The sequence below is a fragment of the Dama dama genome, chromosome 7, assembly GCF_033118175.1.
Source record: "Dama dama isolate Ldn47 chromosome 7, ASM3311817v1, whole genome shotgun sequence".
Taxonomy (NCBI): Eukaryota; Metazoa; Chordata; class Mammalia; order Artiodactyla; family Cervidae; genus Dama; species Dama dama.
Genome location: NC_083687.1, coordinates 31,889,296 through 32,144,493, shown reverse-complemented (window position 1 = coordinate 32,144,493; position 255,198 = coordinate 31,889,296). Strand labels below are relative to the sequence as shown.

General features: G+C 40.2%; 5 protein-coding genes, 41 non-coding genes and 1 pseudogene across 48 annotated transcripts; 18 read left to right on the top strand and 29 right to left on the bottom strand.

The window, feature by feature from the left end:
• Nucleotides 1-21,580: 21,580 nt before the first annotated feature.
• ZSCAN23 (zinc finger and SCAN domain containing 23) lies at nucleotides 21,581-49,104 on the bottom strand. 3 transcript variants are annotated; one of them, XM_061147328.1, is made up of 4 exons: nucleotides 30,826-30,862; nucleotides 29,603-30,089; nucleotides 25,571-25,715; nucleotides 21,581-23,876 (listed from the first exon to the last, which is right to left on the bottom strand). In XM_061147328.1, exons 2-4 carry the CDS (start codon nucleotides 30,023-30,025, stop codon nucleotides 22,588-22,590), a joined length of 1,857 nt encoding a protein of 618 aa, XP_061003311.1. In that variant the 5' UTR covers nucleotides 30,026-30,089; nucleotides 30,826-30,862; the 3' UTR covers nucleotides 21,581-22,587. The 3 variants fall into 3 exon arrangements, with proteins under 3 accessions (XP_061003311.1, XP_061003312.1, XP_061003313.1); XM_061147330.1 differs by lacking the exons at nucleotides 21,581-23,876; nucleotides 25,571-25,715; nucleotides 29,603-30,089; nucleotides 30,826-30,862 and adding exons at nucleotides 39,696-42,966; nucleotides 43,321-43,468; nucleotides 43,715-44,187; nucleotides 49,041-49,104; XM_061147329.1 differs by lacking the exons at nucleotides 29,603-30,089; nucleotides 30,826-30,862 and adding an exon at nucleotides 42,340-42,838.
• LOC133059787 (large ribosomal subunit protein uL30-like) lies at nucleotides 34,379-35,154 on the top strand (annotated as a pseudogene).
• A 4,813-nt stretch (nucleotides 49,105-53,917) lies between the features above and the next one.
• On the bottom strand, nucleotides 53,918-53,990 carry TRNAF-GAA (transfer RNA phenylalanine (anticodon GAA)). Its single transcript has one exon. It is a non-coding gene; the product is annotated as a tRNA-Phe (tRNA).
• Nucleotides 53,991-55,265: 1,275 nt separating this feature from the next.
• Nucleotides 55,266-56,210, bottom strand: LOC133059302 (olfactory receptor 2B11-like). Its single transcript, XM_061146290.1, has one exon. The coding sequence runs from the start codon at nucleotides 56,208-56,210 to the stop codon at nucleotides 55,266-55,268; it is 945 nt and encodes a 314-aa protein (XP_061002273.1).
• Nucleotides 56,211-62,363: 6,153 nt separating this feature from the next.
• On the bottom strand, nucleotides 62,364-62,437 carry TRNAT-UGU (transfer RNA threonine (anticodon UGU)). Its single transcript has one exon. It is a non-coding gene; the product is annotated as a tRNA-Thr (tRNA).
• Nucleotides 62,438-65,866: 3,429 nt separating this feature from the next.
• TRNAL-AAG (transfer RNA leucine (anticodon AAG)) lies at nucleotides 65,867-65,948 on the bottom strand. Its single transcript has one exon. It is a non-coding gene; the product is annotated as a tRNA-Leu (tRNA).
• A 2,937-nt stretch (nucleotides 65,949-68,885) lies between these two features.
• On the top strand, nucleotides 68,886-68,958 carry TRNAM-CAU (transfer RNA methionine (anticodon CAU)). The gene has a single exon. It is a non-coding gene; the product is annotated as a tRNA-Met (tRNA).
• Nucleotides 68,959-71,971: 3,013 nt separating this feature from the next.
• Nucleotides 71,972-72,045, bottom strand: TRNAT-CGU (transfer RNA threonine (anticodon CGU)). Its single transcript has one exon. It is a non-coding gene; the product is annotated as a tRNA-Thr (tRNA).
• Nucleotides 72,046-72,531: 486 nt separating this feature from the next.
• On the bottom strand, nucleotides 72,532-72,603 carry TRNAA-AGC (transfer RNA alanine (anticodon AGC)). Its single transcript has one exon. It is a non-coding gene; the product is annotated as a tRNA-Ala (tRNA).
• Nucleotides 72,604-81,085: 8,482 nt separating this feature from the next.
• Nucleotides 81,086-88,110, bottom strand: GPX6 (glutathione peroxidase 6). The gene is made up of 5 exons (XM_061147373.1): nucleotides 88,024-88,110; nucleotides 85,273-85,426; nucleotides 83,329-83,446; nucleotides 82,059-82,158; nucleotides 81,086-81,292 (listed from the first exon to the last, which is right to left on the bottom strand). Exons 1-5 carry the CDS (start codon nucleotides 88,108-88,110, stop codon nucleotides 81,086-81,088), a joined length of 666 nt encoding a protein of 221 aa, XP_061003356.1.
• A 19,373-nt stretch (nucleotides 88,111-107,483) lies between these two features.
• GPX5 (glutathione peroxidase 5) lies at nucleotides 107,484-115,644 on the top strand. The gene is made up of 5 exons (XM_061147372.1): nucleotides 107,484-107,564; nucleotides 110,377-110,530; nucleotides 113,473-113,590; nucleotides 114,070-114,169; nucleotides 115,273-115,644. Exons 1-5 carry the CDS (start codon nucleotides 107,484-107,486, stop codon nucleotides 115,477-115,479), a joined length of 660 nt encoding a protein of 219 aa, XP_061003355.1. The 3' UTR covers nucleotides 115,480-115,644.
• Nucleotides 115,645-119,970: 4,326 nt separating this feature from the next.
• Nucleotides 119,971-120,064, top strand: TRNAI-UAU (transfer RNA isoleucine (anticodon UAU)). The gene is made up of 2 exons: nucleotides 119,971-120,008; nucleotides 120,029-120,064. It is a non-coding gene; the product is annotated as a tRNA-Ile (tRNA).
• A 2,833-nt stretch (nucleotides 120,065-122,897) lies between these two features.
• On the bottom strand, nucleotides 122,898-122,970 carry TRNAR-UCG (transfer RNA arginine (anticodon UCG)). The gene has a single exon. It is a non-coding gene; the product is annotated as a tRNA-Arg (tRNA).
• A 4,628-nt stretch (nucleotides 122,971-127,598) lies between these two features.
• Nucleotides 127,599-127,672, bottom strand: TRNAT-UGU (transfer RNA threonine (anticodon UGU)). The gene has a single exon. It is a non-coding gene; the product is annotated as a tRNA-Thr (tRNA).
• A 1,738-nt stretch (nucleotides 127,673-129,410) lies between these two features.
• Nucleotides 129,411-149,120, bottom strand: SCAND3 (SCAN domain containing 3). Its single transcript, XM_061147302.1, has 4 exons — nucleotides 148,129-149,120; nucleotides 137,246-137,393; nucleotides 133,406-134,901; nucleotides 129,411-131,473 (listed from the first exon to the last, which is right to left on the bottom strand). Exons 1-4 carry the CDS (start codon nucleotides 148,546-148,548, stop codon nucleotides 129,557-129,559), a joined length of 3,981 nt encoding a protein of 1,326 aa, XP_061003285.1. The 5' UTR covers nucleotides 148,549-149,120; the 3' UTR covers nucleotides 129,411-129,556.
• TRNAK-UUU (transfer RNA lysine (anticodon UUU)) lies at nucleotides 142,690-142,762 on the top strand. Its single transcript has one exon. It is a non-coding gene; the product is annotated as a tRNA-Lys (tRNA).
• On the top strand, nucleotides 142,773-142,848 carry TRNAK-UUU (transfer RNA lysine (anticodon UUU)). Its single transcript has one exon. It is a non-coding gene; the product is annotated as a tRNA-Lys (tRNA).
• A 2,325-nt stretch (nucleotides 149,121-151,445) lies between the features above and the next one.
• Nucleotides 151,446-151,517, top strand: TRNAQ-UUG (transfer RNA glutamine (anticodon UUG)). Its single transcript has one exon. It is a non-coding gene; the product is annotated as a tRNA-Gln (tRNA).
• A 4,317-nt stretch (nucleotides 151,518-155,834) lies between these two features.
• Nucleotides 155,835-155,916, bottom strand: TRNAS-GCU (transfer RNA serine (anticodon GCU)). Its single transcript has one exon. It is a non-coding gene; the product is annotated as a tRNA-Ser (tRNA).
• A 3,160-nt stretch (nucleotides 155,917-159,076) lies between these two features.
• On the top strand, nucleotides 159,077-159,148 carry TRNAA-AGC (transfer RNA alanine (anticodon AGC)). Its single transcript has one exon. It is a non-coding gene; the product is annotated as a tRNA-Ala (tRNA).
• Nucleotides 159,149-161,636: 2,488 nt separating this feature from the next.
• TRNAA-UGC (transfer RNA alanine (anticodon UGC)) lies at nucleotides 161,637-161,708 on the bottom strand. Its single transcript has one exon. It is a non-coding gene; the product is annotated as a tRNA-Ala (tRNA).
• A 3,734-nt stretch (nucleotides 161,709-165,442) lies between these two features.
• TRNAA-UGC (transfer RNA alanine (anticodon UGC)) lies at nucleotides 165,443-165,514 on the top strand. The gene has a single exon. It is a non-coding gene; the product is annotated as a tRNA-Ala (tRNA).
• A 2,931-nt stretch (nucleotides 165,515-168,445) lies between these two features.
• On the bottom strand, nucleotides 168,446-168,519 carry TRNAT-CGU (transfer RNA threonine (anticodon CGU)). The gene has a single exon. It is a non-coding gene; the product is annotated as a tRNA-Thr (tRNA).
• Nucleotides 168,520-174,129: 5,610 nt separating this feature from the next.
• On the bottom strand, nucleotides 174,130-174,201 carry TRNAA-AGC (transfer RNA alanine (anticodon AGC)). The gene has a single exon. It is a non-coding gene; the product is annotated as a tRNA-Ala (tRNA).
• Nucleotides 174,202-179,517: 5,316 nt separating this feature from the next.
• TRNAA-CGC (transfer RNA alanine (anticodon CGC)) lies at nucleotides 179,518-179,589 on the bottom strand. Its single transcript has one exon. It is a non-coding gene; the product is annotated as a tRNA-Ala (tRNA).
• A 5,808-nt stretch (nucleotides 179,590-185,397) lies between these two features.
• Nucleotides 185,398-185,470, bottom strand: TRNAK-UUU (transfer RNA lysine (anticodon UUU)). Its single transcript has one exon. It is a non-coding gene; the product is annotated as a tRNA-Lys (tRNA).
• A 1,679-nt stretch (nucleotides 185,471-187,149) lies between these two features.
• TRNAA-CGC (transfer RNA alanine (anticodon CGC)) lies at nucleotides 187,150-187,221 on the bottom strand. Its single transcript has one exon. It is a non-coding gene; the product is annotated as a tRNA-Ala (tRNA).
• Nucleotides 187,222-189,049: 1,828 nt separating this feature from the next.
• TRNAA-AGC (transfer RNA alanine (anticodon AGC)) lies at nucleotides 189,050-189,121 on the bottom strand. The gene has a single exon. It is a non-coding gene; the product is annotated as a tRNA-Ala (tRNA).
• Nucleotides 189,122-190,004: 883 nt separating this feature from the next.
• On the bottom strand, nucleotides 190,005-190,077 carry TRNAF-GAA (transfer RNA phenylalanine (anticodon GAA)). Its single transcript has one exon. It is a non-coding gene; the product is annotated as a tRNA-Phe (tRNA).
• A 3,582-nt stretch (nucleotides 190,078-193,659) lies between these two features.
• TRNAA-AGC (transfer RNA alanine (anticodon AGC)) lies at nucleotides 193,660-193,731 on the bottom strand. Its single transcript has one exon. It is a non-coding gene; the product is annotated as a tRNA-Ala (tRNA).
• Nucleotides 193,732-194,567: 836 nt separating this feature from the next.
• Nucleotides 194,568-194,639, top strand: TRNAA-AGC (transfer RNA alanine (anticodon AGC)). Its single transcript has one exon. It is a non-coding gene; the product is annotated as a tRNA-Ala (tRNA).
• A 4,413-nt stretch (nucleotides 194,640-199,052) lies between these two features.
• Nucleotides 199,053-199,125, top strand: TRNAF-GAA (transfer RNA phenylalanine (anticodon GAA)). Its single transcript has one exon. It is a non-coding gene; the product is annotated as a tRNA-Phe (tRNA).
• Nucleotides 199,126-201,501: 2,376 nt separating this feature from the next.
• TRNAA-AGC (transfer RNA alanine (anticodon AGC)) lies at nucleotides 201,502-201,573 on the top strand. Its single transcript has one exon. It is a non-coding gene; the product is annotated as a tRNA-Ala (tRNA).
• Nucleotides 201,574-204,465: 2,892 nt separating this feature from the next.
• Nucleotides 204,466-204,547, bottom strand: TRNAL-AAG (transfer RNA leucine (anticodon AAG)). The gene has a single exon. It is a non-coding gene; the product is annotated as a tRNA-Leu (tRNA).
• A 3,687-nt stretch (nucleotides 204,548-208,234) lies between these two features.
• TRNAF-GAA (transfer RNA phenylalanine (anticodon GAA)) lies at nucleotides 208,235-208,308 on the top strand. The gene has a single exon. It is a non-coding gene; the product is annotated as a tRNA-Phe (tRNA).
• Nucleotides 208,309-208,893: 585 nt separating this feature from the next.
• Nucleotides 208,894-209,000, top strand: LOC133060036 (U6 spliceosomal RNA). The gene has a single exon (XR_009693703.1). It is a non-coding gene; the product is annotated as a U6 spliceosomal RNA (small nuclear RNA).
• Nucleotides 209,001-212,978: 3,978 nt separating this feature from the next.
• On the top strand, nucleotides 212,979-213,052 carry TRNAT-AGU (transfer RNA threonine (anticodon AGU)). Its single transcript has one exon. It is a non-coding gene; the product is annotated as a tRNA-Thr (tRNA).
• Nucleotides 213,053-213,780: 728 nt separating this feature from the next.
• TRNAF-GAA (transfer RNA phenylalanine (anticodon GAA)) lies at nucleotides 213,781-213,853 on the bottom strand. The gene has a single exon. It is a non-coding gene; the product is annotated as a tRNA-Phe (tRNA).
• Nucleotides 213,854-214,545: 692 nt separating this feature from the next.
• TRNAA-UGC (transfer RNA alanine (anticodon UGC)) lies at nucleotides 214,546-214,617 on the top strand. The gene has a single exon. It is a non-coding gene; the product is annotated as a tRNA-Ala (tRNA).
• Nucleotides 214,618-218,719: 4,102 nt separating this feature from the next.
• On the top strand, nucleotides 218,720-218,791 carry TRNAA-CGC (transfer RNA alanine (anticodon CGC)). Its single transcript has one exon. It is a non-coding gene; the product is annotated as a tRNA-Ala (tRNA).
• Nucleotides 218,792-222,328: 3,537 nt separating this feature from the next.
• Nucleotides 222,329-222,400, bottom strand: TRNAA-AGC (transfer RNA alanine (anticodon AGC)). Its single transcript has one exon. It is a non-coding gene; the product is annotated as a tRNA-Ala (tRNA).
• Nucleotides 222,401-226,076: 3,676 nt separating this feature from the next.
• Nucleotides 226,077-226,149, bottom strand: TRNAR-CCG (transfer RNA arginine (anticodon CCG)). The gene has a single exon. It is a non-coding gene; the product is annotated as a tRNA-Arg (tRNA).
• Nucleotides 226,150-227,293: 1,144 nt separating this feature from the next.
• TRNAK-UUU (transfer RNA lysine (anticodon UUU)) lies at nucleotides 227,294-227,366 on the top strand. Its single transcript has one exon. It is a non-coding gene; the product is annotated as a tRNA-Lys (tRNA).
• A 6,836-nt stretch (nucleotides 227,367-234,202) lies between these two features.
• On the bottom strand, nucleotides 234,203-234,274 carry TRNAA-UGC (transfer RNA alanine (anticodon UGC)). Its single transcript has one exon. It is a non-coding gene; the product is annotated as a tRNA-Ala (tRNA).
• A 3,955-nt stretch (nucleotides 234,275-238,229) lies between these two features.
• TRNAF-GAA (transfer RNA phenylalanine (anticodon GAA)) lies at nucleotides 238,230-238,302 on the bottom strand. The gene has a single exon. It is a non-coding gene; the product is annotated as a tRNA-Phe (tRNA).
• An 8,348-nt stretch (nucleotides 238,303-246,650) lies between these two features.
• Nucleotides 246,651-246,722, bottom strand: TRNAA-CGC (transfer RNA alanine (anticodon CGC)). Its single transcript has one exon. It is a non-coding gene; the product is annotated as a tRNA-Ala (tRNA).
• Nucleotides 246,723-251,316: 4,594 nt separating this feature from the next.
• On the bottom strand, nucleotides 251,317-251,388 carry TRNAA-AGC (transfer RNA alanine (anticodon AGC)). The gene has a single exon. It is a non-coding gene; the product is annotated as a tRNA-Ala (tRNA).
• Between the last annotated feature and the right edge of the window lie 3,810 nt (nucleotides 251,389-255,198).

The following is a 255,198-nucleotide window of genomic DNA, read 5'->3' as shown; positions in this document are numbered from 1 at the left end:
ACACAGGCACATAAACCAGTGTACAGCTGGTTTGTATGTGAAATGAAAGAAAAATGAAGTAAATGTAAGTCGATTAGGATAGTCCCTGGACCATAGTAAATGCTGCAGGTATATTATATGTTAAGAAGTTGAATTTTTTTTAATCCATTTTTAATCCATTAAATCCATTAAATTTAATCCATTTAATTCTCTCTGAAAGCATTCTTTGTGTCAAAGTTTTCCTCTAAGGACTGGACATAATAATGAACACAGGTCTTGACTCTTACAAAGCTTAAAAGAGAAATATAGACACTGGGAGATCTGGTATATATAATTTGAGTGAAACATAGGCATGAAAGTGGAAAATCACATATTACAAATTTTGAAGTCTTAAAAACATCGCAAACATGAAAGTCAGAAAAAAAATTTTATTAATTGCCTGACAAACGTCTATAATAATTTTTAACTAAATTTTTGACTTTATATTCTTGAACTGTCTTTTAATGTTAATTTTGTAATTTAATTTTTCTAGAAAGAATGAAAAGATATGTAGTCTATCCTCTAGCATAGCTGATTATTTTAAATGCTTGGTATCTGGGTAACCCTCTATCGAGTTCTTTCAGTTATGAGCTACAAGATGTTAGGATGTTTTAAGTTTTTTGTATGAGGACTAATCTGAAAATCTCGTCACACTATCTAGATTGTTTTGATGTCCTCATTGTGTCAGTATTATTTATTTATTTTTGGCAGCACCAAGGGCAGCATGCAGGATCTTAGTTCCTCCTGCTGCTGCTAAGTCACTTCAGTCGTGTCCGACTCTATGTGACCCCATACAGGGCAGCCCGCCAGGCTCCCCCATCCCTGGGATTCTCCAGGCAAGAACAATGAAGTGGGTTGCCATTTCCTTCTCCAATGCATGAAATTGAAAAATGAAAGTGAAGTTGCTCAGTCATGTCCAACTCTGTGCGACCCCATCCCTGGGATTCTCCAGGCTAGAACACTGGAGTGGGTTGCCATTTCCTTCTCCAATGCATAAAAGTGAAAAGTGAAAGTGAAGTCGCTCAGTCATGTCTGACTCTTCGCGGCCCCATGGACTGCAGCCTACCAGGCTCCTCCGTCCATGGGATTTTCCAGGCAAGAGTACTGGAGTGGGGTGCCATTGCCTTCTCCATTAGTTCCTCCACCAGGGGTCAAATCTGTGTCCCCTGTGGAGTCTTAACCACTGGACCTCCAAGGAAGTACCAGTGTCAGTATTTTAAGTCAAAAGTTCAAGAAATACTAATCTCTTTCCACAGTGCTCAGTGATTCATATCACTTCATTAATTACATTACTAAATAATCCAAGAGCCAATGGATTTATTCAGAATTCAGCTTTCCTCTTACTGTTTTTGTGTAATCTGAAATTTGTTTTGTTATAGTTTGCTTCTTTATATCAGAATAAAAATCTGTTTATTTTATTCAATATCTGTTTTTCACATTACATTCTTTTAAATTTAAATTTTCTCTGTTCTGTAATAAATTATCTTTATTTCAGAACTTATCACTTGTTCCTTAAATCATATGAAAATGTCTTTCCAAATTGCAGATAAAATGACTTATTTCTAAGTCATTATCTTATTTCCTCAATACAGGTTTGGAGTACACAGGGGCATGCATTTATGAAAACACAAACTCTACAATGAAGATAATACATTTTAGGATTCCCCTGGTGGTCCAGTGGCTACGAATCCACCTGCCAATGCAGAGGACACAGGTTCCCAGGAGCTCTCACAGGCCGCAGGGCGACTAAGCCTGTGCACCACAACTACTGAGCCCACACTCTAGAGCCCGGAAGCCAAAACTGCTCAGCCTCTGTGCTGCAACTACTGAAGCCAGTGAGCTTAGAGCCTGTGCTCCACTACAAGAGAAGCCACCTCAATGAGAAGCCCATGCACCACAACGAAGAGTACCCCTCGCTCAGCATAATTAGAGAGAGCCAGAGTGCAGCAATAAAGATCCAGTAGAGCCAAAAATAAATAAAAATTTAAAACTTCTACAAGCTTGCTAAACTCTTTTATTAATCATCATAAGTCGTTCAATTATCTTGGACTTTCTATTTAAACAATTGAGCATATTCCTTAAACAGTTATGCATTGTAAAAAAGAACAGAGAATGTTGTACATCATCTAGTTATACAAAGGGTTAAGTCTCAACCTGCTGCAGTTGCCCATCAACAGTTGGGAAAAACAGAATGAAGCATTCTGGGCTTTGGATAAGGAGCCCCTAGATGATTAAGATGGAAATCTAAGGACAAATTTCAATGACCCTAGGTTCTTGTATCTTTCCATGCATAGAAAAGCACAAAAATCATTAACTTGAGGTATTTGTTCTTTGTGATTAGCAGTGATCTTTTACATGATGGTGTGATCACTCACTTAGAGCCAGACATCCTGGAATGCAAAGTCAAGTGGGCCTTAGGAAGCATTACTACAAACTAAGCTAGTGGAGGTGATAAATTCTAGCTGAGCTATTTCAAATCCTAAAAGATGACTTTGTTAAAGTGCTTCACTCAATATGCTAGCAAATTCTGAAAACTCAGCAGTGGCCACAGGACTGGAAAAGGTCAGTTTTCATTCCAATCCCAAAGAAGGGCAGTGCCAAAGAATGTTCAAACTACCATACAATTGCATTCATTTCACATGCTAGCAAGGTAATGCTCAAAATCTTTCAAGCTAGGCATCAACAGTATGTGAACTGAGAACTTCCAGATATTCAAGCTGGATTTAGAAAAGGCAGAGGAACCAGAGATCAAATTGCCAACATCCGTTGGATCATAGAAAAGGCAAGAGAATTCCAGAAAACAAGTACTTCTACTTCATTGACTACACTAATGCTGTTGATTGTGTGGACCACAACCAACTGTAGAAAGTTCTTCAAGAGATGGGAATACTGGACCACCTTAACTATTTCCTGAGAAACCTGTATGCAGGGCAAGAAGCAACAGTTAGAACCGAACATGGAACAATGGACTGGTTCAAAACTGGGAAAGGAGTACGTCAAGGCTGTACATTGTCACCCTGCTTATTTAACTTCTGTGTGTGGTGTGTGTGGGAAAACCTTTAGCCAGAGCAGCCACCTCCTTGGACACCACAAATCCACACCTGGGAGAAGTCATACTGTGCAAAATGTGCGGCAAAGCCTTTCTGTGGAATTCACATCTTCTGAGACATCAGTGGATCCATAGTGATTAAAAACCTTTAGAATCCTGACCCTGGACAGACCTAGGAGAGTCAGAGAAGGAAGGAAAGCCAGTGGGAAAATGTTGAGGCTCCTGTGTCTTATGAATGTAATGAGTGTGAGAGAAGTTTCACTAGGAATAGAAGCCTTATTGAGCATCAAAACATCCATGAGTGAGAAACCTTTTCAGTGTGATACATGTGGAAAAGGCTTCACCTGAATTTTATTCCTTATTCACCATCAAAGAAGCCACATTAGGAAAAATATTCTATCTCCATGACCCATGGAGTTGGTGTTCATTCCTCATTGAACTGAGGGCCACCCTGGAGCCCTTGCTGACTAGAAAATTGTGAACTTGGCTTCATTTATCACCACACATTATCAGATGTTTTTTAGAAAATAGAGTCTGGTTGAGATGAATTATCTTCTACATTCTAGCTGATTGAAAAACAACAACAACACAAACTTGTTTGATGGAGGCCATGGGAGAGTTTTCTTGAAGAGGTCTGATCTGAAATGGTTTGTTCTCACCTATTGAACTTAAAAGGGCTCCCAGATTGACTAATTAATCATCCTCAGCCACACTTTATGACAAGTAGAAGGCTGTGATCTGGAGACTGTTGCTCTATTTATCTTGCTTATAATGAAACCTCCATGGTTTGTTAGATTCATGAAATCTTATACACATACACACACTTCCACACACACATATACTATACCAGTGAGATACCTTCACAGCTCTGAAAACTGATGTCCTCTAGAGTTCTGAAGAATCTGTCACCAAAACTGTTTGTGCTTGTGCCTAATTGTGAGGTACTAGATTCTGAGTCAATCTAGTGCATGTTTTGCCAAGCACATAGGATTGACAGAGTAGGGATAAGGGTGGGGTTACTTGTGACAGAATCAAAGGGAATACAAATTTCTTTACCAGGCTAGGAATTCTAGTATGAATGCCTTAAATAGCTTCTTTTTCATTAAATCAATGTGAATTATGATTCACACTGTATTCATACATTGTGATTATTAATCATACATAATAACATAGGGAATTACATTCTTTTATTAATGTTTCCCTGACATTAATTTTGCTACTCTTGAAGAAAAAAAAATATCCCTATGCAGGCAATGTGAAAATCAGTTATTAAGTCAGGATAAAATAACAGATTCTCTAAAACTCAGCATCTTGGTTCTTACCTTTTAGTTCTCTTGGGCCTGACCAAGGGCTCTCTAAAGCCTCTACTATCCTGCTCACAAACCTCCTCCCTCTTCCCAGCTGTAACATAGACTATATCAAGACTTACAGTTACCAAGTTCAAACTTCTCTGGGTCAGTGGGTTCATACCACGTATTTAAAACAAGTATGACTTATGGTTTCAAAACTCCACATTTAGTGTTTATTGTCTTGGTCTTCTTATATATTGAATCCCAAACCAGCTATGTGGTACCATCTCCTCCAGTATTCATGATAACAACTTTAACCATTAAGTTAACTTCTCAGGTTACCTACTTTCCTTTGAACATACTTTGTAAACCATGTTATTTTTTTCTTCATGACAGTCAAATTGCAGTCTTATGAATTCAAGTGACAAGTTGTTTTTTTTAGTCAGCATTATGAAAGAAATATTTATTATGTATATTTCAAGTGGAACTGCTTTTACAAAAGTGTTTCAAGATGACTACTTTCCTGCAAACTTTGTTAGTGCATCCCTTCTTTTTATTACAGAAATATGCTTTTGCTTTTGAATCTGCTCACACTTCTCACTTAGTTTCTGGCATCAGCAACAATTTCTCCCTTATTTACAATATCACTCAAGGACTCAGGAATTCAGGTACTTTAAGGTTTTCCACCACCTTTCACAATGGATGGCTTTACTACTGTGATTCATTCTTACTTGCTTATCCAAAAGTTTTTGCAGATCTGTCCAAGTCCCTGTTTTTACGCCAGGTTCCAAGCCTTGGTATTTCAAAGTTTTCAAGGGACACAAACTTAAGAAATCCTAATGTAAACTATTTGTATTACAATCATAAACAATATAGTTATTTAGTTTGAATTCTTAAACTGATAAAAATCTATTTTATGATTTTCAAGCTTCCCGAACATACTTATATTAGTCTGTGTTCTCCAGACAAACATAACCAATAGGATGTATATATAATGAGATTTATTATAAAAAATGACTCATGATTATGGAGGCTGAGAAGATGCGCAGCTGGCAAGCTGGAGACCCAAGAAAGCCGACGGTGAGATTCCAGTCCAAAAGCCAGCAGGTTTGAGAATCAAGAAAAACCAATGCTTCATTTCAAGTTCGAAGGCAGGAAAAGACAAGTCTGAAGGCAGTTCAAGCCATTAGGCAGGAGTTCCCTCTTACTCCAGACAGGATCAGACTTTCTTGTTCTATTCAGGTCTTTACCTGATTGGAGGAGGATCATCCATATTAGGAAGAAAAATCTGCTTTATGCAGTTAACCAATTCAAACACTAATCTCATCCCAAAACACTTTCACAGACACACCAAGAAAAATGTTTGACCAAATATCTGGGTATCCTGTGGCTCAATCAAGTGGACACAAAATTATCCATCATAATACTGTAGTTACGGCATTAGCTAAGTATTAAAACTCTTAACCATGCTTCCCCGTTTTGATCTCTAGTTCTTACAAGTAACAGTAAGAACCCAGGAAACAGTGTTTGGAGCCTCCTTACCCTGCTTACAGATCAGGACAAAAAAGGGCTGGTATGAGGCTGAGACACAGGAGATAATGACTGGCTCACTACTATATTCAGAGCACCTAGCACACTTCCTGATGAATGAATGATTCCAAAGACTGGTTGATTCTACTTGCTCTTTCATATCAACATAAAATCCCGCTGGCACCTACTGCTAGGGACTGAAGTGTTCCCATACCTATTTTCACAACTAATGGTTTTTCTGTTGTACCTATATCACATTGGCTGAGATACAGGATACAAAAAGACTTCCCTGAGATTCAACAGTGTATGATACCTGTTGATGAATATTTAGGAGTTAAGTACCTAAAGGCAGGATTGCATCCAGCTGCATAATGCCTTAGTTATTAAACATTTGTTTCTTGGGGCTGAGTAGAAGATTGCTTAAAGTCAGTGCAAATCTATGCTTGCTGGTGTGGGGCTGATCTTTCTGTGCCTCCTGGTCTCTTCCCAACTCACTCACTTTAGGGAAAAAAGGGTCCCAACGCTCCAGCACCTTTGCAGGATAGAATCCTTCACATTACTCTCTGAGCTCCCAGTCAAGCAGACAAAACTCTTCTGGTGGTTGGTGTTTGTAACCCTTAAAGTGCTTATATTAAAGTTCTTTCTTCACGTTTTTGTTTTTTAAAAAGCGTGCCTGAGTTCAGCTGATAGAATTTAAACTTACAATGAAGAAAAAGAAGTTAAAGTAACTTTAGGAGTGAGGGTAATTGGGAGGTGATGTGGGGGGCATGAATTAATGAATGACACAGTGCCTCCATTGTTTGAGGAGGCAATTTACTCTTCAGTAAAATGTCTGATCATGATTTTGCCCATAGCCAATTGAATTGCTTAATTGCTGCCATTAGGTAAGTTCTTTTTATGTGCTCAGTACAAGTCCTCTGTCAGATGAAGTGAAGTGAAAGTCGCTCTGTCATCTCTCACTCTTTGCGACTCCATGGACTATAGAGTCCATGGAATTCTCCAGGCCGTAATAGTGGAGTGGGTACTCTTTCCCTTCTCCAGGGGTTCTTCCCAACCCAGGGATCAAACCCAGGTCTCCCGCATTGCAGGTGGATTCTTTACCAGCTGAGCCACAAGGGAAGATATACGGTATAAATTATATCAGATATATGGTATAAAAATATTTTCCCATTTGTTTAGTTTGTCTTTTAATCCTCTTAACAGAGTCTGTCACAGAGCAAAAGTTTTAAATCTTGATGAGGACCAAATTGTTAATTTTTCCTTTAATAAATCATGCTTTTGACGTCAATTCTCACCATCTTTGCCTAACCCTAGGTCCTGATGATTTCCTCTTATGTGTTCCTTGAAGCTTTATGGTTTTATGTTTTAGCTCCATGATTTATTTTCAGCTTTTTGTAAATAGAAGGTGTATGGTTCAAGCTGAGTTGTTTTTACTTTTTTGGCTATGGATGTCCAATTGCATCAGCACCTTTTTCTGAAAAGATTATCCCTCCTCCACGGAACTGTTTCTGTACCTTTGTGAAAAATCAGTCGGGCATTTTTGTGTGGACCCACTTATGGGTTCTCCAACCTGATCCACTGCACTATATGTCTACAATACCACACTCTTGATCACTATTGTAGGCCTAAATATCAGGCAGAGTGATTGCTCCCACTTTATACTTTTACAAAATGCAGTTTTTCTAGGTCCTTTGCCTTTCTGTATAAATTTTAGAACAAGCTTATCTATATCTTCCAAAAAAATTTTGCTAGAATTTTGAAATAATTTATATTGGACCTGTAAATCAATGTAGGGAGATTTGGTATCTTTACTATGCATGTCTTCTAATCCATGAACACAGCATGTGTCTCCATTTATTTAGATCTTTGATTTCTTGCAACAGCTTTTTGTCATTTTCTCAGTCCAGATACAGATCCTGTATATTTGTTAGATTTATACCCAAGCATTTAATTTTCTTAGGAGCAACTACAAATGGCGTTGCATTTTACACTTCAATTTCCAATTGTCTATTATTAGCATATAGAGATGATTGATTTTTGCACATCGATTTTATATCTTTCAACCTTGTTGAATTTGCTTACTAGTCCTAGAAGTTTTTTGTAGGTTCCTTGGGATTTTCTATGTGCACAATTACATTACCTATAAATATGCAGTTTTTTCATTTCACATCATTTTTGGCCTTAGTGCACTTCCGGTAAGTACTTCCAATATATGTTAAGAATGATGGGAGTGAACACACTTACCTTGATCCCAGTCTTACAGGGAAAGCATTGTATTTGAATGAAATTAGCTGTAGGTGTTTTGCAGATCTTTTTTATGAAGTTGGAGAAGTTACCTTCTATTTCTAGGGTGCTGAAATTTTCTATTATGAATGAGAATTGGATTTTGTCAAATGCTTAAGACTGAAACAGCTTTACATATTGGAATAAATATTGATTATGGTATATAACTCTTTATAAATACCTTGATTTCATTTGCTAATATTTCATTGCATCTAAGTTCATGAGAGATACTGGTTTCCGGGGGAGGTGGTTTCCATTCATTATTTCATTATGGTATCAGAGTAATATTAGCAACATGTCAAGAGTTGGGAAATATAACATTTTCTATTTTTTGAAAGAAGCTGGGTAAAATTGCTGATCATCCTTCCTCCAATATTTGGTAGAATTCTCCAGTGAAGCCCTCTAGCCCTGAAGATTGAGGAACTTTAAATTATGAATTCAATTTCTTTAATGGCCAAAAGATTATTCAGATTATCTACATCTTGGTTGGGTTTGGTTACTTATATTTTTTGAAGAATTGGTCCATTTTTTGAAGAATTGGTCTAGTTGTCAAAGTTATAAATGCAAAGTTGTTCAGTCTGCCCTCATGAAGCTTTTAATAAATAATGCAAGATCTATAGTGATATCCCATGTTCATTCCTGTTACTAGTGATTTGTATCTTCTCTCTTTTAATCTTGTTGGCTTTTATTAAAAGTTTGTATTTTATTGGAAAAAAATTTTGAAGAAACAGCTTATGTTTTTCTGATTTTTCTCCTGTTTTCCTATTATCAATTTCATTAATTTCTGCTATTATCATCATTATTTTCTTCTTTCAACTGCCTTGATTTTATTTGCTCTTGATCTTTAGTTTATTGAAGCAGGAACTTCAATTATTGATTTCAGACTATTCCATTTTTCTAATATAAGCATTTAGTGCTATGATTTTCCTTCTCAACATTTCTTTAGCTGTGTCTCACATCTTGCCATAAGTTGTACTTATTTCCCTTCAATCTACGTATTTTAAAATTCCTTTGAGAGTTCCTTCCTGACCAGGGCATTATTTAGAAATATTTTACTTAATTTCCAAATGTTTGGAGATTTTTCTGTTGTCTTACTGTTATTTCTTAGTTTGGTACCATTGTGGTCAGAGAATATACTCCGTATGATTTCAATTACATAAACAGCATTCTTCCCACAAAAAAGCACCCAGCCCAGATAGTTTTACATCAGAATTCAACTTTCAAATACAAGATAATTTCAATGTTTTACAAATGGTACTAGAACATTAAAAACAAACAAAAAAGAACAAAAACTTAACTCTTATGATGTAGTAAAATTAAAACCTAACTGTGAACAATATAGAATGAAATGACAGATCTAAAAAATGACAGCTTTTTATATGAATATTGAGTAAAAATACACTAAATAAAACATTAGCAAGTAGAACCCATTAACACATTAAGAAAACACCACGACTAAGTGAAATTTATTCCAGGAACGCAAGGTTGGTTCAATATTAGGAAATCCTTTCATGTAATACAAGATAATAATAAAATTAAGGGGAAAATGTAGTTTCTATAATGCTGAAAAAGTCTTTAATAGAATGCAGTCTGTCTTTTAAAATAGTGACTATAATACCTACTCAGAAAATTCAGGCATTTGCAGCAGATATAAACTCATAACTCTGAAATAATCATTGCAATGTTTTGAAATCTGTGGTTCCTATATTTAATGACCTACTATAAAATTCATAAGCTTCATTCTCATAGAGATTGGGCTACACTGCCAAATTGCTGAGAATAGCTTTGATAGATTCTTTCCTCTTTTAGCCTGTAGGTTTTAGAACTGAAAGTAATAAGTTACTTCAAAATATTAGCCTCCAGAATATTATATTGTGTTATCTATGAGAAAATAACCTCTTATTATCTGTCAAAGCTATATGGGAAATATCATTTTCTATCTTTAAAAAAAAAAAGCTGGGAAATACATACTCTGTGATCGACACCTCTATGACCTTGTGTTAGAACACAGAGGCAGTGCCAAAATTTAAAAAGTACTAACAATTCAATGATGTGGTTCCTTTCATTATACTTACTGAAACTTTAAAAATGTCATTTTTATGTCCTGGGGTACTCATACAAGCCTATTTAGCCCATAAAAATTAATTTACAACAAACAGTAGACAATATTGTCTACACTTGAATGAATTTAAGATGTGAGATTAGAGTGGGCATGGAAAAATAACATGTCCCCAACAGTCATCTTGAAGACAGTACCACAAGTCCAGGGATGCAGGTAAACATCTTCATTTCAAAACTCCTGATCATTCATGTTTATAGACTCCTTTGGGAAGCAAAAAGAACTTCTGACTTTTCCCTTTCTTGACTTGAGAAATTCACTGAATGTTCTTTGTGGCTACAATGGGCAATTTAAGATATCCAATCCCCATACATCTTGCCCATTTACATTAATTATATGAATTTTCCAATATCGTGGAGATTCTGTTGTTGAGGCTTGATATCTGTCCAAACAACTTCCTACACTCTTCTCATTTATAAGAGCCTGTCTAATATGCACTCCCTGATATTTTCTAAAGTCCAGCCTCTGAAGACTTTTCCAAACCCATGACACTCAGTTTTTCTTTAGTGTGATCTTCTCCCCAGTGCTGAATAATGCTATGATTCCATGGGAAACATTTCCACATTCATCACATTTAGAAGATCTGTCTCCCATGTATAATCTATAGTGCAGTCAGTCCTGACTTCTGGCTGAAGGCCTTCCTCCTGCTTCCTTCACATAATGTTCTAGGTTTCCATGATGAATGAAGGCCTCCTTACAGTCATCACATGTATGCAGTTTCTCGCTTTTGTGGATTTTCTAATGTCAAATATGACCTTCCCACATTCTTTATACTGACAGCATTTCCCTTGTGATAGATTTCCTAGTGGGAAAGGAGGGACCCACTGTAAACAAAAGCCTTTACAAACATGTTGTTCTCAAGCATTTTCTTTGGTATGTGCTCCCTAATGCTGAGTAATGACTAACTAGTGATTAAAGCTTTTACTAACTTACTGCACTGGTGTTGTAATTCTGCAGACTGCCCCCACATGACTAAGCATCTTCAGATTTTTTTTGTGTTGGAGACAAGTCCTTATTTTCATTCTCAGTAACTCCATCTAAAAAAATGCACAGACAATTCAAATGTCAGTTGTCTCTTCTCCTGAGATCATGAGATTAATGATGAGAAACAATGATAAAGATAAAACTCAGTTTTACCTAAAGTGCATGCTTTTTCAGTTTCCCTAAACTGCCAACTCAGTTTTGAAAAATGCCCAAGAAGGCATGTGAGGTTTCAGTTTGAGAAGCGAGAGCTGGGCAGAAAGAAACTGGAAGAGCACAGAGTATTTTCTCACAGAATGTGACAAAGAATCAGGAAAGTATAATAAAAAAAGTTAAGAAGAGATCAGTTTGAATCCACACATGAAAAAAAGAGAATATCATGAAACCAAGAGAAATTTAATTTGCTAAAGGGTAATTATGAGTACCATTTATGCCAAATGAAATGTATCGAGGCCAGTACTACAAACAAAATGTTCCATAAATGTTTGTTAAGTGGATCCACAAACAATGGCATATAATAAAAGTTAACTTGAAGCAACAGGTAAATTAGTTTCAAAAATGCATACTATTTTGATGTGGGGAAATAAGTAAGCTAGAAAACTTACAGTGGGGAGAATAACTTTTTCAGGTAATATTCAGGATTAAAAGATAAGAAGAAAAACATTTTGAAGCTAAAGAAGTTGAAAAAGTCAAAACAACAAAACACAAACACCTTCACAAATAACAGCTTCTACCTAAAGAATTGGGCAATGAGAAGATGGGTAGGTGCACGGTTCCCAGGGAAAAGATACTACTTACAATAGTTCTAAAAAGCTGCCTTTCAAGGATGTCTTCTTTCTCAGCAGATTTGCTCTCTCATCTGCTTTTCACTTCATAAGGCAATATGTGAGAGTAAAACTAAGCGTTTTAACAGGCTGGACCTGACACTTCTGATTCCAGGGTACTAACTTGCCAAAAGCGTATCTTGTTCTATCCTTTTCTACCTGGACCCTAAAAGCAATGAGATGAAGAGATGCTCTTGGAAAACTGAATATGAAGCTAGTCCCTCAGTAAAAATACTCATACAACACCACCAACAATAAAAACCCAATATAGAGAGAAGGTTCCAGAGGTGTACATGAACATCCAGGGAAATTAAAGCCCATGAAGGTGATAAGGGGTTATAGCTCCAGATACATCTAATGCATCCTGAAGTTCGGTTTTGCTGCTTTCTATGTTATTCCTTTCACTACTCAAGCCATAAATCATCCTCCCAACCCTTCCCACCTTAAGGCTTGTCCATCAAGCTGTCTCTTTAACTTCTCCAGCATAACTGATGCCTCTTCTCCACATTCTGGATGATATTATCCTCTCTAGGTTTGCAGTTCTCCAAGCAGAGGTCAGGACCTACTCTAGCACCCGCTCCTCGGTCTGTATCTCTGGTCTCTGCATCTGTGGGCAGAGCTCCCATCTTCTGACAGCCCTGTGAGGTTCAAGTATCTATTTCCTGGTAGCAACAACTTAAAATCTGAAGAAAGATTTTGCTGTGCCAGTCTGATTCTTGGACAGGCACAACCCTGGCCCTCTACCATCAGTCACTAGTAGAGATCTTTTCTGCAAGAGGACTGCCATTCTGGAATAAGTGAGCTCAGAAGAAGATTCACACCAGCTTGGGGTTCACATTGATTTTTCAGAAGTATTTCCTTGTAGCTAGTCTTCTTCCTGAGGCATAAAACAACACAATTAACAGAAACTCTGAATTTTATTTAGCTCTTACCCCAAAATTCACTTACCTGGTAATGCACTGAAAGAAAAAAGGAACTCTGTCAGAAAGCTAAGAAATTTATGAGTGGGAATGACTGCAAATTATTATCCAGCACTATCTGCTAAAACTCTTACTTCCTAAATGTGTAAGTTAATAAGGCTTGGGAGAAAGACCATGACCCTCTTCCCTTTGGTTCCCCTCTTCTGAGAATCTCAAACAGTAAACCATCAGAGATGAGAAAATAACAGTTATTGAAAATTGACTGTAAATTTAACTCATCTAAGATTTTATAATTCCATCTGACACATGAACGATACTGAGGCACAGAGGGATTAAGCTATTTGCTAAAAGTCATACAACCAGTAAGTTGACTCTATGTCCTAATTTGTTCCTATTTATTCTAGGGAGAGTCATGAGTGGGATCATCTCAAAAGAACGAAACTTTCCTTTTACCAAACTGAGGTAAGACTTTCCTCTTTCTCAACATCCCCAATATCCTATTACAACTCAAGACTTGGAAACCATCTTTCCCCTGCATATCAATCATCACACTGAACTTCAGCAGAGCCCCCAAAGGGCCAGATATGCACGGAGTCAAAGCCGGAGTCTACAAACCGGTGACCACAGACCCCTACAACACAAAGGCCGAAAGAGCTTGCAGTTCAAGCCGGCAGCAATCAACGACCCTCTCACCCTTAGGTCTTCTCTAGGAACCTCGAGGGTCTCTCCTCTCTATGGTTGCCTGGCAGCATCTCTGCCCCTGCTGAGCAGCACAGGTTTGGGCCGCTGGGTTGGGTAACTCCAGGGGGCTGCACTCTGAGGCTGGGGCTGGACAGTCTCCCCCCCCCAACCCTGCCCCCCGGGGTTCGCCTTCCCACTACAGAACTTCGAAAGAGCAGCTCCCAAAACAAAAAGCGAACCCCTCCTTGCTGCTAGTTATCGCTGATAACTAACAAGGGTAGGTAAAAACAAAAGATAGGAAAATCTTTCCCAGGCAGTCTAGGCGATGTTTGTCTCCTGCGGTCCACTGTTCATCACAGTCCAAGATAAGGAAAAGCAGAGCAGAGACGGAGCTTTCATTTCAGCTGCAACAATGCAGCAGTCCTGGAAAATCTGCAGCATCGTTACAGGTTCTCTCTGGCCTGGGGCTGGAGCTTCTAGTCAGTCAGTCAGTTCAGTCACTCAGTCGTGTCTGACTCTTTGCAACCCCATGGACTGCAGCACACCAGGCCTCCCTGTCCATCACCAACTCCTGGAGATTACTCAAACTTATATCCATTGAGCCAGTAATGCCATCCAACCATCTCATCCTCTGTCCTCCCCTTCTCCTCTCGCCTTCAAGACAGGAGCTTCTAGAGGCCATGCATTTGAGAGAACCCAGGGCAATAAACAAAGCAAACATCTATAAAGCTCTTGAATCTCAAGTGGGAATCAAGATTGCCAAGAGAACTATCAACAACCTCAGATATGCAGATGATACCACTCTAATGGCAGAAAGCAAAGATCCTCTTGATGAAGGTGAAAGAGTAGAGTGAAAAAGCAGGCTTAAAACTTAACATCCAAAAAACTAAGATCATGACATCTGGTCTCATCACTTCACGGCTGAGGGGAAAAGTGGAAAAGGTGATAGATTTTATTTTCTAGGGTTCCAAAATCACTTCAGATGGTGACTGCAGCCACAAAATTAAAAGACGCTTGCTCCTTGGAAGGAAAGTTATGACAAACCTAGACAGGGTATTAAAAAAGCAGAGACATCATCACTTTGCCAACAAAGGGCCATAGAGTCAAAGCTATAGTTTTTCCATTAGGCACATACAGAGTTGAAAGTTGGACCATAAAGAAGGCTGAACACCAAAGAATTGATGCTTTCAAATTGTGGTGCTGGAGAAGACTCTTGAGAGTCCCTTGGACAGCAAGGAGATCAAACTAGTCAATCCTAAAGGAAATCAACCCTGAATATTCATTAGAAGGACTAATGCTGAAGGTCCAATACTTGGGCCACCTGATGCAAAGAACCAACTCATTGGGAAAGAACCTAATGCTGGGAAAGATTGAGAGCAAGAGGAGAAGGAGATGACAGAAGATGAGATGGTTGGATGGCAAAGTCAACTCAGTGAATGAATTTAAGCAAACTCTGGGAGATAGTGAAGGACAAGGGAAGCCTGGAACGCTGCATTTCATGCAGTCGCAGAGTCAGACATGACTTAGCGACTGAACAACAAATAAAGTACTTAGGTGCTAAGCACTTTATATAAAACTCACTTATCCATATAACTATTATCCTATCTCTCCCCAGGCAGAGGAAGGTATTTTAACAATATTTTACATTATGAGGAAACTGAGGCCCAATGTCACTTAGCTAATTTGGCTACAGCAAGCTGTAGAGTTCCTAAATTGCCTCCTTCTTTATCGGGAATAAAATGATGAGACACATATTCTTAAATATTTCACTTAAGTAGGCCGAGCTGAGGCACTAGGTCAAAATGCATGAAATGCATATAAAGTGCAGACAGGAATAATGAAGATCTGCATAAATCAGAGGTAACAAATGGTCTCCTCTTAGGAATCCTTGGGATACCCAGGACCAGGCCATTTGGGCTTAGGAAGACGACTGACGGAGCAAGCATATATCCCCAAAGATCACCTTGAACTGTGATGGGGGAAAGCTCTGGGAGCCTTGACTGCTGGGTTTTCAGACCTGGAAAAGGTCTTTTACATGAGTGTGAAGAGAATCAACTGTTTCCAATAAAGCAATGGATAAATGTTGGCTCTCAATAATGACCTCACAATGTCAGCTAGGGAGCTAATCAACTGCGAAGTTTAAAATACTTATCAAAGTTGGTTTTGTTGAAATCAAATTATAAAATCAGATTATATGTATTAAAATTAAATACAATATATATATTTTATATAGAATATATCCATACCTACTTTATAAATATATTAAAGTACTATGTACAAGAATAATGTGCAGGGGAAAAAAAAGAATAATGTGCAGGAACTCCTTACCAGTTATACCCAGAAACATTTGGAAGGAGAAAAGATCCAAAGAAATTCTTATAAAATGATGAACTTCTGGAGGAGCTTTATAATGTAAAATCTGCAGTGTAAAAGGTTGAAAGTTGAGAAAATTCAATTAAAAGTTTATCAAAATAAATGTTTAGTTGCTTAGTCATGTCTGACTCTTGTGATCCCATGGACTGAAGCCCGCCAGGCTCCTCTGTCCATGGGATTTCTCGGGCAAGAATACCGTAGTGGGTTGCTATTTCCTTTTTCTGGGGATCTCCCCAACCCACTTCTGCATTGGCAGGCAGATTCTTTGCAACTGAGCCACCTGAGAAGCCCCAATCAAAATGATTATCCTCTGTTAAATAAGCACACCCATTGCTCAAATAAATCCCGGGTTTGTGGAGTCAGAAAGGGTAACTGAAAGAAATATATAATATATACTTATCTACGGTTTTTTAAGTCCAAGAAATGGTACTAGCTACAAATATAAAATCACTTTTAAAAACCCTCATCAAAGGTACTGATATACCCATAGTGAGTTACTGGATACATCCATAATGGGGATATTATTTAATCTCTATGATTTGTATTAAACAGTCAAATATCCCTTATTCTGTCAGAATAATGCAGAAAACAATGATTCTAAGCTAGGAATGTGATCTTTTCCTATAAAGAGCCCATTTTTAAATTGAAATGTCTCCTGCATACATCCTCATTCTGCAGGCAACAAGAATTAGATATTTACATTGGCCAAACTTCATTCAAGATTTAGTATACAAGAGGATGGAGATATTATCACTCTAGGACTCTGGAGTTTAAGTATCTTCCTTAATATTGATAGGAGTTGCAAAATTTTCTACAGGTAATAACTCAAAGAGGGCTTCCCTCCTAGCTCAGTCGGTAAAGAATCTGCCTGCAATGCAGGATACATGGGTTCGATTCCTGGATCGGGAAGATCCCCTGGAGAAGGAAATGGCAACCCACTCCAGTATTCTTGCCTGGAGAATCCCATGGACAGAGGAACTGGCAGGCTACAGACCATGGGGTTACAAGAGTCAGACACGACTAAGTGACTTTCACTACTACTACTCACTAGTAACTCAAAGCTCTGAATACCACTGCAACATGCAGTTTGTTCTTCTGAAACAGAGTGGGCTCTGCATCTGCTGAGTTCATATCCTGGCCCCCCACATACTAACTCTGTGACCTCAAGTAACTTTACTGATTTCCGTTTCCCCAGGTAAAAATGAAACAGTGTGAGCAAAGCATTTAGTAATGTCTGGCCCTTAGTAAGCAGTTAGTAAATAGCACATAATACTGTTAATCCCTTCATCTATTCCTAAAGATTGCCAATAATAATGATTTTGTTCTAACAACTCTAATGGCCAATCACTGGTAATTAACAGAAGAGGCTACTTCTGTTGTGAGGGCAGGAGTGCACAGCTTTTCTAAGTGCTTCCATCTGATCACTCTCCACCTCCATCCTCACCCACCATGCCCCAGGAAATTTCTCAATCCTAGAGCCCTGGTCAACCCCTCCCCACATTTTTTCTTTTTTATCAGAGGGGGCCCATCTTCCTTTCAGTCCCTTTCTATTACACTCTCTGGAACCCTTTTGTGATTGTCAGGATACCTTTTCATCTGAAACCCATGTTTAAAGCTCAGTTTACTTTTCATTGCGTTAGAAATTTGATTCTCCCCCAACCTCTCCAGGTGCTTTTGCCTTAGTAAACATCTTGGTTCCGTTCAGTTCAGTTGCTCAGTCATGTCTGACTTTGCAACCCCATGGACTGCATCACACCAGGCCTCCCTGTCTATCACCAACTCCCAGAGCTTACTCAAACTCATGTCCATCGAGTCGGTGATGCCATCCAACCATCTCATCCTCTGTCATCCCCTTCTCCTCCCCCCTTCAATCTTTCCTAGCATCAGGGTCTTTTCAAATGAGGCAGTTCTTCGCATCAGGTGGCCAAAGTATTGGAGTTTCAGCTTCAACATCAGTTCTTCCAGTGAACGCTCAGGACTGATCTCCTTTAGGATGGACTGGTTGGATCTCCTTGCAGTCCAAGGGACTCTCAGAGTCTTCTCCAACACCACAGTTCAAAAGCATCAATTCTTTTGCGCTCAGCTTTCTTTATATTCCAACTCTCACATCCATACATGACTACTGGAAAAACTATAGTCTTGACAAGACGGACCTTTGTTGGCAAAGTAACGTCTCTGCTTTTTAATATCCCATCTAGGTTGGTCGTAACTTTCCTTCCAAGGAGTAAGCATCTTTTAATTTCATGGCTGCAATCACCATACGCAGTGATGTTACAGCCCCCCAAAAATAAAGTCAGCCACTGTTTCCCCATCTATTTGCCATGAAGTGATGGGACCAGATGCCATGATCTTAGTTTTCTGAATGTTGAGCTTTTAAGCCAACTTTTTCACTCTCCTCTTTCACTTTCATCAAGAGGTTCTTTAGTCCTTCTTCACTTTCTGCCATAAGGGTGGTGTCATCTGCATATCTGAGGTTATTGATATTTCTCCCAGCAATCTTGATTACAGCTTGTGTTTCCTCCAGCCCAGCGTTTCTCATGATGTACTCTGTATATAAGTTAAATAAGCAGGGTGACAATACACAGCCAGGCTTCAGCAATACGTGAACCGTGAACTTCCAGATGTTCAAGCTGGATTTAGAAAAGGCAGAGGAACCAGAGGTTAAATTGCCAACATCCGCTGGATCATCGAAAAAGCAAGAGAGTTCCAGAAAAACATCCATTTCTGCTTTATTGACTATGCCAAAGCCTTTGACTGTGTGGATCACAAAAAACTGTGGAAAATTCTGAGAGAGACAGGAGTACCAGACCACCTTACCTGTCTCCTGAGAAATCTGTATGCAGGTCAGGAAGTTAACAGTTAGAACTGGACATGAAACAACAGGCTGTCTTGGCTATCTTCAATCAAATAGAAAGGAGAAGCTAATCAATCTTATTCTCATCCTTAATGTTATTTCTAAGCTGCTGCCTCATGATTCATTTGAGCTTTATACCAGCTGCTCTATTTGGCTTTGTATTACTGTCAACACTTCTCTTGTGGACTGGCTTTACTTTCATATCACCTCCTGTTTTGTTGATTTAAAAATCCACATAAATGAACTGATTTCCTAGATCCTGTCATTATCATGCCACCTATTATACATAAAAATGTACTCAACTTCGTCACAAGGTATTCTCTGTTACTGCACTCTCCAATTCCTTATCTAACATGTCCTCCACTTGCCCTCTCACAGTCTTGTTTTCTCTGTTGCCGATTTAGTTCCATTTAGTAACCTTTTACCTTCTCCTATCGCGGACTAGTTTGACCCCTTTGATGCCTACCTGGAAATCCCATGCCACTGCACCCTTTTTTTGTTGTTGTTGTTACAACTGTATTTAAGCATAAAAAACAACCAGAACAAACCTCCCGCATTTATTTTTAAATGTTATGAACTCTATTCTTCTATATGATAGGCATAGTCCATTGTTCTGGGTCTTTGTTTTTGGTTCCTTTATAGTTCTCTTTACTTGAGAGGGAAATGGAGGAACTTGTATGCATTGAGAGAACATGTTAAGCAGATGAACTGGAGAGACTGCTATTAACAGCACTGGAGAGTAGAGAGCAAGTTTAAAATAACAATTGCATTCTACTGAGCAATCAGATTAGAGAGGCTCTGACATTACTATGAAGAGTAACTTCAGTTTGGAGAACATGTCTGTGAAATCTGATTAGATGACAAGTATGGACAAGCATCAGTTTGGTAGAGATGTTCTCATGAAGGTTCTTGTTACTAAGTCAAGCCCCCTCCAAATGGTTGAGTTTACATGAGAGAAACTTGAGACTGAGTAACCTTAGGGAATAGGCCTCATACATCAATACTTATGGTGGTGCTAGTGGTAAAGAACCCACCTGCCAACGCAGCAGATATATGAGATGTGGATTTGATTCCTGGGTCAGGAAGATCCCCTGAAGGAGGGCATGGCAGCCCACTCCAGTATTCTTGCCTGGAGAATCCCAGAGGAGCAGGCTAGTCTATAGCATTGCAAAGAGCTGGACACAACTGAAGCGATTTAGCATGCTTCAATACTTATAGCTAGAGCCCTCAGGCTTAGTTCTAGGATCTTTGTTTGTTTCCCAGACATAAAAAATTAGGTTTTCAATCCTAGCTGCCTCAGTGCCTATATGCACAATTCCAATGTTGGTCTTATTATTAAATAAACAGTCCACTTGAGAATGAATTGTTTTCCAAATGTTAATTTGCTTTCCTATGTTGTGAACCCAGAAAGTTTTCCCACAATCATTGTAAATACTAATGCCCAAAACCAGTATGACACTTCATGCCTAACTATATGCCTAAGTTATAGTACTAATACTATTATCATTTTTAAGAGAAAATGTGTTCACAATTACAATTTAGAAAGTTAGGAACATATATATATATTTCTATAGGACTGGGGACTCTCCTGGCTCAAAGCCAATGATGATATTATGTCTTATACTAGGATTATGGACAGAGGGACAGGAGATAGACATACTAGGGAAATGGGGGTAGAGTCTTTTACAGAAGGGGGAAGTGAGAGAAAGACAGGGCTGGGCAGAAAAGTTGTTATGACTAGTTAAAGAGTGGTGAATTATCCTTCTTTTTTCTCCTCTATCTCTTCTATCAGTATCTCACCACTTCAAACCCACTGACCAGCTAGAAGTGAGGGGAAATGAGGGGACTGAAGTTGGGTGGGATGGGGTGGGAATGTAGTCCTAGGAACTGTGGAGTTTGCTGTGGCAAGGCAGAAAGGAAAAGAAATAAATCAACATCTCAGCAGAGATCAAATATGATTTCTGTAAACAGATAAATAGACCAGGAGCTATATGTACTTCTGTGACTTGCCTGTTACCTACTACAGTAATCATCATAGGTTCTCATCAAAAACAGAATTTACTCAGTAATATAGGGGAAATGTCAACCAGTTTTCAGTTAATTTTTTTTTTCCCTGAAGCCCGAAGGAAAGAATCACTAACCCTTGTCTTTTTTATATGCTCAAGAAGGTATACAAGCCAAAAAACTGTAAAAGAATTCAGAACACAGAGGTGGGAAAAAAGAGAATATAAAACAGAGAACACCAGCAGCCCTCCACACACACACACACACCATGCACTCACACACACATACCATGCACTCACACACACACACCATGCACTCAGAAGATCCCCGGGCACACACACACACACACACCCACACACACACCCACACACACCATGCACTCACACACACACACCATGCACTCAGAAGATCCCCGGGTGCACACACACACACACACACACACACACACACACCATGCACTCAGAAGATCCCCGGGCACGCACGCACACACACGCACACACACACACACACACACACACACACCATGCACTCACACACACACACCATGCACTCAGAAGATCCCCGGGAGCCTTGGAATGTAGGTGGGTCTGTTTTGAAACATTCAAATTTGAAGGGCTAGAATGGCCATTGTGAAGCCCTAATTTTTAGGCACGACAGTAGTCTAATTCCCTGTTCATTGTAAAGAGCTGCTGGCACATGTCCCCTGAAGGGCTTTCCTCATGCTAAAAATCTGCAGGGGCCTGTATTCATGCTTCCTCACTTCACCAGCAACTGTGATTCAATGCAATGTTTCTCAAATCGTATAGCACATCAAGTGACTGGGGAGCTACAGAAATGAAGATTCTCAATCCCCATCTCAGACCTAATGAAGCATAGTATCTGCGAGTGGGACTCAGGTATGTTCAACAAGCACCACAGGTGATTCTGATGTTCACTGATGTTGAGGAATCACTCCTGTAATGAACAGTACTTAATGAACTGTAATGACCTGCACTTAAGCCTCTGGTCTCTTCCTTTGTGTAATACTGTAGCTGTGTCATCATCTCCATAAGCAAGAGTATCCTCATTTTTACAATGGAGAATCATTTTATAGAAACATTTTAGAAATTAAATGAGAAAAATTCTTTAAGTGTCAAAGTATTCAGTGAAATTACTGGCATTCTGACCTCCCAGTGTCTGTCCTCAAGTTGTGTTTCCAACACAATACCATCAGCTGCCCAACTGAATGAACTCTCTTTAGGTTGGCTTGCTTTGTCACTGATGCTTGCAAACCACATGCACTCTGATTAATTTCTTCTACTCTAAATATTTTCTCCCTTTTGCCTTCCAAATATCCCCATCAAACCTTTATCTTTAAAATCTTTCCTGACCACTTCAGGCAACAGTGATCTCTTCTCCAGAATTTATAGCACTTACTTCTTTCCAAGTGCCACTTTAATTCTATAGTATTTTGAGCATCAATTCTACTGTCCTATGGCCTTAACTAAACAGGTGGACCTATCTTCAAAACTACGTTGTAAACTCTTTTGAGAAAAGGAGCACACAGTGAATTTTTTATGAAATATCCAAGGTTTCCTTATAGCTTATAGTGAATAACATTTTGTCCTCATAGCTACTATTTCTCCCTAGCCTGAATTCTGTGAGATAGTTTCCCTGTAGTTATCACACAGAACCAGATTTTTCTGCTTTGTGGGTAGTCTGATGTTGAGTAAGAGCTGGGTTCTGTGTAAATGACTCCCCATGCACTTTACATGTATAGGGATCACCTCTGTTATGGATTCTCTGGTGTTTATTAAGATCTGACCTCTGCCTGAAGGCTTTGCCACATTCATCATATTGGTAGGGTTTCTCCCCAGTGTGGATTCTCTGATGCTGAATGAGGCTGATGATTCCATGGAAGGCATTCCCACACCCATCGCATTTATAGGGCCTCTCTCCGGTGTGCAGTCTCTGATGTTCCTTGAGGACTGATCTTTGAGTGAAAGCCTTCCCACACTTATCACATTTATAGGGTCTCTCTCCAGTGTGAATTCGTTGATGTTCTATAAGACTTGTCCTCTGAATAAAGGCTTTTCCACATACATCACATTTGTAGGGTTTCTCTCCATTATGGATTCTCTGATGCTGAATAAGGCCGCTCTGACTGAAGGACTTCCCACATTCCTTACACTGATAGCATTTTTCTTTGTGGTGGATCTCCTGATGGGAAATAAGGGAGGAGTTATAAACAAAGGCTTTTCCACACTCACTGCACTCATAGGGCTTTGCCCCAGTATGAACTCCTTGATGTTGGGTAAGAACTGAATGCCGACTAAAACTTCTATTACACTGAGTACAATGATAAGGTTTGTCTCTTGTGTGGATTTTGAGATGGTGAAAGAGACCTGCTTTCTGGCTAAAGGCTTTGCCACATTCATTACAGTGGTAGTGTTTCTCTCCTGTGTGAAGTCTCTGATGTTGATTAAGAGCTGACCACTGGCCAAAGGCTTTGCCACACTCATTACATTTATATGGTTTCTCTCCTGTGTGTATTATTTTGTGTCGAATAAGCACAGTTCTCCCACGGAAAGTTTTTCCACATTCTTTGCATTTGTAGGGCCTGTCTCCAGTATGGATCCTCTGATGTTCTACGAAACGTGAGTGTTGACTAAAAGCTCTTCCACAGACATCACATACATAAGGCTTTTCTCCTGGACAAATTCTCTGGTGTTCAGAAAGATCTAAGTTCTCAGTCAAACTTATTCCATTTTCATCACATGTAGGTTCTTTATCTTCCCTTGAATATTCGGAAGACTCTCCTGTTTTTTCTTCAGGTTCATATGTTTTTTCATACCTAGCTGGTTGAAACATTTCATTTTCAAATTTGCTAGCTATATTCCCATATGGTTTCATTTCTTGAGAAACTTCTTGCTTTAGAGTTAAATTCCTATACTCATTTCCAGTCTCAATATCTGAAATTAAAAATGGATCATACTCGTTAGTTTCCTGTGGTTGCAAAAAGCAACTTTCATTAGGCAACATAAAATTATTCAAATGAAAAATTACACAAGAACTTAGAGATCCTGCATGACTATAAAATGGCACTAGAATATAGAATAAACACATAATAAAACTAATAAACACAAGCACTCCAAAAACTGCTAAGAAAAAGAGCAGTAACCAAATAGAAAACTGGGCAAAGGCAAAAACTGATGGCTTCCAAGAAAGGAAATACAACAGCTCCTAAACACAAGAAAAGATGCTCCCCCTCACAATAAGGGAAAAGCAGATTTAAACAATATTGAGTATAATTTTCACCTACTGGATTTGCCAAAAGCTTGATGTAACACTGTGCTCATGACATGAATATCAAACATTGCCAGTAAGAGTGTAAATTAATCCAAGCTTTATTAGAGGGCAATTTGACAATATATATCAAAATTACAAATATTTTGACCTAGTAATTCCACCTAGAAGAAATTTATGCTACAAATATATTCACACATATGGTTATTTATCACAGTACTATTTGTTATAGTAAAAGAGTGGGGCCAACTTAAATGTTATTAGCAGGAGATAAGTTAACTGCATGATACAGCCATATTGTTGTTGTTTAGTCACTAAGTTGTGTCCAACTCTTTTGTGACCCCATGGACTCTACCTCACCAGGCTTCTCTGCCCGTGGGATCTCCCAGGCAAGAATACTAGAGTGGGTTGCCATTTCCTTCTCCAAGGGATCTTCCTGTCCCAGGGATTGAACCCTTGTCTCCTGCATTGGCAGGTGGATTCTTTATCACTGAGCCACCTGGGGAGCCTGATATAGTCATATATTTTAATATTAAGCAACTGTCAAGAAATAAAAAATACAAGGTTCTATAATCTTAGTGATAAAGAAAGGAAAATATATTTGAATATGAGAGATACACATATATGGTTAAAAATCTCTAGAAGGACACACAAGAAACTAGTAACAGTGACAACCTATTTCAAAACAGAGGTAAGGAGACCAAATGGCTAGGGTAATAGAGTGGCAGGAAAACTTTTCACTGGGTAACTTTAGGTTATTACTTTTTTCAACCATGTGAATTTTCACCTGTTTTTAAAAAGTAAGTGACAAAACAGAGAAAGCAGAAATAAGCAAAGTACATTCTTTCACCCCTTCACCCACTTTGAACATTTTGCCACATCTGCTTTATTACTCCTTCTCTCTATAAGAGTAATATATAGGTATATACATAACATATATATGTATGTATACGCACATATATGTATTTTTCCCTGAACCATCTGAAAGTTAGCTGCAGAGATCATGGGGCAAAGGTTTATTTACTGAAGGACACAGAATAAAGACAGTGGTGTTGTCTGGTAGGATAAAGGCTATACACAGGAGGGAAGTCAGTATAGAGGAAAATAACTATCAGAAGGACTAAACTAAGTGATTTCAAATAAAATACAGCCAGGATTTAGAAAATATTAACATAAAGAGAAAAAAAGAGTTGCAGAGTGATAAACCAGGCTGCCTCAGGTCTATGCATGAGCCATCAGAGTTCTTGAGAGACCTTCCTGACTTCAGAGATCACAAAAAGCACAAAGTATAAAAGAGTCCCAGGGTCCTATGTTGGCCCCTGTCTTCCCCTTCCTCCCAAGATGGGTCTTCCTTCTTTACCTTGCTTCTGCTGGGCTTCAAGTTCTGCAGATTCACACTTTGGCTGGGCTTGCACAGACAGAAGGCACATTCTGGGTTCTTGTTCTGTTCTTAGGGGTATGATCTCCTGTAAGAACATTTCCTGTTCCTCAGTGCGGACTGAGACCTGAGGTAAATGAGATATGGCTTAGAACCTCACTCTGGTAACATTAAACAAGAATATACTATCCAGGGCAGTGGCACCCAGCTCTCTGAAACTTGAAATAAACTTCTTTCCATATAACAGCCTGCCATAATCCTACTCAAGGCCAATACAAATGTCACCTCTTCTGGGAAACCTTCCCTTCCCCAGTTGGAAGTAATTTCCCCTATATTAACTGTTAAAGTATATTAAATGTACCACTTTTACATTTTTGTCTATGCTCAAAGAAATAGAGAAGTGACAAAGAGAAGGAAAAGAAGGTAAAAAGAGGCAGAGGCAGAAAGGAGTGGAAAAGAATTTATGGGGAAATAAGACAGAAGTAAGAAAGAAGGAAAGGAAGGGGGAAAAGTAAAGGGAAATAATGAGAGAAATTACAAAGAAAGACAGACGGGGAGAAAGAGAAAGGAAAGAGGGTATGAGAAGGAAAGAGGGAAGGAAAAAGGAGTGAAATCTCTCATTTTCCTAATAGACAATGCTCTTCCGAGGTCCCCATCCCCTTCTTTCTTGGAAGATGATCTTGTTTTCTATTTCTCCAAGATCACGACCATCTCAAAAAAATCCTCTGTCCTTCACTTTACCTATCTCCACTCTCTTACTCTTCTCCTTTCCTTCTTAGAGGAATACATCTTTTCTTTTTCAAGGCTTGTGTCTCTACTTTTGCCTTCAATCTCATCCCTTTCTGCTTCCCTTTGACCCTTGCTCCTTCAATTCACTCATTTACTCAGCAATTTCAACCACTTTGTAGCTTCCATTCCTCCATGGACCCACTACCTCTTGCACTTAAAAAAAAATAAAAGAAAAAAAGGTTTCCCCAGCATGGTAGTATAAAAACAGGAACTGGAATCTAATTACTTACTCTGTTTCTTAGTTTAGTATCGATAGCTCTGTCACCTTGGGCTAGAAATTATTCTGAGATTATATGACATCATGCATGTAAAGCACCTCACATAGGCAATGGCATATGATAGGCCCTCAAATTACTTCCCCATCCCTCTTCAATAGCTTGCCTAGTGGCTCACACTGTAAAGAATCTACCTGCAATGCAGGAGACCTGGGTTCAATCCCTGAATCAGGAAGATTCCATGGAAAAGGGAATGGCGACCCACTCCAGTATTCTTGCCTGGAAAATCTCATGGACGGAGAAGCCTGGCTATAGTCCATGGGGTCACAATGAGTCAGACATGACCGAGCAACTAACACACACACACACACATACTCTTCAATGGCTAAAGTTTGTAAATAAAAAATTACCATATACTGACACTATTTCTCTGACATAGTCTCATTTTGTAATCTTTCCCTCAGAATAAGAGCCAAAATCAGCAGAATACTATCTCAGACAGAAAAAGATGTTTTGATACTTCAAATTTTGGGGTGTGTGTACTCAGTCACTCAGTCCTGTTTAACACTTTGCGGCACCATGGAATATAGTCCAACAGGCTCCCCTGTCCATGGTATCTTCCAGACAAGAATACTGGAGCTGGTTGCCATTTCCTCCCCTAGGAGATCTTCCCAACCCAGGGATTGAACACACGTCTCCCGAATCTTTTGTATTGCAGGCAGATTCTTTACCACTAGCACCACTTGAGAAGACCTCAAATTTGGGGGAGAGGGGAGCAAAAAAGCCCAGTATAGTGAACTGTGCCTTCTGTCCCTGGATCTTTGACTAGGCCTCGAAAACCACTAGCTATCCACAGCAAGCCTCAAAGAAAGGACTGGTTAGCAATACAAATTCATCATGACTAAAACCAAGTTTACTTCTGCCTGCACCTAAGAATCCCATTCTTTCTTTTGGTTCTCTTCCTACCTCCCTGGCCACTCCCCAGCTTCCAGTCTGGTTACTCCCCTGATGCTCTTTTTGTCTCATGGCTTTAAATACCATTCATATTCTGGCAAGTCCCAATTTTGTATTTCTAGAACAGATTTCTACCCCCCGCCCCCACTGAATCCCAACACTTTATATCTAGTTGCTTGCTCAAACTTTCCACTTGGATTCTAAGGAGAATCTCAAAATTAACACATCCAAAACCTAGCTCTTGATTCCTGTCCCTCTACTCCAAACCTATGTCTCTCCCAATCTTTACCATCTCAGTGAACGACGAATTCATTTTACCTGATGTACAAACCAAAAACCCTGGCATAATCTTTAACTCACTTTCTCTCATATCCTGCAACCTATATATAAACACAAATCCTCTCAAGCTCTACCCTCAAAATGTATCCAGAATCCAATTACATTTTGCCACTTCCAATGCTATTATCCTAGTCAGGCACCAGCATCTCTGCCTGGATTACTGCTTATAGCCATAGCCTCCTCAACTGGTTTCCCTGCTTCTAACTTTGTTCCCTATGTTCTCCTTCCCCACCCCCAGGCCCAATGTAGAACTTTCCCAACAGAGAAGCTAGAGTGATTATGTTAAAATTAAAAACTTTAAATTGGAATTAAAAGTCAGACTGGGGCATCCCTGGTGGTCCAATGGCTAAGACTGTGCTCTCAATGCAGGGGGCCCAGGCTTAACCCCTGGTTAGGGAACTAAGACCTGCATGTCACATGGTGTGGCCAAGATAAAAGAGCAGCAACCCTCTATATTTTTTTCACTGGTGCATTCCCAGTGCCTAGTAAACAACAGATGGCCAATAAATACCTGATGAATGATGAACTTTTCCCAATTCACTTTCCCCTACAATCCTGAACTCGGTTAGGAGTGTTTCCATTATACTAGTCTTCCATGCTTGAAAATCCCTAGTGCTTAGCCTAGAATAGACTGCTGAGTAGAGTTCTCCATTCTTTCTTCCTTCTTTATACCTCCATCTGTATCATTTTCAATTAATTCTTACCTAAGATATGCCTCTTCCTTTGCAGTCACACTTTCATGATCCTATTTTCAACTTAGACCTTTTTGCCACATGGTCCTTCCCTCTTCAGGCTTTGTACTTTGATGCTGAATTATACTTCCTTTTCATTACCACTGTGATTATCTAGTAGTATCCTTCAGTCACTAGATGCCAGTAGTACCTCCTAACGTTAGGGCAACCAAAAATGTCCCACAACACTGCCAAACACCCTTTGAGGTACTGAAAAATGTCCCACAACATTGCCAAATGCCCTTTGAGGTGCTGGTTGAAAACCACTGTCTTTATCAATGTTAAAACAAAACAAAATGGTCCAACATAATTTGCATTTTAAAAAAAAATTTTTTTTGTATCTTGGTGTTAGTAAAACTCACTCAGACTCAGAACAGTTTAGGAGCTTCTGTCCTACAGAATGAAATCTAAACTCCAGAGGTTGATATTCAAGGTCCTCTAGTCTCTGTTTTCAACTCCTCTATGGACATCTCACCTTTTCAACTCAACTGGGCTTTCAACCACTCAAAGAAACATGGGTTCCCTCCATGTCCCTCCCTCCTAACTTTCCACTCTGCTCCTACATCTCATTCCTCTGAGATGGCGACTTTGATTTCTCAATCTTTTAATCCTTTAATGGAAACAAGGCACAGGATATATCTGCAAAACCTTATTTCTTAATTACTTGTGTTGTGCAGAAGTGATGTCCTTTTCAAGAGGCTGCTGCCCACCCTTTAATGATCTCTCTAACATTTTCTCTGTACTAGAAGTCTGTTTCTGGGCAGCATTTCACCAAACAGAATTTTGTAGCTTAATACAGAAATACATGATCCTGCCACAAAAAAGACATAAATAGTTAGGATTACATTAACCAACGTTCTGTGACACTCAGGCCCCTTTCTGATGCACCAGTTTTGTCAAGGATACATTTTGTGAAATAGTATTAGACTTCATTCTGGCCTAGAAGTCTATAATTCACTTCTCAGACACCACATCTATGTTCTCACCTGATATCCTGGCTCATCCAACTCTCTCTCTAAATCCTCCAGCACAGTCACCACCTCTTCCCCACTCTCTGGATGCTGTTCCTGGACCCAGGCTTGGAGCTCCTCAGGCAAGATGGTCAGGAATTGCTCCAGCACCAGCAGTTCCAGAATCTGCTCTTTGGTGTGGGTCTCTGGCTTCAGCCACTGATGGCAAAGTTCCCGGAGTCGGCTCAAAGCCTCTCGGGGCCCAGATGTTTCCTGGTAGCAGAACTGCCTGAAGTACCGTCGGAAGACCTCCCTGCTGTGGGTGTTGTTCTTTTGCAGGTTCTGATCCTGCCTAGTGGCATATTTATGCTCCTCCTCCAGCTCCTCTTCCTCTATTTTTACTTCCAAAAGTTCATCCTGGTCCTTGTTGGCCTGGATAGACCAAGTGCATGCCATCATTGCTATGCAAAAGCTTATCAATGCTTCAAGCAAGATCTCCTGTGTCGCTTCTTTCTGGCTGGAACTGAGGGAGAAGCTATCATCATTAACCCAAACTACACCATAAACAAAAATTGCAAATTCTAAGAATTTAAATTTGCACTTTGAAAGCTGCCTCCAGGGTAATCTACTATACTCAGAGAAGTGCTCTGATAAAAAAGATTCAATAGACTAATTTAAAGAAAAAGTAAAAGGTGCTAAGTTGTTTCAGGATTTTCAAGACAAGAAAAGTAAGATTAAGAAGGAAATATTTCCACTTAATAATAGAAAAAAAGGAGAATTAAATGGAATAAACAAACATTTAGAGCAAACAAATTATAACAAAAAACTGAGACATCCTTGAGTAGTTGCTTTTTAAATTCTTTTAAAACTCAGATGATGCATAATGGGAAATTATTAAGTCATAAAAGCTGCAGTTACATGAATTTATTTCCGCAAGGACTTAAATCTCTCTGCTCCTGATTCTTTATCAAGCGAAAAAGCTGGAGACATCGGTTTTTCAGGCCCTCTTCTACCCTAGTAACTGTAATTCTAAATACAAAGGGATGCTTGTAAAAGAGGCCCTAGGACGTGGGTCAGCGCCTGTGACCGACGAGTGTTCGGAAATGTCAGATGGCGCAGAATCAAGAAGGGTACACAGCGCGAGGCAAGCCCGGGAGGTATGAGGCGCACAGCCGGGTCTCTCCCTCATCCCGGGCTGTGACCCCCTCTCAAAGGGCTGGGGGCTAGCTTCTGCCTCAAGTAGCTTCTCGCGGACCCACCTGGGCCAGTGAGCACCAGAGGACGCCCCGCTCCAGCCTGGCCCGATGACGGCCAGCAACCCACCCGCCGAGTCCGCAGCAAAAGCTCGCTCAACCACAGCCCCAGGAGGCCAGCTGGAAGTTTCTCTCCCGGATTCAAGGGGGTGAGGTCTCGAACGGTTTCGGAACCGGAACCCAACAAGAGCGACCCACAAAGGCCGGAAGCGGCCGAGTACGGAGCATCTGGTCACTTCCGCCGCCACTCCAGGAAGAGCTCGCTCGCTACTCGGTAGTTCTCCCGTGCATTCTCCAGAGATGACTACGGAGGAGTCACAGGCCCGCGGTTTCACGATACTTTTCGCCTTCTGCTAATCTTCCGCTTGCTAGTATCCTCATTCCTCCAAACTGATGACTGGTAGAGGCATGGCGAGCCTATCTGAGCTAGGTAAATCCTATGCTTTTACACTCTCACGTTTATTTGGGTTTCAGCACCTTTGATAGTAAAGATGTCTCAAAGAGATTTCTCCCGAAGTCCTTCTAGACTCAGGAGAGGACCTCTTCTACACACTTCTCAAGGGTCAGCCTGGCAGTTTCTGCTTACTTTTTCATTTTCTACAGTTCCCTTTTATGCGCTAATGATAACGGGTATACATCTGAAAACCCATAGAGTTCAATGGGAAAACTAAAAGATAATTTAGTAAACTAGCAAAAATATAAAATTAACACACTGAAAGCAGTACTTTCCTATGTGCAAATAACCAGTGATAAAGGTACAAGATATAATGGAAGAGAATACCTAATTTATAATAGTAACAACAGCAGCAGCAGCAGCAACAAGAGGAAGAAAGAAAATAAGTGAGACTAACCGTAGAAAAAAATTGCAAAACCTGTATGGGGAAAACCTCCTGAAAGGCCAAATGTATAGTTAGACAAATAGAAAGCCACATGCTAAAAAGACTGCTGTGAATCTTGGTTCAAAAGACTCAATGAAGAAGTCAATCTTCTAAAATAAAAGTATCAACAAATACTGTTTTAGAGTTAGACAAATTGGTTATAAAGTTCATATGGGAAAATAAGAATAGCCATGATACCCTCTGAAGAACAATAGTGAGGGGCATACTAATCAGATATCACCACAAGTTATAAAGTCCCTACAATTGAGTGTGATACTGTGTAAGAATAGACAGAAATAGACCACACCCCAGGATTCTTGCCTGGAGAATCTCATGGACAGAGGAGTCCATTGGGTCACAAAGAGTCAGACACGACTGAGTATCCACACACCATGCACTAGACCGAGGTACATATGGATATTTAGTAAATGATGGTGGCATCTCGAATCAATGGGGGAAATGAAGGGCTTGGAGATAAGTTGTATTAGGACAACTGATAGCCATTTGGTCAAAAGTAAAATTGCATTAATATTGCCCATCACATATCACAATCAGGATAAATTCCAAATGGATCAAAAAAACAAATGTAAAAAATATACCTATACATGTATTAGAAGAACATGAGTAATAATTCTAACATCTGGGAACAGGAAACCTTGCCTCAATTTCTAAAACCAGCAAAAAAAAAAAAAAAAATCAGTAAATCTGCCTAAAAATAAAATGGATTGGTTATCAAAAAATACCACAAAGAAAAGTCATAAGAAAAATGACACACTGGAAAAATGTTTGCAACATATCACAAAGGACTAATATCTCAAATATATAAAGGGTTCCTAAAATATTTCCTAAAATGAAAATAACTGAGGACTTCCTTGGTGGTCCAGTGGCTAAGACACCGAGCTCCCAATGCAGGGGGCCTGGGTTTGATCCCTGGTCATCAAATTAGATCCCCACATGCCACAACTAAGAGTTCACACGCTGTAGTAAAGATCAAAGACTTCATGTCCCTCAACTAAGACCTGGCCCAGTCAAATAAATAAAATATTTTTTAAAAACAAAAGAGAGAAAAAAAGAAAAGAACCAATAACCCAATGGAGAAAATGGACAAAGGAAATGAAGAGCTGACAGAAATTGTAGCAGTGCTCAAATGTCTGTAAAGATGCTCAACTTCACTCAAAATATAAACATACAAACTAAAAACTACACTGAAGTACCGTTAGTCATTTTATCAGACTGGAAAAAATTCAGAAGTTTGACAATATACTCTATTCATGAGGAAAGAGGAGCTCTTATGCATTCTCAATGGGAACACAAAATAGTACAGCCCCTATCTGGAAAAATAATAAAATGTAGCAAAATTGCTTACATAAGTTTATTCTTTGTCCCTGCAATAGAAATCCATCCTAAAGATATACTGACAAATCTACAAAATACATATGCACAAGGTTATTTATTTAGATAGTCAAGCTAAAAGACTGGAGACAAACCTAATGTCCATCAATAAGTGACTGATTGAATAAACTGTGTCATAACTACCGAGGCAGCTATAAAAAGAATGAGAAGTATTTTGATGTACTGCTATAGAGTGACTGTTGGGTGCTGACAGCAGACTACTGGTGGTAGGTAGAATAATGACACCACCTGCTCCACCCTCACCAAGAAATCTACTTCTCACCTAATCTCCAGAACCTGTGAATTTATTATGTTACCTGGCAAGAGGGATTCAGGTTGCAGATAGAATTCATCTAATTCTATCCAACTGACCTCAAGATAGGTTTTCTTAGTTGAGAATTAACTTTTTTGTTCCAATAAAGCTTGATTTCTGCACATTGAAACTTGAATTCAATATTACTTGCTCTAATCACAAAATACTATGCTTATATTTTGTTTTTTAAAGTTAAATTTTATTTAATATAATTATAGATTCATGTTTTAAGAAAGAATGCAGAGATCTCATTTACTCTTTACCAAGTTTCTACTACTAGCAGTATCTTGCAGAACTATAGTACAGTCACAACCAGAGCATATACAGAACATTTCCATCACTACATTAATCTCTTTTATAAACACACCTAATTCCCATCTTTTCATTAATGACTGGCAACCAGGACTCTGTTCTCTGCTTCTATCATTTTGCCATTTCATATTTATTTTTCATTTGTTTTCTTGACAGAATTGTGCAGTTTGTAGGATCTTAGTCTCCCAACCAGGGATCAAACCTGATTTGATCACTGCAGGCTCTCTGCAGTGAAAGCACAGAGTCCTAACCACTGAACTGCCAGGGAATTCCCACATTTCTCTATTTTCTTTTTCTTGGCTTCCTGTAGGTTACTTCAAGGAGAAGTAATTTTTTCCTTTTTAATTGCATTTTGATTTATCTATTTTTGGTATTTTGTTGTTGTTCAGTTGCTAACTCATGTCCAACTCTGTGACACCACGAATAGGCTCCTCTGTCCTCCACATATTCTACTGCATAATATTTATAGGTTCTGGTGATTAGGAAGTGAACGTATCTTTGGGTGACTATTTTTTCAGCCTACTACCCTCTGTTCCTCCTTTCCCCCCTCTCCAGCTTACTTTCTCTCTTGTTAGAATTGGGTTATTCCTGTTGTTCAGTCTTCTAGTTCAGATTTTCTCTAGCCTCCATCCTGTTGTTAAGACTACCCACAGCTCTTTCCTGGCTGGAACCATGGAGGGTGCAGAAGAGAAGAAAAAGAAGGTTCCTGCTGTGCCAGAAACCCTTAAGAAAAAGCAAAAGAATTTCGCAGAGCTTAAGATCAAGTGCCTGAGAAAGAAGTTTGCCCAAAAGATGCTTCGAAAGGCAAGGAGGAAGCTTATTTATGAAAAAGCGAAGCATTACAACAAGGAATACAGGTAGATGTACAGAACTGAAATTCGAATGGCTCGGATGGCACGAAAAGCCGACAACTTCTATGTACTCTCGGAACCCAAATTGGCACCTGTCATCAGGTGCATCAAAAGGTGCTGCAGCTCCTTCGGCTCCGGCAGATCTTCAATGGCACCTTTGTGAAGCTCAACAAGGCATCAATTAACATGCTGAGAATTGTGGAGCCATACATTGCATGGGGGTACCCAAATCTGAAGTCTGTAAATGAACTGATCTACAAGCGTGGTTATGGCAAAAGCAACAAAAAGTGAATTGCCCTGACAGACAACGCATTGATTGCTCGATCTCTTGGGAAATATGGACTCATCTGCATGGAGGATCTGATTCATGAGATCTATACTGTTGGAAAACGTTTCAAAGAAGCAAACAACTTCCTGTGGCCGTTTAAATTGTCTTCTCCACGAGGTGGAATGAAGAAAAAGACCACCCATTTTGTAGAAGGTGGAGATGCTGGCAACAGGGAAGACAGATCAACAGGCTTATTAGAAGGATGAACTAAGGTATCTACCAGGATTATTTTTGTAATCTGGTCCGTTAATAAACAATTGAAACAAACAAAAAAAAAAGGCGACTCACAGAGTTTTTACTATTATAATTGTATTTTTCAGTTCTCAAATTTCCACTTTATTTTTTTACATCTTCTATTTACTTGCAAGGACTTTCTATTTCCTTGCTGAGTGTTTCTATATTTTCACTTCTTTTATATGTGTTCACAATTTCCCATTGAAGCTTTTTTAAAAAACGTTTATTTGGCTGCACCACGTCTTAGTTGCAGTACACCAGATCTTTGATCTTCTTGCAGCATGCAGATCTTTAGTTGCAATATGTGAGATCTAATTCCCCTACCAGATATTGAATTAGAGCCCCCTGCATCAGAGCAGTCTTAGCCACTGGACCACCAGGAAAGTCCCTCATTGAAGCATTAAAAAAAACAATCATGGTTGCTATAAATTTCTGTTAATTCTAAAACCTCTATTAGCTTGGTGTTGGCATCTCTCTTCATTCCGTTTGCGATCTTCCTGGTTCTTGGTATTTTGGATTTTTTATTGCTATTTTGTATTGTGTTATGAGACTGGATCTTAATTAAACCTTAGGTTTTAGATGGTTTTCCCTGAAACTACTGTGGTAGGGTAAGTAGGGAACGGTGACACGAAGGCAACGTCAGAAAAGGGCCAGTGGAGTCTGGATTTTTACCACCATTCAGCAATCACTCATCAGCGCTCACACAGTGTCTGTGGTGACCACGTGGAAGTCAGAATTTCTACCCCTACCCAACAGTAAGGATAACCTAAATGGCAATCAAGTAGAAACTTGGACTTCTGCATCTACCTGACAGTAATGAGCTGCCACCCTCCTCTACTTCCCCGGCCACACTTTTGAATCTGTTTTCTCAGCCACAGAAATGCACGAGCACTTCCCTTTGCTTTGCAAAACTGTGAGGATCACGTTATACTTTTTTTGTTTTTTTAGAACTAAACCTCTACAAATATGTAATCATGACCATTACTATAAGAGATTTTCATGAAAACTGGGAAACTGCTCAGTTAAGTTCACGAAAGTTATAAGAAACCATCTTTTAGCTTTAAGGGTCCGTCAACCGATGGACACTGGAGGAGTTTCCCCGCTAGTAAATCTGTATCTCCTTCGAAAACCAGACAGTCCGCACAGACCCCGCCCTGTACCAAGTTTGTGTTTAGTTCTCTGCATCTCCGAAACGTACAGAAGCGCCGACACGGAAGAGTCGGTTCCTGAGGAATCTATGTAAGGCAAGGGAGAGGAACCCAAGCCAGGCCTAGGAAAAGAGGACAAACCCCCACTCCAGCCCCAAGATCTCTGCAGAAGTAAATGGCAACCCACTCCAGTATTCTTGCCTGGGAAATCCCAGACAGGGGAGTCCGGCGGGCTGCAGTCCGTGGGGTCTCAAAAAGAGTCGGACACGACTTGGCGACTAAACCACAAATGGAGCATCCAGTCTCCGGATGAACCAGGTTTCCATCTAATCCCAGCTACAGTCCGGACTCTGTGAACGAAATGGGTATTTAAGCCACAGCTCACACCAGGAACTGGAAATACGTCACAACTCTCAAACGCATCTCCATTGGTCCCTCAGCGCCTCTCTAGGAAACTTGGAGGACCTGTCATTTTGGCGGTTAGTCTGGCAACTGACCCGACTTTGCGAGCTCAGAAAGTGAAAGTGAAAGCCGCTCAGTCGTGTCCGACTCTTTGCGACCCCATGTACTGTCCATGAAATTCTCCAGGCCAGACAGAGTACTGCAGTGGGTAGCCTTTCCCTTCTACAAGGGATCTTCCCAACCCGGGGATCGAATCCACGTCTCCCGCATTGCGGGCGGATTCTTTACCAACTGAGCTCTCAAGGTGTTTGCTCAGAGGTTTCCTCCTAATCGCTCAGGCAGGCAAGTCGACGAGGGTTCGTTTGTAACCTCTGGTGTCCAGGAGCCACTCAATCTGGGCTTGTATCTTTCTACCCCAATGAGGACACCTGGCCACTCTCACCGGATGCTGCGCAGCCCTAGGTTCCCTTAGCACCCGGTCCTCTGAGCTTCCAGCCCTTAGGATCGCTCTCCCGAAGAGTCTCTTAAGATACCAACTGTCAGTTACCTTCACACGGTTCCCGGGGTCTGAAGCAATAATCAACACCCGCCTACGGAAAGAGCGGCAACAAAGCGGGCAGAGGACGGCTTGCCCTCCGCTGTTTTAATTCTTTGAATAATTGAGTCTCTCTGAGTAACCTAACCACTGATTTTGTCAGCCTGGGGTGGGGCCGGGCAACTGCACTTCAAACAACCCAGGTGATTCTAACACAGGCAGATACCAAGAAACAATGGCTTCATCATAGAGCTAAGGTAGCTAGCATGGAAATATGAATGTGGGTCCAGAGACCTAAAAACATCACAGGGTAATTTACAGACTGTGTTCTTCTCCCAGTTCTCCTTTTTATGGACAGTATTAAAATAAATGAGAACCAAAGGCAGAGATTACCACTGCTTGAGACACCAGTACCTAAGACACTTGAAACAACTGAGATGGAGGGATTTCTAATACGTACTGTGAAGATGAAGAACATCACTTGGTAGAGATGTCTCTGCATCTCTTTTTATTTTTTTCTCTTTGGACACCATCGTTAGCCAGAGTTTTAGTGTCTGATTTTGCCTTCTGATTCCTTTTTATATTCTCACATTTTGGTCATCCTTTTTCCTCTTTTCATCTGTTTTTTGCTGATGCCTAAAATGTATCTCAGGGCTCCAAGTCTAAGTGTTCATGAAACTACATATAATTCACAATGATCTTTGTTCAAAACTTTTTAAATGTGATTAAAAAACAGATCACCATAACTACTTAACCACTCAGGTTTCACTTTTCTCATGTAGGTATGACATGAGCTAAACTCCAAAATTTCTTTTTAAATCTCAGTATTTTTTGATTCTTGGAATAGGAGAATCAGAGAATGGAAACCCACTCCAGTATTCTTGCCTGGAGAATCCCACGGACAGAGGAGCCTGGTGGACTATGGTTCATGGGGTCGCAAAGAGTTGGACACGACTGAAGCGACTTGCATGCATGTATGCTTTCTCTGACTATATACTGAAAAGCTCCTACTATACCTTTGATGATTCTACACTGCCTATCAAACAAAGACTCAATGCATTAGAAAAGTGTTCAAGGCCCTCTCAATCTGGCCCCCACCTACAATCTCCCACACTTGCACTTCCCTGCAGGAACTCTGTGACCCAGACAAACTGGAAACCCCTTGCCTCTTGAACATGTCTTAAAATTGGGGTCTTGCCTCACCCTATCCTTCGGCCAAAAATACTTTCCTCTATCCTCCATATCCCTCTGCAAAGAATCTACATTTCTCTCAATTATTAATTCAACATTTAACCAATGACCCACATATGTTGGCATATATTTTATATTTCAAAATTCTAAAACAGAAAATCATCTTATTTTATAAAATTTTGACTTTAGGCATACTTTTATTTAGAATCTCCTCAGAAATAACTTTTGTCTTACTAGGAAAATATAAAAAAATCTTCTACTATAAGTTACTTTTTTTAAAGGAAAGCATTGTCAGATACAGAAAATAGCAGTCATTTCCAAATATAAAAAATATGGACAGCGTCTTGATTCTCCTAGAGTCCTGACCTTCAACTCAAATTTACAGTGAAAGAGAATCCTCAGGGCTCTATCTACAACTCTAGGTAGGTTTTAGTTGCAAGATACTTAGCCATTTCTTCCTCTTTTTTTTTTTTTTTTGGTTGCACCTAAGGCATGCAGGATCCTAGTTCCCTGACCAGAGACCGAACCATGCTCCCTGCAGTGGAAGCAGAGTCAACCACTGGACCACCAAGGACATCCCACTAAGCCATTTCTTGATATAGTGTCCACTGTCCTAACTGCTCAAAGGGGTGCTGGACTATCCTTCAAGAACCAATAAGCCTATTTAATTGGATTTGAATCAATATTTCTTATACCTTGCTCAATCATAAAACTGAATTTCTTATACCTTGCTCAAATATAAAACCAAAAATCTCTTTCAGATTGGACTTTTCAAGGGCACAGGGAGTGATGGATACTGGTCCAGGGAACACTTGAAACGAGTTCAACACTAGAGACTTCATAGGCTGAATAAAAGGAGCCAGGGTGGGAAAAGAGAGAAGTGAGGGAAGTTTAGAAATGTAAAGAGACAACTAAGAACTTCTGGCCTGGAAGACTGGAATAATCCCAGCAACAGCCAAGGTCTTCATGCCAGTGACTGTCCATGCTCAGTCGCTAAGTCATGTCCAACTCTTTTCGACCTCACTGTCTACAGGTTAAGTCAAATATTATTTCTCAAATAATGAGGAATGTGGATCCTAGATAAAAGAATCAGCATAAGAGAATTAGTACAATCAGTATCAGAAAACAAGGAAAGTTAGTTTGGTGAACTGTAAGCCATTTTAATTGCATGAACCATCATTGCATTCTAAAAGTACATCTGTCTCTACAGCATATATAACATATTTTGTTTCTTGGTATTTTACCAGCTGTTGAGAAAATTAAGAATTCTTGAAAAGCTATAAACAAAACAAAACAAAAAAACAAGCACAGAACAGATCAAACATTCAACCTTCAATTGCAAATATAAAAACTCAGTTCATTAGAAATACTTCCTCTAAAATCCTAATCTGTTCATATTTTAAATCTTTTAAAAGCTGAAATAATTGAATTATCCAAACATGCTGCTTCAGCATATTGGAGAAGCATTTAAAATACTTATGAACTCAGATTATAATAGTATATATACTATATCACTATGTGCTCAATTGCTTAGTCGTGTCCAACTCTTTGCAGTCCCATGGACTGTAGCTCCTGTGTCCATGGGATTATCAAAGCATGAATACTGGAGTGGGTTGCCACTTCCTCATCCAGGGATCGAACCCACATTTCCTGTGGCTCCTGCAATAGCTCTGTGGATTCTTTACCACTGAGCCACCTGGGAAGCCTATTATATCACTATATGGAGTATATATTTAACTTGAGAAGTTGATTTTATTGCAAACTTATCCTACTATATTTTCTTTAACTTCATCCCAAAATCCCTATGTATTTCTATTGGATATAATTTAAACCTCAAGACACAATAAACTACATACTCTTGAGGAAATTTAAGGTTTTTTTTCTTCTAAGAGTGTTGATAATACCTACAATTAGTCACAGGTAGTGACATTAACAGTTTGAAATGTTAGGTCTAAGAATATATAACAGAACAAAATACATGAAATCAAAAACATCACCTATCACTTCATTTCTCCACATAAGCATTACGTACAATTCTTGTCATCCAAATCCTGTTTTCTAGCTCATGTGGAGGTTGTTAGCTTTTAAACAGAAAGAGTTTGACTTGGACCAAACTAGGGAAAAGAATAAAACAATATATAACATTTTGAAGTAGCAATTTTTCATCTGTAGGAGTACGTTGAACTATGGATCACCAACAAATGATATATCACCAACTGGTAAACAGAATAAGGAAGCTTTCTGTTATAAGACAGAAATATCTAAAGATTATACTGTTTCATGAAAACAACAAGATGTAGAAGGGTGTGAATAGTATACTATCATTCCACATAATCAAGGGAATAAAATTATATATTCATACTTTTTTGTATTTACATAAAGAAACCCTGAAAAGTAATAAGAAACTAGTTAAATGACTACCTACAAGGGGAAAGATAGGGACCTTTTTTAATGTTGTTTTGATATCAGAACCAGGTGCAGAATGAATTATCTTTTTTAAAAAGTTCCTCTAAGTAAATTAAAATTTAAAGTTAAAAATAATCACTCATTACAAAAATAAATAAAATGCCTCAAATGAGATATAAGTGGGAGGAATCTTTCTTGGAACTCCACTGTAAATTAAATAGGCTGTGCATCTATTGAAACAAATAAATGGGCAGGTTTGTGGAGCTAAAAAGCAAAATTGTAATGCCTCGTAAGTGCTCTAAGTTCCCTATGGCAATACAGTGCTTCCAATGGCTTAGCAGAAAGCGCACTGCACTAAGGAGAGAGGGTTCTAGTTCCAGCTGCAGTAACTAGCTGTGTGATGTTACACAGTCATTCTAGAGCTTCTGTATCCGTATCTGTTAAATAAGGGCATGCAGAAATGACTCTCAGGTCCCTTACTGTGTTCTATTACTCTTAAGTTACCTGCATGTATATATGATATTCCAATCCAGATTGTTATCACCACAGATTTTCCACTTCTTTGTTTCCTGGCCTTAGTATAAAGCTTTGTAACACTCAGTGTTAAGGGAAAGGAGTTTTTTAATGTATGACTTTAGTAATAATCAATAAATAGCACTGAGAAGCATGGAGGCTATAAAAAGCAATCAGCGTGGAAGACTGATCATACTTTTCTCTCTACTTTTGTATATGTTTGAAATTTACCTTAACAAAAGGCTAAATAAAGAAAAACCCCAAAATGCTCAAAAGCCACAGGAAAAATACACAGAAAAAATAGGAAAATAGGCCTATTTTCACAACAAAGATCTTAATTGAGATATCAGATTTTTAAGCTAAGTATCTTAGTCTTTGTAAAATTTAAAATCATGAGCAATATTTGTTATGAGTAGACACTAAGCTAGTAATAATATATGGTTGCATCAATTTCTTGGTTTTTAACTGAAGGCTGAGTTACTAAACCTCTGTAGGGAGAAGCTTTTGCGTATGGAAAGATCCAAGTGCCCTCTTTTGTAGGTTAAAGGCAAATTTTCCTATCTTATGCAAATAGAATCTAATCTAATAGTTTACATTATAGATTTTACTGAAATTATTTTTAAATTAATTTGACTTTAAATTAACCTTTGACTTTTTGTATTCAGGTTGCATATAATTTTTAAGACTTAAAATAAGTTTTAAAAAACTAGGATAAAGTTTTCCTGAAGCATATCTAGAAAACTTTTTGGACAGATATGTGTAAAATTATGAAATCAATGCAATAATAGTCAGTGTTGCAAAGTTATGGATGTCACTGACCAAAAAGACTTTGACAGTTGTATTTAAGATATTATGCTTCTCTCAGCATAAAAATCAGGACATTTTCATGGACTTTCTCTGGAGCTTCCTATTACTAGAGTATTAAATTATTAATACTATTGTTCTCTCAGGGACAAAGTAAGAACCAGGACCCTGGCTTCCTTGCCCAGTGGTCTGGCATCAGGAAAGTTGCCCTACCTGTTCCAAGGAGCTAGCTGGATTCAGCCATGGGGTGGACTTTCCGATGCTGGATGAGGTTGCAATGGTAGATGAAGTTCTTGCCACATTCATCACATTTATAAGGTCTTTCTCCAGTGTGAATTCTCTGATGCTTAATGAGGACAGAACGTCGACTAAAGCTCTTACTGCACTGATTGCACTGGTAAGGCTTTTCCCCCGTGTGGATCCTGAGATGATGAAAAAGCCCAGCGTTCTGGCTAAAGGCTTTGCCACAAACGCTGCACTGGTAGCGCTTCTCCCCAGTGTGGAGTCTCTGGTGCTGGAACAGGCCTGACCGCTGGCTGAAGGCCCGCCCACACTCATCACACTCATAGGGTTTCTCGCCCGTGTGCGTTCTCTGGTGCTCGATAAGGATGGAATTCTGGGTGAAGCTTTTCCCACATTCACTACAGATATAGGGTCTTTCCACTGAAGAGCTTCCCCGTTGCCTCTCCAATCTACCTTCATGGTCACAGGTCTCTCCATATTCAGGCACTGGAATAGTATCACCATTCAGTTTTTCAGATGCCTCCACAAGCGATTTCTTTTCTTTAGACAGCTCCCTCTTTGGGGCTAGCTCCACATTCCAAGTTCCAGTCTCACTGTCTGAAATAATAAATGGATTACATGAATGTTGTGTTTCCAAAGAAAGAAAAATACTGATCTGGAGAGTGGGTAGAAGGGGACAAGCAACCATGTTTTCTATTTACTTTCCCACTCTTAACAATTATACCTGGGCTTCAGTGAGAAGATGCCCTGTATCACAACTGCCTGTTTATTGTCTACCTCTCCCACCAGACTGTAAACTCCCTAAGGGCAAGGACCACATCTACCTTGCTCATCACTGTTTCTCCAGTACCCGGCACAGTGCCTGGCCCACAGCAGACACCAAGTGAATGCACTGAACTGATGACCATTCAGGGAATGACTTAGGCTTCCTGAGCAAATTCTAATCCTCACCAATCTCCTGAATTGGGCACACCCCTCGCAGGTTCCACTGAGGCCGCTCTTCCAAGGTTTGGAGCTGGCTGCCTGATGACTCCTGGGCTGTTCCTAGAGCTGCTTTCTCCTTCACAAGCTCCTTTTGTTCATGACCACGGGCTGGGACCTGGCAAAAATTAAGGACAACTGGGAACCAAATATCAGAGAAGATACTGCAAGGCCTTCTCAGGATCAATGGATAGGAAAAGATGGATCAAGAAACTGGCAAAGAGAAAAGGTGGAGAGATTAAAGAGTCTATTACAGATCAAATCAGGTATAAAAAAATCCATCTTTTCCTCCTCTTCCTCTTATTGCACTGAAACCCCATGCTTTACCATACAAGCACAAATCCTTGTTCTCCCTTCTTCCCACCTGCTCTCTTGGTTCATCCAGCTCTCTCTCCAAATCCTCCAGCACAATTACCGCCTCTTCTCCACTCACTGGGCGGTGCTCTCTCACCCAGGCCTGGAGCTCCTCAGGCAGGATGGTTAGGAACTGCTCCAGCACCAGCAGCTCCAGGATCTGCTCTTTGGTGTGCATCTCTGGTCTCAGCCACTGATGGCAGAGCTCCTGGAGTCTTCGAAGAGCCTCTCGGGGCCCCGGTGTCTCCTGGTAGCAGAATTGTCTGAAGCGTCTACGAAAGATCTCTCTGGTATGAGGGTTATCTCTTGACAGGCCAGATTCTTGGACCATTCTTATGTGGTCACCCTTTTCCTCTTTTACTTTCACTGCTAGAAGTCCCTTGTGCATCTCTGGAGTCTGAAGGGCCAAGGCTGTGGCTATTCAGAAAAAGAATCTAATCTTGATAATTCCCTCTTGATTTTTTCTTCTGGAAATCCCAAAATCTAAAAAATAATTTGCAGGAAAAAAAATGAAGAAAATCCTTTTTGCTGGTAGGCACTGGAAGTATTTATACCCAAACCAGTAACTCTAATGAAGAACATGAATGCATGATTAATAATAATAATGATTATGCAAATACTGGTGACCGTAATATAAGAAGGAAAACAAAACCAAAACAACGCCCCCTCCCTGAGTTTTATTGAAGGGACTGTTTGATCATCCTGAATGAATCAGCTCAAATAAATCAGTTTGAATATACTGGGTTTCCATTTGAATGGCAAGATACTAGACTCAAGTAGTTTTTAGTTGAATGGAGATAAACAAACACTTTGGTTCCAAGATGTCACAGAAGACACTAAGAATCAAGGAAAAGGAAAGAAAAAGGAGTAGGGAGGGAAAGTAAAGAAGATAAATAAATAGAATGAGGAACAACAACAAAAAAATGTGCCTGGGGAAAATAAGCTGAATCCCTTGAAGCAGGTTAGGTCTGGAGGAAAGAGATGTCTGCTTGGAGCAGGGAAACCTGGAATTGAGACTGATCCCCAGGTACCCCCTCCACAGTCTTGGGCTTTACCTTTTGCGCTTTAGTCTACTTAATCTAAAGCCAACCTTGTTTACCTTTCTAGGTTGATATAGAAATTAAATAAGAGCACAGATAAAGAGCACAAAGAAGCAGGCAGTTTGGTAAACTCTAAAGTATTATAAATTACCACAACTGTGGGGCTTCTCTGGTGGTTCAAAGGCAAAGAATTTGCCTGCCAGTGCAGGGGACATAGTTTCAATCCAGGATCCAGAAAGATCCCACATTCTGTGCAGCAACTAAGCCCATGGGCCACAACTACTGAGCCTGTGCTCTAGAGCCCATGAGCAACAACTATGGAGCCCAAGAGCCACAACTACTGAAGCCCATTTCTCTGCAAAAAAGAGAAACTATAGAACCGAGAAGCTTGAGCACCACAGCTACAGACCAGCCCCCTCACTCACTGCTAGAGAAAGCCTGCATGCAGCAGTGAAGACCCAGAGCAGCCACAAATAAATAATCTTTTTAAAAAAGGTAATTACCACTACTACTATTTTTCTTATAAAATTTTCAAATATTTTTTCTTATAAATTTTATTGAAAGATAAAATGAATATCCTAGTGATCCAAACACAATGGCAAAAGAATCAGAAAGTAGTCAACTGGAGTGGTCTTGGCTCATAGATAGTAAAATGAAGGAAATATTAGTTTTAATATTTTTAAAATACAGAATTTTAGCTCTTTCTTGCCTTCTAATTTCTTGGAAACTGTTTCTCTTTGAAGTTCCTCAAGGATGGAGAGTGGGCAACTGTATGTAAAATAAGTGCTAATAAAGAGACAAATGTCAGAATTTCCAGTGGTGGAATTTCCAGTGGTGATCCAGTGACTAAGACTCCACACTCCCAATGCATGGGGCCTGGGTTTGATTCCTGGTTGGAAAACTAGATCCTACATGACACATCTAAAGATCCTGCATGCTGCAACAAAGGTCAAAGATCACGTATGCTGAAACTAAGACCAGGCACAGGGAAATAAATATAAATATTTTTTTAAAACAGAGACAAATGTCTATGACCACTTAACCTTATGAACAATCTTAATCAGGACAGTAATTAATTAAGGCAGTTTTCTGAAAGAAAAATAATTAATTATGTGACCTAGTGATTTCCAAGCACCATTTTTAGGCACAGGCTTTCAAACTTTTTTGACCAGGACCTTTAGGAAGAAACATTTTATATCGTGACCCAGAACACATATATATGTGCATACGAGTATATGCTTGTGCATGTGTGATATACACAAACACAAAAATGGAAATAATTGTTTTTTTTTTAACAAAATACCATGTATACTTACCTTATGTGATATGTACTCTTATTTTTAAAATCCTATTTTGTAAAATGAAAAAACAAAAAACCCTGGTCATAGCCCACTATATAGATTACATGACTCACATAGGGATCATGACCTATAGTTTTTTAAACATTTTTGTCCTAATTTTAAGTAAAATTACTGTAATTTACTGTAAAAATAAACCTACATCACTCATAAGTATTGGCAGGCATCAAAAAATTTTAAAAACTGAGGATAGATTATTTAAGTTGTTAGTGAACATTGATCATACTACAACTAAAGGAAAAGTTAAATTCATATTGTCATTATTGATTATAGTCATCAAAGGAAAAAAAAAGCACAGTGGTATGAGACATCATTCTTCTAGGTAACCTGTGAACATTATCCCTTCACAAATTTCTAACATCTTTGGCTTGCTTGACGTCTATAGACCACCTCAGGAAGAGTGGAGACAGTTTCTACTCAAAAGATAGGATCCCTGAGTTCATGTTTTCCCTCAACTCACCACCACTCTGACCACCACATTATCTTTTTCTGTTGAACTTTTCATACACCAATTCATTCACTTAGCAAATATTTACTCAGAGCCTACCATATTCCAGGTACTCTCCCTGGCTACAAACAAAAATAGTTTTCACCTCAAGGAATTACAGTGCTTTTAATGTACCAGGCACCATTTTAGATGCTTTACATATATTAACTCAATTAATCCACAAAGCAACCATAAGTAAGGTACTATTATTAACCCCATATTGCAAATGAGAAAACTGAGGCATAAAGAGTCTATGTCATTCACCCAAAGCGTCACAAGTAGTTAGTGGTGAGGGTGCAATTCAAATCAAGTAAACCTACCTTTAGAATTCATATTCTCAATCACTATACCACTGTCTCTCCTCTATGTAGGGGGAAGAAGGGGACAGGAGGACGAAAGAGGGTCAGAGGGGCCAGGTGATAATTAAATGTATGTCAAGTAGTGATAAATCCTGTGCAGAACAATAAATGTAAAAGATATAGTAAGAGGGAAGAAAGGTTTCTATTTTATGTGGGTTAGTCAAGGAAGGCATTGTTGATAAACTATTATTTGAGCAGAGACCTGAAGGAAGTGAGGAGCAAGTCATGGGACCATCTGGAGAAAGACTGTTGCATGTACCAGAACAGTGAGTTCTTGGAGGCACGAACATGTATGCATTTTTCAAGGAACAGTGAGTTAACCAATGTGGCTAGAATAGAGAAGGCAAACAAGACAGGAACAGGAGATGACATCAGGTTAGGAACAGATCATGAAAAGCTATTATAAGGGTTCTGCCTTGTACTCTAAGAGACAAAGAAAGCTACTGGAAGTTTCAAGCAAGAGGGGTGATAAAATTTTACTCAGTTTTAATATAAAAACATAACTGGCTGCTGCTACAAAAGACTATTGGGAAAAGCAGAGCAGGAAGAGAAGCTAAAGTAATAATCTAGGGGCGAGATGATGGTAGCATGAACCAGGTCTGCTGAGCTTGATCTAGGGTGAGAAAATTTTGGGATACAAATTACTCAATTAACCAAGAATGGGTTCAAAGGAATAAACAACCACTTGTTTAATCAACCTTTCAGGCCCCTGAAAAATATCTTTTTCCTATTTGCTACCTACTCATCTTGATCTCAAGTCAAAGTTTTTCTGTTCACAGACAATGCAACTGAAGCTTTGAGCTCTGCCAATAGAAAACCATTTCTGATATGCGTGGGTGCTAAGTCGCTTCAGTGGGTGTGACTCTTTGCGACCCTATGGATTGCAGCCTGCCAGGTTCCTCTGTCCATGGGGTTCTCCAGGGAAGACTGCTGGAGTGGGTTGCCATGTCCTCCAGGTCATCTTTTCAACCCAGGGATCCAACCCGCGTCTCTAATGTCACCTGCATTGGCAGGCAGGGTCACTAGCGCCACCTGGTGCTATTCTGGTACATGGTGTTTCAAATCTCGACTCAGTTTCACTAAGATCCATTTCCCTCTTCTCTGTCATCTTTTCTACTGATCAAAGCACAACACCAGCGAGTGGGTGGGAAAACAGGTGTACACACACAAATGAAATGGCTGTTTCATCAGGTTTGCAGACGGTACACGTCCTCAAGTATATTTCTCTCTCTAAACTTAAATTCTAACTAGAAGTTCAGGATTACTAAGGCGCAAAAGGGGTAGGACCATATTCAAATAAGGGAACTCACTTCCCTTACAATAAAGCTAATACAGAAAAAAAGGGCTGAGTTAGCACGGCAAAGGGTTTAAGAAAATGGACTCTGAAGTCAGACTCCTTAGATCTAAATCCTGACCACACCCCATTACCAGCTGTAGGACCCGGGACAAGTTACTCAACTTCATTTTTTTCCTGGACCTTAAAAAAAAAAAAAAAAAAAAAAGGTGGGGGGAGGGAGAAGTAACATACTACTAGTGTCTACCTCATAAAGTTATGAGAAGTAACTAAGATAATATCGGAAAAGTGCTTTGAACAGTGCTGGCGGACACGTAAGTTCCATTTAAATATTCGTGTTTTGTTTTTTTTAAATCAACAGTTGGCAAGAGCCTATACATTCTTGAGTGAATCAGACTAAAAGAGGCTGCGGCAATGTTATAAAACTATCATGCTCGTTGTTTAAAATAAGCCCCCAGTAGAGGATGGCAGCCGTGGGAAAATACAAACCATTCTGGCTATCGGAACCTAAATCTTATCCTAGGATGCGGGGAAGGAGAGTTCCGAAGGACACCGGTGCTAGGACCGAGTGTTTGAAGGGCTCAGGAACAGATGAAGGGGATGGGGGTGGGGGCACGGACGCTGACTTTCAACTAACAAGGCCCTTCCAGGTTCCGGGGCAGCCTCCTCTGCCCCTCACCTTTCCGGCCAAGCCCTGGCCAAGAAGACCCGCTGCCTCCTCCCCACACCCAGTCCAGAGTCACAGTGCACAGTCCAGACTTTTCAAAGGCCCTGCGGTAGCCCGACTCCGAAGCTCACCGGGCAGCCGAGGCACCACCTCTGAATCCTTGACAACCGCAGCCTGGATAATGATAAACTACAAAGGCCGGAAGTGCGTCACACCGCGGCTCTCAGGGTGTGTTCCTTCTAGTAAGCCCGGAGGTTTTCACCCCTCTGTGGTCGCCGCTCTGAATCCCCTGCTAGGCGTAGGGGGCTAGGGGTGGGGAAATACAATAACTGTCCAACACAGGGTTTTCTGTACACTGTCTCATTTACACATACGAACTCACTTATTCTGCATAACAGTCCTGTGGGTTCGGCATAATTATATCCGTTTAGCAGACAAGAAACCTAAGGCACATTCTGCCTACATTTATCAATTACTATTTCCTGCAAAGAAAGCTTTGTGTGCACCTTATTTTCTAGCACAAGCTATTCCAGGCTCATTTTATAATTTTCCTGCCTTAGACCTGGAATCCGCCATTGCTATACGAAGCTGTGGTTCCTTTCAACGTGGAATGATATACAGAAACTAAGATCTGAATTTTGAATAATAAGCTCATTGCTACTGGGATAGACCATTGTTTTTAGGCCCTATCATTAGAGGGTTTTTTTTGAGTAACACATGCGTGCGTGCTAAGTCGCGTCACTGGTGTCCGACTCTTTTGCGACCCTATGGACTATAGCCCGCCAGGCTCCTCTGTCCATGGGGATTCTCCAGGCAAAAATACTGGAGTGGGTTGCCCAGCCCTCCTCCAGGGGATCTTCCTGACCTAGGGATCTAACCCGCGTCTCTTACATCTCCTGCATTGGCAGGTGGATTCTTTACCACTGCTGCCACCTGGAAAGTCATCATTAGACCTTAGGGCTGGAATAAAACATACATATGATAAGGATTTTATAAAATATTTTCAATTCAAATGCAACTTCACAGATTTCTTTTTCATTTTCACCATTGCACGTTTGATCTTCCCTTCTTCCACAGGAAAAAACCCTGTTCCCAACAACATCCATATAGTCACTCAATTCGCTCTTACAACATACATATTTTAAATTTTCAAAATTAAAATACAACATCATTAGCAATAACACACCTACTATGTACAGTTCAAAATTTCTTTGCTTGCTTTATTCTTGAATTGTATCCCATTAAGGGAGATAGAGTACATATACATAACTTATTTGAATTCTTTTCTCTATGTAGTTATGTTATAAACTTGATATACAGTTAGTCATTTGTCTCTGTTTTATTCAGTTTCAAGATTTGCTTTCCTTTCTTCCTTCTCCTTTCAGAATATGCAAAACAGTTCAAAATTGAAGTTACATAAAAATATACATTCAGAGTTTTGTTTCCATCCCTAACTCTTTTATCCCATATATACTCTTGCCCCATTTTTATTAGTTTTATCCTTTCCTTCTTCCTACTTCCTTCTCCCATCCCTTCCCTTCCTTTCTTGTACAAAAACAAACTTTTACCCCTTTGTATCTATAAATAATGTTATATATACTCTTTTGCATCTTACTTTAATAAACTGGTGCATGTGCATGCTCAGTTGCTTCAGTCGTGTCCAATTCTTTGCAACCCCATGAACCGTAGCCTGCCAGGCTCTTCTGTCCATGGGATTTTCCCAGCAAGACTACTGGAATGGGTTGCCATTTCCTTCTCCAAGAATAAGCTGGAAATTATCCTAAATCTGTTGGTGGAAATAGTCTTTTTCTTTTACAGTTACACAGTACTTCATTGCATTGGAGAAGGAAATGGCAACCCACTCCAGTATTCTTGACTGGGAAAAATCTCATGGACAAAAGGAGCCTGGTGGGCTACAGTCTGTGGGGTCGCAAAGAGTCAGACATGACTGAACGACTAAGCACACACAACATTGTTTTTTTAACCAATCTTTTAGGGATGAAAAGTGAAAGTGAAGTCGCTCAGTCGTGTCTGACTCTCTGCAATGGACTGTAGCCTACAGGCTCCTCATTCATGGGATTTTCCCATGAAAGTGGAAATGGAGTGGGTTGCCATTTCCTTCTCCAGGAGATCTCCCAACCCAGGGATTGAACCCAGGTCTCCCACATTGTAGGCAGACACTTTACCATCTGAGCCACCAAGGAAGTCACCAGGGAAGAACACACACCATTGTTTTTTTAACCAATCTTTTAGGGATGGGTATTTGGATTCTTTCCAGTATTTCACTTTAACAAATAATGCTGCAATGAACAATGAAAGAGAGAAGGGAGGTGTCTTTGTAAGGGTTGTATCATTTTGCACTATCAACAGCAATGTGAGATAGTGCCTGCTTTCATGCAACCTCCCTAATTGTATGTTTTCAGGCTTTTGAATATTGCCAATCTGATAGGTCATTAGGTACTGCATGCAGGTCAGGAAGCAACAGTTAGAACTGGACATGGAACAACAGACTGGTTCCAAATAGGAAAAGGAGTACGTCAAGGCTGTATATTGTCACCCTGCTTATTTAACTTATATGCAGAGTACATCATGAGAAACGCTGGGCTGGAAGAAGCACAAGTTGGAATCAATATCAATATCAATAACCTCAGATATGCAGATGACACCACGCTTATGGCAGAAAGTGAAGAAGAACTAAAGAGCCTCTTGATGAAAGTGAAAGAGGAGAGTGAAAAAGTTGGCTTAAAGCTCAACATTCAGAAAACTAAGATCATGGCATCCGGTCCCACCACTTCATGGCAAATAGATGGGGAAACAGTGGCTGACTTTATTTTGGGGGGCTCTAACATCACTGCAGATGGTGACTGCAGCCATGAAATTAAAAGACGCTTACTCCTTGGAAGGAAAGTTATGACCAACCTAGACAGCATACTAAAAAGCAGAGACCTTTGTCCATCTAGTCAAGGCTATGGTTTATCCAGTAGTCATGTATGGATGTGAGAGTTGGACTATAAAGAAAGCTGAGCGCCAAAGAATTGATGCTTTTGAACTGTGTTGTTGGAGAAGACTCTTGAGAGTCCCTTGGACTGCAAGGAGATCCAACCAGTCCATCCTAAAGCAGATCAGTCCTGGGTGTTCATTGGAAGGACTGATGTTGAAGCTGAAACTCCAATACTTTGACCACCTGATGTGAAAAGCTTACTCATTTGAAAAGACCCTGATGCTGGGAAAGATTGAGGGCAGAAGGAGAAGGGGACGACAAAGGATGAGAAGGTTGGATGGCATCACTGACTCAATGGACATGGGTTTGGGTAGACTCCAGCAGTTGGTGATGGACAGGGTGGCCTGGCGTGCTGTGGTTCATGGGGTCGCAAAGAGTCAGACACGACTGAGTAACTGAACTGAAAGAACTACAAACTAAATGCTAAAATCCCTGTTAAAAATGAACTCATGGTGCCAAATGTTGGTGAGGATTATGGAGAAATGGAAATTTTCATACACTGTTGATAAGAGTGTAAATTGGAAACACCATTTTTGGGAACTTCTTTGGTATATCTATTGAAGTTGAAAGTGTGCATATTCTGTGATGCAGGAGTTTCATTTTTAGTTATATTGCTGCCAGCAATGTATATATATTTACATCTGAAAACACTTTAGCCGCATTTTTTATAGTTCTAAACCAGAAGCAACCCAAAAGTCCATTAACAGCAAGATGAGTACAAAAATGGAAGTTTATTCATAAAATGGAATACTATGAATGATGAAAGTGAATGAACTACAGCTACAAGCCACGGTGATAAATTTCAAAAATGTAATGATGAGTGAAAGAAACCAGACACAAAAGATGCATATTTCATGATTCCATTTATATAAAGTTTAAAACAGGGAAAACAAGTCTCTGTGTTAGAAGCCACAAAAGGGAGTAAGAAAGGAATAATTAGGGAGGGAGCACAACTGGGGTCTTCTAAGGAACTGGTAATGTTCTATTTTTTGATGTTGGTGGTAGTTGTGTGGGTGATTTCACTTCGGGAATTTCATTTACCTGTACACCTAAGATTCGTGTACTTTTAAAATATATATACTATATTTCAATAGCTTTTATTTTTTTAAATCAAACCATTTTTACAGATGAAGAGACTGAGAAATGGATTTAAATTATTTTTCCTCAAGGCTTTTAAATATTATTATTATTACTGAAAAATATTGTCATTACTGAAGTTTAGTGAGTTTAAGGACAGTCCAACTCAGGAGTTTCATCAGTTCTCATTCCCTGGTTTCCTTTTTTCCCCTCTCCTTATTCTAGTCCTCCCCTCTTAGTAACCACTAGACCACTGTATCTCCGGGTTCTCATTTTGTTCCTTGCACCTGTTATCATTCATTCATCCATCTATTCACTGATCTTTTAGCACACATTCATTAGGAGTAAGTACCTAAAAAAAAAAAAAGAAAGAAAAAGAAAATAAAAAAGAGTAAGTACCTGCACTTTAGAAATCAAAATGTCATGACTTTATGTAGGACTGAGGCAAGCTGTTAATTGCCCACTAAGTAAGTAGCTCCTTTTTTATTAGATAACAGAACTCGAATTTTTTGTCTGTGTCCATTGGCACCTGGAATAAAGATTAACTGAGCAATGAAGTTTGGAGAGCTTCCTAACTGGTGACCACACTGAGATGCAGGGGAGGCATGCCCTGAAAGTGAATGGATGCTCTGCCCACCGCTCCTCCCTGTCATATCTTGCCCTATGCATATCTTGAATTTGGCTATTCCTGAGTTATATTTTTTATAATAAATTGGTGAGTTTGTGCTAAGTCACATCTGATTCTTTGAGATCTATCGACCATAGCCCTCCAGGCTCCTCTGTCCATGGAATTCTCCAAGCAAAAATACTGGAGTGGGTTGCTGTGTCCTCCTCCAAGGGATCGAACCCATGTCTCTTAGGTCTCCTGCACTGGCAGGCAGGTTCTTTAGCACTAGCGCTGCTTGGGAAGCCCCAAAAAGATGCTTTTTCTGCCAAAACCCGGGATTGAACCACGGACCTTTAGATCTTCAGTCTAACACTCTCTCAACTGAGTTATTCCAGCCCCAAGATAAGTTGGTAAAAGTATGTAAAATGTTTCCTTGAATTTTGTGAGCTGTTCTAGCAAATTATCAAATCTTAGGAGGGAGTTGTAGAAGCCCTTGACTTTATAGTTGACTGGTCAGAAGTACAGGTGGCCTGAATTTGTTATTGGCTTCTGAAGTGGAGGTATGAGAGCAGGTAGTTAACTAGATGTGAGCTGAGAAAGGGGGTGGGAGCAAGAGCCAGGTGACTGGAAACGGTCCATCCTGTGGTGACAGGAGTCCTAGAGGCAAAGAAAGGCTGCAATAGATGGGAATTTCTGGTCTCTGAATGTAACCTTTTGCTCATTATGCCCTCATTACAATAAAGTTAGCCTTGCAGAAAAGAAGTACCCATCATGCACTGACACCATGACACTTCTGCTCAAGACCAAATAGGGGTGAAAATCCCTCTTCCCCTGGGGAAGGTAGAGCTGGGATGAAAATCAAGAGATTTGACCCGAAACCCCTGCCTCTTCAATGAATATTGTCTGTGCAGTCATTTTCACATTCCATATAACCAGCTTGCTGAAGGAACTCAGAGCAGCTGCTCACCTGATCCTGCCCACTCTCCCTCCTGAGAGTGTACTATTGCTTAATAAATTCTCACTTTGCTGTCTTAGCTTCCCTGTATCAACTCTGAATTCTTACTGCAACAAGATGAGAACCTACTCTCCAATAATAAAATTTTGTGGAATTGAGCCCTTAATCTGTGGGGTCTATGCTAACTCTGGGTAGTGTCAGAATTAAATTGCGGGGACTTTCCTGGTGGTTCAGTGGTTTAAGAGTCCACCGTGCAATGAAAGGGACACTGGTTCCATCACTAGCCCAGGAGGACCCCACGTGTCCAGGGAAACTGAGTCCATGCACCACAACTCATGAGCCTGTGCTCTGGAGCCCATACTGAAGCCTATGCGCCCTGGATCCTGTGCTCCACAAGAGAAGCCGCTGCAATGAGGAGAACTCTCACTGCAGCCAGAAAGAGTAGCCCCCACTTGCCGCAGCTAGAGAAAGCCTGCACTAAGCAAGGAAGACCCAGCACAACTGAAAAAAAAAAAATTGAACTGTAGGACATCCAGTTGGTTTCAGAGAACCAGTTATTGTGGGGAAAAAAACCAACGTGTTTGGTATCAGAAGTTGTAAACAGAACACACAAAGGTTTTCTTGACTTGACTTTTGAGCATGATTTTGATGGAACATCTATTTACAGGAGGATATATTTCATGTTATTGTTGAGCTTTCCTATTCAGAATAAAGCATCATATTCTCTTGGACAAAATGGCCTGCCTCAGAAGTCTCCTCAAAGCTCCTTTAACATCCTTGTTCCTCAAGGTGTAGATGAATGGGTTGGCCATGGGAGTAATAACACAGTAAAACAGCGTCAGAACTTTGATAAGGTCTTGAGGGCTGTCCCCTGAAGGCTGCATATAGATGTAGATGCCAGGGCCATAAAATAAAGACACCACTAGTAAGTGTGAAGAACAAGTGTTGAAGGCCTTAAGTCTCCCATCAGCAGAAGGGATTCGAAATACAGCTTGTGCAATATAACTGTAAGAGATAAGTATCATAGAGAGGGGACCCATTATCAGGAAGGTGGCCACAACTGCTAAAGTAAGCTCGTTGACTGTGGTGTCCACACAAGCCATCTTAATTAGACCAGGCAGTTCACAAAAGAAGTGGTCCAGTTCTTGGTTCCCACACAGGGGCAGCTGGACTGTCAGTGTGGACTGCAGTAGTGAATTGGCCAGGCCAATGAGCCAAGCAGTGCTGGAGAGCTGCCGGCAGAGTTTGTGGTTCATGACTACAGGGTATCTCAGAGGCTTACACACAGCCACATAGCGGTCTAAGGCCATGGTGCCAAGCAGGACACATTCAGTGCAGCCTAGCCAGTGAAATACATAGGCCTGGGTCATGCAGCCTATGTAAGTGATGTTCTTGTTGGGTCCGCCTAAGTTGAAGAGCATTTGGGGTACAGTCGTGGTGGTGAAACAGAGGTCCAGAAAGGAGAGGCTTGTGAGGAAGAAATACATAGGACTTTGGAGTTGGGAATCTAGTTGAGAAACCAGAATAATAGCAATGTTTCCCAATAGTGTGAACATGTAGGAGGTTAGGAGGGCAAAGAAGAGAGGAACATCCAACCATGGATATTTGGTAAAGCCCATGAGAATGAAATCCTCTGGAAAACTTTCATTCATGTGCTTCATTGAATTTTGATGGGAGACACCTGCTAAAATCAAGAAAAAGAAGGATGACTTTAAGAACCCTGATTTGGTTCTTCCCTGGTGATTCAGTGGCTAAGACTCAGATATTCCAATGCAAGGGACCTGAGTTGTGGCAGGGGTTGCCACAACTAAGGCCTGGCATAGCATGCATAAATGAATGAATGAATAAGAACATATCTTAAAAAAAAAACCCTGAGTTTGCAGAAGTTTTGATGATACCAGGGGGAAAATTATACCTGTAAGGGGGAGCAATGGGGTATATCCTCAATAGAAACATTAAGGAATATAATAATTAAAATTAATATTAAAAGTCACATTTGAAAAAAAATCCTCTCCGTAGAGAAAGTGGCTTCATTTCCCTCCCCCATATCAATACCCTATTGTGATAGGTTAGTGGACAGTCATCACTTGTTTTGGCTCTTCTATATGATTAAAGAAGCCACTGGGAGGCAGTCTTCTCCTAGCTACCTTGCAGTTAAGTGAGTGTATGACCTAACAGGTGGGCGCTTGGGTAGGTGCTTAGATCATGAAGGTAGAGCCTTCATGTAAGGGGTTAGTGCTCTTATAAAAGAGAACCCACAGTGATTCCTGTCCTTTCCACCGGATGAAGTTACAGCTATAAGGTGCTATCTATCAACAAAAAAGTGAGCTCTAATCAGACACTGAAACTGCCAGTGCCATGATCTTGGATTTCCCAGTTTCCAGAACTGTGAGATAAACGTAAATAGGTCTCTTGGTCTCTGACATTTTGTTTCAGCAACCCAAATGGACTAAGACATATGTCATCAGGGAAATGCAGATTAGAACAACAATCAGATTCCACTACACACCTATTAGAGTGAATGAAATCCAGAACAGTGACACCAAATGCTGGCGTGGATGTGGCACAATAGGAACTCTCATTCACTGGTGGGAATACAAAATGGTATGGCCACTTTGGAAGACAGTCTGGCAGTTTCTTACAAAACTAAACATACTCTTAATCCTGTGATCCAGCAATCACACTCCTGGGTATTTACCCAAATGAGCTGAAAACTTATATCCACACAAAAGCCTGCACAAAGATATTTGTAACTGCTCTACTCACAATTGCCAAAATTTGGAAGCAACCAAGATGTCCTTCAGAAGGTGAATGGGTAAATTAACTGTGGTACATCCAGACAATTCAGTGCTAAAAAGACACAAGCTGTCAAGCCACAAAAAGACATAGAACTTCGAATGCTAATTACTAATTGAAAGAAGCCATCTGAAAAGGCAACATAATATACTGTATGATTCCAACTATCAAATAGTATGTTTGGAAAATGCAAACCTATGAAGATGGTAAAAAGATCAGTGGTAGCCAGTGTTTAGGGGGAAGGGAGGGATGACTAGATAGAACACAGAGGACTTTTAGGCAATGAAACTACTCAGTATGATATAATGGTATAGGCGTGTCATTATACATTTTTCCAAGCCCACAGAATGTACAATACCAGAGGGAACCATAACGTAATTATGGATTTGGGGTGATTATTATTTCCTGGGTAGGTTCATTAGTTGTAACAATTGTACCACCCTGGTGAGAGATGTTGATAAAGGAGGAGGTTATGCATGTGTACGGAGTAAGGGTTATATGGGAAATCTCTGTACTTTTGCTCAGTTCTGCTGTGATATAAAACTGTTCTAAAGATAAAATCTTAAAAATCCTAATACTTCCTTACTGAGTGAGATGCAGAGTAAAACGAACAATTCTCCTCATGGCCCTCTCCACCAAGTAAACAGAGTTAAGATTGCCGCAGGCTCTGCCAGGGCAAGAAACACTACAGGTCCTTGCTAATTTGGGGCAGAAATTTGGAGACAGTATACAAGAATGAATTCTGAGATTGTTAGACCAAAAAAATTAGTTATGAATTTGTCATCACTGTTACCTTTACCAGAGAGGCTTTACTGACTGGAGCCATGGGTGTGATTTTAATTTTTTTTCCTGTTGTTTTAGCTAACACTAAAACCTGGGTTTAAAGGGGCCCACCTAAATGATGTTGACTTGTCAGAATTCCTTTAGCATATAGTAGAAGGACCCTGAAGACATGTGTGGGTTATGTAATATTTGCATTACTTGATTGATGAGAACAGACTGGTGATGAGGACAAGATTCCTTGTAATGTCTCCAAAAACAAACAAAAACAACAGGAATTGTACAATTTGATCATCTATGAGAACTGAGAGATTTCTTTTTTAGGTAACATGATTCCACTGTGGCTAATGTTTACAAGGTCGTGAAAGTGTATACACTCCACGGTGATCAAACCAAAAAGATTTAAGAGGATCTGGAGAGTGAAGCATAGATCTCTCTCTCTCATTCTCACTTTTGCTCTCTCTTTGTTATGTAAGGGTTAAAAGTTCTCATGTTTTGTAGTAACTAATAAATCATATTTAAAACTAAAAATGCAGATAGAATAAAAGCATGTTATTGAGAAATATGGGTAAACAGAAGAAAACACTAAGTTATTAAAAATGTGTTACCTCAGGAGAACGGGAATTGAGAGTGAGAAATGATGAGGAAGGGAACTGCTATTTTTCATTGTAAGCCTATATATTATTTTATTTTTTGAACTTTAAACATATATGTCTTTAATATAAAAGAAAATTGAGTATGAAGGAAAGGAAGGGATCTGAATATTTACCAACGATGGTGAAGGCACTGGAGGGATATACATTATTTGAACGCATGGAAAGCACACACCATCAGTTACTGCGGCACAGGGTGCACAATGTGAGGTGGAGGAAAACCAAGTTGTGAAAACAGCTTGGGTCCAGGATATGGAAAATCTTCAATATAGGTTAAGGAATCTAATCAAATTCATTCTCAAAATTCCCAATAAAGAAGAGGTGTGAAATGATTAGAGCAGCACTTTAAAACATTTGTTATGACTGAATAACGAGGGATTCAAAAAGAGACCGGAAGTTGGGAGCTCAGCTGGGAGGTTACTACAAGAATCTATGGGAGAGAGGCTAAGAACGTTAACTCTGATAGTGGCAGTGGGAATGAAGAGCAAAGGAAGAATGTCGGAGAGAGGAAAGAGCTGAAGGAATGTTTGAAGTTTCGACCTGAGGTGCTGAGAGAATGAAAATTCAGTTAACAGAAAGAAGCATGTATATGGGAATTGATAGGAATACATGATTTAACCAAGAAAAGAGCTCAGAAAAAAAATAAATTTAAAACTTGACCTATAACAACTGACCCTGAGGATCCATTCACCAGAGGATGGATTCCTGCTTCTCCCAGACACCTCTAGTTCAACTTGACCAACTATCCATTTATAAAATATCATACAGCTACCTGAATTCATGACTAGGATGGTCTGTTGTGGTTGTTTAACCACCAAGGACAGGGACACAGATAGAAAGAGGCAGAAGCAGAGGCAATGGAGTATGTCTCCAGAAAAGATAATAGACTACACTTGCCAGGAAATTCATACATTTGAGTATAAAATGGCTGAAAACCAAGATCCCATTGCCCCCACTCCACTTTGCAAATCCTCAATTTTTTTTAACCATTGGTTATTGTTTAGATTTTTTGATCCTCAAATTTATCCTCAGAGTACTGGCCTTCATTCATTCATTTTAAAGCAAAAAGATAAAAATTTTATTACTGAGAAATTCTTTCTGATCTTCACATTGGGGTCTAACAAAAATGACAGTATTGGTCTTTAGAGAATTGATTTTTAGTGGCTTGACCTGCCTTCTGATTCCTCCCCATCTCCTAGATAATTGGATTTTGGGGGGACATAATTCTGGGATTAACATAATTTTGAACAAATGACAACCATTGGTCTGGCATAATGAGAAATCATTTAGCTCATAGAGGTATCTTATCCTGCCTGATCTTGTCCGAAACTAAGAACCTTCATTTTCTTTCTCAGAACAAAACTGAACAAAACCCAATATTATCTAGGATGGTGTGAATAGAAAGAGACATCACTAGAACTTACCTCTTCTTATTTGAATTTGTATTTAGGAGATGTCTTTAGCTACAGAAGTTTAGTCAGGAGAAAGGTTGCAAAAGGGTTGGATTCCAACAATCCTGATAAGCAAATATGATAAGGTCAGGGCTTCAGTAAAAGTCACTAAGGGTCTCAATATGCAAGTAGGGTGAATGTGATTCTGGAGGCATCGAATAATCTGTATTGGTTCCAAATTTGATTTAAAGGCAGATAAAACCAGTTTGCACCCAGTGTGCCAGTGATTCCATAGGGGCTGTCATTGGTGAATTAATCTCCTTGGAGATAGCATCTATCTTTTGTTTACACTTTTGGTAAAGACTGCATCAGTTCTTCCACTCATTAATCCCATGTTAATAGGGTTTCCCTGGTGACTCAGACAGTAAAGAATCTGCCTGCAATGCAGGAGAACTGCATTTGATCCCTGAGTCAAGAAGATCCCCTGGAGAAGGGAATGGCTACTCACTCCAATCCACTCCAGTATTCTTGTCTGGAGAATTCCATGGACATAGGAGTTTGGCTGACTACAGTTCACAGGGTCACAAAGAGCTGGTCATGACTGAGAGACTATCACTTTTCGCTAGCTGACTAATACACTATGTTTAAATCTAAAGAATCAGGGCATGAAGAGAGCATGTCCAAGGCAAAAAACAAAAACAAACAAAACCAAAACCAACTAAATAACAGAGTCTAGGAGATGGAGAAGATTAATTCAGTTTGTCTATATGGCCTGCTCATTTTTTCATGGAGAACCTCCTACATAGACTTCTGAGGTTTTATATTTTCCTCCTCCCTAAGTTAAATGCATTAAGTAACTGTTCACTGAGCTGATTATCTTCTAGTAGAAAACAGAAAGTTATCTCAGAATCCCTAACCCATAGGACTAAGGACTGAGATCAGTCTAAGTTGCTTAATTTTATTTAGCTCTGTGGCCAAAAACTTCATTCTTGACTCTAATGAAATAGAAGATAGATATCCTGAGAAAAGCATGGATTCCAGAATTAGATCTGAATTTGAAATTTAATTTTGTCGCCTTGTTACCGTGAATATTATTGAATCTGTTTCCTCATCTTCAAAGAACTGATTATAGCACATATTTGACAGGATTGTTGGGCTAATTAGATGACAGCATGTCTGGAAACTCTTGGAATGTAGTAGACTTCCAATAATGGTAACTTGATGATAATGAGAGTTAGCAGATGTTCATGAATCAATACAAAAGTGTTAATAGTGTAGGTGGACCTCACTTTCAGTTCTGCTCTGTGTGCAATATTTTAAGCTAGATACTTGCAAATGTGATTCATTTACTTCAAAATCACTTGGAGTGCTTGTGAAAAACACACATCTCTGGGACGTCCACCAAAACAGAATTAAAACCTCTGGGGATGAGTTTGAACTATCTCCCAAGGCAATTTAAATGTATACTGGGCTTGGGAATCATTGCATTATAGAATCATTCTGTTGTTTTCTTTTTAATTATAAAATTAAAGTTCAGGTTCTAGTGGGGCCAATTTGTGTATCCCCTTTGGGACTAAAGCCCTTCCATGAGGACTGAAGGCATATAAGTGAATGTAAATTACCATTATTATAATGTAGTAATATTTGGAAAATCATATATAAAACAGATAACATAATGCTGAGTTTCCTAGAATCACTAATAAGTTGCTTAGGAGCTCAGAAATAGGCTTTAAGAGTTGGTACAGTTTTGTAGCCACCCCTCACCTCCCACCTCCCAGTTAAAAATGAGAGGACAGGGAAAGATGAAAAACAAAAGGCCATTTTCTTTGTTTTCATAAAAGTGACATAAGCTGGATACTTGCAAATGTGATTCACTTAACTTCAAAATCACTTGAAGTGTTTTTCACAAGAAGTGACCCACCATCTTCTCTTCCAAATTTTGTTTGTTTGCTTGTTTCTGGCTCCAACCCTGCAAGGATGAACTCACATCTCCCGCATTGGAAGGGTGGTGTCTTGAGGCTGGAACGTCAGGAAGTTCTCACCTTTTCTTTAGAACTGAGAATTTTTGCTGTTACAGCTGCTTTTGCGTGATTGAATCAAAATTTACAGTAATACCTAGTACACTGGAGAATTAGAAGCAGTGGGGGGTTAATGAAGAATTTGGGCCCCTATGAAGAGGGGAGAAAAAAGGTGGAGGCCCCACTGGGATTCGAACCCAGGATCTCCTGTTTACAAGACAGGCGCTTTAACCAACTAAGCCATGGAGCCCGCACGTAGACCCGCACTAGTGCTCGGTCTGTCCTTACCGGGAGATTAAATATTCTTGAGGCAGCTTGTGGGATTTAGAGCAGTTTACTGTGAGAAAACAGACAAACTTCAAGAATACGTTTTGCTTACTTAGACGCGCTGCAGAACAAATACAAGCGGGACAAGTTTCGGGCATTTTGAATGTTGGAACCAAGAGGACTTCAACTAATTCAATGGGAATCGTCAATAAAAGTCGAAGCTACGCACTTTTTCCAAAAGGGGTAAATTCTTCTAAAAGCAAACTTTGCTGTTACTGCACCTCGACTTTTGTAACTGAGATTCTTCATTCCAATATCCTAAGTGAGGGACTCTAAAAATGGAACTCCACTGGAAGCCCGTTAGACCGCCAAGTCAGGGCACCTAGCGTTCCTCCACGTTTGCACTCAGCAAGTGGTGACTTGAAGGGGAAGGACCGCGAGCGGAGAAGAAGGCGGCTGGAAGTGTAGAGTTCAGCTACAGAGTCAGGCACATCGCCCTCTAAAAATCCAAAAACGCCAATGTCAAGGTGTTTGTAAAGACTTAGATCACACAACCGCAGTTGTAAAGCCCCTCGAGAGTGTGGAACGGGAGAGGGCCTAACGGTCCCCTGCGGACCACAGTGTGTTCACTGGATCCAGGTATCATCCTCCTTAGGTGGAGAGCCTTACAGTTCCAGAGAACCACCCACTGAACCCCAAACACCAAGGGCCCGCTTTCCAGAGCAATAGGTCGTCAACTCGCAAAGAAGGCAATGCCTTCTTCCTTCTAACCGGGTTCCTGCACTCCGCTATGACCCGCCCTTCCCTCTCCCAAGTCGCATCCCCAGCGGGGACAGGCCGAGATCTAGGTCTGAGGTTAGTACCCTGATCGCGACTTCGGTCCACCTGAACGCCCAGAAGGCGATAGAGGTAGCTGAGTGGGGGGATCGTGGCAGGATAAAGCAGGTGAGGCTCGCAGGTGGGCCTCTGATATTCCCAAGGGTAGGAATCAAAGCTCCTATTTTGTACAAAGGAAGCAGAAAAAGCAAAGTCTATTTAAACATACAGACTACAGAAGTTTCTGAATGTTTTGGAAATGAGAAAAATGTTTTAATTAAAAGCCCTTTTGGAGGTAGTGTGGGAGCCCTTCTCGGATGCAGAATTAAGTCTCTAATTTCTTTAGAAACAGGGGTTCAGATCCCACTGCCATATCCCAGGTCCCACAGGCAAATGGAACCTAAGTAAATAGGCTCTTCCTTAAAAACTAAAGGAAAACTCCTGCTTCCGGAATGAGTTTAGATGAGAAGCGCTCTTTCACTGAGGGCAAGTAGCTACAGGTGACTGGGTATGTGTGTGCAGCTGTCGTGTCGGACTCTTTGCGACCCCATGGACTGTAGCCCACCAAGCTCCTCTGTCTATAGGATTTTCCAGGCAAGAATTACTGGAGTGGGTTGCCATTTCCTTCTCTAGGGTGGGAAACCTTCCTAATCCAGTCCTTTCCTCTGTCCTAGTTCGTGGAGTTTCCCAGAGACATTCAAACTAAAGAACTACAATGAAATAATATTTTCTATCAAGCAGACTGGTAAACAAACAAAAATAATTGTTTGTAGTAGTGTTGCCTATTAGCACTTGAAGTCATTGTATGAGTTTCCTGTGGCTTCTGTAACTAATTAACACAGCTCAGTAACTTTAAAGAACAGAAATTAATTTCCCCACAGTTCTGGAGGCCGGAAGACCAAAGTCTGTATCACTGGGCAGAAATCAAGCTTTTGACAGGGTCATACTCCCTGTGGAGGCTCTAGGGGAGAATCTGTCCTTGTCTCTTCCAGCTTCTGGTGGCTACCAGCCTTCCTTGATTTGTAGTTGCATTATCTCCGCCTTTGTATTCACATCGTCTTCTGTTCCATAATCTCCCTATGCCTCTCTCCTTTAAGAACACTTGGCATGGCATTCAAGCTCCATCTGGATAATCCAGGATAAATTCCCCATCTCAAGATCCTAAACTCAATCTCCTCTGCAAAGACTCTCCCATTTTTAATTAATTTTTTTGCCATATAAGGTAATATTTATAGCTTCCAGGAATTAGGATGGAAATATATTTTGGAGGATCATTTTTTCAGTTTGCCCTACAGTAGTGACATCCTGATTCCTCCACCTACAGACAAGAGATTAACTGGTTATAACTTTAGTTTCTGTCTCTTAATAAAATAGGAATAATAATATGAACTTTCTTATATATTACTGAGAATATAAAATGACAATGTAAAGAACTATGACAATATCTGGGGCTCTGTAAGAATTTAATGGCTGTTAATTCTCAATGTCACAGCAATGTTCAGTGTGGGTCATGGTGTCAAGGAAACAAGCCCTTCCTTGGCTCTCTGGGGATAAATTAGTAACATTAGGAAAGACTAAGACAAGAACCACCAAAATTACCATCACACATATTTAATCTAGCAATTGCATTTTCAGAAATTTCTCTAATACAGACACTTATGAAATGCAGATATTATTTATTTCAGTGTTGTTTATATTGTTAAATGTGGCTGGTTAAATAAAAATATATCCATAACATGGAATATTTTGAGGCAAAAGAAAAATAAGCTATTCTTATGCTGATATCGAAATGAAGGCTTAAAACTCAACATTCAAAAAATGAAGATCATGGCATCTGGTCCCATCACTTCATGGCAAAAAGATGGTAAAACATTGCAGACGGTGACAGATTTTATTTTCTTGGGCTCCAAAATCACTGCAGATGGTGACTGCAACCATGAAATTAAAAGACACTTGCTCCTTGGAAGAAAAGCTATGACAAACCTACACAGCATATTAAAAAGTAGAGACATTATTTGCTAACAAAGGTCCCTATAGTCAAAGCTATGGTTTTTCCAGTAGTCATGTATGGATGTGAAAGCTGGACCATAAAGAAAGCTGAGCGCTGAAGAATTGATGCTTTTGAACTGTGGTGTTGGAGAAGACTCTTGAGAGTCCCTTGGACTGCAAGGAGATCCAACCAGTCAATCCTAAAGGAAATCAGTCCTGAATATTCATCGGAAGGACTAATCTGAAGCTGAAGCTCCAATACTTTGGCCACATAAGAACTGACTCATTAGAAAAGACCCTGATGCTGGGAAAGATTAAAGGTGGGAGGAGAAGGGAGCGACAGAGGATGAGATGCACTGACTCAATGCACATGAGTTTGAGTCAACTCCGGGAGTTGGTGATGGACAGGGAGGCCTGGCCTGCTGCGGTTCAGGGGGTCGCAAAGAGTCGGACACGACTGAGCGACTGAACTGAACAACTATCAACCAAGTTTTGCTTATTTCTTATTTCTGTAAGAATAGTTCAAAACCATTTAACATACTCTCTTCCGTCGATACTTTTAAAGGGTTCACGCGACTGCTTCAAAGAAGTGGGTCTACAATAGAAATGGCAGCGGTGGGATTCGAACCCACGCCCCCGAAGAGACTGGATCCTTAATCCAGCGCCTTAGACCGCTCGGCCACGCTACCACGTAAGAATCTTGTTCAAACTTCTTCTTAGCAGTTTAAAAGACTTGCACAAGCCTGTTATTTTTTTTTCTAGAGCACTTTCCCCCTCCACATACAACTCTGTCATCTCATCCACGAATAAAATCCGCAAATAGGTTCCTACTTCGGGAGATTCACATTTGCCTTCTGTGCAATATTTCTGATACTCGAAAGTAAAGGGAGAAGTAGCCAAGGCATAATATCCCTCAAACTCGAAGTCATAAACTCGAATCAGTCATTAAAAAAAAAAAAAAAAAGAGAGATTAGAAATCGCCGGCACAGCACCCACCGAAACTTGGGGTGCAGAGATCAGGAGTCTTCAATTTGTCAACTGCGTTTGGTAGTCAGCAGTGGGAAGTTATTTTTGATTTCTTCACCTAGAAAACAGAGATGCTCTCCTCCCCGCTCACATGGAACTTGATTCAGTGTGTGTGTCTGTGTGTGATTTCTTACTAAAGAAAACAACCGCGCAAACTGACCTACTTTTCGCTGAATGTGATCATGGTCTTAATTTACAAAGTTCAGGGAGGGGATCCGTTTGCTTTCAGTACCTGGTGTAGCATCCTCTCCGAGCCCAGAGAGGGCTTGTTCTACCCGCTCCAACCTCACCTATGCGAACTGGGCGAGTTCCCGGGTCTCCTCCCCACCTAATCCCTCGCTGAACAGCCTGATCCATTATACGCTGCACTGTTTAAGTGAGCCCTACTATGATCAGGGGAAATGGTGTGTAATTCTTCAAAAGGTCTGATTATCTCTATGAACATATTATATACAGGGAAGAAGTGCTCAACTTTTTTTTTTTAATGAGATTAAATTACCTATATTTTTTAGTTAAAGAGAAAATGTATGGAAAAGTATCAAAGAAGAGTGCCTGAGAGCAATTGGAAAGTAGAGACTAGTTAGGATATATTCAGTCTACTACTATTGCTGACATCACTTAATCTGTAATGGAGGAACAGGGATGAGTTTTTAAAGTAACTGAAACAGTTTGTGAAATATTTGGGATCTCAGGGTAAAAAGTACAGTATTTTGAAGATAAACTTTTGTTATAAAGTGTTGCTAAATGAACTAAATTATGTAGAATCTTAGTGAAGTAATCACATAACATTTTATCAATAATAAAATATTCCTGTTCAGTAGAAAATTGTCTGAAATTTTATCTGTGATTGTTACACCTTACTAGCACAGGGCTTGACACATCATAGATACTCAGTAAAATTTTAGTCAGTTGTATAATACCCATACATTAAGGTAGGGGTTTTCATCCAATAAAAACTTACTGAAACCATACAATGTACCAGTCACTATTTTAAGTTCTGGGAGGGGAACAGTGAACAAGAAAAATACAAAGTCGATACCCTTGTCGAGCTTATATTCTAGAAGAAAAGACAGACAATAAACAGTGCAGGACACTGGGGTTTGATCCCTGGATCAGAAAATCCCCTGGAGAAGGGAATGGCAATCCACTCCAATACTCTTGCCTAGAAAATTCCATGGACAGAGGAGCCTGGTGGGCTGTGTAGTCCATGGGGTCGCAAAAAGTCGAACACAACTGAATGACTTCATAGTAGTCATAGCTAAGTGAGCCTGAGTTCTACTGCTTCTCATCTACTGAGTAGCCACAAGCCTATGGGCAAGTCACTTAAACTTACTCGGTCTTACTTTTATCATATGTAAATGGTATGACAACACTAAAAGTTGCCTACGGTGATAGATAGATGGCCACTACATGTAACATACATAAAAACTGCTTAAAAGAGTACCTTGCCTGTAATATGCACTCAATACAGTTTGCTATCATCATTTGTATCATTTATTAGTATTCACTGAACAACTTTTTTGTGTGTCGCGTTCAGTCTTTTAAGTAATACTGTGAAATATTATCCTATTTTACAGATAATGAAGTTTTAAAAATTTGACATATTCTCAAAAAAATCAAGTGAATTATTTTTCTTAACTTAATAGATGGCACATACAAGATTTACACTTCAGTCCTACAGTATCTATTTTGGGACATTTTTCACTTTGCCAGATTGAAATCCAGTGTATTGTTTCTCCATTTTCAATCATCTCACCCCATTTCTTCCACTTTATCTCGCCTCCGTTTACATTATTCTGGACTTCCAGCCAGAACTGAAAGCCCTTCAGATCAGGGACTTGGTCAGACATCGATTTTAAGGGGAATATTGGCAGACAAGGAAGATGAAGAGCTAATAAGGAGACTCCAGCTTCGCCCTCAGCAGAGCTAAGCATATTTCTGTGTCCCTCATTGTTTCAGTCTGGAAATCTTCCGGCCTGTGGACCCAGCTCAGGTCCCTCATATCTGCATGCCACTTTCTACACATGTAGTTGTGAAGTAGGGCACAGTGAAATCTAATGATGTCTGCCAGCAGTAAGTGGTATTTAAAGCATAGTGGGAGAAAAAAATTCACCGTGTTGCATATTTATTCAAGGATGAAATCCTGAAATAATTTTGATCATTGTGACATACTCAAAGCAACAGTAAATATGCCACAGCACATACTCGTATCTTGCACTCTGTTTGAAAACAAGAGCCAGCAAAGAACTCAGAGATCCTTATGGGGCTCAAGTAAGTGCCTGCTTTGGACCCTGCGAGACCGTGTTAGAATTTTCCTTCCACATTCCACCTAGAGGCTTCTCATTCTGGAGACTTCTGGGGTGATTGACAGATTAATTGGTTCAAGAACATCATTTTGATGCCTTGAATTCAGTTATGCCTTGCTGGTAGTGCTCAACAATTCTCTCTACCTTTGAGTTGTTTAATGATAAGACTACAAGAAATCTAATGAAAAAGAAGCACATGAAAAAGGAGAAAACCTAGGAAATAGAAACTTCTCAGAAAGTTTGCATAAGCATGAAAGAGAATCGATTGTTCTACTGAAACCTTCTCATCTCAGAGCCTTCTTAGCGCAGTAGGCAGCGCGTCAGTCTCATAATCTGAAGGTCCTGAGTTCGAACCTCAGAGAAGGCACAGTAGTTTTGTCACTCATACAGACTTTCATTTGAGAAAGAAGCAGGGTAACAAACAAAATTCCCTATCCCAGCAATCAAGTTGTGTATGAAATCTAGGCCCCAGGGCTAACTCCCTGTCAACAGGATGCTATTATAAATGGGGCTGTAGTCCTTCAAGAAGTTTAGCGGATTTCTTTCTAATCAGGTTCCTTAGGCAGCAAAGCAGTTTTTCAATATGTTGCCTATAGCCATGTATTTGGATTAACTGTCTCTTTGCTGCACTAGAAAATTAGCAAAAATTTATTACCTTAAAATAGCATAAATGTATTATTTTTCAACTGTGGAGGTCAGAAGTCTGAAACGGGTCTTGTGGGGTTAAAATCAAGGTGTAACAGAGCTGCCCTCTCTCTAGAGGTCTTGGGGAGAAATCACTCCTTGCTTTTTCCAGCTTCTAGAGGATGCTCCTATTCCTTGACTCATGTTCACATCACTCTGACCTCTGCTTCTGCTGTCTCATCTCCTTCTCTGACTCTGACCCAGCTACCACCCTCTTATAAGGACAGTTTGATTGCATAGAACCATCCAAATATCCAGGATAATCTCCCTATCTCCAGATTCTTAATCACATTCCTTTTGCATGGCAAGATAACATATTCCCCAGGTTTCAGAGATTAGGAAATGGGCAACCTAGGGTGGGAGGTGCGAGACATAATTACACCTACCATAGTCTACCTGCTGATCCCCAGAGATTCACACTTGTGCCACAGGAAAAAAATATTCACTCCATTCCAATCTCTCCCCAAATCTTAACTCACTTCACCATCAACATATCTAAATCTTGTCCTTTCAAAACTTCCAAATATCATCACCTAAATCACCCAGATTTGGAATGAGTGAGGCTCTGTGTATAATCAATTCTTATTTTATTTTATTGATTGCTTCTTTATGTGCTAGATATCCTTCTAAACTATTTTATGTGTATTTGCTCCACAAGTCCTCCCATTAACTCTATTAAGTAGGCTTATTACTATTTCTATTTTATACATGAGGATAGTGATGCCCATTGAGAGAAAGCAATTTACCAAAGGTACTGTAGCTAATAAGTGGAACAGTTGAGATTTGAGTACAGGCAGTGGGAACTAGTTAAATAAAGCTCTAATCAAAATGAACAGAAGTGAGATCCAGGCATTGTTGGGGGGAGGAGCATCAGTTTTCTATTTAATATTGCTACTCAAGTTCTTAGAGTAATAATAGTAGCCACTTCATGGCTATTTGACCCCATGGACTGTAGCCTACCAGGCATCTCAGTCCATGGAATTTTCCAGGCAAGAGTACTGGAGTGGGTTGCCATTTCCTTTTCCAGGGGATCTTCCCAACCCAGGGATTGAACCCTGGTCTCCCACATTGCAGGCAGACACTTTACCGTCTGAGCCACCAGGGAAGCCACCACTTTCTCATCAAAAAGTTAAAAAATTATATTTTAACATGTCAGTGATTTTACTAAAGAACAAATGACACTCTGGTTAGTCCAGCTCTATCCTATGCTCTTGGAGAAGGCAATGGCACCCCACTCAAGTACTCTTGCCTGGAAAATCCCATGGATGGAGGAACCTGGTAGGCTGCAGTCCATCGGGTCGCTATGAGTCGGACATGACTGAGCGACTTCACTTTCACTTTTCACTTTCACACATTGGAGAAGGAAATGGTAACCCACTCCAGTGTTCTTGCCTGGAGAATCCCAGGGACGGGGAAGCCTGGTGGGCTGCCGTCTGTGGGATCACACAGAGTCGAACACGACTGAAGTGACTTAGCAGCAGCAGCAGCAGCATCCTATGCTCTCCTCATACTCTTTCATTGCTTTATTTTTCTCTGCAGACTTCATCAGTATCTTATATGCTTACTTATTTTATATATTACTTTCTTTATTTTTCGTGTCACCCCCAGGAGAATGTAAGATCCACGACAGCAGTGCTTTTTGTTAGCTTTGTTTGCTACTGTATTTCCTGCCCTTAGAAATATTCCTGGGGTAGTTATCGGAGGCAGGGATGAGGGGTGGCAGGCAAAATGAGCGAACGTGGTCAAAAGGTATAAACTTCCATTCATGAGATAAATAAATCCTGGGGATGTAATTCACAGGTTGGTGACTACACTTAACAATATTGAATTGTATATTTAAAAGCTGCTAAGACAGTAGATCTTAAAAGTTCCCATAACATGAGAAAAAAATGTAACTGAAAATAAAAGGAAAGAAAGACAGAAATATGCCTGGTACATAAAAAACCAGCAGCTTACATTGTTGAATTAATTGATGAATCAATAGGAAACAAAAAGACAAGGAAGCTCCATAAGTCTCTAGGGCTGAATCTACATTTCTTTAGATATCTGGCAGAATTCTCCAGCTTGCTCTTTTCACAGTGATTTTGTCCTAGCTCTAGGGTGTTTGTATCTAGGACATTTTTCCTTCCAGTTGATCATCATTCCTGAAATATTCTAATGTTTTCCTTAAGAGAGATAGCATGGGAATATACTATTCTTCCTCATAATCTCTTCAAAATGTCAAGCACGACCCTGCAAACATCCTAATTTTCCTTTGTAGCTAGTAATAGATTCATTGTTCATTATCTTATTTAATGAAATCAATTATAGAGCTAGAGATTGTTAAGAGTCTAGACAGATTTATACATATCTTTCTGTCTAGTAACACTGTAGGTGATCAAAAACATTTTACCACAGTTTAATGCAAAACCTATTTGAAAAGTGATTGAGGTATAAAGTCACACACAGTATTAGGTGGTTTGCATTTGAATTGTCATCTCCTAAGAATTTACTTCTTTTTTTTTATTTTTTTTTTACTTACTTCTTTTTAAAAGTAAGGAACCTGAGGCAGTTGCAATCAAACAATCTGCAACGTATCTGATAGAGTTCTAGTGCTGTAACTTTGGTGAGAATTTGTGGAGGATCAATAAGAAAACACAGTTAACTAGCCAACATAAAATTTTCAGAAGTTTGCCCTACCTTCGAGCAAAAAGGTAAGGCCCTACTGGGAGTCGAACCCAGGATCTCCTGTTTACGAGACAGGCGCTTTAACCAACTAAGCCATAGAGCCACCTGTGTCCCAATAGGGGAGTTAAATCTGCCTCATTTTACTTCGTTCCAGTAGGGAGCAGGGGTTGGGGGAGCTTAAGAAAAAAAAAAGAACTACACTACCCTGTAGTTGGCTCTGAGATGAATTGATAAAGTAGCATGACATATATAAATATTATCATGTGTAAAGTGGGAAGTTGCTATATAACACAAGGAGTCCAGCCTGGAGCTCTGTGATAACCTAGAAGGGCGGGGGATGGGAGGTGGGAAGGCTAGAGGGAAGGGAGGGAAGTTCCAGAAGGAGGGGATATGTATATAATTACGACTGATTCGCATGGTTGTACAGCAGAAACCAACAGAATATTGTAAAGCAACATTGTCCAATTACAAGAATATAAGTTTGAGCAAATCAGCACGAGTTATGAGTGACAAGTTTCAACAGGTAGGAAAACTAAGAGCTACCTTAAGTAGCACTGAAGAATTGCTACACAAAAAGCCAAGTCCTAGCTGGAGGTGCCGGGGATTGAACCCGGGGCCTCGTGCATGCTAAGCACGCGCTCTACCACTGAGCTACACCCCCTACAATGCCACCTGCTTTGTGGAAAATACTTACTGGCAATAGCTATCTGCATTATTTTTCAAGAACCCTAGCCTACTACAACCCAGTTCTGTTCTGGAGAATTTTGTCTGTGCATTTGCCCTCTTCACATGGAGCTCTTGCCTCAACAAGGGTATGAAGAGCTAGAAACCAAAGTAACATCTACTGACTTGCAGTGGTTTATTCTGTTCTACTCTAGGGATATAGTTGATTTAAAGAAGGTTCCTTACAACCTTAAAGAAGAAACTATTGCTTTGAAGATCACAAATTTAGAGCAAGGTAGTAACAAAGTAACTAGGGAGGAAATTTGTAAACTAGGAAAGGTCAGTTAAGATTTGGTTTACAAGTCACTGATAAATTAGAAATCTGAACAACTTATTCCTAGACAAGATGATTGAATGATTGGGTGTGAGTAAGGAGGAAGCCAGCATAAAAAGATCCTCAACTTTTTCTCTGAGGATGGTAAAGAGTGGTTATGATGTCTGTAAAAGAACTTGGGAACTTCCTGAGGTCAAGTTTCACTTGAGAGATCAGTGCCCAAACAAACTGGTCAGACACTTGTTGAATAAAAGTTCTAAAATCTCATGTATTTTGGCTAGAGTAAGACTCCATACATTCATTGTGATTTCATTCATAGAAAAATCTAGGGCCATTTTGTGATCATCAATGTTGCTTAAAAGACTGGTAAGCTAGAAGATACAAGTAACTACAACATCTTAAAATAGGGCGATTATCTCTTGATTGTTGTCATGGCTCCACTGTTTGAATAGGCAGGAAACTCTGGGAGCAGTGACTGAACACCAGGAACTGATTACCAGATTCTCTGTCTTGTAGAATATGGTAAGAGAAAGCTGAGGGAACAAAAATGTAACCAGTAGTTTCACTGGAACGATTTTTTCTTTCATTGAAATTACCTCAAAATCCCATGTTCTTCTCTATAGAGAACATACATTGCTTTACCCATCAAACTAGAGGAACTGGGGTGAGTGGTTCCACTTTTTTCTTATTTTATGCCATTTAATTGATTGGTTCCAAACTTGTCTCAAACCTAGGAACAAGTACTCTTGAACTGAATCAGGATGTCTTTTCCCAGTAATAGATGATGCTAACAAAGTAATGCTCAAAATCCTTCAAGCTAGGCTTCAATAGTATGTGAACTTCCAGAACTGAGGAAGTTCTGGAACTTCTGAACCAAGAACTTCCAGATGTACAAACTGGATTTAGAAAAGGCAGAGGAACCAGAGATCAAATTGCCAACATCCACTGGACATAGAAAAAGTAAGGGAATTTCAAACAAAACATCTACTTGTGTTTTATTGACTACACTAAAACCTTTGTGTGGATCATGACAAACTGGAAAATTCTTCAAGAGATGGGGATATCAGACCACCTTACTTGCCTCTTGAGACACCTGTATGCAGGATAAGAGGCAACAGTTAGAACTGGACATGGAACAATGGACTGGTTCAAAATTGGGAAAGGAGTACATTAAGACTGTATATCCTCACCATGTTTAAACTTATATGCTGAGTATTTATCATGCAAAATGCCAGGCTGGATGACTCACAAGCTGGAATCAAGAAATATCAACAAAAGCTATGGAAAAAACATAACTTTGTCTATAGGGACCTTTGTTGGCAAGGTGGTATGTCTGCTTTTTAGCAGGTTTTGTATAGGTTTGTCATAGCTTTTCTTCCAAGGAGCAAGTGTCTTTTAATCTCATGGCTTCAGTCGCCATCCACAGTGATTGTAGAGCCCAAGCAAAGAGGAACTAAAAGCCTCTTGACGGGCGTGAAAGGAGAGTGAAATAGCTGTGTTAAAACTCAACATTCAAAAAACTAAGATTATAGCATGCAGTCCCATCACTTCATGGCAAATAGATGGGGAAAAAGTGGAAAAAGTGACAGATTTTATTTTCTTGAGCTCCAATATCACTATGGATGGTGACTGCAGCCACAAAATTAAAAGACGCTTGCTCCATGGAAGAAAAGCTATGACAAACCTACAGGGTATATTAAAAAGCAGAGAAATCACTTTGTTAACAAAGGTCTGTTTGGTCAAAGCTATGGTTTTTCCAGTAATCACGTACAGCTGTGAGAGTTGGACCATAAATAAGGTTGAGGGGTGAAGAATTGATACTTAGGAATTGTGGTGCTGGAGAAGACTCTCAAGAGTCCCTTGGACAGCAAGGAGATCAAACTAGTCAATCCTAAAGGAAGCCAACCTTGAATATTCATTGGAAGGACTGATGATGAAGCTGAAGCTCCAATACTTTGGCCACCTGATGAGCCAACTCATCGGAAAAGACCCTGATGCTGGAGAAGGGCAAGAGGAGAAGCAGGTGACAGAGGATGAGGTGGTTGGATGGCTGCATGGACTCAATGGACATGAGTTTCAAGCAAACTCTGGGAGACAGTGAAGGACAGGGAAGCCTAGAGAGCTGCAGTCCATGGGGTCACAAAGAGTCCGGTACTACTTAGTCACTGAACAACAACTATCTGGTTGTTGGCAGAGTGGTAAAGAATCCGCCTGGCAATGCACCAGACGGGATTCCATCCCTGAGTCGGGAAGATTACCTGGAGAAAGAAATGGCAACCCAGTCCAGTATTCTTGCCTGGGAAGTCTCATGGACAGAGGAGTCTGGTGGGCTACAGTCCATGGTTCGAAAAAGAGTCAGACAGGACCTAGCGTCTAAACAACAACAATCCATTTGGTAATCTGTTGCCTTCCGAAACTATGCTGTACTATGCCAACTCCAGGGAGATGCTTCACTTTCTGAGAACGCGCTGAGGGCAGAAAAATAGGGCAGCAACGGTAATAGGCAGGTGGAGCGTTAGACAAGGATATTTCTGTTATCCCAGGGAAAAGAGTCACAGAAAGTCGAGACTAGGAAATAAGTGATAAAGACTATTACAATATGTATTTTTTAAAATATATGTAATCTTGGCTGATTCATATCAATGTATGACAAGACCCACTGAAATGTTGTGAAGTAATTAGCCTCCAACTAATAAAAAAAAAAAAACATATATATATATATATATATATATGTAATCTTAAAAAAAAAGAAACTTCGAAGATTTGCAGGAAATAACGGGCCATATGTGATAAAGTAACTCATTTGAGGTACCTGAAGGGCCAGACTGGTAGGAGGAGGAACCTGCGTCTTTCGGGTGGAGCCGAGGGGCTGGACCCAAGGGCCATCTTCCTTCAGCTACAGGTGTCAGCCCGTGCAGTTTCTCTTCAAATCCCGCGCTGTCATTCTCAAGAGTAGGGTCAAAATCTGTCGTGACATCTTTCCACCCGGAGCCTTTTGAGACGGGTGTGGAGGTGGGAGTGGGGATAGGGGTCGGCAGGAACCTCGGCAGCTTCCGCCTCAGGAAATTTGGTGAGCGCTTGAAAAAGTCCAACCCGGAAAAAGACTGTTCACTTCAGTTCCCCCCGACTTCTTGTCCTCCTCTGTTCCTCTCGGAGTCAGGTGGTCCTGAAAATCAGCTCGTAGAAAAGGTAACGCCTTCCCCCCTCTAACCCAGTCCCTGCACCCCGCGGTGAGCCCCTCCCCTTCCCTGGTGCCCTCCACCCTCGGTCGCACCCCCTCCCACTCCTGGGGGGCACAAGCAGAAAGCCGGACGAGGGGGCGCTGCGCACAGGTTCGTGTCTGCGCGTCCCCAGCAGGCCCGTGTGGGTGGGGGAAGGGCCCTGGGAGCTGGGGTGGGTCTGGGGGCCCCAAGGACAGACGGGAGCTGAGACGACTCATGACGTGGGCAGAGAGGCCCGGGACAGGGGAGGAGAGACCCGAGGAGCGGTCCAGACTGCGTCCTTAGGGTGGGAACCCGCAGGACCCGGGGGGGCTACGAAGAGGCGCATCACGGATCCCAGCCCTGAACTTTGGGAATTAAGGCCATGAACGTATTCAGCGAAAAAGTGCGTCTGTCGCACAGGTGTTTCTTTCCATATCTTTTACAACAGGTTCTTTAAAAGGTCGCGCCTCGAATTCCAGGTGGTTAGAGATGAGGGGGCTGGGAGTGGGGAGGGGAGCTCGTCTGTTTTCCGGTTGCGGACAAGAAATGTAACTTCTTTTCGCGGACCCCTAAACTCCGCCGGCAAACCTGAGACTCTTCTCAGGGTCGTCACAGTTCCAATGCCAAGTCTCATTATCCTCAGCTGCCATCTTCTTCAGAGAATTTCCTTTAACCAAGGGGAGCCGTCTCACACTGGTTATGCCTCTGGGGTCGGAGGGTGAGCCCATAGCTAATGGATGAAGAACGTGTTACAAAAGTCCATCCCTCTTCCTTCACGGTGGAAATAATTATAGTGCAATTTATCTGAAGCTAAACTCCATCAGAAGTTGCATCCTTAATTCTCTCTTTCCCCTACCCTATCTTTCTTCACTGATTCCCTTTTCTTAAACTACTCTCTCAATAAATTATGTGTACCTGAATCCTAGTCTCAGCGTCTGTCTACTGGGACCTGAAGCCAAGTCAAGGAGTATTCATGAGATCACAGAGCAAGATTCAATGTGCTGTGGAAGAGACTTTGGCTACTCTTTATCAGGGTTGGGGAATTCAGCTTCCAGAACTACCGTGGGGACTTTCAAAGCCTAAGAATCACACAGTCCACAGGGAAAATACCACATCTCTGCAGCATCTCTCATGGGGGAGACTGTATTGGGGTCTTACTTCCAGGGATGGGCTGCTTAACAAACTGGGGAAGGACAGTTTGAGAAGGTCTCAGTCCTGGTTCTCTGGGACTTTAGAACACTGTCCCCAGGGACTCTCCTCAAAGGTTTTGTGATCAGCAGAGCCTTACTGATTCTAGATGCCTGCTGGGTGGTGTGTTTGGGTAGTAGATTCATGTGACAACACTGGTTTTGGAGCCAATTAGCTCAGGTCTTTCCATGATAGATTGTACGAACCTCTGGTTCAAAAAAAATAATTCACAGCAGTAGTAGTGCCAGTAATGAGAGTGATGATCACCATGATAGTCACAGTCAAGTTTTAACTGCTGTAACAGACTAGAGTTCCTGAGACCCTTCTGGGCAGTCTGCCCCTCCCAGAAGTTTCTGCCTGTGGCTTTCTCCAGGGCTAAGATCTGTTACATGGATTGGTGAGGAAGGAAGAAGTGGAAAGTTGTATCTCTTGATCTTCTCTTTTTATAAAGACTACCATCATCATTATCAGAAGCAACATTCTGATCAGGACTGCTGCTTCCACACCCCTCTCTCACCTGCCCTCATCTCCCAGTGCAAGGGAATTTTTTTCCCATTTCTCTGGTCTTGGCTATCCCCAGAACAACCTCTCTTTTTTCTCTTCAGGGCCAGCCACTGGAGGGCATAAGGGGTATGACACCTGGACTTTCCAGAGCAGTGGCAGGATTGAGACCTCCTAGACACTCAAGTGGAGAAGGAAATGACAACCCTCTCCAGTATTCTTGCCTGGAGAATCCCATGGACGGGGGAGCCTGGTAGGCTACCGTCCATGGGGTCGCTAAGAGTCAGACACAACTGAGTGACTTCACTTTCACTTTTCACTTTCATGCATTGGAGAAGGAAATGGCAACCCACTCCAGTATTCTTGCCTGGAGAATCCCAGGGACGGAGGAGCCTGTGGGCTGCCATCTATGGGGTCACACAAAGTCGGACATGACTGAAGCGACTTAGCAGCAGCAGCAAACACTCGAGTATAACAGACTCAGGTTAAAGCCACAGTTCTCCGCCTTCATCATTTTAGGTTCTTCACTGTGGAACAGGGGATGTTGCTCTCCTGGGGCATCCATTTTTGTCCAACTAGTTTCCTGGTTTGGGCTGGACCAGTATCTTGAGAGGATTTTATACATTGTATCATCCCATCATCCTCCACCCACTTCCTGCACCTTGAGTATTCTGATTTGAAAATAGTGACAGATTTGGAACCCTTCTGAGGACAATTCAGGTCCTTGGGGGTTCTCCAGAACTGCAGAGATTTAAAGATAACTAATAAATGAAGCACACATTTTTCAACACCACTGGTAGCTGGTTCTGCAATCCTGTCACTGCCCTAATTACCCTATTGCCTAGTAAAAGATGTATGGTGTCTCAAATCCTGTTGGTTATGACCAAGGACAGGCTTCCCAGGTGGCTCAGTGGTAAAGAATCCCCCTGACAATGCAGGAGATGTAAGAGATGTGGGTTTGATCTCTGGATCAGGAAGTTACCATGGAGTAAGAAATGGCAACCCACTGTGGTATTCTTGCCTGGAAAATTCCATGGACAGAGGAGACTGGTGGGCTATAGTCCATGGGGTCACAGAGTCAGACATGTTCAAGGACATTCAGTTTTTTAAAAATATATAATTTATTTATTTTTGGCTCTGCTGGGTCTTTGTTGCTTCGAGGGCTTTTCTCTAGTTGTGGCAAGCAGGGGCTACTCTCTAGTTGCGGGACCTGGGCTTCTCATTGCTGTGGCTTCTCTGGTTGGGGAACATGGGCTCTAGGGTGCCCAGGCTTTGGTAGTTGTGGGCTCCTGGGCTCTAGAGCACAGGCTTAATAGTTGTCGTGCATTGGCTTAGTTGCTCTGTGCCATGTGGGGGGCATGTGAGATCCTCCTGGATCAGGGATCAAACCTATGTCTCTTGCATTGGGAGGTGGATTCTTTATACCACTGAACCACTAGGGAAGCCTCAGCTTTTTTTTTTTTTTTCTTCGGTTGTACTGGGTCTTAACTGCAGCACACAGGATCTTCAATCTTTGTGGGAATGTGTAGGCCCTTCAGTTGCAGCATGTGGGATCTAGTTCCCTGACCAAGGATTGAACTCGGGCCCCCTGTCTTGGGAGCATGGAGTCTTAGCCACTGGACCACAGGGAAGTCCCCCCACCCCCCAGCTTTGTTTTTTTTTTTTTTTAATCCATTTTTTTTTTCTTACTAGATTTTGAGTTCAAGAAGACAAAACATCCAAATATTTTGAAAATATTTTCCATTTCTCATGTGTGTCTATCATCTATGAATATTTAGTCTTAAGAATCACTTTCCTGGTCATTTCTGGCTTAGTCTGTCAATTTCATGTTGCTGTATAAAGATTAAGTCAGGGATCACATCTATTTAGGTACAAACCAGGATTATATTTGACATTACTCACTGATACTTACATTTTGTGTACTTATTTAAGGACAAAAAGACCCTTTTAAAGTGCAAGTAGCTGTGTTAATAGTAATTTGTGAAAAGGGAAAGAAAAAACACCTATTTTATTCTTCATACAATCTTTTCTTTTCTGTTTCTGATATTCTGAAATTTGTCTTCATATGAAGATTGAAGTTTAATTATAAAACAGCATGGGCTAGATAGGGCTTCCTGTATATTCTTGACTCCTCTGATTAGAAGTGGGTTTTGGTATGCTTTTCTTCTACTTGTATGTGTTTTTAGATTTTTAATAGCGAGCAGAAATTAATTTTGTAAACAAAAACGTATGCCTATTTGTTGAGAGAGAGAGAAGATTCAAGAAGGGACTCCCCAGGGGATCTGAATGAGGCAGTAGGGGGCTGACTCCGAGAGTTTCGTGTTCGTGTCACGGCAGCTGTGTGCAGCCAGTCCCACCCAGTGTTTTTGGATGAGCCAACAAAAGGTCTAGAGCACTTATGAGAAAAACAAAATACTTAAGAGCTAGGTGAGCTAGGTGCTTACGGAAGCAGAAACGAAGTGAGAGGAAGAAGTGGTATGACTCCACACATAATATAGGACTGGAAAAACACCACGGGAAACCAGCTGCTGCAGAATTCTTTTTAATTTGAGACAGCGATAAGGATGAGTTTAAAGGGTGAGGATAGAAACCCATCATTCCGAATGAAGGAACATCCCTGCCCAGGTGCCATGACCTGAATGCACTAAGGGACAGGCACCAAGGAAGGTTCTGGTTGGGTCCTGCCCACAGGGGCTTTGGGACCCACCATCATGGAGATGCCCCTCCACTCATGTGAGATGAAGTTTCTGCTCTCACTCTGCCTTCAGAGATCCTACAAGAGAACTCGGGGTATCAGGGGACTAAACGAAAACTAACTAGGGAAAGGAAGAATTTAACAACACATGCCTGTCTTGGAGGAGAGAAGAGGCTATTAAGGAGATCCTGAGAGTCTTTCTGCCAGTTTCTGCTTTTCTTAAACCTTCAGCATTGGGAAAGGATGGATGTCAGGACTTCTGGGGATTGCGTTTTTAGGGACATGAGTAGTCCCTATCTATAATATGATTTTCCTTTGGAATGGAGTGGAAAAATTTTGATATTTTGAGATTAGAGAGTTGGGAGACAGGTTTTCTTTTCCTTAATTGTTTCTCTCTCTCTCTCTCTCTCTGTCTCTCTCTCACACACACACACACATTTGGGCTCTACAGGATAGTTTGGTCATATGGAGGCTGGGTGGGAAAGGACCTGAAGCAAAGATGGGATCCTTAAACATGTTCTTCAGATGGGAGGCAACTTCTGACAGTGTCTGGACCTTCCTATTCGCTTTTGAACTGCTTCAGGTACTCCAGCATGTCTGATTTAACTGTGCTGACTGAAGCCCGGTGGTACCAACGCATGACAGGGACTCCATCAGGCCCCACTAGAAACTTCTCAAAGTTCCAGCGAATGTCATGGACCTTCATGGGCTCCCAGAAGAGCTGACTTGATGAGCCCAAAAGATCAGAGGTTGGAGGGCAGGAGTTCTGGAGCAGAGAGAGAGAAATCAATGTTTTTTTCTGTTTCTGTGTGGTCTCATCTTATCCCCACCCCTAGAGTGTCTACTCACCAGTATGTATCTCAGTATATTAACTAATTGACATGCTCCTAATGAACCATAGACATTTCAATACATCATTACCAGTACAATCAACAACCAAGAGTTAGTATGATAGCAAATAGAAAAGTTTATTCCTTTCTCTGTTTCTCCCTCAATCCCATGATTATATCACAGTGCTTCAAAGAAAGACTATCTTCTATTTTTGTTTGTTTTTTTTTTTTTGTAAGTCGTAACACTTCTAAAGCTTCAGTTTCTTTAGCTTAAAAAAAGGGGGTCCTTTTGTTCTGTTCTGTTCTGTTTTCTATGGTTCTGATACTCTATGACACTCTTTATTACCTATTTCTGTGTCTCCCTGATTAGATATGAATTCTTTCAAGGAAGAAAGTATGCCCTATTAACATTTGTTAACTCATTGTATAACACAGTTCTTGCACATAAAAGATTTGATAAATGTTGAATAAATGAATTATTACCATTCAGTAAGGAAAGTTAGTCTATACTAGAGCAATCATATTTATATGTTTCCATTACTTGAATCAAGCTAAAGCTTCACAACAAATATTGCCACTATCCATGAACTTATCTGAGAATTTCTTTCCAAGGAGTCCAAACTCAATCCTAGACTTGAGCCCCATGCTTTCAGGGCATTGCTACCTACCTGACCAATTCTTGCCAGGTTTATGTTCACTTACCTTCAGGAAGGTAAAGACCTTCTGTTCTTTTTCTCCATTCACATCCCCTTTCTCAAAGAGCTGAAAATTGGGAACAAAGCCACCACCTGGACGTACATACCTGCAATGAACCAGAACAATCCTGAGACCATTCAAATTAAGAAAAGGGTGGATAATAATGGCCACCACAATGTGGCCACAAAGTGAAATTAGAGATAAAGAGAGGTTGTAGACAGGGAAGATGAGGAAAGAGCGGTCTTTGGGAATCAGGACTTCATGCATATGCCTTAAGGAGTCAATAGAGAATTCCAAGAAAATTGGAAGCAGGATATTCCTCAGCCATAAAAAAGAATGAAATAAAGCCATTTACAGCAACATGGATGGATCTAGATATTATCACAGTAAATTAAGTGAATTAAGTCAAACAGAAACAAATATGTTACCACTTATATATTGAATCTTTAAAAATGGCACAAATAAACTTATTTACAAAACAAATAGAGTCACAGATATGGAAAAGAATCTTATGGTTGTGTGTGCTCAGTCCTATCAGACTAATTGCGGCCCCATGGACTCTAGCCCATCAGGCTCCTTTGTCCATGTATTTTTCCAGGCAAGTATACTGGATCAGGTTGCCATTCCCTTCTCTAGGGGATCTTCCTGACCCAGGGATCAAACCCAGGTCTCCTGCATTGCCGACAGATTCTTTACCATCTGAGTCACCTGGGAAGCCCAATGTTATGGTTAGCAAGGATAAACTGGGAGATTGGGATTGAGATATACACACTACTATATATAAAATAGAAAAGTAATAAGGACCTGCTGTATAGCACAGGGAACTCTATTCAGTACTCTATAATGACCTATATGGGGAAAAGATCTAAAAGAGTGGATATATGTGCATGTAGAACTGATTCACTTTGCTATACATCTGAAATTAACACAATATTGTAAATCAACTATACTCCAATAAAAATATTTAAAAAGAAAATTGGAAAGCAATATTTTAAGGTTAAAATTCTTGATTCATTTCTATTTCCTAGGTTTTCTCCTTTTTCATGTGCTTCTTTTTCATTAGATTTCCTGTAGTCTTATCATTAAACAACTCAAAGATAGAGAGAATTGTTGAGCAGTACCAGCAGGGCATAACTGAATTCAAGGCATCAAAATGATGTTCTTGAACCAATTAATCTGTCAATCACCCCAGAAGTCTCCAGAATGAGAAGCCTCTAGGTGGAATGTGGAAGGAAAATTCTAACACGGTCTCGCAGGGTCCAAAGCAGGCACTTACTTGAGCCCCATAAGGATCTCTGAGTTCTTTGCTGGCTCTTGTTTTCCAAATTGGTTGCAGGGAAAGCCCAATACAACTACACCAAAAGGCTTCAGCTCCTCCTGTAGTGCATTCAGTTCTGTAAGCAGAGGGTGAACAGCATGGGTAGCTCTATCTTGAGCAGTAAAAGCAGTATCTATCACATGAATAAGCTGAGGACTATGAAGGGAAAGATTCAAGATCACAAAGTTTGAGGAAACAGAGCAAAAGGCTAGAACACAGACTTCCAAAAACACATCCAAACAGTTGCCATTTTTCTTGTGCAGAAGTTCCCATAAGTGGCTCCACTTTGTCATCCAATAGGAGCCCTTCTTTAAAAGCACAGATTGCTTAGATTGGTGTGTGTGTGTGTGTGTGTGTGTGTGTGTGTGTTGGGGGTGGGTCCTGTTTGATTCTGAAGAGAAGTCAGATTTAAGTGCCTTTGCCTTCCTTAGTTGATTGATCAAAAAATGTTTTAAGGAATGGCAAACAATATGGACATTCTATCCCCATCCTCCCACTCTGCCCCATGGTGACACAATGTTACACTCCAGTCACCCTCCCAGGAGCACTCTTTGCTGCTCTAAGCTGGAAGTTATAGAGGGGATCAGAGAAATGCCAAGTCTAGCTCCATAGCATTCTTTTTGTCAGTTCCAGTGACATAAATGCTGCCATTTCCCTGAAAGACTCATTGGGATTCTAAGGCTACAAACTCCAAACTGCTCTTTCCCACTGCCAGGAAGCTTCCCAGTGTCTGTCTGGACTTGTGCCAATATTTCCAACTTCAGCCATTTTCAGTTCAGATTTACTGACTTCATGACCAGCATCAGCCAGTCCTAATCAGACTCAGCTCTATCTGCTGGCATCTCCTCTTAGCCCTCACTTCAATTAAAGAGTGCATAGATGGTAACTACATTTCCTCTTCTCTGCCATTTGGAAGTGCCTGCAGAACCCAAGGGTATTTTTCCAGAGGCTCAAAGGTCAATCTTCTCTCCTGTTACCAGAAGTTACCAGTGAGAAAAATAAAATTAGCCCCTGAAAGCTAGATTCTGGCCTGGGAGTTATAGCTTGTTGTTCTCCTCTTGAACATAAACAGATTCACAGAAGATCAGTATCATACAAGTGACCTTTAACCAGACAAAACATGAACATTATTCAAACCACAAAAATGACCAAGTATCACCATATTCTTACCAATCTAAGTGATTGCTGTTTGTTTATCCTTGCTTTATTCCTCCTACTCTGTAGATATGATTTATTAAGATAACAATCACTTCGCTGTGCCTGTTTCCTCATTTCCTGACAGCATCCAATCCAGAACCAAGTTTCAATCCCTTGAACCCTTCCCCTCATGTAACACAAGCTCAGATCCTCAAATAAGTCCTTTCTTCTTACTGAGAAGCCCCATGGTTCCCTACAGTATATGTTTTCCCTCAGAACGTTGAGCAACAAACTCAAATACAGATACATTCCTGGTGGTCTTTGCTAAATCTCTGGGAGAATCTTAGTTCTCAAATCCCAATATAATTCTCCTGACATTTCTAAGGAGCAGAGCAGTGGCAGGATGTAGGGGATAGAGTCACATGATCACCTACCTTCCCCCAGACCCTTGTTTCCTCCCAATAGCAAATTAGCAAAACCTTCTGGAGTTAGGACTTCCCTAACTCCAGACGGTAGAGTGTCTGCCTACAGTGCAGGGGACCCGGGTTTAGTCCCTGGGTCGGGAAGATATCCTAGAGAAGGAAATGGCAACCCACTCAGTATTCTTGCCTGGAAAATCCCATGGACAGAGGAGCCTGGTAGGCTACAGTCCATGGGATCACAAAGAGTCAGACACGACTGAGTGACTTCACTCTCACTTTCTGGAATTAGATTATGGCCATACGACAAAGCTAGCTCCAAGAGAGTTGAAACATGAGTTCTTACCTGGATACTGAGCTGTCAAGCCTCAATAGGTGGCCACATTGACAAACAGGACATGCTTGCCTGCATACTGCTTGAACTGGATATACTCCTCACCATTGAGGGTGAGGGCTCCATACTCATAGATGGTGCCTGTCACCCCCTTATAGCAATCCACCTGAAATATAACAAAAATAACCATAGCAATGCGATGATAAAGCAAATGATAATCTCTAACATCTGTGGACTTTTTGAAACTCTTAAGAACTGAAGAGAATATTCCAAGTAATATTTTTAGTTACGGCTAATGTGGTGTTCATTGGAAGGACTGATGCTGAAGCGGAAACTCCAATACTTTGGCCACCTCATGTGAAGAGTTGACTCATTGGAAAAGACCCTGATGCTGGGAGTGATTGGGGGCAGGAGGAGAAAGGGACGACAGAGGATGAAATGGCTGGATGGCATCACCAACTCAATGGACATGAGTTTGGGCAAACTCCGGGAGTTGGTGATGGACAGGGAGGCCCCAGGCCTTGTGCTGCAATTCATGAGGTCGCAGAGTCAGACATGACTGAGCAATTGAACTGACTGAATGCCACAACTGGAACTTTCCAGGTGGTTCAGTGGTAAAGAATCTGCCTGCCAGCAGGAGACTTGGGTTCGATCCCAAGATCAGCAAGATCCCCTGGAGAAGAAAATGGCAACCCACTCCAATATTCTTGCCTTGGAAGTCCCATGGACAGAGAAGCCTGGTGGGCTATAGTCCATGAGGTCACAGAGTCAGACACGACCTAGCGACTAAACAACAACAATGCCACAGCTAGAATTTATACCTTCTAATTTAAAATCTTTTTTGCAATGGTGGGACAAGCACTTTATAATCATCTTTCCATTCCTTGAATCTTAATACAATTTACTGTCATCCTCCGACTGACAATTCACAGTTTACCTGCACTCTCTTCCATATCCTAACACCCCATTCCAGTCATCCTATCTCTTCGCAAATATTTTTAACAGATTTTGGCAGAGTTTCTCATAACAGAAATATGTTTTGCATAAATTTCTCACCCATATGTTCTCACATTGTAGTTTCCTTCCCCCAGAGCCCAGCAAATAACTTGTTCCTCCTCTAGATCCCAGAGGCATTTTCCAAAGCTTTGCCAGTAGGGACTTATTTGTACTTAGAAAATTCATCCTCAATGGCCTTTCTTATCTCTGTGTAAAATAGGAAGCAAAGGGAACAGAATTCCTACCTACAAACATGGCAAGGGAAGAAAGCTGACAGGATCTGGAACAAAATGCTAAAATGCCTCAACAGCTTCCGGCTGTCTTTATTATGTATGGATACCACCTTGTGAACTGGGATGTAGAATCCCAAGAATACTGCAGCTTGGAAGAGCTTGATCTTTCCTTATTGGCTTTCAGTTCTGCTCCAATTTGCTTAGGTCTGTTTGAAGAGATCAGGATGCCCTAAAAACACAGCCTTTTACTCACAAGATAATATTCTACAGCAGAAATTCCACACCCAATCAGGCAGCAGCTGCTGACACAGATGTGGATGGCCCTCAATGGATGCTTTTTTTTTTTTAAATTTCAAAGAAGGGAAATGATCTTATTACAGCTACCAGTCTTGATATTACATTTATAATTTTACACTTCACATGAACCCAATAATAGAGCACTTGAAGTGTGCTTTGAGGACCTGCACAAGTATCATCTGAGAACAAATTAGAAAAGCAAATTTGGGGCTCTACTAAAATCTACTGGATCAGAAGCTTTGGAGGTGTGACCCAGTAACCTGTGCTTTAACAAACTCTCTAGGTGATACTTACGTGAGTTGAAATCTGGGGATCACTACACTACAAGATCGGTTTTCTCCAACTTTTAGAGAGGAAAGAAAGGGGTCAATAAAAGATATCTAACTGGCTTAACGTCACAGTGAAGCTGTGTTTTTGAATGAATATGCCCGATTTTAAACTTAAAACTTGTTGCCTCAAGTCATTTACTTCAGTCGCCACTTTGCATCCTAAGACACATATGCACATCTTTAATAGGGTGCTACTGACAGCAAATGTGGACATTTTCCTGGGGTAGGGGGGAAGCATTGGGTGATTTGGAGCAGTACCAAGACTTAAAAGCAAAGATCTTACTCTGATCTGAGCTCTTGCCACATCACTTCCCCTGAAATTAAAACCAGCAAGCAACTCTCCTTGCCTTTTGCCTTTTATTACTCCCTGAAAGTGAAAAAATAAAATAAAAAAAAGCCACTCTTTTCGAACTCTGGAACTCCTTAGGGCACATTTCAGCACCAGCTTCTTTTTCCACCTGCCCAAGGGTTTCAGCTTCTCCAAGAGCTGCCAGTTCATCCTCCTTCTCCATTCAGTTACTACTTCACATCCCTGTTTCCCAGACCTGCAAGATTTCCCAGTGTTCCAGACCAGGGTGGAGAGGATGGGTTCTGGGCTATCCAGCGGCCACCAGGGGCAAGAGGCAAAGCAGAACACAAGGAAAGCAGCCTTCGTCCTTCACCCACTTTTCCACTTTCTGCCCAGTGACCCATCAGGCTAAGGGAAGATGATCCACATAAAGACAGGCAGTTTAGGAGAGCCTCTGCCTCAGAGAACAGCAGTGGCAATGGCAGGTATCAGTTAGGAAAGGCTGGGGAGATGAATCTCGTCCTTCCTAGGAGAGAAGAAGGGAGAACTCCTGGCTTCCTTGGCAGCCTAGTTCGCCATCAGTGCTGGAATCCACCTGGGTTCCCTGCGGGACACTTACCTTCATCTGTTGCTGCTTTGGAGTCAGCTGAGCTAAGCCGACCAGGAACAGTGGGAAAAGACAGGAGGCCCAGAGCTGCAGGATCATGGCTCGAACTAGGAGTTCCAGGCAAGTCTCAGATCCCCAGGGATCTCAACCCCTTTTGAGCTCCCTGCAGGGACCAGTTTGAAGATTCATCCTCCAATCACAGAGAAGCATTAACACACAGGCAAAACCTCCTTCCACCCTGCGATCCCTCCCCCTTCCTCTTCTTCCCTCTCCCCAACATTCACCTCCCCCCTCACTCTTCCACCCCAGACCACAAGCCCTAAAGGCTCAGCTGTACCCAGTACCTCCCCTTGACGGGCCACCCACTGGTGGTTCTGGCACCCGTATCCCGGCAGGTGAAGGTGGAGGCTTCCCCCTTTGGAACTTGAAATACTGCCTCTACTTTCTCCAAGTGCTTGGCAGTTCCCAGGTGCCAGCTCTGCACCCAGGAAGTAAAGTCACCACCACTGAATCAGAATCTGCTTTTTTATTTTTTATTTATTTATTTTTTTGAACCCAGCTCCGGTTTATTAGAAAAGGTGTGAACAGAGTTGCACCGACAGGAGCAGCCCCTCCCCTGCCCTCTGCGCCCCCCTCCCCCGCGCCCCCCAACCCGGGTTGTAGTGCCTCTCAGGGCGCAGCCTCACGTGGCCGGACAGCAGGTTCTCCAAGCCCTGGCTGCTCCCCGCCCCAGCTCCCTGAAAGATTTATTGCACTTAAGATAAAGAAAGCTCTGATCTCGGCTCCCGTCTCCCCCCACCCACCCCAGCCCAGGCCCCTCACCCTGCCTGGGGCTGCTCCGCCAAGTCCAACCACCACCACCACCACCACCGCTCACCACCCCTCCCAAGCCGTGCCTCCGGCCTGGCCCCGCACCCGGGGCCCTGGGGGCCATCCCGCCACCACCTAGGACTCCTGCCCTCGATGGGGCAAGCCTGGCCAAATGGGCCCCTGGGAAGAGGCACCGGGGCCTCATGACCCCGATGACCTTGGAGACCGCATCCACTTCCTCCTCCCTTCCACCCCCACCAGCCCAGAGTCTTCGAGTGTCGACATAAATAGAAGTGCTTCAGTCAGGGCGGGGAGGTCCACTCCCTGTAGCTCCTGCACCCCGTGTAGTGTTGCTGTGTGTGGGCGTGGGCGGGGGTCCCAGGAAGGCCCCCACCCCCTGTTGTCCCGGGCCTCAGGAAGGCTGGGGGTGAGGGTGAGCAGAGAATCTGCTTTTTTAAAATCAATATTCTCATGTAATTTATATGCAAACTAAAGTTTGAAAAGCATTGTCCCACGTGACTATTAATCCTTTGTCCTGTCCCCTCAAACTTTCGTCACTTAATCCACAGCACACTGTATTTTCTAATTATGAAGTCCAGCTGTGGGGGCCTGAGTGTCTCGGACACTCTTGAACTTGTCCCCTGGAGAAGGGCTTGTTAATGCAGGAGTAACACAAATGATGGGTACACATTCACAGGGCAAGGTATCTGGGAGAAAGCTCTAAAATATGAGTTAAGGAACTTCCCTGGAGAAGGAAATGGCAACCCACTCCAGTATTCTTGGTGGGAAAATTCCACTGACAGTGGAGTCTGGCAGGCTACAGTCCATGGGGTCGCAAAGAGTCAGACAAGACTAAGCATGTATGCAGGAGAATCCTCCTTGGTTGCCTTGGGCTTGACTAAGCTTCATTCGCTGTCAATAATCATCTCTACCCCCACTTACTCCATAAAACTATTTCTAGTAAGATCCTAATAAGGTAACAATCTGAAATTTGTTGGAAAGCATTAATATTTGAATTAGTGAAGAGTCAGAGTTATTTCTCCCACCCATCCTCACTCCCATCTTCTCCCCTCCGGGTTTTCTCTGACAGCTCAGCTTTACTGAACTCTCCTGTTTATTGAAGTGATACCTTCTTCCTCTTCAGTTCTAAGCCCTTTTACATCCAGTCCCTTCCATCTGCCCTGCCTCTTCCAGGTTCACACAAAAGGCTTTCTCTGCTCCTGAAACTGAAGTCTGGATGGGGTTGAATTCTCATGAACTCTGTTGGAAGATAAGCTTTCTGTTATCTCAAATTTCTTCTCAAAGACCTTATAATCTGTGGCCTGCTCGCTGATATCCGATCCAGCCAAGCAGGTCCTCAGGCATTTGGAGCAGCCATGCCAAAGTGTCCTCCTCTTGACACAGGCCTACACACATTCATGAGCTCCTTGGCCTCTCACCCTCTCATTTTTAAAAATGGCTAAACCTTAGACTATGATATATACCGATGATAAGGGTATTGACTAGCTCCTTATCTCAGAAAAAGTTAATGTCTCTGTACCTTAGTTTTCTCATTTGTAAAATCAGGGTAGTAACAATGTTTGCCTCCTAGGGCTGCTTTGAGAATGGAATGTGATTCTAACTATGAAGAACTCAGCCCAAGGCCTGAAACATTTAAGCAACTATTTTTCATCCATATGTTCATCTTTTTGCATGAGAAAACCGAAGCTCACAGAGAGAGTGACATCTCAAAGGTCACAGGTTAGTAACGATGAAATAAAAGCAAACTCTTGGCTTTTACCATAGAGTCCTCACTCTGGTTCCACATAAATCATCAGTTGTTGCAACTAAATCTTCACTGTCTGAGGTGATTTACATTTGCTCTTTTTGCAATATCTAGCCCCTGAATGGTGAGAAGACACTTCAGAACAGACCTTATCAGTAAGTCAAATGGTCTAAAGTCCCAACTGCCCAGGTTTCTATTCCAATATTCCTCATAAGCTTTTGAGCACCTTGGGTCCTGGCCTTTAACAATGAGAATCGAAGGAAGAACACATGAGCAGGAGGGAAGGAGGCAGACGTGGTCCAGTGGCTGAGAATCTGCTTTCTAATGCGGAAGACTTGGGTTATATCCCTGGCTGGGGAACGAAGATCCCACACGCTGTGGGGCAACTAAGCCTAGATGCCAAAACTAGAGAGCCCACTCAGAACAGCGAAAGATCCCGCATGCCACAACTAAGACCCAACGCAGCCAAGTAAATGAATATTTCTTTTTAAAAAGGAAAGAAATGACTGACGCAAGAGCAGAGAATCTGTGTAAACCAAAATGTTACTTCCTTAATTTACTACCCCAAGCCCAAACTCTATTAAGATTTTTCACTAATTAAGCACCCAAGCCCAAGTTTCTTTGTCCTGTCAATTCCTCACAAGTTTATTGTCTTTGTCTGAAAAGTATAAAAGCTGCCTGCTTTGACCACTTCTGAGGACACATTTCTGTAAGGCCTCCTTGCGTACAAATTAAACTGTTTCTTTTCCTCCTGTCAATCTGCGTACAAATTAAACTGTTTCTTTTCCTCCTGTCAATCTGTCTTGGGTCGCTTTTTTAATTAGTCCAGCCACAATCATTCAAGAGGGGTGGAAGGAAGGTTCCTCCTTCTCACACTTCCCAGATCTTTTCCAGTCTCTCTTCTTCTACACCCAGCTTTTATTCTATGACTTTTCTAAAGGTCTGTTTTGTTGACATCACTCTTATATTAAAAATAATTTGATTCCTCCCTAATTCTTACACTTTCAATTTTAAATTCTCCCATGGAGCACTCGCCCTTCCTGATTTGACATTAGTTAAAATTTTCAGGTGTACCCTTCCCTCCATAAATGTTATGTTTCTGGCAGACTGAACTGTCTTCAACACTCAAAATCCATCTATTTAGGTATTGATTTTACCTTTTAGGTAAAATCAGGGGCAGTACTTTGGGGTCATTTTTGAAAGATTTTTTTGATATATGAATTACATGTTTTTATTTAAAATGATGCAGTGCAATTATTAAGCAAGACCTCAGAGGCCTGAGTCACAAATCAGGGTTCTGGGGAGCTTGACCAGGCCTTGAATTGGACTCAAGGTCAGTCTTGCTGCCTTTCTCAAATAGCCTATGTAGGGCTAGGGCAGAAAAGACTGGGAGATTCAGATCAATTTGTCTCAACCACTATTTCTTTGACCCAGTCAGGATGAAGCAGTTAGATGACATAGAATTCTTAAGAAATGATTTGTACAAGGTTACAGGATATTACAGGCTAAGTTATATTCTCCCCAAAAGATATATTGAAATTTTTCCTTGCAGGACCTCAGAATGTGACTTTATTTGAAAATAGGATCTCTGCCAATGTAATTAGTTAAGATGAGGTCATAACTAGAGTAGGATGGATCCCTAATCCAATATGACTGATGTCCTCATAAAAAGTTGGTCTTGTAAAGATGTCCTGTAAATGGAGACAGAGCTTGTAGTTGTGCTGCCACAAGCCAGGGGATATTTGGGCTTAGCAAAAGCTGGAAGAGGCAAGGAAGGATCCTTCCCAACAGGTTTCAGAGGAAGCATGGCCATGATGATTCTGTGAGTTCAGACTTCTAGCCTCCAAAACTGTAAAACCATCCATTTCCATAGCTCTAAGCCACTAAGTTTGTGGGACTTCCTTATGGAAGCCCTAGAAAACTAATTCTTGCAAGTAAGTTTCAGTTCAGAGATAAGAACTGAGTTTTCTCTGATTTCTGACAAGTTTCATCAATTGCCTTATGTCTATCCCACATTCACCATAAAGTTCTTTCATTCTCAGTTTCTTTGATCATAAAGGAAACAAGATTCTTTATCACTTCCATACAAGCCTTCATTTTAGTTCCAGAATGAAATTACTACTTTATTAACCTGAATCTCAACTTAGAGATTCAAGCCTATGCTTGATTCTGCCTGAAATATTTTTCTGACTTATTTTATCTCCCTATGTACATGGGCCTTCCTCTCAGGACTCTAGGGGTTTTCTTCTCTGCTTTGCAAAGGAAAGACATAGACTCTCATTGCAGATTTGCCATAATTTTGTAATACCATCCCTTTCATATTGTAAATAATATTTTCATATCTACCATCTCATCTTGCCTTCACTATCAGAGTAGAAATTACATAGGGGAAGCATACTTTCCTCAACTGATAAATGTAAGATTTAAAAATAGAGAGTCACTTAACTTCAAATCTGTTTTTGTCTGTTTTAAAAATCTCCTTTGACTTCTTTAAATTCATTAACTACACATATTGGAAATTTGAGTGTGTAACAGGGAAGAACAAACCTGACTCCATATTGAATCTATTTCTTTAAGTTCTAGACTCAGCACTCTATAGCTAATTGCCTCCTGCCCAGCCTTGCTAACTCTGTACATATGCGTGTTAATCATAAAATGAATGTGGCCTGTAGCTTGAAGTATAGAAGATAATCCCCTTCCAGAAACTCTGCCTCCCATGCCTAAAGTTTAAAACTTTTGCTTAGCTTGTAGGTATACTAATCATTAGAAAGATAATTTTCCCTTGCTTGGTGACCACTCATCCACATAGAGATAAGGAGTTGCAGAACAGGAAATAACATCCACTTTGTTGAATATTTATAGTTGCAACATGGTCAGCCCTATGTTGAACAACTCAAAAACAAAGGATTACCATGTCCCCTCCAAGACCTGGCAGGCACCAAGGAGTCTGCAACAACTCATCACCTCTTGACCTCTCTCCCTCCCATTTCTTCCTCTTTGTAGCATAAAAGAAGCTTTATTCAAACCAAGCAAGAAGAGTTCTTTAGCACATTAGTCTGCCATCTTCTTGGTTTGCAGACTTTCTAAATAAAGTCTCTGTTCCTTGCTCCAACACCTTATTTTTTATGGTTTGGCCTGCTGTGTGTTGAGCAGTATGAGCTTGAACTTGGTAACGAGATGAATGATGGTATGCTATACTTCCCTTTTTGTTACACTTTTATCCATATTTGTGTCTACTATTGCTCCATCCTTGAGGACACCTTGGATTCAGGCTGGCTATGGCCCTAATCCTGAGTCTTCGTTAAGGCAGCTGGCCCTGAAGCAAAGTACTCCTGTAGGCTCTGCCCCTATTGTCAAAATTTCTACCTCATCTGCTCCAAGAAATAATTCTAGGGTCTGGTGAAACAAAAGGGATAATGTGTAAAGAAGAATGTGTACTTTCCCAGGTAAGGCCCAAGTCCATTATTTCTACCTTAATGTACCAGGGAGGTGCCACTGCATCCCTGCACAGCCATGGGCATCCGAGACCCCACAGCACCCACAGGAGCCAAGCAACTCCTTTTGCCTCAGAATCAGACATCCCCACAGGCGTAGTCCCAAAGCTTCTGTGCAAGGCCTTGTTACTCCCACAGAAGGAAAGAATATGCCCATCTCATCAGTACTGCAAACCACAATCCAACAGTTAACCTGGGGGTAGGAGTTTGGACTAAAAGATGATTGCCTTCATGCTCTTTCACATTTAATAGTCTCATCTTTTAGGAGATTCAGGTCTCTTGGTCATCTAATTTGACCAATTTTCACCTTGAGAAGACTGGGGAGTGGGACTATCGATACAGAATACTCTTAAAATTTTAGTGTTCAAGTACTGCAGTTTCCTTATTCATGTATGGAAAGGCACAGGCCCAGAAACTGGAGTGATTGAAACTTCTGACCTGGGAAAGCTTCTTTCAGTGGACCATGGTTGGTCAAGTGAGGGGCAACTGAAAGAAGTGGGCCAAGCTTGACTTTTTTTTTTTTTTTTTTTTTTGCCTCACCGAGCCCATGGGTGGGATTTGAGAATCTGTGCCCCCTGCAGTGGAAATGAGGAGTCCTAACTCCTAACCGCTGTACCACCAGGGAAGTTCCTCCCATTTGTTTCTTACTTAGAACTGTTCAACACTAGCTGGTAGGTTCCTGCACTTCTCAACTGATCTCAGGGCCAACTCTGTCTACTCCCTGAACAGCCTCAGGAAGACAAGTCAGTAGAAATGAGAGATGCTAGGAGGAATTTGATCCCAGAGATAGAATGGGGAGGGGAGGGATAAAGAGAGATGGGAGGTAAAGGAAAAAAAGAGAGAGGGGAAAGAACAAAGTATGAAGGAGAACTAATATGCACTGATCCCCTTCTTACTCTGTATCAGGAATATTTATACAGATTTTCTTAATCATCACCAATATAACCATAAGGTTATTATTTTCTCCATTTTATAAATGTGGATATGAATACAGAGTAGAAATGGTTAATTTTCCTAAGTTACAGATCAATGTCAAACTGGGACTCACATTCAAGTGTATTCTGATCCCAAATCCAAACTCTGTAGTAGCCTAAATAATAGCATCCAAAGATAACACATTTTAATCCCTGGAACTGGTAAATGTTATTTTATATATTTTATCAGCAAAGATTTTGCTGATGTGATTAAGTAAAGGATTTTGAGATGAAAGGATCATCCTGGATTATCTGGGTGGGCCTAAATATGATCCCATGTATTCTTAAGAGGAAAGCAGATGGAGATTTTGCTATAGAAGACAGAGGAGATGGAAGCTAGAGGTTGGAGTGATGCCAAAAAAGAGTCACAAACTTCCTTTTCTATTTTCTATAACATATTCCTTATTTCCTTCTGATTTTTTACCAGAAGCATCTTTGAATATCGTATTCTTACCAATAGTTAATTCAAAGCATTCTAGACTTTTCCCATCATGTATTTCAAAATTATTCCAGCCTCAATTCCAAAGCCACATCAATATTTTTAGGTATTTGTTATAGTAGCACCCTGCTTTTAGGTACTAAAATCTGTATTAGTTTCCTTTGGCTGCTGTAAATAGTTACCACACAGCTGATGATGTAAAAGAGCAAACCTTTAGTCTCTCATAGGTTCTAGAGACCAGAAGTCCAAAATCAGTTTCACTGGACAAAATCAAGTGGGGCCTCTAGGGGAGAATCTGTTTTTTGCTTTATCCAGTTTCTGGGGCTTCTGGCTTTCCTTGGTTTGTGGCCTGTATAGTTCTGTGTATTGTTGCCACCTCTTCTTAATATCTTCTGCTTCTGTTAGGTCCATACCATTTCTGTCCTTTACTGTGCCCATCTTTGCATGAAATGTTCCCTTGGTATCTCTAATTTTCTTGAAGAGATCTCTGGTCTTTCCCATTCTATTGTCTAGTCTTTCCCATTCTATCACTGTAATCTTTGCCTTCATGGTCACATTGCCTTCTCTTTTTCTGTCTGTAGTCTAATATTTCTCATAAAGCACTTGAGAACTGGTAAGATGATAATGGACTACCAAGCCAATTGTACAAAAAAAGATACTAACACCATTAACATTTATTTTCTCAAGAAGGGCTAGTATCTCTGCAGGTAGACTTGAGTTTCTGATTTGAAGGCCTCTTGTGTCTAGGGGGTCTGTGATTCTCCAGAGATAAATTTGGTGTTCAACAGTTCAATTCAATTCTGACACCAACTCCCAGCTCTTCACAGTTTAAAGGTCCAGTTTCACAACACTGCCCCTACTTCAGGGACCCATTGTAAACTCCAGCCTGGGGGTATCCATCTACTAATTGGTTAACTATAAATGAGGGAAAAAGAGAAGCTAAAGGCAAAGAAGAAAAGGAAAGATATACCCATTTGAATGCAGAGTTCCAAAGAATAGCAAGGAGAGATAAGAAAGCCTTCCTCGGTGATCACTGCAAAGAAATAGAGGAAAACAATAGAATGGGAAAGACTAGAGATCTCTTCAAGAAAATTAGAGATACCAAGGGAACATTTCATGCAAAGATGGGCACAGTAAAGGACAGAAATGGTATGGACCTAACAGAAGCAGAAGATATTAAGAAGAGGTAGCAACAATACACAGAACTATACAAAAAAGATCTTCAGGATCCAGATAACCACAATGGTGTGATCACTCACCTAGAGCCAGACATCCTGGAATATGAAGTCAAGTGGGCCTTAGGAAGCATCACTATAAACAAAGCTAGTGGAGGTGATGGAATTCCAGTTGAGCTATTTCAAATCCTAAGAGATGATGCTGTGAAAGTGCTGCACGCAATATGCCAGCAAATTTGGAAAACTCAGCAGTGGCCACAGGACTGGAAAAGGTCAGTTTTCATTCTAATCCCAAAGAAAGGCAATGCCAAAAATGTTCAAACTACCACACAATTGCATTCATCTCACACGCTAGCAAAGCAATGTTCAAAATTCTCCAAGCCAGGCTTCAAGAGTATGTGCATCATGAATTTCCAGATGTTCAAGCTGGTTTTAGAAAAGGCAGAGGAACCAGAGATCAACAATGCCAACCTCTGCTGGATCATCGAAAAAGCAAGAGTTCCAGAAAAACATCTACTTTTGCTTTATTGACTATGCTGAAGACTTTGACTGTGTGGATGACAACAAACTGTGGAAAATTCTTAAACAGATGGGAATATCAGACCACCTTACCTGTCTCCTGAGAAATCTGTATGCAGATCAAGAAGCAACAGTTAGAACTGGACATGGAATAACAGACTGGTTCCAAACTGGGAAAGGAATACACCAAGGCTGCATATTGTCACCCTGCTTATTTAACTTCTATGCAGAGTACATCATGCAAAATGCCGGGCTGGATGAAGCACAAACTGGAATCAAGATTGCCGGGAGAAATATCAATAACCTCAGATATGCAGATGACACCACCCTTATGGCAGAAAGTGAAGAAGAAGTAAAGAGTCTTTTGATGAAAGTGAAAGAGGAGAGTGAAAAAGTTGGCTTAAAACTCAACATTCAGAAAACTAAGATCATGGCATCTGGTCCCAACACTTCATGGCAAATAGATGGAGAAACGGTGGAAATAGTGACAGACTTTATTTTTCTGGGCTCCAAAATCACTGCAGATGGTGACTGCAGCCATGAAATGGAAGACACTTACTCCTTGGAAGAAAAGCTATGACCAACCTAGACAGCATATTAAAAAGCAGAGATATTACTTTGCCAACAAAGGTCTGTCTAGTCAAAGCTGTGGTTTTTCCAGTAGTCATGTCTGGATGTGAGAATTGGACCATAAAGAAAGCTTTTGAATTGATGCTTTTGAACTGTGGTATTGGAAAAGACCCTTGAGAGTCCCTTGGACAGCAAGGAGATCCAACCAGTCAATCCTAAAGGAAATCAGACCTGAATGAAATTCATTGAAAGGACTAATGCTGAAGCTGATACTCCAATACTTTGGCCACCTGATACGAAGAGCTGACTCACTAGAAAAGACCCTGATGATGGGAAAGATTGAAGGCAGGAGAAGGGGATGACAGAGGATGAGATGGTTGGATGGCATCACTGACTCAATTGACATGAGTTTGAGTAAGCTCCGGGAGTTGGTGATGGACAGGGAGGCCTGATGTGCTGCAGTCCATGGGGTTGCAAGGAATCAGACATGACTGAGCAACTGAACTGAAATCAGGGTTTCCTTGGACCCTCTCCTCACTTTCGATAATTTACTAGAATGACTCCCAAAATTTGGGAAAATCACTTTACTCAGATTTACTGGTATATACTGGTATATTTACTGATATATACTTACTGGTAAAGGATATAACTCAGGGACAATCAAATGGAAGAAATGCAATGCTAGGTATGGTGGGTATGCAGATATCCCTCTCCAGGTATGTCATCCTCCCAATACTTCCAGGGTTTATCATCCAGGAAGCTCTCAAACTCTGTCATTTAGAGTTTTTTACAGAGCTTTCCTACAAAGGCATGATTGATGAAATCAGCGACTATGAATAATTGAATCCGTTCCGCTGGCCTCCATTCCCTGGAGGGAGGGTGCGGCTGGGTGTTCTAATTCTCTAATAACAACCTGGTCTTCCTCTCTATGACAAATATAAGCTATAATTCAGCTATGACAAACCTAGACAGCATATTAAAAAGCAAAGACATCACTTTGCCAACAAAGATCCATCTAGATAAAGCTATGGTTTTTCCAGTAGGCATGTACAAATGTAAAAAGGGCTGAGTACGGAAGAACTGATGCTTGCGAAGTGTGGTGCTGGAAATGACGCTTGAGAGTCCCTTGGACTGCAAGGAGATCAAACCAGTCAACCCTAAAGGAAATCAACTCTTAATATTCATTGGAAGAACTGATGCTGAAGCTCCAACACTTTGACCACCGATGTGAACAGTCAACTCATTGGAAAAGACTCTGATGCTAGGAAAGATTGAAGGCAAAAGGAGAAGGAGGTAGAAGAGGATGAGATGGTTAGATAGCATCACCAACTCAGTGGATGTGAATCTGAGCTAACTCTGGGAGATGGTGGAGGACAGAGGAGCCTGGTGTGCTGCAGTCCATTTGGTCGCAAAGAGTTGGACACAACTTAGCAACTGAACAATAACAACAAAGTAAATGTATTATGAAGACTGTGTAAACATATTTCTCTTTATATATTTAGATAGTAATATCTATTTATGTTCAAATATACCAGTGATATAACATATAATTATATAATTTGTAAAAAATTAATGAACAGAAGCCTCAGCTAAATAGAGCTGGGAAACCAGAAGGGGGAGCTCTCACATTCTGTGACCACAACAGAGCCCAGCAGGAAGAAGAAAAACTTTTCTGGCAATTGAACTCAGCCAATGAAAAGCCATGGACTCTTTGTTTACTGTAGCCCTTCCAACTTCCTTTTCCTTGCTATAAAAATCAATCTCTCAAAAAAAGAATAAAAAAAAAAAAAAATCAATCTCTCTTCCATGCCTGTGGGGACTTGCGCGTGACTTGCCATGGTTGCAAATCCTGAAATGCAATTCTTTGCTCATCTTGAATAGACTCATCTTTGCTGGAGAAGTATCTGGTAGCCTATCTGTTTCAGAACAACAACTCATATTTTAAACTCACAGCAAATTAAGAAAACAAGAGACCTTTTCAACCTGATAAAGAGTATCTAACAAGTAATCATTACCCCTTGAAATAATGTTCAAGGAAAGAATCTCTGTTACTACTTTAATTCAATATTGTATTGGTAAAACTGGACAGTGAATTGAAGGCAAAAAAAAAAAAAAAGGAAATTAAATGTACAAAGATTAGAAACAAATGAAACTACTGTTAGTATACCTTGTAAAAGTGAGAGTCAGTCAGCTGTCTCCTGCTCTAGACTCTGTCCATGGAGTTCTTCAGGCAAGAATACTGGAGTGGGTAGCCGTTTCCTTCTCCAGGAGATCTTCCTGACCCAGGGATTGAATCCTAGTCTACCTGCATTGCAAGCAGATTCTTTACTGTCTTAGCCACCAGAGAAGCCTACCACCTTGTAACCATATAGTTTAAAAAGAAATGAGCAATAAATTATTATGTGAATTTAGCAAAGTTGTTAGATAAAACATCAATACAAATTTTATTATATTTCTGTATATTTCATAAACCATTAAAAATAAATCTAATATTTATTTATTTTAATTTAATTAAAATAACATAAAAATAATCAAATACATACTAGTAAATTCAACAAAAGATGTACTAGATCTTTATGATGAGAAATATGTCTTAATTGCCACAATTTTCAAGAGCTCTGGGTCAATTTTGAGGTATATCATTAGAAGAGTAAACAATGTAAAAATGTCAATTCTACCCAAACCATTCTATAGATTCAATACAATCTCAACCAAAATCCTAACAGACATTCCTGAAGAATTTGAAAAAGATGCTTAAGAAACTTTAGTGTATTAAAAAAAGAAACTGAAGTATAAATGGTAAAAAATAGTCAAGGGACTTCCCAGGTGGTCCAATGGTTAAGAATTCACCTTGCAATGCAGGGATCATGGATTCCATCCCTGGTCTGGAAACTAAGATCCCACATGCTGCAGAGAAAATAAACCTGTGCACCACAACTGAGCCCTCACACTCTAGAACCTGTGCTCTGTGACAAGAGAAGCCACCTCATGGAGGAGACCACGAACCCCAATGAAGAGTAGCCTCCTCTATCTTTAACTAGAAAGCCCCCACACAACAATGAAGAGCCCCTGCACCACAACAAAGACCCAACATGCCAAAAAATAAAACTAGTAATAATAACACTTTAAAAAATAGTCAATACAAAAAAATAGACACTTTTGAAGAGGGTGGGAGAACTTGCTCTATAAAATATCAAATTCATTTTAAAAACTACATGTTTAAAAGCTACATTAAGCATTATTTTAAGGATGAACAAGTGGAACAATGGAAAGAAATAGAGAGCTCAGAAATAGATTTGTGTCTATGAGGACTCTTGATTTAGGACAAAGCATCTGCTTGTGCGTGCTCAGTCGTGTCCAGCTCTTTGCAACTCCAAGAACTGTGGTCCGCCAGGCTCCTCTGCCCATGGAACTTTCCAGGCAAGAACACTGGAGTGGGTTGCCATTTCCTACTTCAGGGGATCCTCCCAACCCAGGGAACAAACCTTCATCTTCAGCATTAACAGGTAGGTTCTTTACCACTGAGCCACCTGAGAAGCCCCCTATCATAAAGTACAATATAAAGTAATAGAAAAATAAAGGATGGTCTTTTAATAGTGATGATTCAATTGGATATATATGAGAAAAAAATTAGAACTTTATTTCTACCTTGAACAGGCATCCATCTGCAGTTGGTTAAATCCATAGATGTGAAACACATGGATAAAAAGGGCTGATTGTAGCAATTCTATTATGACATTTTCCATGAGGAACTTAAGCATCTGCAGATTTTGGTATTTGTAGGGGCTCCTGGAACCAACCTCTGGCAGATACTCATGGATGACTATACCATTCACAAAATTCCAGTCCATCTAAGTCTTCAACTTCAGTGCCAAAACAAGAAGTATAGGCATACCTTGGAGATACTGTGGGCTTGATTCCTTCCAGACCACTGCAATAAAGTGAGTCACATAAACTTTTTTGTTTGTTTCCCAGTGGGTATAAAAGATATGTTCATATTATACTGTAGTCTATTAAGTGTACAGCACAAAATACTGTGTCTAAAAAAACCCAAAACCCAATGTACATGCTTTAAAAACTAGTGCTCTTTGAAAAATGGCACCAATAGACTTATTCAACTCAGAGCTGCCACAAACCTTCAGTTTATAGAAGATACAGTATCTGTGAAGTGCAATAAAGTGAAGGGCAATAGAAACAAGGTCTGCCTGTGCAAAGGAAGAATGACATTTTGAGGAAACAATGAGACAAACAAAAACGTGGGATATTTATCAGGACAACTGAACTTCCATCTTCAAAAATGCCATAAAAGAGAAACTTAATGGGATTGTTCTAGACTTAAAAGATATGAAGAAGACATAATCAATATCAACACACGAACCTTGAGTGAATCTAGGTTTGAAAGAAAAGTTATTCAATCAGTTTAAGAAGTATTGGATAAACTGCTTATTCTAAACCTGATCTGACTGCAACAAGGATAGAGACTGTTGTGGGGGCAGAGCTGTGGATGTGTCTAGCCTTGACCTTGTGACTGGGAGGAGGCAATCTCTCCACTTTACTGAGCATCTTCTTCTCATGTATAGAGTTGTGGCCTGAGAAACATGACCCATAAGACACATTAGAGCTTAAAATTTGTAAAATTTCTGTCTTGCTACTCTTATTTCCTAATCATCTAGGGGTAATAACTGATCAAATCAATTTTAAGGGTGTTCAGAATCTCTGAAAATCTAAGAAAATAAACTAAGAATATCAGCCTTAGAAGGGGCTTTGGTGATGTATTTTCTCAATGTCCCAGAGTTCTGTTGAGTTGTTGGTGATGGATTGCAGTGTGTGTTGGTGATATGGGCATATTTATATTTTCTCTGGGAGCAGCAATGGCCTGAGACACAGACTGGAGAGTTTCCAGGTGGGAGGACATTTGAGTTTGAGTGGTGTGGGTTATTCCAATTCTTGTGGCTGTGCATGAACACAGAGCTCTCTCTCCCACACCCTCCCCCGGCCCATTAAGACAGGGAATAGACAAGAACATCACCCAAGGGAGTACACATCCTTCCTCTCACTGTCTTCCCACCCCAACCTCCAAGAAGCAGAGTTCTTCCTGTAGCAGGTTGGAGGAGGAAAGCTTGGCACAAGTGACAGACCCTTCAGAAGCCTGGGTGTCAGGGCCAGCTGTCTTAGTGAAGGCCCAGGGCCAGAATCAGCCTGGACCAGAGGTGAGCTTCCTCTTCATGTTTGAAGAAGGAGACCAGAAGGTTAAAAACACATGAGGATGAAAATTAAATGCAAAAGGACAGTGGTCTCTCTAGAACTTCCTTCCTTTTCCAAACATATATTTTATGGAGAATTTAACCTAGAGTGGAGAGACAAGTGGATTTGAAATAACTCAAGTTTACAGTCTAGGTCTACGCTGTTAATGAGACTTTACTCAAGTCACTTTCCCTCTTAACCTCATTTTTTCATTGAAAATCTGAGCAAATAATGCTTCTTCTACCTTTATAACTGGCTGATGGTGAAGGCCCGATGAAATCCTTGATGTGAAAGAGATTTGTCAACTACGAATTCCATATAAACATGAGCAATATAACTTTAAAATGGCAGGCTTAGGAGTAGACGCTATGTTTCACACTTGTAAGCCACACTTGCAACCCAAGAAAATCCTAGAGACTTGGGATCTCAGATGACAATGGAGATTGTCTAATTCAGGGAAAATATCCAAGTATATCTAAATGATGGACAAAAGTCTTTAAATCATATTTGGGTGGTTGTAGAGGCTATGATTGAATCTGGGTTGAAAAGGTGGACTACATCTCAAAAAAAGCTTAACTTGTTTCCTCTATGATCAATGAAGCTAACAAAGAATCCACCTGCCAATGCAGGGGATATGGGTTCAATCTCTGGTCTGGGAAGATTCCACATGCTGCGGAGCAAGTCAAGCCCGCATACCACAACTACTGAGCCGGCATGCTGCAACGACTGAAACCCACGTGACTAGAGCCTGTGCTCCACAAAGGAGAGGCCACTGCATTGAGAAGCCTATGCACCAGGACTAAGAGTAGCCACCCCCCCACCCTCCACAACTAGAGAAAGCCCAGTTGTTTTACTCGTGTAGCAACAAAGAGCCAGCGCAACCAAATCAATACATAATAATAAATGTTGACTCAAAAAAAAAAGAAACTAACATAAGAAACTTGGTCTTGATTTTCAGGTAGGATTAAGTCATTAACACAGTCTAAGACAGAGAATCTGAAAGGCTTTATTTCAGTATATAAATGGCCACCCAGTAGTTGCGTGACCTTTGGCAAACAAGTTATCCTCATAAGAAATCTACCTCAAGGAAATATTGGAGTCTGACTAGGAAAAATAGGCAGTTGTTGACACATGTGGTTTTGTTTTGTTTTTTTTTAATCAGAGCTTATTCAGTAATTTAGAGAGATCTTATTGTGTAATTTAGATCTCAACTGGTTTTCAAACTTAATCTGTGGCTCAGGTCTAAACATTTCTACTTAAAAATCTTGTTTGGTAAAAACTAATGAATTTGCTTTCTTGATCTTTCAGTGGAAATAAATATATAGATAATCTGGGATAAGGAAAGTGGAATCCCTGAGTAATTGGCCTACAAGATCAAGAACTTAAATCCCAAGAGATATGTTTCAGGGAATGGAGAGTATTTAGCTTGTCTGAAGACTGAGGTTATTGAGAGTGAAGACTGAGAAGGAGGCTGAGATCACAGGAGAAGTTTGGATACCATGCTGGAGATTCTGGATTTGATTCTATAACAAATTGTTAGCCTTATTGGCTCACTATTGGTAGAGGGATATCATGAGATAAGAGTTCAGCAGCTCCAGTGGCAGCAGGGGGAAGAGGAAAAAAGCATGGAAGGCGAAGAACTTGGAAGAAGGAAGACAAATAGGAAATGGCTTCAGCATTCCAGAACGAAAATGATATAGTCAGATAGACTATGACAGGAAGTGCCCCTCATGTAGTCCCACCTGCTGAGCTTGAGCTCCTAAACTTTTCCTTCTCCTGGCTGGAGCTCTTATTTCCAGGGAAACTAAAACAATGAGACACAGAGACGGGAAGGCAGAGATTTTAGGCCACTTGATCTGATTTGCACACTCAGGAAGAATTATGACGAATGTTTCTCTTCTGCTCTAGGAGTTAGTTATTGTGTGATGAGCAAAAATAATGTAGCTAATAAAGTAAGGAATTTATAACAGCAGGAAAGAAGCAGAGTGTAATTCCACTTTGGATAAGTCAATTTTTCTATCTGAGCATCAGTTCCTTCATCTGTTAAATTAATGATGGGTACTTGCCTTGGGCTAAATCCAGTGTTAACTGTGACTGGACAAAGGCAGGAGAATCTGTGGGCAGGAAGGTGTCACAGAAGCAGGAAATCTGTATAGCTGCCCTAAAGGGCTTTAGGAGCTCTGTAGCTGGGCCAGCAGTCATTGTTTTGGGCTCCTCCCTCTAGATTAGAGGCCTCTGAGAAGAGATCAGAAATCTGGGATAACAAAAAGCCTCTGTTTTCCAAGAGAATTCATGAATGCCCAGACTCCACCAGCAGCAAGAATTAAACCCTACTCAGACTTCAGTTTTAAGGAGGGGGAGGTAGCTGTTTATGTGAACCGGGAAGAGAGAGGGCTGGGGCCAGTTAAAAAAAGAGTAAGAACTGGAAAAGAAGACTTTTGTTGTTCAGTCACTCAGTCGTGTCCAACTCTTTGTGACCCCATGGACTGCAGCACGCCAGGCTTCCCCGTCCTTCACCATCTCCCAGAGTTTTCTTTAAAGAAGACTTTATCATTTCAATAAACGTGGCAGTTAGTAAAGCTGAGCTCTCAGTGCAAATCCTCTGGGAGGAGGAAGAGTGTGGGAGAGTGGTAAATACAAACGAATCTCATCCTCTGCACCTAATCCAAATATTTTTCAACATCTCTTTGTTAGTTATCTCCTTAGAGCACAGTTAGTTGCTAAACTCACCTCTCTAATCCCACAGCACTAGGAAACACATTAATCCTTGTTTTAGTCATTTTGCCTTCTAAGTCATCAGACAAAAGTTTTACCAAATGTTTTGTCGCAACATGACAAAGGTTGCCAACTTTCCAGTCTGTAGTAACTGTTGCCTTGACACTCTTCCTCTCTGAGACGTAGAAAAATGGGATTGGATTGGGGACAAAAAATGTTTTTCATTAATATAAGAAGAGAATCATTGCACAGCCTAATGATGAAATAGTGCCATAGATTTTAAAGTGTGATTAATTCAACCCTTTAAATCTGAGATCCAAATTTAAAAAATAATTTTTTAAATTTCAAAGGGGTAATATACAATATACAGATGTTTCAAGAAGAAGTACAATATGCATATTAAACATATTTCACCTACAGGGAGAAGGGAATAAAAAAACAATGAAGTTTGAGTATGAATATAAAACAAGAGGGGGGACCATGCAAGAACAAATAATCATGAATTTAGGAGTATGATTAACTCAAACCTTAGCACTAGAGGCCCAGAAAGCAAAACCATACTGTAGGTAAAAGGGAGAAAGTTATTGGTCAGCACCTCTGCCATGAGGTTTGTGGGAATTAGATATATGTTATTTATGTGAGAAACTCAGCAATTCCAAGTGCTCAAGGCCTGTTACATAAACTCGTCTATTCAAAATTTTGGCTGATACTATTGAGCAGTGGTTAGAAACTTTTGCTGAATGGATGGGGGTTCTTAGGATGGTTGAGAGGCAAAGCATTTTTATCCTTAGAGGAACATGAGTCTCACTTCCATTATTCTTCTTGGCCCTGGGGCTTCCAGCAGATTAACAGAAGTGTTTGCGACTTCCAATACATTTATAATCATTTCAAAATAAAAGAATTTTTAAGTTACTTTCTTAAAAAAAAAAAAAAAAAGCATTGTATTTAAAATGGCAGATTACCCTCCAGAAAGTTGGTGGCTATTATTTTCTGCCCTCACCTCGAGTATAAGAGATTTCTATACCAGACTGACACCTAGACTGGGTACCTCCATTCCTTTGAACTTAGGCCAATCTGATAAATGCAGAATGCAACTTTTCTTGTTTCTACCTCTTTGATTATTGGCAAGGGAGAACACTGTATCCTACCACAGATGTCATTTGGTTCACTGTCTGGTGCCCAAGTTTCTTTTGGGCTGCTTGGTTTTTCTTACTGACTTATAAACATGTGAAAACATTTAATGTATAATGAACATATTAATGTGTAAAGATTTTTCCCTTCCTCAGGTCCAGTTTCCTTCTAACTCTCTTAGAGAGATCACATGTGATCCATTCTTTGATTTTTTTTTAAGCTCAAATAATAATATTAGGAATAGTATTTGGAATATCCATGTCATGCGTTTTTGCATTGAATTTACTGGGATGTCTGGGGGACTGCGTCTGCACCTAGACATGGCTATCCACTCAGAAAAAATAGATAATAGTCTTGAAGGAATGTGGAGAGCTTGCCCTCACCTTTTCATAATTCTGCCAGAATTTATGTGAGTCCCAGGTCCTCATCGCACTAGTGAGCGCTGAGTGCTCACGGGGGTGTGTGGTGAGGATGTGGTTTGAATTCTATGTCCTCTTGCGCCACTAATGCCCTAGAAATCATTGCTGCCCTGCGATTGGCCTACATAGGCTTGGGCTAGTCCATGGCAGAGTATCAAAAGGTTACTGGGTGCCCAACGACCTCAGACTCTCAGACCAGTGATCTGAAGATACTATCATGACTGTACAGTTAAGGGCCTCTTGTCTTTTTCTCCTTTTCCTAGCCGGCTTTGTTCAGACAAATTCCAGTCTAGAGAAGGTGAGTGACTTCCAGAGAGGGTGGGACAGGGTTCAAAGGTGGAGTCTTGGGTCCTGCTCCAAGATCCCACCCTCAGCCCTTCTTGTAAGGCTCTGACCTCTGCTTCCTCCCTCTAAACCTTTCTTCTCTTCTCCTTGAATCTTCTTCACTTCTATGGTGTTCCTTGAGCTGAATATGAGTAGGGACAAGAAAGCCTTTTTACTGTGGTCCTTTCTCCCCTTCTTCTCCAGGTAGAGGTTGCCTGGACATCCCTCCAGCCACCCCATCAGTATGCATCAGAGCTGGGTCTGAGGCATGGGCTATAGTGGGCATCAGAGTGACTGGGGATCAGGGTTTGGAGGAAAGTTTGAGTTGAGTCATCTCAGACACAGCTAAACAGGAAACATATGGAGGTGGAAAAACGAATGTGGAAGTTTTAGGGATGGATAAAATCAGAGTTATCAGAGAAACATAAAACATATGGAAAAAACTAATTGGAGGCTAAAACAATTGGATCTGAAGTTAGAAGTCTTGAATTCTGGCCTCAGTTCTATTTCCAATTCATGGCTTATTGATACAATTTAAAAGTTGCCTTATTGATAAAAATGTGTGTATAGCAATGGCAGGGGCAGTTTAGGAAAGAACAACAATAAACTAGAAGACCCAGAAGCAAAAAGCAATCAAAAATGAGGGGCAAGCAAACTCTCATTCACATAATGGGTTATCATTTTTGGCCTTAGACAAGTCACTTCACCTCCATTAGTCTCTGCTTTCTCACCATAAATGTGTGTATAAGAGGATCTACCCACTTGTTCACCCAGTTATGGGGTGGAGGGGTGAGCAAAAATTATCGTGCATATGATGTGGTCTATAAATGCAACTCTAGTAAGATCTTCCTTCCTCTTGATTAGATAACCTCTTGAGTGATTTCCCTTATTTTTGAAAGTTGATACAGTGTTTATGCTATCCGGTGCTGGCTACTTGGGTGTGGAGACCCTTGGCTGTAGAACTTGCTTAATATAGGCCAAGTCTGGAGATATTTGAGACATATCATGCAGATCTAAATAAATGTGAAATAACAATGAATATCAGGAGTAAGCTGGACTGGACCTAGAGGAGTCTTCAAGATCAGAGTCTAAGGCCACGCATTCTGGTACCCAACATGATTTTCAGGAATTTTCATCACAGTAGCAAAGGCGGGAAAAAGGCAAATTCTTAAAAATGTTTAGCAGGGAACCAGGCATAATGGAGATAGGAATGGATACTCTGATATAATGTTCTGTTTATATAAGTCTCAGTTTTGCTGGTGTATATTTGTGCGTGCATTTAGGGAAAGGTGCAAAAGCCGGAATAGAGAAAATGCCTCTCCCCAGGAGTAAAAGCTAAGTAGCTAAGTGTGCTAGGGATAGAATCAGTGGTAGTTTGGTTTGGTTTTGTGTTGGATCACTCCTTTAGGTGGGGCAGATGGTGTCTGACTAAAATCTTTTATAGTCCTTGCATTTCCAGGAAGTCTAGTTTAATCCTAGTTTAAGTCTGGACCTTTCTTATTAGATTATGTCCTTCCCTCCTTTCTCTGGTCAGTACCTCTCTGCCTTTTTCTGACTGGGTGGTTTGGATGTTAGCTTTCTTTTCATACTTTGGGATTTTACATTCCCTATATTCCAGAAACCATTTATAGCAGCTTCCCTAATATAAGGAAGGAAATCAGGATGTGCTGGTGAGCCCTGTGGAGTCAACACATTCTGGGTACTGCATGGACCCTGCATGGATAAAGACAGAGGAGAGATAAGATGAGATCTGCCTGTAGAGGTATTTAACCTAGGGACAGGCAATGAAAATTCCATGCTGAACTTATTTCTATTATGTGGAACTTTGCTCAAATATGTTCCATAGATTGGATAAGGATTAAGGTAGATGGAGCTGGTGGAGAAGGTAGGTATTAGATAGCTAGAGCACGATGGGTAAGGAGTTGGGCATGTGATAAGTTGGATGCTGCCAGACACAGTTTAGTGACCTGCTTACAGATGGATTTTTGAGCTCTCCATCTCTTTTCCTGGCAGCTACAAAAAGTTAGAATTTCATAGTATTGGCTTACAAGACCATCATATGAGTAAGAGTGCATTGAAAGAGAAAACTACTCAAGGTAGGAGTAATATTAGATTCTAGAATGCTAAACCTAGAAGCCTTTCAGGATCTAACAGGAATCTAGACAAATGTCTTCATTTTTACCAGTGGGGAAACTGAGGGCCAAGGATGAGAACTTCCCAGGATCACAAGGAACTCTTAACAATAGACCAAGCTTCTGATTCCCAGGTAGAGCTCTTTCCACTCCACCATGCTGATGAGTGGGGCAGGAAGTCAGAAGATCTAGGGAAAGTTAAAGAAGTAATAAGGCTATCTTGAAATACTTGGGCAATTAAAAACCTTCCCTTCACTGAGGGAATCCAGGCAAGATGCCTTCAACCCAGAGACAAGGGGTAGCTTCATTTTCAGAGAAGCAAGAAAGGCAGTATGCTTTTCAGTTTGACTTCACTTACTTCCAGGCCATCCCATTCCAGCTCATGAATCTGTGCTGTTTTCCATTCATCCAAGCAGTTCCTGGTATTTTACCTCTGCAAAGATAATAAAGAGACTTGACTGCCTGTTCCTCAAAAAAACCATTGCCTTTCAGGTCACAAGACCTAGTTTCAATCTTGTCATTCACACATTATATGACTCGTATTTGTTTTCTGGATCTCAGTTAATATATGTATTGTTTTTTGAATGGTTTGAAAGATTATATTGACATTAGGAATTATTATTACTAAAATTATGATTTTTTAAAATCTTCCAGATGGATTGCTACAAAGATGTGAAAGGCACCATCTATGATTATGACGCTTTCACTCTTAATGGAAAGGAACATATTCAGTTCAAGCAGTATGCGGGCAAGCATGTCCTTTTTGTCAATGTGGCCACCTATTGTGGTCTGACAGCTCAATATCCTGGTAAGAGTTCGTAGCCAAATGTCCTTGGGACTAATTTTCCAGCTTGTTATATTTTAAGTCATATTGGTATTATATTCTAATTTTAATTCTATATATCAAAATAAATACTCATGATCAAGTGACTTCATTCCCTAATGTCAGGAGTCAGCAAACTATGGTCCACAGGGCAAATCCAGTCAGCCTAATTTTGTAAATAAAGTTTTATTGAACACAGCCATGACCATTCATTTGCAGATTGTCTATGGTTGATATTATGCTGCAAGACAGAGTTGAGTAGTATGAGTGTTGGTGCCAGAGGCCATCTGAAATGACTAATCTGGACCTTCACAGAAAATGTTTACTGACCCCTTCCTACGTCCTGCCTCTGCTTTGCTCCTGAGATTTCCAGAAGAACCAATAATGTATTTGAGAGCTAGCAGCCTCTCTGAAGATTCAAGTCTTCTTAGCAAATACAGGAGGTAGGATTGATGTTTTTGAGACTTTTCCAGGTAACTTACAAAGACAGGGAAAAGAAAAAAGGGCTTTATACCTGGAGCCATTTGACTGGAGTGAGGGCTGGAGAGGAGACCATAAGAGAGGTGAACACTTGCTCTCCAACCTCAATGCCTCCTTCAGGTGTAGATTTTTCCCCTCTCTGTGATTATTCAGGGTGGAATGTTATCTTTCTCATATCTTAGGCCATATGGATTAAAAGCCAATAAATAATGAACAGGACTAATTTTTATCAGAAATAGATGCCTTTCTTATATTTGAACTAATAAGAACTTCATTTTTAAGTTTTTCATTATTATATTTTGAATAGGTACTGAACTATATTCACAAGGCTCAAAATTAAAGGAATAAAAAAGTTTAGAGTAAAAAGCCTTTTCATCTCTTTCCCTTCCCTTCTGATGACCAGTATTATCATGTTTACAAAATACATATGTATTCTTTTTTTTTACTTTTCTACCAATTGATGACATATAATAAATGATGATGATGATAGTCACTCAGTCATGTCCGATTCTTTTGGACTCATGGACTGTACCTGCCAGGCTCCCCTGTCCATGAGATTCTCTAGGCAAGAATACTGGAGTGGGTTGCCATTTACTTCTCCAAACAAGTAATAAATACAACCTGCCAATTTGCTTTTTTAAATTAATAAGATACCTTGGAGTTTGGATCATTTCCTCCCTCTGTTTTAAGATTGAATAATATTCTATTGGACCATACTTCATTTTGCCAGTTTATAGGGATTTTAAAAATCAATTTATTCAGTTCCAACTCTGTATGTAATAGGTGCAAGAACTGGGGAATAGTTTCTCAAGAACTGGAAGACAGGTTTCCTAATTAATAGTCTGTTTCCTAGAGGAGTCATTATCTATAGTGACTAAAGACAAGAGGGGAGGATGTGCAGAAAGTACTTAGGCAACATGTGGAAATAGGAAAGCAATCTTATATTGCAGAAAATAAAAATAAAAGGACTCAGAGGAACTATCCGTTGAACTGTTGCCTGAAAAGACTGTTCAGTTAGGGACTGGTTAGTGTTTGTAATGGAACTGAAGATGTCTGGCTCACAAAGGGTGAAAAAGAAGATGATTATAAAAGTCTGGGGAAACAAACTGAAAAACTTGGGGAAGGCAATTGGAAGCTTGTGTTTTGTTATATCAGTGAGGGTTTTTTAGGTAGAATGCATCTTTAACATCCTAAAGATTGTTAAAGAACACCAGAAAGCTCAACTTGAAATTTCTCTGGTTCTTTTTGCCCTTGTCAGATTTACCCCCCACTCCACCCAGAGTGAACTAACTTGTGAAGAGAAGTCCATTCTCATTGTGCATGTCTTTTCCTTTAAGGAAAAAAAAAAAGATTCAATCTACCAATTAACCAATCAGGGAAGGCAAACTGATGGTCAGTGATGTTTAAATGTGGTTTTTGTTTAAAATTAAAATTAAATTAAATTAAAATTTTTGTTTTTAAATTGTGGTACAAAAAGACAAAATATAAAATTTACCATCTTAACCATTTTTAAGAAGACTGTTCAGCAGTGTTAAAAATATTTATTGTTGTGAAACAAATCTCTAGAAATTTTCTATCTTGCAAAACTGAAACTCTGTATCCATGAAATAACAGCTCCCCTTTCTCCTTTCCCCCAGCCCCTGGTAACCACTATTCTATCTTCTGTTTCTATAAATTTGACTACTGTAGATACCACATGTATTTGTCTTACCTGCAGTATTTGTCTTTTCATGACTAGATTATTTCACTTAGCATAAAGATTCATTCATGTTGTAGCATGTGACATAATTTCCTTCCATTTTAAAACTGAATAATACTCCATTGTATATGGATAGATCACATTTTGTTTATGCATTCATCTATCAATGGACATTTGGGTTGCTTCCACCTCTTGATTTTTATGTACAGTGCTCCTATGAACATGGGTGTGCAAATATCTCTTTGAAACTCTGTTTTCAATTCTTATGCATGTATGCCCAGAATTGGGACTGCTGCTTTATGGTAGTTCTATTTTTAATTGTTTAAGAAACCTCCATGTTATTTTCCATAACAGTTATACCATTTTACAATCCCACCAGCAGTGATCTGGTGAGCTTTAGAATAATAAAGATGACTGGGGATCCACCTCAGAATAATGTTACCAGAAGAACTTCTGGAAAGGAATCCGGACATCCCTATTTTTAAGGAAAGGCCCCTGTCTGATTCTGATGTGCTGCAGACTTGGGAAATACTGCATTATAACAAAGGGCTTTTGCATACATGTCTGGGGATCTAGTATCTCATTTCAGCCCTGTCATGAACAGTCTTTCTGACTTAGATATTTTCCCCCTTTTCCTGGACTTCTGTTTTTTCCCCTGTACAATGGGTATTTCCAAGGATCACTCTGTCTATATACACAAGGCAGGCTCTCTGGCCAGGCCACCATATTGTCCATTTTCTACCCATAGAACTGAATGCACTACAGGAGGAGCTGAAGCCCTTTGGCCTAGTTGTGTTGGGATTTCCCTGTAACCAATTTGGAAAGCAAGAACCAGGAGAAAACTCAGAAATTCTTCCAGGACTGAAGTAAGTGCCTACTTAAAACCCTACAGAGATCTGTCTCTGTCTACCTTTCCTCCATTTCCAGAGGCACTTCCATTTGGGGAACTCCGGGATGGGCGGTGGGTTAATAGGCTTGGGGCACTTCCTACCTGATTTTAAATTTGGCCTTCACTGATGTGAGGCTGGCAGTGTCAGAGCTGCTCTCCCCTTCCCTGGGAAGTGAGACCTGGATGGATGGTGGAGGAGTGGGAGCACGGAAATAGCTCCTGGTGTTGCTGGTACTGAAACAATACAGATGGGAGACAGTGACAGCATGTGGAATAGAGAAAAATAAAGTGTCAGGGAGCCCAAAGTGTAACAATAGTCTTGTTTTCCCTTCCCAGCCCTGTTTTCTATATCTCCACCTCTGTTTCCCCTTTTTCGTAACCTCAAATCCTGGTACCCTATTATAATTTTCTCTCTTATATTCTGGAGCTTCCTGGGAACATTATGGTTCATTGCAGGTATGTCCGTCCAGGAGGAGGATATGTACCTAATTTCCAGCTGTTTGAGAAAGGGGATGTGAATGGTGAAACAGAGCAGAAAGTCTTCACCTTCTTAAAGGTGAGTTAAATTACTGACCTAAGCTTTTTCTTCCTTAATATTCCTAAAGTAGAGTTGGTGTGGTAGAAATGGATGCAAGGGCTCCTGCCTGGAGGAGGGGTTGGACTCTTTGGAAGAGATCTCCTTATAAGCATAGGGACTAGGGTTAAATTTTTTAGTATCTGTGATGCTCTGGCTTTGTGGTACAAAGCATTGTGTAGAGTGCCACCTTTCACTGGGACCACTCTTTTGTTCATTGACATTCATTCATTCAAGGAACATTTGTTGAGTGCCTGCTATCTATAAGGCAGTTTGCTAAACAATAAGGGTATAGAAATGAACAGACGCAGTCCCTGTTCCTCGATGAGTTAATATTGGAGAAGACAAAAAAAAAAAAAAAGGCAGATTGCATAATACAACGCAATAAGTGCCTTTTATGAAACACCGGCTCTTAGATACAGAGAATGTGAGAACTAAGAAGGGCCCTTAATGATCATCAGAGTTCAGTGTTCTTAAATGCTGGACTGTGGGCCAAGGTTGACCCATTCTGAGATTTTTATATATACTCAGTAAACTGAAAAAACAGGGCAATGTAAGGAGGGTTTCATAAACCTCAACTGATTTATAGAGCTGCCCTTTATTCTAAGATTAGGACACATATGTAATTTATTCTTATAATTACCTCTTTAAAGCTAAATGAAGTAATGGTGTTTTTAAATTTTTCTCTTATTTTTCAAAACAAAATATTGGAACTCCATATTGGCCCCAAAAGGTATTTTCGAAAGATGACTGGCCCATGGAGCATCAAGATCTAGGAAACCACATTCTAATCTATTCACTTTGCAGAAAAGGAAATTGAGAGCTAGAGAGGTGACATATCTCATTCATAGGAACAGGATTTTGTGATGGGGTCACTGGGAGAAACAAAAAGAGGGAATAAACTTTTGCTATAATATCTACAGCTTTCTTGGTAGTTAGCATGGCTGTGATTCAGAGAATATATTAAGAATCATAGGAAATGAAAATATCTCAACATAAGAGGGTTATCTGTGGGTGAAAATAGCCTGGATCATCCATGAGCAGAAATGATTCCGTCATTTCTCTTTTCCATCTCTCTGCTGCAGCAATCCTGTCCTCACCCTTCTGAGATTATGGGCTCAATCAAACATATATCCTGGGAACCCATCATGGTCCGTGACATCCGCTGGAATTTTGAAAAGTTCCTAGTGGGACCTGATGGTGTCCCTGTCATGCGCTGGTTTCATCGGACTCCCGTCAGTACAGTCAAGTCAGATATTCTGGCATACATGAAACAGTTCAAAACCAAATAAGAAGATCAAGTTGGGGGCAGGAGCCATCCTGCTTCTTTACCTGAAGACCTGTTTTAAAAAAAAAATCTTTTCTCTACATTCTCTTCCTAAATGCCCTCCACTTGACTAAATCACCTCTATAGTGCCAAAATTCCCACTCTCTATCAAGTAGATTTATGTTCAGAAGGCTACTACTATTTCTCCCTGCAGGAGTATGTGGGTAAGAGAAAAGAATGGAAAACCTAAACCCTCAGCTATCTGTTACAAGTTTAATAAAGCTCATATATATATATCCCTAGAGGAGGGCATGGCAACCCACTCCAGTATTCTTACCTGGAGAATCCCCATGGATAGAGGAGCCTGGCAGGCTGAAGTCTATGGAGTCACAAAGAGTCAGATATGACTGAGCGACTAAGCACAGTGTATATGTGTAGATATCTATACATATTTATATATATCAAAGGAAAATCATTCATCCATGAGGATAGGTCAATTTGCCATGATATCCTGAAAAAGAATGTTCCTACACATTCTGAGTCTTCCTTCCCTCTCTACCCTAAATGTGTAGAATTGACAATGTGGTGAATAGCCATACAATTTAAGTTCTACTTCATAACATTTGTCTTCCCCTAGAAGAAACATGTGAAGTCAATTTCCAAATATTTTCAGATCAGTCTTTTTCCATGACACCCCACCCATCCCTGCCTCCACTGATCTGTCACTCTTTTGTAGGAGCCCTAGATAGAGTGGGGGCAAGAAATCACCTCACATGAAGGAAAGAGCATCTCCATGATGGTGGCAGACAGAGCCTCTTTCTAATTCGGACCCTACAAAAACTTTCCTCTGTCTGATCTTTAGTGTATTCAGATTATGACACTTGGGCAGAGCATCCTTCAAAAGATAGGCTTTCCCTTCTCAACCCTAGAACCCTTAGCTTCAGAACCAGCCCTGCAACTATCTCCAATAAAATGTTTCCTACAGCATGTGGAATCACTGTGATGGTTTTCAAATCCTATCCAGAGCTCAAACTCATTTCCTCTCTCTCTTCTTCCTCACTGTGACTGTCACAGATGGTGTATTGACTAAATACCTGGACCCTTTAGATTGAAGATTTACCTTCCTAGATCCTTGGAAGGTTGTTACCTGATGACTCTCAACTGTCATCCCTCTTTAGGAATTGTCTCAGGTCAAGCTCACATTTCATTTCCAAGGGCAGCCTATATCCAATTACTGGTCTATGAGAGGTATAACAGCCAAGATCTGACTTCTCAACTTGGGACGTATCTAAAGGACCCATTCCAGTGGTGGAGGCCCGCCAGGAGCAGACAAATGCTCTTTTGCACTTGCACTGCAGCTCAGTTTTTTCCTATGACAAATTTTGATTCTTCATTGCTTCTCAGGTGGTCACTGAGATAGTGCCCCAGTAAAGTTTCTGAATGCAAATCCCCATCTTGGAGTCTTTCCAGGGAACACAAAATGCAGTAGTTGATACCAAAAGTATCTGAGAAAGAAAATGCTAAGATGAGGTGTTTTTTTTTTTTTTTTTTTTTGCCCCACCCATGCAGCAAGTGGGGATATTAATTCCCTGACCAGGGATGGAACCCATGCCCTTGAAGTGGAAGTGCTGTGTCTTAACCACTGGACTGCCAGGGAAGTCCCTAAAATGAGATTTTTGAAGCTGGATTATCCATCTGGTTGGCAGTAAAGGGATTGGTAGAACACAAACAGCCACTGGCACAAAGTAGCAATTTTTAAAACTTTCACTCAACCTGAACTGAGATGCTCTACCGGTGGATATGCAAAAGCAGATGTGATGTATCAGTTGCTTGATAAATGTGGGAGAGATGGTAATAATAATGTAATAGAATTCTTCAGTAGAAGAAACTGATGCCTTGGAGAGAGATGATTAAATGCTGAAGATGATATCTCATCAAATAAAGTGAAAGGCACTCAGTTGTGTCCAACTCTTTGGGACCCAGGCCAGAGCCTTTTCCTTCTCCAGGGGAATCTTCCCAACCCAGGGATTGAACCCAGGTCTGCCCACATTGCAGGCAGATTCTTTTACTAGCTGAGTCACAAAGGAAGCCCATCAAGTTGAGGCTAATGTGAAAGCCAGAGTCTCCATAGGAGGGTATAAGGAAACTCTCATATCCTGCAACTCAAGGGCACAAAAAGCTAAGGTTCAGCTCCAAGATTTAATCACAGGAATAGTAGGACTCCAAAGTAGGTTAAATTCTCAAACTAGATTATCTTCTATGCCTAGGTCATGGCCTCAATTGGAAAAGAACAGAATATTGAGACATTGGATGGAGACATCTGGTGGGATGCATTGTTGCTGTTGAGTCGCTAAGTCATGTTCAACTCTTTGTGACCCCATGGACTGTAGCCTGCCAGGCTCCTCGGTCTATGGGACTTCCCAGGCAAGAATAGTGGAGTGGGCTGCCATTTCCTTCTCCAGGGGATGCATTAGAACATAGAAATCTCCAGATTTCCCAAGATCCTTTGAGCTTTTTAGAAGTAGCCCAATCCTCCTTATCAAGGTTTAGTTAGTCCTTCTCCCTTGAAGACAATGCAGAGATCTCTCCTCTGCCAAACATGTACCTCTGCCACCCATTCAGCATCCTTCCATACAGTACTAAATTCTAAGTGTTCTGGATCAAGGAGAGTAGAATGCAAAGTTAGTTGATGTAGAATACACTGATACTAGAGCATTCTCCCAAAGTACAGAATTTTTATATGCTGGCAAAAACTCAACGTACTGTTAGGATTCTCCTGCTTAAAAAAGCAAAAGCTCTCACTAAATGTGGTAAGAATGCCAGGACTGTTGAGATTGATGGCAGAAAGAGGGACCAAAAACTCAAAGAAGTGGACATGCTAGAGTGGATTTACCATGTAAGACTAGAAAACCCACTAGAGGAATGGGTAACAGGAGAGTCAAAGGATATTCTGTTTGGGGGTGGGAGAAGGCATGTGTTGGGAGGGGGACACTATCATTATTAAGAAGTTCCATGGTGAGTGTCCTCTATTGGCCCTGCGCTGGTGATATGAGATTCTGCTACAGAAGTGGCTTCACTGACAGCAATGGGAATTATAGGATCTTGAAACAGTTCATGCCAGAAATAGCAGCACTCAATTGGTCAGAATCTGGTCAGTCTGTGCATGTGCACGCGCCAGGTGTGGGTGGGCAAAGTTACTGTAATGAAAGACAATTTCAGAGAGGTAGCCAACTTTGTAGTGTTGAGATGATTAATAAAATACAGCATCCCTAGAAACAAAATAGATGGGCAGCCAACAAGCATATCGCTGTCTACACATAAGAAATCAAGGATAATCAGAAGACTGAGGGTAGCTGACCCAGTTAAAAATAAAATCACAATACCTTGCCCAGTTTCTGATCTTAAACCAGTTTTCAGATCTGACCTCTTAGATTAAAGAAGAAGCCAAGTCCTGAGGACCCTGCAGTGCCACTGAAAATATATAGAATATAATTCCCCCATTTCTTTCCTAAATGGACTTATATCCATTTACTCAACAATCATAGACTCAATAAAGAGAAAAACCCTCAGATTTCAAGGACTGTTGGAAACAAGGTCCAAGTGAATAATGATATGGAAAGACCCAAAGTGTCATCACAGCCCCTCTGTTAAAATGGAGGTAATGGGGGTCTGGTTCACAGTGTGTCCACTCAGGCCATGGATCCATCTGGTGGAAGTTACACATTGTCCCAAAATGTGTAACTAGAATGAAAAAAGCTTGAAATGAACCACAAATATAAACAATATATTTCTCTGAGTATGAGACTTCAGAAAATTTTCAAGTTACCACCTTTTTGTTTTTCTGCATTTCCTTAGTCTGTATTGCATTTAATATAGTTGATTTAAACTTAATACATTTAAAACAGTGCTTTTTCTAAAGGAAATATTAGCTCTGTGAATGTTTCAGGATAGCAAAGTATTTTAATATTCTTAAGTTAAAAAAACAGTGACTGGGTCGGGGTGGGACAGGTGGCATCTGAAGCAGAGGGAAAGTCGGCCGAGAGTAGGGCAGAGCCGAGACAGAGGTGATGCAAGAAAGCAGAATCGCTGAGATGAAAAGTCCCCGGGAATTCGGAAGCAATGAAAATGCACTGTGGTCTTACAGACGGAGTACACACTCCTGAGTGGAAAGCTTCCTGCCTTTGTGGAACCAATGTAACCTTTTTTTTTTTTTCCCATTCAAATGCTTTCAAATAAGTCTGAAATTAGAGAAGCCGTGGGACTATGAGCGGAAAATCAAGATGGAGATGACCGCGACGCTCAATCGCGGCTGCATCTCTGTACTGTGGGGGAAACGGCGGCAGATTGGCTGATACCAACTGATCAAAGACTGCTGCTGTGAACCGCATATCAGATTCAAAGAGAAAACCCCGTATCAAAAGGTGCTATTTTATTCATAATATTAACTATCTTAAATAAAAGTCTTCATCTGTGAAAGTATATTCACTTACACCTGCCCAAACCCCCACCTAGCAGAGCTCCAGTGGCGCAATCGGTTAGCGCGCGGTACTTATAAGACAGTACGCTTGTGAGCAATGCCGAGGTTGTGAGTTCGAGCCTCACCTGGAGCAAGTTTTACTACTCTCTAGCCACATGAGACAGGTTAAATTTGAGGTCCCCACAAAGAGATCAACGGTTGGGATTTACATACTAGAGCTTGGTTGTGGTTTGTCTTAAAATTCTCTGTTTACGGTCGTGCATGGTTAAGTACCATCCCGCTGATTTCGATACCTTCCTTCTTCCGACACTTTGGCAATTTAACTTTTGTCTCTTGCCAAGAATGTTTCACAGTAATAAACTACGTCTGACTTGTCAATTATGTGAAATGTGGACGATCTTGGTTTTCTAAAAGTATCCCAGTGGAAAATTTCCTGTATTTGAACCTGCTTTCCTCAGTTTCTCCACTCATCCGGGCTTCCTCTAAGGTGCTTATTACTCTTTATAAGTCCATGCAGTTTGTAGATATATCAGACACTCAGGAACTCAGTCTCAGGAAGGGAGTTGAACCAGGAGTCTGTGTGTGGGTCACTTAATCTCACCTTCTGGATCTTAAACATTATCAGAGTCATCCTGAGACAAGGACATGGAGCTCTCTGGCTTTACAAAAATTTATAATTGCACGTGTTCAAATGCTCAGCACTATCAGTGCTTTTTCAGCTGCTGCTACATTTTGGAGTGCTTACATTCTCCCTGGCCCCACCCTGAGCTACCCACTAGGTAAAGGTGGGTTCAAAACAAGGTTCACAGACCAATTCAGATTACATTGGTAAAGAAGTGATAATGGATAATTTACTTACCAAGATATAGCAATAGTGGCTATTCACAGTGCTGTTTTTAGTATTAAATGAGATAACAAATCATTGTTTGATTGATTGATTGTTGTTGTTCAGTCACCAAGTCCTGTCACAAATTCCCATTATGCATGTCCCTTTGGAATATGATTGTACAGCAGCTACCACCAAGAGGTGGAGTCTATTTCCCTCCTTGTATGTGAGCTGACCTTGTAATTTGTCCAATAGAATGCTGTGGTACTGATGTTGTGGGAGTGAGGTGGTGGGAGTTTCAATACAAGGGTTCAAGAGCCTTATAACTTCTGCTTTTGTCATCTTGGGACCCTAAGACATCATGTGAAGAAATCCCACCTAACTTCCTGAAGGATGGAAGATCATGTGAAGAGAGAGTCCCAGTCATCCCAGTCATTCCAGATGACACCCCAGACAGTGAGTGGGAACATTTTGGACCATCTAGTCCCAGTCAGGCTGCCAGATAACTGCAATCAATGAGTGACCACAAGCAAAACCAGCAAAAGAATTGCCTATTTGAGCACAGCTCAATAACTGACCTGCAGAATTGGAAACTAAATGTTGCTTTAAGTCACCCACAAAATCTGGGTGAGGTTTGTTACAAAGATGTAGATGACTGACATAAGCATTTAGCATGGAATCAGACTCCATAACAAGCAAGCAGATTGATTTAGTGAGTAAAATTACCCATAAAGAAAAGCCCAAGTCTAGACATCTTTACTGCTAAATTCTACTGTTTTTAAAAAATTGATACTAATTCTTTACAGACTCTTACAAAAATTGGAAAAGGAAGCCATCATTACCCTGATGCTAAAGTCAAACAAAGACATCATGAGCTAAGAAAACTACAGACCAATATCTCTTATAAACATGGACATAAAAATTCTCAACAAAATACTAACAAACAAAATCCAGCAACAGATGAACATATTACAAAAGGACCTGAGGAAACGTTTGAGGATGGTGTCTGTCTTCATTATCTCTTTTGTAGTCGTGGTTTCATGAGTTATACATACGTCAAACTATAAGTTTAAATACAAGCAGTTTAAGGAAATTATGCCTCGATAAAGCTGTTCAAGAAGTACACTCACAGGAAAAAATCATTACAGCATTCGGCATGAGCAGTTGTGGATTTTTTTTTTTTTCTTTCTTTCTCTTTTTCCTATACTGTGGAAGAGTTGTGTCTGGTTAGACTTATTTCTTCTTTGAATGTTTTAAAGAAGTTCGTAGTAAACAGAAGGACATGTAATTTTCTCAGTAGGAAGACTTGACAACTAATTCAAAATATTTCATAGTTTAAGACCATTTACAATTGCAATTCCTACTTGAATCTAATTTGAACCGTCATATTGTTCTATGAATGTGTCCATTACACCTAAACATTCAAATGTATATGACCACGTTCTTTCCACTTGTGCAGAAGCTGCTCCCTGTTTATTATAATTTGCCTGACAGGTCTCTTCTCATGGTTCCAGGTTTCTGTTTTAACCCTGGCTCCTCAGATACTGCTTAACGTTCAACTAATTCATCCCGCAACGTGTGGGAGAACCCATAGCTGGTCTCCGAGAACCCACAGAAAGACGGTGCACCTCTCAGGTGGCATCCACGTGAATCAGGAGCCAGATCCTCTAAGATGTGGCAAGTTTTCCTGTCGAAAGGGGGCGCCATTTAAACTGACTTACAAAAAGCAAATCTCAACATTTTCAGCGTCGAAGTACAGAGCGGCACCTGAAAACCAATGGAATAGTCGTACGCTAAAATAAGAGACGTCCAGACGTCCTGCCGGACGAGGAGAGCAGAATTCCTTGACATTCGTGCCTTGTGGCACCCACCTCACTCACTGGGTCCGCCCAACCCCCTGCAAGAGGGTCCAAAAGACCAGGGCTGGCGCTCTTCGCTATCTCCACACCTGTGTGCCTGCCTGACCAAGGACTCCTATGGTGCAAAAGGCTCGATGGAGAGGGCTGGCGCCGACCCCACTTACTGAATCACTTATACCCAACGGGAGATCTCTGGAGTGCTCTGATGCTATAATTTGGGATTTGAGAGCTGGAACAGTGATATCTGGGTAAAGGTAGCAGGAATGTGAAAAAGGAAGTCACAACCACGAAGGGATTCGAACCCTCAATCTTCTGATCCGAAGTCAGACGCCTTATCCATTAGGCCACGTGGTCCTCTGTTCTCAGGGTGAAGGAAAATATTACAAGTATTGAGAATCTGGGCGATTCTTGTTACTGTAACTCTTATGAAAAGATACCTTTCCCATCAATTTTACTTAAAAGGTGGTGTCATTGGTACAAAACCCAAGTAAATTTTTAAAGAAGTTATGGTTAGAGACTAGGGCAAAATGGAAATTCCGCTTTTCTCCAAACTCTACCCTTAGCCTGACACCAAATTTCTTTTCTGAACAAAATTTTACACTTGTATTGTAATGCCTCTTCAATCGGTTGATTAACCTGTTTAAAAAAAAAAAAAAAAAAAGGATTGAAATGTCTTTCTGTAATCACGGCTACAAAGGCTCGATTTACCTTCAGAATGAAGACAAAGTCAAAATTAAGACCCTATGGGAGTAAGTGAAAATTACAAAAAAAAAAAGACCGCTCCTGGCATCCTCTCAGCTGGGCGCCCAATCCTGCCAAGACGTTTTCAATTAGGATTGAATTGAGAAGCATCTTCCTAGGCCTGGCCTTTCTTGGAAACCACGAAGAACAGGCCCACTGAGTACCCTCCAGGGACACCTTAGTAAAAACCCCAACGATTGTACTTACTGAATAATTAGAAAATGTCCCTCCTCTTGTGCAGCCACTGGGTTGCGGGGTTGTGTGACTGAGAGGGAAGGAACCATTCTTCAGGTTAGAAAGGTTGGATTTTGACCCTCATCTCAGCGGATCTCGACCCCCCCATTAGTGATGGTGCGGGCGAGGAAAGCACAAGGGTGGTGGGAAGGCGCGGGGGAGGCCTGGAGGAGTTACTCACACCGCCTGCTTTGGACCCTGTTCCTGAGGGGTGCGGTGGGCGCGGTGAAAGCAACCCAGCTGGAATCTGAAGCATTTGGGGGGGCCTCATTCCCCATTATTAGGAACTGCGAGGGCCTGATTTTGGTCTTCATCTAACCTGCCTTCTCAGAGCATTAGGGCTCCCCGCCCGGAAAAGTTGAGGTTACATAGATTTTTCACAATTTAGAGATGCTGGAGAAGCAGCGTTTTCTCAAAAGCTTCTGAGCAGTGACTGCACCCTGAAGAGGCTGCTCTCTTTTGCTTGCTTTCCAGGAAAGCACCATCCCGGTTCTCTGGGCCACAGCAGGTTAAAGTGACAGACTGTCTGGGGTCTGTCCTTAATCCAGCCTTCAGTAAGCATTCCAGGAACTGAAATCTAAAAGATGAGAAAGGTTAGCAAAAAATAAAATAAAATAAAAAGCAAAAGAAGAGTACATCCAAAAGGTGGATCAGAATGTGCAAAGGTGTAAGAAATTTTGCCCAATTAGTTTGAAGTTTTAAATGAAATCGTAAATTCTGCGACAACAAAAAATTAAATTTCACTAAAGAAAAATTAGCAAATATGAATAGTCCCAAACCATTAAACCATAAATACTCAAAAATTTTTCCCACAGAGAAAACTCCAAACCCAGATACTTTAATCTGAAAGTTCCCACGACTGAGGGACTGAACTGAACTGAACTGATTCTCTACTAGTCAAAAGGAAAGCAAAAAAATTAAAAGCTGTGATGACTAGAAAGGAAGAAACAGAACTGACTTTTTCTTTTTAACAGATCGTGTTGGCAACCTACTCCAGTATTCTTGCCTGGAGAATCCCATGGACAGAGGAGCCTGATGGTATCACAAAGAGACACAACTCAGTGACTGAACACATATACATAAAAATACTTATGTACAAAGATCAAACAGAAAAATTATTATAAATAGTGTCAGAGTTTTACCACATTTTCATGACAGCTATAAAAATTTAGTTATATGCAATAAAGAAATACCTAGAAATCACACAAAATGATATATTATGATAATATTTCAATAACAAGGAAACATTCCAAAACAAATACAACATGGTTTCATGTATAGAAACTACAAACTAAGCATATTAAATAATCTGTTGTGTTCAATACATGTATTAGTAGTAAAGCTTAAAAGCAAGGGACTGAATGGGAGGGAGGCTCTAGAGGGAAGGGATATGTGTATACTTAAAGCTGATTCGTGTTGTTGTACAGCAGAAGCTAATACAAAATTGTAAAGCAATTATATCCAATTAAGGAAAAAAAAAAAAAAAAAAAGAACTAAGGACTCAACCATGTGCATGAGAAATCTTGGGAATAAAGTATCCAGTCCCTTCAGATGGCTGCAACCAGTTCCTGACTGAAAAATTAACTGCAACCCCATGAGAGACCTCCAAGCCAGTGCCACCCAGCTAAGCTGCTTCTAGATTTCTGATGCACAAAAATTGCTTGAGAATAAATGTTTATTGCTGTTTTACGGTTTTAAAAAAAAAGCAAGGGAATGACAATCACAAGCATTAACATAGTAGTTATCTCAAGTGAGAGAGAGATGTAGAGTGGAGTGGGGCAAATGGAACTTATAAAATAAAGGCAATGTTCTCTTTCTTAATTGGTGGCTTTGTTTTTCTTTTTAAATTATTTTTAATTGAAATGTAACAAACATGCAGGAAAGTGTCCAAACAGAAGCATATACAGAATACTTAATTTATGTAGATATATATCTGAATATATATGTATGTGAGTGAAAGTCACTCACCAGAATACTGGAGTGGGTAGCTGTTCCCCTCTCCAGGGGATCTTCCCAACCCAGGGATCGAAACCCAGGTCTCCTGTATTGTGGGTGGATTCTTTACCAGCTGAGCCACCAGGGAAGCCCTTATATATGTATATATAGATGTATATATCACTGAATATTTACAAAGAGAACATGTCTATGAACTCTCATTCAGATCTTTTGTTCCAATTTATTGCCACTATTTCTATCAAATTGAATCAAGAATTAAGTTTTGTCACCTAGGTTGTCTGTGTCAAGAAATACCAGAAGCCCCTCTCATGTGCCTCCTAACTACTTTCTTCTTAAGGGTAATCACATTTTGGATTCTGATATCGTCTATTAGCTTTGCACATTTTAAATAACATATAAATAGAATTTTACAATGTGTACTCTCAGGTCCGGCTACTTTTGTGCAGCACTATGAGGTTCATCCATGTTGTTGTATTCAATGATGTTATTTGTATTTACATATATAGTCATACACATATATAATAATATTATATTAATATGCCACAATTTATCCATTCTAGTGGTGGATATATGAGTTATTTTTAGTTTGTGAAAATTGTGAATAGGGCTGTTAGGAACACTTTTGTATATGCTTTTCTGTGGACTTGTACACAGATTTCTATTGAAAACTGTAATTAAGAAATTGACCCCATTTCTGATATTTGCTGACAGCTTTCAAGACCCATCACCCTCACATCAAAGCCAGCCCACAGAAAGTGCTTAAGCTCTCTCAGAGAGAAGATCAAACCATGCTAGTCCTGGTTCTCATTTAAGAATCTTCATTCCCCTCTCCCCTCCACAGCCTGCCCTTTAACCCTGTAAAAACCAAAGCCCATCACCCCTCCTTGCTCTTCCAAGACATTTTTGGACTTACCTGAGAGCCTCCTCTAGTCTCCCCAGAAAACTTCATTATGTGAAAGATAAATGTTTTCGTATCTCCCTGGTACATATGTAGCATTATCGATCTTGCCATTTGAATCATTTGGGTACAGTGACCATTTCATTTCAGCTGAATGATTGCAAGATAGATGTGCACTCAAGAGTGGACTTACAGAGTCACAGCAAGTGACTTTACTACACTTTTTTTTGGCAAGCAGCATATATGATTTCCATATATCTGTAATTACATGTAAGAGAAATGGACAAACTGAAAATGGGAAAAAATAAAATATGACAAACTAGATAAAAAGATAGATGAAAAACAATTATCCATAACCAAACAAACTCGGCTGGTGAATGCAAGACTATTTCAACTCTATTTCAATGCTATAGAAATGCTAGTGCCAGTTGGGCTAATGAAAAAAACTTTATGTTGATTCAGGTTTTCTTTTGTTTACAGAAAGTTTTTTTTTTTTTTTAATTGAAGTATAATTGACCTACAAATTCTATGTTAGTTCCAGTTGCACAATATAGTGATTTGATATTTCCATTACAAAATAATTACCATGATAACTCGAGTTACAATACAAAGATATTACAATATATTTTTTTTTTACTGTATTCCTCATGCTGTACATTTTACCTTCATGACTGATTTATTTTGTAACTGGAATTTTGCGCCTGTTAATCTCCCTCACCTATTTCACTCATCCCTCCACGCCCCCCGCCCCCAACCACAGTCAATCCATGTGGCCCGAAACTTCGAGAATATGCGTATTCAACACCTCTCTGACCCCTCCCGGGATGGGGACAACCATCCCATAATGGAGGTGAAGCGGGTTTATTTATTTCCCCAGAAAGTGACCTTCGCAAGTTCACTTGCCTTTTTGTGATGGGAAGAAGAGTGTTGCAGAGATTTACGATCATTCTTAGGGGAGTCATTCTTCGGGATATGGAGGAGGCAGGGGTTTGGTACTTCTTTGAGGGGAGGAGTGTTTATGATCATTCTTAGGGTTCTGCCTTTTTCCGGATCGGGAGGAGGCAGAGGGGGTGGTACTGTAGTACTGAAATCAGAACAGAACTGTAGTACTGAAATCTTCATCCTTTCTCAGGAACAAAGAGGCGTGCAAAATAGGCCCTACTGGGATTCGAACCCAGGATCTCCTGTTTACAAGACAGGCGCTTTAACCAACTAAGCCATAGAGCCAGACGAAGGACAACGTTTGAAAGAAACTTTAAATCAATTTTCTTTGTTACTTTGAAAAAATATCCAGATCTTTTCCAATCTTACTTGTATACAGGTTGTGCCCATTTCAGTGACTGAACAAAGGGCTTGACAATGTGATGATTACTATGCCTCACAACGACATAAAAGTTAAAATGAAAAAAAAAAAAAAAAAGTTAAAATGAGGCCACAGACACCACATCCGAGTCCTGAATTTGAGTAAAAGTATTGTAATACATTATATTTCTATAGCACTTTGGAATTTACCAAAATTCGCCTCTCTGAACATCAAAGGCAATCCCAAATAATGAGCATTTTATCATTCCTATTTTATATTCAACTCCAAAAACGTTTAAGGACTTGTTCAAGTTTACACAGATAGCGAAGAACTGGAGTTGAGACGAACTCATTTTCTGATGCTAATTCATTACCATCTGAGTCACCACGGAAGCCCTCTGATGCTAATTCAACCACATTGTCAGTTCAGCATTTTCGCATGCTGTAGAAACAAACAACTCCAAGAATCATGGAAGCTTAGAGTAACACATCCTGCTCCTGCTATTTGTCTACCGTGACTCCGCCCAGGATGAGGGAGCCATCTCTACCTGAAACATTGATGGTCTCTTGACAAAGGAAGAAAAAAAGTATGGTAAATCAAGAACTGTTTTTTGGTGCCCAAAAGTACCATGTCAATTCTGCTCACATTTTAATACCCAGAGTGAAATAAGTCAAATCTGGTATCTGTGGAGTGAGGCAGTACAATCATATCCCAGGAAGAGGCAGTATAAATACTTTTGAAAATAATAATTTTTCACAACTACCATCCCATATAGTCTCATTTGTGAAACTCAGAACTTTTTTCTTTTTAAAAATTTATTTGTCCATCTCTTCCTTGTCTGTGTTGAAAATGTTCAATTTTGTGGCTTACTTAAATTAAAACTTAATTTTAGTTTGGGAAACATGAGTATCAGTTTGTAAAGGTAAGCTGGGCTAATGTGGGCACTGTAGAAACTCAGTCAGTATAATCTATCATTGCTATGTATTTGGGATGGGGAGTAGGAGAAAAGATGAAAGATGAAACCACAGTTAGTTAAGAAGAGTAAGAACAAGGTAGTTCTTGACAGCAGCTGTACACCCAGATACACTCTAATCTGAGACTGTGATTGACTACTTTGCATATGGCTAATAGTGAACAGTATTAATAGTGAACACTACCACAACGAAGATAGAACATTTCAGCACCCCCCAGAATTCTCTCCACAATATCTCACTTTTACTACTGTATTCAATTACTGTTGAATAAACATGATACATTTTATTCTGTGAAAGGATATTTAGTTTTTTTTCCTATTGAATTTTTATAAGCATTTGATGGTTTTCCCCCACTTTACCCACTTAAACACTGTATCTAAACATGCACCTACAAAACAAACTTATCAACTTCCAACCAAACCACCCAAAATCAGTTTTACAAATTTAACATCTTACTGACACGCACCCTGGCATTCAAATTCTAATTCTACCCCTTGAATTCATGTCACTGATCAAGTCTGCCATTTCAAAGAAATTATTCCCCATCTTGAACTCATCCTTTAATTTTAATAACTTAATAAAATACAATAAGAAAAATACACACAATATACAAGACCAAAATTTTTAATGTTAGAATGAACAGATTTAAAATTACATCCTAATAAATATAACAAATTTGACAGGGAAAATAAGAGAAGTATAAAAACTGTACACTTTATTGTACATATAGGCAATTTATATACAGAACTGCTAATTTAATCAAAACTTTACATAGTTCCATAAATGCCTATATGTATAGTTGAATTACACACAATAAATCAGTATTTAAAATTTTTAATGTGATAAGTGAGCTTGCTTCTTGCTTGTTAATTTGTCTAATCTAGGTTGGATTGATGACAATGCTACTCTCAAGGGATAATGTATATTTAAACTGTTTCTATGTTTTGTTTTAATGACACTTAAGGTAGAGAACCCAGTCTCACAGAGGTATGTTGAGGGGAACAGAAGAAGAGATTTTAAAGCAATCTCCGCAAGCTCAGGATATTCATTTTTAACTTTTATCCAAAATGAAGCAAGTGATGCTGTATTTTCAAAATTCATTTTCAATCCTTCATCAGTAACCAGCTTCAACAACTTATCCTGTAGGATTATAGTTAAATTTAAATTATCTTTTGTTGAAAGAAATGGATTTTGTATCCATGAGTTTCCTATGCGTGGATCTTCTTTTGAAGGAAAGTACAATTCAAAACAATCAAACAAATTTGTAAGATGTTCACTGACAACTTTTCGTAGATGTGCAATATCAAGATCATTACCTACTTCATTGATAAGTGTTGTTAAATTATGGAACATGTCGTAACAATCTGTAGAAACTCTTTTTTTCCAAGCTTTTAACTTTTGTTTTTGTCCTTCAATCTTATCTGCCATTGAAAAACATGTTGCATTCTTTCCTTGCATGCAAACATTAAGATCATTAAAAATACAGAAGATATCAGATAAATAAGCAAGTTTGGCAATCCAATTCACATCTTTGAAAAGTTGGGACCAAACTGGCTTCTTGCTTTGCAGAAATACTAAGAGTTCATTTCGTATTTCAAACAATCTTGATAGAACTTTCCCCCAGGATAACCACCGTATTTCAGCATGCAATAACAGTTGCTTATGATCAGCTTCCATATTATCACACAATAAAGAAAATAATCTTGAATTTAATGCATTAGATTTTACATAATTCACAATTTTTACTATGTCAGTAAGCACACTATTCAGTTCAGCTGACATTTTTTTCATAGCAAGACTTTCTCGATGAATGAAGCAATGTGTTATTTTACATTCTGGTGCAAGTTCTTTAATCTGGGTAATCAGTTCAGAATGTTTTCCTGTCATTGAAGCAGCACCATCAGAACACACTCCTACACAAAACTTAAATTCCAAACCACATTTGTTGACAACATAATTCTTCAGAGCTTCATACAGTTCTGAGCTAGTTGTGTTTGTTGGTAAAGAGGCTGAAAAAAAGAATTCTTCCTTTATATCATCATCATGTTCAAACCTCACATATACTAAAAGAATTATCATGTTAGCAATATCTCTGCATTCATCAAGTTGCAATGAAAAATACTTGGCTAGTTTTATTTGTTCTATGAGTTGGTCTTCCATATCATTTGCCAGTTCCTGAATACGTCGAGCTATGGTGTCATTGGAAAGTGGTACTTGAGCTACCTTCTTTGCTGCAGATTCACCCAACATTTCTAAGCAAACTTCTTTGATGCAGTCCTTCACTAGTGTCTCAGCAATTGTGTATGGTGTTTTAGACTTAGCAACCGGAAGTGCTACTTTGTAAGAAGCCCTCAAAGCACTAATGTTTATGTGAGAAACATTGAACACATGCTTTGGTTGGTTTTTCAATTCATTACTCTTTCTTTCAAAGAATTCTTTTGGTTGTGAGCTTATTTCTTTATGTTTTGAATATAGATGTCGCTTAAGTTTCGATGGTTTCATCGCTTCATTAGCCAGTACATCTCCACAAATAATACACTGTGGTTTCAGCACTTCACCATCAATTATGGCTATGAAACCAAACTCAATATATGAGGGATCATACTTCCGAGTAAAGCTAGTATGAACCCTTTTGGTTTTCACTTCCTCAAGATGACTTCCATTGTTACCATTTCTTTTGCTACTATTGCCATATTCAGAATAGGTGTGTCTTTTCTTCACCAAAAAGTCCAGTGAAGATTGTTTTGTCACCTGCAAATTAGAATTAAAAATAAGCAATACAAATTTTACTTTCCTCTTTATTAATAATGTTAAACTAAAAATTAAAAACTAGGCTTGCATCATCAAAAAATCTACAAATAATAAAAGCTGGAAAGATGTGGAGGAAAAGGAACTCTTCTTCTACACTGTTGGTAGGAAAGTAAATTGGTACAGCCACTATGGAGAACAGTATGGAAGTGCCTCAAAAAACAAAAAATAGAGTTACTGTATGATCCTGCAATCCCACTCCTGGGCATATATTCAGAGAAAACTATAATTCAAAATGATACATACACCCCAATGTTCATTGCAGCACTATTTACAATAGCCAAGACATGGAGGCAACCTAAAGGTCCACGAACAGATGAATGGATAAAGAAGATGTAGTACATATATGCAATGGAATATTACTCAGCCATAAAAAAGAATGAAGTAATGCCATCTGCAGCAACATGGATGGACTTAGAAATTATCATATTCAGTGAAGTAAGCCAGAAAAAGAAAGATAAATAAATTACATTGCTTATAAGTGGAATCTAAAAAAAAGATACAAATGAACTTATTTCCAAAACAGAAAGAGACTCACAGACATAGAAACAAACTTATGGTCAGTTACCAAAAGAGAAAGACAGGGGAGGGATAAATTAGGAGATTGAGATTAACATATATATACTACTATATATAAAATAGATAACCAACAAGGTCCTACTGTATAGCATAGGGAATATACTAAATATTTTGTAATGACCTATAAGGGGAAAGGATCTGAAAAAAGAATGTGTGTGTATATATACAACATGTATATACATATATGTATATATACATATATAAACTGAATCACTGTGCTGTACACTTGAAACTAACATAATATTATAAATCAACTATACTTCAATTTTTTTAAATTTTACAAAACCAGGCTTGATTAAAAACATAAAATGATTTTTAAATTAAGTTATAAAGATAAATAAATGCTTACATTTTTCTCAGTTTTACACACTTTTGGGTTACAGCTGACAAGCTAAACAGCATATCACACATTTTAATGTGAACCTATTGTGCTTGACTAATTTATAACTGCTATCATATGTGATTCACCTTGAGAGTTTAACATTAAAACTGAATATTCTATTTGAAAAGATGAGTTCATTAATCATGTGCTTGGTATCAGCAATGTCATATTGTTGTAATTTCCAGGTACTCTCAATATGTGTACTTACCTCATTATGATCTAATATGACAGTTTGCAGACCACCACCAGTCTGAAGAACAAACTCTGAATACCACTGGCCCAAATCATGTGTAACCTTCATATTTCAAAACACTAACTTGAACATATATTAGCTCTACTTTATAAAACCTAATGATTGAAAAAATCTCTTTGGCCTTATTTCACACTCTGCCTTTTAATCAGAAAACCAAATTTCCCAACACAAACTCATGTCTCCCAACCAAATTTATCATTCCCTGCCCTTCCTAAATATTTCTTCACTTGACCTGAGATGCCCTTTCTTAGCTTACCTCTCCACCCAAACTTACATATAACTAAAACAATGTTAACAGTAAGTTCATCTGTTCCCAAATTTATCCTTCTGTAGAAACATACCACCAGGCATACCATTTGTCACCCGGATCCTAGCTTTCTCATTCCCCCCAAGAAATGCTTGACATCAGAAAGAAGAGATATTACTGCTGCTCACTCCAGAACAATAAACAAAGCAGCATCCAAGGTTATAACTTCCAACTTGAAAAATGAATGGAGGGAGGACGTTAAAAGTAATTGACCTTTTTTGGGAGAAAATATATCCAAGATGCCCATCATTGCGCTTTAGTGTGCCAAAACTTTCTCACTCATCAGGATCACAGTAAAGTAGAAAGAGGCTCTTGATCTACAGCAAATTCTTTGATCTACACTCAAATTCTTACCCAATCTCCTACTTTGTCTGATGAAAACGATGTCTCCGATGGCTTTAACATTTTGAAAGGTTGAACAGTCAAACTTCTTGGAACCTCATCATGTTTCCTTTTCATTGTAGTGGTCTGGTAGCAAAGACTACAAGTTATTTTGTTACAATAACCCTCAGTCTCCTGTTGAGAGGGCACTCCACAGATCGCATGGATGTTTCTACAACATGATTCACAACTGTTAGCACCTATGCATTCTTTCCCACAACTCACACATGATAAAAAATTCAGTCTGCTTTCAGGAACAGTTTTTTGGGCTACCTTAGGAGTAATAGAAAGAATCTCTTCAAGATCACTGCTATCTGTTCCAATCTCAATGTTTTCTTCATACTGGGCTCTTAGAGTATTTTCTGATTCTTTATCAGCCTGTTCCAATTCATTTTCTGTGTTCAGGCTGGCAACAAGTTCTTCAGTTGACTGAGAATGAGAGCGCCCCAGTTTAGCTTCAGAGCTAAATGCGCCCTCACATAGAGTCTGTTGCATGCCTCTGTGATGGGGTTGATTTTGGGTCATTTGAATAAACCACAAAAATTCAGCCCAGTGTGATGAATTGTTAGTTTGCATCCAGGAGATAATCTGATTTTGGATATCCTCATTAACTTGATTTATAGAATTTAGGCTTTGGCAGGGCTGAGGATTCCCATGAACAATTTTAAGTTCTGGCCAAATATTACTAAGTTCACTGACAATCTGGCTTGAAAATTCCCTCCCACTGTCAGACTGTAGAACACTGGGTGCTCCAATAATTGTAAAAATATCTAAAAGAGCACGTGCAACCTCTTTAGGCCTTTTAGATTTTAATGACCGCAAAAAACTCAAGTTCGTACGAAAGTCTTGATAATGCATAATAAATTTATACTCTCCATCAGGATTCAACTGCATGTCTATAAGATCCACTTGGCATCTTGAGTTAACTTCCTTAATTGGCTTTGATGTTAGAACTTTCTTGAGTTTTGAATTTTTCTGTTGGCATGGTTTGCAAAGTGTCAAGTATAGCATTATAACTTCTTTTGTGATGTTCTTGTATTTTGCTTGTAACTCTTTTTCCATGCGGGTACGTCCACCATGTCCAATGCTGAGATGTGTATCATGCAATATGTCAAATAAGTCCTCACTGTGTAAATAATACCGTATTTTATCTGTTTCCCCATTTATAGCCTCAGTTAGCTTCTCATGACCTTGTACAATGATCACATCAAATCTAGCCAAGCGCCGGTAGTCAATTGATTCTTTTTTTTCCTTAGCCTTAGCTTCTTTCACTTCCCTGATTAATTGACAGTACTTTGCTTTAGAAAATATCTTGGTGTTATTACTCTTATTTTCCAGTAACACTGCTAAGCTTCTGAAGAACTTTTCTCTCATGTTTTCTGGTTCGATTTCTGCTTCATTAGTATCTAAACTACTAAAGTTATCATCACCCATGCTTTGAGACATCATGGAAAGCCACAAAAATGATCCTAAAATATAAATGAAAAACCAGTTAGAATATTTGGGAATATAATCTAAATACCATATTGCCCAAATAACCACTAGAGCCAGAGTAGAAGTAGATATGAACACATAAGAGGGGCAGCACAATTTTGATTAAGAAGTCTACCTTTGGAGGAATAAAGAGAGGTAGCCAGGAACAAAAAGTTCTGATAAAGAGTAGGAAGCCAGGTTATGACTTTCCAGAGCAGTATCCAGGGCTAACCTTAAAGTAAAGCACTGTTTTATGTAAAACAGAAAACAAATTGATGTTATTATTTTTTCATTTATTTATTAGTTAGACAAAAACTATTTTTTGGCTAGAGAAGTCTCAGAAATACAGTAATAGTCTTTTTATAGAATGATAGTTTCTTAATTAATTAATTTACTTATTTTGGCTGCATCCAGGTCTTAGTTACAGCATGCAGAGGGGATCTTTTGTTGCAGCACCCCAACTCTCTAGCTAAGTCACAAGGCTCTGGAGCCCACAGGTTCAGCAGTTCCTCCATGGCACAAGGGATCTTAGTTCCCACGTGCGATTTTAGTTCCCTGACCTCCACTGCAAGGGGACTGGACCACCAGGGAATGGATGCTTAACTACTAAACCATCAAGGGAAGTCCTAACAGATGTTTTTGTCTTTTTTTTTTTTTTAAGTCTCAAGCTATACCACATTTTGTTTTATTCAGTCATGTTAGCTGGTATAGCAACATCTGGGGCGTAAGTTTAAAGACCATATATTTAAATCACCTCCCTTTTAGTGCTTGTAAAGCTATAAACCCAATATAAATACCCTTACTACTGATTTTGATAAAGAAAGAGCAGCAGATGAACCTGAAGTAGTAAAATATCTCTGGCTTAATATAACATATTAAAATAAATGTTTAGACTATTCATAATAATGAAACATTTAAATAAATCAAATTTGGCTAGTCTTAAGGAAGCTATTTGAAAAAATCAAAAAGAATAATTTGGAATTAGCATATAACCTCGAAAGTCCTATAGATGCTTGGAAAAATACTTTTTCTTAAGTTGTTTGATAATTTGCATACCAAATATTGAACTGGTAAATTGAAATAATTCTCAAATATTCATAATTTTCAAAGCTTCGAAACTGTGTGTTTTGGCCTCATTTAACTCTCAATTGTTCCAACAAGACCTCCTTGATCATTTAAGCTTACAGTGAGTTCTCCTTTCTTGAAGATATAATTTACCAATAACATAAACTAGCACTGTAGTACTTTCTTCTTTCTCTGTTTCATATGTACAACTGACAAGACTATAAGTTTCTAAAGAAGCAGGGATCACTTTTCCTTCTAGTATTTCTTCCACTATCTAACATTTTATTACAAAGAAAAGTATTGGATAGGGAGTTCCCTGGTGGTCCAGTGATTCAGACTTGGTGCTTTTACTGCTGAGGCCTGGGTTCAATCTCTTGTCAGGCAACTAAGATTCTACAAGTCAAGCCTTGGGGTGCAGCCAAAAAAAAAAAAAAATGTTGGATAAAAATTTGTTAATTAGCTTTATAATGAAGATGACAACACTGCTGAAAAGTGCTATTTCAAAATGTGACTGAAAAGACCATTATATAGATAGTATTTCTTTCCACACTGATACATTTTGCAACATGCTATGGAGCCATGAACATAAAGGAAGGTAAACAAGGATAAATCAGGGGGAAGAAAGAAATATAAGGCCATGTAAATGAGAACCAAGAGAATATGAGCTTCATAAATTAGTACAATCAATATTAGTAGGTCTATGATAAGCAGAAAATGTGGAGTTGCTAGGGATATAAGAAAAGAAAAAGTGATATCAATTATACTGAGGCCTTTTGGAAAAGGCAGGAGCTCCAGAACCAAGCCAGCCTGCACCACTGCCTCTACCACACATTGCACTGTTAATAGTCCTTAGATCTCCAGTGGACATGGACTTCAGAAATTCCATTTTCTTCAGTAGGATTTCTAAGTAATATTTCCAATCTTAAATAGCCATATGTAACAAGAAATGGGGAGCAGAGGCTATAGAAATGGGACCCATGGCTATACTGACAAGTGATCCACATTTATATACAGAGGCATCTCTGATTTATCTATCCACAGGTACTTAATTCCATTGCAAGTTATCCATGAAAAATACTGTGTTCAATTATTTTTTACATTATTGTCTGATTGCTTAAGTCAAGTTCATTACTAGCATTACACTACACTGGTTGACCTTTTCTTCAGCTATATTCAGTAGAAGCTTCAATGGAATAAAGTTTGATAACCTTTCAATGAATGGGCCCTTCCCTCTCCCAAATCTCATCCTCTTTCCAAAGACTAAATTATCCTCACCATTATCTTGAAGGAGGTGTGACTCTGGAGATTCACATTCCATTCTGTCTTCTATAGACTGGAGATGGGTACCTAAGGACTCCTTTGCAGTAACCAGAAGAGTCTTTTCTTCCATAGGAACTTCTTGCTCATATGTGCCCTGTGGGACCTGGGGATAAATAGGTACATTTGGAAATTAATATAATGTTAATAATATCACTGCATAAACTATAGTTAAACCTTAAAACATTTTTCTACTGAAATGGAAAAGATGTAAGAAGAAAAAGTCTTCACTGAATTCTTAAGAGGAGTGCTAGATAGAGTAAGAAGAGAATAAAAAATGATGGAACAATTAAGGTCAGAGCCATACAATAGAAATTGGACAGGAGTTGATATGCAAACCTATGGTTTTTGTTTTGGGGACTAATAATGGAAGTACATTAAAGGAATATTCCCTAAATTGTGATAACTGGGAGAAAATTGTAAATGAGTTTCAGTAGGAGCAATTTAAAGTAAATATTTGGGGTGAAATTATCTAATAATGACTAATTATTTAACCCAGGAAGAAATCGGACAGTTGTTTTACACCAAATGTGGAAAACATTAGCCCACTGTGTTATGTATGGATGGAGGGAAAAAAGCCAATCAAAGTGGGTAACTGTGTTGGGTGAAAAGAAAATATTATTTTTGCCTTACACCAATCATCTAGTACTCATGTCATAATTAAATTCACCCTATTGTCTCCAAAATATACAGTTGATCCTTGGACAATATTGGCTTGACCCTTAGTGGGTCTATCTACAAAGGAATTTTTCTTCTAATAGCAAATACTACTGTACTACACAATCCTTGGTTGGTTGAATCTGCACATGCAGGAGCAGATCTGGAAGAACCGTGTATAGGGATGCAGGTCAAGAAGCAATAGTTAGAACCAGATATGGAACAACAGACTGGTTCAAACTTGGGAAACAAGCAAGTCAAAGCTTTATACTGTCTCCTTGCTTATTTAACTTATATGCAGAGTACATCATGGGAATCCTGGACTGGATGAATCACAAGCTGGAATCAAGATTGCCGGGAGAAATATTAACAACTTCAGATATCCAGATGATACTACTTTAATGGCAGAAAGCAAAGAGGAACTAAAAAGCCTCTTGATAAGGGTGAAAGAGGAGTGAAAGTGATTGCCACTGACTTTAAATAAACACTGTCTTTAATATAGAAGCATGTTTGGGAATCCCTTGGTGGTCCAGTGGTTAGGACTCAGCACTTTCACGGCAGTGGCCTGGGTGTGATTCCTGGTTGAGGAATTAGGAACCAAGATACTAGATAGATAAACACACATACACATATAAACATGTTTACCTCCAAGTTATCTATATGGCACTGTTTGTTACACTGGTATTTGCTTACCATATTCTTGGGAAACCAGAAATAAGAACATATTTAAAACTCTAATGTTAAAAAAAAATAAAAAAATAAATAAATAAAACTCTAATGTTATCCCTCCTTTATATAAGTTGATTTATTAAATCTTTGTAAAATATAATTCTGTAAATCAGTTGTCATACCATTCAATAGGTATGTCTATCTGGACTGTGTTACAGTCTAATATCTGATTGTGCTATGTCTAAAAATGATAGTCAGTGGACAATAAAAAAATCTTGTAATAATCCAGGAAGGTGGTTAACAGCCAACTGTTTGGCACAGTTTGTTGTTGGTAATCTAGATTGTTTCTGTCTGGCCTTTCAATCATTTTAATGTTGTTACTTCTGTTATCAGCTTATTATAGCTTTTTCTTTAAATAATGTCTTTGCCTATCATTTACCAGATGAAATCTAATGCTTCAGTGCCATTCACCAAAAGAAAAAAAAGTAATAAAACTTGTGTTACGGTGTGTTGTACTATTTTAGTTTAGGAGAGTTTTCATTGACTTGTAGATCTTTTTACTCACTTCTACACATGGATCTTTGTTAGTCATGTAAGCAACAGATAAACTGGGAGAGAGATGTGTTAGGTAGATTCTATTCTATTCTATTCTAATGAAAATAGGTCCATTAATTAAAATAAGTATTCAACAGCCAATAACTTCCCAAGGCTGTCTTAAGAGAATTAGCAGCCTCTGGGACTAATCACATCTCCATGGTTAATTCTAAAACTGAGTAAGAATGAAAGTTAAAAGGAGGGGAGGAGCTGTTACCTCCTAAGAACCAGAATTCTGATTTATAGTTATTTAATACACCTTAATGGAGAAGGAAATGGCACCCCACTCCAGTACTCTTGCCTGGAAAATCCCATGAATGGAGGAGCCTGGTAGGCTGCAGTCCATGGGGTTGCTAAGGGTCAGACACGACTGAGTGACTTCACTTTCACTTTTCACTTTCATGCATTGGAGAAGGAAATGGCAACCCACTCCAGTGTTCTTGCCTGGAGAAACCCAAGGATGGGGGAGCCTGGTGGGCTACCGTCTGTGGGGTCACACAGAGTCGGACACGACTGAAGCAACTTAGCAGCAGCAGCAATATACCTTAAAGTGAAAAGAACACAAATGACTCTACAATTGGAGGTTTTGAGTATGGCACCTGATTCCAATTCTTTAAGTGTGCCACTTACAGTGGAAGTAGCTCGGCCATTTCACATCCCTGCCAAAACCACTCTCTTGCAAATAGCCCTGTAGAAGTCATATTGCACTCAAATAGAACATTTCAGTAGTTTGTCTTGCCAAATATTCTTAACTGGGTTAATTTTTAAAATTTCCCTCACTGGGCCTTGGTTTTATAAAAATAATTTCTCAATTACATGACATTTGAATCTAAAAATGTGCATATAATCAAGCATCCTAGCCTATCATGCAGGAGACATCAAATGAGAAATAAATTTTTTTCTTAATACAATTTTTATGGTAAGTATTATAAACTTAGAAAAAGGTGCATAACTCATAAATGTAGAGCTCAACGACATCACAAAGTGAACTACTCATTTAAAAAAATAGAACTTTACCAGCATCTCAGAAAGCTACTTGTGTCCGACCCTCTTCACTCAATGTATCTACTACTCTGACATCTATCATCAAAGATTCATTTTGCTTTTTGGACTTTACAGAAACAGAATCATGTAATATATACTTATTTTTGTCTGGGTTCTTTTGCTCAACATTATATTTGTGAAATTCATCCATATTGTTGAATGTAGCACTTGCTCATTCATTTTCATTATTGTATAGTATTCAGTTTTACAAATACACCATGATATATTCATCCATTACAACTTTTAATGGACATCTGTGTTGCTTAGAGTTCTTGGCAATTATAATAATGCTGCTATGAATATTATTTTGCATGTCTTTGAATGTGTTTCTGTAAGATATATACCTTGTAGCAGGTTTGCTGGATCATGAAGTATGGTTACACTCGGTAGATATTTCCAAAACGGTCATAACAACTTATTCCTGTCAGTAGTACACAGGCATTCTACTAGCTCAACAACCTTACTCAAATTTGGTCACATCAGCAGCGGTTACCAAGTTTGTTTTAATTTGCATTTTTCTGATCACTGTGTGAGTGCGTGCTAAGTCACTTTAGTCATGTCTGACTCTTTGTGACCCCATGGACTATAGCCCGCCAGGCTCCTCTGTCCGTGGGATTCTCCAGGCAAGAATACCGAAGTGGGTTGCCATTTCTTCCTCCAGGGGATCTTCCCAACCCAGGGATCGAACCCACGTCTCTTGTGTCTCCCACATTGGCAGATGGGTTCTTTATCAGTGTGCCATCTGGGAAGCCCAAAAGAGACTTGCCTCAGGTCCCACCAAAATTTGAACTTGGATCCCTGGATTCAGAGTCCAGAGGGCAAAATACTGTCAGAACTATGAACTCTAATAATTCATATTCACCAAGCAGAACAAGATGCTCAAATAAAGTCTAGTAAAAGGTGTCAGCGGATGTCAGTATTCTGTGGGATGGCTTGAAAATTTGGGTCCATGGATACTGAGCCCAAACTGCACATAAACCAGAAAATTCCAAAAGGAAACAGTCAATGATATCTGAATGAAAGTCAAAATGTATTACAACATTATGGTGGGATTTAAGGAATTTATGTGTCATGTTCCTTTTCCCCAAGCTGGACACCATGTTATAAACTTACTTCCTCTTCTTAGACAGAACAAAGTATATAAGAAACCAATTTTCTTTTAAAACAAAAAATTCATAAATGGTTGAGCCATTTCCCTTTGGTAAGTTTTTCCCTTCTCTGGTCTTAAGAATAAAAGATCTTATGTAGATTTCTTCATATAGTATAATAGCATGCATCTCAGTTTGCCTAAATCTTTCCATAACTGAGGTAAAGGAGGTCCTGGAGGGAAAGATATAAGTCATCTGGGAGACAGGGAAACCTATTTATAATTAAACAATTTTATCAATTCTGTAAAGTTGGTACAGACCAACTAAGACATGAAACAAAATATAGATATGGCTTATTGTGATGCATTTATCACTGACTCCTCCTCCTCCACAACCATGTACCCACACACATCTAGCCTCTTGATTCCTCTGTATTTCCATTTGAGAGACTAGTCCAAGGCAGGTGGACCTGGTCTTGGAAGGAATGGGAGGAATTCCATTCAGCCTTTACCACAGAAGTGTAAAGGATGTCTTTAGATGGCAAAAACAAATTACAAAGGTGAAATTACCTCAAACTGGTTATGACAGTCATTTGTCTTTCACTATATAATTCCTAGATTTTGTTTTTTAAATTTCTAATAAGAAATTTTGGTCATAAAATAGTGGAGTAAATATGGCTGTAATCATTAGAAATGCATGCATTTCTCAATTAATTATAACACTTAACTTACAGTGACTTAAACAAATTGGGGTTTATTTTTGTCATATGCTAAGAAATCCAGAGGAGAGCAGTTGCTGGCACTGATTCACATACCTAACAGTTGTCAGGGACCAGGGCTGTTTTCATTCATAACATATCAGTGGTCATCCTAACATCTGTCATCACGTCATGGTCACAAGATAGCTACCATAGCTCCAGATATCACATTTGTGTTCAAGACAGGAAGTGGGAAAAGGCAGAACTAAACGCATCTGTGCCATTTTATAAGGAAAATATAAGCTTCCCCAGAAACTGCTAGAAAATATGCTTATTTCTCTTCGGCCAGAACCATATTGCACGGCCAACTCTAGTACAAGGAAAGCTGAAAAGCATTTAATTAGGTACATAGCCAACAGTTATGTATATAGCTTCCCCAGTGGCTCAGTGGTGAAGAAACAATCTGCCAATGCAGAGGGAGACACGGGGAAGATCCCCTGGAATAGGAAATGGCAACCCACTCCAGTATTCTTGCTTAGAGCCTGGAGAATCCCATGGACAGAGGAGCCTGGCTGGCTATAGTCCATGGGGTTACAGAGTTAGACGCAACTGAGCACGAAGACTATCTCTGAGCCTCTATTCTTCCTAAGAGAGCCTGGATAGCTCAGTCGGTAGAGCATCAGACTTTTAATCTGAGGGTCCAGGGTTCAAGTCCCTGTTCAGGCGTTACTCTAGAGTCTTTTGGATAGCTCAGTCGGTAGAGCATCAGACTTTTAATCTGAGAGTCCAGGTTTCAAATCCCTGTTCAGGCTTGAAAGTGAAAGTCCTTCAATCCTGTCCAACTCTTTACAACCCCATGGAGTCCTGAATTCTCCAGGTTAGAATACTGGAGTGGGTAGCCTTTCCCTTTGGGCAGAGACTTTTAGGCCCCTCAGTGGCTCAATGGTAAAGAATCTCCTGCAGGTTTGATCCCTGGGTCTGGAAGATACCCTGGAGAAGAGAATGGCAATCCACTTCAGTATTCTTGCCTGGAGAATCCCAAGGACAGAAGAGCCTGGTGGGCTACAGTCCCTAGGATCACAAAGAGTTGGACACAACTGGAGCAACTTAGTGTAACCAACATGAAGTATTTTTTATGGAAGAAAGAGGGGTGTACAATAGATACTGGGTTGGCAGTTAAAAGCATTTGCAACAATGGCATTTTCCCCTTCCTTCAGAAATCACACAGAAACAAAATAAAACAAAAATAGAGAGAAAAACATTTATGCAATTATGCAAATTTGACATTTAACCCTGAGTCATGTGAAAAACTATCCAATATAATCAGAGCATAACCCTAAACATTACCTAGTGTGGACCAAAGACAAAGTCCTACCAGAAGAGGAAAATTTTAAAGTAACAGGTAGACGTTAAGGGGAAAAAAAAAAAAAAACAACCAATACTGTTTATTTGAAACAGAAAAGGTGTGATGGCTAGAGAAAAGAGACTGCCTGTATAGGAATCTATGCAATAACATATGAGCTCATGAAACAACATGCTTTCTGTAAAAGTACACAAAAACTAACAGGATTTATGGAGAAAATAAAGTTGTAGGGTAGATTATTTAAATTCTACACAGCTTTGTCAGGAGACATTAATAAAACTACAGAAATTCCAGTAAAATTACAAATAAAGACAAAAAGACATATTAGATAAAAAATATTAAGTATTTTTTAAATATTAAGTATTCTAAGGATTTTTACTTTAGAAAAGTGATGGTATCTTGTTAGAGGTATAAGGAAAGAGTGAGGCAAGGGTCGAGGGATATCATCATCAGAAGTTCAGATGGACAAGTTCCGGGAGCCAGCTCACGAGATCCCACCCATTGACAAGGTCATGAGGAGAAAACCTGACAGGCAAGGCAGATCAGGTTTTCAGGGATTCCGAAAAGCTGCCCCTGGCGCTCACCTTAAAGATGATATCTGTCTTTCTGATGCTTGCTTCAATAGACTACTCCCTAATTTCTGTGACACAGGCAGAAGGCCTTCCCCAATCTCTTCCCAAATAAGAATCAATTTAGAACTTTAATCAATAAGTTTCCCGGGTGGTGGTACCTTATGAGATTATCCAGGATGAAAGGAGTGTTTTAATTTAAACTCCTTTGCTGGTATTTTAGTTTGTTTGGCAAATGCATTTATGCCCTTGGTACTAATATGCATGATTGCTTGTAGTACCCGAATCATAAAATAGCATAAAGAACCTGATCACATAAAGGCCCTAATAGACATAGAGCCCTTCCGGGAGTGAGGAAGCCCTATTAGAAAACACAAGAAAAATTTTTCTAAAAGTGGTTATTGGGTTAACGTTTGCTTGCTGTGTTTTTGCTCTTAATGTGCTAGGGTTGTGTTATGGAAATCATTGTTAATATAGTTATAGATCTAGAAAAATAAGAACTTAGCCCTAGTGTGGTACCAATGAAACAGTTGTTAACTGTTAGCCAGGAGTGCTAGGCAGAGGCTGCCTCACTGAAGCCACAGAGTCTGTATGGGGTAAACCTCTTGGAGAAATTCAATTGACAACTTCTGCAGAAGAACTGACTTTTATGTTAACAAGGTTATACTTCTACTATGTTGTGACATGCTGTACTGTTGCCCTGTGAGACTGTAACTTTTCTGTTAAGATCACCACAGAAACAGAAAATAGGTTTACATTCACCTGACTTGCATTAACTGTTAATAGGCCCAAGGCCAGAAGATAATGTACAAGACCCTCATAAACAAAGAAGTATGCAGAAAACACCCTGGTTTCGTGAAGGACAAGCTGATGTAATGTTAAACTATCTTCCCCTTAGAAATGTACTAACTTAGGGTATAAAAGCTACGGTAAAAAATAAAGCATGGCCAGACTCTGCTGGACACCCCCAGTCTGTTTTCCCTCTCTCTCTTTCTCTCTTTTTGTCTCTCTCTTTTTCTTGCCAACGCTGTTCATCTTGAGGGTACCCCTGGATCCTGCTGGGGCTGGACCCTGGCAGACAAGTATCTGCACACTTTCCAAGAAATGTAGTGAAACTACAAAATATATAATGACAGTTCCGGCTCATCTTGTTTTTATTTTTTGACACTTGCTTATAAAAAGATATTTAGTTTTTCTTGCTTAAATATTTTCCTTCTTTCATAAAGAAGCTATTTCATGGTTCCAAGTAGGACTTTATGCCATGAAGTGAAATCCTGCTGCATTCTACATTGTAGTCAAGTTATCGTCTATCTACTGCAACTACTCCTCTATCATACTTAGAGCAGAAGATAACTGAGAAGTAAAAAGCTCTTATGGGGTAGATTGTTGAACTGTATCATCATCTTACAGACTTCCATTTGAGCCTCAGCACCTAACTGTTGGCGCTCTTGTATACAGAGAGCCTCTGAATGAGACTGCAGCAGTTCCTCAGTATCTCCACTCAGCTTTTTCAAATCCAACCTCCTCTGCAAGAGCCATATAACTTGCTTTGATTTAGTGGAGCTCTTCTGAAGGTTCGAAGCCTTTAGAATCATAAATTAAATCAGAGAGAAAAATCTTTTTTGTTTTTTTTTTTACTGTGTCAAGTCTTAATTGTGGCACTCATGCTCTTTGTTGCAGCATGCTGGCTTCTCTCTAGTTGTGGTGTGCCAGCTCCAGGGCACGTGGGCTCTGCAGTTTGCTGAAAGCGAGTTCTCTAGTTGAGGCCCACAGACTTTGCTGCCCCGTGCATGTGAGATGCTAGTTCCCTGACCAGGGATCAAACCAATGTCCCCTTCATTAGAAGGTGGTTTCTCAACCAATGGACCACCAGGGAAGTCCCAATCAGGGAGAATCATACCACACCCCATGCAAGCAGGCTTTTGGGACATCATCTCAAGCCTCTGTAATAATAGCAATTGCAAGTTTAATGCTTTATCAATTCCAGAATTCAAAAACTGTGTGTGCAACATCACCTGGTATAGATGCAATAAACACCTTGAATGTTATCCTTAAATAATAAGCTTTAATGACTGTGATCACACCCTGATTAGAGGGCTGAAGAAAAGTAGTTGTAGTAGGAGGTAAAAAGAGAATTTTAATAGTTGAAGAAAGTTCATCAACTGTTGGTGGATGGCTTAGTGTATTACTGAGAATTACAAGAATTTAGAAAGAAAAGTTGTTTGTTCCTCTTGCAATATTTTTGAAAATCACCTACAAAACATCACCTAGAAGATTAGTAAATATCTGCCCTGCCATCCAACCTTTCTTGTAGACTTATAGTAGATACTCAGGCTAACCTTTACAATTCTTTTTAAAGCTTGTAGGTTGGCAGAATAATAAATTACACAGGCTTTAGATTTAAATTCCTACTGGCATTTGCACCCAGCATCACCATCTTAAATACTGGACCTTCTGTTTCCCCCTTCAAGATACAGGCCCTTGAGACCACTTGCTCCAACAGAGAATGGTTTCATCAAAATTAAAAACCTGATCTAGGTTATATACTTCTTTGTAAGTCAAATTTCTTAACACTGGGGGAAATGTCTTTTCAGCTTCTCTGCACTCACAGCTTCACCAGAGAGCTAAATATTGTAAAAATCATAGCAGTTCTTGAAGCCACTAAACCAGCCACTATTTGCACTAAATGAAGGCACTTCTGCACTTTCTTCTTAAGGTCATATATATTGCTAATGTCTTCTCTTTAATTTTAAGAAAGGCTACTTCTCATTGCTTCTTTCTTTGCTATAAAATTCAAACAAATGTTCCATTTCTTCCATTTCCTTATGTCTTGTTCTAACAAATTTTGTAGCAACTGCAGCTGTTTCAGCTAGATAACTTTATTTTCCCAGCATTGTCTCTAATTGTTCATAAAGTTGGCTCTTCTATTTCAGTTGCATGTTTTTTCATTTCTTTCAAAACATTTTATAATTTTGAGCTTTTCTTTAATTATTAAATCTTTTCTTTCATGCTCACTAGCAGAAATTTTATCACCAGCATGCTTCTGTGGCACTCGCAAACCCCTCTTGCTTGCTCATTTTCTGGAACACAAAAAAAGTTTAGCAAAAATTGCACCAAAATGGGAGGAATTATGCACATAAGCACTTCTAAAACAAAGACTGGGGCCAAGAGGAAGGATGTGGAGATGAATGGGCAGTATGTACAGTACTGTATGTCTTCACAACTTGCTGGACTTGGCTATAGTCGTATATTTTGCATTCAGCTGCTCTTACTTAGGTGGCCCAAAACATCAACTTTTGGGGAAAACTCATACATGAGCCGACACAATTTCAGCATTACATTGACTTATTTCCCTATTTATCAGTCTCATATCAAAGATTTTGCATTCCAGAAAAACATGTTAACAGATCATAAAACGTTAAAACATTTTATACATACATAAAACGCTCATATTAAAAAAGAGTTCAGATAAATGTGTGGATAGTATCTTACAGAAATGGGAATGTTTGGCAATACCCATAATATTCTAAAATTACTGTCATAAAAAGCAAATATATGCTCTTAAAATAATCTCTAGTGTGATGGACCTCACATACCAACAACTGCAAGTACTGAAACGTATCTAGAAAATGATGCAATTAATCTCTTCATTGTACAGATGAAGTCATCAAAGTCCAGAGAAGGTGTGTACCTGATGTTACACAGCTAATTAGTGACAGAGCCTGTTATAGAACCCAGATCTTACGATTCACCATTTCCTGATATTTCCATTAAATGAGACTACTTCTCTATTTGTTTCTCCTAGAAGGCATTCCTTATATTCTTACACTGATTTGCTTCCATATATGGTCAAAGTAGTGGGCGTCGTAAGAAGAGATAGCTACTTTTATCTCACAGTCACTAAATAAAATATACTTTCTATCCACAAGCACTAGACCAAGGTTTCCCATTTGGTTTCCCATTTCCTTATTAGAATCAGCTACCACCAACATAAAAATTGTTATCCCAGAAGCATGAATCTATTCATCTACACCAGTGATCAAATGATAATGCCCAGAATCCAAATTTGCAGCAGTCAGTGTGAAGTGAATCCCACTCACTCCACCTTGGACCCACAGCACTCAAATTCTCCACAAAATATGGCACCTCCAATTTCTCACCTGCTGTCTAGGTTCATCAAGCTCCCTCTCCAAATCCTCCAGCACAGTCACCACCTCCTCGCCATTCTCAGGATGATGCTCCCGCACCCAAGCCTGGAGCTCCTCGGGCAGGATGGTCAGGAGCTGTTCCAGCACCAACAATTCCAGGATCTGCTCCTTTGTGTGTGTCTCTGGGCTCAACCACAGACGGCAAAGTTCCCTGAGTTGGCTCAGAGCCTCCCTGGGTCCGGGAGTCTCCTGATAGCAGAACTGCCGGAAACGTTGACGAGAGAGTTCCCTGCTATAAGACAAATTCTTCTGTAGGAAGGATGCCTGATCCCAAATAGGGTCTTCTTCTTTAACCTTTATTTTGATAATCTCCCCTTGTTCCTCTGAACCCTGCCCAGCCAAGGCTGGGATGGCCCCGGGGGCTGCTGCCATCCTTAGCTTGGCCTTGCTCCAACAAGGATCTAAGAAGATGCGTGATTTTACTTGAGGTCCCCACCCAGTCTTTGGTCAGGAAAGCTTTTTTTAATAAGAAAATTCTGTTGACACAGACAAATTACAGACGCAACTAAAAATTTTTTTTTTGTTTAGGTGAAAACAGGGCAGTTACTTGAGCAATTCCATTGAAAGTGAAGCCATTCTCTGACAAGACCGGAAATTGTGAGTTCAGAACTATTCACTAAAGCTCAAGGACCACAAATTGAGCGGCAGCTTGCTTGCGAGACAGAAAACTGAGGAAACTCTGGCCCTAAAGCCTGGGTCTACTATCCCCAACAAGAAAACCACACAGGTCTCTCTGAAACCGGCGCTCCGAGGCCCAGGCCCGGGATGGGGGCAGAGGGAGAGGAGCTCTTTCCACACCGCTAGCCGTCGGCGGGGAAGGCCCGATTGTCGCCGCGCTGACGCCCTCTCCCCTCCGCCACTTCCCCCTCAAAGGAGCTCGGACCCTCTCGAGCCAAGCCAAAGAAGTGGGCAACAGGCGACACTCCCGGGCGAGGTGGTGGCTCGTCTCACACACGCTCCTCAGGCCCCAGCTCGTTCCAGCCAGGCCCCGAGAGCTGCGCTCACTTCCGGTCCGCTCTAGGATTCCAGGTGGTGCAACCAGCTCGGTGGTCGTGGTAAATCCTAGCGGTGAACACGAGGTCACAAGGGCTCTGTAAATTGTACAGAGACTTAACTCCCGAGTTACCCAGTTACCGGTGAAGAGTTTCACTGTGTGAGTAGAGCTAATGAGGGGGCTGCACTGGGTTTTCTTGTCACGGTGATAATCTGTCGCTGCACTAAGACTTAGAGCACTCATCGCCGCGTCATACAACAAAAGCAGAAGAGCATCTCTGCGCAATTGCCCAGTTAGCGAATTCGTAGGCTCCACCTGGCCTTTTCCCGTTAGATGTGGGCCACTGTCTTCTTTCCTAGAAGCCGTAATTTAGACTCGAAAAGAAAATGTAAAATCTAGCTCCTTCTTTCCCTTTTATAAATTGGAGGGGGGAGGGTGGGGATCAAGATCCATATAGTGAGCTTACCCCCTAATGACAGCAGGAGCTATTCCTGCTACTTCTGGCTCTGTGAGGCATGCTGTAAACAATCCTGGAAAACTGGCCCCGGAAAACTAACAAAGAAAAATCTGGACGTGTTTTCAGAGTCTAAGAAGTCACTAGAGTTGGGCGACCAGAACATTCATACCTGGCTCAAGCTCCTTCAGACAGTGTGCTCTGACAGGCAAGGTATTCAAAGAATGAATGTAGGTGAACAAAGAGAAAACTCTGTTTCAAGAGGAAGAGGCTGAAGCACCGGTGGATTCTGCTGGAGGTCTAAAAGGCCAAGAATCATTGCAAGTGCCAGCCTAATTCCTCTTCCTCTTCCCCACCCAGTCTGCCCCCCATGGCCTTGTGAAGAGCACTCAATAAATAATAGATGCCTGCGGAATATTTGTTGAATTGCTGAATGTCTTCCTTTTCCCATTCTTTTTCGTTCGACTTTGATCTCTATTAGTCACTCACATTTTGGCATTTCTGATTCAAGAGACTTTCAAGAATCAAAACGTTTCTTTTGGATATCTTGAAATCAAAACTTCTTACCCTTCAGATCTGTAAATGTCCTGAGTAGGTCGCTAAAGTCGATGAAATTGTATATAAAATTTTGTCCATGTGCCCAAGTCATCAGAACCTCAAAAGAACTGAGATGGGGTTTCTCATTTTCCTAGTCACTATTAACATGTTGCACTTATCTTTTGTGGTTTCTCCCTAACTGTTAATCCTTTGCAGTCAGGGGTTCTGTCTTCTACTCTTTCATTTTCTGCACGCTCTGATCACCACCATACTGAGCACAGTAGTAGGCAGTCAGCACGGAGTACACACAACTTCTAAGTCCTCTACTGGAGGGCATTAAATTTTTTTGGTACATTTTCCACTTTTAATTACTGAAGTAATTATATCTCACAAAAGGGAACAGGACAAAATCTTAACCTATTTAAAAATGAATTTATAAATTCACAAACTATGACAAAAATTGGGTCATGCTATATATTACATTTCAGCAAATTGCTGAGTTTTGCTTACTAGTCTTAGACTAAATCGCTCCAGAAACTGCCAAGCCAATCCCATTCTTTTTAGTATATTATTTCTATTGAATGGATAGGCATATTTTCAAGTTTCTGATACTAAAAAATATTACAGTGAGCATCTTTAGATGTATTTTTTAATTTTTAATGTTTTTATTTCTGTAGAATGGCTTTTTTAAAGAAAAATTGCTGAGTAGATTATTCTTATAGATACTGCCAAATTGCTCCTTGGAGGGGTATTTATCATGTTTCACTAAGGGCGTCAAGACCCCTCTCTAAGGCCCTGGAAGGTGTCGCCCTGTATGAACATATATTTTTGTAAAACTTGTAAAAGTATATTGTAATGGAAATTAGTTAAGACTGCAGCCTCTTTTTCCTAGTTTCCCCTCAGATACATCAAATATGTCTTGGACTAACTGTATCTAATTTTGTGTTGAGAATGTTTATTCTTTCTCTTAAAAAAAAAAGAGCCTTGTGTTCTTCTTAAGAAACTCGTGTTAAGTTTCAAACTTCACAAAACCTGGATCCGCCTCTGCTGGTCTTCTGAAAGTTAATTTATGCTCCCAACCGAAGCGGAATAGAGAGTGCGCGAATTGTCTCGAATTATATTGTGCCCATTGCCTCTTCCCCAGCAGCAATAAAGCATCCGATTTCATTATCAGCATGGACTCAATGAAACTTGATCTAACTGGTCTGGGTTGAAGCTACTGAAAACCTACTGTGGAGGGAATATTTAACTATAATTGCGGAGGGGGGTCTTAATCTCTCGGTTGGTCCCATGGTGTAATGGTCAGCACTCTGGACTTTGAATCCAGCAATCCGAGTTCGAATCTCGGTGGGACCTCAGAAGAACATTTTATAGTTCGCATCGGAACTGGAGAAAAAGCATTCGCTTGCTTCACACAAATATGGTCGTACTGGATTCTCCTACAGTGTTCGAACCAAAGTACCGAATACTTCGCCTGGGAAGTAACAGATTCTTTAAAATCAAGATTTCCAAGCGCACAAAGTTCAACAGCAGGGAGGTTGAGTAGAAATGGTGGCTGCTGGCTGTTCCCAGTAACCTCACGAACTTCTCAGGGGCCGGGCGGAACGGCTCCAGCAGCGCCAATTCCTTGATCCAGACAGCATCTCAAAATCTCCGAGGTACGAAGGCCTCCTCGCCGCCGCGCGGGCTCCTAAGCCGAAAACCCCGCGGACCAAGGAGCTGAGCCTCCGCCCGGACACACACGCCTGGGGTCACTTCTTATCCCCTCTTCCCTTTCCCATTTCACCCAGACAGTTCACTCTCGTCTGTCTTCTCTCATTCCTTCTCGTTATCATCATCCACCCCAAATGCAAAGCCGGATGGGAAACTCCTCGAAAACTTGCAGCCGCGGAGAGCGCAGTCCCTGCAGTCCAATCAGAAAAGCTAACCACCGGGCCGGTCGCTGGCCTCACTGCGCCGGGAGCAGGCGTTCCCGATTCATTACAAAACGCCCGCGTTTGAAGAGAGTTAAGCGCACAGAAAGTGTTGCACGCGATGCAGGGGCCCGGAGAGGAGCGTAAATTCGGGTGAGGGAGGCTGTCGGTGAGTGGAACGCCCTTTGCCTTCGCGGTTCTCCAGGTGTCCTCCGTCTTCCGCCACTTGGCCCCGCGGGGAATGGAGCGAAGCTCTGATCCAGACCTCTTCGGAAAGTGCCAAACACCCGCATCCGAAGCACCCAGGAAACAGTTCCCCCGAGCAGGGGCTCAGGGACAAGAAATGTCCCCCTGGAAAAGTACTCCGTGTGTAGACCGGAATCAAGTTGGAGACAAAGCTAATCAAACTTGGAAAGTCCGGTTAGCTCTGGGAAGACACTTACTGTGCTGTTAGAGAGGGAAAGGTGGGCACGTGGGAAGAAAGATTTCTTTCAGCTGGGCCGGAACTAAATTAGGAGAAGCCGGGTGTCTATGTTCTATAGAAATTAACCTCTTCTATGTCATAAGAGGCAACCCTTAAATCCAGTGATCTATTTTCAGGTTCCTTCTTGCTTCGACATTTTAATGTTCTCATATGTTGCAACCTACCGCACAGTTGCACTCATTTCACACGCTAGCAAAATAGTGCTCAAAATTCTCCAAACTAGGCTTCAAAGGTAAGTGAACCGAGAACTTCCAGACGTTCAAGCTGGATTTAGAAAAGGCAGAGGAACCAGAGATCAAATTGCCAACACCCGTTGGATCATCGAAAAGCAAGAGAATTCCAGAAAAACATCTACTTCTGCTTCATTGACTACACTAAAGCCTTTGTGTGGATCACAACAAACTGTGGCAAATTCTTCAAGAGATGGGAATACCAGGCTACCTTACCTGCCTCCTGAGAAATCTGTATGCAGGTCAAGAAGCAACAGTTAGAACTGGACATGGAAAAATAGACTGGTTCCAAATAGGGAAAGGAGTATGTCAAGGCTGTATATAGTCACCCCGCTTATTTAACCTCTATGCAGAGTACATCATGAGAAATGCTGGGCTGGATGAAGCCCGAGCTGGAATCAAGTTTGCCAGGAGAAGTATCCATAACCTCACATATGCAGATGACACCACCCTTATGGCAGAAAGCGAAGAGGAACTAAAGAGCCTCTTGATAAAGGTGAAAGAGGAGAGTGGAAAAGTTGGCTTAAAACTCAACATTCAAAAAACTAAGATCATAGCATCTGGTCCCATCACTTCATTACAAATAGATGGGGAAACAGTGGAAACAATGACAGACTTTACTTTCAGCAGCAAAATCACTGCTGATAGTGACTGCAGCCATGAAATTAAAAAACACTCCTTGGAAGAAAAGCTATGACCAACTTAGACAGCCTATTAAAAAGCAGAGACATTACTTTGCCAATAAAGGCCCATCTAGTCAAAGCTGCGATTTTTTCCAGTAGTCATGTATGGATGTGAGAGTTGGACCATAAAGAAGGCTGAGCGCTGAAGAATTGAAGCTTTTGAACTGTGGTGTTGGAGAAGATGCTTGAGAGTCCCTTGGACTGCAAGGAGATCAAATCAGTCAATCCTAAAGGAAATAAATCCTGAACATTCATTGGAAGGACTGATGCTGAAGCTGAAACTCCAATACTTTGGCCACCTGATGCAAAGATCTGACTCATTAGAAAAGGCCCTAATGCTGGGAAAGATTGAAGGCAGGAGGAGAAGGGAATGACAGAGGACAAGATGGTTGGACGGCATCATCAACTCAATGCACATGAGTTTGAGCAAGCTCCAGGAGAGGGTGAAGGACAGAGAATTCTAGCATGCTGCAGTATACAGGGTCGCAAAGAGTCAGACATGACTGAGTACCTGAACAACAATATGTAACAAAAAAATGAAATCAAGTCCTACTCTCACCAATTACAATAACTCACTAAACTATAAATATTTCATTGACTCATTGTGAATTACTGTTGATTATGCAAGATTCTGTAACAAATTAAGGTTACTAAGTTTATGAAAACAGATTCTTTTGTTTCCCACTATGGACGCTTGACTGTACCTCCACTTATATGACCTGTGATGATACTAATTACAGAGGGAAATAACATTTCTGCTTGGGGTGGTGCCTTACCAGGCATGCTCCTGTTTTCTTTCCACCTTGTTGATGCTAATATGATCAAAAGTACTCCCCTAAAATATTCTCTCTCTTCTGAATTGGCCTGATAGCATTCCCCATGTGGAAGTTTCTAACTACAGGCCCTCCAACCTCTTCCATTTCTAGCCTGTCATTCTCAGACATCTGCAGCAGTGACATAGTAACCCAAATAGACACCTTTCAGGAAATGACATAACAAAAGGGAGAACTACTTCATCTCAAATGCTGACAGAGAATTTAATGATGTAATCATTATGGTCATATCTAGCATCAAGGACCCATTTGTTGTAGTTCAAATTCAGTAACTCACATGTTATTCAAAGTCTGTAAATTACAAGTAATGAAAAATACCTGGCTGGAGGAGATAAGTGCGCTCAAGTGACCCAGGACTCGAGAGAAAGCCAAGTAACAGCTGCTATAGGGAGGCAGAATCAGTAACAGATAAACGAGAAACTGGGAGAACATATGGATACTTCTGAGGGAATCTTACCTGCTGTTGGTCTCCCATCCCTTCAGGAAGCTGAAGGAATCCCTGTGGATATTAACAAGAACTCCCTACTTGACGAAAATTGTGTCAAGCTTCTCTGAGTCCTCTTACAAACCATCCTTGGCCTTCCCAGCATTTGGGCAAGAATCTTGCTTAGCCAGTTTATCTAGAATCCCCCTCAGCATCCTTGATATCCAGTCAAGCTCCCCTTCTTCACTCTTAATATTGAATCAAATTCTTTTTAGTAATTTTCCACCTAATGACTCCTTACTCTGTCCCTTCGGCTATAAATCCTCAGCTGCCTCTCTTGTATTCTAGATTGAGTTCAATCTTCCCTACTGCAACAGTCTTAAATAAAGTCTTCCTTGCCCATCTTCCTTCCTTCCTTAACTCCATCTAGTGCAATTTTTCTTTGATAGTTGCCTCAAAGAACTTATAGACATATCCTAGGAAAATTGCTTTTTCAGAAAAAAGATTTAATTCAGAATTTGAGGATACAATCAACGTAGAGAATGTGTCCAATGTAGAGGACAGAATGGATTAAAGATAGCCAATTTCCTGAGGATATGAAACAAAATTTTTAATTTTTCCAAGATATGAGAATGTGACTGGGAACACTGATGGCAGGAGCAGCTTTCCTCGGCTGAATATTTACAGAAATAAAGAGAATTTTGGCTGATTGAATGTAATACATATATACCTGAACCAGATACGAGGCTTTAAGATCAACATGAGAAACATCTGGATGCTCCCTCCCCAAGTAGTCTATTGGGGAGGGAGACAGTTTAAATTAGCAAACTTTGTGAAATATTACAGTACAGCTAAAAATAGGCTGAAAATTTCCTACAAGTAAAACATATAATAATTTATTGTGTATACTTCTGTGGATGATTTTAGGCAATGTTTTTCTATATCCCTAGTTAGCTACTCTTCCTCAAAAAAGTCCCTTGAGGAAGTTACCATTTCAGGTGAGGACAAACACCATTCACATGGCAACTAGAAAGCTACTTAGTAGTTACACTGTTCACACACTGCAGTTGTTCTGAAGGGACCAAAGAAGTCCAAGGAGAGCCTCACGACGAGGGTGGGATTCGAACCCACGCGTGCAGAGCACAATGGATTAGCAGTCCATCGCCTTAACCACTCGGCCACCTCGTCTAATGATAATAGAATAAAATCATGCCTTCATCACTACAGTTCTATTCTGGAGCACTGTATCAAATTGCCTTTTTTTTTTTCTTTTTTTCTTTCTCTTGGTTTAATCCTTACTCAATTCTAGTGATCAGATTTTTAAGAAACATTTCACAGCAACCATAATACTGAAAATGATGCATAGACTGGTCCAGTTACTTGGCATATACAAAATGACCAGGTAAAACCAGTACACTTCGGTGCTTAAACACCTAGATCCTTGTTGAACACATGAATAAATGAACATAGCCAGGATTTCAACCCTGATTTGTTGTCACGGCTCCAGTCATCTGCCATGTTTTCTCCAGAGACTAGGGTCCCTCGGCCGCTGCACTCTGCAGTCGAAGGGCCAAATTACCTACATCCTGATTAGAACATGTTCCAGGATACCTGTTTTCTGAGAAATACCTAGAAACAATAAAGTTTGTCTCTGTGATTCTTATGTTTGCTTCTGAAATATGCTGGACTGCTAAAAAGTCGCCTTCATTTCTGCCTTGTTACCTTCTCTGGGGCTTGGCACTCATCAGTCTGTGACACACAGCAACCAGGGAAAAGGTGAAAAAGTGAAAAGAAAAATGCAAGTGTCCTCCTGGGCCGTTTTGGTTATAGAGTAGGTTGGAGTCTTAGAGTGAGCGATTGATTCACCGCGGCTGCCCAAACATGGAGAAGGGCCAGGAAGGGAAATCTTTGCTCCTGCAGGAGCCAGGACGCCTACCTACTGGTTGTGGTTCTGTCCCACTCACCATGTGGCCTTGGGCAGGCCGCTTCACCAGCTCCATACCCACTCTCTATGTCTCACCTCCACAATTCTCCTCCTTCCCTCGCAGGAGGAAGTTGAACTTGACAACATCAAATAAACCAAGTATCAAGAAATCCCTTCCACTCATTAGGGTTCAACTGCTTTTCTATATATAGTGCAGAATTTTGGAGATAAATTTGAAAAGACTGTCACATGCCAAAATGCTGTAGCTCTTCCTTCTCATGAAATCTCTGCTTTGGATCTTAACTTATGGCAAGAGTCACCCTCTTTTTTCCTTCTCATGTTCCTTTACTGAATTTCATAGAATCTTCAACATACAACATACTCTGAACAAATTCTGTCTTACTACAGGCCCATAAGGAGAAGGTCATTTTCAGTTCCTCCACCTCTCTGCTCTTCTGATACTAAATATTCACCCCCAAGTTGTATTTCTGTTGCTACCTGGTTTCAGGATAACCTCTCCTCTGCTGATCCAGGTGGGCTTTCTGCAATTCTTGCTCTCAAAGTCTCCAGCTCTGACCCATTCTAGGTAAGACTCCCACATCTAGAGCTTTATGACTAATCACCCTAACCTGGTCCCCACGCAAAAGCCAATAAAGAGACAAGGTTGGAGGAAAGGAAACTTTGCTTTATTTTGGATGCCAGCAAAGAGCGGAGTACGGTCACCTGCCCAAGGGCCAACTCCTCACCACTCACAACCAGTGGGCAAGAACTTTTATAGACAAAGGGAAGGGGCTACATGCAGAAACAGCACAGTCAGCTCTTACAGTCATCTTGGAGTTGGTCATCAGTGGTTGGTCTGATCAGCGTCATCTTGATTGTTTTAAGTACAATTGATGTTTAGTTCCAGGGCCAGTTTGTTCCCATTTCCTTGAGGCCAATTCTTGGAGCTCTGGAAGCTTAGGTCATGGCTATAGTCTGGTCATCATGTAGTTAACCTCTCCACTTGTTGGGGGTTTCACTATCTACAAGACATTTCACAGGATATGGCTCAGAATATTATCTATAGCCCTTGAGAAGGAACTAGGAGTGCAGTTGCTCAGTCTTGTCTGACTCTTTGCGACCCCATGGACTGTAACCTTCCAGGCTCCTGGGTCCATGGAATTCTCCAGGCAAAAATATTGGAGTAGGTTGCCATTCCCTTCTCCCTGGGATCTTCCTGACCCAGGGATTAAGGTCCTTTTAATGACTAGACAATTATTATTTAGTCTTGTTGGACTCTTTTCCTTTGTTTCTTCTTTTTTTTTTTTTCCCCACTTCTCTAAACTTCCTGTTTGGCTAAAGATTTTCCACAGACAAAAGGCAGGCAGAAGACATGGGGGACAAAGACTACAGGGTCTTGCTCTGTTTCAAAGATGTATTGCAGCTTACTTTCAAATGGGAGAGAGAGGAAGCAAATGATAAATCAAATGGGGTAAAATATTAAGTCACTAACTCTGGATAAAAGGTATATAGTTATTTGGGGGGTATTGTATTATTTTTTTCAGAATTTTAATTAGTTTGAAATTGTTTCAGAGGGAGAGAGAAGAGAGACTGCGCTGGACGTGCCCGAGAAATCGAAGGCTGTGAACTGGGGCTGGGCTCACTCTTTAAAATATAGGAGACTCTACCCTTTCCTAAATCATCCGAGGTATTAATAATTCTTGATAGCTCCCTGATTCCTAAAGGACTGGTCGCGGATAAACAGAGGCCAGTCCTGCCTTGCCTGCTTACCTTTTGTTCTAAGCAACAGCCCAGCCCAGCCCACTCTCGGCCAAGCTCGGCAAAGCAGGAGAACGCCAGGGATTTGCGCGAGGTAAATGTTGCTCCTGTGGGTGACCTGGGCGCCTACGTGATGCCAGGCACCCAGGCTCATGCTTCCAATTAGTCCTAAGCGATCCGTCCAGGACATCGTGAGCTCGCTGGGATGTTCCCTGCCATCACCACAAACGCAGGGGATTTTTTTTTTTTTTTTTTTTTTTTTTTTTGGCTTCCGGAAACGCGGATGATTTGAGGGTCTTTGTTCCAAGGCAGGTGGTGCTGGCCGCGGGAGCTGGAGCTTAGCAGGCGCGGACCCGCTTTGACTCCACCTCTGCTCCCTTCCCAACGACACCTCCTCAGCGGGTATCTGGCTACAGGGGTACCTGCTTCGGTTTCCTGAAGCCTTACAGGTGGAAAGGGCTGGAGGTTGGAGGTTGGAGAGTAAGAGATAACAAATGGTCTCTTTTCAGCCTCCTTTTAGAATTTCATTCTGTTGTTTTCGTCTGAGGCCGCTGCGAAGTCAATTTCGCAAATGGGCCTTTCCTAGGCAATTTACTAAATCTTTGAGAAGCAAAGGAATAATGGTTATAAATCACGAAAGGAATCCGAGGAAAGGTGCTCGCAGCTGGGGGTGTAGCTCAGTGGTAGAGCGCGTGCTTAGCATGTACGAGGTCCCGGGTTCAATCCCCGGCACCTCCACCAGTTTTGAGGGCGATGTATTTGTGATCAAGCAGTTTTTCCTTTCGTCTCACCCTTTAAAACCGGGTATCTTCTTTCATTCAGTTTTCTATCTGTACTGCCTTTGTGGTATCCAATTTCTGCTCCGAGAGTGCTGCCACCACCAGCAATGTCCAAGAGTTTTTGAAAGATAATTGGCCTAATTTCTTTGGAGTCCAAGTTGAAAGCAGAAAGAAAATCAACAAGAGACTCTCACTTTCACTCACTTTCTCCTGAATTCTGAAGCGTTCTTAGAGCAACAAACATACTGGACGTGGAATCGTAGAAAAATATCACTTATTTCTTCCTAATGAGCATCTGACCACCCCATGCTTGCTTTCTTTTCTTGAATCACTTGATGTGGAAGCAGTGGTCCTCAGTTACAACCACAGGGTTCTATGCATAGGGAAACAAGAAAGTGTTGTCTGTCATCCTATGTGGTGCCTTCCAAGCCTAAACTGAACGACAGATTGAATGGAGACTGGCTGCTTCAATGAATTCAGACCATTGCCACTTTGCTAAGATTAAGTGTGAGAGGTCAAGCATCTAAATATCTCCTGTTGAAAAATTTTCATTCAAAATAAATGACATGGGCTCATTTCAGAAATAAATTTGAGTGAAATTTATTTCACTTCTACTTTCACAACACAAACAAGTATCCCACTGTGTGTCTTAACCAACCTAATAATCAGAGCTGATTTGCTTAGACCAGACGTAGTCTGAAATACTGGCTGAATATATGAGAGGCAAAAAAAAAAAAAAAATCAGTTGTCCCTTTTAAACGTGTTAATTTCTAGGAATTAGTTTTTATTCTTGAAAATAATTCCATATAATATTTTTTAGTAAGTTTTTATGATCTGTGTCACCTATTTAAGTCCTTTCAGGTATATTTGTGGTCACATCGATTTAATTGTTTCATGACAAGGATATCTACTGTCTTTACTATTTTAATGTTGTAATGGAGGTACTAATCAAGGCTTTTAGCATAAAACAGTAATTAGAAGAGTAACAAGTAGATAGGAGGGGATAAAGCTCTCTGTTAGGCTTGTATACCTAAAAACAACTCCTCAAAACAGAAAAGCTACTACAAACAGACAATTTAGTAAAGAACCTGGTTGCAAAATTAATACACACACCATTGTTCCTAGACCCAGGCTTTGGAGGATTTTGGTTATTGATTCATTATTTTGAATGAAATATTCATTATTTTGAATGAAAGCTGACAAATGAAGGAAGAGAATCAAGTATTTATACCACCTTTCTTATCTGGAATGTACTTCAGGATAAGCATACAGTTGAGGGAAACTTTTTCTCTGTAGAATAATCACTGCTAATACATGCAGAAGGAATTATAAAATTAGATTCAACATTTTGCAACTGATATTGCTTTAATGTATCTAGGTCACAATCATCAATGGCTGCTACAACCATGAGGTAAAATTGGATGGAAGAGCTCTAGAATGCATGGAACAGGCTGACATACCTGAAATCAATGATCAATTTCTCATCACTAAAAGTGAGATCAGTACAAATCATATGCCTCTTTCTCTAACAAATATTTGTATTATTTATTTGTAAAAAAAAAAGTCCAAAATTAAAAGTTAAAAACTTAGTTCTCAATATATATTTATGCTTTATATTTTATATGAAATGCATTTTAATTTTTATTTTCATCAAAGAATGACTTGTATTTCTTTTTTAAAAAAGTTTTAATTGAGACAATTGGCATAAAACACGATATTAGTTTTTGCTATATATGGCTTCTGTTTCTTGAAAATCACTGTAAATAAAGTATTTAGTTTTCTTTCAGCTTCATTGAGTATAATTGACAAAATTGTAATTATACAATTACAAATTGCTAAGTTGTAAAATATATTTAAAGTGTAAAACATGATGATATACATACAATTTTCTTAATAGGGAAGACAGAAGTTTTGGACTGTTATTATTTCTTATAAAAATTTGATCATGTCAGTAATCACTATGAAAGAGTGGAATAAAAATATGTCATAAAAATGTAACAATGACTTCTGGTCTACTAATAGGACAACCAGAGTGGAGCCAATATGGAAGGCTAGTTTATGAATGTAGCTTTTTTCTTTCAAAACCAGCTTCCACAATTGAAGAAATGTTCTAAGCTCCCTTTAGAATTCATTCTGCCTGTGCTAATGTCTTCTCTATATAATATATAATAATATATTATATATTATATTTATATATAATTTATATATAATTATAATATATAACAATATATAAATAATATATAATAAATATATATTATTTAAAAACAACTGTTCTTGGTATATTAGAGCTACAATCCTTATTAAGCAGGGGTGGAGGGGCTTTGAGCAATAATTTCCCCATAACTCAGTACACCTAACTTTAAAAGATTCCATTGTCTATGCTTTAATATTAATCCTTTCAATGATTAAAGGGTGGGAAGTCAGCTGAAACCATAGTTCAGCTAAAGTGGAGATGCCGGGGATCGAACCCGGGACCTCATACATGCAAAGCATGCGCTCTACCACTGAGCTACATCCCCACAACTGAAGGAAACTTTTTTCCCTTTGTTGACCAATAGTGAATACGGTTTATGGCTAGACCTTCTGTGCGCTCCTTCAACCTACACTCGTAGAGACATAATCAGGTAGATTTAATAAATACTTATTAAATAATACCTTCCATAGATTCCCTGTACTTTCCCTTAATATTCTTAGAATTTATCATGACTAATCACGTAGATTTGTTATTTGATTAGATGTTTCCTTCTCTAGCAAGATAGCTTCAATAGGGCAGAGCCTGTACATACTGTTTTTTTCCCGGAACTCTGTATCAAGCCCTTAGCATAGAGCCTTGCAGATAGTGGCCACTCAATAAAGAGCTGTGAGAAATAAATTACAGGCATATTCTGTTCAGGATATATGTTACGGAACAGAGACTCTTGCAGTGGAGTGTGTGGGGGAGAGGAGGATTCACAAATATATATACAAATGATTTCAGCATGACAAGTCCTCTGGCAAGGAAATGCTTATGTAACTATAGTGGCAGATACAAAGTATACCACATTCTTGGCCAGAAATTGTTGGCTTCAGGAGTCTTGAAAGATTAGACTTGGCCAAGAGTTGTCCTTGAGGACCAATTTGGCCTTGCAGGATGAGTGATTGTTCTCCCATTTCCACCATGGTTCTAGGCGCTAGTGGAGTACAAAGCCCAAAGTGCCCAGCAGTGATTTGCTCAGGCTCGTGGCGGGACTATGTTGGCCAACAGGCCTAAGGCAAGAGTTGCGGGTCTGAGATGCATTAGTTGGTTTTATTGAATTTACCCTTGGCAAAGATCCACAGAAAAATGAGATTGTTTGTCAGTGGATGGGACAGCCCCAGCCTCTCAGTGACTCTGAGATATGGATAGTGGACACAGTGTATTTTATAATTCTGCTGGAGACTGGATGGGTTAGTTCTAACATTGTGGACTTCCAAGCTTCAGAACTGCCTCTCTCTGGTGCAGAAAATCACTGTGCTTGTTGGAGCAAATCGTTGAGCATTTTTCATAATTGTTCACAGTCACACCTGCCAAAATCTGCCCTCCTGTTTTTCAGCAACAAAAACATAGTCCTTGCTCTCTTTCAGAGGTTTACTTTCAGCATTCAGAGCGCATATTAGGCAGACGAACATTCCTTGCCAGGCCTGTCTAAGAATCAGTTTAGGTTGCTCCGTTGACTTTCTGGTGTTTCCTAGCATTTGGAGCAAGGTCACATCTCCCACTGTGCCCCTCCTGCCTCTCAACCCTGCTCTTTCCTGCCCTGACTAGTGTGGAGGGCATGGGCACAATTCCTCAGCTTCCATCCCACCCTTTCCTCTTGTTGCAGGTTCCTTGGCTTCACCTGGTTTACCTCCCCATGGAGGCCACTTCTCTACCATTGGAGCAAGTCTTGTTCTGTCCCAGTCAAGGTGTTCCCGGGGCCTCTGGAGCACTGGAGATCTCCTGGGAAATACCCAGGGCAGTGATAGTGCCCTACCTCTTCCCCAAATTCCTCTGGGTCCAGCTGTGTTGGCAAGAAGGGAGGGTAAGATAACCTGCACTTTCCAAGACCTTGGGAAGGTCTCAAGCAATGTACATTTGAAAAATTTGCACCCATGACATTTTGCCATAATCAAGTTTCGATTCCAAAAAGGGAGACTGATACACCGGCTGCCACATCCAAAGAGGCAGCAGGCATGCAAATGATCCACTTCCCGCCCAGGCAAGCACTGAGGAAATTGTGTGTCGGATATAACTCAGGAAGTGTGTCAGGGCCCCAATGTGGAAAGAATGGACACATTGGTGGGTCTTATTCCAATCCATGGAGAATGGTGGTGCCAAGCCATTTTTAGTGGTAGAGTGATTTTTCTGGTGAATTGCAGTAAAGAACAAGCCTCAGATGTGATCATTATTATACTATTGCCTAACAGTCAATGTTCCCAAATTTTTAGAGGACCATCCTCCCAGACTTGAGCAGGGCCAGGTCTAAACGCCTTTAGGGGTTCCACCTGTGGACTGCACTGACCATCTCAGAAGGTGCTAACCTTTGTGTTTTTGAATCCAGTTTGTGATGAGTGTCAGGGGTTCCAATTACTCCCCACAAAAGAGGAATTCTTTGTAATTTTGGTCAAAAACTGAGTGATTTAGACCTTGTCCCTTGTTCCTGATCTATTGGAGGCTGAATAGTTGAGTGAAGTGTTGCGGCGGGTGGTCCCTTCCTTCTTTCTTTCCTTTGTCCCTTGTTCTGATTGGTAGTAGAGCTTGTTCTCATGCATGAGATCTTGGTTTTGATCTCTGGTGCATCCAGCTGTGTCCCATTGCAAAATAGCCTTTACCTGCAGATGTGTTTTATTTAGGCTTTTTGCTTTTCTTAACCTGTTCTTACTCATCTTATCTTTCTTCTCCTTCTCTTCCTATAGCTAGTGGCTATATTCTCTAATGTTCAGAGGCTTTCAAGTATCAAGAGAAATTTTCTGCTGTTTGTAATTAGTATATGACCCATTCATTTTTAAAAATTAATACTTCAGGATATTCACATACTATTTTCACAATATATAAGAAGCTAAGTTTAAAAATTTAGATACCCCATACACATTTAAACATTTAGCATCTAGCTATAAAAATGCATGCCTAATATGTTAAATTATTTCATCTGTAAATGTTTTTTAAATTTTTCTCTCATTTTATTACAATGAAGTTTAACAGTACAGAAAGGTCACATGACCTTTGTGGATCTATTTTATCTTTAAATGTTGGAAACACCTTACTACTGCATTATTGTCATAGTATAGTAATGAAGCATTCATCAGTACCTCACACCAGTGGTTCTCGAACTTTAGCATACATCAAAATCACCTCTAGGGTTTTTAACATAGATTATTAACTCTGGACCCACATTCTGAGAGTTCCTGACTCATGGGTCTGTAGAGAGGCCTTCGAATTTTTATTCTTAGCAAAATCCCAGAAGATACTGATGCTGCTGGTCCAAAGACCACACTTTGAGAATCACTGTCTCACAATGAAATCTGTTTCTAAAGAGTTGTAGCCTAGATTTACATTTGAATCTTCAGCATCTCTCTTACAATTTTTTATTACACAGGATATAGGTAGGTTTCCTCACCCAATCTACTGAGTAAGATTTTCATTCTTGGACCAGGCTGAGATTCATATGCATACTGACTGTGGATAATTCCAAGGCTAGAACCTGAGATTGAAAGGAGCCTACAGAGTGGCTGTCTCCCAGTTCTTCCCCAGATGAAAGCTTGGCTTTGTTCTTTGTTGTGTTGTTGCTATTTAGTCGCTATGTCATGTCTGACTCTTTTACAATCCCATGACTGTAGCCCTCCAGGCTCCACTGCCCATGGGATTTCCCAGTAGTGGGTTGCTATTTCCTTTTCCTTTGTACTATAACAAGAAATGTCCCAGTGGTTTGCTGTAGTCATCTATGGTTCTTTTTTTGTTTGTTTGTTTTAATCAGTCTTTCCAAAAGAAAGTCATCTGAATGACTTTTGTGCATGGTCCTGCTGGGGTAAAAGCCAGTTTACAGCTGCTTGTTTTAAACTGGGCCTTGTCAGGTTCAAGAGAATCTGAAGGCTTTAATGACATTGATTTACATAAGACATTCTCTTTCTGACATTCAAGGGTTCTAAAATACTTGCACAACAAAGTTAAATACATGTATATTTTTATAATGCGGAAAGTTGACCGTATATGTTAATAAAGAAAAGTATGTGGGGGCCATACCAAGTTCATAGGTTTGGGGATGTAGCTCAGTGGTAGAGCGCCTGCTTTGCATGCATGAGGTCCCGGGTTCGATCCCCGGCATCTCCAATCACTTACTGAGTACTCACTCAGCGATGTTTTTACACGTTGGAGAAACAGACAAAGTCGTTCTTCACACTTTGGATATTTCTGAGCAATTTAAAGTTTAAGCAATACTCTGCTGAAAAAAATTTACCTTGCTTCAATTGCCAAGGTACCATCGGAATGATCCTATAACCCTCTTTTGGAGGAGGTGAGAAGTGTGAGGGGTCAGAGAGCAAATCAGCCTGAGACAAAGAATAGATTGGTTTCCACTCCCGTCTTTTTTTCCCCAAAAAACTCTTTGACCTTTGTCACAAGACCTTCTGTCTTACTAGGTCATAAACAAACATTTTATTTCTCATTCCATTTTAGAAGAGACCATAAAAGTACACTACTGGTATCAGTTCAGTTCAGTCGCTCAGTCGTGTCCGATTCTTTGTGACCCCATGGGACTGCAGCACGCAAGGCTTCCTGGTCCATCACCATCTCCTGGAGCTTGCTCAAACTCATGTCCATTGAGTCGGTGATGCCATCCAACCCTCTCATCCTCTGTTGTCCCATTCTCCTCCCGCCTTCAATCTTTCCCAGCATCAGGGTCTTTTCAAATGAATTGGTTCTTCACATCAGGTGGCCTAAGTATTGGCGTTTCAGCTTCAGCATCAGTCCTTCCAATGAATATTCAGGGTTGATTTCCTTTAGGATTGACTGGTTGGATCTCCTTGCAGTCCAAGGGACTCTCAAGAGTCTCCTCCACACCACAGTTCAAAAGCATCAATTCTTCGGCGCTCAGCTTTCTTTATAGTCCAACTCTCACATCCATACACAACTACTGGAAAAACCACAACTTTGACTAGATGGACCTTTGTTAGCAAAATAATGTCTCTGCTTTTTAATATGCTGTCTAGGTTGGTCATAACTTTTCTTCCAAGGAGCAAGAGTCTTTTAATTTTATGGTTGCAGTCACCATCTGCAGTGATTTTTAAGCCTCCGCCCCCAAAAAAGCCTGTCACTGTTTCCACTGTTTCCCCATCTATTTGCCATGAAGTGATGGGACCAGATGCCATGATCTTAGTTTTCTGAATGTTGAGTTTTAAGCCAACTTTTTCACTCTCTTCTTTCATTTTCATCAAGAGGCTCTTTAGTTCTTCTATGAATTAAGCAGGGCAAAGACTAATAGAGTTTTGCCAAGAGAACGCACTGGTCATAGCAAACACTCTTCCAACAACACAAGAGAAGACTCTATACATGGACGTCAACAGATGGTCAATACTGAAATCAGATTGATTATATTCTTGGCAGCCAAAGATGGAGAAACTCTATACAGTCAGCAAAAACAAGACTGAGAGCTGACTGTGGCTCAGATCATGAACTCCTTATTGCCAAATTCAGACTTAAACTGAAGAAAGTAGGGAAAACCACTAGATCATTCAGGTATGACCTAAATCAAATCCCTTACAATTATACAGTGGAAGTGAGAAATAGATTCAAGGGATTAGATCTGATAGAGTTCCTGAAGAACTCTGGGCCAAGGCTCGTGATATTGTACAGGAGGCAGGGATCAAGACCATCCCCAAGAAATAGAAATGCAAACAGACAAAACGGTTGTCTGAGGAGGCCTTACAAATAGCGGTGAAAAGAAGAGAAGCAAAAGGCAAAGGAGAAAAGGAAAGATATACCCATTTGAATGCAGAATTCCAAAGAATAGCAAGGAGAGATAAGAAAGCCTTCCTTCGATCAATGCAAAAGAAATAGAGGAAAACAATAGAATGAGAAAGACTAGAGATCTCTTCAAGAAAATGAGAGATACTAAGGGAACATTTCATGCAAAGATGAGCACAATGAAGTACAGAAATGGCATGGACCTAACAGAAACAGAAGATATTAAGAAGAGGTGGCAAGAATACACAGAAGAACTATGCAAAAAAGATCTTCATGACCCAGATAATCATGATGGTGTGATCACTCACCTAGAGCCAAACATCCTGGAATTTGAAGTCAAGTGGGCCTCAGTAAGCATCACTATGAACTAACTAATGGAGGTGATGGAATTCCAGTTGAGCTATTTCATCTCCTAAAAGATGATGCGGTGAAAGTGCTGCACTCAATATGCCAGCAAATTTGGAAAACTCAGCAGTGGCCACAGGACTGGAAAACGTCAGTTTTCATTCCAATCTCAAAGAAAGGCAGTCCCAAAGAATGCTCAAACTACTGCACAATGGTACTCATCTCACACACTAGCAAAGTAATCCTCAAAATTCTCCAAGCTAGGCTTCAACAGTATGTGAACTGTGAACTTCCAGATGTTCAAGCTGGATTTAGAAAAGGCAGAGAAACCAGAGATCAAATTGCCAATATCTGTTGGATCATAGAAAAACCAAGAGAGTTTCAGAAAAACATCTATTTCTGCTTTATTGACTATGCCAAAGCCTTTGTGTGGATGACAACAAACTATGGAAAATTCTTCAAGAGATGCAAATACCAGACCACCTGACCTGTCTCCTGAGAAATCTGTATGCAGGTCAGGAAGCACCAGTTAGAATTGGACCTGGGACAACATGCTGGTTCCAAATCAGGAAAGAAGAGAAATACGCCAAGGCTGTGTATTGTCACCCTGCTTATTTAACTTCAATGCAAAGTACATCATGAGAAACACGGGGCTGGATGAAGCACAAGCTGGAGTCAAGATTGCCGGGAGAAATATCAATAACCTCAGATATGCAGATGACACCACCCTTATGGCAGAAAGCAAGAACTAAAGAACACCTAAGTAGTAGATTCACATGACAGACCATTAGTAGAGAGCCTGAGAGTCATTGAGAATACAGGTGCAATGAGAACAGGTTGTGGAAATAAAAAGTTCCAACCAGTGAAGTTGAGCTACGATTAAAGACGGTATCAGACTAAAAATTCTAATTTATTGTTAAAACTAAGGATTCAATTTTGAGATGAAAAACCAGCAGGCCCCGCTGGGATTCGAACCCAGGATCTCCTGTTTACGAGACAGGCGCTTTAGCCAACTAAGCCACAGAGCCAGCTGTTCAATAGCTTAAGCTTCCTTTCTGATCAAATCCTACTCAATTAGGTGAAAAGCTGAGTTAATTAGAGCTACTATTCACTCCGTGGATAGGAGACTGGCGGCTACAGTCCATGAAGTCGCAAAGAGTCGGACACGATTGAGCGGCTGAGCACACACCCACACTGCTCACTCTCTTCTCGAATAAATCGACCTTATAGAACAGACAGACCCGCGACGAAGCCTCCTGGAACTTAAGCAACAAAACACTTACTTGCTCTCGCACCGTAACGAAGAAAATGTACTGAGAACAACCATGGAATGGGAAAGAGTGGATAGGAGCAGAGTGTTCACTGTGCAGGAAGGGGCTTCTTTAAGTGAGGCCAGAGACGCTCTTATATTTCACCGGATTGTAGTAACTTAGAATCCTCAAGTGAGTGGATATTCTAAGAGTACAGTGAAAGGCTCTTCTAGCAAAATAGGTCAGTTAGAACTTCAGTCCAATGGATGCCATTCCTGGTTGTTAGGAGATGGCACACTTGTGCACTGAAAAACAAAACAAACAACCCCAAACTTCAAACACATTCAGACTGCTAACAGCTGTCAGCTTGTGCTCGCTCCTGCTTCAGGAAGCAGGAGATTGTCAGCCTGGAGGTGGCTAGGTCAGAGTTCATTTAGCGGTTTTCTGATTCAAATCCCAGGAGCCTTTGCCAGCCCGAGGCTGGGGAATGGCCTCCGTTCCTGCAGCTCCTAGCAGGCGCACGGACGGAAACTACTACTGGCTTGGCTTTGGGAGGCATCAGACTCTTTCTTCTCTATATTGCCTTCTTCAAATGGATGTTCTTTAGTATTAGTATTTTCCACATGGACCCTCAACTTGTAGAAGCTAAACAAACATTAACTGATTGTACAATCACGAAACTAAGAATCCATTCTTAAACTGTTAACTCTTGCATCCTGATTTTCTGCCTTTAATTGGAGTAAGACCAGTGCTGAAAGGGAGTGGGTTCAACTTAGCAGATGCTACTGTGCATCTACCCAGCTTCCAATGCCTGATTAAAATACAAAATGGAAGGACTGCAAAATTCTTCATTTAACCAAGTAATGGCTGAAAGGAGCTCTGAATGATAAAACCTTTGAATCCCAAAGTCTTTTTTAATTGTTTTTTGAGTCAAATGTTCTGGTATTGCCATTTTGTATACTACTCAGTGTTTTTGATGGCTCAGATGGTAAAGCATCTGCCTGCTATGTGGGAGACCCGGGTTCGATCCCTGGTTCGGGAAGATCCTCTGGAAAAGGAAATGGCAACCCACTCCAGTACTCTTGCCTGGAAAATTCCATGGATGGAGGAGCCTGGTAAGCTAGTCCATGCGGGTCGCAAAGAGTTGGACACGACTGAACGACTTCACTTTCAGAATGTTTTTATAGTGAATATAAATGTTTCTTACTAACCAGAATAGTCACTTTTTAATCTAATCTATACTAACAAACTTCCATGATTAGGACTACACTTCTACTCCATTTATAGTTACTTTTATATTTTCTGAGTTTGGGAAACAACACCTTCAGAATAATAATGGGCTAGGAATCATGGTGTTTCTGAATTCTAGCTGAATTGTTTACGATCAGGACTAGGTAAATTTCAGTCACAGAAATACTGTTGGGAGGACAGCATTTAAGGTGAAGTATGTTCAACAAGAGTGATATTACTTTGTACCTACTATGTGTCAGGAATTGAAATCAGCTCAGTTCAGTTGCTCAGTTGTGTCTGACTCTTTGCGACCTCATGAACTTCCCTGTCCATCACCAACTCCTGGAGCTTGCTCAAACCCACGTCCATTGAAATCAGTTCTATGGATACAACTAGGTACAAGATGGCCACAGATGATAGAACACGAAATAAGAATTTTTAATGACTGTCAAATATCATAATAAAAGAAGTACAAGATGACAGATGAGCAGTTAACAAGGAGGTGTCAAACATACCAGACATACAATAAAAGGGGGGAAAAATAAAGACATTGACTTGGAATAGTGATTTAAAATTTCCTCACCATGTGGAACAATCATTCCAAATAACTTAGAATTTATCCTAAAAGAAAAATTTGGGGGAAAAAAATAGAACCTTTTGAGGATTAAGCACAGGGAGTTCTATGTTAGCAAATTAGCTTTTCCGAGTATAATTTTTTTCTGTCTCTTCAAGGTTTTTTTTTAATTTTTTAACTTTTATTGGTGAATAGCTTATTTAGAATATCAAAAAATACAAATACTGCATTTTTATGCATCTAGCACGTTTGTTACTTTGTTCATTAGAACAAAAAGTTAATCCTTTTGTTGCCACTTGTAGCAACTGTGAAATGGCTATTCCAGTCCCCTTATCTAACCCTCCTCTCCTGTGATAACCTCATACTATAGGAATTTAAAACATGATCGTCTGATCGCCTTCCCTGAATATTGAAACTCTCCCAGATCTTCCACATTTTCCTGAGGTCCTGTTGTCCAGGTTATGTCTTTGTGAGGAGAAGTGCTCTAGTTGGTTTCATTCCCTTGATCTAGTATGCTCTCTCTTTGGTTCTGAAGGGCCAGTGTAGATAAGAAAGAAGAGAGACTAGCTTTCTTTTCTACTTACATACCAGGACATATTTTATTTCAATTACTAAGAGGTCATTAGTCACAATTTAGGATTAAACTATGCAAGGATTGCCCTCCACAACAATGTAGGTCTACTGGATCTCATTTCTCCACGAAATGAAATGAATAAGGTGTATTCTTCACTAAATGACCCTGGGTTCACATCTACTTTTCTCTAGCCATAAGACTGTGCAGAAATTACTAAATGGAGTCAAACTCAGGGTAGGCTCAAAGGAATTTCATTGCTGGTAAATAAAAGGAATGTTTTTAGTCTTTTTCTCCAGTGCTAACATGTAAAGATCCACAAATAGAAGATTTTCCCCAGCCCTCTGCTCTGTGTGTTCTTAGAAAATAGCTCCTTTTTTTTTTTTTTTTCTCCTATCTTTGCTCCTCTTAATATTATTTAGGAGAAAAGAAACCCTACAGAATATGAGATCTAGTTTTACCTTTTTAAAATAGTCTTCACTTGTAATATTGTTGAAACCATCATTACTTTCTTCTTAGGGACCCAGAGTCATATGATAAATTAAAACAAGCCTTGCCTTATGAAGTCTTAGCTCCAAGTTGTCCATATCAACTCCCCTTTCCTGAGGTAATTTTATTTCAGAAAATGTAGTGCCTTTCCTTGCTTTAGATCTAGGTCAGAGCCATTTCAAATCACTGATAGATGGCTGCAAATTTAAATTTTGGGGAGGAAAGCTCAGAGAATATTTGTTCTGTCCTGGATGGCCCTAAATTATTTAGTGATCCACTTTCTTCCCAGTGATGAACTTTGCAAACACAGGAATCTCAGGAAATAGCAGTTCTCATTTCATAGTCCTTGAACAACTGTGGTAGAATAAAAAAGGGAGAGAGAAGTGTTTTTCTCTATTTAGCAGAATATTATGTGAAATTAAGTTATATCCCCATCCATCACCACATCTGCCCTTGATTGGCCAGTCTGGGGACTACTCATGTATCTATGACCAGCAGTGTCTCTAAGATAAGGTTAGACTGAGAAAGGGATAAGCCTGCAAGTCTACATCTCTTATGTCTCCTCCTACCTTTGTAGATATTTGGAAATAATTTAAAAAGAGACTTTCTAGGCCAGTAGTTCTCAACTGTAACTGCATATTCAAATCACCTAGTGATCTTTTTAAAATGCTGGTGTCCATTCCACCCTCCAGACAAATTAAACTGGAACCTCTCAGTGTAGAATCCAGGCATCAGACAATTTTAGAACTCTCAAGGTGATTCCAATGTGCAGCCAAGTTAGAGAATCACTGCTTCAGCTTTAAAGAAATTTATGAGCTCAGGGAAACTGTATTGATTTTTATCTTTCCTTATCCCTACCATCACCCAGTGCACACTACCTACCAGATAAAATAATTTAGTCAGGACACTGTTCTTAAACTGCACCTAAACCTTTTTTATTAGTTACCTTAAGGAGGTCTTTTCATGTGGTTTGGGATAGAGAAATCTTAAAAAAAAAAAAAGAAAAAAGAAAAAACACCTTTGATGGAGTAGGTCATAGTCTGGTGACCTGAAGTGACAACAAAATCAGGTAGTCATTACAACTCAAAACTGATTTCTAGGCAGAACTGTTGATATCTCACAACTGCAAGCCTTGTCCGTGGGTATATGGCATGCTGAAAATGGGAGGAACAAGAAAGGAAATAATTTGTGAACTATTTCCTTATTGATGGCTTAGCTGGTAAATGCTATGGCTACTATTTTAAGTTTGTCCGAAGTGTTTTAATATCTTTAGAGCTGTGTTGGAGCTAAACTATTGTAGGCCTGTAATAAATATTGACAAGAGCAATTGTTCAGTAAAGAACAGCAGAAATGATTTAGCTAATAGAGTGCAAACCTCAGTGCACCGTACTTTCAAAGGCCCATTTTAAGACCCATTCTTTAATCTTGTGGTTTTTTTCTTAGTCAGGAAGCACAAACACTAGATTCATCCATGAACGACAGACCGAGTCATTAGAGACTAACAGAAAGGATGGTTGCCCTTATTATCTTTTTAACACTGGACCCTTGTACCTCTAAAAATTTGGAGCCCTTGACCACAGTCTCCAAGGGCCACATAGAGCTGCCCAGAAGCCTCACTGAGAAATAAACAAAAGTACAGAAAATGGTTTTCTAAATTTCCTTCATTTGCTCATGTGACAGGGTGTCACGAATTGGAAATTGAGGCAAAAGCACCGAGATACAAGAAATGCTGCTTTCCAAAGGGGACTAGCCCTTCATCAAAACAAAGGAGTTGGCCAAGGAAAGTCTTTACCCACATGAATGGTATAAAAGGGCTGGGTTTAGGAAAATAAGTTGATTTTTTTAAAGAGCGTTAAAGTCAGTACCTTTAGAATCAGTGAGGCAAATTTAGAGATTACAAAAGAAATCAGTATAGAAGGGATTAAATCCACAGTGGCGTGAGCGCCGCGAGCTCACTGGCAAAACGCACTGAGGGGAAAACATGTCTGTATCAAAATGTTTCACTTTCACTCCTTTGTGTTCGCTTTCTGAGAGAACTATCACGTTTTGAGAAGCGAAATGTATCCAACGCTTTCACAGCCTGGGAAGAGTTTATTTTCTTTCTAGAGAGCTTCAAGTGAAATCCATCTTTCTTACTGAGCCTCTAAGCACGAAACCTGAGACTGGAGCTCAGCCTACCATCCCATCCCCCACCCGAAACCCCAGCAGAAAAACTAAGTCAAAGTCCTAAATCTTCTAATATAGAGTTTAAACGGATAACTGTCAACCCCCGCCACCCCCGCCACCCGCCATGGAATAACGACCAACGTCACTTTTGATTTAACTTTGTGGAAAACATCGCTAATCCATGCTGAGGATGGAAAGATTTTAAATTTTAAAACGGAAAGATTACTAGCATAACCCGAGCAAAGTATAAGTACCTGGCGGCAAGAAGGGTTAATCTTTAGGTTTTACGGGAATGGACTGTGACCATTCCCCTGGGAGGGGAGAGGTGTATTTCCGGAGCTGAAAAGAAACAAAAGCTTGGAGATGCTGGGGATCGAACCCGGGACCTCATGCATGCTAAGCATGCGCTCTACCACTGAGCTACATCCCCACTCTAAGGAAGTGGGCTTTTCTAACCTATCTTCATGAAATAAAACAAATTTACATTTTTAAATTATTTTGCTATTTTCTGAAAGATATAATTCCCACCCTTGGTTTCATAGTACTGTATTACCAAGGAATTCCGATTAGCCTGTATCTTGCAGACATTCAGAGACTGAGGAAGATACAATGAGCTCGGAAATCTGAGTAGGCAACAGCCTCCCAGACCTTTCTTTTCAGAGCCCTTTTCTCTTTTGTCAAAAGATGTGTGAGACAAAGGAAAATTCCTTACAGGAAAGATAAGAAATACTTTGCCAATGACTGTCTTTAATTATGAAACCAACCAAACTGTCTTCAATTCTGTATCCTATTCCTGGCCTCCAGAAACCGCTATGCAACTATTAGAAAACAAGGAGCCAATGAAGGTATTTCAGTTAGAAAAGTAAATTCCTTCCACTCTTAGCAACTGAGAGGACGAAGGGTGAAGATGTTGGCTTGCTTCCTGCGGCCTTCTGATCCTCATTTAATCCAAAGAATACACATCAAATCCAGAGAACGCGAATCCTCGGATCTCGCTCTGATTCTTCAGAAAGAAAAGCCAGAAAGTAAGAGATTTGTCACTTTTAACATTGAGGCAAACCCTCTGCTTCCATGGTGCTCATCTTCTGCAGAGTGAGTGCTTCTTTAGATTTCAGACCACTCTGTCAACAAGACACGCAAATCAAAGTTTTCTCCCCGCTAGCCCCCAAATACGAAAACCCATAAGCCAATCTGGAAGAACGAATAATAATGTCAAATAGAAACAAAAGGAAGACTGAGGATACAGGATGCTTACAGGCGTGAAAGTGTATATAGTTCAGAATGGTTGGAACTGAAAGGAGAAAAGCAGAGAAATCAGCTTGACAAGATATAACCAGCATTTCTCATCCTTTCACCTTGCTAAGAGAACCTAAATTTTATTCATATAGTAAGAATTTGCATAAACCATAAATCATCTGAAATAATTATGTTTTTTCCATTTTCTTTTGCCAGGGATTATTTTCATGATAGATCCATGACCCTCTGGTGGATAAGATGCCCTGGGCAATCAGCCTAAATTTTTTGGAATTTTTTTCTTCAGGATAAAAAGAGAAACATGAGAGATGAACCACACATCTTAGTTTAGCATTGATATTTTATTTTCAAGAAAAGTTTTCTGTAACAGTCTGGAAGCTTGAGAGAAGCAGATAAAAATTACATTTTTTTTTTCTTTTTTTTGGTAAATAATTATTCCTTTATGAGAAATGCAAAAAAAAGGCTTTCTGGAAATATTAGTTTTCTATTGCTGAATAGCACTCCAAAATTCACAGCATTTAAAAAACTGATGCTTATTATCTCAGATTCTGTGGGCCAGAAACTCCAGTGTGGCTTGGCTGGGTAATTCTGGCCCCGGGAGTCTCCTGAAGTTGAACTCCAGGTATGAACAGTGCATGCAGGGCTCTGGAGCATGGACTGTGTCTGGGGGATCTGCTTCCAAGATGGCTGATTCACACGTGGGTAGAAAGCCTCAATTCCCCCTCATATATCTTGGTGACTGAGTCAAGTAAGAGAAGACTACAGAAGGGTGTGATTACCAGGAGGTAAGGATCCTGGGGGGGAGGGCCATCTTGAAGGTTAGCTAAGACTGTGTTATCCTTAATTGTGTATCAGTACTTATCACAATACCTGATGTAAGTAAATTTGTGAACTATTTTTTAAAAAGTAAATGTGTGGATGGATAGAGAGATAGATGCTTGCATATCTGAAGGAATAAACAGGAGGACACTTTCAGTGGCTACTTAAGAGATTTAGAAGTGAGAAATGAAATTTGGCTTCAATCCTCTTACCTCCATTAGAAGAAATGGAAACTGTATAAAAATGTATAAATTGTCAAAACTAACATAAAAAAGTTATAGAAAATCTGATTTGATATACAGCCATTTAAAAAACTGAATTTAAACAAAATTTCCAATCAGAGACAAATTTACTGGAATGTTCTATGAAATCCTAAAGGAAACAATAACCTCTGTGTTATATAAAATATTTCCCCCCCAAAATGGGAAAACTATAAATTATTTTAGGTTAGCATAATATCTATATTAACACCCAGTGGAGAAAATATAAGAAGGGAAAATTATAGGACCATTTTACTAATAAGCACAGAAGCAAAAATGTATTAAAAAAAGAGCAAACAGTCTTCCACTTTCTGGTTCCATATATAAGGTGCTTGAAAGTCACCACTTCATTCTGTCAAGAAGGAAAATCTAAACAGAGTGAAAAATCAACATCTCTTCTAGAATTTATAAGAGAGGTGAGGACACAGGGCAACTGGCTGCCCCAAAGATTGGAGAGATATACAGGTGAATAAAGGGAGTCATGACTTACTGAGCAGTGACTAACAAGTGGAAACCACAGGAAGAACCAATGCCTGAACTGTAATTGATGATTTGTTGAGGACCCAAGTAGGCAACTCTGATCACTAAAAACTCCAGGGACACTGAGTCATGGCCTGGGCAGGGTGGGGGTGGGGTCTCCACACTTCTGTGTGTTTTACTCCTAGGACTTGGACCAGTTTCTCACTTTAACCATCTAAAAAGCAGGGGGTGGGGCGGGGGTGGTGAGGTGGGGCGTGAGGTGGGGCGTAAATCCTTCATGCTTCCAGCAGAGGGGGAAGAAGAGGAGCCACATTGAAATATACCGGAGTGCTATTGTTCTTAACAAGGCCCGATTTCTAAAGAACCCATTTAACCAGACCTTAACCTACTAGGGTTTTGTCAGAGCCTAACTTACGTAGAAGGGAAATACTCAATTCCAACTGTCTCTAGACTTTCACATGAGAGAAGGAAAAACCCACTCCAGCATCCTGTAGCTATCCTGTCCCAACTAAGAGTGGGAGGAGACAACTGAGAAACAATTGTGAAGTTCACCAGCCAGAGACAAAAGGTCAATAAAAGACTGAGACCTAATCATAGGTCTAGAGAAAGCTTCTCCCCCAACACCTCACCACCGCATTACTAAATTCCTATTATCCTTTTATAACAAGTACACCACGTTGGGCTATCCCGAAAAAATTACAAAGCATATCAGAAGGCAAATAGTCATTTGAAGAGACAGAGCAATAATAGAACCAGACATGGCAGGAATTTAAAACGACTATGATTAAAATGATAATGGATCTAATGAATAAAGTAGATAGTATGCAAGAACAAATAGGCAATGTAAGCAGAAAGATGAAAATCCTAAAAAAAAAACCAAAACGAAAGAAATGCTCAAGATTAAAAAACATAGTAACAGAAAGGAAGAATGCTTTGATGAGCTCATTAGTACAATAGACATAACTAAGGAAAGACTCTGAACTTAAAGTAGAAACCTCCAAAACTGAAAAACAAAACAAAGACTTGGCGGGGGGCGGGGGGCGAGGACAGAATATCCAAGGACTCTAGGACCTGTGCAAAAAAATATAACATGTGTAATGGGAATATCATAAGGAAAAGATAGAAAGAAAGAATATTTGAAACAATGACTGAGAATTTCCCCCAAATTAATGTCAGACAGTAAACCACAGATCTGGGAAGTTCAGAGAGCACCAGAAAGAATTGAAAAAAGAAACAACAATAAAATCTACATATAAGCATATCATTCTCAAACTATAGAAGATCAAATATAAAGAAAATAATCCTGGAAGAGATCAGAGGGGGGAAAAAAATCTAGACAATAGAGGAACCAAGTCTAGTGACTTACAAGTGACTTCTATTAAGAAACTATGCAATGGAAGAAAAACAAACAAAAAAAGAAACTATGCAAACAAGAATAGATTACAGTGAAATATTTAAAGAAGAAAGCTACAACCTAGAATTCTGTGCCCTGAAAATTTTGAAAAATGAAGGAGAAATAAAAACTTTCTCAAATAAAAATGGAGGGAATTTGTTCCCTGTAGATCTGTCTTGCAAGAAGTGTTAAAGAAAGTTCTTTAGAGACAAGAAAAATAATAGAAACTCAAATCTTCATAAGGAAAGGAAGAACATCAAAGAAAGAATAAAGGAAGGTAAATAAAAACTTTTATTTTTCTTAGTTTAATCCATCTCACAAGTAAGTTTGTTCAAAAGTATAATAGCAACAATGTATTTGATTATGAGGTTTTGTCTATATTGTATACACACTTATGTATTTTTACATGTAACTAAAATAAATGATAGCAGTGGTACAATGGCTAGGAGGGAGGAAATTTTGGATTTTTTCCCTATTACAAGGTAGTTACACTACCTGTGAAGAAGTATAATGTTATTGGAAGGTGAACTTGGATTCATTGTAAATGTATACTACAAACTCCAGAGCAACCTCTAAAAAAAGTTAAGGAATTAACTGATAAGCTAAGAAAGGAGAATTAAAAAAAAAACAAAACAACCATTTTTGTGATTCCTCAAAAATTTAAAATAAAAACTAAATGCCACATAATGCATCAATGTAACATCTGGGTATACATTATTAATGTGATTTACAATAAGAAATATATATTTGGTCTCCATCCCTACTAATGGCAAAGAGTTCTTAAAATCGTTAGAATTTTCTAAGTGGTGAGAGGAGCAAAAGTGTTTCTGCTATCTTAATGAGCTAAGTTTTGGCCTGCGACTAGAATTGGGAGCTTGTTGTCAGAACAGAGAACAGTCGCTCTATTAAGGGTGCCTAACCAACTCTGCCTTCTATTTCCACAGACTATTCCTAACATTTACTACATTCCCAGACCTCCTGCACTGGACTGTGACTAGCTCTTCTCCACAGAAATCTTGAGTAAAGCCAATGATGCAGTGAGAAATGAAGAAATTTCTCTTATGGTCCTAGGGTGGACCCTTGAATACCGATGTACAACTACTGCACCAATACTGAAACACATGCTACCTTCTCCTCTCCTTAAAAAAAAAAACAAAAAAACAACTAAGAGATATTTTAATTATTTTCCAATGCAAAGTTGGAATGCATAGAACCTCCTTTAACTGAGATAAATAATTCTTCTAAATGCAGCTGTATTCCCTCTTTCTGGGTGCATTCATAGGATGAACTTGCTTCTGAATTGTCTCTCTGGCTTTGTACTGCTCACTGCCTAATAAAACATCCCAAGGAGGTTTCCAGGAAGCAGAGAAAATGGTGACGGTAGTTAACCAAAGGGAAGACCAATAAACACATACATGGAAAACTGCTATATTTAAAGGGCAGGACAATGGCCCCCAAATGAGAAAGAGCTAAAACATTTTTGTTTAACAATGCAAGGCCAAAGTCTGAATTAGACAGCAACAACAAAAATATAATGGCCTGGAGATGCCGGGGATCGAACCCGGGGCCTCATACATGCGAAGCATGCGCTCTACCACTGAGCTACATCCCCTGACGAAAAGCTGCTGCTGGGCAGGATTCCTGTGCTTTTAAAAGCTCAATGCGTTTTGCACAGTTTGGGGTATCTTTTTATTTCCAAGCAGATAGTAGCCATCATTGAGGATGAATTACACTTAAAGCCGCTTTCGGATTCTAGCCAAGTAATCCCCTTCGGAGCTGCAGCGACAACATGCAACTCACATCGTTACTAAGAACAGAGACCAGTTTCATCCAGCAGCGTCAGCCCAAGTGCTTTCTCTCGCGTTGGCCAAATGGAGCTGCGCCTTTCTACTTGCTCTCGCTTGGAGGAAAAAAGACAAACGACAGCCAAACCACAAACAAAAATTGTCCAGATTGTTGGAATTGTGAAAATCCTGCCCCAGTCTTTGTCGCCAGAGGCAACGGCTCTTTCCACAGACCTTCTAACCACCCTGAAATCTGAGTGGTTATCTGTGAGCTGTGGCTTCATGAAAATCTTAGATTCAAGAAGCCCGAATTCCGTTTCCCTCTTTGCTTTATCCACTGGTCAGCTTCTTGTTCCACAGGCTACTCCGTGAAAGAATGAACATAGGCAAGATTTTCTAAACCAGGATTCTGATCAGTTCGGAGCGCTCATCTGCAACCTAGGAATCTAACATGGGTAGAAGAAAAAGATGTTTTTTCCCCTAGCCTACACTACTTTATCACCCTAAATCCCAGACGAAAAATGTTGGTGAGCCATCAGCCAATCAATGAGGGAAAATATATAATGTGCTAACATAAGCCTTTATTGTTTAAACCATTGAGATTTTGTGGATGCTTTCTTTAACATCATAAGCAAGCCTATATTTAGTGAAACAGGGAAATTATCCCTTTTGTTATACGAATACCAATTCTATTTTCCCAGTCTGAAATTTGTCATTGACTTTGCTTGTGGACTTTTCCTTGTTATACAGGAGGCTTTGCTTTGTTTTGTTTTACTCTATTATCCAAATAATGCATATTGCAGAAAATTTGGAAAGTAAGAAAAGCATAAATATACTAAAGAAAATTTACCCATGCTCTTACCACTCTTTCAGAAGCTCTCTTGAAGTCAAATTTTCCTTTAAATAATTTTGGATTTTTGAATCATTATTGGAATAACCTTCCCCACTCCAAAGTTATTAACAATTTTACTTGTGGTTTTGAAGTACTTCTAAATTTTGTATTAATAAATCTCAAACACCATTTAGAATTCACCCTGTTGTAAGTTGTGGGATATTAAATCAAAATTTTTTTGTCCAGGTAACTACCTAGATTTGCCATCTTTACTCATAGTGGGAGATTATAACCCACTGTGCTCAGTATTTACAGATCTAGCAGTCAGAAATAGAGTATTTACTCATAATATTTGAACTGTACAATTTATCTAACAGATAAATCTAACAGATAATTGTTAACAGATAAATTTAACAGAACTCCTGAGGAGAACAGAGTTCCTCATAATGAAAATAACATTATACCAATTAGGAGAATCTAAAGCCTAACTACAAATTCTTTGTTTTATTCCCCTCCCTTCCTTTTTTTTCCCCTGAAATTTATAGTGATTCTTGTTCTTTTCAAATGTGTATCTGAGTTTCCTTTCAGCTGTAAATTTTACCTTGTTTATGATAAAGTCCTTCATTGAAAATATGTATATCTGAATCTCTTTTCAAATATATATTTTATCTTTTTACTATGATGTACTCTGTCTTCAAAGCATGCACACACTTGAATAGCTTTTTAAAAGTATATACCAACCTTCCAAAGTTAATTTTCTTGTGAACAGAAGGGTCTTTCTCTCCAGTGACTCGGAAAGTAGTTACTAGAAAATTGAGGGACTCAGAGTCTTGTGGAAATGTGACCACTGACTTAGAAAAATTTAAATATGGCTTTTTACATACAAGAATAATGGGGGGAAATACCCTGGAAAGAATACCCTGGAAGAAATAAATATCCAGTGGGTTTTTCACCATTAAGTCTTAACACATATATTTTTGAGTGAATGATTTGGGTAGAAGAAAATCCCTGTCATTCACACACACACACACACACACACACACACACACACACACACACACACACACACCATATATTAGTCTTTAGGCATAGGAAAGACAAAGGATGGTAGAGGGATATTAAATATTAGCACTTTATCAGAAAGAATTCAGGTAATCTTGCATAGCGGCAATTTACCAGTATTTGCACATAGACTCTCCCAGACTTTAGTCCTTAATAAATCCCCAAATAAAACTGAAACTTACAGTTCCCACATTGTGCATTTTTATTTCAGTCAACACCTGTCAATAGAAGGAGAAAAGAAAAAACACAATGTGAGAGTTTTGAGTTAAGTTTTATTGGGGGCAAAGTGAGGACTATAGCCAGGGAACGGTATCTCAGATAGCTCTGAGGAACTGCTCTGAACAGGTAGGGGGGAAAATCAGCATTATATATGATCTTAGTGAAAGGGGATACATGCAAGCAAGCACACTTTTTGGCAGAGGTTTGCTGCTAGTCAGGAGGAGCAGATGTCACCATTAATGATTTTAGTGCTTTTCTAGATATAAGAAAATGTAAGGACTTGGGGTCATAAAATCTCCTGAAAATATCTGTTTGAAGGCCTGTTTTGCCAGTTTTTTCCAGGAGCACAGAGTGCCTCATTCCTGATCTCCATGCTGAATTCCTTTCAGGGTGTGTTGAAGGTCAGCAGCTGCAGTGGCTAATGATTTAAATTCTTGGAGAGGCAGATGGCAAAGTGGCAATTTTTAGTTGGCATACTTCACAAATATGAGTGAAATTTTGTACATAGATTTTGAGTGTGAGTTACAGAACTGCTTTAATTTGTAAGAATTTTGTACATTTATATATTTTCTTCTGTTTATTCAAATACATTAGTTCTTATAACTCTGTTGTCCAATATGGTAGCCACTAGCACATGTGATTCTTGAGTACTTAAAATATGACCAGTCCAACTTATATGCTATAAGTTTAAGATACACACCAGATTTCAAAGACCTAGTATGAAAAAAAGAATGTAAAATACTTAGATAATATGTTTATGTGGATTATTTTTTTCTTTCATTCTTTTTTTTAATAGCTTTTTATTTTGTATTGGTATACAGCTGATCAACAATGTTGTGATAGTTTTAGGTTAACAGCAAGGGACTCAGCCATATATATATACATCCTCCCACCCAGGTTGCCACATAACGTTGGGCATAGTTCCATGAGCTATACAGTACATCCTTGTTGGTTATATGTGAACTATTTATTGACACGATAAAGTCAGGTGTTGCCCTAACCATCCCAGAGTGAGCGAAGAGAATGAAAACAGCCATGAAATCTGGTGAAATGGGTCAGGGGACCTGCAGCCTCTATTGGACTGAGGTGCAGCATCCACTCTGAGTCCAGCTTTTATTCCTAATTGCAGACTACAAGACTTTTTTTGATCTTAACTTCCCCAAGACACTACGCTGACAAAGTCCAGATCTCCTCATTTTTTACCCCAGGCTATTCCCTTCTGGGGTAGTCTCAGGAACAATCAGCAAGTGCGTAGGCAGCGTTCATGCCTGCGGCCAACCCAGTGTTCCAAGGTCCATGCTTTCACGAGCCCTGTCATGCTCCCTTCTGGGTCTGGCCTTGGGGTTTGTAACAAGATTATTCTTAAGAAAAACATGAAAGGTAATCATTAACACAGTTTCTTAATATATGCTGTTTTTCTAGATGCTATATCTGTGGAATTTCTCAAGGCTATGAAAGTACATTATTAAGAATTCCCACTACAGTTAAGAACTGTAAAACCAGCTGCCTTGGCCAGGCCTGCTTGCTTGAGTTGTCTCAGGCAGCAGGAGTTCTAGATAAGGAACATGGTGCTGCCACTGAAAACTAACAGGGAGAATTCAGAAGGGGCCACAGGCTGGAGGAAATGACCAACCTTCCAGAGTCCTCCTCACTGGGATCCGTCTTGGTCGAGTAATGTGCATGCCACCAGGAAGGACCCTGAGATGATGGCCAAGCAGGATGATTATCTAGAGACAACACAAAAACTAACCCCATTACCATAAAACCTGAGACTACAGCAATATGGTAGATCAGTTCTCCTGGGTTTCCTTACCTTGCTACTCTCTACTTAGGCCCCCCTTCTGCAATAAAATCTCTGTCAGCACAATGTGCCTCCTCTGACATTTCCAAGTGTGAACGAGAGCTCACTCTTGGACCCTGGAAGCAGGTCTCCCTTCCTGTAACAGCAGTATTTTAGATATATTGGATTAAATTAAATGCATTATGAATTTTGCTTGTTTCTTTTTACTTTTTTCAATGTAACTTCTAGAAAATTTAAAAATTATATATGTGGTTGGCATGCATTATTCACATTACATTAGGCAGCACTTCCCAACTTACCACACTTTTGCTGATATCAGAAATATACAAGACCCCACTTGGCATTGTTTTCTTCTGTCACAATGTAGAGTAATGATTTACCAAGGACATTGGACATGGCCTTAGTTGTACTTGACACCAAGACACAGAGACAAATTAAAACCAGCCCCATTTCCCCATCCCATTTCTCTACTTCATTGAGACTGGTCACTTTTCTGTTTCCTATTTTACATTCTAGAGATCTGATGAATTTTTTGGACCAACTAAGAGACAAGCTCTTTCAGACAAATGGAGTCCTTCCAAGTTCAAAATCTACTTCATGGGATTTCTGTGAATAAGAACAAAACTCTCATACAGTCAGAGGCCAGCAAAAAGGAGAAAGCAATCACCTGACCTGGATTTCTAAGCATTTCCTGGGATTTCTAAGGAAGTTCAAGGAACATAATACTATCTGGGGTCCATGATCACTCTGGTTTAAGACACACTTTCCCGAAATACCATTAATGAGTTTCCAATCTTCAAATCACAATAAGCCCTTTTACATTTTCGCTCTACACATTCTCTCTTCCATGATAAGAAAAACCTCCTTAATCACGGATTTCTGCAAAGTTGCCATCTTAGGGGTTTCACTGTGGCTACCAAATACCTTCACAAGACTGAATCTTAAATTTGCAGGCACCTTCTTGTTCAATCGCTCAGTTGTGTCTGCTTCTTTGCGACCCCATGGACTGCAGCACGTCAGGCTTCCCTGTCCTCCACTATCTCCAGGAGTTTATTCACACTCATGTCCATTGAGCTTGTGATGCCATCCAACTATCTCATCCTCAGCTGCCCTTTCTCCTGCCCCCAATCTTACCCAGCATCAGGGTCTTTTCCAGTGAGTCGGTTCTTCGCATCAGGTGGCCAAAGTATTGGAGCTTCAGCTTCAGCATCAGTCCTTCCAATGAATATTCAGGACTGATCTCCTTTAGGATGGACTGGTTGGATCTTCTTGCAGTCCAAGAGATTCTCAAGAGTCTTCTCCAGCACAACAGTTCAAAAGCATCAACTTTTCCACGCTCAGCCTTCTCTATGGTCCAGTTCGGCACATCCCTACATGACTACTGGAAAAGCCATAGCATTGACTGTACTATCTGTCGGCACCTTAGTCATGTTCAAACCCAAGCTCCTCCTCTTTTCAGGCTCGATCTAACACCCACAAAGCAAAAACACAACAGACTACCCACAAGCAGAAAGGAATTCATTCTTCTCCATACCCATTCCACCATGGAGGAATCCTGTTTCTGGCTTATTTAAGCGAATATCTCAAAACCTTGCTTATTCGATCGCATACTCTCTAAGGGTTGATCACTTAGTCTTCAGGCAGCACCATGGCCCAGAGCAGAGAGTGTAAACATCTTTTGGACATAAGAAGGGAAAAAAAAAAAAAAAAAACTTCTAGTATCGCCCGAACAGGGACTTGAACCCTGGACCCTCAGATTAAAAGTCTGATGCTCTACCGACTGAGCTATCCGGGCTCACAAAGGTGGGGATTTTCTGACGGCCTAGTAAGGGTGAATTCATTAGATTATTTTCAATTATGATCCGTGTTAAAAATCAGTCTTGCACACGTACCTCATATACTCAAGCCAAGAGCAGCCGGCAGAAGCCACTTTCGCACTCACTAACCTGCTGCCACCACGACAGACAACAGGTTTGAAACAATTTGACTTCCCTCTGAAGAGTTTGCCTATGGAAAGGGCCCCAAGATGCTCTCAAAAGCCAACAGTTTGGGTACAAACGAGTGCGATCTTCTTACGGGACAGAAGTTTTCTGTTTACTACCCTAAAATACACGGGACTTCAACACTTTCTTGTAGGTGTAGGATGCAAAGAAGAGAGGTGGAGCTTGGACAGGTCCTCCCCAACCATCTACCCAAATCCTACTCATATTTAAAGATCCACGTATACGCCCTCTTCTCCCTACTTAGCTGATTCCAACTCGCCTCCTTCCTTGTCCCGTTCAAGCGTCGCCTTTCCGCTCTTGTCCACTGTACTGCTTCCCGGGTGAGATCTTCCCAATAACTCGGTTCACTCCACCCAGGCTCCGGGTTTTTGACACCGCAGGTCAGGGTTTCCCAAACCTGCCAGAGTTTGAGTTTGCAGAGTTTCCTAATATCACTTTCCTAATATTTCCTAATATTCCTATAAATCACTGTCTGCTTTCGGACTTCATTCAAAATTCACATCTGGGTTACTTGTCACACAATATGGACGGAAAGTGTTTCTGCGCCTCAGTGCCTGAGGTGACAGATGCTATCTAGGCTACAAAACTCTAATTCCTTTCACACATGACGTTAAATGAGACTCCTTTCACATATGGAGTCCCAGCCCACACATTTCCCCTGCTCTCTCCTCATTTTAGAGAGAATTCTGTCTGAAAGAGGTTGGGTACTCTTTTTCCTCCTCCCTCCCCCTTTTGTCTTTCAAAACAGAGCCTCAATAAGGAAAGCAGTTGCCAAGGGCCCGATCGCGTTGCTGCCTGAGGTTTGCTGGTCACGCACTGTCGCTCTGCATCTCTTGGCAGGTTGCGTGTGAATTCTTTCCGCTCTGTCATCTCTTTCCTTCCGGAAGGGCCTAAATCCCCCTCTATCCGCCGCATCCTTACCCTCCTCTTTCGCAATACTTTTCTTCTTTGTCTTCTTCCGCGGTATTTTTGCGGTCTTTTAGGCAGTTTTGGAGGCAGAGGAGGTTGAAGTTAGGGGAAAGGAGGAATTTGAAAACTCAAGAAAAATGCCCCATTCCTGAGACGTTCCCTGGTGATGGAATGGAAATGCCTTCCTGAGAGCTGGTGATGGAGCAAACTTTGGAGCAAGCCGAAGACACCTGAAGCAGAAACAACAAACTGCAGGGTCCAAATTCAGTCTAAAGTCTAGAATACGTACCAATGATTCCTTATTCTCCAATACCAGTGGATCTTTTTCAGTCCTTGTGCTAGTCTCACCTCAGGGCCTTCTCTTCCACAACCAAACGAAAATCCAGGTCTCTGCTCAGATAACTAACTAAAGGAACAGGGATATTTCCATCACCACCACCCCATCCCACTCCCCTTTATTCTATCCTCTTTCTTTCTTCTTGTTTTCCTTTTGCCGATTCTCGGTCTTGGAAGATGGTAGGTTGGAGGGAGTAAATATGAGAAAGGTTGACAAAAATACAGATGGAGGTGCCAGGGATTGAACCAGGGACCTCGTACATGCGAAGCACGCGCTCTACCACTGAGCTACACCCCCCTGTATTCATGCGCCTCCGGCTGGTTCATAAAATATTCTTTTTTTTTTTTTTTTTTTAGCTATGAGTTGCCTAGTGAAAGTCTACCAAGTTAAATGTTACTATTTCTGAAGTTTTTAAATATACAGTCTAGTGGCTTCTTCCTGGCCTGCAGTTATTTAATGAACCAGGAACAGCTGAAAGAATAAAGCCTTCTGAGAGATACTTGGGAAAAAAAAAAAGTCTGTTCTTTTCCCTTCATGCTCCTCAGTAATACTATCAGTGGAATTTAGTGCTCAAGCTGGATGATATGACTGACTCTTCCAAGTTTGTTTTTTGGAGTCCAGGAAATCCTGAATAAGCCAGATCTTTCTTTTTTTGTTTCCTTCAGTCAAATGTTCCTTGAGAAGACAGACATACCAGTGAGGATAACCCTTAGAGTGGAAAGAGGTCAGGAGCAAATGGGTGTAAAGTTAACTTTGATGTGAGGAAGAAAAACTGAGTAAGGGAATATGGAGAGGAAAGTGGGAAAAGTTTGTGCGAATATAGTTTAAGAAAGTAAAAGAAAAGGGCAAGAGTAAAGGTGCTAGAAACTAAACCCAATGCTTCACTTCATGCATTCTACTCTCACATAATTAAGAAATTCAGAAAAAGACTCGTCCTCACTGATTTCCATTATTTGCTACTGGTTCTCCACGAAGAAGTCTTGAAATGAAAAGTAAGGATTTATTTGTTTTAGAGGATCTTGTAACTGCTGTCACTCCCAAGTGCATGATCAGAGGAGTTGAATCATTTTAATAGTGTGAAGATCTAATGGGGTGCTGTCCAACTTGCTGGGTGAATAGAACGGGAAGAGACAGAGAATGCAAGAGACAGAAGTTTACTCACCTTAGGTTTTCAGCTGGTACTCTTAAACATAAAGGCAGGTTGACAAGAGAAAAGCAGTGCTTACCAATGTGTGCAACAGGCATCACTCAGGAGAAACATGAACAAAAAGTAACTCAAAGTGCAAGTTTAGCACCTCAGCTAATGAGGTATATATTCAACAAAGAACAGTACATTTATAGATGAAGGACAGGATTGAGGAAAGCAGTTTTTGTCTTTTCAGGGCAGTAAACTGTGGGAAAGTAAATGCTGGGGAAGAAACAAGTGGACTAAGGTTTGTTTGTAGATTCCTCTAGTGCCTATCACGGACTCAATGGACATGAGTTTGAGCAAGCTCCAGGAGTCGGTGATGGATAGGGAGGCCTGGGGTGCTGCAGTCCATGGGGTCGCAAAGAGTCAGATATGACTGAACAACTGAGTTGAACTGAACTAGTGCCTATCTGGGCTGTAAGAGTTTTTCTCCAGTAAAAGGAGGATTTATATCCTGCTTTTGGTCAGACATGGACGGATAAAGAGAACTTTTTTGCACCTTAATTGTCTTCAGCTCAAAAAATTTTTATGTCAAAGAGGCATATTTTGGGGGACATTTCGGTTTCATACATAGTCATGTGCAGAAGGACCATGTTACAGTATGTCATATGTTAGAGATAGTTTGTCAACTTCAACTGAAAAGTGCATGAAGATCTGAGAAATTATGAGTATGCCGTTCTTCCTATATCTTGTTATATTTAAATTCTTTTAATTTGGTTGCTTTTTAACTGTACAGTTTGACATTATTAATTTAAAAAGCTATTAAAATTGTTTTATTTATACTTAAAACTAATTTATTGAATTCCCACCCAAAATAAGAAAGTAGCTCAGAATAACTGCAGAAGGGCTCCCAGAGGTCAACACCAAAGGGAGTCATGCAACTCGACTACAGCCCTTCACAAGGTAATGACAACCACAGAGCCAACTATTCATTGCTGGAGGTGCCGGGGATTGAACCCGGGGCCTCGTACATGCTAAGCACGCGCTCTACCACTGAGCTACACCCCCTTACTTCTGCTTTGGGGAAGAAAACTTAATGGCATATCTATCTGCCTAGTGTTTCCAGACCTTGAAATTATTACCACAAAGATTGCTTATGTACAGTTCCATTACTTCCTGAAACTCCTTTATTTCATTCTCTTTCTCAGCTACACGAAAAGAAGGGCAACTTCATGTTAGGCAGAAAGGCATTATTCCTGGTATCTATTCACATTTGTCAACCCACAAAAGGTGAATAGAAGAAAGAAAAGAAGAGCCTAGAATCAACGATACTTAAGGAACAACTAGGAGAACTAGGATATTAGAATATCCTAATTTCTTCATACAGATCCCCACTAGAAGGAACCAAAGCCACTGTAAAAATTTGCTGTCACCTAGAATAGCAATGTGTCAGAATGTAAGAAAGTGCTCAATGATTATAGCAAGCTCAAAAGATTACAGTACCTTCTAGGCAATCTTGGAAACACTGAGCTTTTTAAAATGAATAATAAACAATACAGGAATACAAATTAATAGATAAAATAAGGCTACTGGGTCAGAGAGTTGACTGAAATACAAGGTCTGAATGAGGAGATGGCCAGCGTCAAAGGATCCCCAACTTTTGCTCTGAGGATGGTAATGAAGGCTCTGTTGTCCGTTTCAGACCTTGGAAACTTCAGTTTGAATTGAGAGGTTAGTGGCTCAATAGATTACTCAGACACTTGTTGAAATAAAGTTCTAAAATCTAAAAATTAAAGTTTTAAAATTTTGGCTGGAGTAAGATTTCATAAATTCATTGTAAGTTTATTCATAGAAAAATCTAGAGCCATTTTGTGATCGTCAATCCACTACAACATTCCTTTATGCACCCGAAGTAAACTCTCCCTTGGGGAATCGACTAAAAAGTTTAGAATGCCGAAACCCGGGATTGAACCAGGGACCTTTAGATCTTCAGTCTAACGCTCTCCCAACTGAGCTATTTCGGCTACCTGAAAGCTTATTCTCCTGGCATTTCTTTTTTTTCAACTTCAGTTTTTAGAAGGTTTCAGATTCTTTTAGTGTGGCTACCTAGTTGTCCAATGTATTTGCCTATTTGGAAAGACTTGGAATCGATTGCCTTCCATGTATGCCAATTGGAGCCAATTCCTGGCAGCATGGGATAACACATAAAAGTAGGAAAATCTAAAGAGAGGTGACAATGAAGGATTCGATGGAAAGACTTCTTATACCTCTGTGTCATGTCAGTTGACCCAGACACATCTCAGAAACTAAAGGAAACTAAGAAAAATGTTATTGGTAACTCTTAATTCTCTCTCTTTTTTTCATTCTTTCATCTCTCACAATCTCCAAAAATGGTGAGAAATAAAAGCCAATGATGCTGTGAATTTGCTAAAAGAATACCACATACATAAACATTATCAGACTAAACACTCCAGCCAATATTCCCAACTGACAGGAAAGCAACTGTCACAAAGTTAGAAAATTTGAAATGACAAATCTCATCACAAAAGAATTTCTTCACAAAATTCTCTTCAAAAATAATATTGAAACTATGACCAAATCGGTTTTTGATTGGCTCCTTTGTGATTCAGGCAAGGAAATCATTTAGCATTGTGAGGTAATGAATAGTACATAGCATTATTTCATTTTCAAGTAGAAACAGAATATATGAAGCAAGGCTTATGAGTCATTTGCATGAGAAAGTAGCTCATATTCCCATGGCTCCTACACTTGGTACAATCCTCTATTCTTCAACCCACATCCAGAACTTCACAGGGAACTCCTGATAACTAAAGAAGAAAAAGAAAAACAAAAACCAGATCTGGTTCTAGATGATTCTGCTCATATACTGGGACCACACAAGTGTGAGCGGCTTCCATAGACCCTGTAGGCCAGTAGTGAAGGTAAACCCTCTCAGTACGCATTACTTCAGGCAGGGCATGTGACTGTTCATTTCGCTTGGAAGGACAGATGTAGGGTAGATATCTACACTAGTTAATGAGCGGTAGCTAACAGTTTGGCAGGGGATTAGGGGCTTGGAGAGAAAATTATTGAGAGAAAACTGAAAAAGTGGTGACAGAGAGGTCTGGTAAATAGGTAGGTAGACAGAATCCCCCAAATGTGCAAAGTCTAAGGATATTTGTTTTCAAGTAAATGCTCTACAGAGAGCAACCTCCTTGGAGGCAGTTGAACACAATGACCCATTCTGTTGATATCTGGAAGCTTCTCCTTGGCTACCACTGTATTTGCCCGATGAGCTAATGAACAAAGTAACCATGATGACAAGAACAGAGGTCATATATAGGTTCAGCAACACAGACTACTTTGGGGGGTTGGTTCTACATATGTATTATAATTTTTATTAATACTTATTTTAATTTTAAATTTTTAATTGGAAGATAGTTGCTTTACAATATTGTGTTAGCTTCTGCCATACATCAACATGAATCAGCCACAGGTATACACACATCCCCTCCTTCTTGAACCTCCCTCCCACTCCCCACCCCATCCCACCCCTCTAGGTTGTCACAAAGCATCAGTTTGAGTTCCCTGCATCCTACAGCAAACTCCCAATATGTAGTGGGAATTCCTAATAATGTCCTTTCACAGCCTTGAGAAATTCCACAGAAATAGCACCTGGAAAACAGCATATATTAAGAAACTGTGTTAATGATTATCTTCCATGTTTTTCTTAAGAATAATCTCCTTGTTACAAACTCCAAGGCCAGACCCAGAAGGAAGTATGATTGGGCTCATGAAAGAATGGACCTTGGAACACTGGACTGGCATCAGGCATGAATGCTGCCTATGCGCTTGCTGATTATTCCCAAGATTAGCCCCAAAGAGAATGGCCTGGGGTGAAAACAAGATTTGGACTATGTCAGCGTAGTGTCTTGGGAAAGATAAGATCAAAAAAGTCTTGTAGTCTGCAATTAGGAATAAAAGCTGGACTCAAAGTGGACTCTGCACCTCAGTCCAACAGAGGTTGCAGGTCCCCTGACCCATTGCACCAGATTTCGTGTTCTGTCTTCATTCTCAATGCTCTCTCCCAGACCATTTGGGCAACACCACTATCCATTTTACATACAGCAAAGTATACATTTCAATGCTACCCTCTTAATTTTCTCCTTTCCCAACTGTGTCCATAAGTCTGTTCTCTATGTTTGCGTCCCTATTGATGCCTTGCAAATAGATTCATCAGTACCATCCTTCTATATTCCACATATATGAGTTAATATATGATATTTGTTTTTCTCTTTCCGATTTACTTCACTCTGTTTGATGGACTGTAGGTTCATCCAGCTCATGAGAACTGGGTCAAATGAGTTCCTTTTTATGGCTGAGTAATATTCCATTTTTTATTTTTTATTATTTTTTAAATTTTTTATTCCATTTTTTATATGTACTAAATCTTCTTCAGCCATTCATTTGTCAATGGCTATCTAGGTTTCTTTTATGTCTCAGCTATTGTAAATAGTGCTGCAATGAACACTGGGGTATGTGTGTCTTTTTCAGTTTTGGTTTCCTCAGGGTTTATGCCCAGTAGTGGGATTGTTAGGTCATATGGAAGTTTTATTCCTAGTTTTTTAAGGAATCTCCATACTGTTTTCCACAGTGGCTGTATCAATTTACATTCCCACCAACAGTGCAAGGGGGGTCCCTTTTCTCCACACCCTCTCCAGCATTTATTGTTTGTACATTTTTTTGATAATAGCCATTCTGACTGGTATGAGGTGATGCCTCATTGTAGTTTTGACTTGCATTTCTCTAATAATGAATGAAGCAACACAGACTTCTGTGCACCAAAATAATGTAGTTTAAATTACTACTAAGTGACTAAACTACCAACATCACAAACTTTAAACCCTCACTTGGGGGCTATTATTCCACTGGGGAACCAACTACATACCCTGGTGTCAGGTTCCTTACATTTGACCACTTCTGCATTAGGGGCACAATGTATATCTAATCTCACTGGAATAGACATTTATTCTATACGTAGATGTCCCTTCATGTCCCACAATGCTTCTGCCAAAACCACCAACCACGAATTACTGAATGTCTTATTCAACAGCACCTACAGCATTGTTTCTGAGACAAGAAGACAGTTTATAGGGGGGAAAAATCGGCAATGGGCTGATATTCTGGAATTCACTGGCCTCACCATAAGGCCACTAACCCTGAAGCAGCGAGCCTGATTGGATGGTGAAATGACCTTTTGAATACTTAGTTATGGTATGAGCTAAGAGACAATACTTGAAAAAAAAAAAAAGACAATACTTTTGGTGAGATAAGAATCAGTGGGAGAAGGGGGTGTATTGAGTTATGTCAAGGAAAGCTTGATACCATAAAGTCCTTAACTTCCCCAATGTGGCGTCAGCTAACTTGTGTAAATTACTGAGGGGGTTAATTCCTCAGGACAAATGCCTGATCCTCTTTCAAAACTCCTGGAGGGATGTGTGAGGCTCTTTTGGGTAGACTGCAACAGTTGAAGATTCACAAGCCACCTGCTACCCTTCAGTACATTTTTCACTAGTAGTGGTCCTCCATAAATAGAAACATCCAAGTGGAGGTGCTGGGGATTGAACCCGGGGCCTCGTGCATGCTAAGCACGCGCTCTACCACTGAGCTACACCCCCGATGTTGCCAGACTATTTCATTCATGTTAGACATTACTGAAGATTTGGTGAGTGATGCAACATCACTAATTGTCCTGTGAATTAATTTACAAGAGCTCTAGGCAGCCCACTCCGCCCAAAGTAAAAACCTTAACATCAGTTTACTTGATCAGAAAGAATAATTATCCATTGCCTACTACTTCTGGTGACTGTACAATATAATTATGGTTGGTGGTAGAAGAATAGAGAAGCACAGAGAAGGGATCATCACTGGACAGGTTTGCGTCTTCTTGGTCCACAACTCTTTCATTAACTCGAACAGTTGAAAGAATAGAATGTCTTCTAAAAGATAATTGACTGAGAACGTCTTACTTTTGCTTTTCCTTTTCTTTCTGTTCGTTCCCCTTTGTGCTCCTCAGTGACGCTGCCAGTGTCAGTGGCTCCTCAAGCCTGATAATGTGAGTCTGTTGTGCCTGTTGCCTCAGGTTCGAGAGATCCTGCATGAGCCAGATCTTCCTTTTTATTTTCCTTCAATCAAATGTTTCTTGGGAAGACCGACTTCAACAGTGATGATGACGCCCTTGGAGTGAAATGTGATGAATTTAACTTTGCTATTGAGCAGAAAAAGTAAGGGAAAGTGAGAAATTTTTGTGCAGCATGGTTTAGGGGAGTGAAATAGGGTAGTAATGGAGGTGCTAGAAATGAAACATTTCATCAAAGATGCTGGCTGGGAAATGTTGGATGAACATGTGGCAAAAATTAAGTTAAATGAAATAATTTAGCATCCTTATTAAGGAAATTGTTGATGTTAGAGAATACATGAGTAATTTGCATAGGAAAAGTGCATAGGCGTGCTAGGGGGTGTAGCTCAGTGGTAGAGCGCGTGCTTAGCATGCACGAGGCCCCGGGTTCAATCCCCGGCACCTCCACATGGGAGACTCCTTATTGGAGACCTCAGTAAGTCATCTAGGAGAGTTTTTGGCTTGTTTATTATTGTTGTCATTTTTGTCTTTGCTGCCTTTGGTCTTTTGAATGAGTCAATCAAAGTTTCCGGCCTTGTTCTTGTGCCGCAGTTTTCTTTGTCACTTTGGAATGCAATGATATAATTTGTGCGGGTGTACTCAAACCATTTGTCCATGATTTTATTAGCCTTCTTCTCTTTAGCCATTTTGAGCAATCACAGCTGTGTTTTGGGGTACACACAGTGTATAGAATGCCTGCCCCCACCTCTACTATTCTTAGGTAACAGTATTGCATGAGGACTTCGGAAATGGCCAAAGTGAAGCCAGATACTTCTGATCCTCATGTATCTTTGATGGAAATATCATTTGTGCTTAAAACAAAGATCTAGAGGAGGACAGACTGTAATCGTTTGAATAGACTTTCTCTGTTCAAACTTGGCTCTTCAGAACTCCCACTGGGAGCAGTGTAGTATATAAGCAGTAGAGAACACTGAAAATGTCCCAAAAGATCTCTAGAAGAAAACTGGGTTTCAGGAGACTTCTGCGTAAGAGTAAGAAGCAAGAATGGAAGAGCTAAAGAATCTTCGCTCACTTAAAACGCTCGGCCCTCAGGTCAAAAGTCTGAGGCGCTATCCAAGGTGCTGACACCTGTATTCTTGGATATGTATTTAAAAGTGTTCGTTTGCTGTCCGGCTTACATTTCTTTCTCATTTGCCCCTCACATTCCAAATCTAGTGTGCTAAAAATCTGTTGCTGCCTCAGATACAAAAGTCCAAAGCCACCGGCGGACCCTGCTTCTACGCTCAACATTGCTCTCACTGCAGTCACACAGGAATCCAGACGTGGCTTTCCAGTTGCTCTTTATAAAGCTATCAATTCCTGCAGCGCGTGCGTGCATGCTCAGTCGCTCAGTCGTGTCCGACTCCTTTGCGACCCCATAAACTGTATCTCGCCAGGCTCCTCTGTCCATGGGATTTCCCAGGCAAGAATACTGGAGTGGGTTGCCAAAACTCCAGGGAATTTCCGGCAGTACTGCACCGCAAACAAAAATTCAGCTACACAAGGGCCCTCCAAAGTACTCAACCGGCTTATCCAGCGAGGAAAAGAGAGACTGGTATCTCTCAAACTACGATAACTGGAAGAAAACAAACCGGATTCTCGGAGGACAAACGTTTTCACCTTACTTCGCTTAGTATAAGGAAGACTCCTCTTACCGCGAACCTGTCGGCTTGCAGAAGAGACAAAGACTTCGGATACATCCACATTTTCCCTTATCCGAATATCAGTGGTGTATAAAGCTTATTCCCAAACTTTTTTCTTGTGTCCTCGTTTTCGTGCTCCGGGTTGGCTGCTGCTTCTTTCCCCGCAGCTGTCTTCCCCTCCCCACTCTCCCGCCAGGATGCTCTAGCCTCCCCAGCCCCTCTCTCCTCTCCGTTCCCCCTCAACCCTCCAGTTCTCTGACATTAGTCTAGGAACAGCTGAACCTTGCTGATTTTCATTTAGAGAAGTTTTAAAATTACATGATTTCCTGCGCTCTTCCACTTATGACAGGGTTTCCTTAAAACAAACTAAAGAAAAACACAAAAAAATATACGTGTTTGGGTTGACAATGATGCACATTTGAATAAAGGCAGGAAACATCAACTTAATTGTGCCCCAGGGACAGATAGATTTTGAGGACCTACCCAGGTGTGGGGAGGTCTTATAAAGAACTTTTCTTTTTGGCTTCCTTCATGTTCACCTTCTTGTGGAAAAACATTCTGTCTGAAACAGGCACAATATTGACAGGAGCATCTTTTCTAATCCTCTTTCCTGTCTTCTGTCCTTAGGGGTCTCAGAGCCAGATTTGCAGTGTCCTGGACAGAATGCTGCTTCTGCATTTCCAGACAAAGATGCTAGGTGCAGTGATTTAGTTATGACTGACTTGGCTCTTCATTTCATATCCATATGAGTTACACTCACTCTTAACCTCCCCACATGGACCTAAATTTCCTGAGTAGTTCTCATGGCACTGGCCTTTGTATTCCCCTCCACTATCTTTTATATTTTTCTAAGAGCATGGCAGACAGAAAAGAAATGGAAGACTCAACAGAATATTTCATCCTGATGTACGCTTGGTGGTAGACAGGAACTGCCACTCAGAAAGTCAGCTAGCAGAAGTCCTTGGAGGGTCCCCTACTTATGAAAGATCTCTTTTGTATTCAGACACTTCAATTCAGAAAGCAAAGTCTCTTCTCTTGAGGGTTTCAGAAACAGCAGGGTAGCTTAAATCTTGAAAAAGCCCCCAGTTAGTCACTCAGTCATGTCCAACTCTTTGCAACCCTATGGACTATAGCCCACCAGGCTCTGTCCGTGGAATTCTCCAGGCAAGAATACTGGAGTGGGTAGCCATCCCCTTCTCCAAGGACTCTCCTCCCAGGGCTCTTCCCTGACCCAGGGGTAGTGGCAACATGACATATGGAATATCCTAGACACCTCCTACAGGGGATGTAGCTCAGTGATAGAGCACAGCGTTTAGCGTGGACAATGCCCTGGGTTCAACCCCAGCACCTCCAGGGCTTTAATCTCAGCCCTGAACTAAGGCTTATGACTTATTATGATTTAGCAGGGTAGGCCAAAGATTTCACTTTATATGACTGATGAATTTTCAAAAATGGCAATGATTGATTCCACTGATACCTCTTTGTTTGATGACCTATGACTTTCAAAAATTTACAAGTATCTGAATAAAGGCAGGAAATGTCTATTTATTTGTAGGTCACTTATTGTGACCTACTTTTCCCACAAGTTTTAAAACTTGTTCAAATAAACCTTTATTTATTAGCTGCAACCAGTTCTAAAATATTGTAGCAGACTTCACTCCATGTTGTAATGAATTGTTCGTTCAACTTCTCACAAAATAGTCTCACCTGAAGTTTTTTCCAGGAAGACTACTCACACAGACTATTTCTTGTCACTTCAAACTGGCACTGACTCCTTGAATAAACAACTGAATAATATTGGTAACTCCTGTTGACTCATCAGGAGTCAAAGGAAACAATGCCAAATCTTTTGTCTTATTTTAAAAATCAACTATTGATGTTACTTCACAGATGTAGAGAACAAACTAGTGGTTACCAGGGGGAGGGAAGGGCAATAGTAAGGTTGGGGAGTGGGAGGTACAAATTTGAGTGTAAGACAGGTTCCAGGGGAACGAAGCTCATGTCTCAGGAAGTAAGGAACTTGACCGCAATGTAGGAGACCACGCTTCCATTGCGGGGTTAAGAAGATCCCTTGGAGGAAAATGTGGTAATTCCCTTCATTATTTTTTGCCTGGAGAATTCCATAAACAGAGGAGCCTGGTGAGCCACAGTCTACGGGATCGAAAAGAGTTGGACACGACTGAGTGACTAACACTTTCACTTTGTAATAACTTTAAATGCAAAGTAACCTTTTAAATTGTGTAAAATTTTTTTAAATGAAAAATTTAACTATTGATTTTTTTGTGAAGAAAGTCTGTGGTAATGAGATATGCCATTTTAAATTTTCTAAATTTTGTGACAGTTGCTTTCTTGTCAGTTGAGAATTATTGTGATGAGTGTGTAGTCCAATTTGTTTGTAAGTCCAACAAACTTAGCCTAGGTACTCAATTAATCCAATCGCTATATAGTACCATACTGTTATAGGCTTACAATATTTTTCACACAAAGAACACATAAAAACAGAAAATTAAAACATTTTTAATCTTATAGTACAGTATTGTAGTACAGTACAACAGCGGGCATACAGGGGGTGGCATCAAGTGAACAGGCAAGAAGAGTTATTGCCTGGAGGAGGGAGAAGAGGTGGGATACGGTAGAGTGGAAGGATCATCAGCAATAGGAGGTGGAGGGTAAGCCGCAATAGCACTCATGTCTGACATTGATGAAACGCATATTGGCATCTTTGAAAGTTTGCATATAGGGGACTTACTGTACATATATATTTTTCCAAACTTATAGAGTTATTGGATTCCATTTTTGAGCATTTTTGGAGACTTTCAAAGAAGGAGGATCAAGAAGAGAAAAATAAGAAACCCCCCACCCTCCAAAAAAAATACTGCCTTTATGTTCTTTTAGTTTCTGAACTGGGTCTGGGTCAACTGACAGGATGTGGAGAAGCCGAAAGACTTTCCAGTGAATTGCTATTACCTTTCTTCTGCCTCCCTGCTCCACCTACCATCCCATATCAGAGGGAACTTGATCCAAGCAGCACATATGGAAGAAAGATTCCAGTTCTTTCTGGGCCAGCAAGTATATTGGACAACTAGACCATCAGGCTTAAGGATTTTGAAATCTGAAAAAGAAGCTGAAAACAGTCTAATTATTAAAAAACAGAAGTCAAAGACTATTATCTTATGTGGCCGAAATAGCTCAGTTGGGAGAGCGTTAGACTGAAGATCTAAAGGTCCCTGGTTCAATCCCGGGTTTCGGCAAGCTATGCTTTTTAGTTAATACAGTGTATTCTGTTAGCATGTTAAATATGTGCCACATTTCAGTCATAGAGAAGCTCATAACTGAAGCCCACTTTTAGATTTTCAACTTTTTTTTTTTTACCAAGGTAATAAAGGTATCTTATGACCTTTTTAAGTTTACATAGTACTCCAACATATTGATACCCTGTGAGCAGTAAGCACTACTGATTTAAAAAAAAGTAATAAAATATTACGCAATAATGACGCTGAAAAACTTGGGCAATGGTCACTGAATCACTGTGATGTATAGAGTGAACAGCAGCAGTGGGAAGAGCAAAGGGTGCCACTTCTCATCTCTGTTGCAGCCACTCTCTGTTGTAGCTCGAAAGCAGCCATAGAAGATGTGTAAATGAAGTGCCTGTGTTTGAATAAAACTTTATATATGGACACTGACATTTGAACTTCATATAAACTTCATGTGTCAACTAATACTAGTTTTCTCTTTATTTATTTAAACTTTTAATTTCCCCAAACCATTCTTAGCTCTCTGGCAATAGTTAACCAACCACTAAGGAGAGGATCTCACTGTAAATACTCACAACTTTAAGAGCAGGCAAGGTTTCAGTAGGCTTTTGCCAGTTAGAAATAAGTGGAGAATAAATTCAAACAGAAGGACCTCAGCCCCTAGGGATTTGAACTTTGTTTCCCCAGTTTAAAAATTCTGGAAGCTTACCTAGTGAGCTATCGTAATCTATACGTTTAGCTACTGGACATACATTTAACTAATTCATTTGATAGATATTATCTTAGTTGCAAAGCTTCTTTGCATTCTTTTATGGCAGGGAAAATCCCATTTGAAAGAGATACTATAATAAATACCCAGCTCTCAGGAATGCTTTGTTTTTCTTTCTCACTGTCTTCCATTCCTTTAGGCATCTCAAAACCAGAGCTGTCATGTCCCCTACAAAATGTCACAGCAGGGTTTGCAGACCATATTGCTGGACTTGAGGTATTTTATTTCATGGTGAGTATTGTGAGTTCATTGCTTTCTTGCTTCCCCATTTCCCCAGAGAATTGGAAACTGCTCAACATTAATTATGTAGGACTACTTCTTTCCCTATAAGTGATAATGACATTTGCAAAGAGGAATAAATCCAAACTAATCTCCAGTTGCCTTTTGACTTCAGGATTCCCATCTCAGAAGAAAAGATGTGGAGCAGGTGCTCTAAAGGAAATCTACCTGGCTTTGAAACTTGCCCTGCTACTTGTTGGCTGTGAACTGTTGGTAGTTAGTTACTTCACCTCTTGGGGAGTCTATTTATCAAGGAGGTGATATAATCATGTAATGTAACCTATTGTTATTACCATAATATTATCCACTTCTTGTCCCCAGCTATATTTTAAAAGCATCATTTTTTTTATTTTGAAAGCTTGGGAAAAAAAAAACCCCCAAACAACAAATATATCATATTGACCATGGTCAGAACTCAACCTAGAGTTCTGTGAGCAGGATTTCAACTTGCTCTTGGAAAACCTACCAAGTTTCAATGTCTCAAAAGTCAAACCTTCCTACACCTGGTGGTAAGTAAATGATGCTCATTATCTAGCACTCACTGGGAAATGGCATCTTGATTCAGTTCAAGTAAACTTGTTCCTAGATTTGAGACAAGTTTGAAAGCAATTTATTAAATGGCATAAAACAAAAAAAAAGTGGAAATACCCACTCCTTAGGTTTGGGGATCCTTTTATGCTGGCCACCTCTTCACTCACATGCAGTAATTCCAGTCAATCATCTTGTCCAGGAATGAGTCGTTCAAATTTCTGATTTATCCATGATTTGTAAAACAAATCTTACTGACATTTCCCAGTTTACAGATTTCTTCCCTAGGTACTTTGTTACTGAAAGTGAAAGTTACTCAGTCTGTCTGACTCTTTGCGACTCCATGGACTGTAGCCTGCCAGGCTCCTCTGTTCATGGAATTCTCCAGGCAATTCTACTGGGGACATTGTTCCCTTCCCCAGAGGATCTTCCCAACCCAGGGATCAAACCCAGGTTTCCCCCCATTGCAGGGAGATTCCTAACCATCTGAGCCACCAAGGAAGTAAATTTATAGTCTACAAAACAATATTTAGTGTCTTCTTTAATGTTGTAAGGAAACTTACTTAATTCAACTACATCCCTAGAGTAGAACAGAAGAAATCACTGCAAGTCAGTAGATGTTACTCTGATATCTAGCTCTTCATACTCTTGTAGAGCCAAGAGCTCCATGTGAGGAGGGCAAAAACGTGGACAGGATTCTCCAGAACAGAGCTAGGTTGTCCGGGCTAGGGTTCTTGAAAACCAATGCAGATAGCTATTGCCATTAAATTATTTTCCACAAAAAGGTTGTAATTGTGGGGGGTGTAGCTCAGTGGTAGAGCGCGTGCTTAGCATGCACGAGGCCCCGGGTTCAATCCCCGGCACCTCCAACTGGAACTTCTTGTGTGGGATTTCTTTGGCGCTAGCCAAAATGGCCCTGTCACTCATAGCTCAGGTGTTTCTGTTCAAATGTATCTGTCCACCTTTTATTTTTTAATTGGAGAATGTTGCTTTACAAAGTTGTGTGGGTTTCTGCTATACAACGAGGGGAATCAGTCATAATTATATATATTTCCCCTCCCTCTTGATCCTCCCTCTCCCCCTCCCCCTACTCTCCTCAGGTAATCACAGCACCAGGCTGGGCTCCCTGTGTTAGCAATAGCCCCATTATCCATTTTACACATGATAGTACGTATTGGTCAATGCTACTTTCTCAGTTCATCCCATCCTCTCCTTGTCCCACTGTGTCCACAAGTCCTCTCTCTACATCTGCTTCTCCATTCCTTCCCTGCAAATAGGTTCATCAGTACCATTTTTCTAGATTCCATAATATGTTAATATTTGACATCTGTTTTTCTGTTTCAGATTTGTCTACCTTTTAAAACCACCCACTGTCGTCACTGAGAAATCACTCCTACGTTGACTAAGGTCTTTACACAAAAATTAACTACTGGGGAAAAGTAGAGTTCAGAGAGCAGGAAAATCACTTAGACTATGCCCCCACCTCATCTTTCATCAAACTAGCTTCAGGAATCAGTTCAATGGAGTTTTCCCTGGATTTGGAGAAAGTTTAAAATTAAGAGGCTGGAAAATCTGAAGTGAACTTGCCCTAGTACTTTGGAGAACACAGTTCCTCCTCTGGCATGAAGAACACAGGATTCTCCAGCGGTGAGATGAAGGACAGATTGGCTGCATAATTTCCTGGACACAAGGCCCTCTGAAATGCACTGATCACAGACATATAAGGCTGGCCATGATGACAGGTTTGGAGCGAATGCCCCAGTCAAAGAGGCAAGCTCTTGTGTACTTGCCCTCTTCTAAGAGACTCGGAATGGATGTTCACCAGGGTCAAGTTTGAGCTGAGAAGGCAGGAGATGCTCACTCACCACGCAGACTTGCTAAACTGTCCTGTCCTGTTTGGATCCCAAAAGGAAAGATGTAAAAAGAGTACAGGAAAACTTCTTCCTCCTGCTTGTTTTGGATTCTTATGCTGGGTATGCTTGAGAGAGCATTACCTTTTGAAAATGTTGCTAATGGAGATACACAGCTAGAGTCCTAAGCACTTATGGAAACATCAAAGAACACAGATTTAAGACACTAGTGTCCAGAGATTTAGGACAGTTGCTTCAAACTTGTGGGACAATTCTACCTTTTCCTACAAGTAGTTTAACTTTGTGGTCCTATTAATGATTTTGATAAATCAACATGGATTTGATCATACAATCCAGTTTATGAAGTAAAATAGCTTTTGTGTCTCACTTAAATCGGGGTTGGGGGGGTAAGTGTTGTAGAGGGAGACTTGAGTGCAAAGTAAGAGATTTGAGAGAAAGAGAAAGGTTATTCTTGGTCACAAAAGAGGTGAGTGGTCTGATTTGTGTTAAAATTAATGTGTTTTTTTTGTTTTTTTTTTTTTTTTTGCAAACAATTGGCTACTTCCAAGAAACCACACTGTCACATAAAGTGATTGGCCACTGTAAAAGTTTTATTTCAGGAGTCTGGGAACCTTGCATCTCTCCTGCCTAAAAATTTGGACATTGACCAGACGCACAAAATTGCCAATTGTTTTCTGAATTAACTTAGGGGGCACAATCACCCAAGGTAAATATTTTCGTGCAAGAAGCACCCTATCAAGCTATTCCATGCCATTGTGAAGTCACCTTCACCAGGAAAGACACTCCTTCCACTTTCTCAAAGAGACTTGAGACCCACTCTGTCTGCCTATCCCTTGTATCTGGTGATTCAGCCAAACATGTTCTAGGATCGTGTCCTTGAAACCAGTATAATTGAATTGTATTAAAGACTATTCCTTCCAGCAGAGGCATAGTTGCTGCTTACAGATCCTGTCTGAAGCGTCCTCACTCTGATATGCAAACCTTACTAATAAAACTTTCTCTGGCACTGTATTTTCCCCTGATCTTGTCACCACTCCGCCATTGTCATTTCCTTCCCTTTGACTGAAGAATTTAGCCTCTGGCTCAGGGTGCTCCACTTCAAAAGCCCTCATTATTATCAATGATTTCAGCATTTTAACTGTTGCTCTGTTTTGAATACATGTGCACATAATCATGAGAGTGCCATAAAAATTCACTGGTTTCCCAGATTTTAAGTAAGTGCCATTTTATAAAAATCCCCTGGATCACTAATGTTATTTTGACAAATATTAAATATCTACTCCTATTGACCTTTTACTGTTCATACTGTTCATGGGCTTCTCAAGGCAAGAATACTGAAGTGGTCTGCCATTTCCTTCTCCAGTGAACCACATTTTGTCAGAACTCTCCACCATTACCTATCCCCGTCTTGGGTGGCCCTACAGGGCATGGCTCATAGTTTCATTGAGTTAGAGGAGACTGTGGTCCATGTGATCAGATTGGTTAGTTTGCTGTGATGGTGTTTTTCAGCCTGTCTGCCCTCTGATGGCTAAGAGGCTTATGGAAGCTTCCTGATGCGAGGAGGCGGACTGAGGGGGAAACTGGGTCTGATGGGCGGGGCCAAGCTCAGTAAATCTTCAATTCAATTTTCTGTTGATGGGTGGGGCTGTGTTCTCTCCGTTATTTGTGTGTGTGTGTGAGTTAGTCGTTCAGTCTTGCCCTACTCTCTGCCACCCTACGGACTGTGGCCCGCCAGGATTCTTTGTCTATGGGATTCTCCAGGCAAGATTACTGGAGTGGATTGCCATTCCCTTCTCCAGAGGAACTTCCTAACCCAGGGATCCAACCCTGGTCTCCTTCATCGCAGGCAGGTTCTTCAGCGTTTGAGCTACAGGGAAGTCCTAAAAATACTGGCAGCGGTGGGATTCGAACCCACGCCCCCGAAGAGACTGGAGCCTTAATCCAGCGCCTTAGACCGCTCGGCCACGCTACCACTTCATACCCTATTTTTTTTATCTGGAGTCAAACTATGGTGGAGGTAATGAAGATAATGGCGACCTCCTTCAAAAGGTCCCATTCACGCACTGTTACACCCAGTGCCCCTAACCCTGCAGCAGACCTAACAGAAGCAGAAGATATTAAGAAGAGGTGGCAAGAATACACAGAAGAACTATACAAAAAAGATCTTCATGACCCAGATAATCACGATGGTGTGATCACTCACCTAGAGCCAGACATCCTGGAATGTGAAGTCAAGTGGGCCTTAGAAAGCATCACTACGAACAAAGCTAGTGGAGGTGATGGAATTCTAGTTCAGTTATTTCATCTCCTAAAAGATGATGCTGTGAAAGTGCTGCACTCAATATGCCAGCAAATTTGGAAAACTCAGCAGTGGCCACAGGACTGGAAAAGATCAGTTTTCATTCCAATCCCAAAGAAAGGCAAGGCCAAAGAATGCTCAAACTACCGCACAATTGCACTCATCTCACACACTAGCAAAAGGAAAGGAAAGTTAGTCACACAGTTGTGTCTGACTCTGTGATCCCATGGACTGTAGCCCGGCAAGTCCTCTGTCCATGGAATTCTCCAGGCAAGAATACTGGAGTGGGTTGCTATTAGCTTCTTCAGGGCATCTTCCTGACCCAGGGATCAAACATGGGTCTCCTGCATTGGAGGCAGAGTCTTTACCAACTAAGCTGCACACTAGCAAAGTAATTCTCAAAATTCTCCAAGCCAGGCTTCAAGAGTAGGTGGGCCATGAACTTCCAGATGGTTAAGCTGGATTTAGAAAAGGCAGAGGAACCAGAGATCAAATTGCTAACATCTGTTGGATCATCAAAAAAGCAAGAGAGTTCCAGAAAAACATCTACTTCTGCTTTATTGACTATGCCAAAGCCTTTGACTGTGTGGATCACAATAAACTGTGGAAAATTCTGAAAGAGGTGCGAATACCAGACCACTTGACCTACCTCCTGAGAAAACTGTATGCAGGTCAGGAAGCAACAGTTAGAACTGGACCTGGGACAACAGACTGGTTCCAAATCAGGAAAGAAGTATATCAAGGCTTTATATTGTCACCCTGCTTATTTAACTTATATGCAGAGCACATCATAAGAAACCCCAGCCTGGAGGAAGCACACACTGGAATCAAGATTGCCGGGAGAAATATCAATAACCTCAGATATGCAGATGACACCACCCTTATGGCAGAAAGTGAAGAACTAAAGAGCCTCTTGTTAAAAGTGAAAGAGAAGAGTGAAAAAGTTGGCTTAAAACTCAGCATTCAGAAGACTAAGATCATGGCATCTGGTCTCAACACTTCATGGCAAATAGATGGGGAAACAATGGAAACAGTGACAGACTTTATTTTGGGGGGCTCCAAAATCACTGCAGATGGTGACTGCAGCCATGAAATTAAAAGACGCTTACTCCTTGGAAGAAAAGTTATGACCAATCTAGACAATATATTAAAAAGCATTATTTTGCCAACAAAGGTCCATCTGGTCAAAGCTATGGTTTTTCCAGTAGCCATGGATAGAGTGAGAGTTGGACTATAAAGAAAAGTGAACACCCGAAGAATTAATCATTTTGAACTGTGGCTTGGAGAAGACTCTTGAGAGTCCCCTGGACTGCAAGGAGATCCAACCAGTCCATCCTAAAGGAAATCAGTCCTGAATATTCATTGGAAGAACTGATGCTAAAGCTGAAACTCCAATATTTTGGCCACCTGATGTGAAGAGCGGACTCATTTGAAAAGACCCTGATGCTGGAAAAGATTGAAGGCGGGAGGAGAAAGGGAAGACAGAGGATGAGATGGTTGGATGGCATCACTGACTCGATGGACACGGGTTTGGGTGGACTCCGGGAGTTGGTGATGGACAGGGAGGCCGGAGTGCTGCAGTCCATGGACTCACAAAGAGTTGGACACAACTGAGTGACTGAACTGAACTGATTGACTTTTAATTCAATCTTCCTTCCAAACTCTTTTTGTTTTGAATTTATTTCATTTTACAATGTTAACGCTATTTATGTTTTAAGCATGTTGGTAGTTTAGTCACTTTGCAGTGGCTTCAATCTGATCCGTTTTGGTGTATGGAAGTCCATGTTACTGAGCTACACATGACTTCTATTCTGTCACTGTGGCCATTCTTTTCATAATTCCACTGAAAAAGACAGTGATGATGGCTAAGGAGAAGCTAAGCTTCCAGACATCAACAGAATTGGTTATCTTGTCTAACTGTCTATTAAGATCCCCTTCTTAGGAGGTTTCTATTGGAGAGCATTTACATGGAAAATAATTATCCTTAGACTCTGCACATTTAGTAAAATCTATCCATCTGTCTGAGGAGCCTGGAGGGCTCCTGGGGTAGCAAAGAATTGGAACATGACTGAGCAATTGAGCACATCCATCTGTCTCTTTCCCAAACCTCTCTGTCCTCACTTTTCAGCAATTTTCCTTCCAAGCACCAGTCAGCCACTCAAACTATTAGTCACCTGTCATGAATTAGTGTGGATCCCTATGCTACAGCTATCCTTCCAAATAAAATAAACAGTTGCGTGCCCTGCATGAAGTCAGGCCCACTGGGAGGACTGACTTCACCATTGGCCTCCAAAATTCAGAGGCCCACTAGGCTTACCTCTCTCACAAGTTTTAAAACCTTTTTCTGCTCCCTTCATAATTTCACCACTATCAGTTATGACATATCACAGTAGATTGTAATGAATTGTTTGTTCAAATTCTCACAAAAAAGTCTCACCTGGAGTTTTTCCACATAGACTGTTCACGCAGATTATGTCTTCAGTCACTTAAAAATGACATTGCCTCCTTGAATAAACAGCTGAATAATGTCAGTAACATCTGTAGACTGACTCATCAAGAGACAATGAAAATGGCACATCATTTGCCTTCTTTTTAAAATGAACTCTTGATTTTGCTTCCACTGTCCTCAATTCTCAATCAACTATTTTTACCCAAAGATTAGTGGTCTTAAGTTTGTTTTCTCTAGGCATATTTCTTTTAGATAGTATAAGTAAACACTTTAATTTCTTTGCCATGGTAAATGGGCTTCCTTGCAAGATTTACAAAGGAGCCAATCAGAGACTGACTTGATTGCAACCTCATCTTCATTAAAAAAACATTCTTGTGTGTGTGAAGAAATACTGTTGCAATGAGATGTGTCATTTCAAATTTTCTAATTTTTGTGACAGTTGCTGTCCTGTCAGTTGGAGTTTCATGACTAGTGTTTAGTAGTCTGGTAATGCTCTTGTATACTGTATTCTTTTAGCAAATTTATAGCATCACTGGATAACATTTCTCATCATTTTTGGAGATTATGTAACAGTATGGATCAAAAAGAAGGGAAAAATAAGGGATTCTCCAAAATATTGCCTATAGGTTCCATTACTTCTGAACAGTGTCTACAGAATGTAGAGGAACAGAGAGGCTTTCCACTGAATCCCTCCCTAATACCTCCTTTAAGATCTCCATTTGTACTTATCCGTCCCTGCTGCCAGGAATTGTATCCAACTGGCATACATGGAAAACAGTATATTCCAAGTCTTTCTGGGTGGGCAAATATATTGGCCAACCATGCTTTAGGAACTTGAACCCTTCCAAAAACCAAAGTTGACAATCTAAACATTGAAAAAGAAAGGTCAGAGACCCTTTCTTTTTCAGGTGGCTGAAATAGCTCAGCTGGGAGAGAGTTAGACTGAAGATCTTAAAGGTCCCTGGTTCAACCCCAGGTTTTGGCAAGCTCAGTATTTTAGTGAATACCGAGGATGATTTGTCTTCCTGTGAAAAAGGAGTAGATGCTCACTGGGATGATGCTCATGATACCCTAATTCCTTCAGTATGTTAAAATCCAGAACACCATGCAGTATCATGGTTCCCAGTGTCATGGGAAGCCTGGCGTGCTGCAATACATGGGGTCATGAAAGAGTCGGATATGACAGACTGAACAAGTATCATGGTTCAGCCAAAGGAGCTCACTGTTGAGGTCAGCTTTTATTATTTTTAAGTGATGTGTAACCACTGCTAATTTTTTGTAAATAATAAAATATTATGTGTGTGACACTGAAAAACTTGAGGAATCATCACTGAGTGACTGCAATGTGTAGTGGGCACAGCAGCAGTGGGAAGGGAAAAGGTGCCATGTACCATCTCTATTACAACTACTCTACAGTTTATCCTAAAAACAACCATAGATGATGTGTAAATGAATGAGGTTGTTGTGTTTGAATAAAACTTTATATATGAACACCTAAATTTGAATTTCATATAAGGTTCATGTTTCACAAAATACCATTGTATTTTTTGACCTTTTAAAATAAAAAATGTTGCTCTTTCAGCAGCACACATACTAAAACTGGAAAAATATAGAGAAAGTGAGCATGACCCATTGCACAAGGATGACATACAAATTTGGGAAATGTTCCAAAACCATTCTTAGCTCATAGGCAATACTTTACCAACCACTAGGGTAAAAGGAAGGGTAAAGGATCCTATTGCAAATACTCAGAACTTTAAAAGCAGACAAGATTTCAGTTGCTTTCTACCAGTTAAAAATAACTGGAGTCAAAAAAAAAAACAAAAAATAACTGGAGTCATATCCTGACACCACCAATAACTGAAGAATAAGCGCAAACACTCCAATACTGAACCCCTAAGGATTTGAACACTGTTTCCTTAACTAAAACTTTAAAAGCTTAACTAATTAACCACCCAAACATAGACCTAGCTACTGGATATATAATCAATTAATTCATTTGGTAGATTTTGTCCTAGTTGCAAATCTCTTCTGCATTCTCTTCATTGCTGAGAAAACTCCATTTGGAAAAAAAAACAAATACAAAAAAAAAACCCAAAAACCCAAAACTCTATAATAGCTAGCTCTCAGGAATATTTTGTTTTTTTCCTCCTTTCTTTCTGTCTTCTGTGTCTTTAAGAACCAGAGCTGTAGCATCTGCTTGGAAAAGTCACTGCAAGGTTTGCAGACATAGTGCTGGGCTGGAGGTATATCCTTTCATCATAATTATTGTGAATCTATCCTTTGTGTCTAATTTCCCCACAAGCAGTTAAATTCTCAAGGACATGCACTACTCTTTCTCACATGCTTCTGCATTATGTTTTTTCATTTTATTTGTAGTCTGTGTAGGCAGAGGGGAATAAAATGGAAGGAGGGAGCATTTGAAGACTCAAGGGTATGTTCCATAACGGGCTTCTCTGTGTTGGTGGATGCAAGTGCTACTCACACATCCCTTGGCATGCAGCCCTTAGAGCCCATCAGCTTTGGGAAGACTGGGTGTAACTATGTCCTTTCATTTGGGTTGCAGTGCGCCTTCTCATGATGTACCTGTAAGATCAGACTTAGAGTAGGAGATTTGGAAATAAAGGAGCTGCACAGACTAAACTCTATTCTGCCAACTATTCGGTCCTCGAAGTCATCCAGAAAAGGAAGGAAGGTAATTAGTCATGAAATTTTTCTTGGAAGCCACATGTCTGGGTGGATGTAATTGAGTTGTGGAGAGATCACAGAGCATGGAAGATGTCTGAGGTTTCAGGCTCCCCCCCGCCCCAAGTCTGAGGGCATCCCCAGTGGCTCAGTACTACTGCTAATACAGGAGATACAGGAGATGTGGGTTTGATCCCTGGATCGGGAAGATCCCCTGGAGTAGGAAATGACAACCCACTCTAGTATTCTTGTCTGGAAAATCTCATCAACAGAGAAGACTGGTGGGCTACAGTCTATGGTGTTGCAAAGAGTCAGTCATAACTGAGCACGAAGACCATGCCTCTCTCTTTTTTTCTCTCTTTTTTCTTACTTTTGATCTTGCATTTCTTTACTCATCTTTTCCTGCTCACATTCAAGGGAGACTATCTAATTTAGTTAGTTGCTTTAAGCACTCAAGCATTTCTACTCCAAGGGCTTTGGAATTCATGACCAAACCTGATTGTGTCAGAACAAGGAAAGCTGGGTGGAATGAGACAACAAAGGAAGACACTGTTCATCCAGGGCAGTAATCATAACAAACCCACATTCACAAACCAGTTATTGATTCATTTGCAAAAACAATTGAAAGAAGAGTGGAAAGAAAAAAAAAGTGAGACCATGCACAATTTTCTACCCCAATTTTCTCAACTGTCTTTCTCAAGAAACAGGTTGCAGACTGAGGAGCAGAAAGCCTGCCCACTAATTTTCTTCCACTCTCTCCTTATCTTCCAAGCTCTACTGAGGGCAACTCAGTACAGTCACCAGACATTGAAGTCTATAGATCTGAGTTTTACCTGCATGAGTAGACACTGCACAATAAATCCACTTCTTACAAGGATGCTGTTGCTATCCAAACCTCAATTTATTAAAACGAGTATTCAAATAAGTGAATGTAGAGTTTTCTAATGTGACTGAAATACATAGATTCTGAGATCCAACTAAGTACTCGGGTCTGTTGCTAGAGTTTGGCGATGATCAAATTTAGTCAGTAACTCTTTCCTAATTCATGTGTAGAAGCCTTCTGACCACAGACACTATCCTCCATCTTTGAAGTGACTTGTCTAGAGGACTGAAATAGAGAGGATGGGAATTCCACGCTCTCAAATCTTTGTCAGCATATATACATATATTAAGGAAACCTTGCCTGGTACACCTCAAAAAATCACACAGAAAACACTAGAGAAGTCAGCAGCTAAAGGCAAAAGGCTTTGCAGAGCGGGAGAATGGCTATCATCAACTGCATAGACAAAAGTGATCCCATCTCAGAGACTTCAGCTGTTTAATTTTATTCTTTGTAATTTCTGTGTCATCTTTCCCGTTACTGCATTCTTGGAAGGAAAGGAATTGGATGGATTTGTTCTCACTGCCAACCCTACTCTGCCGTCTCATATTTGCTCTTAAAATTTTCCCTCCCTCAAAGGATAATGAAGAATAGGTGCAGATATGAAGTTTTGTTCTGATACTATTTGGAACAAAACTCACAAGATGAAGCCTGTAGCAAGAACTGAGAACAAACTCAGAATGTGATAGAGCATGTTCTACAGCCAGAACTTCTGATTCAGCCTATGTGGACTCCACTCCAGGACGCCCAGTGGAGTTGAGCTCATTCATTCATGTCAAGGCAAGAAACTGTTGCAAACTACACTTTCTGTTACAAAATTCTAAGACAACAAATCAGTTAACTTTAAAAAAAAAAAAAAAGACAATTCTTTGGCCAGATAAAGAAGATGCCAACAGAATGAATTATAATACCAGACTGACAAGGAGATCAAACCAGTCAATCCTAAAGAAAATCAGTCCTGAATATTCATTGGAGGGACTGATGCTGAAGTTAAAGCTCCAATACTTTGGCCACCTGATGTGAAGAACTGACTCACTGGAAAAGACCCTGATACTGGGAAAGATTGAAGGCAGGAGGAGAAGGGGACAACAGAGGATGAGATGGTTGGATGGCCTCACTGACTCGTTGGACATGAGTTTGAGCAAGCTGGGGGAATTGGTGATGGACAGGGAAGCCTGGCCTGCTACAGTCCATGGGGCCGCAAAGAGTCAGACACGATTGAGCGCTGAACTGAACTGTGCAAGTTATCATCATTCTCCCCACACCCCCACCCCACCCCCGTTCAAAATTTTGTAATTCTCTCTCTCTTTTAACTGTCTCAATAAGCCAAGCCTGGTTATTGTAAATGTGATATACTGTGGTAAATTCCCCAGCCTCTGTTGCCTACCTTTCTTCAAGACTCCAGGAGTCTTCTGCCCTACCTCCCCCTTTCCTAACCTACCTCTTCCAGATGAAACTTGTCACCAGATTGCCTTACTTGCACTCACTCTACCTTCTAGATCAGTGGCGGTTCTTTAACCTAGCTGGCCATCAATATATTCTGAAGAAGATTTTAAATTACAAAGATTCCTGCCTTATTTTTACTTCACTCAGGAGTTGCATGGTGGGTCCAAGAATCTTTACTTTCATCAAGTTCTCAAGTCATTTTCCAGGTCTTGGTACTACTGACCTTGGTCTATAGCATTTCTGTAATTTTCCTCTCAACCTTGGAAGGTTGCTTATGGTTGACTTTGCTATTATTATAACATTAATGTTAATATATTTAAATTTTATCTATTAATAATATACTAAGCATATATCAAGTAATATTGATATATTTTCATATATGTTTTCCAGAGAAAGTTAGGGACCTTGAACAGGTAAGAAAGGTCGGAATGAAACTTCAAAGTAAAACAGAAGATAAAATGACTTAGGATTACGTTAAAAATTAAAAAAAAAAATCTTAAACTCCTATCTCCCCCTCTCCCTTCTTCCCCTCCGTCTTCTTAAAAACAGACGAATATATCGTACTCACCTCAGACCCTGTTCTGAAATACATTAACACGTAAGCATTCTCTGACAGAAGAAAACCAAATAGGGGTTACAGCGTGGGCTCCGTGGCTTAGTTGGTTAAAGCGCCTGTCTAGTAAACAGGAGATCCTGGGTTCGAATCCCAGCGGGGCCTTCCTGGTTGTGACCTGGACCTTTCTCCAGGTATACCTTTTGCTCTTAAAATTCGGTTTTGGCAGGTTTTTCCCCTATACCTTCAATCTCATTCCACCCTCCAACTTTGGACATAATAGGTAGTTTCCAAAGGTCTTGGAAACAAAATGGAACTGATTTTGGTACATCAGTACATGGTACATCCGCAAGATCCCGGACTATATTAAGAAAGCAAAGCGCAGGACGATGATTTTAGTACACCGCCTATTTTCTTGATGTTTCCTTTTGGATATACAAACCACATCTTGCCTCGGGATTTTTCTTGCAATGTTATCTCAGGCATTCCAAGCCTAATTTCATGTAAAAAGTTAGGGCCGGGTACATATGTATGGGACAAAAGCAAAATGAAAATGTAAGTTCCCTTACTCAAAAAACAGGGGAAAGGTATCAGCTAAGATAGTAAAACATAAATTTAGCTTTATTTTTTCTTCACTCTCTCGACCTTTTATGGTATTTTAAAATTTGCTACTTGACGTCGCTATAATTAAGCACAATTAGCATCATAAATTATAAGCATGAACTTTACTACCCATCTTGCACACCAAAACCCACAGAACATTGCAATCGTTGTGCACCTGGCCACTCTTACTGCGGGTATTTCCCTTGCTTAAGTTCATTGGACGTCAAGTACGAGATCGGGAGGTGTTAGAATGGCTTCGTCCTCTCGGATATAAACTAAAACACTCAGGCTGCCGAAACCCGGGATCGAACCAGGGACCTTTAGATCTTCAGTCTAACGCTCTCCCAACTGAGCTATTTCGGCTCCTCGAAGATAAGTTTTCCAAACATCTATTTTTTCAAAATTGAGACTTTTTTTCTACCCATTTTTAGAAGGTTTCAGGTTTCGCAAGTGTTGTTAATGGTCCACAATATTTACCCACCCAAAAAGTTTGGACGGTCTTATGTGTATGGCACTTGCATTCAATTCCTGGCGATGTGGGATGGTTGGAGAAGGTGAGAGACAGGAAAGTCATAGGGATTCGTTGGGAATTTTTCTGCTCATCTGACACGGCTCAGAATATTACAGGAAAATATATTTTTTAAAATTTCTCAGAGTTCCTTATTTTTTTCTTCTTTTTGTTCATTCTTGCATAATCTTCAAAGATGCTGAGAAAGGGATTAATTTTTGTTGATGTGGGATCAGTTTTCTGTTTACTGGTGATGACTTTTAGTGAGCCGGTTGCTGTCTTTTACACTATCCCATCTACTCTGCCATAGTCTTTTGGCCTAGGTCTGACCCGGCTGAGAAGAAACTAAGAGCAGGAATGGTAACAGTTTGGATTCAGAATTTACTATTCTTGGGCAAAAACCATTCATCAAAAAACAAAAAACTGATTTAAAAATTGTAGAAGGCGCCAAGTTAGCAGAATAGATTTTCTAACAAAATAGCCTTGCCAAAGAATACAGAAAATGGGTTTATTTCTAATATATGGAAATAAGAAAAAACTGCAACAGGGGGATGTAGCTCAGTGGTAGAGCGCATGCTTTGCATGTATGAGGTCCCGGGTTCAATCCCCGGCATCTCCACTTTTTACCCCCCTGCTCTTTAATGTACATTATATATGTTCCTTCAGTCCTGCGGACTCTGCTCTCCTACTTTTCCACCTTTCCTTACTTTGCCCCACCTCCCTCACATGGAAAGTAAATATTGTTGCTAGAAAAGCAGAAGGAAGAAACAAGAGAAGAAAACAACAAAAAGAATAGTTTTATTCCACATCCAGGAATGTCACCAATTTAACCAGCTTTTTCACCTGGACTGTCTTAACAATGTCACCCCACTCCAGTACTCTTGCCTGGAAAATCCCATGGACGGAGGAGCCTGGTAGGCTGCAGTCCATGGGGTCGCGAAGAGTCGGACATGACTGAGACTTCACTTTCACTTTTCACTTTTATGCATTGGAGAAGGAAATGGCAACCCACTCCAGTACTCTTGCCTGGAGAATCCCAGGGATGGGGTCGCACAGAGTCGGACACGACTGAAGTGACTTAGCAGCAGTAGCAGTATCTTAACAATACCACTTAAGAGAAGGAAGATCCAAAGTAAGATGGGGGAAGCAGAGCAGAAAGAAACCCATGTGCAATTTAGTTAGCCTGAATAATCCTAAGGATAGTAGTCATGAAAAACATGACGGTGCTGTGAGCAGGATTCCAACCATTCCTGGAAAAATCAGTTTGTGCTGCAAACCAAATGCTTTAGATAGACAATTATTCCTGAACTTTTATCATATACCTGGAAGAGAACACATGAATTCCAACAAGGGCTTCTGTTTCTCCAGTAAGAGCCTGGAAAAAGACAAAGAAAGCTCCACCATTGACCCACTTTGATTTTGGAAACAAAGTGATGTTCCTCCTCTGCCGTTAGAGAACACCTGATTTTAAAATAAATTCAAGTAACGGAGAGGTCTTGGCTTCTACAAAGTCAACCATCTCTCTGTTTCCTTCCCATCCTTCCCACTGAATTCTCCAAGAGTTGAGAAACAGATGCTCAGTAGCAGGTGTGTGTTGTGGGGGCAGAAGACATTCCCTTTCAATAAACCAGAGCCCACGAACAGTATTTCTGCTCAATGTTGTCCTCTGGGGACTGGTGGAATTGATGCTGTTTTCTTTTACAGATGGCTTAAGAGATATGCAGTTTCTGCAGAGATAATCACTTTACCTGGAAGCTGATGGTAGAAAATGGGACTTTTATTGGTCTTCTTCTAAGGAAATTTTAGGGCAGCAATAAACAGTTTAAACCAAAAAAAGAATGAGATCAACCTAGATGCAATCTCATGTATTAACAATAACCTCCTTATCTATTAGAACTTTTTTCAGCCATGTCATGATGGTTCAAACCTGTAGCCCCTGCAGTGGAAGCAGTCTTAACTGCTGTACTGCTAGGGAAATTCCATTACCTCCATGTCTTAATGTGTAGCTTTAAGTTCTCACTCTACCTGCTTTGGGGGCCCATCTACTCCTAGCCACATAGATGTCCAAACCTGAGGTTCAGAGATGTCCACAGAATTCCAGCTTCAGGTTATATATATAATATGTGGAGGTTGACATCCTCAAGAGGCTATCTTGTCGGCATTTACAATATGTTATATATAAACCCCAACTCAACTTTATTTCCCCTTTATTGTCCCACCTTATGTTCCTTATGCAAAAATAAATCAACAAACCAATAATAACCACAAACAGAATTCCCACCACTTTCTCTATTTTTACTAGCTTTGTGAAACACATCCATATCTGCATACACCAATCTACTTGCAAGTCTTCCTAAGTGTTGGACTTCAAAAAGAGCCCTAATTCTGTATTAGTCTATCAGCATCCACCAAGTTTCTCCCTTGCCTCTCATCATTCAATTCACTGTTTTATTTATCTAGCTGGTCCTTGAAAGAACCTCAAAAGTTGCCTTCTTATCTCAGTTAGGACAGAGCAAAACATCGCTGAATTGTATACATTTATGCTTTCTCATTCTATTGCAGCCCTGGGTTTGCCCCCTCAATACCCTGCTTCTCAGAATCCAGTCAAAGACAACAGCAGGATGTGAGAAGTGGAGCAACACCCTAACATGCTCTGAAGACATTCCTGGAAGAAAGCCAAGTTCCATCTGGCTTCTGCATAAAAGTTGGAAACAGTGTAAGGAAAAAAGAAAAATGACTCCTCAATAAGAATCAGGAATCATCAGTTATAGAAGATTTACTGAAGTATAGGGTCTATGTAGTATGTAGCTTACTAATAGAACATAAGGTAAACATTTAGGGGAGTCCAGGGAATCTTGGACTCCATTATTGCTTTTCCCTTTCCTCATCAATACTGTATTTCAAGAATACGTCCACCTTTCCCCATTTAAAAAATTTCTTTTTATCATTTCCCCCCCTTGCTCACATCCAAAGTAAATCCATTACCCAAAAGATTGCCTTTAAGCTGATTTCTTTCAACTCTATGACTCTGACATCTATCAACCTAACTGCATCAGCACAAGTAAGGTAAGAGGAAATAAGAGAGTAAGCCCATGCCCTCTTTTGTTATATATCACAGTTTACCAAGGAACGGAAAGAAAAAGAAAGATACAAAGGAAAGGGAAAGAGGCTCATAGTCAATTTTTGCTAACAGTTTCCTTTGTATTCTCAGCTGTGTCTCTGTCAACTGAAAGACTGAAGGCTGAGAAAAAGAAAACCTACCCACTGATTTTTCTCTCCTCCCACTTCTCTCTCACATGGATTGTTGCTCGTAGTTGAAATTACCAAAGGCGGCAGGATATCAACCCCCAACTTTCTCACAGTGAGAGAAAAAGGCAACAATATCTGTCAAGGAATGTCGTGTTTTCAGACTTTAAGTAGAGAAAATTATTAGTAATGACAGTAGAGATTTGGTCAACATAGCTCAGTTTGGAAGAGCTTTACAGGTTTGGACTAAAATCGGGAATCTTTTCCCATGATTTGAAAAGCCCATAGTTTGTGTCAAAACAAATTCTCCTTCCTGTAACATGTCTCCCTGATACAAATGCTTCTGAATTCACTTGCTCAAGAAAAGGGCTTAGAAGGCTAAAACAAGAAAAATCAGAATCGAGTGCTTCCATCGTCCCTGCCTTCACCAATAAATACTTTGTCCAGTATTTTCAAGCGATTAAATGAAAAGCTTCTTGTGTTACTTCCGTCAAAATCATATGAAACATCACGATAAAGATGTACAGTATAAGGCTTGGGACTTGTTATGGAAGCGATTACTCTGCTCTTTCCTGCACATCACTTCCATCTGCTTTGCTTTCCAATTCGAGGAGCGCCTCGAATTGTTGTGTTCTGAAGATTTCTAGGGTTCTTTTTTAGAAGTATCTATATCTGTGGTAGGTTTTCGCATTATGATAATAAGTTCTCTCAGGGAAACCAGTTTGACAGTTTGCTAGGTTCTCCAATCTTGTTTCACCACCCTGCGTTTGCCCTTTCTTCCCCCAGACTAGAAAAATGTCAGTGCTTTTTGCTGTTGTTATTGTTTTTGGCCGCCCTAGGATATCTTAACTCCCCCACCAGGGCTAAACCCCACGCCTTCGGCAGCGAAAGCACGGAGTCCCAACTACTGGACCTCCGGGGAATTCCCTTGTCAGTTTTGTTGTTGTTGTTTTTAATTGATAGAACCTTAAAGCTTCCCCCCGCCCAAGTCCTTTGAGAACAGCGCTCAAGAGGTGCGGGACCCCTGGCTTAGAATCAGACCTGAAGACAATCTCAGAACACGTGGTAGTGCGTAAGGGAACAACGCCAGTCCGCTGGGAAAAGGATGTTGGCCGAGCATCCCACCCTACCTGGTGTGGGATTCAGTTCGGCTGCCTCTGTAAAACACTTCATCTGAGCCGGTACTGCTGAAGATTTGTGTTGGAAATTTGTGACTTTCTGGTGAAAGAAAGCAGTTGTCACTGGTTTCCTCTCAGTGAACCTTGGAGCAGGCTAACAGGAGTGGGGAAGTCCTAGAATCTAGAAACTCCGTCAATCGGACTATAACTTTACTGAAGCCACTAGGTAATATCCAGTTTAATAAGTTCACAAGCGGTGGAATTAAATCCAATGGATTTTTTCCACCAGAAAATAAATCCAATCGCAAAAGAAAAGTAATATTTTATAAATGATCCCCAAAGAGCTCCTTCGTAGTAGGGGGTGTAGCTCAGTGGTAGAGCGCGTGCTTCGCATGTACGAGGCCCCGGGTTCAAACCCCGGCTCCTCCATCTGTGTTTTTCCCTCATCTACCCCTTTCACTTTTGTTATACATGCTGTCACATTTCCTTTGCCCCTATTTTTTTTTTTTTTTTAATGTAGTCCAATGGATTCTCTTTAATATTACACCATTTCTACTCCAAGGACGTTGGTGCCATCCAACGCGGGCTTTCACAGAAGGAAAAAAGAAGGAAGAGAAGAAAAATAGGAACCACACTCATCGGTATTTCCTCTGACAGAAGCACCAAGTCTGCAGTCGAATTAACTGACCCACTCATTTTGGGCCCCATTTGAAAGGATCCCTAAGTAGCAGGATGGGGAAAGGAAGGAAATAAGAACAAATAAGCAGTTCCTCGAAGTTTCCTTAGTTTTTTTGAGCACTGGCTGGTCTAAGAGGGGAGGAACAGAAAAGCTTCCCTCTGGTTTCCTTATGCCTTTCTTTCCCCAGCTCCCACCGCCACGCCCACACCTGCCACTCCTGCCTGGGCTGCAGAGAATCTGAGATAGGGTGCAAGGCAACAGACCCCTAGTATTTCTTGGTGAGTAAGTGGAAGTTGGCTCAAGGTGAGGTGGCACTTAGCAAAACCTTTCCCACACAAACGTTTAAAACATGATTTGAAAGAACTAGCTCACGCTCATTTTATTCCATATTAAATCGACTTCCACAGGAAATTTACACAAAATGTGTACTAGAAGACACTCACTAACTCCCCACCACCCCCTCAACCAAAACGCCTATCTAAAGGAGAATCTCAGAAACCCTGTGAACAGCAGCCTTAGATTCCTTACCTTCTCCATTTCCTCACTGAACTTCACTTTTCTGTTCTTGTTATTGAATGAATTAACAACACCTCATGTAACACCATACTGACGTCCCAGAAGATGTGGCCAAAGGTGTCTGGGTGAAAAAAGAATAGATATATAAGTCGCTTGTGTTTAAAAAAACAAGCAAACAGAAACCACTTATTTAGAAATCAGCACAAACTCCTGAATATCATTGCTCTCTGCTTTGTTTTCTGTGCAAGTTGAGTGTCAGGTGAATGTACAGAAATTGTTCCATTTTTCTTTACCAAAGACTTTGCAAGATAACTTTTGTATTAGAAGAGGATGTTCTAAAACATGAAGTCAAAATTTTTAAAATAGTGTCTAATTTCCCTCATTTGGAGAAACTAAAAGCTGACTCCTAGTTCATTCAAGATCACAGGAAAGCAGAGGTCCGTCAGAAGCTCAGCTTCCTCTGGATTCAAACCCTGGACAGATGCTCAAACCAACCAAGCCACAAAGCCCCTTCCCACCAGGGCCATCTCTGGGCTGTCTCCACTCAAGTATGTTGCAATGCTGCTGTCTAAACTATTTCAGGGCAAAGATTCAATGAATGAGTTTTCTTTCTCTTTTTTTTTTTCTCTTCTTTTTTTTTCATTCTCTAGACTCCTGACATGAGCGAGTAGACAAAGGAGTGAAAAATAGCTTATGCCACCTTTTTCCATTTTGCCAACCATGGATTCTCAGGGTATTTTTCCTTTTGCTCTTCATTATCCCCACTCTATTTGGCACACAGCCCTTCTACTCAGCGAATCTCTCAGGCAACTGTCAAAAGCCATGAGACATCAGAAGTTCCCATAAAGAACACTCTGGCCCCTGTAACCCCTGAAAGAATCCATCTTTGGGATACATGTTTCTAGGAGAAGGGAGTATCTGAACCCTAGTACTGTGAAGCCTCAGCCATGACATGCATGCCCATGTTAACTCAAGTGTCCTCAGGCTGGAACTCTGAAGGTGTTGCTCCTTCTCTTGGTAACCTCCTCCAGATGGCAGATTTCCCACACCATCACATCAAGGGGCTTGCACCTCCAATGCTTCTGGCTATGAACCCCAAGTGGAAATGCTAGAAGAAAGGTACAAAAGAGCAGAACCTAAAAAGTTTCCTTGGGAGTTTAGATCCAGATGGAAAGAGAAAATGGTTTCCAAATGAAAAACATTAAGTATATGTTGCTGCCGACAGTCCCTCTAACAAAGTCTGGAGCCCAGCAAGATTGGGTCAGTGGCTTTGTCTTGGGGACTTTGCAGTTCTGTTTCTGAGATCCACAAATATGCGTAAGAGGGTATTAATATTTAGGAGGCTGAGCAAGAATGGCTAAGAGAATTAACTTCTATAACAACTTTCCCACCCCCACCCAATGCTCTTGGAGAAATATTTGAACCTCAGTTATCACAGAGGTATACCGAAGAGATGCTTTCCTCCTGTTGCCAAAATCTGTGGTGACCAAATATGAGCTTTAGGGGTGATTCTAGATCATTGTGTCTTCTCTTTCGCTTTTTCTCACAAGGCAAAACCTGTATTTTTCTGAATACTGGAATGAATTATATATCAACTCTTTCATTCCTCCCTTGCTCCTCCCCTTCAAAAAAAAAGAAAAAAAAAGCCTGATTGAAGCTCAGTTGGCTCCAGAAAGTCCCTAATACAAGCCCTTTTTAAAAAGTTGTTTCTTGTCTGCTTTGGGTCTTAATTGCAGCATGCACATGGGACCTAGTTCCCTGACCAGGGATGGAACCTGCCCTCCGCCCCCTCGCCCCCTGCACTGGGAGTGCAGAGTCCTAGCCACTGGATCACCAGGGAAGTCCCCAAAGTGAAATGACTTGTAAAACTAACTTGGTGAATAATATAGGCAGCCTTAAGAGACCCACTAACACAGAGATAAACGGGTTTAGACTAGAATGCAATGGTTCCCGAACTTGGGGAACTGTGGGGTGACTTCATAAATATATGTATTCCCATCTCTACCTTATGGCCCCTGAACTCAAAGAATCATGGGATGGGGGTGGAGGTGTGGAATCTATGTAGTGGAAATGCCTCCCCAGATAATTTTGTTGCTCATCTAGGTTTGAGAACTGTTAACCCAGACAGTTAACAGTTTGAACTTCTGAACCGTGGTGTTAGAGAAGACTCTTGAGAGTTCCTTGGACTGCAAGGAGATCAAACCAGTCAATCCCAAAGGAAATCAACCCTGAGTATTCACTGCAGGGACTGATGCGGAAGCTGAAGCTCCAATACTTTGGCCATCTGATGCGAAGAACTGACTCATTTGAAAAGACCCTGATGCTGGGAAAGATTGAAGGCAGGAGAAGGGGACGACAGAGGATGAGATGGTATGAGGGCATCACCGACTCCCTGGACATGAGTTGGAGCAAGCTCGGGGAGTTGGTGATGGACAGGGAAGCCTGGCATGCTGCAGTCCCTGGGGTCACAAAGAGTCCGACATGACTGAGGGACTTTCTTTTCTTAATAATAATCAAAATATGAAGTGAAGAGGAATGGACCATGCATAGGGAGCTTAGTGCTCCGCCTTCAAGGAGACTGATTCTGAGCAAGCCGTTCTTGTACTTCAACTTCACTTGGTTCCTGGCTTTTATTGCACTGAAGTAACCCGATTGGGAGATCCAAGGAATGTCAAGCCCCATGATTAAATGTTACACAAGTTAAAAAGGTATTCACACAAATTCCCCCCTGGGAGAAGAACCTCAGCAGAGTGGGAAGCACACAGAACTTATGGAGGTGCTGGGGATTGAACCCAGGGCCTCGTGCATGCTAAGCACGCGCTCTACCACTGAGCTACACCCCCTGGCATAACGGTGCTAGCATACTGTCCCTTGTTCTCTTTTTTAAAAATCATTGTAGGAAGGTGTTGGCAAGATAACTTCCTCCATTATTTTCAGTTCTTCTATTTCTGAAACCTCTGGGCTGACTCTTGTCTCACGGCTAGGCCAGGAAAAAGAGAAATTGATTCTGGACCGAAAAACCTTTAGATCTTTCCACAATCCTCTTCCCCATCAAGGGCAGTTTTCCCAACTGCCTCTTGTGCCAGTTCCAGTCCATCACGAGGGAGAGTCCCAGAACTAAATCTTCTGTTATGTTGTCGGATCTTCCCTTCTTTAGAAAGTCTGCCCCTGCTCACGGCTGCCAAAACGAAGCAAAAGGTAGTACTTGGAATAAAAAGACGCGTTCCTGGAGTACAGCTGTGGGGGCCTAGGTCCAGGTGTGAATTTAAGACAAGAGGTGAATTAATTCACAGTACTTGACCGAAACAAAGAGTGTCTCAGGCAGTCTTGTAGTCTTGCAAACTCCTGCATTCAGCACCTGGACTTCGAATATGACAGCTGCTTTGTTACCACGACGCTACAATTTTGATTTTGTAGACTGTACAAGAGAGGCCACAGACAGAGGAAAGAGGAGAAATGTGAGCGCTCCTGTTGTAGCATCTCTCAGATCAAATTATTTGCACATAGATGAGAGCGCAAGGGAAGCTGAGCGGAACCTGTGAAACAGACTCGCTTTTCCTAAAATGTTCCAAAGCTTGACAAATCAGCAAATTTCATCAGTCCCCAAGGCACAGAAGGTCAACACTTCCCACCTTTAGGCAAACATAGGTGCCACTGTTAATCTACAACTTATGGACAAAAATCCCACACCTTCTGGCAGGGGAGGGAAGGGGAAGAGAAGATAGGTGCCCAGGTGGGTTATATTATTACCATCCTGGAAAGACGAACAGTTGGGAAGTGGAACCAGCAGAGGGAAGGTTGGAGAAGGGAGAGTGACTTGGTTCTTGGAGGGGAAAAGGATGAAGCTGATGCGGGGCAGAAAAGAGAAAGAGAGGCAAGCAGAGGAAGAAGACAGAAGAGGATCGTTTGGAGATGGGTCTCAATGGAGAGGCGCAGAGGTGGAAAGTGCCCAAGCGAAGCCTTGCTGCTGCACTTTCTGCAGGCCCTCGGGAAGAGAAGGCTCCTTCCTAAGGCAAGTGGTTTGAAAGACTGTGTCACAAAAAGATACGTCCCGTTTTGCCCAAGATTTTATGACTCCGAGCGTGCTTTGCTCCACTTTCTGTCGCGGCAAACACAGGTTGAGCATTTTCGAGGGCGCACCTGTGTATCTGGAGCACCAGCCCCGGCATCCGAGGTTTCGGAAAGGCGACGTCGTTCGTATCCCCAGATGGCAGCAGCTTCGAATTTAGAAACGGATTCCAGCTGCGGTTCTGTGCTTGGGCATTTCAACTGGCATCAACAGATTTTAGCATGTTTGGTTTTAAAATACAAAGGAAAGAATGGGGAGGGAGGTGAGGTTAAGCAGTAGCTAAACGTTTTTGGCTTAAATAGTAAGAAATTCCCACTGAAACCATCGTATTCCCGGGTTGCTCAGTTGGACCCGCATCAAGACCTTAGTCGGAGGACGCAGGATTCAAGACCCCGTTCTGGTGTAGATTCTTTCACTTTCCCCATTTCATACATATACAAAAAAGCTACTGAACCCTGCTTTCGTCTGAAGCCCGTTACTAGTCACATGCTTATTCTTTTGTTTTAGCCTCTGTTGAATATTACTTCAAAATCTTCATAGTAATCAGTGACATAAGGTTCTATTCGTCACCCTCTTGTTGAATGTGGGTGCTAACCAGTGCAAGAGCCCTGTTAGAAATATGCTCTCTGCAGCAAAACCTTTGCTCTAAATCCTTTTAAACACTCTCTTCTTTTGTAAGTCTAAAAGAGAGACATTTTTATTTTATAAAAAAGTTTAAATTTGAATTTAGATATAAAGAAAAATAGAGAGGACATTACAGAAAGTTTCCCTATACTCTGCACTCAGTTTCCTTAGTAGGATGATACAGTTGCCAAATTAATGAACTAAAGTTGATAAATTTTAGAAAATAGAATCCATAATCTATTCAGATTGCCTTAGTTTTGCCTAATACACCTTTTCTTTTCCAGGATATTGAACCAGCAATGCTAGAGAGGATCTAGTCTAATGATTTTTAAATTGGTGAAATTTATCTCAGGGGACTTCTCTTGGCAACTTTGAGGTTTCTCAAAACCATCCAAAAATGACACTAATTTTTTTTTTAAAGAATATCTAGGGAAAGCTGATTTTTAATGTTGAGCAGGTGCCTTCCTCCTGCATCACAGGCAGATTCTTTACCACATGAGCCACCACCCTTCCACATACAAGGTCATGTGTAAAGTCCCCTGTATCTCTGTGTGTTTTCTCTGCTCTGTAACCAAATCCTTCTTGCTGCACCTTTTCATTCATTTTCTCATGAGTTCCCTGCTCATATAACAAGAAAACCAATGATCCAATGCATTGCCTTTGCAGCTGTTCCAATTCTAGAGGCTTTGGTTCCACATAAGGTGGCTATTTTGGCAAAAGGACAATAGAATGGAAGAGGAAAAAGGGAGGGAAAATCTATCTTAAATCTCCACCAAGAAAAAGAGGCCCAGGGTAGTCCCTGGTGGTTCAGTGGTTAGGACTGCACTGGTTTCACTGCTGAGGATGTAGGTTCAATCCCTGGGTGGAGAATTATGACCCTGCAATAAGAAAAAGAGACCTACCCCAACTTTAAGGGGAAATTCACCTTCATTTCTACCACTTCTAGAGAAGGATTCTGAGCAAGAAAATTCAGGGTCATTATTGCAAATAGATGGGGAAACAGTGTCAGACTTTATTTTTGGGGGGCTCCAAAATCACTGCAGATGGTGATTGCAGCCATGAAATTAAAAGATGCTTACTCCTTGGAAGGAAAGTTATGACCAACCTAGATAGCACATTAAAAAGCAGAGACATTACTTTGCCAACAAAGGTCCGTCTAGTCAAGGCTATGGTTTTTCCAGTGGTCACGTATGGATGTGAGAGTTGGACTGTGAAGAAAGCTGAGCGCCGAAGAATTGATGCTTTTGAACTGTGGTGTTGGAGAAGACTCTTGAGAGTCCCTTGGACTGCAAGGAGATCCAACCAGTCCATCTTAAAGCAGATCAGTCCTGGGTGTTCATTGGAAGGGCTGATGGTGAAGCTGAAACTCTAATACTTTGGCCACCTCATGAGAAGTGTTGATTCGTTGGAAAAGACCCTGATGCTGGGAGGGATTGGGGGCAGGAGGAGAAGGGGACAACGGAGGATGAGATGGCCAGATGACATCACCGACTCGATGGACATGAGTCTGAGTAAACTCCGGGAGTTGGTGATGGACAGGGAGGCCTGGCGTGCTGCGATTCATGGGATCGCAAAGAGTCGGACATGAAGGAGCAACTGAACTGAACTGAGCTGATGGTATCAATAACTATACATGCGTTAGTACTTCACTACTAGGTATTATTTGGTGATTAGACACCAATGACAAAATGCAAGCTATCAGTAATTAATGGGTATACTAATTTGGCTTTTTTAAGACGCTTGTCCCATTTCAGGTTTTCTTTTCAAGGTCAGCCTTTACAGGTCAAATGAAAACAGATTCTGTTTCTTGTCTGACAAGAAACAAGCGACCACGAAGGGACTCGAACCCTCAATCTTCTGATCCGGAATCAGACGCCTTATCCATTAGGCCACGCGGCCGACTGATAAAGTCATGTTTTCAAATTTGAAAGCTGAAACATGGCACGTTTCTATTTTCAAATTTCTAATTTCAATTAGAGGATGATTTCGTTGATAACATTTCCACCCCAAAGGGCATAAAACTGCATCAAATCCCTGACAACAATACTTAAAATTAATAAATGGTAAGGTGATCAGAAGTGATGCAAACTTTCGAAGACTGTCTTGCCTAAGTCACTGAAAATGATGATGCAATTTTGATGGAAAAATATGAGGCAAGAACTGAAGTCTGCAATGAAGGAGTGATGACAGCACAAGGAGACAGCTTCAGAATTTGGTATGTTCTGACTTGTTCTATTGCAAAGACACAAAGGCACATCCTCCAAGGATAAAAACCTGTAAGCTCAAACAGAAGAGTAGGAGCTAGGGCCTGGACTGAATGAGTCTGAAGAAACACCTTCTGCTGTTTCCTATGAAATTGCTTTAGTTAAATCCTTTACCTTCTAGAAATGGGTTCAATGAGAAGCATTAGATTGGATAATGGTCCCTTGTTTTCCTGTGTGGAGAGACTGTTGGTTCTAGTAGAAGCTGAAGAGTGGGAATCCATACCACGTTGGGCCTGGCCAGCAAGAGCTGTTACACTTGGTTCTCAGCCTCCCATCAACTAATTTCAAGACCCCCTTGCCAAAGGAATGCTTGGGGGCAGTTTCAACCACCAGCAGAAAGGGACCTGTTACAGAACATTTTCTTGCATCTTCAAATTCCTCCTCCTTCAACTCTCTCTCTGCCTACAAAGGCTGCAAGAAAGATGTGCAAGACAATGAAGAGGGATACAAACAGAAATAGTGTGAGTGCTGTCTGGAGGAATTTAGGTGAGGGACTTGGCAAGAAATGAAACCCTCTGTGTCTAGCAATATGGTCTGAAACCCAGCAATGCTTTGTCTAGGAGACACAGCATCTCTGGTTCTGAAAACCTAGAGAAGGAAGACAAAGAAGAGAAGAGGAAGGAAAATGTTCCTGATGATTGCAACATCTCTCTCAAAGAGAATCTTTTTAGCATTGAGGAAAATTAAAGAAATCTGACTTGGGAACTAAAAACTGAAAGATAAAATAAATTGGCTAAATGTGCAAAGATAAATTACTCAGGGAAAGGATAAAAACAAGAGCCTGGATAGCTCAGTTGGTAGAGCATCAGACTTTTAATCTGAGGGTCCAGGGTTCAAGTCCCTGTTCAGGCGTGCAACCCTCTATTTTATCTTTACTCACACAGGAATGAGTTCAGGAAAAAGATACCCTGCTTTGTATGAGTATGCATGCATCCTCAGTTGTGTCCAACTCTTTGCAATCCTATTGAAACTTTGCTCGTTGCTTTACAAGAATGAAACGATTGTGTGATGAATTTACCAACCCTAAGGGAAAGTCTTGGGAAATTGTTCAGACTATAGACTGCAGACCCAAAGGTTTGGGTTTTATGTAGTGTTCAGAAGAGTCTCTTTCTTCAATTGACCGAGGGGGGGTGGGGTGGGGGGGGGGGTGGGGTGGGGGGGGTGGAAATCAACCAAGACTTCTGAACTCTAATAACAAAGATAAAGTCTTGAAACAAGAAACACAAGACACTTCAGCCAGCCATATAGGAAATCAATTCAAATGACAGCAGCTACATCAGAAATGATAGAGGTTAGAAAGAATGGCACATTTTCCAAGTGCTTAAAGAAAGAAATTGTCAGTCCAGAATACTATATCCAGAGAAAATATCCTTCAGAAATGAAGAGGACTACAAGAGTGTCTCAGATAAAGGAAAACTAAGGTAATTTGCTGCCAATGAACTACCTTGAAAGAATGGCTACAGTAAGTTCTCCAAATAGAAAAGAAATAAGAGAAAAAATATTGGATATCAGGAAAGAAACAAACAAAAAACATGGTGAGTACAATGAACTTTCCTTGTCTTGAGTTTTCTTATTTATGTTTGAAACAAAGGTATAACAGTTTTGAAGCAAAAGTATAACTCTGTTGTGGTTCTAATTATATGTGAAAGAAATGTTTAAGACAATTATTTTACAAATGAGGAAAAGTAAAGTGACAAAAAGGAAGGTGAGGTTGCTGCATTTCACTTGAACTGGTAAAATGGTGACACCAGTACACTCTGATAAGTTAAATATCTATAATGGAATTCTTAGAGTAACTACTTTTAAAAACATCTATACAAAGAATACAATAAAAAATAGTATAGATAAATTAATATGAAATTCTAAAATATGTATAAGTGGTCCATAAAAAGGCAAGAAAAAGAGAACAAAAAATAAAAATAACAGAACAAACAAAACAAAAATTTAAAATCCCAGACTTAAGCCCTACATACCAATAATTACATTAAATGTAAATAGTCTAAGGGCACCAATTAAATCCATAGGGTAGATTAGAAAATATGATCAAACTATAAGCTGTCTATTTATAAAAATATTCACCTCAAACATAACCTGTATATATATAAGTAGTTTGAAATTAAGAGGATTTTAAAAAAATGTCATGCAAATGTTAATCAAAAGAAAGCAGTAGCTATATCAATATCAGATATAGTAAACTTTATAACAAAGAAAAGACAAAGAAGGACATCACATGATAAAAGTGCCCATTCACCAAGAAGGGCATAGCAATTCAAAATATGTATGCACCAAACCACAGAGCTGAAAAATATGCAAAGAAGGAAAAACAAAATCCTGATAGAGCTGAAAGGGAAAATAGGCAAATTTACCAACAAAGTTAGAGACTTCAGTGTCTCTCTCAGAATAATTGATGGAACAACTAAACAGAAAACGACCAAGGAGATAGAAAAACTTAAAAATGCCCTCAGCCACCAGAATCCAATCAACATAGACTAGTTCATCCAATACCAGCAGAGTACAGACACTTTTCAAATCCATCAAATATCCAACATAGAACATATCCTGGGACATAAAACCAACCTCAACAAATTTAATAAACTTGAAGGATACAGTGTGGAATCGAACCAAAAGTCACAGAAAGATGAGGCAGATTTTCAAAGAGTTGAAAGCTAAACAACACAATTCTAAATAACCCACAGAACAAAGCAGAATCTCAATGGATACAAGAAAAGAAGAAAAAAGTGCCATATTAGTCATCTAAGTTTTCATTGAGAGAGCCAAAGGGAAAAAGAGCGAAAAAACCTAAGGCAAACAGAAGGAAAAAAATAATAAAAAACAATAGCCTGTCGACATAGGGGAGCCAGCACCATGGTCAGGAAATCCGGTATCAGTTTATCTCCCAAGGTCTTGTAGCTCTGGTTCTGAGATCCACAGGGTCCAAGCTGAAGACAAGAACAGACAGCAGGATGATCCAGCGATTTTTTTGCCCCTCAGTATATATGAAATCCGGAATCCTTTACTGAACGAAAGAGCACCAGGGAGGAGATTTGGCCACTGGGCCCGACATGCAAAATGAACTCGCCATTTGACAAATTATTTCTTTTTTTTTTCCATTTATTTTTATTAGTTGGAGGCTAATTACTTTACAATATTGTAGTTGTTTTTGTCATACATTGACATGAATCAGCCATGGATTTATGTGTATTCCCCATCCTGATCCCCCCTCCCACCTCCCAATCCACCCGATTCCTCTGGGTCTTCCCAGTGCACCAGGCCTGAGCACTTGTATCATGTATCCAACCTTGGCTGGTGATCTGTTTCACCCTAGATAATATACATGTTTCGATGCTGTTCTCTCGAAACATCCCACCCTCACCTTCTCCCACAGAATCCAAAAGTCTGTTCTGTACATCTGTGTCTCTTTTTCTGTTTTGCATATAGGGTTATCATTACCATCTTTCTAAATTCCATATATATTCGTTAGTATACTGTATTGGCCTTTATCTTTCTGGCTTACTTCACTCTGTATAATGGGCTCCAGTTTCATCCATCTCATTAGAACTGATTCAAATGAATTCTTTTTAATGGCTGAGTAATATTCCATGGTGTATATGTACCACAGCTTCCTTATCCATTCGTCTGCTGATGGGCATCTAGGTTGCTTCCATGTCCTGGCTATTATAAACAGTGCTGCGATGAACATTGGGGTGCATGTGTCTCTTTCAGATCTGGTTTCCTCGGTGTGTATGCCCAGGAGTGGGATTGCTGGGTCATATGGCAGTTCTATTTCCAGTTTTTTAAGAAGTCTCCACACTGTTCTCCATAGCGGCTGTACTAGTTTGCATTCCCACCAACAGTGTAAGAGGGTTCCCTTTTCTCCACACCCTCTCCAGCATTTATTGCTTGTAGACTTTTGGATAGCAGCCATCCTGACTGGCGTGTAATGGTACCTCATTGTGGTTTTGATTTGCATTTCTCTGATAATGAGTGATGTTGAGCATCTTTTCATGTGTTTGTGAGCCATCTGTATGTCTTCTTTGGAGAAATGTCTGTTTAGTTCTTTGGCCCATTTTTTGATTGGTTCATTTATTTTTCTGGAATTGAGCTGCAGGAGTTGCTTGTATGACAAATTATTTCTTGAGATCCCATTTTCCTCGTGGAAAGGGCAGAGCTTCCCACTTTCAGCCAAAATTTGGTGCGACAGCCAACTCAGGTGCTAGCTTTGGAGGAAATTTTAAATTATCCTTGATGGGCGAAGCAAGAAATCGACCTTGTTTATCAGGCCCCCCCCCCCCCCCCCCCCCCGCCCCCCGTTGATTCTGAAAGTCAGCCAGGTTTGGCAGATCTCAGCCTTTGAGGGAGCGAGCTGAGCTGCTTGGGAAAGTTAATGCCAGGAGGGCGATTAGTGTGGATCAAGGCGAAAGAACTTGAGAGCAGAGTGCAGGGAACGATAAGGAAAGGCAGGCTGAGACATGGTGGAGTCCGGGGCTGCCGCCGCCACAGGAAGGTGGAGGAGGAAAAAACTGGACAAACGCTTAGGTTGACAAAACATCTGTCTGGGAGGAGAGGCGCTGAGATGCCCGTCTCTGCTGCGCTTCCCCTGGGTACTTGGAAAGCTCACAGGTCCATTCTCGATAACACTGATTTAAAGAGCTGTAATACTGATTTATTTAAGAGCTATAACACGGTCTGTCCTCCGAGAGCCGTGACCCGCCAAGGGGCTTTAATGTCCGTCACTCCAAATTTTTGTTGTGACGAGACAAAGAACCGAGGAACATACACTCGCGTGACAACATTGTTAGGATACAAAACAGAGGAAGTATATATGAAATGAATTTTGCATAAAACTGATATTTTTTATGTTAGGTTCAAGTTATAATTTCCTTGTTTTTTCTGAAATGCCCAGATTCTGATAGTGCATCTTCCGTGTGATCCATTTACACCATGACAGATGATGTCCACTGGCTCTGGTGATTTCTCTGAGATTATCAGGCTATAACGTTCATTTTGTTTCCCTCTGTCTTTAAACAAGGCTGTGGAAAATGGAATGAGGAACATGTGAAAACCCTCACAGTTAATGGAGAAACTCCACGTCTTCTTGGTTTCTCTTTGCTTTGGAAAATGAACATTCACTGTGTTGATGATAGATACTGGGTTTTGGGAGTGGGAGTTTTCATCACTCAAGCCCAAGTGTGATGTTTCCAGTACACTCCACGCTCATATCACAGACAAAGTCTTCTTACTCACATTTTTGTATTTTTTTATCAAAATATTTGCAAGAATCCTATTGGTGCTAATCTGTTTTCACCTGTGTTGAATTTCTAAGCCACAGCTCAACAAAATGATACAGTTTTTCAAGAAATTAAAGTTTCAGAACCAAGAGCTTTAATTTATCTTATACCATTGTATATGTTTGCACCCTAGTGTATTTAAAATATACAAAGAATATCATCCACAAGTAGATGTATATATTTTAACCCATTAAAAATAATCTCGATTTTATTGACATGAATAGGAATGACTGAACTGAACTGAACATGAACTCATTTTATTGACATGAATATCAATTTTATTGACATGAATATGAATGAACTCAGCTGAACTGAACTGAACTGAACATGAATCACTTCAGTTCCGGCGTTCATTCGTGTCGACTAAAAAAAAAAAGAAGAGAGCCTGCGGGCACTTTTCCGCCGGAAGATCCCCTTCGTTTTGCTCGACTGTCGCGGCTTTCGGAGCACTTCGTTGCTCTTTCCCGGCGTCGAGTTTCTGTTTTCGGTGGATCCGGGTGGTATTGGTGGTTTCCTATCGCGGGGCAGCCGGGCCCACACCGTCCCGATACCCACGCGTCAGTGGTAGGAGAAGCTGTCAAAATAGAAACAGAATCTGCTTGCGTCTTTAGATTTCAGCACCAAAGGTATAGGTAGAAGTGAGTGTTTTTTTCCTGTGTTGAGCTTGGAATGCAAGATATGAAAGGTAAGCCAGTAACCAAGTATCTTTAACATAAGATGGTTTTCAGAAGCTCACTTAACTTCCCTCTAAATAGTTTGGTGTGTCAGTTGTCAGCACTTTAATCTCAGGGCCAAGAGGTTCAGACTCTGTTCCGGTTAGAATCCCGTTCTTTGTCCCACTTGGTTTTTGTCTTCCTTCTGCTATTGCAGTCGTCTCGGTGACGTCGATGTTCACAGCAGGAGATGAGGGATTTCACCGAAACCCATTGGGTTATGTTTTTACTTTCTATGGGTACAGGACTATAAGGAGGAAAAGCTTCAGTTCAGTTCAGTTCAGTCGCTCAGTCGTGTCCGACTCTTGCGACCCCATGAATCGCAGCACGCCAGGCCTCCCTGTCCATCACCAACTCCCGGAGTTTACTCAGACTCATGTCCATCAAGTCGGTGAAGCCATCCGGCCATCTCATCCTCTGTCGTCCCCTTCTGCTCCTGCCCCCAATCCCTCCCAGCATCAGGGTCTTTTCCAATGAGTCAACACTTCACATGAGGTGGCCAAAGTATTGGAGTTTCAGCTTCACCATCAGTCCTTCCAATGAACACCCTGGACTGATCTCCTTTAGGATGGACTGGTTGGATCTCCTTGCAGTCCAAGGGACTCTCAAGAGTCTTCTCCAACACCACAGTTCAAAAACATCAATTCTTCGGCACTCAGCTTTCTTCACAGTCCAACTCTCACATCCATACATGACCACTGGAAAAACTATAGCCTTGACTAGACGGACCTTTGTTGGCAAAGTAATGTCTCTGCTTTTTAATATGCTATCTAGGTTGGTCATAACTTTCCTTCCAAGGAGTAAGTGTATTTTAATTTCATGGCTGCAATCACCGTGTGCAGTGATTTTGGAGCCACAAAAACTAATGTCAGTCACTGTTTCCCGATCTAGTTCCCATGAAGTGATGGGACCAGAAGCCATGATCTTGGTTTTCTGAATGTTGAGCTTTAAGCCAACTTTTTCACTCTCCTCCTTCACTTTCATCAAGAGGCTTTTTAGTTCCTCTTCACTTTCTGCCATAAGGGTGGTGTCGTCTGCATATCTGAGGTTATTATATTTCTCCCGGCAATCTTGATTCCAGTTTGTGTTTCTTCCAGCCCAGTGTTTCTCATGATGTACTCTGCATATAAGTTAAATAAGCAGGATGACAATATACAGCCTTGACATACTCCTTTTCTTATTTGGAATCAGTCTGCTGTTCCATGTCCAGTTCTAACTGTTGCTTCCTGACCTGCATTTAGGTTTCTCAAGAGGCAGCTCAGGTGGTCTGGTATTCCCATCTCTTTCAGAATTTTCCACAGTTTATTGTGATCCACACAGTCAAAGGCTTTGGCATAGTCAATAAAGCAGAAATATATGTTTTTTGGAACTCTCTTGCTTTTTCGATGATCCAGCGGATGTTGACAATTTGATCTCTGGTTCCTCTGCCTTTTCTAAAACCAGCTTGAACATCTGGAAGTTCATAGTTCACGTATTGCTGAAGCCTGGTTTGGAGAATTTTTGAGCATTACTTTACTAGCGTGTGAGATGAGTGCAATTGTGTGGTAGTTTGAGCATTCTTTGGGATTGCCTTTGTACACACTTTCTATGTGTACAGGACTATAAGGGGGAAAAGCTTAGGAGAGCTAAATCTGTATTCCTTGAAGAACAGTTTGATCGCATTCCAGAGAAAAACAGAACCAATGCCTGGAGGTGCCGGGGATTGAACCCGGGGCCTCATACATGCAAAGCATGCGCTCTACCACTGAGCTACACCCCCCTTGCTGGCTACCTTCTTGCTAATACTTTTCTGGAAATTAATCTTATTTCCTAAGGCTCTGGGTTCCTGAGCATCTTGACAGTAGTGTTTAATGCCAAGTTTTAGGCCAGAGACCCTCAGAAACCAAAGAAGTATACTGATGCTCTAGCGTATAGAGGTTGTGCCAGGGATTGAGCCCGGGGCAAGGCAAAACATTGGAACTTATCAGATAACCACAAGAAGTTTCCACTGTGGACTTAAAACATGGTTGGGGTCTCCTATTACGCTTGACAAGAAATTAAATCAAGTCACAGTATCTGGCTCTTAGATTTCCTCCAAATATGTCTTAGTGGCTCAGTGGTAAAGAATCGGCCGGCCAATGTAGGAGGTGCAAGAGACGTGGGTTTGATCCTGGGTCAGGAAGATCCCCTGCAGTAGGAAATGGCAAACTACTCCTGTACTCTCGCCTGAAAAATTCCATGGACTAAGGAGCCTGGCAGGCCACAGTCCACGGGGCACCAAGAGTCAGACATGACTGAGTACACATGCACAAAAATGTCTTAAACTGAGACATCCAAGGCCATTGAAATTCAGCTTCTTTCTAGCCTAAAACGCTCCATGGTATTTGCTGTTTGTTTGTTCCATTGGAATATTAAGGACTAGATTTGATGGAGGAAAACCACAACCAATAAAACACCTTAGAGTGAAACATTCAGCCTTGCAGTGTAAGGGGCTTTTTCCCCCCCCCTCTTCTAACCTATGCACCTGGGTAATTCAGCGGACCCACCAATAATCCAAAATCTCTTCTTCATAAGGCATGAATGAAACAACAGCTTTAGCAATGGAGAAGAGTGTTAGACTACGAGAGTGAGACCAAAGACAAACAGCCACAAGATATTAGGCTCAGTCATTCAGTTATTTAGGAAGGCAGGAAAAGCTATGTCATTACAAATGGAAAATACTGCAGTAAATGTTTTAAAAATTCTTTTGGAAATGGGAGAAAGATTGGAAATGGAGAAGATGAGCAAGCTTTGCTCTTGTTAAACTCAAGATCTATGTGGTGCACACTTGTGAGAATATTACATGGCAAACTCAGTTACTCCCAGCCTTGGATTTGTGAGTAATCAGTAGACACCAGGATGTGGATGGTGGATAAAGACAAAAAAGTGTGCTCATTAGTGATATTCGTAGGAAAATAAGTTTGTTCCTGGACATTTCTTGAATACTGGGATTTACTATGATTAAAACCATGTTCTTTGAACTACACAAGATGACCACAAGAAAACACATTTTCTGACAGTAGATTTCTAGTGGTTAACACCTTCTCCTTCTGGTTTGCCCATTAATGAACTTTTGCCAATATTCACAAAATAATTTTGAGTTCCTCTTGAAATTGGAAGAATATAATTTGCCTGACAGACTTGTACCTTCAGTAGTTTTTAGCTCGTGAACTGCTAAGGAGGATTATTGTGACTGGTGCTATAAAATATGATGCTTTCCAATATTAAGAAGGTTTGCAGAAACACTTCTGGGTCATAACGTGTTGCACCTGGAGAAAACTGCCTGTCTATTGGAGTCTCAGGGATTCATAATAATAAGGTATACTTTTTTTTCTTTTTGCCCATGAACAAGCTGGGAATTTTAAAAATTAAATATTTAGAGCTATAAACATGTTAAATAACTATTTTGTACACCTGAAACTAATATGATATTGTAAATCATCTATACTTCAATTCAAAAAAATCTAGACTATGGATTCATTTAATACAGAATTCTTATGAGGAATTAAACTTGTAAATTGAGAGACAGAACACACTCATGCCACATATACTCAATTCAGAAAAGCTGAAAGTCAATGACATACAGGTTTAATACTGCACTGTCCAAAATGGTAGCCACTAGCCACCTTGAGTATTAAACACTTGAAAAGCTGAGATGTGCTTTAAGTGTAAAATATATACCAGATCTCAAAGACTTAATATGATATTTAAAATTTAACTGATATCACTAATAATTTTTATTGACTACTTATCTAAGTGATGTTTGATATACCAAGTAACTTATATAGTCTTCTTAAATTAAGACCATCTATTTTTATTTTTAATGTGACTACTACAAAATTAAAAGTTATAAAAGTGACTCATTTATGGCTTTATTATATTGCTATTGGATAGCCATAGCTACAAGAAGATATTATATGTTTAGGTGCTATTCTGGGAGAACCCCAGAGCCATATGTGTGGACATGACACGAAACATTTACTTGCATGATTTTCTTTGATAGTTATAGCATCCTTTTTGACATAGACATTATTAGCCTTATTTTTAAGATATTGAATGTAAAACTAATTATGTTTTGTGAATTACCCAAGACCTCTCACTTCAATAGAATATAAAGGGATCATTACTGAATTAGGCAATAAAATACTAAATGATGCTATTTGTCCAATCAAATGTTTCTTAATGAGGTAAAATGCAAGCTTCTGAACTGAGGAGGGATAGGTAGCTAATGGATAGTTTCTAACACCAAGTTCCTGTATAGTGAATGTCCCTATATTGCCCCCTATTGCTTCTAAGTTTGTACCAATTTTCCATTTGCAACTTGATGCAGTTCTGATCTTGAAATATTGTTGATTATTTTCTTCTGACATAATGTCCAAGAATTGTTAGTAGAAAACAGACACTGTGAAACTGAAACAGAAGTTCAAAAAGAAGAAAATAATCCCAAATGACACAAGGGATAACAGAGTTTCAAGGGAAAAAAGTTGAAATAAAAAGGAAAAAAATGTATTTGTATCTGAGTCTTGATGACTTTACTGTCCATTTGCTTCCATTTTTCAGTATTCTTGGTCCCTTTGTGAAAGTTCAACAGAATAATTCTTAAAGAAGTGCTTATTTTCATTCTTTCCTGGATAATAAAATAGAAATAAGATGTGCAAATTCTAGGTAGAGGCACAAGATTGAAAGAATGTCTTGTCAAAAAGAAAACTTGGGATGGTCTTGTAATTGTTTAAAAGTTTGAGAATGTTCACCAAAGCTCCTATTCCAATAGTTTAAAAAGGGGGTGGACTCAAGATGAAAAATCATATTTTCTGATTGGAAATTTTTTCTTGTGTATACCACTTCCACATATATACACTTATATAGTGTAGTAGTTCTTTTTCTACAGCTTCCCCCCCCCCACCAATTTTTGTGATTAAAAAGATCACACACACGTTGAGTGTGTGCACAAGTGTGTGCACAACTCGACAGCACAAGTTCCTGAAAGTGCCGCATGACGAAAGAAGGAGAAACACTCAAGAAAGTTACAGTGGGGATCAGGGGACCAACACCACCACGAGGTGAAGGTGCCCAGACTGATCTCAAGCCTGCTTTATTATACTTTTTGAGACTTGCTTGTACGTGTTTACATGAGCATAGAAGGCCAGGTGGCCTTCAATGATAATCCTATGCAGTTAACAATTAACATTTTTGTATCCCTGTTTTTCTGCCTCAAGGACAAGGACCCAGTTAATCTTTATGTGCCCCCCAGGCGCCAAAGATAGGAACAGTCTGTTGACGGCTTTCCATCCCCAGGCATACATCCTGCTTTCAAGATGTTTTTTGTTCCTTCTTGGATTCCTTCAGGAGTCACATACTGAGTCATGTCCTCTCAGCAAGATTGTTTAATTCTTTTGCCAGGGCTTTTAGTAGGCCCGTCTCCCACACACACACACACATGAAAGCAGAAATGAATTGTAAGTGCAAGAGGTTGTAGCATATCGTAATTTCTTAGCTCCTAGGAAAACAATTCCCTGGGTTTTAAAACTTTAAATAAAAGACCCCAGTGGAGTAGCAACCAAAAGACAGCAAGACACACACATTCTTTGATTGCGTTTGTGAAAATGCCGTAAACATTGTTGTCAGATGTAGACTCTAGGGATTGCAATACAACTCTTATCTGACAAGTTGCTAACTACACGAAAGTAAAACCGAACTGCCGAAACCCGGGATCGAACCAGGGACCTTTAGATCTTCAGTCTAACGCTCTCCCAACTGAGCTATTTCGGCCACTTATGAGCAATATACTTAGTTGTTTCCTCAAAATAGCGGGGTTTTCATTCGTGAGGGCTAAACTTATCTCGTTCAATATTGCGCATTCATTCGCCTCCGTATATCCTGGCTCCCCTGAAATCCATGTCTAAAAATAGGATCCAATTCTAGGAGTTGATAGAATTCTAGGAGTTGGGTTGATAGAAAAGAAGGGAAGTAAAAGGAGAGAAAGAGATGAAAAACAAAAAGCTGCATATATTTCTGCTTGGTCTCTTTCGGCTACTCCACTAACTAAAAGACTGCTCAGAAAACTGAGGGAATTCAGAATGAAATTATCGACTCATCTTTCAGTTCTTTTTCTGTCTTGCTCTTCAATGACAAGGCTGAAAGGATCATTGGGCACGTTAATGTGGAGACCGGCTCCTTGCTTCGGCTGGAAGAAATTCCGAAGGAGCCAATTCTCTTTTATCCACTCTCTTTTCCTGGCTTTTCTTATGCTGACACGTGGCCGGTTAGTGCCGGGACCAGAGAATAGAAACCGGAACCACTTAAAGGCAATCCGTCGGATAATGTGTTTATTTCCATGTGAGCAAGCAAAACGTGTTTTTAAAACGAGAAAAGTAGATGCATGTGTATGGTTTCCAATCCTCTCATAAAGAAAGGATACACCACTACTGAACGACACCTCTCACAACAGAAAGACCCCGAGGATCCTTTTTGAAATAGTAATCATATTTCTGAGGAAGTCTTCAAAGATTGGATAGTTGGCCGGATACAAAAGCCATTGTTTCAAATCCCACTATTTGTTAAACCTTTAAATTATATCCTCTTAAGCTGCGACCCGGAGAAGGCAATGGCACCCCACTCCAGTACTCTTGCCTGGAAAATCCCATGGACAGAGGAGCCTAGTAGGCTGCGGTCCATGGGGTCACTAAGAGTCGGACACGACTAGGCGACTTCATTTTCACTTTTCACTTTCCTGCATTGGAGAAGGAAATGGCAACCCACTCCAGTGTTCTTGCCTGGAGAATCCCAGGGACGGGGGAGCCTGGTGGGCTGACGTCTGTGGGGTCGCACAGAGTCGGACACGACTGAAGTGACTTAGCAGCAGCAGCAGCAGCAAGCTGCGACCCTGGGAGAAATGGAAGGGTAGCAAACCAAATAACACCGTTTCTGCAGTTAAGACATTTCATCCCATCAGTTCTTTCCAAGGTTCCCTCCCCAGCAGGAACCCCAACTGCCTGGAGGCATTTTTTCTGCAACCACCAGGAAAGATTTCCGAGTGGAACTTTTTCCCTGACTTCAACCCCTCTCCTTTTCTCTTTCCTATTCTTATAAAATTTTTCAGTTCTTCTCCTCCTTAAGAAAAGATGAACTACAGTCTGAGAGAAGGTATTTCAATGCTTATGTTTAAGGAAAGACCATTATCTGTGAAGAACTTTTACAAAACACTAAGAAAAAGACTAAAATCTCATTAAGAACAAATTAACAGGCAGGTCACAAAAAGAGAATACCCAAAATAACCAATAAGCAATTTAGAAGGTGCCCAACATAATATGCTTTGAGGGAAATGTAAATTTAAAAACTGAATGAAATAATACTTCTCTTCACCCGAATCAATTACCTTAAGAGAACGGATAACATCAAGAGCTGCTGAGCATGTGGAGCAACTGAATAGTCACTCTCACACTGCTGATGAGACTGTAAACTGGTGCACACACATTAGGAAACTATTTGGAAATATAGACTAAAATTAAATATACATATAAGCTATGCCCCCCCCCCCAATAAAAAAACTCCTCAGCTGCATTTACACCCAAGAGAATCGCATGAGTATTTTCCTTGAAAGACATATACAGGAATGCTAGTGACCACATTAGACATTTCAGATCAAAACTAGGAGCAGTCTAAATATACATCAACAGTAAAATGGATTAAAAAGTTTTGATGCATAGTATTCATACAATGAATTACTACGAATAGTGAAAAAAGAACTACCTATACTAGCAACAATATGGATGTATCCAACTTAAAAAAAATGAATGAAAAATCCATATTCAAATCAGTACATATTGTATGATTCTACTTATATTATTTCAAAACACACTATGGTGATAGAAGTTAGAACTATGGTGATAGAAGTTAGAGAGTGGTATTGATTGGGATGAGTCACAAGGAAGCTACTGGGGGTTGAAATATCATCTATCTTTGCCAAAGCTATTGGTTACATGGCATGTAACCCATCAAGCTGAATAATTAAATTTCATCCATTTTTGTTTATATTAATTAAGCCTCAATTTAAATAACAAAAAAAAAGAAGAGAAGAAAAAAAAAGATCTCCTTGGATACCTCTTTGCCTCCATTACATCTTATCTCTTTATTAGTATTTGAATTTCAGATTGTGGTCTGCAGGCTGGTATCTGGCTAAGAATTGTTTCTTACCCATCTGAGGGCATGAGGAACTTTTTATATAAAATGGACAGTACCGGGACATAGGACTCCTTTTGTTGAATACAGTAGAAACAATTTCAGGGGCTTTCAGAATTTCAGAAATAATAATCTCTGGAATAAGAAAGTAACAATACCTGAGAGGCACCTGCCAAGTGAATTTTAATAAAAATTAGTAAAATGTGTAGGGCTTCCCAGGTAGCTCAAATAATAAAGAATCTGCCTGCAATAAAATGTGTATATCTCGACAAGTTCTCAAATTTCAGTCTCCAATTCAGAAAGAGTTGAGCTTTTTGCCTTTAGCTAAAATTTGGTGGGAGTGTAAATTCAGATACAAGTCTTTAGACAGCTTCCTCTAAAAAATATTTTAGATTCTCTTACAGATTCTTTCTCCCTCAGCATTCCTCTACCAATCCAGGGTTTTACCCCCATGGCCAGCCGTGCACCTCGTTCCCAATCAGACCGAGCCTCAGCTTATGCAGGGGAAAGGCTGAGCTGGAAACTTAAGTAAAGAAATTAGAATGCAGTGTGAAAATTTACACGAGTGTCTCAACACGGAGATTAAAATGCGTGGAAATGCAACTATAAGTGCGCAAAACTGTGCAAATTCCATCGAGGAGCACATAGGATGAAGGAGAGGAGCCCAGCTGACCTGAAAAGGAAGAGGTGGAGTGGGGTGAAGTGCAGGAAGAAAAGGAGAAAAGGGACAGAAAGGAAGTGGGCAGAAGAAAAGCATCCTCAAAATTATTAGGATTTGAGGGAGGTTGGTGGTCCAGGCTCCATATCTTTCCGTCTTTTCGTCCAGGTATGAGAGGAGAGATTGTTCTCGCAAAGGATGTAGGCTTGTCGCAGAAGAGGATCTGGCTCCTCTAGTCCAAGACTATCTTGGCTTTGGGAGTGCCTCGCAGCTCTTTGCATCGTCGGATGGACAAGTGCAGTGCCTTGGGGACGTACTTGAGGTGAGTTTTCTTTTAATGTTCCAGAACCGCTGGGATGGGTAGCTTGGAAGCTGAACAGATGCCTCGGTTTTCGCGCTTGGACGCTGTGGGAGAGTCGACCTGTGGCAGCTGCAGCTTTGAGATCCAAGGAAGCGTCTTACTTCTTAAGGTTTTGTTTGAAACGTGAAATATGAGAAAGTTTCTGTTGCTCGCTCCACACACTTCCAAATCTCTCTCCTGAAGAAACTCTTCCTAACATTTGCAACAGGCTCCTTTACTCCTTACATGATGCTAGGAGGAGTCTCAAAGGAGTCTGAAGAGCGGAACAGGAACTGAAGACCTTGGTTGCAGAAAGCCAGTCACAGAACAAAGGGTGATACAGTGGAAACCACTCTCCCCTCACTCCAAGTACAGGCACAAAGGCAACATAGAGGACTCCTTCACAAGCCAAGGGGATGACCTCAAAATTGGCTGTACAGATGACTTGTGACAACTGATGGACAATTACAGCTTCCTCTGGAGATTAAGAAAAGGAGAGGGTGCATTATGGAAGACTTCCAGGTTTCCTGGCTTCTGTAGATGGAAAAAGAGACTGCTTTCTGAACATTTAGCAGATTTCTTGCCTGGTTTTCCCTTGTGTGGCTGAAATTTTTTTTTAAGTGCATCCTCCTGTGGATCTATTTAGGCATTGTGAGGCCAGAATCTGAAACTGTACAAACAGCTCTAACCTGGAGATATGCATTGTTCAGTAGTTTGGAAGGAGGGTGTCCCTGGAGAGTACGTAGATTGAGGTTGAAACGGATGTATTGGGATTGGGAGTACAAGAGTTCATTATCTATCTGTAGAAAACAAAGAAATGAGTTTTCCCCTGGATTGATTTTGGACCCTGGAGTTCAGAATGTTTGCCATTTCAGACTGCAAACTTTCCTAAAATACCCGTGTGTGCTAAGTCTCTTCAGACTCTTTGTAACCCCATGGATTGTAGCCTGCCAGGCTCCTCTGTCCATGGGCTTCTCCAGGCAAGAATACTGGAATTGGGTAGCCATGCCCTCCTCCAGAGGATCGGATCAAACCCATGTCTCTTATGACTCCTGCATTGGCAAGTGTTCTTTACCACTAGTGCCACCTGGGAAGCCCCTTAGAATACCCAGAAAAATACTATTTCCCTTTATAGATTTCTGCTGAGGTGACTGCCATCTTTTCCTCATTTATCATTTGTTTGTAGCTAAACAACTTTTATGTAAGCTCCAGAGTTTGAGGGTCTCTGATGGAAAAAGTGACCACCAGTGCATCAAGTTGTCAACTACTGGCAGTGAAGTCTAGTGAAATATTTTAGTGAAATCTTCTTCAGCCTCCTGCAACCTGGGTTAGGAAGGAGCTAGAATAAAAGAACCACAAAAGAACTTCAGTGATTAACTTTCTGACAAGGACTCAGGTGGCCTGTCCATTAGGTCAACACAGACCACCATTTGCTGATACTTTCAGATTCCATACAAGTGGGAATTGGATGGTTGGGAAAACTGCTACTTGCTTTTTATAACTTTTTGGTGGTGGTGACTGCTGAGAAGGCTTAGAGAGATTTGGTCAATAACAGAGCTAACAATGGGTAACCTTAGTGAATGGGCATGATTCTTTCCTGTGTAAGGTTAAGAAAGAATTGCCATAGCCAAGAAGACTGAGTTTGACAAAGATATTTCAGGCAGCAAGAGGTCTTAGGGTATGTGGGCAAGAAGAATATGTGAAAATGTGGGTACTGGGGATGGAAACCAGTGTCTTATGCATGCTAAGCATGCATTCTATCACTGAGCCATACCCCCAGGTCCTCATTGAGTTCTCAGAAGACTTTTCATACCTTCTAGTGACCAGCATTGCATCTGAAGACCAAGTTATCAAAACAAAACAACCTTAAGTTCAATTCTGCTATTTCTAAACTCCTTAGCTTTATCCTCTCTCAGGCATGGTTGTTCCAGGAGAAAGAAACCTTAATGATAGAAAGAAAGGCACTGTTCCTGATTTGCAGTCAGCGTGTGAGGAACTTGCCTCCAAGTTGGATTCCCATCAGATTAGATTGCCTGAATTGCACTTCCATTCCATCACTTGGGTGAGTCCTGGGACACAGCGTTCTCCTGCAATCTTTTTGAATATTATTCTCTGTATTCTTTTGACTCTTGGATACATTACACAGTCCAAAAAATAAAATAAAATTTACTTAAGTGCATGTTAAAATACTCCAAAATTGAACATGAATAGAAAAAATCTAACTCTATTTCAAAAGGATAATATAACCTTATCCAAGAGAAAAATAGAGAACCCATCCAAGTCAATGTTTTATACAGTACTTTATCTCAATTGTAAAGACAAGAAAAAAAGCAAACAAATTGTAACCCCTATGTAGAAGGGTTATTGTTTGTAGTGTTAAGGGTATGTCAATTCTGATATTTTGTGTGAATTTTACTTTTATTTGGTATGTGTGAATTTACCTTTGTGTGATTGGGGAAATGAATACATATATTGTTGAAGTTCAGGGCTTTCACTATGGGGTGAAGAGGTAAGTAACAAGTAACTGTTGGCACTGGATAGGAAATGTATATGTGTGTGTGCATGCATGTATGTATGTGTATCTGTCATTTTCCCTCTAGATCTGGTAGGGCTAGGAAAGCTAATACCTCAGTATCAATAAGTAATGCTAGCCCAATATCTTGATTTTTGAATATTGATCCCCACTAAAAGGAAACGGAGCTACTAGTAGGATTCACAGACTCTAGGGCTGGACCAGAGATAGTATAAGATGTACCTGAGATGCCTTTCCATACTATAATATAAGTGCTCAAAAATCATGAGGATAATTCAAAAGGATCCAGAAACCAACCTGAAGGGCCTCTCACTGGTCAGATCAGGGGCACTTTGAGATGAATAATGACAATAAATGATTACAACCCTTGGATACTTAAATGAATGAATATGGAAGAAGAGAATTTTTTCCTTACAGTGGTATGCCAACTAATAAATGCAAGGGAAATAATGAAGTTTTAAAATCACCATTTAGCCACCATCAGAATAATAGATTCTGGCGAATACATAAATCAGTGCTAAAAGCATAGGACAAATTTTTATAAGGATCAAAATATTTATATAGTCTCAGGGTATCCCTTCCTGATTACTTGTTAATTATAAGAGGGAAAATAAGTTTACAGGGAAAGAAACCTATTAGACACAACTTTAACCAACTGATCAAAGCTGACATCACTAATGATGGGAAAAACTGACATCACATGCCACCTAGTGTGATAGAGGGAAACATAATTTCTGTGATATTCCTCCCATATATTCATAACCTGAACTTAGTCTAGTCATAATATAAATTGAAGAACAACCTATGAAATCACTGGCATGTGTACCTCCAAAACAGGTTAATCTCACAAAAGGCAAGATTGAGAAAATATTCCAGATTAAAGAAGACTAAGGACTAACTAAATTCTTATGTGATTTTGGAATGGACCTTAGCTTGGGAGAGCTATCTCTAAAAAGAATTTTATTGGTAAAATTAGTTAAATATGCAATATATATTAGACAAGACTTCTTATTAGCATTAAATGTCCTGAATTTGATCACTGTGCTGTGGCAAGGCAGTGTGCTTGCTTTTAAGATATATAGGAAATACTCAGAGATCAAACCCAGGTCTCCTGCATTGCGGCAGATTCTTTACTGTCTGAGACACCAGGAAGCCCCCAATATCATTAAGATACATAGGGGAAAGAGGTAAATTGGGAGGTTGGGATTGACATATACACATTAGTATACATCAAATAGATAACTAACAAGGACTGTTAGCATAAGAAACTCAATAGCATGAGAAACTCAATACTCTGTATTGACCTACATGGGGAAAGAATCTAAAACAGAGTGGATATATGTATAGCTGATTTACTCTGCTGTACAACAGAAACTAAGACATTATAAATCAACTATACTCTAAAAAAATCTTTTTAAAATAACCATGTTAAAAAAAGAACTATATACTGATGTATAAAATAAAAAGATTATGATTGAAGTATTTAAGAAGACTGTGGATAAAAAGATATAACACCTGAAAATTGCTCTCAGTTTAGAAAAATATACTTTGTCTGAGTAATTGTATATTCCACAGTTGTTGGTTACTGAGGGAGAGGCAACACAATGTTCTGAAATGACCCCAAGATTTGGACAGTATGTGCTTCCCTAGTGGTTCCCATCATATTGAAAACATTGCTAAGCAGAGACAAAGATGAAAATTTCCCAATTTACATTTGAATTTAGGAAATGTTTTGCCCTATTTTCCCTGTTAATATGATGGCACACTTCTTTTGAGTTTGGGGGATCTTTGCAGAGTAGACTGAATAATGGCTCCCAAAGATAGCAGGTCCCAAGCCCCAGAATCTGTGGATGTTACCTTATATAGAAAAAAGGTCTTTGCAGCTTTAATTATATTAACGATCTTAAACTGGGGAGATTACTTTGGATTATACGGCTAGGCCCAAAATAATCACAAGTGTTTTTAAAAGAGAAGGGCAGAGGGATTTCACATATAGAGAGGAGAAGGCAGTGTGACCACGGTGGCAGAGATTGGAGCAAGGCCGCCACAGGCTAAGGAATGCCACCAGCCACCAGAAGTTGAAAGAGGCAAGATTGGGCACACACACCCCAGAGCCTCTGGAGGGAGCACCACTGGCCAACACCCTGATGTCTGTCTAGGGATACTAATTTTGGATTTCTGGCCTCCAGAAGGGTAAAGAACAAATTTCTGTCGTTTTAAGCCACCGGGTTTATGCTAACTTGTTATGGCCTCTGTCGGATACTAATAGACTTGTACTCTGCCAGCTACCTTGAGAGGTTTTGAGGGTCATGAAGTCTAAAGAGTGCACCACCGAAACGAATGTCCTAGGTTCTTGTGAGCAGGCAACGAGTAAAGGAATAAAGAAAAAGCACAGTTTAAGCCACAGTTGGAGGTGCCGGGGATTGAACCCGGGGCCTCGTACATGCGAAGCACGCGCTCTACCACTGAGCTACACCCCCTCACTGAGTCACTGCTGGTGAGGGTTCTTCAGGAAATAGCTCACCACATTCTGTGGGCCGCTCCCCAACTGGTGTTTGTTGTTTTAGCAGTACTATGTGTTGCAGCAGGATTTATGACTTTTTTAAGACAAAGGAGACGTCAGGGAGTTGTGAAGGATGCTGATTCTTTCTTTAGCAAATAAAACTTGAAGTGGAACAAAAAATACTGAAAACGTGTCAGAAAATTAACCGAGTTTTCCTTAGATAAAACACTTCTTGCTATTTGATGTTTGCTTTACAGGAATGTTAAGGACAAGATTTTAATGGGAAAACCCCAGGTGAAAATAAAAATCACCATCAATTCGTTCAGCGATTCATTCCCAACACTCTATTCATTTTTATTACATCCTGAAGGCAACTAAGAAGGTTCATAGAATGGTCTAGGAGAATGGTGCTCAAGGTATGAATTAAGCGGGCAGATTCACGGATGGAAAGAAGTGTGGAATTTTAAAAGCAAGTTAGTAGGTAGTTAGATACAGGTTGGAGAGACCTATTGGATTTACAGAGCAAGAAACAAAGTGGGAGGCACATAAAAGAGAGCCCTATCATTCAAGAAATAGGAAGAAAAGCAAAAAAGAAGTTAATTGTTCTTTTGCGCCCTTGGCAATGAAAGTAAGGAGCCCTAAAAACTGGACCAAGCTGTGCACCCTGCGTTAACCACATGTTGCTTTCATTCTATTGGCATATAATCTTTTGAAATTTCTACCCTATATTTGCTATGGTTTTCTCATACTAAGTTTCTGACTTTTCCACTCAATCCTCTTCTCCCTTAAATTACAGAGGTAAATTTCCTTGGAGAAGTCTATGATTGGAAAGGGGGAAAAATTCCATCTGGACCTGAGCCCTAATGTAATACATAAAACCAATGGTGAAAATTCATGATATTCTTTTACATGTTTAGTCTGTATTCACCTTTTGCAACTTGATGAATTCCTGTGCTTCAGTTCAATTCAGTTGCTCAGTCGTGTCTGACTCTTTGTGACCCCATGGACTGCAGCACGCCAGGCTTCCCTGTCCATCACCAACTCCTGGAGCTTGCTCAAACTTATAACCATCGAGTTGGTGATGCCATTCAACCATCTCATCCTCTGTCATCCCCTTCTCTTCCTGCCTTCAATCTTTTCCAGCATTAGCGCCTTTCCCAAAGAGTCAGTTCTTTGCATCAGGTAGTCAAGTATTGGAGTTTCAGCTTTAGCATCAGTCCTTCCAATGAATATTCAGGACTAATTTCCTTTAGGATTGGCTGGCTGGATCTCCTTGCAGTCCAAGGGACTCTCAAGAGTCTTCTCAAACACCACAGTTCAAAAGCATCAATTCTTCAGCGCTCAGTTTTCTTTATAGTCCAACTCTCACATCCATCTGTGACTACTGGAAAACCCATAGCTTTGACTAGATGGACCTTTGTTGGCAAAATAAAGTCTCTGCTTTTTAATAAGCTGTTTAGGTTGATCATAACTTTTCTTCCAAGGAGCAAGTGTCTTTTCATTTCATGGCTGCAGTCACCATCTGCAGTGATTTTGGAGCCTAAGAAAATAAAGTCTGTCATTGTTTCCACTGTTTCCCCATCTATTTGCCACTAAGTGATGGGACCAGATGCCATGATCTTAGTTTTCTGAATGTTGAGTTTTAAGCCAACTTTTTCACTCTCCTCTTTCACTTTCATCAAGAGGCTCTTTAGTTCTTCGATTTCTTTCATAAGGGTGGCATCATCTGCATATCTTAAGTTACTGACGTTTCTTCCGGCAATCTTGATTCCAGCTTGTGTTTCATCCAGTCCAGCATTTCTCATAATGTACTCTGCATATAAGTTAAATAAGCAGGGTGACAATATACAACCTTGATGTACTCCTTTTCCTATTTGGAACCAATCTGTTGTTCCACATCCAGTTCCAACTGTTGCTTCTTGACCTGCATCAGATTTCTCAGGAGGCAGGAAAGGTGGTCTGGTATTCCCATTTCTTGAAGAATTCTCCACAGTTTGTTGTGATCCACACAATCTTATGGTTGGAGCATGTGAATACATTTCTCTTAACACAGTAGATACAAGTGGCAAAAAGACATCATAAAATTGTACTTTGAAAACAAAAAGAGAAAAAAAATATGTCAACAGAATAGAAAATGACCTATTACTCCTATTAAAGAAAGTCAGGCTCCTGAGTGCTAGCTCTTACTCTTTCTTTGAAGAGGTAAATCCTAAAATGAAGACATTTAACTTGGGAAAGATCTTATCCTACTTAAAATGTTGATGAAATCAAAACTACAATGAGATATCACACCAACCAGAATGGCTATCCTAAAAGAATCCAGAAGCAATATATACTGGAGAAGGTATGGAAAGAAGGGAACCCTCCTACACTGTTGATGGGAATGTAAACTGGTAGAGCAGCCATTATGGAGCAAAATATGGAGATTCCCTAAAAAACTAAAAATAGAGCTATTGTATGACCCTGCAATTTCACTCTGGGGTCTATATCCAGATAAAAACATGATCTAAAAGATTACATGCACCTCAGTGTTCATTGCAGCACTGTTTACAGTAACAGAAGCAACCTAAATGTCCATCAATAGAGGAATGGATAAAAAATATGTGGTATATATATATATATATATATATATATATATATATATATATATAATGGACTATTATTCAGCCATTAAAAATGAAATAATGCCACTTGCAGCAACATGGATGGACCTAGAGATTGCCAAACTGAGTGAAGTAAGTCAGACAGAGAAGGAGAACTATTGTATGACATCCCCTATATGTGGAATCTAAAAAACAAAGGATCCAAAGGAACTTACAAAACAGAAAGAGACTCACAGACTTAGAGAAAAAATTTATGGTTGTCAGGGGGAAAGGATGAGGGGAAGGGATACTTAGGGACTTTTGATGGCCATGTATACACTATGATATTTAAAATGTATAAGCAACAAGGACCAGTTCGATAGCATATGGAACTCTGCTCAATGTTATGTGCAGCCTGGACAGGAGGGGACTTTGGGGGAGAACGGATACATGTATATGTATGACTGAATTCCTTCACTGTCCACCTAAAACTATCACAACATTGTTAATAGGCTATTCCCAATACAAAATAAAAAGTTTTCTTATAAAGTTGCTGAGCAGAAACAAAGATATGAGCTTCCTAGTTCATATTGGAAGTTAGCACCATCTTGACTGCAAAACTAGCAAAACATTTTATTTAAAAGAAACTTGACATCTAATTCAATTATACGTACTCATTTAAAAATACTAGTAAATATCATATTACCACGAGAGGGGAGACAGTGTCAATTATAAGAATGCAAAACTGGTTCAACAATAGAAATACCTTTTTGCAATGGTTTTTACTACATTAGAATAGGAAGTAGGAAAATTATTAATAAAATAAGCCATATATTTATAATATATAATCATTTTAACCCACATTGGAGCACTCAAACCAGTGACTCTCAAACTTTAACGAGCAGAGGCAACACTCAGGGATCCTGTCGAAATGTTGGTTCTAGTTCAGTAAGTCTGAGGGGGAACTAACATCCTGCATTCTAACAAGGTACCACCAAGTGCTTTGGTCTAAGGACCCAGGGTCTGGAAAATTTCTTTCCGATAGAGGGCGCAACAGTCTCAGATAAAATTACTTCTGTAACAACTAAATTTGCTGCTGCTGCTGCTGTCAAGTCACTTCAGTCGTGTCCGACCCTGTGCGACCCCACAGACGGCAGCCCACCAGGCTCCCCCGTCCCTGGGATTCTCAAGGCAAGAACACTGGAGTGGGTTGCCATTTCCTTCTCCAATGTGTGAACGTGAAAAGTGAAAGGGAAGTCGCTCAGTCATGTCCGACTCGTAGCGACCCCATGGACTGCAGCCTACCAGGCTCCTCTGTCCATGGGATTTTCCAGGCAAGAGTACTGGAGTGGGGTGCCATTGCCTTCTCTAACTAAATTATCTAGTTAAGTCCTATTCTCCAGTAAGAGTAAAAACAGACCAAAACTGGAAATTAATCTCTGACATTTGAGATCTTCAGCCCAAGGTACTTCCCAATGGAGCTATTGATGCCTAACTGTGACTTCTTCACATCCACTGATGAAAATAAATTTCTCGATTTCCAAGTTTGGAACGCTGTCTTCTTGCTCAATCTGCAGTCTAATCATGGCCAACACGGCTCAGAGAACAAAACACGCTAAAAAAAATTGACTTGAGATCGTGTGTTTTTCTTTTGTTAAATTCTGCCATCCTTGTCTCTTCTTTCCTGCTTTTTTTTTTCTTTCCTGCTTTTTAAATATTAATAATACTGCAAAGTGAAACCAAAGGCAAAAAGGCTCGTCAATTTGGTGAGGGCTTTCTGTTCGGAATCTCGAGCTGCTGAATGAGCCCAGGCTTTGTCTTTTCGTGTCATCTTTTCCTCCTTACGCAGCCACCCTGAGTGTTGCCAAACCGGAGGAGCAAGAGAACAGCAGCACTAATACTAATAGCAAATAGTTGTGAAATAGGCTTACTTTCTTTTTGAGCAAGGAAAAGAGTAAAAAGTGAAAGAAACAAAGGCCTTTCAAAAAGTGGAGGTGCCGGGGATTGAACCCGGGGCCTCGTGCATGCTAAGCACGCGCTCTACCACTGAGCTACACCCCCTAACCGACAATGAACTCCCGGGAACATATTCAAGACAGAAGACAGTTTTGGGTCAGTTTTACAAGAATTAACATTAAGCTCAAGTCTAGTGTGTCAAATTTCACTTATTTCCAAAAACCTTAAATCTAGAATCTAAATATAGGCCCTATATCATGCTTTGCTAAAAGAAGAGTAAGTTGCATTCTAGACGGAGAGCCCCCGTTGGTGGTCCTGGGACCTTTTTGCTTCTGCCTGTCTGGAATCACTTCCCTGCCGCAGTTAGAAGAGCCTGATGAAATATTTTCTCTCCTTTCTTCATTTTCTCTTTCCTAGATGCTTTAAAGGACTGCCAGAAAGTCACAGAGTATAATGCGGTGGAAAGCAACCAAATTAGCTCCAGAAGAGAGAAGATGGAAGGACAAATGGAGAGCCGTTTGTTTCGGCCGCCGAGAGAGGGGGCTCCTTGGCTACGATCGCACTCCCTTAGGGATAGAATAGAAGGCCATTTAAGAAGGTTAATGTGATGCGCATTAACCCTCGGTTAGAAACCCTTCGCACTGCTGCTGGACTAGTTCACTCACCGCATCCTTCTCAGAGGCTCTGAGCCTCTCGCGTCCAGCCCCATAAACCAACAGAGCCTCAGGTAACACTGGGAAAGTTTCTTTTTTTTTTTTTTTGGGAAAGTTTCTTAAATGGGCAAAAAACACAATAAGGCACTGCGGTAAATAACAATACCAAATAATGCAATAACAATAGCAAATAATGAACTCAGTTCAAGATGTTAGAAATGAACAAAATAAGCCAAAAAGAAGGAAGGGTTGATAAAGACGAAAAGAAAATGAGTTTTGTTTTTTGTTTATTTATTTATTTTTTTTTAAAGTAGAACTAGTTAAAGAAAAAAAAAAAACTGGGTATTTGAAAAGTCGACAAAGCTCTAACCATCATAATCAAGAAAAGGAAAAAAAAAAGTGCAGACACACAAAACTAGAACTGATGGGAGGAAATATCTATCAAATAACTATCAAACAGAAAAACTTTTAAAAAATCATAAAGACACAACTCAGCAAATGACTTGAAAACTTTAGATGAAGTGGATTTTATAAATGCACTATATCCAAATTACTTCTTGTAGAGACAGAAAGTCTAAACATGTCATTACTATAGAAAAACAGTTGAACAGGCAACTCCCCAAAAAGGGAACCAAGCACAAATACTTTCACAAAGAAATTTTACCAATTTCAGAAAATAATGATGCTACTTAAAATTTTCAAAGCATGGAGAAAGAAGGAGCTCTTCCAGTTCATTTTATAACATGAGTACAATGTTCATCACAAACTTTTTCAGTTTGCACAGAAAATGAAAAATATAGTCTAATTTCATATAATACAGAATGTCCAAGTGGGGTTTATTCCAGAAATGCAAAGATCACTCATTATCAAGGAAGACATTAACAAAGATTCTCTCCTTTACCAATCTCTACTCAGGATTCCCTGAACTCTTTTCCTCATAGAACTTGACTTTTGGATTTCTGTTTTCTTCTCTGTGTTGTTCACTTTTAGCAAAAATCCTGTTAGGTTGGTTTGGCTAGAATCCTCTATTTGTATATCTGGTTACCCTTGATATCTAATTGTGTTCCTCATCCTCTACCATCCCCTAGGTAATGTCTGATCACCTTGGATTGCTTTCAGCAGGAATCCTGTTTGGTTGGTTTAGCCAGAATTCTGCCTTACCTCAGATGTTTCCTCTTAAGTAATTTTCTATCCACTGACCCTCACCCACCCTCCCCTGCTTCTTAGCTATAAATTCCCACTTGCCTATGCTGTATTTGAAATTGATTCTATTTCTGTACTGAGGCCTTTTCCCCTATCACAATATTCCTGAATGAAATCATTTTTACCTCTTATCTACTGTCCAGCTCTGGTTTATCTTTGACAACATTAATATAATCCATCAAATTAATAAACATAAGGAGAAAAACCATACATGATCATCTCCATAGTTGCACAATAGGCATTGACAAAAGTCAACATATATTCAACACTGTAGAGGATTGAATAATGTCCAGCAAAAATTCATGTCCACTTGGAACCTGAAAATGTGACCTTATTTAGAAATAGTGTCTTTAAAGATATAATTGGTTTAAAAGACATCATATTGGATTAGGGTGAGTTCCTAAATCCAATGACTGATGTCCTTACAAGAGGAGAACTCGCAGAGACAGAGATACAGAGGGATGAAGGTCATATGATGATGGAGGCAGAGATTAGAGTGATGCAGCTACAATCCAAGGATTGCCAGGAGCCACCAGAAACTAAGATGAGGCATTATTTGAAAGGAGATACAGATGTAAGGTAAATCTGGTTAATTAAAAACTCAGAAATAAATAAAAAAAAAACACACAATTCAGAAGCATGGCAGCAGGAAGAACTCCATGTGCTCATCAGAGAAATTGTGGAAATTTTATAAATTATCCGGAAATGGTTCTAAGGGCATATGTCATATTAAGAAAGGTTAATTCAAGAAAACGTACTAAAGTTCAGTAATAACAATGAGAATCTGTGTCATCTGAATCACAACCTACTCCCTCCCTCTCTCTTCCCAGGCCAAGCTGACAGAAATTCTACTCCAAACTATACAGCCAAGGAAACAAAGTTCCCACTCCCTCAACCCGTTTCCATTTGGAAAGCTCTAGTATCTTTCCTCCATTTCTTTCTTTCTTTCTTTTTTTTCTTTCCTCCATTTCTAATCACACCCTCAGCTCCTTCTTGCAGACACTAAGTCCTGGAAAAGTGCAGCCAAGAGGTGAGGGCTCTCATCTTTCCACTCATGGAAAACAGATTCTATTTTATCATGTCCTGAAAATACTGGGGCCCCTTCATGCCCATCATGAGACAGAGGTTCCAGGCCAGGAGAGAGATGCCAAGAAGACCTAAGGTGTTGCCTCGTGCCCAGCACCCAGCTACTATAACAGGAGTGTTACTCAGAAAGAAGTATGCTACTGTCTGCCCCCACCTGAAAGGCTGAAGGGAATCCTTCAAGTTGAAGCAAGAAGCTGATGAACAGCAATACAAAACTGAAGAAAAATATACAACTTCTTGGTAAAGGAAAACAGACAGATAAATATAGAATCCTGTAAAATTGTAATGTAGGTATATAAGTCATCTTTAAATCTGGTATAGAATTTAAAAAGCATAAAACTTAATTATAACTCTAAGTTAATGATTACACCATATAAAAGATATTTTATGTCATCAATAACAAAGTAGGAGAGAGCAAAGATTATTATAACTTTTAGAAGTTTTATGTAATTGCATTGGTAACCACAAAGAAAACAGCTATAAAATATACACAAAGGGAAACGAGAAGGAAATCAAAGCATGTCCATCTCAATCAGTTGCAGCATCTATAACAGAATCCTCATGTATTCTAAAATAAGCCCCTCTCATTCTAATAAACATTAAATCTATTGAAAATCAGGAATGAGAATAGAAGTCAAAATAATTTGGTTGAGGAGAGAGAGAAATTATTGATGCCACGTGCTGTTTTTGGTACAAGGTAGCTGTTTTCAACCAAAAAAAAAAAAAAGAGAGAGAGAGACTGAAAATATTCATAGGTGGTAAGAGTTCTGTTGCCTTTTTATTTTCTGGTTAAAAACTGAAAGGAGATTCTGGTTTAAATCCCAAGAGGTCCTCTTGAGGCTTTTGCCCGGAGGCATGATTTAAAGTGGGGAACTGCTTTTAATATACTCTCACTTCACTGTCCCAGAGAACAAGCAGTCATATTTACTTAGAACCGATGGTTCTTCTCACGTGGGCACAGTTGCTTGTCTCA

Excerpts from the sequence above, each read along its gene's own strand:
- ZSCAN23 (XM_061147329.1), bottom strand. The coding sequence starts at position 42,828 with ATGAAGGTAGATTGGAGAGGCAACGGGGAAGCTCTTCAGTGGAAAGAC. Across the intron at positions 25,716-42,339 it reads CAGCTAGCTCCTTGGAACAG|GTCTCAGTCCGCACTGAGGA; the intron begins GTAGGGCAACTT and ends CATTTACCTCAG. Across the intron at positions 23,877-25,570 it reads TGAAGCCCAGCAGAAGCAAG|ATATTGAGACTGGAAATGAG; the intron begins GTAAAGAAGGAA and ends TTTTAATTTCAG.
- LOC133059302 (XM_061146290.1), bottom strand. The coding sequence starts at position 56,210 with ATGAAGCACATGAATGAAAGTTTTCCAGAGGATTTCATTCTCATGGGC.
- GPX5 (XM_061147372.1), top strand. The coding sequence starts at position 107,484 with ATGACTGTACAGTTAAGGGCCTCTTGTCTTTTTCTCCTTTTCCTAGCC. Across the intron at positions 107,565-110,376 it reads CAAATTCCAGTCTAGAGAAG|ATGGATTGCTACAAAGATGT; the intron begins GTGAGTGACTTC and ends AAAATCTTCCAG. Across the intron at positions 113,591-114,069 it reads GAAATTCTTCCAGGACTGAA|GTATGTCCGTCCAGGAGGAG; the intron begins GTAAGTGCCTAC and ends GGTTCATTGCAG.
- SCAND3 (XM_061147302.1), bottom strand. The coding sequence starts at position 148,548 with ATGGCAGCAGCCCCCGGGGCCATCCCAGCCTTGGCTGGGCAGGGTTCA. Across the intron at positions 134,902-137,245 it reads ACACCTCCTTCAAGATAATG|GATCATTTTTGTGGCTTTCC; the intron begins GTGAGGATAATT and ends TTTATATTTTAG. Across the intron at positions 131,474-133,405 it reads CAGACAAAGTAGGAGATTGG|GTGACAAAACAATCTTCACT; the intron begins GTAAGAATTTGA and ends TCTAATTTGCAG.